Source organism: Phyllobates terribilis, unplaced genomic scaffold (assembly GCF_046119375.1).
Source record: "Phyllobates terribilis strain yellow unplaced genomic scaffold, ASM4611937v1 Scaffold_4__5_contigs__length_816908805, whole genome shotgun sequence".
Lineage (NCBI taxonomy): Eukaryota > Metazoa > Chordata > Amphibia > Anura > Dendrobatidae > Phyllobates > Phyllobates terribilis.
In genome coordinates, this window is record NW_027362764.1 from 413,630,923 (window position 1) to 413,919,280 (window position 288,358).

Below are 288,358 nucleotides of genomic sequence, written 5' to 3' on the forward strand. Positions count from 1 at the left end.
GGGCAGCCCCACTAGTTTTAGTCAAAAAGAAAGACAACACCATGAGGATGTGTGTAGATTACCGGAAAATCAACCGTATCACACACAAGGATGCGTACCCCTTACCAAGGATAGAGGAGTCATTGGCTGCTTTAAGATCTGCTAACTTCTTCTCTACCTTGGATCTCACTAGCGGGTACTGGCAGGTTCCTGTAGCAGAGGCGGACCGGGAGAAGACCGCATTCACCACCCCGATGGGACTTAGCGAGTTCACCTGCATGCCGTTCGGACTCTGCAACGCCCCAGGAACCTTCCAACGATTAATGGAGTGCTGTCTGGGCCACAGAAACTTCGAGACGGTCCTGTTGTACCTGGACGATGTCATCGTATACTCCAAAACTTATGAGGACCACCTGAAACACCTGGCGGAGGTGTTCGAAGCTCTGGCGAGTTACGGCCTAAAGGTGAAACCCTCCAAGTGTCACCTCCTGAAACCAAAGGTGCAATACTTGGGACACGTGGTGAGCGCTGACGGAGTGGCTCCCGACCCCGATAAGATCACCGCAATTAAGGGATGGCCAAGCCCCTCCAGCGTAAAAGAAGTGCGGCAGTTCCTAGGGTTGGTAGGCTACTACCGAAGGTTTATTCCCGGTTTCACCAAAAAGGCAGCACCTATGCAGGACCTCCTGATAGGCCAGTCCCGGAAGGCCAAGAACCAGAAGCCGCCCTTCAAATGGGAAAAGCTAGAAGAAGAGTCCTTCCGCCAGCTGAAGATGGCCCTCACGGGGGATGAAATCTTGGCGTACCCGGACTATAGCCAGCCCTTCATCCTCTACACCGACGCCAGTAACATCGGGCTAGGAGCCGTACTGTCCCAGATTCAGCAGGGGAGAGAACGAGTAATCTCCTATGCCAGCCGAAAACTGCGACCCACCGAAAGGAACCCCGAAAATTACAGCTCATTTAAGCTAGAGTTCCTGGCCGTGGTATGGGCAGTCACCGAGCGCTTTAGGCATTACCTCGCTTCTTCCCGGTTCACCGTATACACGGATAACAACCCGCTGACACACCTGGACACGGCAAGACTCGGTGCCCTGGAGCAGAGGTGGATGGCCCGTCTGTCCAACTACGAGTTCACAATTAAATACCGGGCAGGGCGCTCCAATACCAACGCGGACGCCCTGTCCAGGATGCCCAACCTGCCGGACGGAGGAGAAGATCCGGAGGGACTGGAAGAAGTTGAACTCCCTGCGTTCCACCGTCATGGGACTATCCAGTATTCCCACCGGGTAAGGAGTAAGCAGGCTGCTACGTTGAACCCCTTACCTCACTACAACTGGGCGGAAACGCAAGACAGCGACCCTGCCGTCCGACTGGTGAAGGAGATGCTGACTCGCCCGGAGGCTAGCCTGGAATCAGACGCTCCAGAGGAAGCCAAACAACTATGGGCAGAGAAGAGTCGACTGTTCCTTTACAAGGGGAAGTTGTGCCGCAGAATGGTTAACTCCAGGACGCATGAGCTACTCTGGCAAGTAGTGGTGCCACGAAGAGACGCAGCCATGGTGATGGAGGCATACCACGACGGAGCTGGACACTTCGGGTGGAAAAAGCTGGAGTTCCTGCTGCGCGAGCGGTTCCACTGGGTAGGCATGAGGGGAACCATCGAGAAGTGGTGCAGAGACTGTGGCCCGTGCAATCTGAGAAGGAAGGACCGGGCCAGCCAGAAGACTCCCCTGCAGTCCATCGTCACCCGGCAACCGTTGGAACTGGTAGCCTTGGATCATGTAAAACTGACCCCCAGCAGAAGTGGCTACGTCTACGCGTTAACCATCGTGGATCATTACTCCCGGTTTCTGGTTGTCGTCCCCGTCAAGGACTTAACGGCTCGAACAGCAGCTAGAGCCTTCCAGCAGCACTTTTGCCGTCCACACGGGTACCCGGACCAAGTGCTGACGGACCAGGGACCTGCCTTTGAAGCGGAGGTCTTCCAGGAATTCTGCAATCTGTATGGCTGCCGGAAGATAAGGACGACACCCTACCATCCGCAAACTAATGGACTTTGTGAGAAAATGAACCAGGTGGTAATGGATCTTCTAAAAACGTTGCCCCTGGAAGAACGCAGTCTGTGGCCTGAGAAGTTGCCCGATCTGGTGGACCTATACAACCACATCCCGGTAGGTTCCACCAACTGTACCCCGGCTTACCTAATGAGGGCAAGACCTGGTAAGTTACCTGTTGACCTGGAAATGGGAGTCCTGACGCCCGAGGACACTTCACCAGAAACGGACTGGGACACAGAGAGGCAGCAGCAGTACCGGAAAGTACAGGAGAGCGTGGAGCGAAGTCTCTGTCAGGCTAGGGAAAGACCAGAGAAGACTTACAACCAGTATGCTCCCGCTGTTCCCCTGGTACCCGGAGAGCAGGTCTTGAAGAGGAAGAGACGGCTCCACAAGTTGGACGACCAGTGGGAGAAGGACCCGTACACCGTACTGCCCTCAAGCCACGAGAACCCGAAGGTCTGTACCATCAGTAAAGACGGAGGGGAAACCACAGCCATTGTATCCCGGGACCACCTGAAGAAGTGCCCCGAACAACTGAGGAACCCTGAGGAGGAACAGGAAGACCATCGACCCGTGGAAGAAAGGGAAGATATGGTTAGTACCGTGCTCGGGGACTTCCCTCGGTCTTGGACTCAAGTCAATGGTGCAGTTGTGGTACCCGTACTCACCTTCCTCCAACCATCATCCCAAGAACCTACGGAGCAACGGGTAGAGCTGGAAGAGCAGCCGGTCCAGGAGGCAGAAGACTCCACCCAAGCGGAACAGGAGAATCCACCCTCTGCTTATAGTGAGCCTGCCGTACCCCTAGTGAGACAAAGAGCCGGTAGACAGCTGCCCAGTTTACCCTTGACAGCTCCTACACCCTGTAGTTCAGGGCCAGACAGTCAGCTCCGTAGGTCCACTAGGGCCACTAGAGGCCAGTTACCCGCACGTTGGAGGATCTAAATGTTTAAGTTGTTTTACAATGTTTACCTGTTTATTGTTGCTTGTGTGTAATTTTGTGTTTCTAGTTGTTTTTAGGAGTCTTCGGTGGATTTACCGGGAATCCTTTGTATATAGTTGGAGCGTAACCCAGGATGGACTAGAGACTGTTAAGGACTCGGGGTAGGACAGACCCCTACCTGGTTACGTCTCCCTGTGTTGGTGAAATGGACACCTTTGTTTTTCTTCAAAGACTGCACCCGGTTGCGGACATCCGTGACCATCTTATTGTGTTTCCTTATTGTATTTTATTGTTCTTTGATATACCTTGTTATATTTTTCTAAAAAGTGTTTAGTCCCGGAGTACTAAATTTCACTAGGGGGGAGTGTGACACCCCAGGGGTCTGGTTGTCACAGTGATAGAGATATTACGTCTGAGAGCAGGTGGGAGGTCCTTTGGTCAGGGATCCTGTGCATGCCACACCTCCTGCCCAGCCTTGGGAGGGGAAGAACTTCCCCTGTATAAACCCGGGGCTGAGGCAGGGTTAGTGAGTCCAGGAAGAGTAGAGACAAGAGCAGCATAGGAAGCAGCAGAGTCACAAGGAGTCAGGGGCTGGCAGCTAAAGAGCTCGCCCTGACTAAGAAGATTCTTTACCGGACCCGGAGTCCGAGGCTGTGGGGACTAACTTCTACCCAGCAGCAGAATCCGTCAGGCAGGGGATTTCAGGTCCCCTGGCCCAGAAGCCCGAAGGCCCGGTCACACGCGTGGGACCAGCACCGCCATCGTGGAGCGGAAGCCATTAGAAGGCCCCGAGTCACCGGCCATACGGGTGAGCACCACACGGTACACTCAGGGACGTGGGCTACTTACATCAGCTTCTAGCAAGGTAGCCAGAAGAGTACAGTCAGCTTGGGAGGCCTACAACTACGCCTGGCCAGGGGAGATCCCATCTGCTCAAGGACTGACCAGGCCCCGTTCGCTAGCAAGTACTCCGGGAGGGTCTATCGTTGTTACCAGTAAAGACCCTGAACGCTACCATACCGTCTCTGAGTGGTTCCTGCTACCCCCATCATCCACGTCGGCTGCCCTGAGGCCATACCCCTCCCGTTGGGGGTTATACTATCACGCTGCACCATCCTTCCACCGGCCTCAGCGGTCTGCCCTGCAGCAGCAGCCCCCTGGCTGCATTCAACGGGTGGCGTAGTCATCAACCATTTTCTACCGCTAACAGACTGCCGTCCAGTTTGACTCCCTGGGCACGGACCGGGTCACCGCCACGAGACTACAACCCTAAACAGATCCGGCTCCGGGTAAGATCCCGCGTGCGCAACGCAGCGCGACACAGGCCCAGGGGCGCGTCAGGTGCACCAAACTGTGTATGGGGGATGTGCGCACCATCATTCTGGGGCTACAGTTCCATCATACTGTATGTAGTGTTGTGGTGGTCATCCTACTCTATGGGAGGCTGTGAATGCTATTATAATTTGTTAGGAGCTGTGGGGTCATTACATTATATGGGGGGCTTTGGGGCCATCATACTGTGTGGTGGACTGTGGAGATTAGTAGACTGTATGAGGGGCATCACACTATGTGGGAGAATGCTTGTGACATAAAACTATGTGGTGTGACTCAGGAGGTCACCATATTGTGTGAGTAGATAGTAGCAGCGAGCATACTTTGTGGGGGCCATCATATTGTGTGGGTGGACGATGGGAGCATCCTGCTGTAGGAGGGAACTGTGAGGGCATTTTATAAGGTGATCAATGGGCTGATATTATACGTTAGGGATGTCATACTGTGTGGATGTGCTGTGAGGTCATCATACTTTGTGTTTGGGGGTACTCTGGGGATACATTTTGTGGTTAAATTTCCTTTGGGGTATCATATTATGTGGGATAAGGAAATTTTTTCAGATTTTTGCAGTCCAAATATCAAGGGTCCCGCGATGATCTCATGAATAGAATGGCCACATTGTGAAATATGACCGCTCTATTCAGCAGCCAGCAATACACTGACTCTCAGTGCCGGCAAATGACGTCAGCGCATGCGCGGTGAGAACTTTCTCATGCTCATGCTGACATCAATGAGTTGAACGGAGTTTATGTAGCATGAACTCAGCTCAGCTTATTGACGGCACTGCGAGTCACTGAGGAGCGCAAGTATACTTGATGGAGTCCCAGAGTGTGCTTAAACCACATTTAGCGTTCACATGTTTGGCATCTCTGTAGTGATGACATCCTGCTTGATTTATTGGTCCATCTCTCCAGAAGCACGAGCTGGGCATAATGCACTGGGCACTACAACATACTGGGCACTGCTATGTACAGGTACTACAATGGCAGATTTGCAATCTTCATTCAGCAACATCCACTATGGCTTGTTTCTGGAAAACACCCATGGAGTCAAAATCATCACAACACCTGTAGATGAATTCCCAAATGGGTGTAATTACCAAAATAGGGTCACTTGAGGGGGGTATTCTACTCTTCTGGCACTTAGGTGCTCTGTATATGGAGTCCATAAACTATTCTAAGATAATTTGTTCTCCAAGAGTCAAGTAGCACTCTATCCCCCCCCAGTGTCTCGCTGTGTGGCTAAAAAGTACTGAACAGCCACATATGGGGTATTACCATGTTCAGTGGAAACTGTGGGACAAATTTTGGTGCTGTTTTTCCCCTTTTACCCTTGTGAAAATGTAAAATTTTTGTGGTAAAAATGTAATTATTTTTCCTCTATTGCCCAATGGTATAAAATTCTGTGACACAACTATGGTGTCAATATGATCACTGCACCCTTATAAGAATTCATTGAGAGGTGTAGTTTGTAAAATGGGGTCACTTATGGTGGGTTCTGTTGCTCTTACACCTCAGGGGCTCTTCCAGTCGGTTATGGCACCCGCAAACCATAGCAGAAAAATCTGCACTAGAATACTGTATGGCGTCCCTTCCCTTCTGAGCTCTTCACTGTGCCTGAAAAGTAGTTCCCAATTACTTGCAGGGTATTAGTGCATTTATGACAAATTGAACAACAAACTATGATGTCCAATTTTTACTATTACACCTTATAAAAATTAAAAACTTGGGGCAAAAACAATATTTTAGTGCTAAAAATGTTATTATTCTTTTTTTCACCGCCCAATGGTATAAAACTCTATGAGGCACATGTGGAGTCAATATGCTCACTGCACCGCTAGATGAATTAATTGAGAGATGCAGGTTGTATAAGGAGGTAAATTATGGAGGGGTTCTGCTGTTCTAGTGCCTCAGGGTCTCTGCCAATGTGACATGGTACCCTCAAAGCATTCCTGAACTCTAATATTGTGCTCCTTCCCTTGTGAGCTTTGCACTGTGCCTCAAAAGTAGTTTTTGACCACATATGGTTAATTGGCATACTCAGGAGAAATTGTATGGCCCATTTTCTTCTATTATCCCTTTAGAAAATTGAAAGCTTGGAACCAAAGCAATATTTTAGTGGAAAAATTGGTAATTTTCCATTGACTCAGCTCAATATTGTTAAATTATGTCTATCACTTGAGGGTTAAAAATGCTCACTACACCCCTAGATGAATTTCTCAAGAAGTGTAGTTTCCAAAATGATGTCACTTTTGGGGATTTCTGCTGTTTTGGCATATCAGGGGCTCTTCAAATGTGACATGTCATCCGCAATCTATTCCAGCCAAAATTGCGCTCAAGAATTCAATTATCGCTCCTTCCATTCCTAACCCTGCTAAGTGTCCATAAAGTAGTTTTCCACCACATATGAGGTACTGGCGTAGTCAGAAGAAATAGAACAACCGATTTTGTGGTCCATTTTCTCCTGATACCCTTGTGAAGATGAAAAAAATTGAGTCTAAAGCAATATTAGTGAGAGAAAAATGTATTTTTTTTTATTTTTACAACTCAACGTTATTACATTCTATGAAGCACCTGTGGGTTCAAAGTGCTCACCACACATCTAGATAAGTTTCTTGAGGGGTGTAGGTTCCAAAATGGGGTAATTTGTGGGGGTTTACAATGTTTACCAACATCAGGGACTCTGCAAATGCGAGATGGCGTCCACTGTCTATTCCAGTCAAATTTGCCTTCCAAAAATAAAATGCTGCTCCTTTCATTCTGAGCCTTGCCGTGCACCCACACAGTAGTTTGACACCACAAATGGGGTAACAGTGTACTCAGGAGAAATTGCACAACAAATTTTATGGTCCATTTTCTCCTGTTACCCTTGTGAATATGAAAAATTTGGGGCTAAAGCCTAAGGCTGTGCATACACATTGTCGTGTATTTTCTGTGTAGTTTTGTCACAAAACTTGAAGGGTTTCCTAGTGCCAGCAAAGTGAAAGAAAATCCTGAAGCCTCATGCACATGTTGCTTTTTTGTGACTTGCAGATTTGGTGCAAATTTAAATCTGCAGCATGTCAATTCTTTCAGTGTTTTTGCTGCAAATTTCACACATACGAATGAGTGAGGAAAAATCTGCACTAAAACCACATGTAAAAACCCCATAAAAAACACATTTTTTGTTGCGTTTTTCCTACCAAGAGATGTAGAAATGATGCAGAAATTTCCGCTCCAAATAACATGTGCAGATACCCTAAACAAAACTATAATTGCTGGGCATTTTGCAAAGTGGATTAAAGCTTGACATACCTTACATGTAACCCCAAATCATGCCATTGAAAGATACAACTCACCTTGCCAAAAAAATGAAGACAAGCCCTCCTGAAGCCTTTTAAAAAATTAAATAAATAAATAAGTGTAATTAAAAAAATAGCTTCCTGGTGTGCAATATTAGAAAAAAAGTTGCTTGGTCTTTGATGCCTAAATGATGTTGTTGATGTGTTGGAATCAGAAAAAATAGGCAAATATAAGGATCTGTATAACTAAGCAACTAGCAAATTGTGAAAGCTTGAAAACTGTTTCAGTGCTTCTGCAAAATGACAGGTCACGTGGGATGGGCCTGGTATGCAGAAGTTAGTACCTACCAAAATGGTATTTCCTCATGGCAGTGGTCTTATTTAGCAAGATAACACTATCACACTATGGCACACTGCAAACAAAGGCTTAAAAATGGTTTGAAAACAACTTGGCTTCCAAACATACCAAATCTCTATCCAATAAGGTCTCGGTGGTACTGTATGTGCTAGAAAACAAGTCTATCCTTGGAGGTCCCACCTTGCAACTTAAATGATCTAGTGACAAATACCATAGGACACTTCGTTCATAGCTGTTTGGAATATGTGAGGAAGGGGAGAGGGAGTTGACATACTATTAGACAATCAATTTACCGTATATGTTACCTCTTAGATGTGCATTTAATGAAATGGTGTAATTCACACTGGTGTTTAAAGGGGTTGTCCCCAGTTAAATTTAGTCTCTGAACGCAGTTCAGTTTAGAATAAAAAAAACAAAAAAACAAAACAGTGCTGTACTCACCTTCGCAGGTAACATCGGTGAGTCTCCATTGACTATGGCATTGACTGTGGCGATGATGTCACGTTAATAGTGCGGCAGCCAATCAGTGAGTTTAGTGGATCTGCTAGGGCAGACTGAATGTCCCACTATGAGCTGCTGAGTTCACGGATTAACTGTCAATGTGACATCAGCAATGGCAATGTCAGACACCAGGAGCATCCGCAGAGACTAGCTGGTAGACCCAAGAATGGTGAATACAACACAGTCTTTTTTTTTACTAAACTTTTCTCAAGGGAAATCATTCATTAAAATGAGAAAATCCCTATAGCAGCATGCAACTGACTAATGTTGAACATCAGGGATTCTTTTCGTTACTAGACTAGATTAGACTATAACAATGTATTGTAAATCATATACTTATTCCCGTCATTATTCTATCAGTTGTATGTATGGTAATATCCTTGTTTAATTTTACAATTTTCTCTCAGTATTTGAAAAGCAGGCAATTTAACCAGGATTTCACAAGCATAGACTTATGAACTGTGTTAAATGCTATGATTAATTAATTTTTGCTTAGAGTTAGGTTGATCAAATGAATGCCATCTTTTATCTTAATTAACAATCCCAATATACATAACACTATGAAAAATTATGAGAAATAACAAGGTGAACCATTATCAAAAAGCATGTCTTCATTTGAAATAATGCAGCTTATATCTAAGGGCTGGCTTTCTCAAAAAAATAGCAAAAAAAATTAGATTAAATAGATAGACCAGTAAATATTACAGAGTTTTAATAAATGAATTACAGTTTCTACACAAATAACAGAGCATCTTAATTAGTCAATGTTTCAAAAAGTGAGTCAACTTTTCCAATTAGACTAATTGGTCTCAACACTCAAAGTAGCTATGTTCTTTGGCTTAAAATAATTTTAAACACTAAAAAACATGATTACATTGTATATATATATATATATATATATATATATATATATATATATATATATATATACACACACACATATATATATATATATATATATATATATATATATATATATATATATATATATATATATATATATATATATATATATATATATAGTGCAGACCAAAATTTTGGACACACCTTCTCATTTAAAGATTTTTCTGTATTTTCTTGACTATGAAAATTGTACATTCACACTGAAGGCATCAAAACTATGAATTAACACATGTGGAATTATATACTTAACAAAAAAGTGTGAAACAACTGAAAATATGTCTTATATTCTAGGTTCTTCAAAGTAGCCACCTTTTGCTTTGATGACTGCTTTGCACACTCTGGGCATTCTCTTGATGAGCCTCAAGAGGTAGTCGCCGGAAATGGTTTTCACTTCATAGGTGTGCCCTGTCAGGTTTAATAAGTGGGATTTCTTGCCTTAGAAATGGGGTTGGGGCCATCAGTTGTGTTGTGCAGAAGTCTGGTGGATACACAGCTGATAGTCCTACTGAATAGACTGTTAGAATTTGTATTATGGCAAGAAAAAAGCAGCTAATTAAAGAAAAACGAGTGGCCATCATTACTTTAAGAAATGAAGGTCAGTCAGTCCGAAAAATGGGGCAAACTTTGAAAGTGTCCCCAAGTGCAGTTGCAAAAACCATCAAGTGCTACAAAGAAACTGGCTCACATGATGACCGCCCCAGGAAAGGAAGACCAAGAGTCACCTCTGTTTCTGAGGATAAGTTTATCCGAGTCACCAGCCTCAGAAATCGCAGGTTAACAGAAGCTCAGATTAGAGACCAGGTCAATACCACACAGAGTTCTAGCAGCAGACACATCTCTATAACAACTGTTAAGAGGAGACTTTGTGCAGCAGGCCTTCATGGTAAAATAGCTGCTAGGAAACCACTGCTAAGGACAGGCAACAAGCAGAAGAGACTTGTTTGGGCTAAAGAACACAAAGAATGGACATTAAACCAGTGGAAATCTGTGCTTTGGTCTGATGAGTCCAAATTTGAGATCTTTGGTTCCAACTACCGTGTCTTTGTGCGATGCAGAAAAGGTGAACGGATGGACTCTACATGCCTCGTTCCCACCGTGACAGCTGCAGCAAGGCGCGGGAGCGCCGCTATTACCCCCCACGCCACCAATGTCTGGGCACCTACAACCAGGGACGCCACCTAGAAAAAATAGATGTTGCAGGACCGCATGCACTAAACAGAAGACTTCCGTGGCCCCTTCCCCCTTGGGGAGTATTCTGAGCCCTCCACCTTGAAATATTAGAGTCCAGGCTTTACTATAACCACACAACAATAGCGACTTAATGAATAAGGCTTAATAACTGGCCGAAACGTCTACTACTGTCACTCTTGAAAACTGGGTATAAATTTTTTTTACTTTGACTGTAATAAACGAACTTTGCATCCATATCACCTATGTGTGTCATGAATTAATTCCTTATGGTACCCACCGTGAAGCATGGAGGAAGAGGTGTGATGGTGTGGGGGTGCTTTGCTGGTGACACTGTTGGGGATTTATTCAAAATTGAAGGCATACTGAACCAGCATGGCTAAAACAGCATCTTGCAATGGCATGCTATTCCATCCGGTTTGCGTTTAGTTGAACCATCATTCATTTTTCCACAGGATAATGACCCCAAACACACTTCCAGGCTGTGTAAGGGCTATTTGACCAAGAAAGAGAGTGATGGGGTGCTACGCCAGATGACCTGACCTCCACAGTCACCAGACCTGTACCAAATCGAGATGGTTTGGGGTGAGCTGGACCACAGAGTGAAGGCAAAAGGGCCAACAAGTGCTAAACATCTCTGGGAACTCCTTCAAGATTATTGGAAGACAATTTCCGGTGACTACCTCTTGAAGCTCATCAAGAGAATGCCAAGAGTGTGCAAAGCATGGAGGAAAAATTTTACAATACCTGTAAGAGAAAATAATTTCTTTACGCAAGAAAGGTGACAAAATATGACATATACTGAAAAGAAAGGCATGCATGGATGTCATCCACAAAGGAAGCCTCTCCTAATGCTTCAAACTGATGCCTTCAAAATTGTATGGTATCTCAAAGATGAGTAGTACAAAGAAAAATGCGTGGTGCCTAGAGTGAAAAATGGTGATGGCAATGTCCTTATATGGGGCTGCACTAGAGCTTCTGGTGTTAGGGAGCTACATTTCAATGATGGTATCATGAATTCACAGATGTACTGCTGTGTATTGAAAGAGAATATGCTACAATCAATTCGTGCACATGGTAGACATGCACTTTCCAACATAAAAATCATCCAAAACACAAATCTAAGGCCACTGATGCATTTCTGAAGAGAACAAGGTAAAAATGATTAAGTGGCCAAGTTTGTCTCCTGATCTGACCCCAACTGAACACCTATGGTGAATTCAGAAGAGACAAGCTGAGCATCATTCTTCATTGAGCATCCAGGCTCTAAAAGAGGTCATTTTTTTTAAATGGAAAAAGATGGATGTTTCAATATGTTGGCAACTCATTCATTCCATGACTAGAAAACTTAATGTTATCCTTAACCTCTTCACTACCTTTGACGTACTTGTACGTCAAAAGTAGTGTCCCTGCCTTTGTAAAGGACATATTGATATTCATGCTATAGTTACTCCACTTTTGTTGCTTGCTTCTAAAATCATGTTATTGTACTCCTTGCATAGCATACATTCTTTTCACAGAACATTCTGAAGGCTACACTCTGCTCCTGTTCTAACTAGTTTACACCGGGATGTGTAACTTTGTGTAACTTTCCATCACTCGCCAAGCTTATGATAATCTGACCATATGTGTGTTTCCGTAATAATTGTACTAACATTGGCTTAAGCCTGTAGCTTGGCTGTAGGTGACTTGTTATTGATATACTCAAAACAATATATAATGATAAGTAGAATAAATGGGGTTAGAGATTCTCCGAATCCTCCCATACAGAGCTCTGTCTCCGTCTGGTTTTCTGTTGGATTGCGCAATCAACCTTGTAACATAGAAATTTGACACTCACTTGGTCAACCGTGAAGGGTCGTTGTTGCCCTTCCCTCAACAGCTGGCGTCCGAACAGGGACTCCTAACCAGAGATGCCCCACCACCTCTGGACGTCCACAAAGAGAGACTTGTTTCGGCCTCCCCCACTGGAATTGGGACTGATCATCCCCTACAAAAGCCACGTTAAGTGCACGAGTTCTTTACTAGTGATACTAACGGTTTGGCGTGGTTTCCACGTGGTGTGTGGTTGATTGCAGTATCTCCGGACGTCTTGGTTGGATATAGTCAAAGGTGAGACTATAGGGGTGTAGTCCCATTAGGAGTCTGATATTGATTACTTTTAAAACAATAGCACCTTGGATTGACAAGTGAATATTGTATGAATCTCCCTTAACTTCTGACAAAGATTCTTAGGAGACTGAACACTATTAGTATCAGTCGCGGCAGGTGATCGAAGATTGGGTAGGACACGTACATAGATATACGTATATCAAGTGTCCGGAGGGTTGCAGACGCGGGCCCTCCTCCTTTCACCTAGTACCGTACGTGACTTCTCCAAGGGGAGATGAGTCAGTGGAACAGTTGAGACCGGCCGGACTCATACTGTGCACAAATCAAGGATCTTTGTCAGTCGGAAGTCAGTAGTGATTAATCAATGTTTCCGTGGAGCAGAAAGAAAGTGTCTCCCCCTCAGGAGGGAGAGGATGTGATGACCATCATGGTCGGTCGAGAAGGGAAAAGGTCATTTAAGGATGCACCGAAAATGTTTAAGTTGTTAAACTTTCCCTTGGAGTGGAGACTTCAACCTACATTGTGGGATGAAGGAAACCGGCAGAAAAGGGGAAGACTAGCTGACTGTGGATTGTTGGATGATGCTGAAAAGTTTAAGAAAGTTGCACATGAGATTTGTGGTGAAGAATATGTTGAAATAGAGGAGGAGATGAAGCCTGGTTATTTTAAATATTTTTATGTCAAGAAGGGAAAATTATCTAGCACTGTTACAGAGACTGGCTGTTTTGAGCTACAAAATGAAGCTGAGGGGGAAAAGGTGAAGGAGGAAGCAGATTCCCCTTTCCAACTTATGTGTCCACAGACCGAATCTGAAGCCCCTAAAGAAATATCCCCTACCCCCACAAAGGTAGCCATACCCCAGCCTTTGAACCCAGAAACTGAGCAATTTATACCTAAGGAGATTAAATACCCTACACTTCCCACTGATGGCCAGCCACCACCATATAACCCAGATAGCTGGCTTTGCAATGTGTGCTGGGTAACTAACCCGGGATGGCGCAAGACTTGTTATAATTGTGGAGCACACAGACCCGGAGTTGTAGCACCAACCTTCCCATTACTTAACGCTGACGGTGGGTAATATAAACCATTGCCCCCACCTGCTCCCGCCATGATTCATACTCCATTCAGAGAGACCTAAGGTCCTCCGAACTCTACCCTATTCACCCTCTCCCAAACTGGGGAAACAAAACACGGACACGAGTACCAGGAAGTGGCGTCTGTTTTACTGAATGGTCCCTCAGAATATTCCACTATATTGAGAATAGGCATAGGGAGTATACCGCAACAGCAAGTTGGGATCATTGTAAATGCAGCAAATGCAAAACTACAGCATGGGGGGGTTCTAGCTGCAGAAATATGTCGTATTAGGGGACCTGTAATACAAACCGCATCCAACGATCACATCCGTGACCATGGTCTGTTAAGGGAAGGAGAGGTGATGGCTACGAGAGCGGGACAGCTATCATGTCAGTATGTTATACATGCGGTGGGACAAAAATATGACCCCCTGGATGTACCGAGGTAACAACACCTGCTTACAGAAACAATTCAGAACATTATAGCATACGCATCACAGCTTCATGAGGCTCCAACTCTAGCCCTGCCATTTATTTCCACTGGTATCTTTGGATATCTGAAATTGGACGCCCCCACCCAAATATACCCCGCTTTCCCCAGCCCAGACGGACAGACGGATACTCTGTGTAACCGTCTCCCGGATCCCGAACACTCCCCCATGGGTTTTTACAGGGGCATGGCAGCAAAGAGAGAGAGATATATTCTATAACAAGGCAAGATCTTCTACACCTGCTCCGTGTAAAAGCTGGTGAAGGATATTATCCATTGGTAGAGGCTGCTATCCCATATAACAGAGCATTAGACGCCAATACGTGCGAGAGTGGGGTTGACTTTTGTCAAGCCCTTAAAATATGGCATCAGGATAAGTTGGCTGATCAATCCACTACCCTCACAGACGTCATTCAAGAGAAGGGGGAGTCAGCTGAAAAGTTTTATGGGCGCCTTATGCAGGTCTATAAGGACTTTGGGTTCTCCTTACATACTAAAACTCATTGCCAGCTGTTAGTGTCCGCCTTTATCCAGGGTTTACGTACTGAAATCAAGGACGCAATATTGGCTGTAAGACTAGATGTTGAGTCAGCCACCCCAGGAGATGCCCTAAAGGTAGCAAAAATCTTCCAGAAAAATGTCGCCTGGACCGCTTCTGCAGTTAAGTCAAAATCCAAACCCACTGCAGTGGCAGTTGCGACACCCTATTATCCCATGGCGGTGCCTAATCAACAAGTAATGTATCCCAGGAAAAGACCAGTAGTGAATTCTCATCTTCAATGTTGGAGATGTGGCCGGACAGGACACTTCCAAAGGGACTGTCACACCCCTGCTAGCCAGTGTACCGCCCAAGCCCCCATATCCAGAAATAGGACGCCCGGCCCACGAGACTCACGAGAAAATGTCCATACTGAAATGGAGGCCAACCAGAGTCTGCCATCGTGATGCCCGTAACCACCCCCGGGCTCTGTTCATCTGTCGCTCTCCCAGTAGGAGGAAATACGGTGAAGTTCATGGTAGACACTGGGGTGGCAAACTCCATTCTAAAATCCTCTGAACTGCCCCAGGGTCTCCCGGCCCAATTTTCTAATGACAATCTAATATTGATCGGTGTGGATGGCAGACCTAACAAATATACTCTCACCAAACCTATTCCAATTGGCCCATTCCCGGAAGTAATGGCACAATTTGTCATATCCCGACCTCCCCGGTGAATCATTTAGGGGCAGGCCTCTTGTCTAAATTCCGAGCCCGAATTCAGTACCAGGACAATGGTCAGATGATCCTTACTATAAAGGATCCAAATTCTGATACACACGTAGAGGAGGTCTGCATCTTACGAGCACTACCCACGGTTATGGTTAACGTATCAGATACGAATGAAAATCTCCCAAACGATCCCAGGTTAGCCCCATACATAGGGGAAATTCTTTCTCATCTGTGGTCACAAAGCCCAGACAACATTGGGAGATTGCTGGTAGAACCAATACAGGTGTACCTCAAGCCCGGAGTGCCCTTTCCCAAGGTTCGCCAGTACCCACTCAAACATGCACAAAAACAAAGTCTACACCAGCAAATTCAGATCTTGTTAGAGAAAGGGGCACTAATTCCCTGCATCTCCCCATGCAATATGCCGTTGTTCCCTGTAAGGAAGAAATTCCAATCGGGGCAGCCGCCCACTTATCAATTGGTGCAGGATTTGAGGGCAGCAAATGCAGCAACAGTCTTGGAAACTCCTGTGGTGCCTAACCCACATATGCTTCTCTAACAAATACCATCTACTGCAGCCTGATTTACAGTAATCGATTTGGCAAACGCCTTTTTCAGTATTCCACTACATAAAGACTGTCAGTTTCTGCTTGCATTTACATATCAGGGTAGGCAATTGACTTGGACGGTGATGCCGCAGGGAGCACAGAATAGCCACAATCAGTTTACAAAGAACATGTCCAGCTGTCTGCTGCCGTGGCAGCTGGACAACCTTGAGGTAGTGATATTACAATACGTTGATGATCTTCTTTTGTGCACCCCCACGGAGCAAATGTCCATCAGGACCAGTGTTAGCCTCCTCAAGCATCTAGCAAAACTGAATTATCGAGTCTCAGATTCGAAACTTCAGCTTTGCCTTGGTCAAGTGGTTTTCTTAGGGCACTGCCTTACTCAGGGTGCCAGGCATCTCACAGAAGAAAGTAAAACGGCCATCTTTCTGCTACCATTTCCAAAGGATCCCATAGAGCTGCAACGGTTCCTCGGACTATGTACATATTGCAGACAATGGATCCTAGACGCTTCACGTCTGATGCAACCCCTATATGATGCACTAAAAGAAGACACTCTGGCTGATGTAAACAAAAAAGGACCACCAAGAACTGCTGCAACAAGCCTTTGAGCAACTAAAATCAAGGATAATGACAGCCCCTGCATTTCCATTTGTATGTCTCCGAGACTCACACAGAGACACTGTACAAAGCAGCGCCCGGTCGGTTATTACTCAGCGCATCTGGACCCGGTAGCCAGGTTCTCCTCCAGCTGTCTACGAGCGATTCACGCCACACAACAGTTACTTGACAAAACCTCGGATATCACCCTTGGACATGAGACTCATATTTATGCTCCACACGATATTGCGGCTGTTTTAGCATTACAGCAACCTAAACATCTGTCCACACAGAGACACCTGTGGCTGCAGTGTTTTCTGATTTTACCAGAAAATGTGAGCCAGCACTTGAAGGAGAGGGGAAAGAGGCTCCACCACATGATTGTCTGGAACAAATTACTGCGGAGTCAACTCCACTTGTTTTAGTGGGGGAAGTACCCTTGGACGACCCAGAACTCACGTTAAATACGAATGGATCCAGATATGCTGATACCTCTGGCAGGTTTCATACTGGATATGCTGTCACAACTGAAGATACATTGGTAGAGGCTGCAGCCTTACCTCCCAGTATGTCAGCACAGAAAGCAGAGCTCAAAGCTCTGATTGCTGCTTGTCAACAGGCCAAAGGAAAACGTGTGAATATATTTACCGACTCAAGATACGGCTTCGGGATTGCACATGACTTTGGGGAGATCAGGGCAAAGAGAGGCTTTGTCATGACTGCAGGTTCTCCTGTAAAAAATACTGAAAGCGTCAGACAATTGATGGAAGCGGTACAGCTACCAAGACAGTTGGCTGTTGTAAAGGTCAAAGCTCATATCCGACAAGATGCCCCTGAAGCAAGAGGTAATGCACTTGCTGATCTCCATGCTAAACAAGCAGCTCTTCTCCAGACATCCATGTCCATGGCTGTTACGCGACAGCAGACCAAACAGCTAAATTCCGTGCCAACTCAGGATCAACCTGCAGAAAATCATCAACCAGTCCCTTCAATCACAAAACTATGCTCCACACAGCAGAAAGTCTCTAAAGAGGAACGCCAGTCATGGAAGGAAGCAGGTGCTAAATTGATAGATGGGCTATGGAAAAAGGTACAACTATATTGTTTGCCTCGACTCCTATATCCTGCCGTTGCAGCCTGGGCCCATGGACCGGTGCATAGAGGGAAAAACCAAGCTTTGCTACTGGTACAGAAACTTTATTGGGCCCCAGGAATTTCCACTGTGTTGAGCGCACAGAACAAAGGTTGCACAATATGCTAAACCTGCAACCCAGGTAGATTACAGAATGTACCAACAAAACACCTTGCTAAACCAGAGTATCCGTTCCAACGATTACAGGTTGATCATATCACTCTCCCTAAAGCAGGACGATATGAATATTGCTTAGTGGTAGTGGATGTGTTTTCCAGCTGGCCAGAAGCATTTGCCATTCCAAACATGACTGTCAAGATCACCGCCAAGAAGCTGGTCTCTGAAGTTGTTTGCCAGTATGGAGTCCCAGAAGTTATCGAGAGTGATCAGGGACCAGCCTTTTCCTCATGTGTATATCAAGAAATACTTACCATGATTGGATCAACAGTGGCATTACATACTCTTTACCATCCACAGTCAAGCGGCAAGGTGGAGAGATTGAATGGCACACTGAAAAGGCAATTGACCAAACTGATGCAGGAGACTACGGCCCAGTGGCCTGAGCTCCTTCCCATTGCACTATATCACATACGTACCACCCCCATAGGGAAACATAAATTGTCACCCTATGAGATACTATTTGGGTCACAACCAGCTATAGCTCGATTTACCCCACAACAATTATCAGAAGAAACAGATCATGTTGTGCAATATGTGATTCAGCTTGCCAAAGCCTTAACTAACACCCATGCGTTAGTATCATCTTCTATTCCAGATCCAGCTGATGCAGAAGGTTGTCATACCCTCAAGCCCGGAGATTACGTGTATGTGAAGAAGCATGTTTAGAAACACGGACTAGAACCATTGTATGACGGACCATACCAAGTGCTCCTGACAACCCCAACAGCAGTAAAACTTGAAGGGAAGTCAACATGGATCCATGCTTCACACTGCAAACGCCAACCATCCTGAGATGTTTTATGATAATATGTATTGTTAAATCAGTCAATACCTGGAATAGCCTACAACAGAATACTGACCTTTTTAATAACAAGTTCATTACTCACCACCAGATTTTGGTACAAGAATTGAGTCAATTAGAGAACAACCAAATCAGTGACTGTTGGATATGTACTCACTCACCAGTTTCAGCCGCTAGTATGCCCTTTCTGGCGTTCCCAGTCACTCTAGAAGAAATACTAAACTGGCCCAATTGTAGCGACATCCTTGCTGATAACGCTACTAAGTTTAGTAAATTACGGAACACCACTATAGGTATACCAGTAGTTGGGTGGGTGGATCTCCTCTGGTGGGAAGGAAATCTTACTGCCACCAGTAAACATCTACAATATCTTGCCCTTAAAGGAAACACATGGGTACCCAGGAACAAGTCTTCCTTGACCAATTTAGGCTTTATACCAACTGAGGGTCTACAAATCAGTTTTAATGCTACCTATAGTACGGCAGATGCTTTTAAAACATCATTATTGGAAAGATACATTCATAATCACTCATGGGTACATGCAAATCTCTTTATAAAAGGCACCAATGACACATGTTATGAAATATCTGGTAACGTCCCTTATAATGAATCTTCTGAATATAAGCCTAGTGATCCAACATGTGGCAATCCGGATGTTGGATACTGTAGCCCCCTGGGACAAATGCCTTCATGGTGTATGTTGTCAAATATCACTGTTCTTATCAATTTGATACATAATTTATTATTACAGCACTCCGCTTTATGGGATCTGCCATCAGCCACATATTGGGTCTGTGGGAATAATGCGTATAAATGGCTCCCAGTCGGAGTAGGGGGGATTTGTACTTTGGCCCGGCTAACTCCAGCCACTTATCTTATTCCCCATAGTAAAGTAGATATGAGAGCCATCCCTCTTCATACCATCTATTAACGTGCCAAGGACAATACCCCACGCCCATCAGTAAGACCTCATTTGGTACAAATGGGTATACCCAATAAGATAGTTTGTACTGTTTTCCTCTACCCTATGGTAACACAAATGTGGGACAAATTAGTGGAAGTCACGGAATACTTAGATGACCAAATTTGGAGTATATTGGAAGTAATAAATACTACTGTTGCGGTGCAGAATCAGCTTATTATAGTGACCAATCAACATACCTTAGTGCTGGACTATTTGACAGCATCTCAAGGAGGGATGTGTCAGGTTATAGGTCCAGCCTGTTGTTACTATATTGACCCCAACTCTACCATACGGTTAAAGACTAAAATGGAAGACATTAGGAAACTCAGGGAAGAATATAACAATCACAACGAATTGACCAAAGTCAATTGGTGGTCTAATACATTCTCCTTTTTGAATCCTGCTAATTGGTTTAAAGGGATTGGTGGATGGATTGTTGGAATATTACAAGGAGTGTTGCATATTTCTGTTTGCATTTTGTTAATATATGTCTTACTAAAACTAGTCTTTTATTGTATCCCAATTTGCATGAGGAAAACCTGCCAGTCGTCAGAGAGCAAGAAGGACGCTGTCATCCGACATCCAGGATTACTATACACGGATCTCCCAGATTTAACCAGCATTGAAGGCCTAGACGGCAAGGTAATGATTAGTGTTGAGCCACCCCCGTAGTGTTCGAGTTCGGTTCGGTTCGTCGAACACCCGTGTGTTCGTCGAACTGTTCGTCGAACTGTTCGTCGAACACCTTCGAACACCGTTAAAACCAATGGCAGGCAAACAAAAACACATAGAAACACATAGAAAACACCTTCAAAGGTGTCCAAAAGCTGACAAACTGCTCAGAAGACACAACTAACACATGGAAAAGTGACAAGTACATATAGTCATGCGAAAAGAAAAGAGGTGGAGGAGTAAAAGGAGGGGGAGACACAGATATAGGCATGTCATGCCCTTCTAAAATCCAAAAAGTGAGAAGCCGAGACGGCCAGTCCGCTCCTGCCCGTGCCACCTCCGTGTCGCCGGGTTTGTGCCAGAGCCGCGGTGAACCCTGACGGCCAGCCCCCCTCTCCCAATACTGGTGCCTGTCCGCTGGTGGGTCGAGAGAGCCCCCCTGTGGTGGAGGCAGCTCTAAGCTTTTTAATTTAAATTGTCCCTCTAATTTGAATGAATACACTTTAAATCCATTTACAAGGATCTATTGGAGGGCAAGTCTCATGCCAGCAGCCGCGTAATTCCAGCTCCAGTAGCGTCCACTAAAGCTGCTGCAGTTAAAAAGCTTTTATAAGGATCGAGCTCGGCTGTCCACCGCAAGGCATCCTAGTGCCAGTCCCAGCCCCTATGCCTTGGGGTGCCTCCTGATGCTCCTCACTAAGTATCCCGTGGTCCCGAAGCATTTCTTTTGAAAAAATTAAGTGTCCAAACTACAGGTGGTGTAGCTTGCTTAACAGCCGGGATAATCCGCTGACTAGCAGACACTGCTACTAGGCACAAAGTATTTCCTGGGCTAGATGCAGTTAAAAATTTGTAAGTAGATACTCTCGTTGGATGCTGAGAAAGCATTCCATAGAGTCTCCTGGCACGCCATATATGATTCTCTTAAAAAGCTTGGGGTAGGGGTCTAGGGGACCCTTTTATAGCCAAAATCACGGCCCTGTATCACAATACGTCACCTAGGCTGAAGATAAATGGAACTGTAGCACCGAGGGCTCGGTTGCTACAGACGTATTGCACCTCACCCAGAGGTGTGATATCTCACTCTCAGATAAGGATGGAGTGTGGATCAGGACCCGACACCTGCATGCATTACACCACATTGCCGTGGGGCAGGGCGACCAATATGCCCCTGAGATGGGCACGACAGTCCCTGTCAATGGCTGGAGTGGGGGGAGGGAACACTGAGGAAGGGGAACCCTGCAGTGCAGGAGCAGGGAGGAAGCAGTTCCTGGGTGCATTGAGAAGGGAGTATAAAAGGTGGGCACCATCTTAGTTCAGTGCAGAGAAGTCTGAGCAGAAGTGGCAGGGAGCAGGGGCTCTGCATGAGCTCTGCTCCGGAGGCGGGCCTAGTAACAGAGGCCCAGGCCTGCAAGAGGGAGAAGGAAGGAAGAGGAGCGGAGAAGGCTCCAGGAACGAGGAATGAAGGGATCCCAGGGGTGCGGACGGGCGAGTCGCCACCGCACACCCGAATCCACCTGCGTGGAGGGGTCAGGCCAAAGGGGGAGACCGGTCCCCGAACTAGTGGAGGCAGGAAACGACCCTCAGCTAGAAACCGGAGGCTCTGACATTTTATGTGGCGCAGCCCCTTGCTCCACCCGCTAGGAAGGCACCACATAGGGTCAGGGAAACTGGCGCCAAGTTTACCAAGAGGAGGCCCGAGGCAGCCGGACAGAAGTGTTGGTAAGAAAGGCCAGACAAAGGACACACAAAGGGGGTCCTGTGAAGCGCTCCAAAGTTATCTGGGAGTTGTCTGAGCCCCTCACCTGGTGAGCACAGTACGACGTGGGCAGCCGTTACCTGCAGACGTGGTCTGGATAATAAGAACTGTGAGTAAAGGCCCTGAACTGCATCACTGACTCCGTGTCGTTACTGCTGCTGCCCTGCACCATCACCCCCATCCTCCGCATACACTGCCCTGAGGCTATACTCCTCCCGTGGGGAGTTATGCTACGCTCTGCTGCACCCACAACACCAGCCTTAGCGGTCTGCCCTGTAGCGGCGGTTCACTCTGACCGCAATCCACGGGTGGCGTAGTCGGACATTTAAACATCAAAACCACATAAATAGTTCCGCCACTGGTTTGACCGCCCTGAGCCACGGAACCGGATCGCCGCCACGAAGACTACAACCACCAGCATCCACCAAAAAGGGTCCGGCTCCGGGTGTCCCAGGGCCCAGGGGGTGCGTCAGAACATTTTCATCACCTTTCACAATCACCAATGGGACAAGGCAGGGATGTCCTCTGTCCCCTCTCTTATACATCCTAGTGACGGAGCACCTGCTCTCATCAATTCGCCATAACCCCAATATTAGGTGGATTGAGGTGGGAGGCACCGAGTACAAGTGCTCTCTATTTGCTGATGATGTCCTAGTATATATCACTCAATCACATATATCCATCCCTGCTGTTATGGCTGAAATAGATCACTTTGTTACATGGTAAAATTTTAAAATCAATGCAGCGAAGTCTGAGGCCCTCGATGTCTCCCTCCCTAAATCCATATAGGATTCCATCCAGTCCAACTTTCCCTTTGCCTGGCCCTCACAGGGTATCAAATACTTAGGAATTCCTATTCATAGAGACCTCTCCCATCTATGTTATCTTAATTTTGGGCCCTTTATTGAACAATTCCATACAGACCACGGTTGGCAAGTTAGAACTGTAAGATTCACTACGTGAACCACTGGTGTTTTGTGGAAAAGCACATGTACACCGCGTTCCAAATTATTATGCAAAAAGTGTTTAGGAGTGATAAGGGAAGAATTTGTTTGTTTGTCAGTTAAACTCATTGATGGTGATGTGTGTCAGGGCTCTTTATATCACTGTAAGCAATTGCAGACACCTGTGCTAATTAGTTTGGCAGGTGTGTCCAATGAAAGGCAAGACTACTTAAGAAGGCTCTCTCACATTATTAAGCAGCCTACATTTTCTGCCAAAATGGGAAAGAAAAAGGATGTGTCGGCTGCTGAGAAGCAACAAATTGTGGAGTGTTTAGGTCAAGGCATGACTACAATCAACATTGTGCGATGATCAGGATGAAGTGTCTTGGCAATCAAGAAGTATGTAGCTGATTCACAGTACACACGTGTGCGTGCTGATAAGGGCAAATTGAGGACTCTTTCCTACAGGCAATTACGTCAGGTTGAAACAGCAGCGGCAAAAAAGCCTTGTCATAGCAGCAGACAAGTTTTTGAAGCTGCTTGTGCCTCCAACGTCCCCCGAACAACAAGATGCAGGGTCCTTCAGAGGTTTGCAGCTGTGCATACGCCATCCTGTCGACCTCCTCTATCCACTTCACACAAGCAGAAACGGCTCCAGTGGGCCAAACATTACATGAAGACTGATTTCAAAACTGTTTTGTTCACGGATGAGTGCCGTGCAGCGCTCGATGGTCCAGATGAATGGAGTGGAGGATGGCTGGTTGATGGACACCCCACGCAAACACGGCTACAGCACCAACAAGGAGGAGGTGGAGTAATGTTTTGGGCTGGAATCATGGGGAGAGAGATTGTCGGCCCCTTTAGGATCCCTGAAGGCGCTAAAGATGAACTCCATAATGTATGTGGATTTTCTCAAACAGCACTTCCTGCCATGGTTCAAGAAGAAGAACCGTGTATTTCACAGCAAGATCATTTTTCTGCATGATAATGCACCATCTCATGCTGCACATAAAACATCTGCATCTCTGGCTGATATGGGCATAAAAGGGCACAAACTTATGGTGTGACCCCCATGCTCCCCTGACCTCTACCCCATTCAGAACCTTTGGAGCATCATTAAAAGGAGTGTCTATGATGGCGGGAGGCAGTTCACATCTAAGCAACAGCTCTGGGAGGGTATTCTGTCCTCATGCAAAACAATTGAAGCAGAAACCATCCAAAACCTGACAAATTCAATGGACGAGAGAGTTCAGAAGCTCCTTTCGAACAAGGGGTCCTATGTGAAAATGTAACATCACCTAGAATAAAGTTTTGAGTTGAAAACTGTTTGATTTCAGTTTCTAACAACCTGCTAATGCTTATAATTTCAAAAATGACCATTTTTTTGGTCTTTATTAAAATGAAAAGGTTGATCGAAAAGTTTGGGGGATCTAAGAGTGTGGCAACCCAGTAGTCATGATTACTTCGAATTCTGACAATATGAGGGTCATGCTGCAGGTAGTGCAACAAGAAGGCACTTATGTGTCTTGCGCATCTCGGAGCCCCAAAATTATTTTCCGGGCTAGATGCAGCTAAAAATTATTTTTAATTTTAAATCTGGTGAAGCTTATTATAGATGGCCTAATAGGATCAGTGCTGCACACTGCTACAAAGCCCAAATTATTTTCCAGTCAAGATACAGATAAACATGATTAGTAATTTGAAAGCTTAAAACGGTTGGTAGGGTGATTTTAACCAATCATCAAGCTTTTACTCTCCCCAGGATGACACAGGGGTAGAAAAGTCGTTTCGGATCCATGATTTGTTCATCTTTATGAACGTGAGTCTGTCTACATTATCAGTGGAGAGCCGCGTGCGCTTATCTGTCAGCACACCACCAGCAGCGCTGAACACACGTTCAGACAGAACGCTGGCTGCGGGGCATGACAAGATCTCCAAGGCGTAAGTGGCTAGCTCCGGCCATTTATCCAGATTGGAAGCCCAAAAAGAGCAAGGGTCCAGTGACACAGTCGTGGCTTCAATGTTTACTTGGAGATACTCCTGTACCATCGTCTCTAAGCGTTGACTATGTGTCAGACTTCTTGTCTCCTGTGGCCTTGCAAAGGATGGGCTAAAAAAGTGGTGAAATGATTCCGCAAAATTGATGTTACCAGCAGATACTGTGGTTCTGTTATGGTTTGAGTGCTGAACACTTGACTGTCCCACGGTTGGCAAGTTGGAACTGTGAGATTCACTACGTGCACCACTGGTATTTTGTGGAAAAGCACATGTAAGATTCTGCAACAGTCTCTGCTGATACTCCTGCATGCGTGCATCCCTTTCTATGGCAGGAATAATTTCTGTAAATTTACTTTTGTACCGGGGATCTAACAGTGTGGCAACCCAGTAGTCAGGATTATTTCTAATTCTCACAATTCGAGGGTCATGTTGCAGGTAGTGCAGCAAGAAGGCACTCATGTGTGTTGCGCATCCAGGAGCACCAAGTCCCTGTTGTGTTGGTGGCGAGGTAACAATCATGCTTCCTTCCTCTGTCCTCTCCCCCCAACCTCGCACAACAGAAATGTGATCAAGGTCTCCCTCATCTGATGAGTCTTCCATCAGTTCGTCCTCCACTTCTTCCTGGGCTCCTGCACCTTCCTCACTAGTTTGGCTGCTACCATGCGCCCTGGTAAAATCATCTCCCCCACCCTCACATGCCTGCCGCCCTGGTGCTGCCGACCGTCTGGACCTTGCAGATGTTAGCCCTTCCGCATACAACTCCTCCTCCTCTACTTCCTCCACCTCCTCTTGTGCCACCACCTGACTCCGAATTCTGTTTAACATGTGCTCCAGCATGTAAATCACCGGAATAGTCATGCTGATAATGGCATCGTCAGCACTAAACATCTTCGTCGCCATTTCAAAACTGTGCAGAAGGGTGCATAGGTCCCTGATCTGAGACCACTCCTCCAGCGTGATTTGCCCCACCTCTGAATCTCGTTGGCCCAGGCTATACGTCAGAACGTATTGCACCAGGGCTTGTCGGTGCTGCCACAGTCGCTGCAACATGTGCAGAGTTGAATTCCACCGGGTAGGCACATCGCATTTTAGCCGGTGAAGTGGCAGGCCCAACGACTTCTGTAGAGATGTAAGTCGCTGAGCTGCGGGATGCGAACGGCGGAAGTGAGCACACAGCGACCGTGCCCTCTGCAGAAGGCCATCTAGTCTGGGATAGTGGGCTAAAAATTGCTGGACAACCAGGTTCAACACGTGAGCCATACAAGGCACGTGTGTGACATTGCCCCAGCGAAGGGCCGCACCCAGGTTTGCAGCATTGTCGCACACGGCCTTCCCTGGTTTCAGGTCCAGTGGAGACAACCATTCATGAAATTGGTTCTCCAGAGCTGACCACAACTCCTCAGCTGTGTGACTCACATTTCCCAGACATTTCAATGTAAAAACCGCCTGATGACGTTGAGCCCTACTGACAGCATAGTAAGGAGGTGTGCAGGATCCCTTCTGCGCAGTTAGAAAGCTTGTGGCATGACCAGACAGGCTTTGGGTGCAGGTGGAAGACCGAGAGGAGGTTGAGGAGGCAGAAGCAGTGGAGGAAAAATGACATAAAGAGGATTGACGCACAACTCGTGGGGACGGCAAGACTTGGACAGCAGCCCCTTGTCCTGCTGTCACCATAGTTACCCAGTGCCCAGTCAGCGACATGTAACGCCCCTGTCCATGCCTACTCGTCCAAGTGTCTGTGTTGAAATGCACCCTGTCACACACAGAGTTTCTCAAAGAAGCGGTGATGTTGTGTGCGACATGCTGGTGGAGCGCAGGCACACCTTTCTTTGAGAAGTAGTGCCGACTGGGCATCTGGTACTGGGGCACTGCGACGGACATAAGGTCTCGAAAATCCTCTGTGTCCACCAGGCGGAAAGGCAGCATTTCTGTAGCCAAGAGCTTGCAGATGGTGAAATTCAACCTCTTAGCTTTCTCATGGCTAGGAGGAAATGGTCTTTTACTTGTCCACATCTGAGGGACCGAGGGCTGGCTATTGTGCTTAGACGGGGTTGATAAGGGTGTCCCCGGCAAACTGCCGGTCTGTGAGGAAGATGCAGGCGGACATGTTAGGTTGCCTTGATCCAAAGGTGGTGCTATCGATGTCGGACAGCGCTCAAGACCAGCTGGTGTTACCACCTCCAAAGAAAATGATGACCTGCCAATCACGCTGGCTGTTGCGGGTAAAGAGGTGGCAGGTCTGCGCCCCAAAACAGGTGTGACTGCTGTCCCCCCAGTCACAGAGGATGAAGAGGCCGCGGATGCACAAGATATGGCAGACGGTGGTTGGCCCGGCCGGCTAGACCGCATTGTAGCACACTGAGCTTCCCACTGCAACTTATGCTTCATGTCCACGTGCCGGTTCATGCATGAAGTACTCAAACTATGTATTTTTTGGCCTCTACTTAGCTTTTGCTGACAAATGTTACAGATAACACGAGTTGGGTCATCTTTATCGATCTGAAAAAATGCCCAGGCTATGCAAGGCTTAGCACCCATGCGACCTGAAGAGCCACCACGACTTGTGGTGAGAGGCAGAGTTGTGTTTGAGGATGCAGTTGTTGACGTGCTTCCAGTACTACGTCTCTGTCCAGGAAGGCGCAACCTGACCTCGTCGTCACTAGCATCTTCCTCCACCTCCTCTGCTGACCTCATCTCTTGGCTGACTGTGGGTTGACAGTAAGTGGGATCTCCGACCTCATCATCATCACCCTGTGCGTTATCACACCCGTCGTCCTCAGAGCCAACCTGTTCCTGCCCTGACAAAAAACTAAAGTTGTCGCTCCAATCAGGTATTTGAGTTTTATCATCGTCTTCCTCATTGTCTCCACCAACAGGAGTTACAGTTTGGGAATGAGGGTCTACATTATGGTCAGAACCTTCTGCGTCTGGTCCTGGATCCGACTCATAAAGATTCTGGGCATCAGTGCAGATCATTTCCTCATCTGGATTCACAGAAGCGCTGGAGTCGACCTCTGATTCCCAGGCTATAGTATGAGTAAACAGCTCTGCAGACTCAACCATCTGTTCTACCTCATACTCAGACGGGCAGCTGGAGATTTGGGAGCTGTGAGGAAGCAAGTGCGATTTGGGTGACACCTTTGAGGACTGGAGTATTTGTGATGTTGAAGTTGATGTGGAGGAGAGCCCACTTAAAGGAGCACTTGATATCCGTTGAAGCACCTGCTGTTTTTGTGCCTCATCTGGAATTTGTAGCGATTGGCGTGGCCGTAAGAAAGGGATCTTATCACATTGTCCGCTAAAAGAAGTAGACATTTTAGTTTGGCTGGAAGATGGTCTTTCTTCTGCAGATGTTACTGTTGCTTTAACACCTACCCCACGGACACAACCTTTTTTCCCCTTCCCAACACGCCTATTCCCCTTTCCACCAGCAGCAGGCCTTTTTCCACTCATTTTGGTGGTTAACTAATTCACAACTCTGAAGTTGTTTGCACAAAAAAACAATGGATGGTAACCGAGCAGAGCTGAGTGGCCAAACTGTGGTATTAGGCCAAAACTATTGGCTGGGTTAGATGCAGAAAAAAATTATTTTGAATTTGCAACCTGATGGAGGTCAGTATAGATGGATTAATAGAACAAGACCCACACACAGCTAGAAGTCCAATATTTTTTCAGAGGTAGATGCAGGAAAAAAATATATTCAGTTTGCAACCTGATGGAGGTCAGTATAGATGGACTAATACAACAAGTCCCACACACAGCTAGAAGCCCAATATTTTTTCAGAGGTAGATGCAGAAAAAAATATATTCAGTTTGCAACCTGATGGAGGTCAGTATAGATGGACTAATACAACAAGTCCCACACACAGCTAGAAGCCCAAATATTTTTTCAGAGGTACTGTAGATGCAGATAAAAATTAGTTTTAATTTGCAACCTGATGGAGGTCAGTATAGATGGACTAATAGAGAAAGTCCGACACACTACTAGAAGGCCAAATATTTTTTCAGAGCTAGATGCAGAAAAAAATTATATTCAGTTTGCAACCTGATGGAGGTCAGTATAGATGGACTAATAGAGAAAGTCCGACACACTACTAGAAGGCCAAATATTTTTTCAGAGCTAGATGCAGAAAAAAATTATATTCAGTTTGCAACCTGATGGAGGTCAGTATAGATGGATTAATAGAACAAGACCCACACACAGCTAGAAGCCCAATATTTTTTCAGAGGTAGATGCAGAAAAAAATATATTCAGTTTGCATCCTGATGGAGGTCAGTATAGATGGATTAATAGAACAAGACCCACACACAGCTAGAAGCCCAATATTTTTTCAGAGGTAGATGCAGGAAAAAAATATATTCAGTTTGCAACCTGATGGAGGTCAGTATAGATGGACTAATACAACAAGTCCCACATACAGGTAGAAGCCCAAATATTTTTTCAGAGGTACTGTAGATGCAGATAAAAATTAGTTTTAATTTGCAACCTGATGGAGGTCAGTATAGATGGACTAATAGAATGATGCTATGCCCAAAAGATTTTACTTCACTAGGTGCAGTAAAAAAATTGGTATTCTATACACAGGTGGTATATCTTGCAACACAGATAGGCTACTCCACTGACTAACACACTCTGCAATAGGCCAAAAAGGATTAGCTTTGCTAGATTCAGCCAAATGCTGTGAAAAAAACTTGCACAGCACTGGCACAGACCTGCCTGGCAAAAACTGATAGGAACTGATGTAACCTAGTCCTGAAAAGGACTCCAATTACAATTAGTCTTTACTCCCACAACCTATCTATTTAAGAGCACAGACCTCCCTGATAAAAGTCGTAGGAAATGCTGTAACCTAGTCCTTAAAAGGACTGCAATCACAACTATTCCCTACTCCCAAGCTATCTGTAGATTTGTGCGAAAATTGGCTTGAAATTAACAAGGTATAGCGCACACAGCAACAGCGGTGCCGTCTAACACGCAGCTGCAGCAGTGAGAAAATGGTGGCGACGGGGAAAATGGCTTGGTCTTATAGGGCAAGGACATGTGACATACACTGCCAATGACACATGCCCTTGCTTGTGTGAAAAAAAGCACTTCGCTCCGTGTGTGCGCTGCTGATAGGCTGACAGATTGCACCTCCCCACTGCAAATGCGGGAAAGAGAAAAAAAAATGGAGATCTTCATTGTTCCTGCAGAGATCCATCCCCTGCCCCTCCCCCCGCCCCGCTGTACACTCAAACTGCGTATTAACATTAATTTTCATCATTACTGAGAAAAAATCCAGTTATGATTTTGGTGCACGAACAGTTATCGATCATAACCTCGAACAGCCGAATTTTTCTCAAATTGTTCGTGTTCGCCGAACGGCTCGAACACCGCCCAAAACAGCTCGAATTTGAGATTGGCGAACAGTTCGAGTAGAACAACGCTCATCTCTAGTCATCTTTTCAGCTCTAAGATATAAAATCATGTAGTTTACTTGGTGCCCATGGATACCGGCTGGTTTTTTGCGCATGCGCCGTTTGTGCTCCAGTGAGTTGATGGCTCCGTATCTTGATGCATCAGGTGACCCGGGTCATATGGTGTTCCCGACGTCAGTTGATGCATGACGCGGCACCCGCCACTTCCGGTCCCTCCTAACGGTGCATGCGCAGGTATAGAACCTTGCCTGTCCACATTGGCTGTCATGCATTTCCGGTTTGTGGGTCGGTGCACGCTTTGGTTGTTTGGGCGGTCTTCTACCCTCCTATTGGCCACACCAGTATTTTTAAACTTCCTTCTTCATATGGACGCTACACCCTGACGAAGGACGTGTGTCCAAAACGCGCGTCGGGGCTGTGCCGCACGGTGCCATTTATGTTGCTGGACCAGTTATGCAGGTATTGATTCATCTCTTGTTTACAGGGTATGATTCTAAGAACTTATTATAAATATACCAGCACCTATGCATATGGTATACAGTACAGACCAAAAGTTTGGACACACCTTCTCATTTAAAGATTTTTCTGTATTTTCCTGACTATGAAAATTGTACATTCACACTAAAGGCATCAAAACTATGAATTAACACATGTGGAATTATATACTTAACAAAAAAGTGTGAAACAACTAAAAATATGTCTTATATTCTAGGTTCTTCAAAGTAGCCACCTTTTGCTTTGATGACTGCTTTGCACACTCTTGGCATTCTCTTGATGAGCTTCTAGAGGTAGTCACCGGAAATGGTCTTCCAACAATCTTGAAGGAGTTCCCAGAAATGCTTAGCACCTGTTGGCCCTTTTGCCTTCACTATGCGGTCCAGCTCACCCCAAACCATCACGATTGGGTTCAGTTCTGGTGACTTTGGAGGCCTGGTCATCTGGCGTAGCACCCCATCATTCTCCTTCTTGGTTAAGTAGCCCTTACACAGCCTGGAGGTGTGTTTGGGGTCATTGTCCTGTTGAAAAATAAATGATGGTACAACTAAACGCAAACCGGATGGAATAGCATGCCGCTGCAAGATGCTGTGGTAGCCATGCTGGTTCAGTATGCCTTCAATTTTGAATAAATCCCCAACATTGTCACCAGAAAAGCACCCCCATACCATCACACCTCCTCCTCCATGCTTCACGGTGGGAACCAGGCATGTAGAGTCCATACGTTCACCTTTTCTGCATCGCACAAATACACGGTGGTTGGAACCAAAGATCTCAAATTTGGACTCATCAGACCAAAGCACAGATTTCCACTGGTCTAATGTCCATTCCTTGTGTTCTTTAGCCCAAACAAGTCTCTTCTGCTTGTTGCCTGTCCTTAGCAGTTGTTTCCTAGAAGCTATTTTACCATGAAGGCCTGCTGCGCAAAGTCTCCTCTTAACAGTTGTTGAAGAGATGTGTCTGCTGCTAGAACTCTGTGTGGCATTGACCTGGTCTCTAATCTGAGCTGCTGTTATCCTGCGATTTTTGAGGCTGGTGACTCGGATGAACTTCCTCAGAAGCAGAGGTGACCCTTGGTCTTCCTTTCCTGCGGCGGTCCTCATGTGAGCCAGTTTCTTTGTAGCGCTTGATGGTTTTTGCAACTGCATTTGGGGACATTTTCAAAGTTTGCTCAATTTTTTGGAATGACTGACCTTCGTTTCCTAAAGTAATGATGGCCACTCGTTTTTCTTTACTTAGCTGCTTTTTTCTTTCCATAATACAAATTCTAACAGTCTATTCAGTAGGACTATCAACTGTGTATCCACCTGACTTCTGCACAACACAACTGATGGTCCCAACCCCATTTATAAAGGCAAGAAATCCCACTTATTAAACCTGACAGGGCACACCTGTGAAGTGAAAACGATTTCCAGTGACTACCTCTTGAAGCTCATCAAGAGAATGCCAAAAGTGTGCAAAGCAGTCATCAAAGCAAAAGGTGGCTACTTTGAAGAACCTAGAATATAAGACATATTTTCAGTTGTTTCACACTTTTTTGTTAAGTATATAATTCCACATGTGTTAATTCATAGTTTTGATGCCTTCAGTGTGAATGTATAATTTTCATAGTCATGAAAATACAGAAAAATCTTTAAATGAAAAGGTGTGTCCAAACTTTTGGTCTGTACTGTACATTAATCATTAATCATTATTTACTGCATATTTATATATGTATTGTATGCATTGGCTCTTAGGTTATTAACATGTGATGATTATACATCATGTCTATGTACCTGCTTTTCCCTTCACAATATTTTCTGGTACTCAGTCCAGCACATTGACTGTCATGTATTAGCAACATCAATGATTTCTTGTATTATATGTATGGCTTGCAGTGCGGACATGCTTGTGCATGTAGTGCCACTTAACCATTTCTTCACAATAAAGGTTGTTTATGGAATTTACTTAGTCTGTTATCTGATTTGGACCTATCAATCAGTGGTTCTACTCTTGTCATGTTTCTTACCGAATGGTCTGCCATTCTAAATTGGTCCATATAGCAAGCACACTATTCCCCAAGGACTTGGCGATTTGCGGGTCCTACTATGGTTATTAACTTGTGTTGCTACATTCAGTGTTCCTTGTATATGTGGCTGTTAGAGGCAGGTGCTGGATGAATAACAAAGCCAGTGTCTGACAGCAATGATACAAGATCAGTTCCTGAACTTGTAGAAAAAAAATGCACGTCATATGTCTGGAAGGGGTAACTTCAAACTCTACTTATTTTAATTTTCTGACCGTATATGCAAAATGTATCTGTGTCCAGACCTTCAAGATTTTTGTCAGCTTAAGGGCTCATGCAGACAAGCATTTAAAATGAACATGTGCTGTTTGATTCTTGATCAGATAGTACACGTGTAAGGAAGTGGACAAGAGAGAAGAAGAGTACAATTGAATTTGATGACTAGCTGAGTAATTGCAAGCGAACACCGCCATCTGCTGGTCAAATGTGAAAGTGAACGTAAAGAAAGAATTACAGCAGTAGAAATCTAATAGTGGGAATCTATGTTCCCAGAGGAAGAGTTTAAAGATGATACCAGGTCAGGTGACACCTGAGTCGCAGTTACTAATTACTAATTATTAAAGGCCTGGCTGGGCTGAGAAGAGGGAGTTGATACCAGTACCTGTACCAAGGCAGGTTGTGTGGCTGTTAGGTGGGCTTATAGTCACCATTGCCACCGAAGGGTCCTGGAGCAGTCAGATGCCGGAGAAGGCCTGAGCTGTGACGAAGATGTATGCCCCGTGCCAGTAGAATTCTGTGACCAGCGCCAGTAGAAGTCTGTGATTAGTGCCAATAGTAGTCTGTGACAAGTGCCAGTAAAAGTCTGTAAGCAGCGCCAGTAGAAGATCAGTGAGCAGCGCCAGTAGAGGATTCGTACCCAGCGCCAGTAGAAGCTCATGACCAGATCCAAACTAAGCTCGGGAGAAGATCCGGCTGTAGCAGAGGACCATTCCTGTGGGCCATTACTTACAGCAAAGACATACTATTCAGGGTGTGGGTTAGGGCTGTGCTTCAGGGAACGGAGACGGCCAGTGACTCGTGGCCTAGTGGGAAATACCGTTGACCCCCTCTAGGGCCAGTGTAATGATCAAAGATGTTCTTAGATACTATGCCTGGGACCAGCATGGTACTTAGAGTGACTCCTGTTAAGTTGAGACATAAAAGAATTAACAGTCGTTTAAGTGCTAGATAACAAGAACGTTGTATGTAATAGAACATTGCATAAATATTGTATTAGTCGTATTGCTATGTCATAATATACTGTATTAACACTTTTACTGTTACTGGCAATATAGTGCTTACACACGCTGTTGCATCCAAACAACCGGCTTACACACAGACCGCACAGGAGCATGTAAATCAATACGGCTGGCCAAATGAATGATTTTTCTTGTGGCTTCTGATTTGATTTGATCATGTACATTTTTAATGTAGATGTTTTACAACAGATCGCACATAGTCATCACATGGATGTCACATGGACATAAAAAACAGACACACAGATGGCACACTGATTAAAATCGGATGAAAAGTAAATGAAAGTCATCCTAGTTGTCTTGATGAAACATTAACGATTTTTCATACACTCGTCTGCTACTGTCTTAGTCTCACTCTCAACCTCATCAACTTTCCCAACTTTGTATATATTAGAAGTATCAAGTCCCTTGGATTGGGAAATGTCTGGCGCTAAACCTGTTGAGTCACTCCTGGGAACTAGGAGGTGATTTGATATCAGCATGATTGTAGAAGCTTGTATATAGATCAGCTCAGGAATAAATTTGCCTTTGCATAGTTTTTGTTGCAAATGAGAAGGCATACCAGGATGGGGTGCAATCAGGAACCACCCCTGATGTGCATTTCGCATCAGCTTCCTCCGAGGAAGGCATCACCATCCTGGTATGCCTTCCCATTAATTATTTATTGATTCTATATCTGATAAACATTTATCTATATGGTCTACTTCATTAATTTGATGTATATCATTAACCCTTTCTGCGTTTCCAGTGCATCCTGTGCCAGGTCACTATTTTTTTACATTTAATCACAGTGCTGAACATATGTTGGCCACCTTATATAGATCCACTATGGCTACCAGTTTGCAGTAGCATATACAGTACAGACCAAAAGTTTGGACACACCTTCTCATTTAAAGATTTTTCTGTATTTTCATGACTTTAAAAATTGTACATTAACACTGAAGGCATCAAAATTATGAATTAAAACATGTGGAATTATATACTTAGCAAAAAAGTGTGAAACAACTGAAAATATGTCTTATTTTCTAGGTTCTTCAAAGTAGCCACCTTTTGCTTTGATGACTGCTTTGCACACTCTTGGCATTCTCTTGATGAGCTTCAAGAGGTAGTCACCGGAAATGGTTTTCCCTTCACAGGTGTGCCCTGTCAGGTTTAATAAGTGGGATTTCTTGCCTTATAAATGGGGTTGGGACCATCAGTTGTGTTGTGCAGAAGTCAGGTGGATACACAGCTGATAGTCCTACTGAATAGACTGTTAGAATTTGTATTATGGCAAGAAAAAAGCAGCTAAGTAAAGAAAAATGAGTGGCCATCATTACTTTAAGAAATGAAGGTCAGTCAGTCTGAAAAATTGGGAAAACTTTGAATGTGTCCCCAAGTGCAGTTGCAAAAACCATCAAGCGCTACAAAGAAACTGGCTCACATGAGGACAGCCCCAGGAAAGGAAGACCAAGAGTCACCTCTGCTTCTGAGGATAAGTTTATCCAAGTCACCAGCCTCAGAAATCGCAGGTTAACAGTAGCTCAGATTAGAGAACAGGTCAATGCCACACAGAGTTCTAGCAGCAGACACATCTCTTCAACTGCTGTTAAGAGGAGACTTTGTGCAGCAGGCCTTCAAGGTAAAATAGCTGCTAGGAAACTACTGCTAAGGACAGGCAACAAGCAGAAGAGACTTGTTTGGGCTAAAGAACACAACGAATGGACATTAGACTAGTGGAAATCTGTGCTTTGGTCTGATGAGTCCAAATTTGAGATCTTTGGTTCCAACCACCGTGTCTTTGTGCGACGCAGAAAAGGTGAACGGATGAACTCTACATGCCTGGTTCCCACTGTGAAGCATGGAGGAGGAGGCGTGATGGTGCTTTGCTGGTGACACTGTTGGGGATTTATTCAAAATTGAAGGCATACTGAACCAGCATGGCTACCACAGCATCTTGCAGCGGAATGCTATTCCATCCGGTTTGCGTTTAGTTGGACCATCATTTATTTTTAAACAGGACAATGACCCCAAGCACACCTCCAGGCTGTGTAAGGGCTATTTGACCAAGAAGGAGAGTTATGGGGTGCCACGCCAGATGACCTGGCCTCCACAGTCACCAGACCTGAACCCAATCGAGATGGTTTGGGGTGAGCTGGACTGCAGAGTGAAGGCAAAAGGGCCAACAAGTGCTAAGCATTTCTAGGAACTCCTTCAAGATTGTTGGAAGACCATTTCCGGTGACTACCTCTTGAAGCTCATCAAGAGAATGCTAAGAGTGTGCAAAGCAGTCATCAAATCAAAAGGTGGCTACTTTGAAGAACCTATAATATAAGACATATTTTCAGTTGTTTCACACTTTTTTGCTAAGTATATAATTCCACATTAGAGTTGAGCCACCCCCGTAGTGTTAGATTTCGGTTCAGTTCATCGAACACCAGTATGTTCGTCGAACTGTTCGTTGAACTGTTCATCGAACATCTTCGAACACCGTTAAAACCAATGGCAGGCAAACAAAAACACATAGAAACACATAAAAAACACATTCAAAGGTGTCCAAAAGCTGACAAACTGCTCAAAATACACAACTAACACATGGAAAAGTGACAAGTACATATAGTCATGCGAAAAGAAAAGAGGTGGAGGAGTAAAAGGAGGGGGAGACACAGATATAGGCATGTCATGCCCTTCTAAAACCAAAAAAGTGTGAAGCTGACACGGCCAGTCCGTTCCTGCCCGTGCGACCTCCGCGTCGCCGGGTTTGTGCCAGAGCTGCGGTGGACTATGACGGCCCCCCCTCTCCCAATACTGGTGCCTGTCTGCTGGTGGGTCAAGCGAGCCCCCCGGCGGTGGAGGTAAGTCTAAGCTTTTTAATTTAAATTGTCTCTGTAATTTGAATTAGTACACTTTAAATCCTTTTACAAGGATCTATTGGAGGGCAAGTCTGATGCCAGCAGCCGCGGGAATTCTAGCTCCAGTAGCGTCCACTAAAGCTGCTGCAGTTAAAAAGCTTTTATATGATCGAGCTTGGCGGTCGACGGCAAGGCGTCCTACCGCCAGTCCCAGCCCTTGTGCCTTGGGGTGCCTCCCCAATGCTCTTCACTGAGTGTCCCGGGGGCCCGAAGCATTTCCTTTGAAAAAATTAAGTGTCCAAACTACAGGTGGTGTAGCTTGCTTAACATGTGGGATAATCCGCTGACTAGCAGACACTGCTACTAGGTCCAAAGTATTTCCTGGGCTAGATGCAGTTAAAAATGTGTAATTAGATCTACAGGCGGTGGCTACTCTGCTGACTAGCAGACACTGCTACTAGGCCCACAGTATTGCCTGGGCTAGATGCAGTTAAAAATTTGTAATTAGATACTCTCGTTGGATGCTGAGAAAGCATTCCATAGAGTCTCCTGGCACGCCATATATTATTCTCTTAAAAAGCTTGGCGTAGGGGTCTAGGGGACCCTTTGATAGCCAAAATCATAGCCCTGTATCGCAATCCGTCAGCTAGGCTGAAGATAAATGGAACATTTTCATCACCTTTCATAATCACCAATGGGACAAGGCAGGGATGTCCTCTGTCCCCTCTCTTATACATCCTAGTGATGGAGCACCTGCCCTCATCAATTCGCCATAACCCCAATATTAGGTGGATTGAGGTGGGAGGCACTGAGTACAAGTGCTCTGCATTTGCTGATGATGTCCTAGTATATATCACTCAATCACATATATCCATCCCTGCTGTTATGGCTGAAATAGATCACTTTGTTACATGGTCAAATTTTAAAATCAATGCAGCGAAGTCTGAGGCCTTCGATGTCTCCCTCGCAAAATCCATACAGGATTCCATCCAGTCCAAATTTCCCTTTGCCTGGCCCTCACAGGGTATCAAATACTGAGGAATTTGTATTCATAGAGACCTCTCCAGTCTATTTTATCTTAATTTTGGGCCCTTTATTGAACAACTCCATAAAGATCTTACTTCTTGGACGGTGAAGGATTTTCCCTGGTGTGGCAGAATATGTATACTAAAAATGAACGTCCTACCTAAAAACTCTTATACCTCTTCCAAACCATTCCCGTGGTAATTCCCTCAAATTTTTGGAAAAGACTACACAGTAGCTTTTAGTCTCCCCAGGATGACACAGGTGGGGCAGATGGTGGTTGTCCCGGCCCGCCAGGCCGCATTGTAGCACAGTGAGCTTCGCACTACAACTTATGCTTCATATCCATGTAACGGTTCATGCAAGAAGTACTCAAACTATGTATTTTTTGGCCTCTACTTAGCTTTTCGTGACAAATGTTACAGATTACACGAGTTGGGTCATCCTTAGCGATCTAAAAAAATGCACAGGCTATGCAAGGTTTAGAGCCCATGCGACTCTGCTACTAGCAATACTATCAAATGATTGGCTGAGTTAGATGCAGAGCGTCTGGGTTTGGTTGGGGGTCCCCACAGTCTGCATAGGCTAGATGCAGTTAAAAATTCTCATTAGATGCACAGGCGGTGCAGCTTGCTTCGCAGCTGGGCTAATACGCCCAAAGTATTGGTAGACTCTATACTAAATAAGGAATGATTCACTGACTGTGGTGGCCCCTCCGTGGGCCGTGGCGATTGGTGGAGATTTGGTGGATGATTATAGGAGAAAGATCCTTAATAGAGAAAGTTGGTGGATTTATACTTTAAATACACGTGTACCAGCGGGTTTAAACATCAGACATGATTTGATGTATCATTATGAGTAATCATTTATAGATTATTATTATTATTATATATTTATGTTCCTTTTTTCTTCTTTTCATTTTCTTTTTGATTATTTACATTTATATGCATTGTTTCTATGCTATACGATTTTAACATGGTATGTGTGTTTAAATTTCTGATTAACTCAGCCTTGAACAGGTGCATAGCAGGACATGACATATAAATACCACTTCCTTGCTGTTTTTTTGCTATGCAATGATTAAGAACTCGTATATATATTGTGCAGAAAGAAGGGTGAAAGTCCACCCAGGTGGGAGGAAATTGGAGTTTCATAACACTTATTTGAACTAGAGAGGTATTAGAGGCCTGCAATGGCCACAGGTACTAATGGAGGTAATCAAGGTAGGGAGAGAGGCAAGAGGTCCGGTCATCTTAGTTATACAGGCCGGGGGAACCGACATAGCTTATCACAAGAGCGTATAACTAATGGCAATAATGAAACTAGACACTGAGCGCTTCAGAGAATTTTTCACAAAACTAACTATAGTATGGTCAGAGATTGTGCCGAGAACGGTATGGCAAGGTGCGTGAGACATCAGGGCCATCAAACGGACAAGGCAGGTAATAAATATTCGGATGGCAAAATTTATAAGAGACAGAGGCTGTGTAGTGATACGACACTGACAACTGGAAGGAGATAAAGCAGGCCTCATACGGCCCGACGGTGTTCACTTAATGGATATTGGCCTGGACATATTCCTGTCAGGACTCCAGGACGGAGTGGAACAAGCGTTAAGAGTGATGGATGGGGGTCGGAGTCCTGCATACGAGTAAGCAGGATCCTCCGTGGCCTGGAAATAGAAAGGACATGTTGGAGAGTTACACTTGTTGGCCAACTTGCCGTTGTGGAGACTGGAGACACAGGGCATGCTGCAACAAGCTGAATTATTTTAGAAATAAAATGCATTTCTAATGGAATGAGTATAAACAGTTAATAAAGCTGTGACCGATCCTCACCCATCCAGTTGTAAGAGTTACATTATTGTATTGTCAAGGAAAGGGGGGCGTTAGGGGGCTGAGCGTCTGGGTTTGGTTAGGGGTCCCCACAGTCTGCCTAGGCTAGATGCATTTAAAAATCATTATTAGATACACAGGCTGTGCAGCTTGCTTCACAGCTGGGCTACTACGCTGACTAGCAGACACTGAAGCTTTGGAGCAGACCTCTGAGTAAACAGCTCTTCCGACTCAACCATCTGTGTTACCCCAAGCCATAGTGTATGTATTTTCTTACGGTTAAAAGGGGGGGGGGGGTGAGACCTAACCCACCTCTAATTGATTATGACAACGTCACGTAAAACAAAGCAAGGGGACTCTAAAAAGAGTCTCCATTTTTTCCAAAAATTTGTAGCACAGACACCACTTAAGTGGCATCAATTGCCCCAGAGTTGCTTAAAACGGTTGGTTAGAATGAGTACCACACACTGCTACTAAGCCCAAAATTATTTTCCAGGCAAGATCCAGCTAAAAATTATTACTAATTTGCAAGCTGGTGGAGCTTAGTATAGATGGCATAATAGAATGAGTACCGCACACTGCTACAGGCCCAAAATTATTTTCCAGACAAGATGCAGCTAAAAATTATTAGTAATTTGCAAGCTGGTGGAGCTTAGTATAGATGGCATAATAGAATGAGTACCACACACTGCTACAGGCCCAAAATTATTTTCCAGACTAGATGCAGCTAAAAATTATTAGTAATTTGAAAGCTTAAAACGGTTGGTGAGGTGATCTTAAGAAATCCTCAAGCTTTTACTCTCCCCAGGATGACACAGGGGTAGAAAAGTCCTTGCGGATCCATGATTTGTTCATCTTTATGAACGTGAGTCTGTCTACATTCTCAGTGGACAGCCGCGTGCGCTTATCTGTCAGCACACCACCAGCAGCGCTGAACACATGTTCAGAGAGAACGCTGGCTGCGGGGCATGACAAGATCTCCAAAGCGTAAGTGGCGAGCTCCGGCCATTTATCCAGATTGGAAGCCCAAAAAGAGCAAGTGTCCAGTGACACAGTCATGGTTTCAATGTTTACTTGGAGATACTCCTGTACCATCGTCTCTAGGCGTTGACTATGTGTCAGACTTCTTGTCTCCTGTGGCCTTGCAAAGGATGGGCTAAAAAAGCTGTGAAATAATTCCGCAAAATTGCTGTTACCAGCAGATACTGTGTTTCTGTTACGATTTGAGTGCTGAACACTCGACAGTCCCACGGTTGGCAAATAAGAACTGTGAGATTCACTACGTGCACCACTGGTGTTTTGTGGAAAAGCACATGTTAGATTCTGCTACAGTCTCTGCTGATACTCCTGCATGCGTGAATCCCTTTCTATGGCAGGAATTATTTCGGCAAATTTACTTTTGTACCGGGGATCTAACAGTGTGGCAACCCAGTAGTCAGGATTATTTCTAATTCTGACAATTCGAGGGTCATGTTGCAGGTAGTGCAGCAAGAAGGCACTCATGTGTCTTGCGCATCCAGGAGCACCAAGTCCCTGTTGTGTTGGTGGTGAGGTAACAATCATGCTTCCTTCCTCTGCCCTCTCCCCCCAAACTCGCACAACAGAAATGTGATCAAGGTCTCCCTCATCTGATGAGTCTTCCATCAGTTCGTCCTCCACTTCTTCCTGGGCTCCTGCACCTACCTCACTAGTTTGGCTGCTACCATGCGCCCTGTTAAAACCATCTCCCCCACCCTCACATGCCTGCCGCCTTGGTGCTGCCGACCGTCTGGACCTTGCAGATGTTAGCCCTTCCGCATACAACTCCTCCTCCTCTACTTCCTCCACCTCCTCTTGTCGCACCACCTGACTCCGAATTCTGTTTAACATGTGCTCCAGCATGTAAATCACCGGAATAGTCATGCTGATAATGGCATCGTCAGCACTAAACATCTTCGTCGCCATTTTAAAACTGTGCAGAAGGGTGCATAGGTCCCTGATCTGAGACCACTCCTCCAGCGTGATTTGCCTCACCTCTGGATCCCGTTGGCCCAGGCTATACGTCAGAACGCATTGCACCAGGGCTTTTCGGTGCTGCCACAGTCGCTGCAACATGTACAGAGATGAATTCCACCGGGTAGGCACATCGCATTTTAGCCGGTGAAGTGGCAGGCCCAACGACTTCTGTACAGATGTAAGTCACTGAGCTGCGGGATGCGAACGGCGGAAGTGAGCACACAGCGACCGTGCCCTCTGCAGAAGGCCATCTAGTCCGGAATAGTGGGCTAAAAATTGCTGGACAACCAGGTTCAACACGTTACCGAGGGCTGGCTGTTGTGCTTAGACGGGGTTGAGAAGGGTGTCCCCAGCAAACTGCCGGTCTGTGAGGAAGATGCAGGCGGACATGTTAGGTTGCCTTGATCCAAAGGTGGTGCTCTCGATGTCGCAGATCGCTCAACACCAGCTGGTGTTTCCACCTCCAAAGAAAATGATGACCTGCCAATCACGCTGGCTGTTGCGCGTAAAGAGGTGGCAGGTCTGCGTCCCAAAACAGGTGTGACTGCTGTCCCCCCAGTCACAGAAGATGAAGAGGCCGCGGATGCACAAGATGGGGCAGAGGGTGGTAGGCTGCATTGTAGCACAGTGAGCTTCCCACTGCAACTTATGCTTCATATCCATGTGACGGTTCATGCATGAAGTACTCAAACTATGGTTTTTATGGCCTCTAATTAGCTTTTGGTGACAAATGTTACAGATAACACGAGTTGGGTCATCCTTATCGATCTGAAAAAATGCCCAGGCTATGTCAGGCTTAGCACCCATGCGACCTGAAGAGCCACCACGACTTGTGGTCAGAGGCAGAGTTGTGTTTGAGGATGCAGTTGTTGATTTGCTTCCAGTACTATGTCTCTGTCCAGGAAGGCGCAACCTGACCTCGTCATCACTAGCATCCTCCTCCACCTCCTCTGCTGACCTCATCAACTGGCTGACTGTGGGTTGACAGTAAGTGGGATCTGCAACCTCGTCATCATCACCCTGTGTGTTATCACAACCGTCGTCCTCAGAGCCAACCTCTTCCTGCCCTGACAAAAGACTCAAGTTGTCGCTACAATCAGGTATTTGAGTCTCATCATCGTCTTCCTCCTTGTCTCCACCAACAGGAGTTACAGTTTGGGAACGAGGGTCTATATTATGGTCAGAACCTTCTGCGTGTGGTCCTGGATCCGACTCATAAAGATTTTGGGCATCAGTGCAGATCATTTCCTCGTCTGGATTCACAGAAGCTCTGGAGCCGACCTCTGATTCCCAGGCTATAGTATGAGTAAACAGCTGTGCAGACTCAACCATCTGTTCTACCCCATACTCTGACGGGCAGCTGGAGACTTGGGAGCTGTGAGGAAGCAAGTGCGATTGGGGTGACACCTCTGAGGACTGGAGTATTTGTGATGTTGCAGTTGAGGTGGAGGAGAGCCCACTTTAAGGAGCACTTGATATCCATTGAAGCACCTGCTGTTTTTGTGCCTCATCTGGAATTTTTAGCGATTGGCGTGGCCGTAAGAAGGGGATCGTATCACATTGTCCGCTAAAAGAAATAGACATCTTAGTTTGGCTCGAAGATGGTCTTTCTTCTGCAGATGTTACTGTTGCTCTAACACCTACCCCACGGACGTAACCTTTTTTTCCCTTCCCAACACGCCTATTCCCCTTTCCACCAGTAGCAGGCCTTTTTCCACTCATTTTTGGTGCTTAACAAATTGACAACTCTGGAGTTTTTTGCACAAAAAACGATGGCTGGGAACAGAGCAGAGCTGAGTGGCCAAACTGTGGTATTAGCCAAAAAGGATTGGCTGGGTTAGATGCAGTAAATCAATTTTATTACATACACAGGTGGTGGAGCTTATTATAGATGGACTAATAGAATGAGTCCCACACGCTGCTACAAGCCCAAAATTATTTTCCAAGCTAGATGCAGATAAAAATTATTTGTAATTTGCAAGCTGGTGGAGCTTAGTACAGATGGACTAAGAATAAGTCCCACACACTGCTACAAGCCCAAAATTATTTTCAGAGCTAGATGCAGATAAAAATTATTTGTAATTTGCAAGCTGGTGGAGCTTAGTATAGATGGACTAAGAATAAGTCCCACACACTGCTACAAGCCCAAAATTATTTTCCGAGCTAGATGCAGATAAAAATTATTTGTAATTTGCAAGCTGGAGTAGCTTAGTATAGATGGACTAAGAATAAGTCCCACACACTGCTACAAGCCCAAAATTATATTCCGAGCTAGATGCAGATAAAAATTATTTGTAATTTGCAAGCTGGAGGAGCTTAGTATAGATGGACTAAGAATAAGTCCCACACACTGCTGCAAGCCCAAAATTATTTTCCGAGCTAGATGCAGATAAAAATTATTTGTAATTTGCAAGCTGGTGGAGCTTAGTATAGAAGGACTAAGAATAAGTCCAACACACTGCTACAAGCCCAAAATTATTTTCCGAGCTAGATGCAGATAAAAATTATTTGTAATTTGCAAGCTGGAGTAGTTAGTATAGATGGACTAAGAATAAGTCCCACACACTGCTACAAGCCCAAAATTATATTCCGAGCTAGATGCAGATAAAAATTATTTGTAATTTGCAAGCTGGAGGAGCTTAGTATAGATGGACTAAGAATAAGTCCCACACACTGCTACAAGCCCAAAATTATTTTCCGAGCTAGATGCAGATAAAAATTATTACTAATTTTCAAGCTGGTGGAGCTTAGTATAGATGGCTTAATGGAATGATGCTATGCCCAAAAGGTTTTACTTGGCTAGGTGCAGTAAAAAAAAATTGTATTCTATACACAGGTGGTGTAGCTTGCAACACAGATATGCTACTCCACTGACTAACACACACTGCAAGAGGCCAAAAAGAATTTGCTTAGCTAGATTTAGCCAAATGCTGTGAAAACACTTGCACAGCACTGGCACAGACCTGCCTGGCAAAACGTCCTAGGAAATGCTGTAACCTAGCCCTCAAAAGGACTGCAATTACAATTAGTCCCTACTCCCCACCTATCTATTTAAGAGCACAGACCTGCCTGCTAAAAGTCGTAGGAAATGATGTAAGCTAGTCCTCAAAAGGACTGCAATCACAACTATTCCCTACTCCCCAGCTATCTGTATATTTCTGAGAAAATTGGCTTGAAACTAACACTGAAAGTATAGCACACACAGCAACAGCGGTGCCGTCTAACATGCAGCTGCAGCAGTGAGAAAATGGTGGCGACGGGGAAAATGGCTGGGTCTTATAGGGCAAGGACATGTGATATACACAGCCAATGACACATGCCCTTGCTTGTGTGAAAAAAAGCAGTTTGCTCTGTGTGTGCGCTGCTGATAGGCTGACAGATTGCACCTCCCCACTGTAAATGTGGGAAAGAGGGAAAAAAAAATGGAGATCTTCATTATTTATGCAGAGATCCCCTGCCCCTCCCCCCGCCCCGCAGTACACTCAAACTGTGTATTAACATGGATTATCAGCATTACTGTGAAAAAATCCAGTTATGATTTTGGTGCACAAACATAACCTCGAACAGCCGGATTTTTTTCAAATCGTTCGTGTTCTCCGAACGGCTCGAACGCTGCTCAAAACAGCTCGAATTTGAGATTGATGAACAGTTTGAGTCGAACACCGCTCATCTCTATTCCACATGTGTTAATTCATAGTTTTGATGCCTTCAGTGTGAATGTACAATTTTCAAAGTCATGAAAATACAGAAAAATCTTTAAATGAGAAGGTGTGTCCAAACTTTTGGTCTGTACTGTATCTACTTTGAAGGGTGGAACTACTAGGTTCTTATACTATACATTTTCACTTTTTCCATATGTTGTATCCCTTTATTTAATAAAGGACTGTCATCTATCATAGTACAGGATATAGGCTAAATGTTTTCTTTTGTAATTTTTTATATGTGCTACCAACTACGACCTTTTTTAGAGAGTTTATGGGATCAGTGAGGCAGCTATTTACTGATTATAATACACCATTGGTGGCCCACATGTGAGGGCATATCTCTGCTTGTACATTCTCTTTTGATGTGCTATATGCATGGATATTGTATTACATAAAGATTTATTTTTATTACTTTGGCTGATCACTCCGGTTTTTGTGTAGGATTTATAGCAGTGCCAACAGACTGCAATATTGGTGTTGCTTACATGTACATCAAATTAAAGCAACAAAACAGGTGTGCAAAATTTTAGTACTGTTTGTAACATGCACAATTTATTAAATCGTTACAGAGACAGGCCATCAATAAAAAAGTAGTGGCCAGTTTCATTTGTATTGACCGCATTTGCAACTCTACATGCTGCCCGAATCCTGCAAGAAATACATACAGACACTCATTATTTTACCTCTCTCTAGAAATTCAGCAAATAAAAACAAACTGCTTTCTGTAACAGCAAAATATTTAAAATTTTGACTTAGTCAAAAACATCTGCTGACATTTTTTTGCGTCACAGATCCTATGTTATTATACATACACTGTAGTTCAATCACTAGACTTGTTTCCATGTCAAAGGTATGGTTGTTGGCTACAATTCTTCCATGAAGACCATGTCTATCAACATTTCTCCACAGATGGGTGTAACTTTCACTGTTATGTATTGTTTTTTCTTGTTAGGCAGGGAAGGCCGAGTTTGTTTTTGTCAACATTACCGTGGTTTATGCAGTGCTCTTGAAAACCACAAAAGATTTAAAATCGACAGTGTTCCTGTGTACCTCTATGTGCAACCAAGTGAGCCAATCTACCACAGTATCCATTTAGTGTGGTTTTGAAAAAATAATTTGATTGTGGATATAACACTTTAAATCCCATAACCCTCAATAATACAAGGAAACACTCTACAATGTAGCTACTGGCTTGGAAAGAAGTCTGTAGTGTAGATATACTAGGGTTTATCATACAATATTATTCAGTAGCATTTACATATTTAAAGAGTTTTCACATTCTGTTTTATGACTGCATAAGAAGGCAGGAAAATATTTTGAAAATGGTGAAATGGTCTAAAACAACAAAAGAATCCATAGTCATATTACTACATCAGTCAGAAATTCTGAGACGTTCTGGTTTCCCTATCAGTCTCTATTTCCTGTTGCAATGCTGGTTAGCAAACAGGGTGTCAAGAAAAAAACCTGTACAATCATTATCTCTATTAATTGAGGGGAATTAATTAATACATTGCTTCCCAATACTTTCAAAAAATATCTAAGACACCAAAAGTATACTATTGGAAAATACGCCAATCTTTGCAGATGTTTCTTGATGCCTTCATTTGCTTTAAGGCATTAAAAATTAGCTTTATTAAAAACTGTAAAATAAAAAGTCTTCAGGGATTGTGAGGTTACTATGGGATGTCTTTAAAATATATTTAAACATATTTGCCACTTTTGCAGGTATTTAACCTATTTTAATGTGTTTTTAAGTAGTACTCTCCTGGAATCTATGTATAAAACATTTAATGATTTTATTTTAAATCATGGAAAGGATTTTACAAGTGATAAATCTTCTTCTTTTAAAGGGTCACGAGCCTGGCAAGAAACTAAGTTCTCAAACTATGATTAATATTTAAAATACATGAGCATAATAATTTCTAGAAATGGTACTGACTATGAAGATTTAAAGGGGTTATCTCATGAGCAAAGTACATATTAGACTGCGTGCCCACGTTGCGTATTACAAGCGTATATGCTGCGTAATTTATATCCGCACCCCATGGTCCCCAATGGCATTCCGCAATGTCAATGCCCATGCTGCGGATTTTTCCGCAGCGTATATGCTGCAGTCAAAAATCCGCAGCATGTTCATTAATTTTGCGGAAGCGCAGCGGAATTAATGTGCGGATGGTACCCAAGTCTGGATGAGAGGAGACTCTCATCCAGACCTGGGTACCAAAGAACCTGTAAAAAAATAGAATGAAATAAAGTTTATACTTATCTTCTGATGTTTTCCCTCCGTCGAGCTGTTGTGTGAAGGACCTGCCACGTCATTGAGTCATGTGACCCATCACATGACTCAATGACGTCACCACAGGTCCTGCACACAACAGCGTGAGCCGCTGAAGACTCCGGACGGGGCAGAGAATGCATCGGAAAGTGAGTATAAACTTTATTTTTTTATTTTATACCATTCTGATTCTTTTTTTTTTTTAACTATTACTTGGTCACACTATATAAATCCATGCCAGTTGCCGGTTGCATGGATTTATATAGTGTGAACAAGTTGTCAAGCACTTTTCCAAGTGATGCTTAAATCACTTGGAGAAGTGCTTGATAACCCGCATGCGGAAATGCATGCAAATACGCCTCACAAACGCTTCTACCTGGCGGGAAAACCGCATGTGAAATCCGCATGCGATTTTCCCGCCAGGGAGAAGCGTGAAAAATATGCTTCAGTTCCGCAACGTGGGCACTTTGCCTTAGGAAACATATATTGGAATTGAGTTAAGTTCAACAATTCCATGTGTTAAAAAATATTATTCCTGTGCAGAAATATTTTTAAAAATGTTCCCTACTATGTACTCTGTAATGGCTGCATCTGACCATGCAGGAACATGGACTAATCATACCACAGCTCCTGACATACCACAGCTTCAGCTATCTGAACAGTATATCATTACTTTTTCTTCCTATTTCTATTGTAAGCTGTGACATACTCTCAATATTCAGATTCTCCACAATATTGCTGCTGTATTTCCAGCTAGTGCTTTTATACAGGCTATAATAACTGTAATTCCTCCTTATTAGCTGTGCAATACCATGTGATTTGGTAGGTGTAAAGCTTTATGTAGAAGCTCAACTGAGATTGTGTGATCCTACTCTGGTTGATGTAATCTTCTGCAATGTGTTAAATAAAGGTGGTTGTTTTACGAAATTCACATATAGTTAATAACAAATTGTTCAAATATTCAGAGTTCCGTGAAATGCAAAAAAATTGACACTAATTCAATATGCATCAAATACATTTGCTGATCTCCAATATCTTGATATGTTTGCTTATTGATAGACAAAATATCTCTAGATAAAATAAAATATGTCAATTAAGGTATGTCTTATAAATATAAAGACCTGATGGAAGCTTGAATAGATATTATGCCATCAAGCCTCACAGATTTCCTGAAACATTAAAAAATGCATTGAATTGTTTTACCAAATTGTGGCTTGGGGCAAACAGTGGAGAGGGTTTAGTAAAGTAATAAAAAAAGAAATGCTAGTAATAATGCCCCTATAACATTACTATATGCTGCTATGCTGTTCTTTTTCCACAGGTGACTCTGTAAGGAGACAAAATTTTCACACGGTCTTGTCAGCGCTTTCTATACAAGTTTGCTGTGTCTCCAGCCACTGCTGCCAGGTTTGAATGAATTTGCGGCTTATTTGTGACTTTAGTATGAGAAAAAGTGGCTTCCCCCACTTGTAATTTGCACAGAAGAAAAGCAGTGTGCAGTGATTCAATTTTTTAGGCTTGATTGTGTATTTGGTGTGGATATGTATCTAAGACTTTGTACACAATATGGAGAAAGTCGTTTGTCACAAAAATGTGTGTATGATTAGATAGTTCATGCAAGGTCGCACAAGTGTCAGCCATGAAGAAGGAATTGTAGGTCCATCTACAGTGCCTTGAAAAAGGATTCATACCCTGTGAACATTTCCACATTTTTTCATGTTATACCCCCAAACTTAAATGTATTTAATTTGTATTTTATGTGATATAACAACACAAAGTAGCAAGAATTTGTGAAGTGTAAAGGAAATGATACATGACTTTCTGAATATTTTAACAATATAATTCAGAAAATTGTGATATGCATTTCTATTCAGCCCCTCCTGGGCCAATACTTTGTAGGACCACCTTTTGCTGCAATCCTTGCTGCAAATCTTTTGCGATAGGTCTCTACCAGCTCTGCACATCTAGAGGCTTACATTTTTATCCATTCTTCTTTGCAAACTAGCTCTGGCTCAGTGAGATTGGATGGAGAACGTCTGGGAACAGAAATTTTCAAGTGTTGCCAGAGATTCTCAATGGGATTTAGGTCTGTACTTTGACTTGGTCATGCAGACACATTACTATGCTTTGATCTAATCCATTCCATTGTAGCTCTGGCAGTATGTTTAAGGTCATTGTCCTACTGGAAGGTGAACCTGCACCCTAGTCTCAAGTCTTTAGCAGCCTCTAACGAGTTTCCCTCAAGGATTGCCTTTGCATTTAGCTCCATCCATATTTCCATGAACTCTGAACAGCTTCCCTGTCGCTGCTGAAGAAAAGCATCCTCACAGTTGATGGTGTTTTCAGGGTGATGTGCAGTATTTGTTTTCCACAAAACGTAGTGTTTTACATTTAGCCCAAAAAGTTCCTCTTTGGTCTCATGTGACCAGAGCACTTTCTTTTACAAGCAAGCTGTGTCTCCTACATGGCTTTTTGCAAACTGAAATGGGACTTCTTATAGCTTGCTTTCAAAAATGATTTTCTTCTTGACACTCCATAAAGTGTGCTTCCATAAAGGCCAGATTAATGGAGTATTTGATGAATAGTTGTCGTGTAGACAAATTTTCCCACCTGAGCTGTGGATCTCTGCAGCTCCTCCAGAGTGACCTGAGGCCTCTTTACTGCTTCTCTAATTAGTGCTTTCCTTGCTTGGGATGTCAGTTTATCTTGGTAGCTTTGCAGTTGTTCCATATGCAACAGTACTTTGTGAGATGTTCAGAGCTTGGGCGATTTTATCTTTTATAAGCTAACCCTGCTTTATTCTTCTCTACAACTTTTGTCCTTCCCCTGTCTGGTGTGTTCCTTGGTTTTCATAATGCTGTTTGATCTCTAATGTTCTCAAACAAACTTCTGAGGCCTTCACAGAAAATCTGTAGTTATAGTGAGAATAAATTACACACATGTGGACTCAATTTACTAGTTATGTGACTGCTGGAAGTAATTAATCAGAATTTTATTTAGGGGTCTGAGACTACGGTGCATGAATAAAAATGGATGTCACAATTTTCAAATTTATATTTTAAAAAATAATTAGAAAACCATGTATCTATACCTTTACACTTCACAAACACATACTACTTTGTGTTGGTGCATCACAAAAGATCCCAATAAAACTTAAGTTGGTGGGTGAAACATGAAAATATTTGTAAAAGTTCACAGGGTATGAGTATGAATACTCTTTCAAGGCAAAGTACATCCAGGACTGATGAGAACATTGAGTGCTCACATGAACTGATTCTGTTGGATTGACAAGTGACAGTGAATTATGTTGCATATCAGCTCTAGGAGAATAAAGATTCACTCTTGATGAAGAGACGAAGACAGCGGTGCATTTGTGAATCACAGCTCAGTTTGAAATATTTTTAACTGTGGGAATATGAAGGTTTGTTGACAGATGCACAAAGCGCAGGAAGATTATATAAAAAATAATTTATTTATCTTTTCTGAAAGTTGATTAAAATAAATTCTACAGCAAAAGTGTAGATCATTTTGACTCATCGTCATAGCATACAAGATTCTGACCTCTTGTGGTTGTATAGAATCAAACTGAACCTTACAGTGATCAAGATTTGGTTTAGTAAAACCCAAGGGAACAAAGTATTGCAGCAAAAATAAGATTGCAAAAAGCCACTATAATTCATCCAAGTCAAACTAGCCTATAAATGGCATAGACACAGAATTAAATACTGCCAATTATTAAAAGACCAATAATCGTAATGAAAAGTTAACTTACAGTAAAAAACATAGCATAACAATAGTATGAATAGGCACCAATGATACTTGAAAAATATTTCATCTCATTTTTACATGAAGTCCATAAAAGAGTGTTTTAATTGGATGCAATTCTGATACGCTTTTGAAATTAACCATTCAATAGAGCATAGACAATTATAGTATTATCTCAGTTGGGTGCAATCTTCTTAGGAGACATATTGATTGCTGCACATTCAAGAGGCTGTATTTTTAATAAGCCTATGGTAGAAATCAATTTGTGGCATTGATGCTTTATGCACACTTTGCGGGAATCATTTAAGCTGCAGAAAAACGATTCAGGTTAGAGTATTCAAAGGCCATTCTATGCAGCCCAAAGGCACTGTAGACAAGGTCTGCTCCCTATTTAATGACTGCTGGTTATTCTGCTTTCTTGAGAATTTGATACAAATAGAAAATAATATCTTTGGTCACTCATTTTCTTTAAAAAAAAAAGTTAAATTACTACTAAAATTTACTGCTTATTGACTTATTGAAACATATTTTTTTCTCCCAAACCTAATGTGTTAGGTAGAGATGATCGAATCGATTGCTGCAAATTCAAATCAAGTCAAACATCATAAAATTTGCAGGTCAAGATGAATTCAAACAATTTGCAATTCAATTTCCGTGGATCACTAAAAAAATATGCCTGATACATTAGCCAGAGAGTGGGCTCACATGATGTTAGGTCTGATCACTCAGGCTTCCCCTTGATGCCTTGCCACTAGAGATGAGTGGATCATTCCGTGGCTTCATACAAATTTAAACATTTTGAGATTTCATTTTTTGGCTCACAAAAAAAACCTCTCCAGGCAACAGATACCACACTACATCATCAGAGAGAAGGGTGAAGTCTTTTTGCGCTGCTGCAAAGGCCTCCACTAATGCCCTGCAGTTATCATATTTTATGGATTATCATGCCTTCTACAGTGGTGGTCAGTACCTGGGTCATCATTGATCACTGTTTCCCAGCAAACCATAGTTTGTACGAAAGAGTCGTTTTTCACGTCTAGAGTCACTGGGTGAGTCTTCCCTTCCTGTAGCTCTTATGATTAACAGGGTCCTCTCTTTCTTCTTTCTGTAGAGTGTAAACTCTTATAGTTAACTGAGTCCTCTCTTTCTCCTGTAGAGTGTAAGCTCTCACCAGGGTTCTCTATTGCCTGTAGAGTGTAAGCTTTTATTGTCAGTGGGGTTATTTTTCTCTCTCTCGCCTGTAGAGTATAATTTCTTATGGTCAGCGGGGTTCTCTCTCACCTTATGATAAGCTGGGTTCCCTCCCTATATCTCTCCAGAGAGTCTGTGTGACTGAATAAATTGATATGTGATATTCTGCAGTACTGCACTTTAGTAACACCATTTTTCTTTCATTCTTGACTCAATGTAACCAAGAAGGTAGTTTAAGTCCCTCCAGTGCTAATTTTCCTACTCAGCACAAATACTAAAAACAAGGCTGGTCTGTCTGAGAAAGTGTGCTTCCTGACTTGTGAAATGGATAAGCCATGATGACATCTTTTTTGCATTCTGTGACATGCAGAAGTAGTGCTGTTGCTTTAAAAGCATTCAGCAACTATTAGAAGTAACACAAGCAGAGGAGACAGGAAATGTTGTGCTCCAGAAGCATCCAGCAACTAGACGGGTTAACACAGTGACAGGAGAAGGGGAGTGTTGTAGCAAAGCCCCAGGGGGATTGTGGGGAAGTTGTTCACTGTCCAGCTGGAGCTGAAGAGAAAGGTGGTGTGTGTGTTCTGTATCTCACAGAAGCGCCCCTGCAAATGAAAAGGATTCAAGTCAGGAGTGAAGCTAAGCACAGGTCAGGTAGAGTTCCTGAACTAGCAGTGCAGAGTATTGTCAAGCAGAAAGATAAGGACTGGAAGAAATGATGTCACAGGGATCATATCCCTCTGCAAACCCTCCCTCCTCCATCTCACTGTGCTGTATAGAATGCTGAGTTCATTAATGTGTCTTTGCATTAGAACTGTGCTGTAATGTACTACTGGGAAGACTGTGAACTGCTGTGCTGTAAGGAAACTGTACTTATAAAGAAAAAGTGGGAAAAGTCTCCAATAAAAATTAATTCTCAATTTATTTGTGCAAAATATTAAAATATATAAAGGTCCATGATAGCAGAGATGCAATCTCTACGTGTTTCTGGCGTAAGAAACATCTCGAGATTGTGTAGTGCCCCGAGGGTTCGGTCACTACAGAGGTATTGCATCTCACCCAGAGGTGTGATATCTCACTTCCAGGTAAGGATGGTGCGTGGCTCAGGACCCTAACACCCACATGCACTACACCACATTTCCGGGGGACAGGGTGACAATGCTCCCAAGGGTGAGCACAACTGCCCCTGTCCCTGGCTGGAATGGAGGGAACACCTAGAAAGGGGGAACCCGGTAGTGTGTGGGTGGGGAGAGTAGATCCAGGGTGCACTGAAAGGAGGAGTATATATGGTGGGCACCATCTTGGAGCCACTGAGAGGAGAGAGAGAGAAGGAGACTGGGAGCAGGGGCTCTGTACAGGCTCTGCTCTGCAGGCAGGCCATGCATTTTTATTGGAGACTTTTCCCACTTTTTCTTTATGTATACTGGCCGAGAGTCATGGCATTGTGTGTATGAGCCCAGAAGATATGAGCAGCAGGATGGATTAAATGCATGGTGAGGCATACATTGTGTTTTTTTGTAAGGAAACTGTACTGTTTGTCACTCGAGCCTGTTGCTCATAAGACTTAACTTGCACTGGCTGTGCGGCTTCTTATTAAATTCTACTATTCTACCGTTTATGAGGACTCTTGTCAAGTGTGTCTGGTCAGCAAGTGAAACAACCTACGTGTCTGAGGGTTAATACTCCTGTGTGCCTGAGAGAAGCTGCAGCACATGGTCTATGGTCGCCCTGAGTAACGGTTTCCCCAGGATTCCAAAGAATTCATGTAACCTGTCTCGCCCCTATCTGAACCTAGCGGCGTGCGTGTAACAATTCCTTATGCATTTATAATTGTAAAGAGTTTTTATTATTTACTTTAAAAAGATAAAGGAAAATTCCCAACCTCTCCCAAATTTAATTTCTACTGTCTACCTTACAAAATGTGTGCTTGTTTTGAAAAAGTTTAACATTTTTATCCACACTTTTTTAAAAGTCCAATATTGTATCAGTAATCATCACTTAAATACAGTAGCCTGTTGCAGGTGTTGGTTTTTAATATTTTATCTACCTGGCTTGTAGGGTTATGCTCTTTTTGTTATTTAAAAAAAAAAAAAAAAAAAAAAATCACACTTTTTGCATACCTGTTTTACTATTCCAGCTTAGCAAACATACACTCCATGACAATGCTGTTTGCTATTTTATTACATACCTTTTTAGGTGTGTACCTACTTAGCATCATATCATTTTTGGTTATAGATTTATCAAGGCTGGGGATTTATTTAAAAAATGAAACAAAAATAAAGAAAATAAATCAAAATACATTTTAACACTTATCAGTCCAATGTGACAACTGCATGCACAAGAATACATATAAACAGGAGGAAAAACGAGTATATTGGCATGAAAAAACTTTATTAGTAATTCTTATAAAACTCCATATATAAATGACAGAGTACGTAATATAAAGTGCAGACATGCAGATCAAAAACCCCACTTTATCTTTAGCCCAAGAGAAGGTAATATAAATGTATTCAAAAAAATACAAAAATGGCCTGAAACATGCAAATGGTACACACGAATCCTCCTAGAATAGAAGGAATGCAATGAATACTAAGTGTAAATGAGAAAGTAATTAGGGCAAAAAAGATGAAAGAAAAAACAGGGCAGGAAGAGGTGGTATACATGGACATATCAGTGTAATACAAAGTATATAGGGATCCCGTCTATCTGAGTCCTGTTATATTAGTCAGCTGCCATAGTGCACATCATTAACAGGACAATGGTGACTCACCCCAGGATAGTGTCACATGTAGAAAGGGGACAACAGGTGGGCAGGTGTCTGGGAGGTTCTGACCTGGATGGCCCTTCCAGAGAATTCATCCTTGAGCTCCTCCAATTCGTCCTCTGCCATAATTACTTTTTATTTAAAGACAGAATATACCTCCAAATCCGTGGCACAGCGATGGGGGCGGCCTGTGCCCCCTCATACGCCAATCTCTTCCTGGGCGCTTGGGAGAGGGAGATTTTTGGTGATGAGGGGACGCGGGGCGCGGACCATGTCGTGTCATGGATGAGGTATATTGATGATATTTTATTTTTCTGGCAGGGGACGGTGGAGGAGCTCGACGACTTCATGGCACACTTAAATTCCAACAATCGTGCAGTGAAGCTGACGTATACTTACCATCCTAAGCGGATCGAGTTTCTGGATATCACACTTGAAGTGGATTCAAAATATCGGATCCAGACTGACTTGTTCAGAAAACCTACCTCAGTGAATTCTCTGATACATGCTACATCTGCACATGACTTGTCAACCATTCGGGCTGTCCCGGTTGGACAGTTCCTCAGGATGAGGCGGATCTGCTCCACTAATTCTAACTTTGAGAAACGGGCCTCTGATCTAGCTGAACGTTTTAGACAACGCAGCTATAGCAATCGATGTATCGGCCGTGGCTATGTGAGAGCTCGTAACACTCCTCGTGACCATCTCATTCATCCCCCTCCCAGACACACACATGGGGTACCGGAGAGGATCCGCTACATCTCTACATTCAATCATGAGTGGGGGGCAATGCGGCGGATCCTCTCTCGGCATTGGAACATTTTGAGCGCGGAGCCTTCCCTTCGGGAATACATTGGAGAATCTCCGTGTATGACACCACGACGGTCGAACACTCTAGGGGATTTATTGGTCACCAGCCATTACATTCCTCCTATACCTAATCCCTTCAGATTCCGTGGCCCCAGGATGGGCACTTTCCCATGTGGACAGTGTGCTGACTGCACCAATGTCCTACGCAGCACGTCGTTCGCGAGCTCTGATGGCTCCCGCCACTTTGATATTCGCCACTATGTTTCCTGTAGCACCACACATGTGGTGTATTACGCCACATGTGGGTGAGGGTTAATATATGTTGAACTAACATCTAGGGAGCTACGAATCAGGGTTCGCGAGCACGTTAGGGACATTGGTGCGGCTCGGTGGGCCGCCGATCCCCGGGAGCTCAAGACACTGCCTCGACATTTCAGGGCCGTCCACAACTGTGATCCGCGGTCACTGAAAATACGTGGTATTGATGTGGTCTGTCTGGGCTCTCAGGGTGGGAATGCCAAACGTCTCCTGGCACAAAAGGAGGCGAGGTGGATCATTACCCTGGATACCCTGGCGCTAAGGGGTCTGAATGAGAGCCTGAGGTTTGCGCCATTCCTTTGATTTGACTCATCCTTGTTCTATACCTTATGTAATATTTTACCATGGAATATATGTGATGTCCTATTCTTGGATATTAAGATACTTGATGGAATTGATTGATGTGTGTTGTCCTGCGATCCCCGCTTTATATTCCATCGTATGGGGGTTGCTTTGGTTTTCTGTCTTTTAATATTTTTATTATTGATTTTTTAACTCATGTTTATTCCTCTGTCTAGTTATTTTTCTTCAAGGACCTCACCTGATCTTTGTCTTGATGTCCAGACATCCGGGATATCGTAGCTTTCTCCACAGCAAATCCCTTGAATGAATGACTCACTAGGATATAGTGGTCTGTTCATCATTATTCTTTGTCATTTTTGATAATTGGTCTATTGATGTTTTTTATTTATTCTACTTTATACTTTTAATTTTTCCTTCCCCTTCTTCCCTTGTCTTTATTATCTTTCCTACATAATATTTCCTTTTACATCTTTCCTTAACTATAGTGGTCTTTTATCCACTACAGCGACTACTCTATGTTCCCATTCATTATGTTGTTCATCTTACGCAAGTCGATGCACGGAGTTGGGGCCCGTTGCATTGTGACACTGGGAAGGGCTATGGGATTTTGTTGTGCGCATGCGCTGGGCAGCTCGCGCCCTGCGTCATCTGTCTCTATGGCGTCGGCACCCCGGATGTGGTCCTAGCGACGCTTCCGGGTTGCGCCCGCGTCATGATGGGTGGTGCGGGGGCCACGATGGGCGGTGACCACCCCGGCGCATGCGCCGTTTACACCATCCCATTGGTGGCCATCTTCACCTATCACATGATTACACATGTGATGCCTCTGAGGGGGCGGACATATAAAAAGGTCCTTGTGCTTCCCTGATCTATGCCTCTTGAAAAGCACCCGCGAAACGCGAGTCGAGGCTGTCCTCCTTGGCAGACACCTTCCCTCCTGTGGTCCCCTTTCTACATGTGACACTCTCCTGGGGTGAGTCACCATTGCCCTGTTAATGATATGCACTATGGCAGCTGACTAATATAACAGGACTCGGATAGACGGGATCCCCATATACTTTGTATTACACTGATATGTCCATGTATACCACCTCTTCCTGCCCTGTTTTATCTTTCTTCTTTTTTGCCCTTATTACTTTCTCATTTACACTTAGTATTCATTGCATTCCCTCTATTCTAGGAAGATTTGTGTGTACCATTTGCATGTTTCAGGCCATTTATGTATTTTTTTGAATACATTTATATTACCTTCTCTTGGGCTAAAGTGGGGTTTTTGATCTGCATGTCTGCACTTTACATTACGTACTCTGTCATTTATATATGGAGTTTTATAAGAATTACTAATAAAGTTTTTTCATGCCAATATACTCGTTTTTCCTCCTGTTTATATACACTTTGTTTGAGTTGGCAACACGGATATGGGGTGCGAGTTGTATTTCCTCCACACCGCCTTTCCGTGAATCTCAATATGTGGGCTGCTGTGTTTCTCATGCACAAGAATACTGTTTGCTGTTTCAACATCTTCCTTTCCATATGTGTATTTGCCTAAAAATGTAGCCTTCTTAGTTTCCGCTTTTAATCGGGGTGGTGGGATAGGGTGAGAATAGTGTTTTAAGTTTAAAAAAAATAACTAAACAAATAACACGCACGTTAAAAATTTTGCATACCTGTTTTACTAGTTCAGTTTGGCACCTCAAACTAACCCAACAACCCAGCTATGTGCTACTACCACAATTGGAAGCCATGTACCTACCTTGAATTTCTTGCTTTCTTTTCCTTTTAGGTCAGGGGGATTTAATTGGCTAGGCTAAATATCTAAATAAGAAATTAACTAAATTGAGATACTTAATTGTGCAAGCTTGCTTTGGCATATCAGTTTAAGTTGCCAATTGGAGACACTACAGGCCATACTGATTCTATGGGTGTGCAGTTGTTGCATTAGGATTTTAGGCCTTGATGGGCATTCATGTAACATTTTTTAAGCGTATATTTTTGCAGGTTTGTAAAAGTGTGATTAAACATTTTTGAAAAATGCATTGTAAACGAAAACGTGGCACTGGCAATGGTTGTGGTAGTGTGAAAGAAATAAACCACCCATACCAAAGTTAAAATGTTGGTGGCACTAGCAACATTAGCATCCCTGGCACTACTGACACTAGCCATCATGACACTAGTAGTACCAAACGCAGGTCAGACTTGGCACTTTTTGCCTCTGGCAAGCGCATTAGGGAGGAGGAAATCTAGGGCATAATGGAATTTATGTCACATCACTCGTCTCAGTCACAGGAAGATAATCTCACCTTTGACAGTGACAACACCAGATTGAGTCAGTGTATTACTCTGTCCTTATCTTATGCCACCATAAAATGTGTTGTTTTACATAGCAGAATTTCACTTACATCAACGACACCCGTATCTTTTCTAGCCCTTAGTCCATTAATCTACAACACCCCAATTGCAAGGAAGATATTTCACCAGAACAGTTTATTCCAGTTGATTCTCCAGTTGATGGGCACTGATAGTGGAACTGGCACTCTGACCCAGAGCAAACCGAGAGGCGAGAATCAGATGGGGGTAAGAAGCTCAAGACATTTTCCAAACAGTCAGCCGAGTCAGGGATGAAAATGATGATGATGATTCTGTCATGGACTAGACTTAGGAGCTAGGTAGGAGTACAGAGGAAATGATGTCTTCAGAGGGGGAGAGTGTTTGCCTTAGTGATTCACAGCATAGGTGACGCGCAGCTAAAAGATGTAGTTGGATCAAGAGAGGGTGATGCCTCACATGCAGTTATTGAAAGAGGCTCACCAGCACCTGAAATCTCTGGTTGTGGCAATTCTTACTTGTTGGCATGTCAGGTGTAAGGAGTTCTTTTGCACATTGCCAACAGATGAATCTTTGGAAGTCTGCAGGCTCTCTAAAAGGAAAGTAAGCAGTGGACATCCAGGCTCCTGTAGACTATGGACTATAGTTCTTGATCAGCACATTAAGTGATATTACCTGTTAATTTTGGAAAAGTAAATTGGCCAGCAATCAATGCAAGCCTCAAGTTGTCCTCTGCAACTCCGTGCTACGTCTGTTTCCACTGCCATGTATGGATATTTGTTTCCGCTTACATTTCCTTTGCATTCTCTTCAACAGAGGATTACTCCATCTCCAACAGCATCGATTCCACACACTGCCCGCATTCTTTTTGTTCATATAAGGTAAAGTGCTGCCAAGCAGTTTTACCACTTGAAAGCATTGGGGGACAGAAGTTACACAAATGGACCTAATTGTTAATATCCTTCTGTTAAAATAAGAAAAACCCACAATGGTTGAGACAATCACAGCAAATTTAGAATTTCTGTAACTTTCCATGAGCCTTCTGTACTTGTCCACAGGTACTGTATATTGCCCCCATTCCTCCTGAGCAAACTGCTTCAGCTGTCTCATGTTTTAAGAATCTAGGAGACCCCTCTTCAATGCTTCCCCACCTGTGCCAGTGCTAAGGCTAGATCAAGTAACAGAGGCAGCAGCAGTGATTACAGTATATTTGACATCACAGATTTGATGTTCTGTTTGCTGCTGTGCCAACCTGATGCAATTCATAAATCAGATATTCAGCAGCAGTACAGCCAGGTTCAGTCGAACCTTCATTTATTTTGTCCCGATTCCATTGGTCTACATATTGGGGTAGTGGAAACAATCGGCCCAGTTTGCTATGTGTGCACCGTCATGTCAAGCTTTCAATGTTCTTTACTTGTCACACCAAAGAAGACCAGGTTATACTTTGCAAGCATGAAAAACCTTACATTAGCCTAAATGAGTAAAGCATGGATTAGTGCCATCATTTATTCACCTAAAGCTGGTGTCAATGATAAGATCAGCAATTATGTCTTCCTCTTTGTCTGTCTTCTGTCTTCCTCACTGTTCTGCTGCTGCCAATAATGATGATCCAAGCCCATCCAGGCATCTACTTCCTGTCCATCATTTCATCTATACTGCGTTGCTGCTGCGGCTGCGAGTGAAAGCACTATACTGTCAGACATTTCAGTGTCTGACTCATTATATACAGTGGGTGAAATAAGTATTGAACATTTCACCAATTTTCTAAGTAAATATAATTCTAAAGGTGTTGTTAACATAAAATTCTAAGCAGATGTCAGTTACAACCCATTCAATTCACACAGGCAAAGAAATCAAACCATAGATGTCCATAAATTAAGTTAAGTTATGCGTAATAATGATAAATTACACAAGGAAAAAGTATTGAACACATGAAGAAAGTGAGGTACAAAAAGCCATGGAAAGTCATGACACCAGCTGAAATGTATCAATAATTAGAAAGCAATCCTGCTACTTAGTGAAAACTAATATCACCTGGTTCAACTGATTGCCTATAAAAGGTGTCTCATTACAAGTTGCAATGAAAGAAAGATCTCATGATGGGTAAAACCACTGAGCTGTCTCAAGACTTTTGCAACTTTATTGCTGCAAAACATACTCATGGCATTGGTTACAGATACAGTACAGACCAAAAGTTTGGACACACCTTCTCATTTAAAGATTTTTCTGTATTTTCATGACTATGAAAATTGTGCATTCACACTGAAGGCATCAAAACTATGAATTAACAAATGTGGAATTATATACATAACAAAAAAGTGTGAAACAACTGAAAATATGTCTTATATTCTAGGTACTTCAAAGTAACCACCTTTTGCTTTGATGACTGCTTTGGCATTTGCTTGATGAGCTTCAAGAGGTAGTCACAGGAAATGGTTTTCACTTCACAGGTGTGCCCTGTCAGGTTTAATAAGTGGGATTTCTTGCCTTATAAATGGGGTTGGGACCATCAGTTGTGTTGTGCAGAAGTCTGTTGGATACACAGTTGATAGTCCTACTGAATAGACTGTTAGAATTTGTATTATGGCAAGAAAAAAGCAGCTAAGTAAAGGAAAACAAGTGGCCATCATTACTTTAAGAAATGAAGGTCAGTCAGTGCGAAAAATTGGGAAAATTTTGAAAGTGTCCACAAGTGCAGTTGCAAAAACCATCAAGCGCTACAAAGAAACTGGCTCACATGAGGACCGCCCCAGGAAAGGAAGACCAAGAGTCACCTCTGCTTCTGAGGATAAGTTAACAGGTTAACAGCAGCTCAGATTAGAGACAAGGTCAATGCCACACAGAGTTCTAGCAGCAGACACATCTCTTCAACAACTGTTATGAGGAGACTTTGTGCAGCAGGCCTTCATGGTAAAATAGCTGCTAGGAAACAACTGCTAAGGACAGGCAACAAGCAGAAAAGACTTGTTTGGGCTAAAGAACACAAGGAATGGACATTAGACCAGTGGAAATCTGTGCTTTGGTCTGATGAGTCCAAATTTGAGATCTTTGGTTCCAACCACCGTGTCTTTGTGCGACGCAGAAAAGGTGAACGGATGGACTCTACATGCCTGGTTCCCACCGTGAAGCATGGAGGAGGAGGTGCTTTGCTGGTGACACTGTTGGGGATTTATTCAAAATTGAAGGCATACTGAACCGTCATGGCTACTACAGCATCTTGCAGCGGCATGCTATTCCATCCGGCTTGCATTTAGTTGGACCATCATTTATTTTTCAACAGGATAATGACCCCAAACACACCTCCAGGCTGTGTAAGGGCTATTTGACCAAGAAGGAGAGTGATGGGGTGCTACACCAGATGACCTGGCCTCCACAGTCACCAGACCTGAACCCAATCGAGATGGTTTGGGGTGAGCTGGACCGCAGAGTGAAGGCAAAAGGGCCAACAAGTGCTAAGCATCTCTGGGAACTCCTTCAAGATTGTTGGAAGACCATTTCCGGTGACTACCTCTTGAAGCTCATCAAGAGAATGCCAAGAGTGTGCAAAGCAGTCATCAAAGCAAAAGGTGGCTACTTTGAAGAACCTAGAATATAAGACATATTTTCAGTTGTTTCACACTTTTTTGTTAAGTATATAATTCCACATGTGTTAATTCATAGTTTTGATGCCTTCAGAGTGAATGTACAATTTTCATAGTCATGAAAATACAGAAAAATCTTTAAATGAGAAGGTGTGTCCAAACTTTTGGTCTGTACTGTAAATTTCGAAACTGCTGAATATTCCAGTGAGCACTATCGGGGTCATAATTCGGAAGTTGAAAAAACATAATTTCACCATCAACCAGCCACTACCAGGTTCTCCCTGCAAGATTTCAGACAGAAAAATGAAAATAATTATCAGAAGAGTTGTCCAAGAGCCAAGGGTCACCTGTGGAGAGCTACAGAAAGTCCTGGATGCACTCAACCACTACGGCTTTCATGCATGCTCACCATGCAAGACTCTAGTGCTGAACATTAAGCATGTTTGGAGGCCAAAAGTCGCTGCATACCACCCCAAAAACACTGCAGACAGTGAAGTTTGGAGGTGGGAACATCACGGAATGGGCATGTATTTCAGCGTACAGCACTGTCAAACTTCATATAATTGAAGGAAAATGAATGCTCAAATGTACTGAGAGATTCTTGATAACAATTCTGCTACCATCTACCTGGATTATGAAGATGAAGCGAAGATGGACATTTCAGGAAGCCAATGATCCCAAACACACAACCAAGGAAACTCTCAACTGATTACAAAGAAAGAAAATAAAAGCTGCTAGGATGGCACAGCAAATCACTTGACCTGAATACAATAGAAAATTTATGGAAGGAACAAAGTTCAGAGTTCATAGAAGGAGCCTACGGAACCTTCAGGATTTGAAGAGTGTTTATGTGTATAAGAATGAACCAAAATAACACCTGAGCAATGCATGCGACTAGTTTCTCCATTTTTGCACAAAGTATTAATTACGGTAAGTTTCAATACTTTTTCCTGTGTCATTTCTCACTATTACAGATAGCTTAATTTATGGACATCCATGGTTTGATTTCTTTGCCCATGTGGATTGGATGGATTGTTACCAACATATGGTGAGAATTTCATGTCAATAGCACCTTTAGAAATATATTTACTTAGAAAATTGCTGACTTATTCAATAATTATTTCACCCATTGTATATCTATATTGTGGGGCTTCTGCTTCTGTAACTGCCACTGCTGCAAGACAGTCATGCCAACCATACATCTCCTGCCCACTGTGTATTATAGTGATACATTGATGCTGGTACTGCCAAAGCTGGTCCTATACTGTCAAACATCTCATTGCCTGGCCAAATCATATTCTATACTGTGCAGTTAACACTTTTACTGCCTCTGCCACTAGATATCCAAATACATCTCCTATGTTTGTCCAATGCGTTATAACAGTGATGCTGTGAAACAGAGCCTCTTCAGGGTACACAAACATGAGACTGCTCCCAAAATAGAGATTAAACTTTGATGACAAGTCAGTGATTTTTACCTTTGCAAACATCTACCCAGTTCCTGCTCCCTACATTAAAGGATAATTTTTAGATGGCTTGATAAAATGCCATTGTAATTGTTTATGTACCTTGTGAATATTTTTTTTTCGGTCCTAGCTGAAAAGCTATTGCTTCTTCACTTGTTTGAACTCTCTAATTAAAGTCATCATCTTTGCACAGCTTGAGACTATGCATTTGTTTCTGAATTTTGGAAATAGAAAACCTCTGGTTTATACCAAGATAGGGATAATTTCTGTAGTTCTTGTTGAGAACTTGACAGACTAAAAGCTAGCTAAAAAGCAAATGTGTTGCAGTCTTATGATCCCAAAACAAAGATACATTTTAGATGCTTGTGAAGAGTTAAGTTCTTCATTTAACAAAGGATAAACCTCTTGATAAGTCCCAAACAGGGAAAATCGTTGTACAACCCCCCTTGTGAAAAAGCCACGGTTTCTTCCTTTTGCGCTACCTGTGCATAAACACATACAGTTATATGAAAAAGTTTGGGCACCCCTATTAATCTTAAGCTTAATGTTTTATAAAAATTGGTGTTTTTGCAACAGCTATTTCAGTTTGATATATGTAATAACTGTTGGACACAGTAATGTTTCTGCCTTGAAATGAGGTTTATTGTACTAACAGAAAATGTGCAATCTGCATTCAAACAAAATTTGACAGGTGCATAAGTATGGGCACCTCACCAGAAAAGTGACATTAATATTAAGTAGATCCTCCTTTTGCAAAAATAACAGCCTCTAGTCGCTTCCTGTAGCTTTTAATGAGTTCCTGTATCCTGGATAAAGGTATTTTTGACCATTCCTCTTTACAAAACAATTCCAGTTCAGTTAAGTTTGATGGTCGCCGAGCATGGACAGCCCTCTTCAAATGATCCCACAGATGTTCAATGATATTCAGGTCTGGGGACTGGGATGGCCATTCTAGAACATTGTAATTGTTCCTCTGCATGAATGCCTGAGTAGATTTGGAGTGGTGTTTTGGATCATTGTCTTGCTGAAAGATCCATCCCCTGCGTAACTTCAACTTTGTCACTGATTCTTGAACATTATTGTCAAGAATCTGCTGATACTGAGTGGAATCCATGCGTCCCTCAACTTTAACAAGATTCCCGGTGCCAGCATTGGCCACACAGCCCCAAAGCATGATGGAACCTCCACCAAATTTTACTGTGGGTAGCAAGTGTTTTTATTGGAATGATATGTTTTTTTGCCGCCATGCATAACGCCTTTCTGTATGACCAAACAACTCAATCTTGGTTTCATCAGTAGAGATGAGCGGTGTTCGACTAGAACTGTCCGCCAATCTCAAATTCGAGCTGTTTTGGGCGGTGTTCGAGTTGTTCGACGAACCCGAACGATTTGCAAAAAATTCGGCTGTTCGAGGTTATGTTCGATAACTGTTCGTGCACCAAAAGCGTGTCCTGCATGTCTGGCGCTATTTAGAGCACCAATCATGCAGGGATTGTCTGCCACTCACTGTAATGCCACAGCCATGGTGGTTGTGGCAATACAGTGATTGCCCAAATCGATGGGAACAGTGCCAACAGTGAAACATGAAAAGCCGGCAATTCAGCAGCGGCATACACCGGTACCCGACAATTTGGAACCGAAAGAATAGAGCTTCACACATAGATTAGATAGATATAAACATGTCAGCCACATATATACGAAGTACAGTGACAGTGCTGCTTACTGTACTTGTCATTTAGTGTAAAGGATTTATCAAAAAAAATAATAGTGTTTTCATGCACCGTCTCTTTAAGAAAGCCGGCCGGCAATTCAGCATCTGTACCTGACAATTTATAACAGACAGAATAGAGCTTCACACATAGATTAGATAGATAGAAACATGTCAGTCACATATATATGAAGTACAGTGATAGTGTTGGTTACTGTACTTGTCATTTAGTATTAAAATAAAGGATTTATTATTAAATAAATTGGCGTGGGGTTCCCCTTAATTTTAGGCTCTAGCGGAGGTTAAGCAGACAGCTGGGGCAGATGTTTGAAGCCTGGGAAGGGGGTAATACCCACGGAGCTTCCCAGGCTACTAATATCAGCCCCCAGCTGAATACATAGCCTTTACTAGCTATTAAAATGGGGGACCCCCCAAAAAAATGACGTCGGGTCCCCCCTAATTTAATAGCTAGCAAAGGCTAGGCAGACAGCTGGGGGCTGATATTAATAGTCCAGGAAGGGAGCCATGAATATTGGCCCCCTTGCAGGCTAGAAACACCAGCCGTCAGCCGCCCCAGAAATGGCGCATTCATAGGATGCGCCAATTCTGGCACTTAGCCTCGCTCTTCCACGCTGCCCTGGTGCGGTGGCAGGGGGTAATAGGGCTGGGGTTGATGTCAGCTTATAATGCCAGCTGACATCAAGCCCAGGTTAGTAATCGAGAGGCGTCTATAAGACACCCCCATTACTAACCCCATAGTCAAAGTTAAAAAATACACAAACACCCAGAATAAAGTCCTTTAATTGAAATAAAGACAATTCTTTATTGTTCTAAATTAAACCATACTTACCATCACGCCCATTCCAGCTGAAGCCAACGATCTCCTGTAATAAAAATAAAATAATAAAGCAACCTCATCCTTACCTTTCCATGGTTCCCAGGACAGCTCCAACTCTGCTACATCGAGATGACAGGCTGGACCGCAGCAGAACGCCGCCATCCAGCCTGTCATCCCGCAGACACTGAGAAGAGCAGGCTTGCTTGCGCTCCACATTGTCTCTCTGTGACGGCATAAAGATGAGCCGAGGTCATGTCCAATGAACTCAGCTCACCTCATGCACGTCACTTACAGCATGGGAAAATTCTCACGCTGAAGCGCTGAGTGCAGGAGAATTTTCCCACGCTGTCCGTGAGGTGCATGAGGTGAGCTGAGTTCATTGGACATGAACTCGGCTCATCTGGATGCCGTCACAGCGAGACACTGAGGAGCGCAAGCATGCCTGCTCTTCTCAGTGTCTGCGGCATGACAGGCTGGATGGCAGCGTTCTGCTGCGGTCCAGCCTGTCATCTCGATGTAGCAGAGCTGAAGCTGTCGTGGGAACCATGGAAAGGTAAGGATGAGGTTGGTTTATTATTTTTCTTTTATTGCAGGAGATCGTTGGCTTCAGCTGGAATGGGCGTGATGGTAAGTATAGTTTAATTTAGAACAATAAAGAATTGTGTGTTTATTTCAATTAAAGGACTTTATTCTGGGTGTTGTGTTTTTTTTAAATACTTTACTAGAAATTCATGGCGGTCATGTCTAATATTGGCGTGACCCCATGAATTTTGGGCTTGGGGCCAGCTGATAATACCAAGCTGGCCCTAACCCCTTTATTACCCAGTGAACCACCGCACCAGGGCCCTGGATGAGTTGGGTACAGCGCCAGAAGATGGCGCTTCTATGAACGCGCCATTTTCCGGGGTGGCTGCGGACTGCAATTTGCAGCGGGGGGGGGCCCAGAAAGCTTGGGCCTCCCTGCGCTGCAGATTCCAGCCCCCAGCTGCCTAGTTGTTCCTGGCTGGACACAAAAATAGGGCGAAGCCCCACGTATTTTTTTTTTAATTATTTCATGAAATTCATGAAATAATTAAGAAAAAAAGGCCTTCCCTATATTGTTGTGTCCGGCCAGGTACAAATAGTCAGCTGGTGGTTGGGGGCAGCCCTTTCCTGCCTGCTGTACCTGGCTGGACACAAATATAGTGCGAAGCCCCACTTCAATTTTTTTAAAATATTTCAGGAAATTCATGAAATAATTAAAAAAAAATTGACGTGGGGCTTCGCACTATATTTGTGTCCAGTCAGGTGCAGCAGGCAGGAACGGGCTGCCCCCAACCACCAGCTGCCTATTTGTACCTGGCCGGACACAAAAATATAGGGAAGCCCTTTTTTTCTTAATTATTTCATGAAATAATTTAAAGAAAATTGACGTGGGGCTTCGCCCTATTTTTGTGTCCAGCCAGGTACAACTATGCAGCTGGGGGCTGGAATCCGCAGCGCAGGGAGGCCCAAGCTTTCTGGGCCACCCCCGCTGCAAATTGCAGTCCGCAGCCACCCCGGAAAATGGCGCGTTCATAGATGCGCCATCTTCTGGCGCTGTACCCAACTCATCCAGGGCCCTGATGCGGTGGCTCACTGGGTAATAAAGGGGTTAGGGCCAGCTTGGCATTATCAGCTGGCCCTAAGCCCAAAATTCATGGGGTCACGCCAATATTAGACATGACCACCATGAATTTCTAGTAAAGTATTTAAAAAAAACCCAACACCCAGAAAAAAGTCCTTTAATTGAAATAAACACACAATTCTTTATTGTTCTAAATTAAACCATACTTACCGTCACGCCCATTCCAGCTGAAGCCAACGATCTCCTGAAATAAAAGAAAAATAATAAAGCAACATCATCCATACCTTTCCATGGTTCCCATGACAGCTTCAGCTCTGCTACATCGAGATGACAGGCTGGACCGCAGCAGAACGCTGCCATCCAGCCTGTCATCCCGCATACACTGAGAAGCGCAGGCTTGCTTGCGCTCCACAGTGTCTCTCTGTGAGGGCATCCAGATGAGCCGAGTTAATGTCCAATGAACTCGGCTCACCTCATGCACGTCACTGACAGCATGGGAAAATTCTCCTGCACTCAGCGCTTCAGCGTGGGAGAATTCTCACGCTGAAGCGCTGAGTGCAGGAGAATTCTCCCACGCTGTCAGTGACGTGCAGGAGGTGAGCTGAGTTCATTGGACATGAGCTCACCTTATGCACGTCACTGACAGCGTGGGAGAATTCTCCTGCACTCAGCGCTTCAGCGTGAGAATTTTCCCACGCTGTCAGTGACGTGCATGAGGTGCGCCGAGTTCATTGGACATGAACTCGTCTCATCTTTATGCCGTCACAGCCAGACACTGCAGAGCGCAAGCAAGCCTGCGCTTCTCAGTGTCTGCGGGATGACAGGCTGGATGGCGGCGTTCTGCTGCGGTCCAGCCTGTCATCTCGATGTAGCAGAGCTGAAGCTGTCGTGGGAACCATGGAAAGGTAAGGATGATGTTGCTTTATTATTTTTCTTTTATTGCAGGAGATCGTTGGCTTCAGCTGGAATGGGCGTGATGGTAAGTATGGTTTAATTTAGAACAATAAAGGATTGTGTCTTTATTTCAATTAAAGGACTTTATTCTGGGTGTTTGTGTTTTCTTTTAACTTTGACTATGGGGTTAGTAATGGGGGTGTCTTATAGACGCCTCTCCATTACTAACCTGGGCTTGATGTCAGCTGGCATTATAAGCTGACATCAACCCCAGCCCTATTACCCCCTGCCACCGCTACAGGGCAGCGTGGAAGAGCGAGGCTAAGTGCCAGAATTGGCGCATCCTATGAATGCGCCATTTCTGGGGCGGCTGACGGCTGGTGTTTCTAGCCTGGGAGGGGGCCAATATTCATGGCACCCTTCCTGGGCTATTAATATCAGCCCCCAGCTGTCTGCCTAGCCTTTGCTAGCTATTAAATTAGGGGGGACCCCACGTCATTTTTTTGGAGGGGGGTCCCCCATTTTAATAGCTAGTAAAGGCTATGTATTCAGCTGGGGGCTCATATTAGTAGCCTGGGAAGCTCCGTGGGTATTACCCCCTTCCCAGGCTTCAAACATCTGCCCCAGCTGTCTGCTTAACCTCCGCTAGAGACTAAAATTAAGGGGAACCCTACGCCAATTTTTTTTAATAATAAATCCTTTAATACTAAATGACAAGTACAGTAACCAACACTATCACTGTACTTCATATATATGTGACTGACATGTTTCTATCTATCTAATCTATGTGTGAAGCTCTATTCTGTCTGTTATAAATTGTCAGGTACAGATGCTGAATTGCCGGCCGGCTTTTTTAAAGAGACAGTGCATGAAAACACTATTATATTTTTTAATAAATCCTTTACACTAAATGACAAGTACAGTAAGCAACACTGTCACTGTACTTCATATATATGTGACTGACATGTTTCTATCTATCTAATCTATGTGTGAGGCTCTATTCCTTCTTGTCTGAATTGTCGGGTACCGGTGTATGCTGCTGCTGAATTGCCGGCCGGCTTTTTTAAAGAAAGCATCTTCTGAGCAGTTTGTCAGCTTTTGGACACCTTTGAAGGTGTTTTCTATGTGTTTCTATGTGTTTTTGTTTGCCTGCCATTGGTTTTAACGGTGTTCGACGGTGTTCTAAGGTGTTCAACGAACAGTTCCTCGAACATCCCGGTGTTCGACGAACCGAACCCGAACACTACGGGGGTGGCTCAACACTATTCATCAGTCCACAGGACCTTCTTCCAAAAGGAAATTGGCTTCTCCAAATGTGCTTTTGCATACCTCAGCCGACTCGGTTTGTGACGTGCTTGCATAAACGGCTTCTTTCGCATTACTCTCCCATACAGCTTCCCCTTGTGCAAAGTGCGTTGTATAGTTGACCGATGCACAGTGACACCATCTGCAGCAAGTTGATGCTGCAGCAAGTTGATGCTGCAGCTCTCTGGAGGTGGTCTGAGGATTGTCCTTGACTGATCTCACCATTCTTCTTCTCTGCCTTTCTGATGTTTTTCTTGACCTGCCACTTCTGGCCTTAACAAGAACTGTCCCTGTGTTCTTCCATTTCCTTACTATGTTCCTCACAGTGGAAACTGACAGGTTAAATCTCTGAGACAGCTTTTTGTATCCTTCCCCTGAACAACTATGTTGAATAATCTTTGTTTTCAGATCATTTGACAGTAGTTTTGAGGAGCCCATGATGCCACTCTTCAGAGGAGATTCAAACAAGAGAACAACTTGCAAGTGGCCACTTTAAGTAGCTTTTCTCATGATTGCATACACCTGGCTATGAAGTTCAAAGCTCAATGAGGTTACAAAACCAAAAAAAAGTGCTTTAGTAAGTCAGTAAAAAGTACGTAGGAGTATTTAAAACAAGAAAATGATAAGGGTGCCCATACTTATGCACCTGTCAAATTTTGTTTGAATGCAGATTGCACATTTTCTGTTAGTACAATAAACCTCATTTCAAGGCAGAAACATTACTGTGTCCAACAGTTATTACATATATCAAACTGAAATAGCTGTTGCAAAAACACCAATTTTTATAAAACATTAAGCTTAAGATTAATAGGGGTGCCCAAACTTTTTCATATAACTGTACAAGTAAAGCACCTGAACCCAAAAAGGAATAATTTTTGCATCGTTTTTAGAATTACAAAAGCCTAAAATGGAGTTCAATGCAGTCCTGGGAGATACCAGAGTGTTACAAATATTTTCTGGGTAATAAAGGTTTAGCGACAAATTGATTTACTGCAAATCAAATTTAAAAATTTATGGAACCTAGCGAATTTGAATTTCAAAAGATTCTATCATGTCTAGTGTTAAGTAATATTTAAATGGATAATACCTATCTGAAAAATGAGATATCAGATGGCATGAATAATAGAATGAACAAAAAATGAATAATTGTCATCTTCTATGTTAGTCATGTAATGAGCTTGTGAGAGCTACTCTGGCAGCTATGTAGTCTTATCTGTTTCAATACAGTTATACATTTGTTCATGGAGCTATTTTAAACATCATTTTTATTCACAATTAGCTTGTCCAGATTTACTACATATACTTGCCAAAAGCACTGTCCAAATCAACAAATCAATGCTAGTGAGCTGGATCCTTAGATATGAATACCTTAAAATTGTGAATTTTCTAGTATGGCAAGTAGTGATAGGCGAGCACTAAAATGCTCGGGTGCTTGATGTTCGGGTCGAGCACATTGGAATACTCGGGTGCTCGACCCGAGCAACGAGCCCAATGTAAGTCTATGGGAAACTCGAGCATTTTTCAGGCAGCTCCCCCCGACGGTCTGCAGAGGGCCTAGAAATTGCCCAAATCGATGGGAACAGTGCTCAAATGACATGGGAACAGCATGGTGAAGACCCCTGGAAGCATTTCTGACTCCCAGGTCACTGCTGTCAAAGTTGTCAGAGGTATTGCACCACTTTTATGGACTCACAATAAATCATACAAAAACGAAGCCAAAATGGATTTTCCTGGCAAATATGTTAAGGAATATACTTTCCAGGGTAATGACTTGTATATAAAGCAAAATAAATAACGAAAAACAAAAATACTCCTCCACACCTTGGAATATGTTCACACTTAGCGTTTTTGATGTGTTTTTGCACTTTTGCATTCACCAGGAAATGTAATTTTAACATTTTTACAACCTTATCTGGCCATGTCATGTGGGAGATATCATCAGACACATTGTGCTTCATTTATGAAGGAGGGACTTTGAAAGTCAAAAAGACTATTTTTATAGGGCCATCAGACGGCCTTTACTATTCTTAAAGGGCCAGCAGTCAGCCCTCATTCTCAGAGAGCCATTAGCCTGCTATGTTTTATTGTTCCCATTACTAAAAAGAATAGGTCTCCTATACGGTTATTTCGTATGCAGTGAGTGGCAGGGCTGCCCAAAATTTGGATGCACCCCAATACCCCTTTGAAGAGACTTAGAGGAGGGCCTCCTGAAAACAATGTTGCCATTATTAAGAAGTTGGTCTCCCATTATGTTTGCCTATGCTATGAATGCAAGGGCCGCCAAAAATTATGAGGCACTCCAATGCCCCTTGCAAGAGACATGGAGGAGAGCATCAAAAAAATATTCCCATTAGAAAGGAGCGGGACTCCTATACTTGTAATGCCCATGCACTAAGTGTATGGGCTGACAAACATTAACATCTGGGGGATATACATGAACATACTGTATAAAAAAATGTTTTTTTACAGGCATCATAAACACCCTTTAAAAAAATTATGTGGGTGTAGCATCACGAACCACGGTCACCCTGGTGATATGGTGGTGGAGGATGTGGATGAGGAGAAGGAGGAAGACAAGAGCAAATAGCAAAAATCAGGAAGCGTATACCCATGTGTGGGTGTGAAGAGGAGCATGGAAATACACCTCCCAAAAAAAAGACACTGGATTTGAGTTTATGTTATACAGCTATCATTCGGTGGTGTGGAGAAGTCTGGCCCAATCCAGCCCTGGTTCATTTTTATAAGAGTCAGCCTGTCAGCATTTTCAGTTGACAAGCGGATGCACTTATCAGTTATAATTCCACCAGCGGCACTAAAAGCCTGCTCTGATAAAACGCTGGCGACAGGGCAGGCCAGGACCTCCAAGGCGTAGAGAGTCAGTTCATTCCACGTATCCAGCTTAGATACCCAATAATTATAAGTCACAGGGAAATCACGGAGGACGTTGGTACGGTCGACAAGGTACTCCCTCAGCATCTTCCCAAACTTTGCACTCCTTGTGAGAGTACCCTGCACCTCAAAGCCTGTGCGATGGGAGGGGCTGATAAAATTCTCCCAGAACTTTGACAGTGTTCCCCTGCCTCTGCTTGTCCAACGAAGTGTGCCCTCTGCCGCCAGCCTTTTCAGATGGGAATTTTTTTTAATAGTTCTGCAACAAGGGCCTTCTGCTACTGCCCCATTTTTGTAGACATGTCCGCCTCAGGAATTAGAAATATAAAGTTCTCCTTGTAGTGTGGGTGTAGAAGTGTCACCAATCAGTAATGACTGTCACTCAAAATTTTGAAAACGTGAGGGTCATGGGAAAGGCAGCGTAACAAACTCAGCCATGCGTGCCAGACTGCTAACAGGCAAGACTTCTGTGTCCTCACCAAGAGGATGACTGATCCTGCTCATCTCTGTCCTCTGGCAATCCACGCTGAACAGACGGTATGACAGTTATGCAGGTAGTACCATCTATAGAGCATGAAACTAGCCCCTGTTCTTCCTCCTCCTCCTCCTCTTCCTCATTTTCACCCAATCCACATTGGGATGAGATGAGGCTGGGCTGTGTGTAATCCCCCTGTATGGTTCCTGCAATGCATCCTCTTTCATTGTGAGCAGAGAGCATTTCAGAAGACAGAGAAGTGGGATTGTGACGCTAATTACGGCGTCATCCCCGCTCACCATCTTGGTGGAGTCCTCAAAGTTTTGGAGGATGGTACATATGCCTGACATCCATGTCCACTCCTGAGGTCTTATGTGTGGAGTTTGAACTGAATACCGACGGCTTTGTTGATGCTGTGTTGATGTCTGTGAGCCCGAAGCTGCAAACGCTGCTGAAACACGGCAAAGGCGGAGAAAGCTGTAGATGACTTTCTAAAATGGGCACACAGGCGGCATACTTTAACAAACAGGTCCGGCAGCTCCGTTTTGAGAAAACGCTGAACCACGAGGTTAAGCACATGGGCCAGGCATGGTAGGTGTGTGAGCTCGCCTCGCCTCAGAGCCACCACCAGGTTCCGACCATTGTCACACACGGCCTTGCCTGGCTGTAGGTTCAGCGGTGTGAGCCACAGATCTGCCTGCTATTTCAGAGATGTCCACAACTCTTCAGCATTGTGTGGGTTTTTCACCTAAGCATATTAGCTTCAGCACAGCCTTTTGCCGCTTGGCCGAGGCAGTGCTGCAGTGCTTCCAGCTTATGACTGATGTGGTCATTTCGGAGATAGAGGCTGAGCAGGATGAGGTGCAGGAGCTGTAGACCGTGTGGGCAACCCTGATTGACCCAGGGCCCGCAAACCAACTGGGTCCCGGCTTCCACTATGTTAACCCTGTGTGCAGTCAGTGAGTTGTACCGTCCCTGCGCACAAGCACTTGTCCACGTGTCCGTGGTTAGGTGGACTTTGCCGGTAACTGCGTTGTTGAGGGCATGGCTAATGTTTTGGGACACGTGCTTGTGTAATGTGGGGACGGCCCACGGGGAGAAATAGTGGCGGCTGGGCACAGAGTACCGAGGGACGGCCGCCGCCATCAGGTTGCGGAATGCTTCCGTCTCCACAAGCCTAAAAGGCAACATTTTGAGCGCAAGCAGTTGTGAAATGTGGGAATTTAGTAGTGTGGCCTGTGGGGCGTTGGCTGCGTATTTGTGTTTGCATTTCCAAGTACTGGGGTATGGACAACTGAACGCTGCGCTGGGTCAAGGACGTGGATGTTTTTCCTTATGCTGCTACTTGAGAGTGTGCAACGACAGGTGCACGGCAGGAGGCATCTTCGCATGCACCATGGACAGGGGATTGGCTTGCATGCACAACAGCGGAAGAAGCAGGGGTGCCACCCGCAGACACTGTTCCTGGACCCTGGGGTTTGGCCCACAAAGTTGGGTGCTTTGCTGCTATGTGCCTGATAATGCTGGTGGTGGTCAAGCTGGTCGTTTTGCCACCCCTGCTGATGCTGTCCTGGCAGGTGGTGGAAATGGCCTTTTTGGGGTTATCGGCAGAGTCTTTAAGAAACAACCAGACTCCGGAAGACCTAACAGTTGTACTGGCAACTTCCTTTGTGTTAGTGTTACGGGGAACGGTTGTTTGCCTTCTGTCTGCGGCCACCACACTGCTTCTTCCTGCCTGTTGGGGTTCTCTGCCTCCCTCCCCCTGTGTGCTTCTGTCCTCGCTCTGCATGTCCTCCTGCCAGGTTGGGTCAGTTACTATATCATCCACCACCTAGTCTTCCACTTCCGCACCCTGGTCCTCCTCTTGACTTTCTGGCAATTGCGTCTCATCATTGTCCACCTCTTGTGACACTTTCCCACCGTCGCCTTTGTGTGACCGTGGCTGCTCAAATATTTGAGCATCGCTACATGCGATCTCCTATTGCGTCGCTTCAAGTGGACCGGGCGAGAGACCCGAATCTATAAATGTTAAAGTGAACAGCTCTTCGGAGTGTCCAAGTGTGGGATCAGTTGTCCCCGGGCACTCGGCATGGTGGGAGGAAGGACGATCAGGGTGAGGAATATGCGATCCAGACTCACGGCTACTGATACTAGACCGTGTGGAAAACAGGGTGGTGGTGGTGGTTGTGGTGGTGGCAAAGTGACTGGAATCATTATCTGCTATCCAACCAACAACCTTTTGACACTGCTCTGGGTTCAATTGTGGTATGCTGCGGTCCCCTAGGAATTGGGACAGGAAGTTCGGGCGAGAAAATGTGCGTGTTTGTTGTGGCACAATTTCAGCTTTCCCACGGCCTCGGCCTCGGCCTCTGCCTGCGCTATCACCATCACGTCCACTTCCCCGTCCCTTTCCACGCGCCTTGCCCATTTTAAATGGAGGACAATATCTTCCACGCTCACTACAATTGGCTGAATTTAGAGCTAAGTTATATGTTAACCGTGTGACAGAGAAACCACAGTTTTAAAAACCTTGCCCGTAGGTAACTATTTTGAACAGCAAACTGGTGTCAATTGCTTCACTGACACACTAAAACAAATTTTTAATGGAGGCCAGAAATGACGGTATTTTCAGCGCAATTATATGTGATCCATGTGACGGACAAACCACAGTTTTAAATAGCTGGATTTTTAGCACTGTAATATGGAAAGGACCTGGCTGTGTTCTGCAGTGCCAACAAGCAAGTGGAGCAGAACAATGGTGTTCTCTGGATTTCTTTTTAAGCAAATAATGAGGATTAAGATTCCAAAAAAAAATATTCCTGGCACCTGAGACCTGGGCATATTTCTAGAAATATCTATCAGCAGCAGCAGACAAAACTGGAATGGAGCCTCTTGTGCTATGTGCACTGCAGTCCGCTATATACACTGCCTGATATCTCTGCAAATGGATTAGTCCTTAGAAGAGCTGTATGTTGAGATGGATATGTGTCTCTGATATAGTTTGGTACACATACACTACCTAGAAACAAGCAAATCTCTCCCTAGCTCAGCAGCACCTCTCCCTACATGGTCTGATTCCAGAGTGACTGTGTCGAGCATGGCGGCGCCAGGTCTGATATAGTCCTGATGATGCTGTGTGGCCAGCCAATCACTAATGCCACAACCAACATGGCTGCAGCATTACAGTGAGTGGCAGGCAATCCCTGCATGATCCTTGGCTCTGTAAGTAACACCAAACATGCAGGGAGGAGACCCGAGCTCCCGCCGAGCAACCCCGGAAATACTCGGCGAGAACCGAGCATCTCGAGCAGTGAGATGATCGGGCGAGCACCGAGCAGTAGCGAGCGTGCTCACTCATTACTAATGTCAAGTTAAAGTAACACAATTTTCATTGAGTTTGATCTGACACTTGTCTTTGACAATTTTAGATATCACTTGCGTTTATTTGTGAAAAAAATGGAAATTTGGCGAAAGTTTTGAAAATTTTAATTTTTATCCCCTTAAATCAGAGAGATATGTCACACAAAATAGTTAATAAACCACATTTCTCACATGTCTACTTTACATCAGCACAATTTTGGAACCATTTTTTTTTTTTTTTATTATTAGGGAGCTTTAAGGGTTAAAAGTTGACCAGCAATTTCTCATTTTTCCAGCAAAATTTACAAAACCATTTTTTTTTTTTTTTTTTTTTTTAGGAACCACATCATATTTGAAGTCACTTTGAGGGGTTTTTATGACAGAAAATACCCCAAAGTGATGGCATTCTAAAAACTGCACCCCTCAAGGTGCTCAAAACCACATTCAAGAACTTTATTAACCCTTCAGGTGCTTCACAGGAATTTTTGGAATGTGGAAGAAAAAAAATGAACATTAACTTTTTTCACAAAAATGTTACCTTAGACCCAATTTTTTTATTTTCGCAGGGGTAACAGGAAAAATGTACCCCAAAATTTGTTGTGCAACTTCCCCTGGGCATGCAGATACCCCATATGTGGGGAAAAAAACACTGTTTGGGCGCACGGCAGGGCTCGGAAGGGAAGGAGCGCCATTTGACTTTTTGAATGTAAAATTTGCTTGAATAATTAGCGGACGCCATGTTGCTTTTGGGAGCCCCTGATGTGCCAAAACAGTGGAAATCCCCCACAAGTGACACCATTTTGGAAACTAGACCCCTCAGGGAACTTATCTAGATGTGTGGTGAGCACCTTGAACCCCTAAGTCCTTTGCAGAAGTTTATAACATGGAGCAGTGAAAATAAAAAAAAATAAAAAAAATCAAGCTTTTTCCACAAAAATGATGTTTTAGCCCCAATTTTTTAATTTTCACAAGGGTAAGAGGAGAAAATGGACCCCAAAAACTTTTGTGCAGTTTCTCCCGAGTACACCAATACCCCATATGTGGGGAAAAGAGATTAGTTACTTACCGGTAACAGGATTTCTCGGAGACCATGACAGCACCACGAGAGAGAGGGAATCCGCCCACTAAGGACAGGAAACCTACAGGCTTAAAAGGGGGCGGCCCTCCCTCTCGCCTCAGTTTGGATTACAGAGCATTGAGAGGACCGCCCGGTTAGTAGACATAGCAACATAATCATGAAACAAACAGTATATACATTTTCTTACAACACCAATGTGTGAGAATAAAGAATGAAAACAGACAAGAAGTGCTCCCAAAAAGGGGTGAAGGGAGGGAATATAAGGGTGCTGTCATGGTCTCCGAGAAATCCAGTTACCGGTAAGTAACTAATCTCTTTATCGGTCGACCATGACAGCACCACGAGAGAATTGCAGAGATGAAGATTCTAGGGAGGGACCACCGCTTGGAGCACCCTTCTCCCAAATGTGAGGTCAGACGAAGCACCCAGATCTAGTCTATAGTGCTTATAGAAGGTAGATGGAGAAAACCAGGTAGCTGCCTTACATATATCCTCCATCGAGACGCCAGACCTCTCTGCCCATGAGGTTGCCACCGCCCGGGTAGAGTGAGCTTTCAGGCCACGCGGTGCTCCTTCTCCGCTGGATACATAGGCTAGCGTAATGGCCTCCCTAATCCATCTAGCTATGGTGGATCTAGAGACCTTAAGCCCCTTCCTAACCCTCTGATAGGAGATAAACAGGGAACTATCTCTCATAAAGGGCTGAGTGACAGCAAGGTACCTAACCACACACCTTCTCACATCTAAAGCATGGAAATCTGCTTCTATCTGATTACTAGGGTTCAGACAAAAAGAGGGTAATATTACTTCCTGAAGTCTATGAAACCGGGAAGCTACCTTAGGCAAGTATGCTGGATCTGCTCTAAAAATTATTCTGTCATCCAGAACCTGGGTGAGGGCCAGAGGACAGAGCCTGAATATCACCAATCCTCCTAGCAGATGTTAGGGCTACAAGAAGCGCTGTTTTGAGGGTAATAGATCTCAGGGATACAGAATCTATTGGTTCAAAGGGTGCCCCAGCTAACGCTTTCAGAACCAGGTTTAGGTCCCATGGAAAGACATTAGTTTTGGTAACCGGCCTGGACCTACCTACTGCTTTTATAAAGCGGGAAATCCAATAGTTTTCTGCGAGGACACAGTTATAGAGGGCACCTAGTGCCGACACTTGGACCTTCAAGGTGCTCGTTGCTAACCTCAGCTCGAAGCCCCTTTGTAGGAACTCTAAAATCTTCCCTATTGGCGCTCCCCTTCCGACTCCATAATGAAAGAATGAAGCTTTGGGAATCACTGAGCCATGTTACATGATAGTTTAAATAGGTATTGACTCCTCCCCTCTAGCATCGCATCAGCACACTTTTTCCATTTTTTTTTTTTGAATTTCGTGCTCTTTTGCCGGCACATGAACGCCGAGTCGCAGTGACGTCATCGGGCCGCGACTTACCGAAACCTGGAAGTACGCGCCGCACGAGCTTCGCGCGAGGACGCATGCTGTCAGCGCTCCCTCAGGTAAGCTGCGCTATAGCGATGCACCGCGTTGCGTTCACCCAGGGCAGGCCGAGGGGACACAATCACCTTGGCCCTCACACTCCCTCCCCATACTTACGGAGGGTGATGGTGGGCTGTCACCCCCACTTGGGATGCAGACCCCACCGCACTTTTGGGGCTCAGCCAGGGCCTACACTCCCACGGGAGGCGCACCTGGCTTGAGGCAGAAAAGGGGATGCCACCCCAGACAGGGGCGCAGCCCCACTGCAAAAGGAACCCCCAGTGCGCAGGATGCTGTGCCTCTCCCATATAGGGGCGCACGAGCATAGGCCAACGCTGGAGCTGCCGTCCCCAGTCAGGGGCGCAGGATCGACAGCTGTCGCCATCCACGTTCTTTCGCCTGCGACCGGCTTCCTCCATCAAGGACAGGAAACCAAACTGAGGCGAGAGGGAGGGCCGCCCCCTTTTAAGCCTGCAGGTTTCCTGTCCTTGGTGGGCGGATTCCCTCTCTCTCGTGGTGCTGTCATGGTCGACCGATAAATACAGTGTTTGGGCACACGGCAGAGTTGAGAAGGAAAGGAGCATTGTGTGACTTTTTGAACGCAAAATCGGCTGGAATCGAGAGCGGACGCCATGTCGCGTTTGGAGAGCCCCTGATGTGCCTAAACAGTGAACATTTTGAACCCAGAGGTACAACACAGAATTTGATAACATTAGGTCATCATATTGAATAAGTTGTCATTAGTCTTGAGCGCAAGTGCTCACTACTTGAGTTTGCATCGGGTACTCAGGTATGCACCGTGTATCGCGGGTGCTAGAGTCCCCGCCCGCATGTTTCACGGTTATTAGCCACCTAAAAAAAAACATGCAAGGGATCGCTCGTGCATGGCAGGCAATCCCCGCGAGGTTTTTTTGGCCGCGAAGCATATGGGGCGGAGACTCGAGCATGTCACTCGAGCACCCGCGATACTCAACGCATACCCGAGCACCCTATGCAAACTCAAGTAGCGAGCACTTGCGCTCTACACTAGTTGCCATATCGTCATTTTTTTTTTTCTTTTTTTTTTTACTTTTGAAAAAAAACAAACAACCCTAATCCCAACCCTAACATTTATTTTTTATGCTGTTCCTAGTGCGGTATAAGTGATTGGATAACTTTATTCTTCGGGTCGGTGCGACTACCGAGATACCAGAATTATATCGGGTTTTTATGATTGACAGCTGTCACACACTAAAAGACATATTTTGTAAAATCTAGTTTTTGCATCGCCATATTTTGAGAGCTATAATTTTTCCATATTTTGGCGGACAGAGTCATGTGATGGCTTGACATTTTTATTGGTGCCATTTTCAGGCATGTGACATTTTTTTGATCGCTTTCTATTCCGGTTTTTGGGAGGTAGAATAAACAAAAACCAACAATTCAGGAATTGTATTTTTTTATTCTGCGCCTCGTGTGGTAAAATTGATAAGGTAGCTTTATTGTTTGGGGCAGGATGTTTACAGCGGTACCACATTTATATCGTTTTTCTATGTTGTGGCGCTTTTACACAATAAAAGCTATTTTATAGAAAAAAAATATTTTTCTGCAACTCTTTATTCTGAGAGCTATAACTTTTTATTTTTTGGCTGATGGAGCTGTATGGCGGATTATTTTTTGCGGGACGAGATGATATTTTCAGCGGTACAATTTTTATTTATATTTGTCTTTTTGATCGCGTGATATTCCATTTTTTGTTTGGCGGTATGATGATAAAGCATTGTTTTTTGCCGTGTTCACTGAAGGGGTTAACTAGTGGGACAATTTTATAGGTCAGGTCGTTCCAGACGCGGTGATACCAAATGTGTACTTTTACGTTTTTGTTTTTTTTTCATAATAATATTTATTGATGGGTACATTATATTTTTATTTTTGGTGGATTATTTTTTCATTTTTTTTAATTTTTTTTTTTTTTTTTTCACTTTCTAACAGTATTTTTATTTGTATACTTTGTCCCACTATGGGACTTTCACTTTTTTTATTCTGATCGCCTGCATACCATAGGGATGGAGCACCATCCCTGTGCCATGCAGGCTGTCAGCACTGCACAGTGAGAAGATAGTTTAGTCATGTACTGCGCATGACCAAAAAAAAATCTTCCTGCTGTCTGGTGACCCGGATGTTGTCATGACGACATCGGGTCATCATGGCAACATCCAGGAAGCCGCGGCAAACAGTGCTGGAGGCTGGAAGAGGAGGTGAGTATACCGATCACATCCCCTTAGCAACCGCAATGCTGCGATCGACTTCAATTGCAGCATTGTGGGGGTTGATGTGCCGGGAGCGGTGCGGGATCGATCCCTGCACATAGTACCGGGTGTCAGCTGTGACAATCAGCTGACACCCGGCGGCGATCGCGCCCACACAGCCTGTGTGCGCGCGCGATCGCCATGACGTACTAATACGGGTCAGGCTCTTAAAGCCCAGGGCACAAACGTGTATTAGTACGTCTTGGGCTTTAAAGGGGTTAAGCGCTGCTTTGAGCCATCAATGAACAATGTTAGCAGCATATAGCCAGATTTGGTTGATTTTAATAGCATTGCTGTATTGTGTAAACAGAGAAACTTATCCATCATCAGATGTGATCCTATATTACTGCGGTAATAATTCTGACATTTTTTGGGAACGTGACAAATATTATACTCCATTTGAAGTCTGCCAGTTGTGTGTTCAAACCTATTCACACTTACACTGTGTTCCAAATTATTATGCAAATAATATTTTCTCAGATTTTCCCAAATTACCTAAATGAATTGCAGTCATTGTAATTTTCCAGTCAAATAACTATTAGAGTACAATTGAAAGGTTTTTGTACAAACTGCCTATGATAACAGTATATTTTTAAAAAAATAAAAAACTCAAACTGCATGTTCCAAATTATTATGCACAGCAGAGTTTTCAACCTTTTCATTTTAATAAAGAACAAAAAAAATGGCCATTTTTGGAATTATAAGCATTAGCAGGTTATTACAAACTGAAATCAAACAGTTTTCAACTCATAACTTTATTCTAGGTGATGTTACATTTGCACATAGGACCCCTTGTTCGAAAGGAGCTTCTGAACTCGCTCGTCCATTGAATTTGTCAGGTTTTGGATGGTTTCTGCTTCAATTGTTTTGCATGAGGACAGAATACCCTCCCAGAGCTGTTGCTTAGATGTGAACTGCCTCCCGCCATCATAGACACTCCTTTTGATGATGCTCCAGAGGTTCTCAATTGGGTTGAGGTCAGGGGAGCATGGGTGCCACACCATAAGTTTGTCCCCTTTCATGCCCATAGCAGCCAGAGATGCAGATGTGTTATGTGCAGCATGAGACGGGGCATTATCATGCATGAAAATGATCTTGCTGCGGAATGCATTGTTCTTCTTCTTGAACCATGGAAGGAAGTGCTGTTTGAGAAACTCAACATACATTATGGAGTTCATCTTTACCCCTTCAGGGATCCTAAAAGGGCCGACAATCTCTCTCCCCATAATTTCAGCCCAAAACATTACTACACCTCCTCCTTGTTAGCGCCATAGCCGTGTTTGCATGGGGTGTCCATCAACCAGCCATCCTCCACTCCATTCATCTGAACCATTGAGATCATTTCATGCATGATAATGCCCCGTCTCATGCTGCACATAACACATCTGCATCTCTGGCTGCTAAGGGGACAAACTTATGGTGTGGCACCCATGCTCCCCTGACCTCAACCCCATTGAGAACCTCTGGAGCATCATCAAAAGGAGTGTCTATGATGGCGCGAGGCAGTTCACATCTAAGCAACAGCTCTGGGAGGGTATTCTGTCCTCATGCAAAACAATTGAAGCAGAAACCTTCCAAAACCTGACAAATTCAATGGACGAGAGAGTTCAGAAGCTCCTTTCGAACAAGTGGTCCTATGTGCAAATGTAACATCACCTAGAATAAAGTTTTGAGTTGAAAACTGTTTGATTTCAGTTTGTAATAACCTGCTAATGCTTATAATTTCAAAAATGACCATTTTTTTGTTCTTTATTAAAATGAAAAGGTTGAAAACTCTGCTGTGCATAATAATTTGGAACATGCATTTTGAGTGCAGTTTGAGTTTTTATTTTTTTAAAAATATACTGTTATCATAGGCAGTTTGTACAAAAACCTTTCAATTGTACTCTAATAGTTATTTGACTGGAAAATAACAATGACTGCAATTCATTTAGGTAATTTAGGAAAATCTGCGAAAATATTATTTGCATAATAATTTGGAACACAGTGTAGTCGCTGAGCAATATCATATCTATTAGGCCAATGCCTAAAACTGTGGTCATCAGATGTGATCCCATATTACTGTGGTAATAATCCTGACATTTTTTGGGAACGTGACAAATATTATACTCCATTTAAAATGGGCAAGGAGCGTGGCAAGGGACGGGGAAGTGGATGTGATGGTGCACGCAGAGGCCGAGGCCATGGGCAAGCTAAAATTGTGCCTGCTGAGGGAGCACAATAAGCACCCACATAATTTCTCCCTACCTTCCTGTCCTACTTCCTAGGGGGCTGCGGAACACCACTCTTGAAGCCAGACTAGTGTGAATCGGTTGTTGGTTGGATAGCAGATAATGCTTCCAGTCAGTTTGCCACCAACACCACCCTATCTTCCACATAGTCCAGTCTCTGTAGCCATGAGTCTGGACCTCATATTACTCACCCTGATCCTCCTTCCTCCCACTATGTGCCCGGACACAAGGATCCCACACTTGGACACTACGAAGAGCCGTTCACTTTTTCATTTATAGATTCATGCCTCTCTCCAAGCCCACTTGAAATGGGGCATGAGGAGATCACAGGTACTGATGCCTAAATATTTGAGCAGTCACGGTCACATGAAGGCTATGGTGGGAAAGTACAATTACGGTCGCAAAAGGTGGAAGATGATGAGACAATTGTCAGCAGGTCAGGAGGAGGGCCAGAGTGCGTACGTGAAAGATGAGATGGTGGACGATGAAGTCACTGACCCTAACTGGGAAGGGGACATGCATAGCGAGGACAGCAAAGCAGAGGGGGAGGGCGTGTCAGGTGTGATAGACAGTCACTCTGGATCCAGTTGTAGAAGGTCACTGCTCTTGGCATTGCAGATGCCTTCTTGATCCTCTCATCTCTGTAGTATAATGATATCCTTCTCTCTAGGACCCATCAGCGACCTCCACCTTCTGCTGCTGATTGACACACCCTTGCTCTTTAGTTAAAAACTCTCAGTTTCTCCAGAGAAGTGGCGGTGATAGTACTATCTTCCTCTGTGCAGGCTCGGAGTACTAGTAGTAAGTTAGACTCATCTTTGGTGCGCTTGGAGGACAGTTGGCATTATCTCTCTGGTGTCTGCTCAAGCTAAGTGTATCCCCTTTTTTAGTTTACCTTGTTGTCTTTAGTTTGTAGTGTGGCCTGACTAGTGCTCACTCCATCCCCTCCCAATCTAGGGCCTAGCTCTAGGGACATTCAGGGTTTAAATTCCTGCTCGGAGATAGGTGCAGAGATGGTAGGGTAGAAAGGGTGATATTAGATCAGCCTAGGGGTCTCTACTCCCCTTTTTTCTATATAAACCTATAAACGACTTGGAAGATTAGCGCCAGTATAATAAAACATGGAGTTTATTGACATATATAGCATCGGCATCTCTGCCCCTTGCCAGGCAGAGACGCCATCCCTCTCACCGCCGCACTCCCTGCCCGGCGTCCTCCAGCGCTCCTCTTCCCGCGGGCACGCGCAGCTTCCCGGGCACGGTGCTTAGGGCGCGCGCTCCCTCCCTCTTAAAGGGGCCACGCGCGCCGCCCTAAGGAGTCCGCGGCCAATTGCCGGAGGTCCTCCCATATATAAAGCACCTCCTCCAATATGGAAGTGCCCAAGCAATAGTTGTTGCATAGTGTACTTACCTCTGCTTCAGCCCTCAGGTCCTGCCCGACAGTCTGTCTTCCGTTCAGTCTGCCAGTCTGTCTATGGGCTCTGCCCACCTCCATGCCTGGAAGCACCTGCCCGCTACCTACTGTGCCTACCTGGAGGCTCCTACCTGTAACTTGCCGTGACCACCTGTCAGCCTACCTAGAGGCTCCTGCCTGTCACTTGTCGTGATCACCTGACAGCCTACCTGGAGGCTCCTGCCCATCACGTGCCGTGACCATCTGACAGCCTACCTAGAGGCTCCTGCCTGTCACCTGCCGTGACCACCTGACAGCCTACCTATAGTCTCCCGCCTGTCGTGTCTGCCAGTCCATCTACCCTGATCACTTGTCAGCCTGCCTGCTGTGCCCAACAGCAATATCGGTCAGTCCCTACCACCTGTACCATGGGAGTCACCTGCTCCCTTACAAGGTCGTCCCCAGAGTAGCACCTGGTCCCTCTGCTCAGACCCTCCCTGGTCACGGAGTCGATTGAGCCGCCGTACGACCTTGGTCGCTCCGAGTTAATACCTAGTTGCGCCCCTCTGGGTCCCTCCTTGCACCATAGCACAGAGGTTCCACCACCCGGATCCGTAACAGTTTGCTCGGGCCATGGAACCCAGTGGCCCCCAAGCTCCTTCGCTCTCTGACCTGTACCAGGAGGTTTCTCGTCAGAGATCCCAGCAGGAAACCATCATGAACTTTCTGCGGAATGTCAATTCCCGCCTGGACACGCTGACTGTTCCACCTGTGTCCGCCTCGAGTCATGCGACCATTGCTCTGGCAGCGCCGCTGCCAACCAGTACCACGGCATCCAACCCAGGTCCCCGGCTTTCTGCACCTCCTTGTTTTGGAGGCGACCCCGCTTTAGCTCGAGGTTTCATAAACCAGTGCACCCTGCACTTTGAACTTTTGGCACATCAGTTTCCCTCCGACCGGGCCTAGTTGGCGTTCATCATGTCTCACCTCACTGGAGAAGCACTGGCATGGCTAAATCCCCTGTGGGAGAGAGGGGATCCCCTGGTGTCCGATCTATTGTCTTTCCTCGCTGATTTCCGGAAAGTCTTCGATGAAACAGGACGAAAATCCTCTACTGCCTCCTCTCTGCTTAGTATCCGCCAAGGGAGTCTCACCATGGGCCAATATGCCATACGCTTCCGTACCCTCGCTTCGGAGCTTGCCTGGGACAACGAGGCCCTGGTGTCCATCTTCTGGGAGGGCCTTTCCGGTCGGATTTAAGACGAGTTAACCGGCGGGGACATTCCTACCACCCTGGATGACCTGGTGTCGCTGGCCACCCGTATCGACATCCGTTTCCTGGAACATGCTAAAGAGACTACCCGGGAGCGAAGATTTCCTCATCTTGCTCCTACTTTCCAGAGACCTGCCTCTCAATTAGCAACTCCCCAGGCACGCTCGCCCGAACCTATGCAGGTCAACCAGACCAAGATAGTCAAATCTCGCCAAGAGTCACGCCGAGCCGAGGGGAGCTGTTTCTACTGTGGCAGTAAGGAGCACTTCATCCGTTCCTGCACGGTGAAGTCGGGAAACGCCAGTGTCTAGGACCGCTCGGAGAGGTCATCCTGGGCAAAAGTAAACCCTCTTCTTCCCTGACTTTGTCTGTCTCCATCTCCTGGGGAGAGAACCGCTACTTTGAAATTGCACACCTAGATTCCGGGGCTGCTGGGAACCTCATTTCCCAGTCCCTGGGAGGGAAATATCACATTTCCACCAAACCTCTGGCTGAACCTTTGGCAGTCGCCTCCGTGGATGGAAGACTCCTTCCGGTGACCATCCTGCTCGTCACAGAACCTATAACCCTGCAAGTGGGAATGCTGCACTCAGAGCATCTCCCTTGTGCTTTCCTGTCTCTCTCACTCCCTATTACTAGGTACACCCTGGCTTCAGAGACATGAACCCGTGCGGAATTGGCAATTCAATGAAGTTCTCCGTTGGGGGCAAGATTGCCATGAGACCTGTCTGGTCCCGGTTCGTCCTCGACCTACCCCAGCTAATCTACCCGGTTTACCGGCATCTTACTGGTCCTATGCAGATGTCTTCGACAAAAAGGAAGCAGAGACACTGCCACCTCATAGGCCATATGATTGCCCGATCAACCTGGTACCCGGTGCCACTCCACCCCGTGGGCGTATTTACCCGTTGTCGTCAGCCAAAACCCGGGGCATGTCGGAGAATCTGGCTAGGGGATTCATATGGAAATCTACCTCCCCGGCTGGAGCAGGATTCTTCTTCGTCAAGAAGGATGGTTCATTACGCCACTGTATTGACTATAGAGGACTCAACCAAATCACGGTCAAAAACAAATACCCCCTGCCACTCATCTCCCAGTTGTTTGACAGCCTTAAGGGTGCCAGGATCTTTTCCAAGCTGGATCTACGTCGGGCGTATAACCTGGTTCGCATCCGTCAAGGAGACGAGTGGAAGACGGCATTCAATACCCAGTACGGTCACTATGAATACCGTGTGATGCCCTTCGGTCTCTGCAATGCTCCCGCCGTCAATGACATCTTCCGTGACCTTCTATATTCCTGCGTGGTGGTGTACCTGGACGACATCTTGGTCTTCTCTCTGGACCTTCCCACACACCGGAGGGATGTTCGTCAGGTCCTGCTTAGGCTCAGGCAGTATCACCTCTATGCCAAATTTGAGAAGTGCCTCTTCAAGCAGACCTCCCTTCCGTTCCTGGGCTATATTATCTCCCAGACAAGTCTATGAATGGACCCCGAGAAGCTCTCTGCTGTCTTAAGGTGGACCCGTCCGGAGGGGTTGAAGACGATTCAGTGATTCCTGGGCTTCGCCAACTACTACCGTCTCTTCATCCCGCACTTCTCTTCCCGGACTGCTCCCATCTCTGCGCTCACCCGTAAGGGAGAAAATCCCAAGGAATGGCCGCCCGAAGCTGAGGAGGTCTTCCTTTCCTTAAAGCAAGCCTTCTCTGCCCCAGTGCTGCACCGTCCGGACTGCAACAAACAGTTCTTCCTGGAGGTTGATGCTTCCTCCTCCAGAGCCGGAGCGGTACTCACCCAAAAATCTTCATCCGGGAGAATGGTAACCTGCGGCTTCTTCTCCAAACTCTTCTCCTCGTCTGAGCACAACTACTCCATAGGAGACCGAGAACTGCTAGCCATCAAACTGGCGCTGGAGGAGTGGCGTTACATGCTTGAAGGGGCACTATACCCGGTGATCATCTATACTGATCACAAAAACCTAGCATATCTCCAGAATGCCCAAAAGACTCAATCCGCTTCAGGCCCGGTGGTCTTTGTTCTTCGCTCGCTTCTACTTTATCCTACATTTCCGCCCGGCGGACAAGAATGTTAAAGCTGACGCCTTGTCCCGATCCTTCCTGTCCTCCGACCTTGAGAAGGAGCCTATGCACATCATCGACCCCTCCAAAGTAATGAGTATGGCACCCTTGGATCTGACTCGTCTCCCACCCGGTATGACGTTTGTAGCGGTTCCAGATCGGGAGAAGATTCTTCACTGGGGTCATTCATCTATACTAGCTGGCCATGCCGGTCAGAAGAAGACCTTCCTGCTCATTACCCGGCATTACTGGTGGCCCACCCTGCGCAAGGATGTAGTTGACTTAGTCTCGGCCTGTTTGTCTTGTGCCCGCAACAAAGTTCCCAGACATCTTCCAGCTGGTCACCTACTGCCCCATGGCTGCACATTGCTATGGACTTTATTACACATCTCCCTGTTTCTGCCGGCTGTACAGTCATTTGGGTGGTCGCCGACCGCTTTTCTAAAATGGCCCACTTCATCCCTCTGCCTGGTCTCCCGTCTGCATCGGAGCTGGCTAAGGACTTCATCCTTCACATCTTCCGTCTCCATGGCCTACCCCTTCACATTGTGTCGGATCGAGGGGTTCAGTTCACCTCACGCTTCTGGAGAGCTACGTGTAAGCTTCTGGATGTCACCCTGGACTTCTCCACTTACCATCCACAGTCCAATGGCCAAGTGAAGCGTATCAACCAGATCCTTACCAGCAACCACCGGCACTTTGTTAATGCTCACCATACCAATTGGGTGGAGCTCCTACTATGGGCAGAGTTCTCCTACAACAAGCATGAGAGCAAATCTTCTTCCAAGTCCCCGTTCTTTGTGGTCTACGGTCAACATCCCCACATTCCGTTTCCAGTTTACGCTTCAGTGGACAACCCTGCAGCAGAGACTCTGGTTGGCGAATTTTCCACCATTTGGGAGGACACTAGATCCGCACTTCTTCAATCCTCCGAGCGGATGAAGAGACGTCTGGATCCGCCTCAATTCCATCCGGGAGTCAAGGTTTGGCTCTCCTCCAAACATGTTCGGCTCAAAAATCCCTCCTATAAGTTGGGTCCTCGGTTCATCGGTCCATTTGAAGTCCTCAAACAAATCAACCCAGTGCCCTACAAGTTAAAGCTCCCGGCCACCTTGCGGATTCCCAACTCCTTCCATGTATCTCTCCTCAAACCTGTTGTGTTTAATTCTTTTTCCAACAATCCAGGTACTCCCCCTGCTCCGGTTTTCGCTGAGGACGTTTTTGAGGTAGAGAACATTCTGACCACCAAGAGGGTAAGAGGAAAAACCTTTTTTTCTGGTGGATTGGAGAGGGTTTGGCCGAGAGGAGAGAACTTGGGAAACCAGGGAGAACATTCATGTCCCGCTTCTCCTTAAAATTTTTTTTTCTGGGCTAAAAAAAAAAAAAAAAAAAAAAAAAAAAAAAAAAAAAAAAAAGAGGGGGCGTAAAGGGGGGGGGGGGTGTACTGTAGCATCGGCGTTTCTGCCCCTTGCCAGGCAGAGACGCCGGCCCTCTCGCCGCCGCGCTCCCCGCCCAGCGTCCTCCAGCGCTCCTCTTCCTGCTGCTGCCGGCGCGCGCAGCTTCCCGGGCACGGAGCTTAGGGCGCGCGCGCGCTCCCTCCCTCTTAAAGGGGCTGCGCGTGCCGCTCAATTGCCGGAGGTCCTCCCATATATAAAGCACCTCCTCCAATATGGAGGTGCCCAAGCAATAGTTGTTGCATAGTGTACTTACCTCTGCTTCAGCCCTCAGGTCCCGCTGCTAGCCTGTCTACTAGTCCTGCCCGCCAGTCAGTCAATCAGTCCAGTCCACTAGCCTGACTACTCTCCAGCCAGTCAGTCTGTCTTCCGTTCAGTCCGCCAGTCTGTCTATGGGCTCTGCCCGCCTCCATACCTGGAAGCACCTACCCGCTACCTACCGTGCCTACCTGGAGGCTCCTGCTTACTACCTGCCGTGCCTACCTGGACCGTGACCACCAGTCAGCCTACCTAGAGGCTCCTGCCTGTCACCTGCCGTGACCACCTGACAGCCTACCTAGAGGCTCCCGCCTGTCGCCTGCCGTGTCTGCCAGTTCATCTACCCGGATCACTCATCAGCCTGCCTGCTGTGCCCATCTGCAATATCGGTCAGTCCCTGCCATCTGTGCTGTGGGAGTCACCTGCTCCCTTACAAGGTTGTCCCCAGAGTAGCACCTGGTCCCTCTGCTCGGACCCTCCCTGGTCACGGAGTCGATTGAGCCACCGTACGACCTTAGTCGCTCCGAGTTGATACCTAGTTACGCCCCTCTGGGTCCCTCCTTGCACCGTAGCACAGAGGTTCCACCACCCAGATCTGTAATAACATATACTTAAAATACAGCATAAATTACATAAAAAGTGGGAAGGAAACTAGAACAGAAAAAAACAACACAGGCCAGTTATATAACACTAGATGGTGGCCCGATTCTAACGCATCGGGTATTCTAGAATATGTATGCGGCCGGCCGCGACCAATCAGCAGAGCGGTGTTTAAATTTGGCACCAATATCGCTGATTCATCGCGGCCGGCCACGGTGACCAATCAGCAGAGAGGGGTTTAAATTTGCCGCCCTATTAGTGAGGACCGGGGAGCGGCGCTGCCTGTGCGGGTACTTCCGCTGCAAGCAGCAGGGAGATGAGTGGCTGCTCACAGCAGAAGCATCCCGACCGGCAGCACCGCTCCTCGGTCCACACTTGCAGTCGGGAGATCAGAGCGTTGTTTAAATTAGGCGCTAATCTTGCTGACTGGTCGCGGTCGGCCGCAACCAATCAGCAGAGCATTGTTTAAATTTTGCGCTAATCTCGCTGATTGGTGGCGACGCTGCCCGCAACAAATCAGCACAGCAGTGTTTAAATGTGGTGCCAAAATCGGTGATTGGTCGCTGCCGCTCTTTAGATGTGGCGCCATAATCGGTGATTGGTCGCGGGCAATCAGCACAGCGGTGTTAAACTTTTGCGCCAAGATCACTGATTGGCCGCGACCAATCAGCTAATCGCATTGGTGAGGACAGGGGAGCGCCGCTGCCTGTGCGGCTACTTCCGCTGCGAGAAGCCGAGAGATGAGCGGCTTCTCGCAGCGGAAGTAGCCGCACAGGCAGCGCCGCTCCCCGGTCCTCCCTTCACACCCTAGCCGCATGGAGGTCAGCGGCGCCGGCGTTCGGAGTCCTTCTGCTGCTAGCGGCCGGGAGATGAGCGCCTCGCACCGGTCATCTCCCGGCTGCATCGCCGCTGAGCTCCGTCCTGCAGATGAGCCGCTAATGGCCGCCATCTTTTTTTCTGAAATCCCACGTCACTGATTGGCCGCTGCTGGACCAATGAGCGACGCGGGATTTCCTGGACAGACGGGATAAGACATATATATATATATATATATATATATATATATATATATATATATATATATATATATATATATATATATATATATATATATATATATATATATATATATATATATATATATATATATATATATATATATATATATATATATATGATATATCATGATATATCCACCATATAGAGCAAGTGCTCAAAATCACTGAACCATAATTATGTTGATTAAATATATCAAATATAAGAATTGGTAGATGTTTAACCCCTTTACAACCCTTGCCGTATTAGTACGCACATTTGCGTACCCCCGGTTCAGTGAGGGCTCCGGCGTTGAGCCCGCACTGAACCGAGCACATGTCAGCTGATTCTTACAGCTGACATGTGCCCGCGACAGCCGCGGGTGGAATCGCGATCCACCCGCGGCTGTTAACATGTTAAATGCCGCTGTCAATCTCCGACAGCGACATTTAACGCGTGCTTCCGAGATGCGCGTCATAAGCCCCGCCCACCGGCGACCCCGTCACGTGATCGCGGGTCACCGATGGGCGTGCATGACAACCCAGGGTCTGCAGCAGACGCCTGTGGTTGTCATGATCTCATCGCTATGAGCGCCACCTAGTGGTCGGCGCTCATAGCACAGGACCATTTCTGCTATATGCAGGGGATCTGCTGGTCCCCTGTATGTAGCAGAGACTATCAGACAACTGCTGCTTCTAGTCTCCTATGGAGACTATTGAAGCATGCAGTAAGTGAAAAAAAATGTTTTTAAAAATGTAAAAAAAAAAAATATATATATATATAAAAGTTTAAATCACCCCCCTTTCACCCCATTCAAAATAAAATATAAAAAAAAAAACCCCACATACACATATTTGGTTTCGCCACGTTCAGAATCGCCCCATCTATCAACATAAAAAAAGAATTAATCCGATCGGTAAACGGTGTAACGAGAAAAAATTCTAAACGCCAGAATTACGTTTTTTGGTCGCCGCAAAATTGCAATAACGGGCGATCAAAACATCGTATCTACCCCAAAATGTTATCAATAAAAACATCAGCCCGGCGCGCAAAAAATAAGCCCTCACCCAGCCCCAGATCCCGAAAAATGGAGACGCTACAGGTCTCGGAAAATGGCGCTATATTTTTTTTTTTACCAAATTTTGGAATTTTTTTTTCACCACTTAAATATAAAATAACCTATACATGTTTGGTGTCTACGAACTCGTAATGACCTGGAGAATAATAATGACATGTCAGTTTTAGCATTCAGTGAACATGGTAAAAAAAATAAATAAAAATCAACTGTGGTATTGCACTTTTTTTGCAATTTTACCACACTTGGAATTTTTTTACCATTTTCCCGTACACGATATGGTAAAACTAGTAATGGCGTTGAAAAGTACAACTTGTCGCGCAAAAAATAAGCCCTCACACGGCCATATTGTCCAAAAAATAAAGACGCTATGGCTCTGGGAACAAGGGGAGCAAAAAACGAAAAAGCAAAAAACGACAAAACCCAAGGTTGCGAAGGGGTTAAAAATCAAATCACATAAAGTGCCATTAGCTATAGTGCAAATCATCTACCACTTAAATTAAATGCAAATTAATAATTCAAAGAAAATAAGCACCACCGTGAGGCCACAAAAACTGCAAGTGCAGAAAATATCACATAGAATGCATATGGGCAACTGTGCAAACAAGCTACATTTACAAGGTGCAATTGATAGTGCAAGTAATACAAGCACCTTCTCAAGGCCACAGATATTGCAAGTGCAAAATATACTTTATACACAGTGCATATAAACAAGTGTGCAAATAAGCTGCTATATATATCAAGTGCAATCAAATGCTAGCACCTCCCCGGGATCATGAAATAAGGTAAAAAGAACAATAACAGGGATCAAAAAAAAAAATGTTGGAAAGAATAATAAAGATAATCATTAATAATAAATCATTATATGACCTGGCTGATGAAAAGACCCCAACACGCACGTTTAACAGCTTGCTTCTTCTTGGGGGGATGAGTATGGAAAGCAGGCATCGCATCCCTCTTATATATACACACCATACCAGCAAACAATCCATTCAATCAATAGATGGTGTACCCCATGTGGCCGGAAGTTGTGTCACAAACAAAGTGCGTTCCAAGCCTCAATGTGAGAGCTGGAGCGCATGTGCACAGCATACCCTGGTACATCATCAGTATATGGTGTGCTCCAAGCCTCACTGTGGTATTCCTGTTTAGCATCTCAGGTGTCCAGATCTCCGAGCACTGGTGAGCATCCTGAGTCGAGCATCCACACACCCGTCCGACGTCAGGGCGGAGGTGTGGTCTGCATAAGACTAGTGAAGCATCTCCATAGTAACATATGAAGAAGGACAATAGAGTTATAGTAAAGAAGAGTGCTTAATAAAATACTGATCCCAAATAATGGAAATATCTGGTATAGTGTGTGATCATCCATAGTGAAAATGAACTGAATACATAAAAAAATGAAAATAAGAATTATATGTTAAAAAAGAAAATATATATCCAAAATTATGTGAGAATTATTAAAATAAGAGAAAATTAATAGAAGTGGAGGGACAATAATCATTATATAGTGATATATGGCAAAGAATTTTAAAGTGAACAATCAGAATTATATGAAGAAAAAATATACATTTATACATACATATATATATACACACAAAGATACAAAATAAATATAAATAATAAATGAAATCATTCATTACACCAAATATAAAGGAATCATATGGATAGATTCACCATAGGTAGTAGCAAAGGATACACCGTCCCATAGAATATAAAATATATAAATATAAACATCAATAATCCATAATAGGAAGGCTGTAAAATATAGTGTCCATGATTATATGAATATGCATATCTCCATAATGTCCATAAATAGAGAAGTATGTTCAAGATATTCCAGAGTTGTATTCAGAGTATTTCTTATCCTTGTGAGGATCAACACGGAAAACACCACCGAATCCATCCATATCAGAGTCACCCACCACCGGAGATACCAACGATCCACATCAAAGGCCCAGGTACGTAAACAAGTAAGGAAACGATACTTCTGCATTTCTAAACCTCAAGAAACGGAGAGAGGTATTAAAAACATATAAACACATACACTTGTGAGAGAAAATAATCCATCTTGTTTGTCTGTGGTATCCATTTTGTCTTCACTCTTATGTATTGGTCATCAGATAACACTGAGGGGCAGTGAGGTTTCACATTACTGTTCACTCCCCTATGGTTACTATTGGTTCATAGGTCAGAGGGAACTATTCCTTTGTCTCTGACCCTATTTAAAGTGTTACATGTGTTAATAAAGCAGAAGTCTTTTCTAGTACACCATTCCTGGCTGTGCTGTACTGATTTCCCGAGCGCTCGTAAAACAAATCTTATTAATTTGGAGTTCGGAAGGCATAGAAGAGAGCGTATTTCGCTCACAGAATGTGGTGCCAAAAAGTCCCGGGACTAGACGTGCATTATACCATCTGGATCTAGAGTGAGGAGGACTCTCCAGTAAAAGTGATTTCAATCGCTGCAGCATAAGGTAAGAAGCTTATTCTTACAATTGTATTTCATTTTTACTGTGAGCTGGTCACCTCCAATCCGAGTGAGTTATTTTTGCAATTAATAGTCTAGTCCAAGAACTGGGAAGAGTTACCTATGCCTTTTTGAACTGTGTGCATGTGATCTGATCAGTGTATGAGTGTGATATAGTGGTACTTATACTTAGAGGATTGTTGTGTTGCTGAATCTTGTTTGGCTGATGAGACTGATCATCTCACCAGAGGGGTATCTTATGGACCATTTTCGGGCTGTATTGTAGTATCTGTGGCTTTGTGATGGACTACTCTACAGAATAATAGGATCTGTGGCTGTGCGCCAACCTATTGGACCCTTGGCTTTGTGCCTATTGTTGATATTGTGCTAGAACTGATTTTGAGGCAAGTGTGGGAAACTTGTGTAAATGGAGACAGAAACCCAGTGGAAAGACAGCAAAAAGTAGAATGTGCAGATAACGTGAAGGCAAGGATGCCATAACAGATAGTAAAAGAATGCTGAAATGACTGAAATTCCCCACAGGGGGGTCTGGTCCGTATGTGTTCAGGGAGAAGGCTGAGCAGGTAAAGAATGTTGGCTCTGGAAGTAATTAGTGCAGAAAGTGTGAGAAAAGCACTATAAGTAAAAGTATTGTGTGAGTGCTTTTGACAATGGACTGAACGGACTTAATGAGACAGAATTAACAGTACCTCCTCCTTATAATGGACCAGGACAGTGGACATGTACAGTATTTGGGATGGAAAAATAACTGTTCAAATTGCAAGATAACTAAATCTAAATTAAATTCCCCAAATGCTCCTATTGAGTTATAACAAAGACGCATGTGGTAGCTGATAGTACACCTCCTCCCCCAGAGCTAATTACATGGGATGGGGAGGGGGAAGAGAGCAGTGAGAAGGGGGATACTCTCACATACCAACGACCAGTACTCCTCACACGAGGCATGGCCCCCTTCACAAGGTGATGAAACAACTTCCCTGATGAGAAGCCTGTTCCTTTTGCTAGACAAATTCAGCAGATACAGGTTACATACAACTGTACATGGCAGGATTTAGAATCGTTAGTAGACGCAAAAGGAGGAGATGTGACTGCACATATTATAAAGCAAGAGACAGGACGGTCAAAAGACTATCTGATTGACAGACCTGGAACAGAATATTTACAGACATTAGAGTCAGGGGAAGACTATTGTAAGATGTTGCAGCGTTGGGCATTGACAAAACAGAGAGGACAATCTATATCTTTAAATGACGTAACTCAAGAAAAAGATGAAGCTGTAGAAAAATATTTTGCCCGTTTACAGATGATTTGGACAGATATGGGATATTTTCCAGGGGACACTCTTAATATACGTATATTGGGAGATGCTTTTGTGGATGGGTTAAAGAAACCACAGGTTTATCACCAGAAGGTAGTCTTCTTAGAACATGGCATGTCACAATGCACCAGACATTTCACAGAGGAAAGGTCACAATACAGTAGGTTGCATTACCCCAAAACACAGGAAAACTACAAAGACCAGCGGCCTACTACTCAGTTAGGCTGGATCTTGTTGCCAGAGGTGCACCCTCTTGTGTTAGTGCCATTTCTGTGGTTCAAGCCATGATTGAAAAGGCCACAGAAATAGTTATTGATTACAAGGTCACACTTTACACCCAACATGACATTCATGGTGGCCTCAGTCAGGTATATCCTAGGCACATTTCAATGACCCAGCAACTTTGTCTTCAATGTGCCCTCCTCATTCCCCCAAATGTAGAGCTCAAACGACGGGCAGTTTTGAATCCAGTTACGCTTCTGCCATTGGATTCAAAAAGGGGGGGAAAGATGGGGAAAATGAACTATATTTACATTCTCTGACAGAGGAGGAAATAGCCGACATGCATACACCCCATGATTGTGTAGCTCTGATGTAGCAAGAGATGGCAGGGTTTGAATATGTCTCAGATGAACCCATTGCTAATGCAGATTTTGAGTTTTTTGTAGATGGATCCAAATGCCAAGATGCTTGTCGGTTCTATATTGGATACGCTGTGATCACACAACATGAGGTAATAAAAGCTGAACCACTCCCTCCTCACCTATCGGCACAGGAGGCAGAGCTGAGGGCACTCACTGAGGCGTGTAGAGCGGCAGAGGGTAAGACGGCCAAATGTGTGTGTAGATAGTAGATCTTGCCTAAAGTCACATGAAAAACCTATAAACCACAGAGAGCGTAAGGGCCCTGATGAAGGATCTTATGTTACCAACTAACCTTGGCATGGTGAAGATAAAAGCTCACACTCGAGCTGACACCAATGAAGCCAGAGGAAATGCTCATGCAGATGCTGCCGCCAACGAAGCAGCAAAGAGGCCGAGAGTTGAGAGTTTAGCAGCGGTACAGACCGTGATCTCAGTGGCACCTGTCACTCCTGATATTCTTAAATCCCTGCAGAAACAGGCGGTTCAACAGGAAAAGAAGGAGTGGAGATGCAGGGAGCCCAGCTGACTGAGGAAGGTTTGTGGAAAGAGGGCAGTAAGCTCTGCCTGCCGCCAGCTCTTTACTCAGTGACGGCCCAGGTAACCCATGGACTAACACATTTGTCAAAAACAGCTATGTGTGCTTTGGTAGACAAGGTATGGGTGGCGCCAGGGTCCAGTACCCAGGCAGCCAGGCACACACAGTCTTGTATGACGTGTGCACAACAACGTAGGGAAAGCTGTGAAGACCCCGCAGAAACACACCCCTCGTCCGCTCTACCGTTCCAGAGATTGCAGATTGACTATATACAACTACCACGAGTAGGGGTATATGAGTTCGTGCTTGTGTGTGTTGATCTCTTTTCAGGCTGGCCTGAGGCATATCCGGTGCAGAAAGCGACAGTAAAGATTACTGCTCAAAAACTCATGAATGAGGTGGTATGTAGATATGGGGTTCCTGAAGTTATTGAAAGTGATAGAGGTACGCATTTCACTGGAGAGATCATGAGAGAGATCTTAAAGTCTTTGGGAATTGAGCAGGGTTTACACACACCTTATCATCCACATAGTAGTGGGAAGGTAGAAAGTTAAAGATTAAGAAGGCAAAAGAGGAAAGCAGCAAACCATGGACCGATTGCTTGCCTCTAGCTCTTTTCTCAATTAGGTACACTCCAAGTATAAGAACAGGTCTCAATCCATATGAGATACTTTTTGGTTCAGTACCTAGAACAGGGTTATATTTCCCACAGTCACTTCAGATGCAGAATGATAGCCTGACTAGCAATGTGCCAGCCTTGCATAATCGCCTAAACAGTGCATAAACAGGTGTATTCTTCCATTCCAGACCCTGAATCAGTGTCTGGAACACATGATCTCAAGCCTGGAGACTGGGTGGTCCTAAAAAGACACGTCAGAAAAAGCCTTGATCCAAGATTTGATGGGCCATTCCAAGTTCTTCTGACCACAGCAACTTCGGTGAAGCTTGAGGGAAAATCCACTTGGATACACGCCAGCCACTGTAAACGAGTCACTCCACCAGCAGAATGATGACATTTTTACCAGTTCTAATGGGGATAGTGGTGGCATTGCCTCTTGCAAAGACATTAAATGAAGTTCTGAATGATGACTGAGATAATAAATTCATTAGACATCATCAAGTACTTTTAAAAGACACGAGTACATTAGCAAAAGACTGTTGGATTTGCACGCACAGTCCTGTGAGCTCCAATACTATGCCTTATTAAGCCATTCCAGTGACTGAAAGAAATGTTCTATTTGAGTAATCGTACTTTTCCCACTAAGCTAGATAACAACAGGAAAGAGAGAGCTGTAGGTTTGCCAGTAGCTGCATGGGTGACAGAGCTGTGGTTGTTGTTCAACAGGAGTGGTCCGCCTCTAAGACAGACAGGAATGCCTTAGGCTTCTAGTTGTGTCGACCTCTCCTGTTATCTGAACTTCACCTCTTGCAGCTGCATCCAGATAAGATCCAGAGACGTCGCTTTCTCTACAGTATTCTGAGTGTAACGGGTCTGTACCGACATCACACAGTGTGTAGCGGTCGATGCCATGCTCAATCCTGAGCTTCACTGTGTAAACGTCACCTTGGAAAGACTGATATCAGGTATTATGTCAAATGACACTCAGTATCAGGAAGAGATTATGAACATATTAAGCTCTACCTTGTTGTACTAGTCTATTCAATAACACTGTTATGGGAGCACCGGAGAGTTTGTACATTGTATGTGGACATCAGGCCTACAAGTGGTTACCTAATAACTTCACAGGGGTCTGCACACCGGCCTTCCTGACCCCATCAACCTTTATAGTGCCTCACACCAGAGTAAATGTTAAAGCAATCCCTCTACACACATTATACAGACGAGCTGCAGACAATCCCAGGCCCAAGGGTAAACCGCAACTTGTAGAAATGGGGGTGGCAAATAAGATTGTGAGCAGCGTATTGATTTACCTGTCCATAACGCAGATGTGGGATAAGCTGGTAGAGGCGACTGATTATCTAGATGACCAGATCCTCCAGGTGCTTGATGTCCTTAATGCATCTAATATAATACAGAAGCAGCTGATAGTAGTTACTGACAACACACCATAGTGCTGGACCACCTGACCGCTATGGTTTGATGTGTCAGATCATCGGTCCCGCATGTTGTCATTACAAGGACATTATGGGAAATCTCCAGGTTAGGACTGATATACAGAAGATAACCGAGATAAGGGATAAGTGGATACAGGAACATGACACAAACAAGGACTCCTGGTGGGGAGAAACATTCTCTTTCCTGAATCCCACCAATTGGTTCAAGGGTCTAGGTGGGGGGCTCTCAGGGATTATACATGTATGGACATGAACTCGGTTCATCTTGATGCCGTCACAGCCAGACACTGAGGAGCGCAAGCATGCCTGCGCTTCTCAGTGTCTGCGACATGGCAAGCTGGATGGCAGCTTTCGGCTGCGATCCAGCCTGTCATCTCAATGACCTGTCTCTCAAATAACTACTTCCCGGGCATGCTCGCCCGAACCTATGCAAGTCGACCAGACCAAGATGGTCAAATCTCGCCAAGAGTCACGCCGATCCGAGGGGAGCTGTTTCTATTGTGGCAGTAAGAAGCACCTCATCCGTTCCTGCCCGGTGATGCCGGGAAACGCCAGTGTCTAGGACCGCTCGGAGAGGTCATCCTGGGCAAAAGTAAACCCTCTTCTTCCCTGACTTTGTCTGTCTCCATCTCCTGGGGAGAGAACCGCTACTTTGAAATTGCACACCTAGATTCCGGAGCTGCTGGGAACCTCATTTCCCAGTCCCTGGTAGAGAAATATCACATTCCCACCAAACCTCTGGCTGAACCATTGGCAGTCGCCTCCATAGATGGAAGACTCCTTCCGGTGACCATCCTGCTCGTCACAGAACCTATAACCCTGCAGGTGGGAAGGCTGCACTCTGAGAGGATCTCCTTCCATGTGCTTTCCGGTCTGTCTCACTCCCTACTGCTAGGTCTACCCTGGCTTCAGAGACATGAACTCGTGCTGAACTGGCAATCCGGAGAAGTACTCCGTTGGGGGCAGGATTGCCATGAGACCTGCCTGGTCCGCCCGGTTCGTCCACCCCTCACCCCAGCTAATCTACCCGGTTTACCGGCACCTTACTGGTCCTATGCAGATGTCTTCGACAAAAAGGAAGCAGAGACACTGCCACCTCATAGGCCATATGATTGCCCGATCGACCTGGTACCCGGTGCCACTCCACCCCGTGGGCGTATTTACCCATTGTCGTCGGCCAAAACCCGGGCCATGTCAGAATACATTAAGGAGAATCTGGCTAGGGGATTCATCCAGAAATCTACCTCCCCGGCTGGAGCCGGATTCTTCTTCGTCAAGAAGAAGGATGGTTCACTACGCCCCTGTATAGACTATCGAGGACTTAACCAAATCACGATCAAAAACAAATACCCCCTGCCACACATCTCCGAGTTGTTTGACCCCCTTAAGGGCGCCAGGATCTTTTCCAAGCTGGATCTACGTCGGGCATATAACCTGGTCCGGATCCGTCAAGGAGACGAGTGGAAGATGGCATTCAATACCCGGGGCGGTCACTATGAATACCGTGTAATGCCCTTCGGTCTCTGCAATGCTCCCACAGTCTTCCAAGAATTAGTCAATGACATCTTCCGTGATCTTCTATATTCCTGCGTGGTGGTGTACCTGGACGACATCTTGGTCTTCTCTCTGGACCTTCCCACACACCAGAGGGATGTTCATCAGGTCCTGCTTAGGCTCAGGCAGAATCACCTCTATGCCAAATTTGAGAAGTGCCTCTTCGAGCAGACCTCCCTTCCATTTCTGGGTTATATTATCTCCAAGACAGGTCTATGAATGGACCCCGAGAAGCTCTCTGCCGTCTTAAAATGGCCCCGTCCGGAAGGGTTGAAGGCGATTCAGCGATTCCTAGGCTTCACCAACTACTACCGTCTCTTCATCCCACACTTCTCTTCTTGAACTGCTCCCATCTCTGCGCTCACCCGTAAGGGAGCAAATCCCAAGGTATGGCCGCGCGAAGCTGAGGAGGCCTTCCTTTCCTTAAAGCAAGCCTTCTCCTCTGCCCCAGTGCTGCACCGTCCGGACTGCAACAAACAGTTCTTCCTGGAGGTTGATGCTTCCTCCTCCGGAGCCGGAGCGGTGCTGACCCAAAAATCTTCATTCAGGAGAATGGTAACCTGCGGCTTCTTCTCCAAACTCTTCTCCTCATCTGAGCGCAACTACTCCATAGGAGACCGAGAACTGCTAGCCATCAAATTGGCGCTGGAGGAGTGATGTTACCTGCTTGAAGGGGCTTTATACCCAGTGATCATCTATACTGATCACAAAAATCTTGCATATCTCCAGAATGCCCAAAGACTCAATCCGCGTCAGGCCCGGTGGTCTTTGTTCTTCGCTCGCTTCGACTTTATTCTACATTTCTGCCCGGCGGACAAGAATGTTAAAGCTGACGTCTTGTCCCGATCCTTCCTGTCCTGCGATCTAGAGGAGGAGCTTACGCACATCATCGACCCCTCCAAAGTAATGAGTATGGCCCCCTTAGATCTCACTCGTCTCCCACCCAGTATGACGTTTGTAGCAGTTCCAGATCGGGAGAAGATTCTTCACTGGGGTCATTCATCTAAACTAGCCAGCCATGCCGGTCAGAAGAAGACTTTCCTGCTCATTACCCGGCATTACTGGAGGCCCACCCTGCGCAAGGATGTAGTTGACTTAGTCTCGGCCTGTTCGTCTTGTGCCCGCAACAAAGTTCCCAGTCATCTTCCAGCCGGTCACCTCCTGCCTCTTCCCGTACCTGCTGCCCCTTGGCATCACATTGCTATGGACTTTATTACACATCTCCCTGTTTCTGCCGGCTGTACAGTCATTTGGGTGGTCGCCGACCACTTTTCTAATATGGCCCACTTCATTCCTCTGCCTGGTCTCCCGTCTGCATCCAAGCTGACTAAGGACTTCTTCCTTCACATTTTCCATCTCCATGGCCTACCCCTCCACATTGTGTCGGATCGAGGGGTTCAGTTCACCTCACGCTTCTGGAGAGCTACGTGTAAGCTGCTGGATGTCACCCTTGATTTCCCCTCCGCTTACAATCCACAGTCCAATGGCCAAGTGGAACGTATCAACCAGATCCTTACCAGCTACCTCAAGCACTTTGTTAATGCTCACCATACCGATTGGGTGGACCTCCTACCATGGGCCGAATTCTCCTACAACAACCATGAGAGCGAATTGACTTCCAAGTCCCCGTTCTTTGTAGTCTATGGTCAACATCCCCGGATTCCGTACTTTTTCAGTCCTCCGAGCGGATGAAGAGATATGCTGAGATGAGACGTCTGGATCCGCCTCAATTCCATCCGGGCGACAAGGTTTGGCTCTCCTCCAGACATGTTCTGCTCAAAATACCCTCCTACAAGTTGGGCCCTCGGTTCATTGGTCCATTTGATGTCCTCAAACAAATCAACCCAGTGGCCTACAAGTTAAAACTCCCAGCCATCTTACGTATTCCCAACTCCTTCGATGTATCTCTCCTCAAACCTGTTGTGTTTAATTCTTTTTCCAACAATCCAGGTACCCCCCCTGCTCCGGTTTCTGCTGAGGACATTTTTGAGGTACAGAACATTCTGACCACCAAGAGGGTAAGAGGAAAAACCTTTTTTCTGGTGGATTGGAAGGGGTTTGGCCCAGAGGAGAGAACTTGGGAACCCAGGGAGAACATTCATGCCCCGCTTCTTCTTGAAAAATTTCTTTCTCGCCTAAAAAAGAGGTGGCGTAAGGGGGGGGTACTGTAGCATCGGCGTTTCTGCCCTCTGCCAGGCAGAGACGCTGTCCCTCTCACCGCCGCGCTCCCTGCCCGGCGTCCTCCTGCACTCCTCTTCCTGCTTCTGCTGCCACCGTGCACAGCTTCCTGGGCACTGTGCTTAGGGCGAACGCGCGTGCTCCCTTCCTCTTAAAGGGGCCTTGCGCACCGCCCTAAGGAGTCCCCGGCCAATTGCCAGAGGTCCTCCCATTTATAAGTCACCTCCTCCAAAATGGAGGTGCCCGAGCAATAGTTGATGCACAGTGTACTTACCTCTGCTTCAGCCCTCAGGTCCTGCTGCTAGCCTGTCTACTAGTCCTGCCCACCAGCCTGACTATCAGTCCAGTCCGCCAGCCTGACTACTCTCCTGCCCGACAGTGTGTCTTCCGTTCAGTCCACCAGTCTGTCTATGGGCTTCGCCCGTCTGCTTACCTGGGAGCACCTGCCTGTTACCTGTCAGCCTACCTGGAGGCTTCCGCCTGTCACTTGCCATGACAACCTGTCTGCCTATCGGAGGCTCCTGCCCGTCACTTGCCGTGACCACCTGACAGCCTACCTAGAGGCTCCCGCCTGTCACTTGCCGTGACCACCTGACAGCCTACCTAGAGACTTCCGCCTGTTTAGTCTGCTGTCTCTGCCAGTTCATCTACCCGGACCTCTCGTCATCCTGCCTGTTGTGCCCATCTTCAGTATCGGTCAGTCTCAGCCATCTGACCCGTGGGAGTCACCTGCTCTCTTACAAGGCCGTCCCCAGAGTAGCACCTGGTCCCTCTGCTCGGTCCCTCCCTGGTCACGGAGTCGTTAACCGCCATACGACCAGGGTCGGTCCGAGTTGATACTTAGTAACGCCCCTCTGGGTCCCTCCTTGCACCGCAGCTCAGAGGTTCCACCACCCGGATCCATAACACTTTCGGCTGCGATCCAGCCTGTCATCTCGATGTACTGTAGCAGAGCTGGAGCCGTCCTGGGAACCATGGAAAGGTAAGGATGATGTTGGTTTATTATTTTACTTTTATTGCAGGAGATCGTTGGCTTCAGCTGGAATGGGTGTGATGGTAAGTATGGTTTAATTTAGAACAATAAAGAATTGTGTGTTTACTTCAATTAAAGGACTTTATTCTGGGTGTTTGTGTTTTTTTAACTTTGACTATGGGGTTAGTAATGGGGGTGTCTTATAGATGCCTCTCCATTGCTAACCTGGGCTTGATGTCAGCTGGCATTATAAGCTGACATCAACCCCAACCCTATTACTCCACTGCCACTGCTACAGGCAAGTGGGAAGAGCGAGGCTAAGTGTCAGAATTGGCGCATCCTATGGATACGCCATTTCTGGGGCGGCTGACGGCTGGTGTTTCTAGCCTGGGAGGGGGCCAATATTCATGGCACCCTTCCTGGGCTATTAATATCAGCCCCCAGCTGTCTGCCTAGCCTTTGCTAGCTATTAAAATAGGGGGGACCCCACGTAATTTTTTTTTGGGGGTCCCCCATTTTAATAGCTACTAAAGGCTAGGTATTCAGCTGGGGGCTGATATTAGTAGCCTGGGAAGCTCCGTGAGTATTTCCCCCTTCCCAGGGTTCAAACATCTGCCCCAGCCGTCTGCTTAACCTCCGCTAGAGACGAAAATTACAGGAAACCCCACGCCAATTTTTTTTTTAATAAATCCTTTATTTTAACACTAAATGACAAGTACAGTAATCAACACTATCACTGTACTTATTATATATGTGACTGGCATGTTTCTATTTATCTAATCTATGTGTGATGCTCTATTCTTTCTGTTCTAAATTGTCGGGTACCGATGCTGAATTGCCGGCCGGCTTTTTTAAAGAGAGTGTCTTCTGAGCAGTTTGTCAGCTTTTGGACACCTTTGAAGGTGTTATCTATGTATTTTTATTTGCCTGTCATTGGTTTTAACGGTGTTCGACGGTGTTCGACAGTGTTCTAAGGTGTTCGACGAACAGTTCCACGAACATCCCGGTGTTCGACGAACTGAACCGAACCCGAACACTACGGGGGTGGCCCAACACTACTTTTTTCCAATTGATGACATTTCCTTCAAAACACGATGGGAAGAATATTGAAATAAGTGTTCACGGTCATTTATGGAACTACTGATAGACAATAGCAAAAAAAGTCTGGAAAAACTTGATCAAGATATTGAGATGACACGTGGTAAATTGACTGAATCCCTATCTGGACCCAAAATGGAAGGGCTCAATAAGGAGATTGAAGCTCAGTTGGTAATATGGGAGAAAGAAGTAAAAAGTACTAAATCAAAGAAATTCCAGAGGGACCTACAGGATTTTAAAAGTGGAAAGGTCTATAACTGGCAGACCACGAACAAGAGAAGAAACTCCATAATCAGGAGTTCCTCTATATCATCAGCCTCATCACGAGAAGAAGAAAAGGAGAGGGATAATACCGGTGATAACCAGTTTTATAACTTGAGAAGGAATAGTCATAGAAATGATTCCCAATTTAAATATAGGATGACCAGAAGATTCAATGAGAATGCTGCCACATCCTCTAAATTAAAGGTGATAAACCTTTCTGATGTAGAGTTAACTGAATCTCAAAATGAGGTACTGAGTCTTGGTCTTACTTTTTCCCCCACCGCCCCTTTTGATTTATTTACAGCGGTAAAGGATCTACATCTTTTTGCCCAAAAGCTTGTGTTAAAGAAGTTACATGACAAGACGGATAAGGGTATGATGTGGACAGAAAAAGAACGTGAGGCTGTGTCCATTTTGGAAGAGTTGGGCGGTGAAAATGTTCAATCAGATGTTCAGGGCAAGTTTAAAATCGCAACCCCCAAAAAATTTCCCCCTCTGAATTTATATCCTGACATAGAACTATATGTAAAACTAGTTACCAGTGAATTTGAAAAGATATCTACCAGAGTATCTAATGACAATTTATCTCCTCAACAGAGAGCAGCTCTATTAGAGTTGAAACGTAATAAAGCGATAGTGATAAAGTCAGTGGATAAAGGAGGAAATATAGTGATATGGCCAGTTCAGGGGAAGCAATGGATATCTAAAGACTGATATTTTTCAGAAAGTTACAGCAGTAAACTCCCTCCTCCATGCTACCTTTTCTCACCCACAACCATTGCTGAATGGGATACCAACTGGACAATTCCTCAGGGCACCTAGAATATGTTCTACTGGCTATTTATTTCGCACACAGGCCCGTGACATGACCACCAGATTCCTGGAACAGGGTTATTCGAAACGAAGTGTTAAAAAAGGTTACCAGAGAGCACTGTCGACTAGACGTATTGAACTGTTACAACCCAAACAACAAAAGACCCCCATGGAAGCACATGTGAGGTTCATCTCCACCTATCATGAAAAATTGCGTGAAGTCAGAAATGACTGCAGAAATATTGGCAGATCCTAAGAGTGGATGACACTTTATTGAAATGTACGCGTAATTATCCATCGTGAATTACAGGAGATCACAAAATCTCAAGGATCAACTGACGCATAGTTATCATGCTGGACGTAATTTTGATAATGCCTTTGGATCTAAGGGCCCGAAATGGGGTTTCTTTCCTTGCAATGGATGTATAGCATGTCCCAACATGACCCGTGCATCGGTGTTTGACTCGAGCGATCGGATGAAGAAATTTGTGATCACACAACACATCACCTGTCATACAACTGGGGTGGTTTATTATGCTGTGTGTCCATGTAACAAAATTTATATTGGATTGACTTCACGCCCTTTGAAACTAAGAGTCCGTGAACATGTTCGTGACATTCTGAATGCGATTGAGGTTGATGATCTGTATCTACTTAAGCCAATACCCAAACATTTTAAAATTCATCATAATTGCCATGCAAAACTACTGAAGGTCAAAGGGATTGACAAGGTCAATGTGACCAAAATAGGAGGCAATGGGAAAAGAGATTTGGCACAATTGGAAGCTAAATGGATTTATAAAATTGGATCAGTTCAACCACGAGGCCTCAATGAGATATTGAGTTTTGCCCTTTTCTTGTAATTATTCATATATATTTTACATATATATTTTTAAGTGTATGTGTTTATATGTTTTTAATACCTCTCTCCGTTTCTTGAGGTTTAGAAATGCAGAAGTATCGTTTCCTTACTTGTTTACGTACCTGGGCCTTTGATGTTGATCGTTGGTATCTCCGGTGTTGGGTGACTCTGATATGGATGGATTCGGTGGTGTTTTCCGTGTTGATCCTCACAAGGATAAGAAATACTCTGAATACAACTCTGGATTATCTTGAAGACACTTCTCTATTTATGGATATATGCATATTCATATAATCATGGACACTATATTTTACAGCCTTCCTATTATGGATTATTGATGTTTATATTTATATATTTTATATTCTATGGGACGGTGAATCCTTTGGTACTACCTATGGTGAATCTATCCATATGATTCCTTTATATTTGTTGCAATGAATGATTTCATTTATTATTTATATTTATTTTGTATGTTTGTGTATATATATATATGTATGTATAAATGTATATTTTTTCTTCATATAATTTTGATTGTTCACTTTAAAATTCTTTGCCATATATCACTATATAATGATTATTGTCCCACCCCTTCTATTAATTTTCTCTTATTTTAATAATTCTCACATAATTTTGGATATAATTTTTTTTTTTTTATAACATATATTTCTTATTTTCATTTTTTTATGTATTCAGTTCATTTTCACTATGGATGATCACACACTATACCAGATATTTCCATTATTTGGGATCAGTATTTAATTAAGCACTCTTCTTTACTATAACTCTATTGTCCTTCTTCTTATGTTACTATGGAGATGCTTCACTAGTCTTATGCAGACCACACCTCCGCCCTGACGTCGGACGGGTGTGTGGATGCTCGACTCAGGATGCTCACCAGTGCTTGGAGATCTGGACACCTGAGATGCTAAACAGGAATACCACAGTGAGGCTTGGAGCACACCATATACTGATGATGTACCAGGGTATGCTGTGCACATGTGCTCCAGCTCTCACATTGAGGCTTGGAACGTACTTTGTTTGTGACACAACTTCCGGCCACATGGGGTACGCCATCTATTGATTGAATGGATTGTTTGCTGGTATGGTGTGTATATATAAGAGGGATGCGATGCCTGCTTTCTATACTCATCCCCCCAAGAAGAAGCAAGCCGTGAAACGTGCGTGTTGGGGGTCTTTTCATCCGCCAGGTCATATAATGATTTATTATTAATGATTAACTTTATTATTCTTTCCATCATTTTTTTTTTTTAATCCCGGTTATTGTTCTTTTTACCTTATTTCATGATCCCAGGGAGGTGCTAGCATGTGATTTCCTTGATTGCATTTTATATACTGTATATGGCAGCTTATTTGCACACTTGTTTATATGCACTGTGTATAAAGTATATTTTGCACTTGCAATATCTGTGGCCTTGAGAAGGTGCTTGTATTACTTGCACTATCAATTGCACCTTGTAAATGTAGCTTGTTTGCACAGTTGCCCATATGCATTCTATGTGATATTTTCTGCACTTGCAGTTTTTGTGGCCTCACGGTGGTGCTTATTTTCTTAAATTAAATGCAAATTAATAATTCAAAGTGGTAGCTGATTTGCACTATAGCTAATGGCACTTTATGTGATTTGATTTTTAAACATCTCGCAATTCTTATATTTGATATATTTAATCAACATAATTATGGTTCAGTGATTTTGAGCACTTGCTCTATATGGTGGATGTATCATGTTTAGTGTTGAGCGATACCCTCCGATATCAGGAAATATCGTATCGGACCAATACCCAAAAAGAATCGGATATCGCCGGTACCCGACAATTTAGAACAGAAAGAATAGAGCTTCACACACAGATTAGATAGATAGAAACATGTCAGTCACATATATTGTCGGGGAAAAAGAGAATATATATATTTGTAACTTTTATACTTTTGTAACTTTTATACGTTTTTTTGCTAATGTACTAACCACCATTTTGTATCATATAACAATAAGCTTTCCTTGCTACGTAATTACTCAAATCGAAACTTAAACTAAGACATTTCCAGTGTTGCCAAGACTTATTTCAGAGAAACGAAACAAGATTATAAGCTGACGGCTGCAATATCTGCCCAGAGACTGAGATAAGGAGATGTGGACCAATCAGGAGTGGCCAGACACTGGACTTTCATGGTTTACCCCGCCCCGGACAACCCCTATCCCCTCCCATTATGTAGTGTATTTAGATTTGTGTATGTAAAAATAAACGCAGAACAATGCTGAGGAGGTTGACTGTAGTAGTCTTCTGAGCATGCTCTGAGCTTGAACCAGCTTGTTGTCTGACTCATTCTTTGAATGGTTGACCCATGCTCATAGTTTGAATTTGGAGTGACTGGAGGACGAGTGGAATGTCATCACGACCCCCACAAATGGCGCCCAACGTGGGGCGTGGCTAGCGGTACGCCGCCCTCCCGGACCCATATTGCTGACTTCCCTGGTGGTGACCGCGGTGGCTGAATTTGAGGCCTGATCAACCTCCATCGAACACGGTAAGTTGAGATGTATTTTATATGTCTCACTTGCCTGTGTGTCAGCCGCAGCGGTTTCTGTGGGGTTGTCAGGTTGGATCTGGGTGGGTGACCGGTCGAGTGGTGAGACCTTGGGCGTCCCGCACCACGTCCTGAACCAGCAAGTGTTAAACCGAGTGACGTCGCATGCCTGCGCGTGCTCGTGTGCACACCACCTCCTCCTCCCCCGGTCACTGTACTTTTCTTAGATAGCTGCCTCCCGTGACTGATAGTCAAGGTTACAAAGCATTCCTGAATTGTAGTGTAAGGGAGAAAGAATCTGTGATGAATTGAGGAGTGCACTTCGTCTAACACAGAGACTGCTGTTAAGTCAAGGTTAGGAAACAGTGTATTGAGGTGTCTCTACACTGTCGGGTGGTGCTGTGGTAGGAAAGCAGATAGATTGAGGTGTCTCTCTATCTAAACAGTGTATTGAGGTGTCTCTACACTGTCGGGTGGTACCGTGGTAGGAAAGGAGATAGATCGAGGTGTCTCTCTATCTCATCAGTGTATCGAGGTGTCTCTACACTGACGGGTGGTGACCTGTAGTCAGGGTGCCGTGGTGAGTCGCACTGTAAAGTCGCCATTCAAGGCTAGGAAAGGAGTTAGATTGAGGTGTCTCTCTATCTCAACAGTGTATCGAGGTGTCTCTACACTGAGGAGTGGCGACCTGTCGGCTGCACCAGTGATCTGAGTCGCGACAGATCATTGCATTCTATAAGAAAATGTTGTGTATATTCAAATTTGAAAGATTTCGTAAGTTGCGGAATGCTGCTGTAGGAGTTAAGCCAATTAGTGGAGTTACGGGAAGGCAAGAAGGCAAGAAGAATGTTAGGAATTTGTAGAATATGATAAGCTTATGAATGTGTTACACAGAAGTTGGGAAAGTTGGGTGAGGATTTCTGCAAGCACATCTTAGAGTAGATGGTGCAGGGGGGAACAGAGAATGCCGAGCCTTTGCTCGGATACATGAAAGCTGCAGAATGTGATTTGTTATGTGACCCTAAATTGGCCGTAACCCCGTTGATGCCTGTCACTACACCGAGCCTTCAGCCACTGCCCTATAATGGTGCCAACAACAAATCACCGGAGGGGTGGACGTGTCGGGTGTGTGGAGAGCAAAACCCACTCTGGGCGGGCCGCCCATGGCACGATGCCCAGCCTGCCCCCAAGAACAATCCCACCCCCACTCCCCCCTCCTCCCTCCAACGGCCATCTTACTACACCTTTTCCTGCCTCCAAGAATAATCCCACTTCCATTTTAACTCCTCCCTCCCACGGCCATCTTGCTACACCTCTTACTTGTTGTGGGAGGCCCGGAAAGCCCCAATCCAGCCTATATCCACTACTAGATCCGTCCGGTGCATATTACCAGCCACCAGCACAGGTGGAAAAGCCCGCAGGCCCAGAGCACCCATCTGAAACTAATGTGACACCCTCTGCTCCAGTCCACGATGCTGAGACGCTTCCCCTGTTTCCTATGGGAGTCACCCACAACCCTGGGGATATCCTCCTCAAACTCCCCAGAATTTCAGGCCAGACTGCTCTCCCTCCGCCAACATACTGTTACTCAAGACGATACGGAGCCAGATGAGGGATGGGCTCAAGATACTCCAGCCCCCCCTCCTTTACCCCATACGTCTCCTATGGCATCCTCCACCCCATATCCATTACCCGTACTCCGGCCCTTGCTCCAAGCAACTGCTGAAAGAACACCACCCCTCAGCCCCTCAGAAGTCTGGGACCCCTGCCGCTCCCGGAACCTAGTAGACCCATCAGGACGCCCTGTCACTGTCAATAGGCTATGGTGACATCCTTACACATCGGGTGGGGGCCATAGTCAACCCTGCAAACACCTGTATGAGCCATGTTGGAGGATTGGCTCGTAAAATTGCCCTTGCTGCTGGTTCTACTCTGGCTGCAGAATGCCAGGCTCACTTAGCCGAAAACGGAGAGCTTTCAAAAGGCCATGGATTCCACAAAAGCAGGACCCCTTAGTACGTATGAATCCGGCCTAGAATACATGAAACAGTTAAAAGCCTGGGCTCAGAATCGCTTGTCAGATCAAGCTGGGTCTGTACAAGATGTTCAACAAGACCCTGATGAATCTGTGGAAAGATCTGCTGCAAGACTCAGCATGCATTTTAAGGATCTCGGATACAGTCCTCACATCAAGACGCAGGCCGCCCTGTTGGTTCAGGCCCTAGTAGATGGCCTACAAGACGCTCTCAGAGATGAAGTCCTGAGAGTACGGCCCGAGATTCGTTCTTCTTCTTTTAACGACGTAATGAACATTGTCAAAGCTTTCCAAAAAGCCATGCTAAAAATGGAAAAGGATACTAAGCCAAAGAAGAAAACCGCTCCTGCCATGGTATATCAAGCTCAAGAAAGCTACCCACCCCTGGCAACCAACATGGAATCAAGTGGGTAATGGTTAAAGGCACAGGTGATGATACTCCTCCCACATATAGAAAACAAGACAGAAGAGATGACAAGGGATCATCTAGAAACAGGAGACAATCTCGTGATTCTGAAGGACGAATGTTGTGTTGGGAGTGTGGTAGCCTTGACCACATCCTCAGAGACTGTCACTTTACAGGTGGACCATCAACCACTGGAGTTACAGGTGGACACTGGGGCGGCCACATCTGTCATTTCCTCTGCACAGCTCCCTCCTTCTATATCCCTATCACCGGATACCCTCACCTGTGTTGGGGTGGAAGGCCAACATATTTCCTCTCCACTCACAGTCCCTGTGTCTGCAGGACCGTTCACCGGAGTACTCACAAGATTCTTGGTCTCTGAAACTTGCCCTGTCAATCTGTTGGGAGCCGATCTCTTAGAGCGGATGAAGGCAATAATTACCTTCGGAAACCATGGTATGGAGCTTCTTTTGCGGGACCCTCATTCCGAACAAGGGACTGAAGACCGCTGTGTTCTTAAAGCCTTCCCTCTCATGATGATGACCATACAACCTAACTCTCTGTGGTCCAGTGGGCCAGAGGACGTCGGCCTCCTGCAGGTTCCCCCGGTCCGAGTACACCTCAAGCCTGGACACAGGTATCCACGGTTGCCACAATACCCCCTCAAGGCTGCACAAGAACAAAGCTTGGGTACCCAAATCGTTTCCCTCCTGGAATCAGGAGTCCTTGTCAGATGTGTATCTCCATGCAATACACCCCTCTTTCCTGTAAAAAAAGAAAACCGTTCCGGGAGAGCCTCCAAGATACCGGTTGGTTCAGGATCTCAGAGCCGTCAATGCAGCTACCATTTTAGAAACTCCAGTGGTACCCAACCCAAACACCCTCTTGTCTCAGCTGCCTCCAACGGCCACCTTGTTTACGGTGTTAGATCTAGCCAACGCCTTCTTCAGTATACCCTTACATGAAGATTCGTGGTTTCTTTTTGCCTTCACCTTTCAAGGAGCCCAGAACTCTCCTAACCAATTCACTCATTCTATGAAGTCTATTCTGGAGCCATGGGTTCAAGATAACCCTCAGGTCACCCTTCTACAGTATGTGGATGATCTTTTACTGTGTAGCACTGAAGAAAATTTGCCAGAGATGTCAGAATCCCTTCTCTGGTTTCTTCACTCAGCTAACTGTAAAGTCTCGAAAGGCGAAGTCCAATGGTGTCTGCCCAAGGTCATTTTCCTCGGACATTGTATATCACAAAGTGCTAGATATCTGACTGAAGAAAGAAAACAAGCCATCATGGATATCACCTTCCCAACCACCTATTCCGCTATGCAGATTTTTTTTTGGCCTCATCACTTACTGCAGGCAATGGATCCCGGATGCCTCAAAGCTCATGCAACCTCTGTACGACTGTCTCAGGGATGAAGGCTCAGTTTGGCTTCATGCTGAAGATCCACGTGTTTCTCATCAACACAGACTATGTTTTGACCGCCTTAAACAGGCTGTTGTCTCTGCCCCGGCCTTGGGCTTACCAGACTATACTCAGCCATTTCACCTCTTTGTCTCTGAATCGGAAGGTCATGTCTCTGGAGTTCTAGCACAATGCTATGATCATAAGTATCGGCCTTTAGGCTACTACTCAGCCTGCCTGGACCCTGTCGCCCGAACTGCCCCCACGTACCTTAAGGCGGTCCACGCTGCTCACATCCTTTTTGACAAGTCAGCTGATATCGTCCTTGGCCATGATCTCTCAGCTGTTCTGCAACAAACATCTCCGAAACATCTCACCAACCAAAGACACCTGCGGCTGCAGTGTTCGGTATTGTTGCCCTCCAATATAACATTTACCAGATGTCTGACTATCAATCCTGCCACTTTGCTTCCACCTTCTAGGGGGGAAGGTGAAGAGGGTGAAGGTCCATTGGTGGAACCTCATGATTGTATAAAAATTTTGCAGGAAGAGACTTCTGCTCCAGAGAATATGGTGGCACATCCGCTCGCAGACCCTCAAGGGAAGTTCCACACGGGATATGCTGTCACAACAGACCTAACAGTCCTCAAGGCTGAAGCTCTACCACCATACATGTCTGCACAAGAAGCTGAACTTGTGGCTCTCACAGAGGCCTGCCACCTGGCAGCAGGAACAAAGGCGAATATATATATATATATACCGATTCCAGGTATGGACATGGAATTTGCAACGATTTTGGACTTTTGTGGAAGTCTAGAGGATTCATCACAGCTGCAGGTACACCAGTGAAACATGCCTCATGGATTAAGGCCCTAATGAAGGCCCTGGAACTACCCATTCAGGTTGCTGTTATGAAGGTCAAGGCTCATGGAAGACTAGAATCCAGAGAAGCCAGGGGCAACCACCTAGCTGACCAAGCAGCCAAGACTGCAGCAGTGGAGAATGTGTCATCAAAGTGGCAGGAAAAGGAAGAAGAGATGGGAGAGACTCTGCAAACCGTAGCTGTGGCGCTCACTAGAGCAAGAGCCAAGGAACAGCCGGCGGAAGACCATACAAGTCCAGCGGAGACACGAGTGGAATCCAGGGGGGTCAGGATGCCTGAAGAAAAATTGTGTGAGGAACAAAGGAAAACCCCCACTGAAGAAGTCAAGCAATGGAAAGCGGCAGGAGCCGTGCTGGCAGGTCGCAAAGATTCAAAGGTCAACTCGACTCTTTACCAAGTGGATGGGAAGCCTTGCTTGCCTAGACGCATGTACTCAGCCGTGGCAGCATGGGCTCACGGGCCTACACACAGAGGAAAGAATCAAGCCTTGGCATGTATCAAGAAACTGTACTTTGCACCCGGAATCTCTTCCACTGTGACTGCATGCTCAAAATCCTGCTCTGTCTGCGCTACCTGCAACCCAACGTGTACGGCACGGGTCCCTCTCCAACACCTGGCTAAACCAGACTACCCTTGGCAGAGAATACAAGTCGACCATATCCAAATGTCTAAAGCAAGAAAATAGGAGTAGGTTTTGGTAGCCGTGGATATGTTCTCAGCCTGGCCCGAGGCCTACCCGGTTGTCAACATGACTGCTAAAGTCACAGCCAAGAAACTGATCACCGAAATTGCCTGCAGATTTGGAGTTCCCCAAGTCATAGAATCGGATCAAGGACCAGCTTTCACAGCAAATATCTACGAAGAACTCTGGAACATGTTGGGAACAGATTTGGGCCTCCACACTCCATACCATCCTGCCAGTTCAGGCAAAGTGGAGAGAATGAATTCCACACTCAAGACCCAGCTCTTGAAAATGACCCAAGATCATCCCCTCCCCTGGCCCGACCTACTCCCCATAGTATTGTATCATATCACACACACTCCTCAGGCCAAACATGGGCTGACTCCCTATAGAATTTTGTTTGGGACCCCACCCAAGATAGGAGAGATTAGGCCCCAAGAGTTGTCTGAAACACATGATAGAGTGGTAAAATTTGTGATTGCCTTGTCTAGAGAATTGACTAACACCCGCTCTCCAGTATCTGCTTCTCTCCCAGAATCTACAGGTGATGCAGTACATGATTTCATCCCAGGCGATCTAGTGTATGTGAAGAAGTTTGTCCGGAAAGACTGCCTCCAGCCGCGGTTCGAGGGACCGTACACTGTGCTTCTCACCACCCCGACGGCTCTGAAGCTTGAGGGCAGGAGCACCTGGATTCACGTCTCCCACTGCAAGAGAGACAGAACGAGTCTATAAAAGATGACTACCTTCTTCTATATCCTTTCCATATGTTTACTGTCTGTCCCAGGGTGGACAGCTACCACACAGGGGTAGATACCTCCTTCTTCTCAAGTTGGTTGGGAGGGCTCAAGGGATTCCTCCAACAAGTTTGTCTAGTAATGGGAGGCCTACTAGTATTGGGCCTGGTGGTCCTGTGCTGCATAGTCCCCTTATATAGAGAAATACACTCCTTTGAACAAGCCTGACCAGCCCCCCCATGACAAAGTCCAATTGAAAGATTCAGTTTAGGATCAGTTGGGAGAACTCCATGTGTCATTCAGGATAGGGCTCGATTGTCTGGGGGCGTCCCATAAGGGGGCAGCTTCTAAGATGATTGGGTGAAGAAATCCACCTCCCCTCTCCCCACACATGGACAGTCTCAAAGGCCCCGAAGCAAAGGAAAGCTTAGTGTTTAGGGGGGAATGTCGGGGAAAAAGAGAATATATATATTTGTAACTTTTATACTTTTGTAACTTTTATACGTTTTTTTGCTAATGTACTAACCACCATTTTGTATCATATAACAATAAGCTTTCCTTGCTACGTAATTACTCAAATCGAAACTTAAACTAAGACATTTCCAGTGTTGCCAAGACTTATTTCAGAGAAACGAAACAAGATTATAAGCTGACGGCTGCAATATCTGCCCAGAGACTGAGATAAGGAGATGTGGACCAATCAGGAGTGGCCAGACACTGGACTTTCATGGTTTACCCCGCCCCGGACAACCCCTATCCCCTCCCATTATGTAGTGTATTTAGATTTGTGTATGTAAAAATAAACGCAGAACAATGCTGAGGAGGTTGACTGTAGTAGTCTTCTGAGCATGCTCTGAGCTTGAACCAGCTTGTTGTCTGACTCATTCTTTGAATGGTTGACCCATGCTCATAGTTTGAATTTGGAGTGACTGGAGGACGAGTGGAATGTCATCACGACCCCCACAATATATGAAGTACAGTGACAGTGTTGCTTACTGTAATTGTCATTTAGTGTTAAAATAAAGGATTTATTTAAAAAAAAATTGGCGTGGGGTTCCCCTTAATTTTAGTCTCTAGCGGAGGTTAAGCAGACGGCTGGGGCAGATGTTTGAAGCCTGGGAAGGGGGTAATACCCACGGCGCTTCCCAAGCTACTAATATGAGCCCCCAGCTGAATACCTAGCCTTTACTAGCTAGTAAAATGGGGGACCCCCTCAAAAAAATGATGTGGGGGTCCCCCCTAATTTAATAGCTAGCAAAGTCTAGGCAGACAGCTGGGGGCTGACATTAATAGCCCAGGAAGGGTGCCATGAATATTGGCCCCCTCCCAGGCTAGAAACACCAGCCGTCAGCCGCCCCAGAAATGGCGCATCCATAGGATGCGACAATTCTGGCACTTAGTCTCGCTCTTCCCACTGCCCTGTAACGGTGTCAGTGGGGTAATAGGGCTGGGGTTGATGCCAGCTGACATCAAGCCCAGGTTAGTAATGGAGAGGCGTCTATAAGACACCCCCATTACTAACCCCATAGTCAAAGTTAAAAAAAAAACACAAACACCCAGAATAAAGTCCTTTAATTGAAATAAACACACAATTCTTCATTGTTCTAAATTAAACTCTACTTACCATCATGCCCATTCCAGCTGAAGCCAACGATCTCCTGCAATAAAAGAAAAATAATAAAGCAACTTCATCCTTACCTTTCCATGGTTCCCAGGACAGCTTCAGCTCTGCTACATCGAGATGACAGGCTGGACCGCAGCAGAATGCTGCCATCCAGCCTGTCATCCCGCAGACACTGAGAAGCGCAGGCATGCTTGCGCTCCTCAGTGTCTCGCTGTGACGGCATCCTGATGAGCCGAGTTCATGTCCAATGAACTCAGCTCACCTCATGCACGTCACTGACAGCGTGGGAGAATTCTCCTGCACTCAGCGCTTCAGCGTGAGAATTTTCCCACGCTGTCAGTGACGTGCATGAGGTGAGCTGAGTTCATTGGACATGAACTCGGCTCATCAGGATGCCGTCACAGCGAGACACTGAGGAGCGCAAGCATGCCTGCGCTTCTCAGTGTCTGCGGGATGACAGGCTGGATGGCAGCGTTCTGCTGCGGTCCAGCCTGTCATCTCAATGTAGCAGAGCTGAAGCTGTCCTGGGAACCATGGAAAGGTAAGGATGAGGTTGGTTTATTATTTTACTTTTATTGCAGGAGATCGTTGGCTTCAGCTGGAATGGGCGTGATGGTAAGTAGAGTTTAATTTAGAACAATATTTATTTCAATTAAAGGACTTTATTCTGGATGTTGTGTTTTTTTTAAATACTTTACTAGAAATTCATGGTGGTCATGTCTAATATTGGCGTGACCCCATGAATTTCGGGCTTAGGGCCAGCTGATAATGCCAAGCTGGCCTTAACCCCTTTATTACCCAGTGAGCCACCGCACCAGGGCCCTGGATGAGTTGGGTACAGCGCCAGAAGATGGCGCTTCTATAAACGCGCCATTTTCCGGGGTGGCTGCGGACTGCAATTTGCAGCGGGTGGGGCCCAGAAAGCTTGGGCCTCCCTGCGCTGCGGATTCCAGCCCCCATCTGCCTAGTTGTACCTGGCTGGACCCAAAAATAGGGCGAAGCCCCACGTATTTTTTTTTTTAATTATTTCATGAAATTCATGAAATAATTAGGAAAAAAAGGGCTTCCCTATATTGTTGTGTACGGCCAGGTACAAATAGGCAACTGGTGGTTGGGCGCAGCCCGTTCCTGCCTGCTGTACCTGGCTGGACACAAATATAGGGCGAAGCACCACATCAATTTTTTTTTTTAATTATTTCATGAATTTCCTGAAATAATTAAAAAAAAAATTGACGTGGGGCTTCGCCCTATATTTGTGTCCAGTCAGGTACAGCAGGCAGGAACGGGCTGCGCCCAACCACCAGCTACCTATTTGTACCTGGCCGGACACAAAAATATAGGGAAGCGCTTTTTTTTCTTTATTATTTCATGAATTAATTTAAAAAAAAAAAATACGTGGGCTTCTCCCTATTTGTGTGTCCAGCCAGGTACAACTAGGCAGCTGGGGGCTGGAATCTGCAGCTCAGGGAGGCCCAAGCTTTCTGCCCCCCCCCCCCCCGGTGCAAATTGCAGTCCGCAGCCACCCCGGAAAATGGCGCGTTCATAGAAGCTGGATGCTGTACCTGGCTGGCATACAAAAATATGGCAAAGCCCACGTCAAAATTTTTGGGAAAAATTAATTAAAAAATAAATAATAATTTAGGGACTGCATCTTTATTAACTCCTCAAATGTCATTTAGTGTTAAAATAAAGGATTTATTTAAAAAAAAAAATGGCGTGGGATCCCCCATAACGGCTGGGGCAGATGTTTGAAGCCTGGGAAGTGGGTAATACCCACGGAGCTTCCCAGGCTACTAATATCAGCCCCCAGCTGAATACCTAGCCTTTAATAGCTATTAAAATGGGGGACCCCCCCAAAAAAAATGACGTGGGGTACCCCCTATTTAATAGCTAGCAAAGGCTAGGTGGACAGCTGGGGGCTGATATTAATAGCCCAGGAAGGGTGCCATGAATATTGGCCCCCTCCCAGGCTAGAAATACCAGCCGTCAGCCGCCCCAGAAATGGCGCATCCATAGGATGGTGGGGTTCATGTCAGCGCCAGCTGCCATGAAGCCCAGGTTAGTAATGATGGGCGTCTATAAGACACCCCCATTCCTAACCTACAAAGTGTTAAAAAGAAAAAACACACTACACCCAGAAAAAAATAATTTATTTGAAATAAAACACACCATTTTATTTAATTCTTAGTTTACTAAAAAAAAAAAGTTACCTGTCCACGTTCCTGCGCTGATCTCCCATGCACAGCTGTCACATCTGGAGATGGTGACAGCTGTGCATGGCTGCTGTAAGCTCACGCTGCCGGGAACACGTCCGCTCCCGGCAGCAGGAGCCACTGACTGAGGTCACCGGAGTGCATTCAGGCAGCGCAGCTCCGGAGACCTCCTTTACGGCACTGCTGTACCGTGGGAATTTCTCACGATACAGCAGGGCCGTAAAGGAGCTAACAGGAGCAGCGCTGCCTGAACTCCGGCGAACCCGCTTATGCAATGACGGGGCTGCTTTACGGCCCCGTCATTCTAGCGGCAGCAGCTGTTCAGAGCGGTCACATTCTATGTGGCTGCTCTAAACTGGAGATCATCGTGGGACACTCGTGGACTACTACGGAGGGGTAAGGATAAGGTTGTGGTTTATTATTTTATTACAGGAGATCGATGGCTTCGGGGAATTAGGTGTCTAGGTGAGTATAGGTGTAGTTTTTTATTTTTTACTTTTAGGTGGCGATCAGCGGGGACAGCTAATGTATAAACTAATTTATTTTAGGTAACCACTGGCCACCAATGACATGTATTTAAAATTTATTGGGGACACAGTAGGGCAATTTATATAGCAGGATCAGGCTGATGGGAACTACTGCTCCCATCGAGCTGATCCTGCTGGCACGAGTGGACCGGGGACAGACATAGGCCGATGGGAGTAGTAGTGTCACATCGGCCTATGTCTGCCTGCATGCACACACCCGCAGACACACGCACAGACACCCCACACACACTCGCAGACACCGCGCACAGACACCCACACACACCAATCATGACGGGCTGATCGTCTGGGAGGTGAGGCTTACCTGTGCGGCCGTGGGAAAGTTCATGTGAGTAATGCAATGCAGTCAGGCATGAACTCGCGTGAACCCTCTGAGGGCACCGCGGCGACTTCAAATGAACAGCTGATCAGCATCACCTGATACCTCAGCTGTTCATTTGAAATAACCGGCGGGAAAGCGCAGCACAGAATGGGAAAGCCGGCGGTGAAGTCTTTTCACTGCCCGCTTCCCCGCCCGGGTCCTTCGCTCCCCGCTCCTTGGTGCCTCGCTCCCCACCCGGTCCTAACTTACGATCGGGATGGGAGGTGGCGAGGGGAGCGGAAAATCGGGGCGGTAGGCTGCGGGAAAGCAGTATGGGGCTGTGTGATTGTTTAAAAGCCGGCGGCTTTTTACCGCCCGCCGGCTTTTAAACGATCAGGAGAATTCTCCCACGCTGGGATGGCATTCTGATGACAGGCTGGATCTCAGCTGAGCGCTGCCATCCAGCTTGTCATCCTTCAGAGACACTACAGAGCGCAGGCATTATGGGAACTTCCGATTCCGGTATTCGATATTGTAAAAGTATCGGAATTAAGTATCGGAATTCCGATACCGCGAATATCGGCCGATACCCGATATTTCAGTATCGGAATGCTCAACACTAATCATGTCATATAACTGGCCTGTGTACTTTTTTTCTGTTTTAGTTTCCTTCCCACTTTTTATGTATTTTATGCTGTATTTTAAGTATATGTCAATAAACTCCATGTTTTATTATACTGGCGCTAATCTTCCAAATCGTTAATAGGTTTATAATGCTTTATATGGAAGTGCTCTTGAAATTTTTGGGCTAATTTTTTTGGGGATTATCCCCCTTTCCCTAGCTGTTGGGCTCCCTTCCCCCTCTTCCCATCATTGTACACTTAGACCTTCCCTCACCTTGCATGACAAAGGGAGCGGTAGCGCCACAACAGGCAGGAAAAAGCAGTGGGGTGGCCACAGACACAAGGCGAGCAACTGTTCTACAGAACACCAATACCAGGGAAGTTCAGTCCAACTGTTAGGCTCTTTTTTTAGAGACTGTCCAGGTAACCCCAAAAGGCCATCTGCAACATCTGCCATGCCAGCATCAGCAGGGGCAGCAAAACTACCAGCCTTACCACCACCAACATGCTCAGGCACATGACAGCAAAGCAGCCGACTAGTTGGCCTGAAAGCCAGGGTCCAGAAACAGTCTGCAGGTGACTCCACTGCCTGTTCCGCTTTTGTTCGTGCACGCCAATCCACTGTCTCTGGCACAGGAGAAGATGCCTCCCACCCTGCACCTGTCATTGCACACTTGCAACCACGTCCACGGCCTTGTCCCAGTGCAGGGTTCAGTTGTCCCTACCCTAGTCCTTTGAACAGAAGCACAAATACGCAGCCAAGCACCCACAGGCCACAATATTAAACTGCCACATTTCTCGACTGCTTTCACTGAAAATGTTGCCTTTTAGGCTCGTGGAGACAGAAGTTTTCCGCAACCTCATGGCAGCAGCTGTCCCTAAGTACAGCTGCCACTATTTCTCCCGGTATGCCATCCCCGCCTTACACAAGCACGTGTCCCAGAACATTACCCGTGCGCTCACCAACGTAGTTACTGGGAAGGTCCACCTAACCAAGGACACGTGGACAAGTGCTTGTGGTCAGGGACGGTAAATCTCTCTGACGGCACACTGGGTTAATATTGTGAAAGCCGGTATCCAGTTGGACCCTGGGATGGAACATATCCTCCCAACGCCGAGAATTGCGGGCTTTGGGTCAATCTGGGTTGTCCCCACATTTTACATCTCCTGCACCTCCTCCTCCTATTCAGCTTACATCTCCGAAATGACCACATCAGTTGAAAGCTGGAAGCACTGCCTTGGCCAAGCGGCAACAGGCTTTGCTGAAGCTAATATGCTTAGGTGACAAACCACACACTATTGCTGAGTTGTTGAAAGCTGTTACAGAGCAGGCAGATCTGTAGCTGTCACTGCTGAACCTACAGCCAGGCATGGTCGGGTGTGACAATGGCCAGAACCTGGTGTCGGCACTGAGGCTTCGCAACTTTGCATACGTACCATACCTGGCCCATGTGCTAAACCTAGTTGTTCAGCGGTTTCTCAAAACCTACCTGGATCTGCCTGAGCTGCTAGTGAAAGTACGCTGTATGTGTGCCCATTTCAGAAAGTCAGCTACAGCTTCCACCGCCCTCGCCGTGCTTCAGTAGCGTTTACAGTTTTTATCTCACTGACTGCTGTACAATGTCACCACATATTGGAACTCAACGTTGCATATGTTGGGAAGGATTTGTGAGCAGCAGAGAGCAGTTGTTGAGTACCTGCTTCAACACACCTGTCGGTATTCAGGTCAGCCTTCCCACATAATAGCTGATGAATGGGCATGAATGTCTGACATCTGTGTCATCCTCCAAAATTTTGAGGACTCCACCAAGATGGCGAGGGGCTATGATGCCATAATTAGCGTCACCATCCCGCTTCTCTGTCTACTGAAATACTCGCTGCTCACAATTAAAGAGGAGGCATTACAGGCAGAGCACAATGAGATGGAGCAAGGAACTATACAGGGTGATTCTACACAGCCAAGCCTCATCTCATTTCAACGTGGATTGGGTGATAATGAGGAGGAGGAAGAGGAACAGGAGCTGTTTTCCTGCGCTACAAACTGTACTACCCACACAATATTCATACCGTCTGTTCAGCGAGGATGGCCTGAGTAGAGGAAGAATGAGGAGGAGGACCAGGAGTAGGATGAGAAGAGCATGGACAGTCGTCCTCTTGGTCAGGATAGGGACATCTTGACTGTTGGCAGTCTGGCACACATGGCTGACTTTATGTTCCGCTGCCTTTCCCGTGACCCTCGCGTTGTATGCATTTTGGGCAACAATAATTACTGGTTGGTCACACTCCTAGACCCATGTTACAAGGAGCACTTTCTTTCTCTCCTTCCCATGGCAGCAAGGTCTAATAAAATGTTGCAGTACCAGAAGGCCCTTGTTGAAGAATTATTAAAAAAAATTCCCATTCAGCACCCAGGCTCTGATGCGCTGGGTACTCTGACAAGGAGGGAAAAGTTTTGGAAGATGCTAAAGGAGTACCTTGCCGACCGTACAAGCATCCTCCATGATTCCTCTGTCCCTTATAACTATTGGGTATCCAAGCTCGAAATGTGGCATGAATTGTCTGTCTACGCCTTGGAGGTCCTGGCCTACCTCTAGTGTTTTGTCAGAGCTGGTTTAGTGCCATCGGAGGTATTATAACGGATAGGTGCATCCACCTGCCAACTGAAAATGCTGACAGGCTGACTCTTATCAAAATGAACAAGGGCTTTATTGGGCCAGGCTTCTCAACACCACTGGATGATAGCAGCGGAGAATAAAGTCAAAACCAGTGGGTTTTTTGGGGTGTCTATTCCCATGCACCCCTTCACACTCAGACATGGGTATATGCTTCATTGATTTTGTCTATTTTATGTCACACTCCGACTTCTCCTTCTCCTCATCCATCACCACCATATCAAAATCATGGAACACCCACATATTTTTTTAAGGGTGTTTATGATGTCCTTGGGGAATAGTATTAGAGGCCTACTTATAACATTCTGTATGTTATACAGTATGTTCATATATGCCCCCTAGGGGTAAATGTTTTTCAGCACATGCACTTAGTAAATGGGCATTACCAGTCTAGAAGACCCACTCCTTTTATAATGGGAACATTTTTTTAATGAGACCCTCCTCTATGTCTCTTCAAAGGGGTAATGGAGTGGGTCCTAATTTTTGTCAACCCTTGCAGGCACTGCATATGCAATAATAGTATAGGAGACCCACTACTGAATAATTGAAAATACATTTTTAACTAAGGCCCTCCACTACGTCTCTTCAAATTGGTATTGGAGTGCGTCCTAATTTTTGGCAGCTTTTGCACTTACTGCATAAACAATAACAGTATAGGAGACTCACTCCTATGCAGTATGAAATGGCCCTTGTTGAAGATTTATTAAAAATATTTTCATCTGACAATGCTGGCGGCAGAGATCACAGTTTCTTGGACAACCAAGAAGTACAGTCAAGGCAGAAACAAACCAGATGCAGCAGAGGCATAGGAACGCTGTCAAAGGTCTGGGACAGTTTTCTCAGACCCTCTCAGGGGCCAGGCCCTGATGCGCGAGTTAGTCTGACAAGGAGGGAAAGGTTTTGGAAGATGCTGAAGGAGTAACTTTTTGACCGTACCAGCATCCAAAGTGATTCCTCTGTGCCTTACAACTACTAGGTATTGGGTATTCAAGCTGGACACGTGGCATGAACTGTCTCTCTACGCCTTGGAGGTCTTGGCAGCTAGCGTTTTGTCAGATGGTTTTTAGTGCTGCCGGGGGTACTGTAACAAATTCACAGTAACAGTATAGGAGACCCAAACAGGAGGTTTGGGTGGGCACAGCGTTTTAAGGTATGTACAAAGGGGTTCTGCAAGGGCCATGCATAGATAGATAGATAGATAGATAGATAGATAGATAGATAGATAGATAGATAGATAGATAGATAGATAGATTAAGGAGACTAGAAAAGGACGCAAGGCAAGAGAAATTGTGCACACCCAAGATTATATGAATATATCAAAGCTTTACTGAAACAATAAATTCACACAATCATAAACAAAAATACATCAGTGCATGAGGTTCAGGTTTGATAACCAAATGTATGAACCCCTAGAGCAGGTAAGCAAATTGCCCTGTATATAATATGGCAAGTCCCTAAGATGAAAAAGATCATCCCTAAAAGATGTTGCTTTAAGAACATATATTAGTATAATATAGAAACTCAGCTCAAATAAGTGATCATGCAACAATGGGAAACAAGAAGGGACATATTGTTACCTGCACTTCTGGAGACCCTACATGTGTCACTGCTATGCCACAGCTTTGTCAGGGGTATCTATATCGAGGATCGTGGTAGTTTATATACTAAACTAAACTAAGTAGGTGTGGCTACAAGCACAATTGTAACAGCTGTTGTGAGCAGGCGAGGATGGCATGAACTACATGCAAGATAAGGCTATAGAACACCGCCCGGAAGTGATGTAATCGTCAGATGAGTTCAGGTATTTGTTCCACACATCAAATGCAGTGGAACTCATCCAGAAATGACGTGTGTGTTTGGTCCTGTAGAACACGCCCCCAGGGTGATGCGGTCCCGGACGGAAGTGACACAACGAGTTCCACCCACGGCCGCAGTGGAGCGCAAGAAATTGGAAGTGGCGTGTCTGCTACAAAAAGAAAAACAATTGATAGCCAAGCGCTGGATTTACGGTAAAGCAAAAAAAAGGGGGGAGGGAAGAGGGCAAAACCACAAGAAAAATGGAGCGGGGTAAAAAAGAAGAAAAGGGGCGAATGAAAAATAGGAAAAAGAACTAGATAAGACAAAAAACTCAGGCATATAATATGGACAAATTATAAACCATCACAATAATGGCAGGCATATCACAGGACAAAGACACAAGACTTGCACAAACAATATTGCTGAATTCAACAGACATGCAAGACACATGAGTAAGGACAAACAAAGAAATACCTACCATCCCCTATCGTCAGGAACTGTGGATAAGAGTAAGAACTGTAAACATGATTAGGAAACATATACATATATGCAGGGTCACAGAGAAAAGGTCACAAACCTTGATATATAGTGTAGGCAGCCCTACATAAATAGTATTTAGAAGAGAGATAGAATATGTAAAAGGAACAACATGGAAATTGATGGTCAGAGAAGGTGGAATATTTTTAGGCTAGATACCCCGTAAATGAGAGATATGCCTCTGGGGACAATAGAGTCCAGCATGAAAATCCATCTGGATTCCCATCTTAAAAGCTCATTAGTGTAGTCTGGTTCATGCAAATTTGGCGGGATCTTTTGAAGACCAACAACAAGATGCTGTTTAGAATTACTAGAGTGTGATTTGAGAATGTGAGGTTATTGTAGATATTGTTTTACCTTTTTTCAGGTCATGTTCAGCCAAGTTAATATTGGATACGTGCTGTTGCACCCTCCATCGTAGCTCCTGGGAAGTTTGTCCCATGTATACCTTAGGGCAAGAACATACCAGGGCATAAATCACATTTGATGACCTGCAACTCACAAAATCCCGGATGGGATATTGTCGACTGTAGGCTGGATTATTAAATATTTTCACAGGTGACGGACAAGCAGAGCTATCTCCACAAGGGTACGAACCTTTCAATCTGATCCCTCCAGAGGAGCTATAAGTGGGTCGTGTATAATGGCTCCACACAAGTTTGTCCCGTAAATTTGGTGCACGTCTAGCCATAATCAATGGTCTCTCACGTATAAGATTGGATAGACGAGGATCCGTTTTAAGGATACACCAATGTTGGCGAAACAGTTTATTCAATTCATTCCACTGGTTGTTAAACCTCGTAATAAATTTAATCTGATAATTCTGTCCTTTAATACGAGACTGCAGAAGAGAATGATGAGATTTGACTAAGATCTTCTGTTGAGCCCTGGATATTACCACTTTTGTATATCCCCGTTCCCAAAATTGAGACGACAGATTTTGGGCCTCATATTTATAATCTTCGTGTGCCGAGCAGTTTCTTTTTAACAGTAAAAATTGCCCAGTTAGTATGCTGTCCTTTAGGCTCCGAGGATGACTGCTCTGATAGTGAAGAAGACTGTTCGTTGCAGTCGCTTTTCTGTATAATTTAATTGCAAGGGAATTGTCAACCACACTGATCTCCAGATCAAAAAATTGACTAAAACAGAAGATATATGGTAAGTAAGGTGGATATTAAGATCATTATTGTTCAGTTCCTCAATAAAGTTAAGCACTTCTGCCTCTGTGCCAACCAAATTATAAGGATGTCGTCTATAAAACGGATCCATTTATAGACAAATTGTTGAAAATCTTGTTGGGGGTACACGCGTGTGCCCTCCCACCAACCCAAAAATAGGTTGGCGAAGGAGGGCACACAATGTGCACCCATAGCAGTCCCAGAGATTTGACAGTAGAAACTGTAGTCAAAAACAAAGTAATTAGGTGTAAGCACAAAATCAAGGAGATCCACTATGAATGAGTCATGTAAGCGGTTACTTCCACTGGTGTGGTCCAAAAAGTGAAGAGTCGCTGCCAATCCATCCTTTTATGCTATATTCGAGTACAACGATTCAACGTCAATGGTTATCATCAACATTTTCTCAGGTAATTCCAAGTAATTAAGTATCTGGATCAGGTGAGATGAGTCTCTGAGGTAAGAGGGCAAGTTGGAGACAAGCGGCTGCAGGAAAGTCTATGTAAATGCATGCTTTTTCACAAACGCCCCCAATCCCCGACACAATAGGTCTTCCCGGAGGGCATTCCAGATAGTTATGGACTTTAGGTAAGACATAAAATGTCAGTATTGTTTTTTTCACAATCATGTAATCCTTCTCTTGTTTGTTAATTATTCCCATGGAAAAAGCTCTTGTTGCCAAACGCTCAAGTTTAATAGAAAAAACCTGAGTGGGCTCAGAGGGGAGTCTTTGATAAAGTACATATACATGTTTCTGGGCCATAGGACAATGTTGTCCCCTTTGTCGGCTTCTTTAATTAAAAACTCCTGATTTTTCTGAAGATTAGACAAAGCCACTTTTTCCATGGGAGACAAATTCTGTTGAGAAAGGTTATTGATAGGCAGCCTTTTTATTTCTTCTTTCATGACCTTAAAGAATGTAGAAACCACAGGAACCATAGACAGAGAAGGTAGGACTTTGGACGATAAACATTGTGGGAATTTTTTCCTACCTTGATGGGTCTGATTTTCTTGCAGCAGTTCTAGTAAATCCGAAAACAACTTGTCTATCAGTAGGAGAAGAAAATTTAGTTAAATATCAGGTTTACTATAAATGACTCTGAAGATGATTTTCCTGCAAAGCAAGTATAAATCTTTAAGATGTGTAAATTTATCAGCAGGCGCCATAGGGGAGAAAGTGAGACCCTTTTGCAATACCGACCTTTCATTTGTTGATCGGACATATGTAGAGACGTTAATGATTTGTAGGTGGCAGTTAGTCTGTTCTAATATTTGCTCCTCCTCCTGAGTGTTCTGGTGACCATTGTTCTGTTGGACTTTAGACCTGGCCCTCTGCTTGCGTCTACCGTGTCTTGTCCTTCGTCGGTGTCGCTCGTGCCCGAGCTTAAAAGATCACTATGACCCATACTAGATGTTGAGGGCCCTTGGTACTGGACTTGGTAAGCAAGAAATTACGAGAATTGCCCCTATGTTTCCATCTATAGGCTAAACCCTTCTCCTAATCCGCTTTGTCCTGATTTAATTTATTTCTCTTCTTCTCCATAGTATCATTGTCAAGACGGTCAATTAGTGTGATCATATTTGGACATTTGAGTCTCTAATATTTTAATGCAGGGTTTAATCGTGAATCAGCATGTTGACAAGAATACTGGAGCATTGAGAAAGGTTGACTTCCCATGTGGATTTAAATGCAGGGGAAGCCTCCCAAGCAGGGAATATTTGTATTCTTAAGCCACGTGGGAAAATAGAAAGTCTTTGGTATTCTTCCAGACTAGAAATATTTCACCATACCCGTGTTATGGATTTATGTAGATCCATCAAATAACGAGTGAGACAATTAAAAAATTTTCTTCTGATGGTGCTGTGGACGGGAAGATAATCACACTTGGTCTACTTCAGGCTGCTACCCTGGCGTCAAAGTCAAAAGCCATCAGCACTGAAGCAGGATCACTAATATATGCAAAACAAGATCAACAAAAGTTAGATAATTATGCATAGATCAAAGATATCTATATATGCATTAATATATCCTCGTGCAGCCACCCATGAAAGTCAGGGAAACTGACAGAAACTATAAGAGCACAAACAAGAGATTTAGGTGGGCACAGCTTTTTAAGGTTTGTACAAAGGGGTGCTACTTATGGCCATGCATAGATAGATTAAGGAGAATAGAAAAGGATGCAAGGCAAGAGAAATCGTGCACACCCAAGATTATACGAAAATATCAAGAAGCTTCATTAAAACAATAAATTCACACAATCATAGACAAAACAATTAAACATTTTAAAACAAAAGTACAAAAATACATCATTACATGAGGCTCAGGCATGATAACCAAATGTATGAACCCCTGGAAAAGGTAAGCAAATTGCCCTGCATATAATATGGCAAGTCCCTAAGGTGTAAAAGATCATCCCTAAAAGATGTTGCTTTAAAGGGGTTTTCCCACAAACAAAACTTAATGTAAAAAATTGTCTGTGTCTGACCGTGTACGGAACATACCACATCTCCTGGGCAGGGGAGGAAGCAAAATACAATACAAACATTACTGCAGGAGATCGCAGAGGATTCCTTTTGTGAGGTAAAACATTTTACTGCCTGTTTTTAAATAATATTTCTCACAAAATGAATCCTCTGCGATCCCCTGCTGTAATGTCTGTATTGTCTTTTGCTTCCTCCCCTGCCCAGGAGATGTGGTATGTTCCGTACATGGTCAGACACAGCCAGTTTTTAAAATGAACTTTTGTTCGTGGGAAAACCCCTTTAAAAACAGATATTAGTATAATATAGATGCTCAGCTCAAATAAGTGATCAAGCAACAATGGGAAATAAGAAGGGACATATTGTTACTGCTGGAGACCCTATGCTTGTCGCTGCTATGCTGCAGCTTCGCCAGGGGTAGCTATGTCAAAGTTTGTGGTGGTTTATATGCTAAATTAAGTAGGTGTGGCTACAAGCACAATGGTAACAGCTGTTGTGAGCAGGTGAGGGTGGCATGAATTACATACAATCTAGGCTCATTTACGGGTGAGCTATCGCAGTATGGATAGCATATTACACCGATCCAGCCAGGTAATATTCCCTTATACTGCGTGCTGCAAAAAAAATTAAAAATCTTTTCTATTCCGTATTGATACCACTGTTAGCTGCATTTAGAATAGGGACAGGTGCAAGGAATCATCAGCTGGAGATGAGTGTTGTTCATTGTCGTCAAATACTTCTCTTCTCGGTGCATTACTGGATTGATATTCTCCATGCACTCATTGACCGATTCATTGCTTTTAACAAAGATTTTTACTCACAAATTCATGAAAGCAGACAAGGTTGCTTGCAACCCTTCAGTTTGTTGCTGCCACGTCCAAAAAACTCTTCGAGGCCGGTTAAAATTAATTTTTTATTGAACAATATTACATCTCTTGTCTGAGATTCATGTACAGGTGACCTATAGCAGATGGGATAGTGTCTTACCGGCATGAAGTCAGGGATTATTGTACTGTACTATACACCATGCTGAAAACAAAAAAAAATTATATTCCCTATTGATAATGCTGTTAGCTGCATTTAAAATAGGGACAGTTGCTAGATGGTATTATCAGCTGGAAATGAGTGTTCATTCTGGTCACATACATCCCTACAACAATCCATAACTAGATAGATTTTTTTTCCATGCATTCATTGACCGATTCATCATTTTTAACCGTGATCTGTAATTAGAAATTGAAAGCAGACAGGATTGCTTGCATTTATTCAGTTTGGTGCTGCAAAGTACTAAAAAAACCTTTTCAGAGCAGGTTAAATTCTATTTTCTATTGTACTATATTACCTCTCTTATCTGAGATTCGTATACGGGTGACCTATAGCAGTTTGGGAAAGCGTCTTACAGACATCTAGTCCGGAATTATTGTATTATACTCTGTGCAGAAAAAATATATATTTTCCCTTTTGATAACGCTGTTAGCTGCTTTTAGAATAGGGACAGGTGCTATGTATCATCAACTGGAAATGAGTGCTCATATTCTGGTCACATACATGTCTTCCACAGTGCATAACTTGATTGATTTCTTCCATGCACTTGTTGACCGATTCATAATTATTAACGATTATCTTTAACTAGTAATTGATGAAAGCAGGCAGGGCGCTTGTGTTCCTTCACAGTTTGCTGGTGTAACATACCAAAAAAACCTCTTCGGAGTCGGTTAAATTCTTTTATTGTACTATATTACCTCTCTTATCTGCGATTGATGTACTGGTGAGTTATAGCAGTAGAGATAGTGTCTTACAGGCATCTAGTCAGGGATTATTGTATTATACTCCTTGCTGAAAAAAAAATTCTCTTCCCTTTTGATAACGCTGTTAGCTGCTTTTAAAATGGGACAGGTGCTAAATGGTATTATCAGCTGGAAATGAGTGTTCATTCTGGATGTGTCGGATCATGTCTCACGCACCACATGACCAGATAAGGTAGTAAAATTTAAAAATTACATTTACTGGTTGAAATAAATGCAAAAGTGCACAAATGCATCAAAAACACTATGTGTGAACATCGCCCAAGGTGTGGAGGAGCATTTCATTTTTGTTTTGTTATTTATTAGGCCTTATATACAAAGTCATTACCCTGGAAAGAATGTTTCTTAACATTTCTTCCAGGAAAATCCATTTTAGCTTCATTTTTGTACGTTTTATTGTCAGTCTGTAAACGTGGAGCAATACTCTGAACAACATTGTTCACAGCAGTGACCAGGGATGCAGAGATGCTTCCAGGGGTCTTCCCCATGCTGTTCTCATGTCATTTCAGCACTGTTCCCATCGATTTCACCAATTTTTAGGCCCTCTCCAGACCACCAGTGTGGGGGGGGGGGGGCAGAAAAATGCTGGCTTCTGGTTTCTCACTGCCTTACATACATTATTAGTAGTATTATTTATTATTATAGCGCCATTTATTCAATGGCCCTTTACATGTGAAAAGGGGTATATATAGCAAATACACTTAAAATAATCTTGAACAAAATGAGTCCGTGACTGGTACAGGAGGAAAGAGAACCCTATCTGTGAGGGCTCACAATCTACAAGGGAGGGGTGAGGATACAGTAGGTGGGGGTAGAGCTGGTCATGCAGCGGTATGGTGGAGTGGTGGTTTCTGCAGGATGTACGCTGGTCGGAAGAGGTGGGTCTTCAGGTTCCTTTTGAAGGTTTCCACGGTAGGCAAGAGTCTGATATGTTGGGGTAGAGCGTAGTGATGAGCGAGCATACTAACAAGTACTCGGTACTCGCCCGAGCATCTCAGTACTTGAGTTGCTCGGAGCCTGCTAAGTACTTGTGAGATGCTCGGGCGGATGCTCAGGTCCCCTCACTGCATGTTGGGCGCTCTTTAGAGCACCTATCAACATGCAGGGATTGCCTGCCACTCATTGTAGTGCCGCAGCCATAGTGGTTGTGGCATTTCAGTGATTGGCTGGCCGCACAGCATCATCAGGTCTATATCAGACCTGGTGCCACCGTGCTCATCAGTCACTCCGGAATCAGGCAGAGTTGGGAGAGGTGCTGTTGAGCTAGGGAGAGATTTTCTTGTGTATTACGTAGTGTAGGGAGAAAACACGTAAATTACACACATCCATCATAACAAACAGTCCTTTTGAGGACTAATCCATCTGCAGAGATATCAGGCAGGCTGTGTATATAGGCAGGCAGAGTATATAGCAGACTGCAGTGCATATAGCACAAGAGGCTCCATTCCAGTTCTGCCTTCTGCTGCTGTGAGATATTTCTCAGGGGCCAGGAATATTTTTTTTTTTGGGATCTTAATCCTCATTATTTGCTTAAAGCAATCCAGAGAACACCGTTTTTAGGCGCCCTATACATGTTGGCACTGCAGAATACAGCCAGGTCCTTTCCATATTACAGTGCTAAAAATCCAGCTATTTAAAACTGTTTTCTCCATCACACGGATCACATATACGTTTTCAGAAAATACTGACATTTTTGGCCTCCATTCAAATTATTTTTCACTGTGTCAGCGAAGTTTTTGACACCGGTTTGCTGTTCAAAATAGTTACCTACAGGCCAGGTATTTAAAACTGTTTTCTCCGTCACACGGATCACATATACGTTTTCAGAAAATACTGCCATTTCTGGCCCCTCTTAAAAATTTGTTTCATTGTGTCAGTGAAGCAATTGACACCAGTTTGCTGTTCAAAATGGTTATCTACAGGCCAGGTATTTAAAACTGTGGTTTCTGTCACACGGATCACATGTAAGTTCGTTAAAACACGTGAATAAATAAACTTTTTCTCATCATTTCTGAAGAATTGATTTACTTCAGCATCGCACACCTCTTGTGTTCATCCAAATGGGAAAGCCATATAGAGCAGCACACAACCTGTCACCACATTGTCTCACGTGTAACTGAATAGACTAAACAAATAACAACATATTGCGAGTTGCCAAGGTTGTCCTCCACCTCCCCACTCGAGGGTGGTTCACTCTTGGCCAATGGGAGAGCACTAGTGCTAACTTGATCCAGCCTAGAGTAATCACATTCAGATAAGCTCAATATTGAAACCTTCATAGAGCGCATAATCAGCGTCTAAGTCAGGACCAAGAGTACAGCGTCCCCGCTAAATTAATATATCGCAAAGACTAAATATACACAGGAGGTGTAGTACTCCAAACAATATCTGCTACAAAAAGGGCCAACAGATCAACCATAAACCACTAATAGAGTTAAAATTTAATTTATTGAAAAAATATTTATATATTCTAAAAATTACCATTATATGCACATGGGTCTACCAAGGAAAAGAGAGGTGTAAAAAGGCACTTAGTTGCCTAGAGCATTCATTGGGTTCCTTTGTTACCTTGCTCTTGGAGAGATCTTTATTAGTTGACCTTGCCTGGGGAGGATAATAATTGCTGGGCTGAATAAAATTGTTGGCACCTTTGCAAAATTGAGGGTAAATAACTTTGTTTCAAAAATGTCATGCTCGTTCAAACTCACCTGTGGTAAACATTAGGTGTGGGCAATATGAAAATCACACCTGAAAGCAGATAAAAAGAGGAGAAATTGACTCTATCCTTGCATTGTGTATCTGTGTGTGCCACACTAAGCATGGAGAACAGAAAGAGAAGATGAGAACTGTCTGAGGACTTGAGAACCAAAATTGCTGAAAAATATCAACAATCTCCAGAAATTTTGATGGTCCTTTGTCCTTTGTCCATCGTGCACAACATAATCAAAAGTTTACAACCGATGGCACTGTAGCAAGGCACTAGTTATATATCTCATGGATATCTATTTATCTATTATATATCCATCGATCATCTATTTACCTCATATCTATCTATCTCTATCTTTGCACATCTTTAACACATAAAAATCTTTCAGTTCCATTCTGCATTCTATTCCGGTATGTGTCACACGGATGGCACACGGATGTCACAGTTATGTCATTCATGTGCACGTGTGCGGTATGTATTGTCATCCGTGCTGCCGGAAACAAACGGACATGTCCGGGGGGTGTGTGTGTGTGTGTGTGTGTGTGTGTGTGTGTGTGTGTGTGTGTGTGAACATGTCTCTGGTATGTGTGAAAGCGGATAACACACGCAGGGCTGCCACCAGGAATTTCAGGACCCCATACTGGCAAAATTTTGGGGCCCCCAACTGCGCCTCCACCTCAGCTCCTTCTCCGCACCTCAAAACTTCCACAGTCCCACCCCTCACTCATGGAAAAAGTCCATGTTTGCACCTCGTCCTCACAATCGCACAGTAACAGTTCCCATCGAACACTAGATCATACACATAGCCATCAGCTTTTGTTTTGGTCAAAAGATTTTTGAAGCCACCACCACAACAAGGAGACTCTTCTGGCCGGGTCCTACTCTACTCTAACCTATTAACCTAGTAGAAGTCCTTCATCTTTGCTTTTATTTTTCATTCAGTGCAGGCCGCCATCACTTGTTCCAGACAGGACTCATCTCTGCATAAAATAACAGTTATCTAGAGCACCGCTGTCAGAGCACATTCCCCACTTTTTCCCCTTCTCAGCAGAATACAGACGTGCACCCACCATTAATATATCATTAGTTATTATGCTACCCACCATTCCAATTATAAATTGTAATCCACCAACTATAAATAGCCACTTTTCCCCACCTAATATTTAAATTAGTTAGCACCCCTACTCTTTCCACTAATTCAGTCACACTCCTGCAACCTCAATGCCCCCACTCTGTACTTCATCATTTGTAGTCTCCCTCTCACTTCATCACTAACTGTCCCCCTCTCAATTCACTTGCTGTCCCTCGTCCCCCCCCCACCCCATCGTTTGCAGTCCCTCGCCCCCCCACTCCATCATTTTCAGTTCCTTGTCCCCCCTCACGCCATCATACGCAGCCCCCCTCACTCTATAATTTGCATCCACCTCACTCCATCATTTGCAACCCCCCTCACTCCATGACTTGCAGCCCCCCTCCCTCTCCTATTTAATACATTTTAAAAAAAGTTTGATCATACCTACCATCGCTCGGCTTCTGCTATCCTGGCAACGCTCTAGGTGCTTTCCTGGAGCTCTACAACTGCTGAGCTCCAGCTCCCTCATACTTCTCCAGACTTCTGGTCAGGTAATGGCTCGTACGCGATAACGTAATCCCGTACGTGCTGACACCTGACCAGAAGTCAGGAGAAGTATGAAGGAGTAGGAGCTGCAAGCTCCGGGAAAGCACATAGAGCCGAGATGGGCGCCGCTGGAGGCGGTGCCCTGGCACTCACCACATTATTACACCATGGGGCCCGATGAGCAGAAGCACATGAGGGGGGGCACTGACAGGGCCCGGGGCCCCCCCTCTGTACTGCTGCTCACCGGGCCCCATACAGCAGCAAGGGCAGTAATGCCCTGATGGCGGCCCTGGACATACACACAGGAAACACGGATGTGTGAAGGGGCCTTAGGAATGCAGTCCTTCCATTTGACCACAAAATGATGCAGTCATATTAAGGATTCCCTCCCTGATCACTTTCCTGCATCCCTGCTCTTTCTGTATTGCATATGCAAAGTAGAGTAATATAGGAAAATGTAATGTTAAGAACAGGTGGATAGTGCCGCATCACTAAATGTGAAGTCTGTGACATAGCAACTAGGAAAGGAGACTATCCAATAAGGTGTTCTAAGTGATAGTTGGCACTAGTGATGAGCGAATATGTTCGAAATCGGATCTCCAAACTTAAGTTCGACACAAATGTGGCACATTCGGCTTCCTGATTGGAAAGTAGAGCAAAATTTCTAAAATTGGGGGAAAAATGTTCTGAGAATTTTCTCGGTAATGTGATTGTGTGGTAACTATAGCATTTTTAACAGTTTTGCTAGCATAGTGCTTATGTTTGATGAGCGGGGAACGTGGTAGATGAGTGGGGGGGCTGGTGATAGCTCAGAACAGGTCAGATCAGCAGCGCGCTTTTTTTTTTTTTTCCTGTAAGCGGTAACTTTAAGTCAGGAAAGAGCTGCTAGCCAATCAAAGCGCAGGAAGCATCCACAGTGTCCAGACACAAGGGCTTCTGCAACTGGCTGCTAAAATCACATGTCCTCTCTATATACAGTACAGACCAAAAGTTTGGACACATCTACTCATTTAAAGATTTTTCTGTATTTTCTTGACTATGAAAATTGTACATTCACACTGAAGGCACCAAAACTATGAATTAACACATGTGGAATTATACACTTAACAAAGTGTGAAACAACTGAAAATATGTCTTATATTCTGCTTTCTTCAAAGTAGCCACCTTTTGCTTTGATGACTGCTTTGCACACTCTTGGCATTCTCTTGATGAGCTTCAAGAGGTAGTCACCGGAAATGGTTTTCACTTCACAGGTGTGCCCTGTCAGGTTTAATAAGTGGGATTTCTTGCCTTATAAATGGGGTTGGGACCATCAGTTGTGTTGTGCAGAAGTCTGGTGGATACACAGCTGATAGTCCTACTGAATAGACTGTTAGAATTTGTATTATGGCAAGAAAAAAGCCGCTAAGTAAAGAAAAATGAGTGACCATCATTACTTTAAGAAATGAAAGTCATTCAGTCAGAAAAATTGGGCAAACTTTTAAAGTGTCCCCAAGTGCAGTTGCAAAAACCATTAAGCGCTACAAAGAAACTGGCTCACATGAGGACCGCCCCAGGAAAGGAAGACCAAGAGTCACCTCTGCTTCTGAGGATCAGTTTATCTGAGTCACCAGCCTCAGAAATCGCAGGTTAACAGCAGCTCAGATTAGAGACCAGGTTAATGCCACACAGAGTTCTAGCAGCAGACACATCTCTTCAACAACTGTTAAGAGGAGACCTTGTGGAGCAGGCCTTTATGGTAAAATAGCTGCTAGGAGATCACTGCTAAGGACAGGCAACAAGCAGAAGAGACTTGTTTGGGCTAAAGAACACAAGGAATGGATATCAGACCAGTGGAAATCTGTGCTTTGGTCTGAGTCCAAATTTGAGATCTTTGGTTCCAATCACCGTATCTTTGTGCGACGCACAAAAGGTGAATGGATGGACTCTACATGACTGGTTCCCACCGTGAAGCATGGAGGAGGAGGTGTGATGGTGTGGGGGTGCTTTGCTTGTGACACTGTTGGAGATTTATTCAAAGTTGAAGGCATACTGAACCAGCATGGCTACCACAGCATCTTGCAGAGGCATGCTATTCCATCTGGTTTGCGTTTAGTTGGACCATTTATTTTTCAACAGGACAATGACCCCAAACACACCTCCAGGCTGTGTAAGGGCTATTTGACCAAGAAGGAGAGTGATGGGGTGCTGCGCCAGATGACCTGGCCTCCACAGTCACCAGACCTGAACCCAATCGAGATGGTTTGGGGTGAGCTGGACAGCAAAGTGAAGGCAAAAGGGTCAACAAGTGCTAAGCATCTCTGGGAACTCCTTCAAGATTGTTGGAAGACCATTTCCGATGACTACCTCTTGAAGCTCATCAAGAGAATGCCAAGAGTGTGCAAAGCAGTCATCAAAGCAAAAGGTGGCTACTTTGAAGAACCTAGAATATAAGACATATTTTCAGTTGTTTCACACTTTTTTGTTAAGTATATAATTCCATATGTGTTAATTCATAATTTTGATGCCTTCAGTGTGAATATACAATTTTCATAGTCATGAAAATACAGAAAAATCTTTAAATGAGAAGGTGTGTCCAAACTTTTGGTCTGTACTGTAGAAAGCGGCCATGTTCCCTCAGCGCCATTTTATGCATGTCCCTTCTGGAGACAGATGCTCCTGCTGAGTGTGCGCCTGTGTACTGACAGATATTAGCTAGATAGATGGGCGCTTGTGTGGGAGTCAGATAGTGAAGATAAGTCCTGTGCTGTGTACCTGTTCAATTGACCTTGCAGCACTTTTTTTTTCTTGTCCAATTACTGAGATTCTGACAGAGAGCACGGCCCATGCCATGGAACAGTGTTGTGGACCAGTTGTACTGTGCTCCATGCAGAAGTATACCTTCAATCTATTTTTGAAATTGCTAATGTGATAAAGCAAGCAAGCCCTTGTAGGCCACTTTTTGATTTTGTGGGGTTGAAATTCATCTATCTGGAGAGCTTGTCAGTGCAGAGCTTCTGAGTGCAGAGCACAAAAAACATTTTTTTTTAATTTGCTAATGTGATAGTGCAAGGTGTGTTAGGCTAGTTTGTCATTTTTTTTGGTGGGTGAACATTTTTTCTGTTGGCAGGCTGAGTCCACCAAAGATTTTTTTGTGTCGCAAACGTGATACACTTTGCTAAAAGCCATCTACAGTCCTTTTAGTGGTAGTGAAATTCAGCTGTATTCAGAGCTTGTGCAGAGTAAAAAAATCTAATTTTTGCTGTTCCTAATGTGACAAAGCAGGCTTGATCGGAGTTTGAAATAGTTTGGAGAATATCTCCTATGTTATACAGGCGTCATCCACGCTAAAAAAATACTTTGTTCGTTTCCTAACGTTATACAGCAGGGACATCTCAGTTTGAAATACACTGTGTGCAGAATTATTAGGCAAGTTGTATTTTAGAGGATTATTTTTATTATTGATCAACAGCTATGTTCTCAATCAACCCAAAAGACTCATAAATATCCAAGCTTAATATTTTTGGAAGTTGGAGTGGGCTTTTTTTCGATTTGGCTATCTTAGGAGGATATCTGTTTTGTGCAGGTAACTATTACTGTGCAGAATTATTAGGCAACTTAATAAAAACCAAATATAATCCCATCTCTCGTTTATTTTCACCAGGTAAACCAATATCAGTGCACAAAATTTAGAAATAAACATTTCTGACATGCAAAAACAAAAAAAATTAGTGATCAATATAGCCACCTTTCTTTATGATGACACAACAGCCTTCCATCCATAGATTCTGTCAGTTGCTTGATCTGTTTTCGATCAACATTGCGTGCAGCACCCACCACAGCCTCCCAGACACTGTTCCGAGAGGTGTACTGTTTCCCTCCCTGTAGATCTCACATTTTATGATGGACCACAGGTTCTTTATGGGGTTCAGATCAGGTGAACAAGGGGGCCATGTCATTATTTTTTCTTCTTTTAGACCTTTACTGGCCAGCCACGCTGTGGAGTAATTGGATGCATGTGATGGAGCATTGTCCTGCATGAAAATCATGCTTTTTCTTGAATGATACCGACTTCTTCCTGTACCACTGCTTGAAGAAGTTGTCTTCCAGAAACTGTCAGTAGGTCTGGGAGTTGAGCTTCACTCCATCTTCAACCCAAAAAGGTCCCACAAGTTCATCTTTGATGATACCAGCCCATACCAGTACCCCACCTCCACCTTGCTGGCGTCTGAGTTGGAGTGGAGCTCTCTGCCCTTTACTGATCCAGCCCCTGGCCCATCCATCTGGCCCATAAAGAGTCACTCTCATTTCATTAGTCCATAAAACCTTTGAAAAATCAGTCTTAAGATATTTCTTGGCCCATTCTTGACGTTTTATCTTATGCTTCTGGTTCAAAGGTAGTCGTTTTTCAGCCTTCCTTACCTTGGCCTTGTCCCTGAGTATCACACACCTTGTGCTTTTTGATACTCCAGTAACGTTGTAGCTCTGAAATATGGGAAAACTGGTGGCGAATGGCATCTTGGCAGCTTCACGCTTGATTTTCTTCAATTCATGGGCAGTTATTTTGTGCCTTTTTTGGCCAACACGCTTCTTGCGACCCTGTTGGCTATTTGCAATGAAACGCTTGATTGTTCGGTGATCACGCTTCAAAAGTTTGGACATTTCAAGACTGCTGCATTCCTCTGCAAGACATCTCACAATTTTGGACTTCTCAGAGCCCATCAAATCTCTCTTCTGACCCATTTTGCCAAAGGAAAGGAAGTTGCCTAATAATTAAGCACACCTTATATATGGTGTTGATGTCATTAGTCAACACCCCTCCTCATTACAGAGATGCACATCACCAGATTTACTTAATTGGTAGTTGGCTATCAAGCTTATGCAGCTTGGAGTAGGACAACATGTATAAAAAGCATCATGTGATCAAAATACTCATTTGCCTAATAATTCTGAACACAGTGTAGTTTGGAGAATATCTCGTATGTCATACAGACCTCATCCACAGTAAAAAAAATACTTTCTTTTTTTACTAACACCATACACTAGGGGATATCTCAGGGTGCCAAGGGAGGGTGGTCCACTGCTATCGAGGAGGGTTGGCGATACCTGAAACTATTGGTGAAGGCGAGGATCAAATGGTAGAGGAAAAGGTAATGAGCAAGCAATAGTCAGGACATGAAGAGGATAATCGTTTTTGGCGAGAGGCGATGGAGGAAACAATCAGAATTACCCAGCCACCAACACCACATTGGGCTTGAACCTCATGAAAGAGCCCGATATATGAGTGCCTTCTTGCTGCACTATCTGCAACATCCCCGTATAGTTATGATTCGAAATAGTGCTGACTACTGGGTTGCCACTCTGTTAGATCCACTTTATAAGAGTAAATTTTTCTAGATGCTCCCCTCCCTTGAAAGGGACCTGCGAATGCTGGCGTATCGAAACATGCTTTTACACAAACTTAAGATAGGTTTTCCCCAAGCCAGCAGTGAGGCACACAGAGTTCTAATGCAGCACTACACTTCTAACCTCCAGCATGTCAATTCATCAACGCCAAAATATTAGCAGCAGTAGTTTAAGTGGCAGAAGCAATTTCTGTGAGTCCTTTCACACATTTTTTAGACCAGCTCGTGCTCCAGCACAACAGTACAAGTCTGACACGTGGTGAATGGCTGGAGAGGATGGTGCATTCCTGATTGAGTCTCCATCTGCTGGGTTGGCTGTAGTGGAAAAGGTTTTGGTTCCTAATTTTACTGTAGTGAAATTGATGCCACTTTGCTGGTGTCTGCCACTAATTTTTGGAAATGTGGGGAATCCTCATTGGGTCTCCATCTACTGAGTTGGCTGTAGTGGAAGCGGTGTCGGTCCCCATTATGCTACTTAAACTCTAGTAAAATTGATGCCACTTTGCTGGTGTCTGCCACTAATTTTTGGAAATGTGGAGAATCCTGATTGGGTCTCCATCTATTGGGTTTGGCTGTAGTGGAAGAGTTATCGGTTACCATTATACTAATTCTACACTAGTGAAATTCTTTGGTGCAGATATTTTTGTCACAGAATATAATTGAAATTGGTTTTCTTAGTACCGTGGTATATAAAGCAGGCTATATTTCATCTTTTAATTTTTCGGTGCTGATATTCTCCATAGAGGGGTTACACATTAGTAATGAGAGCACTAAATGTGCTCAACTTAGTGGTTCAGCGGTTTCTCAAAACCTACCCAGATCTGCCAGAGTTGATTCTGAAATGGGCACACATGTTGTACTTTCACAAAGTCAGCTATAGCTTCCACCACCATGGCAGTGTTTCGGCAGCGTTTGCAGCTTCCAGCACACCGACTGTTGTGCGATGTCACCACATGTTGGAAATCAATGTTGCAGATGTTGGGAAGAATTTTTGAGCAGCAGAGGGCAGTTGTTGAGTAACAGCTTCAACAAGCCCATTGGCATTCAGGTCAGCCTCCACACTTAAGAGCTGATGAGTGGGCATGGATGTCTGACATCTGTGCCATCCTTCAAAACTTTGAGGACTCCACCAAGATGGTGAGCGGCGATGACGCCATAATTAGCATCATCCCGCTTCTCTGTCTACTGAAATGCTCTGTACTCACAGTTAAAGTCCAGCCTCTTCTCATCTCAATGCAGATTAAGTGATAATGAGGAGGAAGAGGAGGAGAACATGGACAGTAGTTCTTTTGGGAAGGACAGGGAACTCTTGGCTGTCTTGGAAGTCTTGATACCCTTCTTTCAGTCTTTTGGAAAGCTGTATGAGTTTCGCTTAATGACCTTCAGTGGCCTAATCCGTGCCTTTGCTTATGCACGATATTTATCAAAATGCATTGCAGATCAGGCCATTGTCCAACTCTGTATTGATTAAATTCAAGGCGTAAAGAAAGATCTTGGTCTGTGACTAAGCACCACTGAGAAGTGTGAGCTGATGTTGGACAGGCTGCCATTGCTTATGCAACAAGCTGCATTAGAGCACTTCCTGGGATAAATGACAGCCGGGGTAGATACAGTTTCTCTCTATGCCAGTTCTTTTCATTGAGCTAAAGAATATGGCTATGGTGAAATATAACTCTCACTGAGAAGCAGTGTCAGACTGAAGAACATTGGGCCCACCAGAGGATTTGATTCTGAGGGACCACCTTTCTCCCCCGCTAAAAAGTCCCATAGCAACTGCAAGGATTGCACTATGAACGCTCCTGAAGGAGAAGCCAGGGCCCACCGGAGGATTCTCCGGTTCTCTGGTGGGCCCGTCCAACCCTGCCGAGAAGCAGATCTGGCTAAGAAAAGTCAGTGGGAAGGTTCCCGAACACTTTATGGCTGCTTTTTTTTTTTTTTTTTTTTTTTTTTTTTTTTACTGTGGACTGGCTCCACATTCACTTGTCCACGTGTTTGTGGTTAGGTGGTACTTCCCACTAAGTGCACTGGGGAGGGCACGGCTAATGTTCTGGGATCCGTGCTTTTGGAAGGCGGGGACGACACCGGAAGAAATAGTGGCGGCTGGAGACCGGGGTTGTCAAGTTTCCTCCTCCACGAGCCTAAAAGGCAGCATTTCAAGTGCAATCAGCTGTCCAGAAATGTGGCAGTTTAGTATTGCGGTCTGTGGGTGGGTGGCTGGCTGGCTGCATACTTGCGCTTGCATTCTAATTAACAGAAAACTAAAAAGATGGATGGCTTCATCATCATCACAACCTGCAAGGTTTGCACTATGAACTCTCCTGGTGGAGAAGCAAGGGCCCACCGGAGGTTTCTCCAGTTCTCTGGTGGACCCGCCAACCCTGCCGAGAAGCAGCCCTGGCTAAGAAAAGTCTGAGTGAAGGTTCCCGGACACTCTATGGCTGCTTTTTTACTGTGGACAGGCTCCAGCAATCCATAATATTGCAAGCTATAAGGTCCCTTCAGTGGCTCCCAATTGCTCAGCGTATCCAGTTCAAACTACTAACACTGACGTACAAAGCCATCCATAACGTTTCTTCTCCGTACGTCTCTGAACGAAGCTCCTGATTTATTCCCTTATGTAATCTCTGGTCCTCCCAAGATGTCCTTCTTTCCACACTTATTTGTTCCTACCAAATATCCCCCATTCTCTTGAATTCTGTGCCTCAACACATCCGATTAGCCACCACATTCGGATCCTTCAGACACAACCTAAAAACCCATCTCTTTAAGACAGCCTACAGCCTGCCATTGCCTTGCTGACACCTCACTTCAACACCACCGGAGCTAATGCAACTCCACAACCTACTGTCTCCTTCCCCACCATCCTGTAGAATCTAAGGCCACAAGTGCAATGTCTATAAGAATTAAGATGCAATATGGCACCTGCGCAAAGCCCAGTTATGTTCTCCCTCTGATATCTAACAATAACAAACAGGTCATGAGGGAGAAAGTTGCACCTACTGCCACTCAGTGCCTTCAGCTCCTTTGCAAGAAACTAATGTTTGCTCATCCAGTCTACCAAATAAAATTCCTGAGGTATGGAAATTGTGGATGGGTTTGCTTCTGGTACTGGGTGCTAAAACCAAACCGTGGCGTGCCATTCACTGGATATTCCTGGCTGGTTGGAGACAAGCTCCTTCCCACAGAAAAGTACCAGCAAGCTAAGGAGATGGTGGCCTCTATCATTATGAAGGAATTTTCTCATTGTCTAGTAGTCTGGCTTTTATACTAAAGATCATGCTCATTTTTATAGTCTTAAGTGAGCAAGCAGAGACCATGGTTTCTGCAGCAGCACATCCAGGCAGTGATAGTGGTGCAGAAATTGCTGTACCATCAGGTTGAGGATGCGAGCCATGCAATGCACGTGTCTGAGGTTGTCCCGGTGTAGGGCCACCACCGGGTTTGCACCGTTATTGCACATGGCCTTCCCTTACTCCAGGTTCAGTAGAGACAGCCATTGTTCAAACTCGGCCTGGACAGCTGTCCACAACTCTTCAGCTGTATGACTGCAATCTCCAAGGCATATTAATCTAAACAGTGCCTGATTTACGGTGAGCCCTGGCTGCGCATTACGGAGGTGGGGGGGATTCTCTCTACACGGTTGGAACATGTGTCTCATTAAGGCAGAGATTGAGGGCACAAGTGGAGGCCCTACAGGAGGTGGAGGATGCAGAAGCACTGGAGGAAGTGTTGAATACAGAGGTTTGTCCCGCAAGCCTTGAGGATTTCAACACTTGCTGTCTAGTGGCACCTTTGTCTTTATTAGTTGTTGTTTTATTAGTTTAGTTCCCCATGTTCTGACGTGTATTTATTTCTTTCTCCAACCCATCCATACCCACCCCCAGGGGTTAACATCTGGTGATGAGAGTTTGGATTCTTCTCAGACCCTACTTTGTCCGTGCTCGGATCAACTGAGAAAAATTTGGGGCATCGCTACACATGCAGTCCCCCTCTTGAGTCTGTGAAACTTTGGATCAGACCTGATGCCCCGGAATAGAATATGTGAACAGCTCTGCAGACTCGCCCATCTGTGCTTCCCCACAGTCAGTTGGCTGGTTAGAGAGTTGTGACGTGGGTGAAAACAAGGGTAATTGGGGTGCCACCTCTGAGGATCGTACCGTGTGCGATGTTATTGTGGAGGAAGAGCAGAGGCCACTTGATGCAGCACTTGTCATGTACTGGAGCACATGTTCTTCCTGCCTCTCATCTACAAGGCATACCACTGTGCGATTGCCAAAGAAAAGGAGTGGAGTCCAGTAACAGAAGTTGTCAAATTGCTGAACAATTGGTCACTGCAGCAAAACAAACCTACTTCTCATCTCTCACATCATACATGTCTCACAACCCTAAACAGCTATTCAGTACTTTCAAGTCTCTCCTCTGTCCACCAGCTCCTCCTCCCTCTCCTCTCCTCTCGCCTCAGCTGAAGACGTAGCCTCATTCTTCAAGCAGAACATTGACAACATAGGGCAAATCTTTTGCTTAAAGTCCCAACAGCCCCTTCTCATAACGACTCAACTCTCCTCCTCAAAAACCAGCTTCTCTGCCATCACAGAAGATCATCTTTACTCTCTAAATCACATCTCACCACTTATGAACTTGACCCAATACCATCCCACCTCATTCCAAACTGTACCACAGTCTTCATCCCAAGCCTAACCCTCCTCTTCAACCTGTCATTAACAACTGGTGTCTTCCCCTCATGATTCAAACATACCTGGATCACACCCATCCCCCAAAAGCCCTCCCTTTACCCATCCTATGTTGGGTATCTCCCCATCTCACTTCTCTCCTATGCCTCCAAACTACTGGATCAACACGTCTATTTTGAACTGTCCTCCCACCTCTCCTCCTGCTCCCTCTTTGACTGCTTACTATCTGGTTTCCAACCTCACCATTCCACTGAAACTGCCCTGACTAAAGTCACCAGCGACCTACTAACTGCCAGATCCTAGCAAAACTAGTGTCGTCCTCCTCCTAGACCTGTCATCTGCCTTCGACACAGTAGACTATACCCTCTTACTACAGATTCTCATCTTTTAGCATCACAGACTTGGCCCTGTCTTGGATCTTTTCATACCTAACCGACAGGACATTAAGTGTCTCCCACTCACACACCACCTTCTCATCTCGCCCCCTTAGTATCGGTGTCCCCCCCCCAAGGTTCAGTTCTAGGACCCACGCTCTTCTCCATCTACACCTTCGGCATGGGACAGCTCATAGTCTCACGGCTTTCAGCATCACCTCTATGCTGATGACACACAGATATAGCTCTCTGAACCTGATATCACCTCCTTACTAGCCAGAATCCCACAATGTGTGTCCTCTATTTCATCTTTCTTATCTGCTAGATTTGTAAAAATTAACATGGATAAAACAGAATGCATCATCTTTCCACCATTTCATTCACCCCCCCCCCCCAACTGACCTTTCCATCAAAGTGAATGGCTGCCCACTCTCCCCAGTCCCGCAAGCTTGATTCTGATCTGTCCTTTAAACATCAGATCCAAGCCTTTTCCACTTGCTACTGACTCCAACTCCAAAATATATTGTATATTCCTCAACCATGGATCTAGAAAAACACCAGTGCACTCCCTCCTCTCCCGCCTCGACTACTACAAGCTCCTGCTCTGTGGCCTCCCTTCTACCACTCTCGCCCCCTCCAATCTATCCTAAACTGTGCTGGCCGATTAATCCACCTGTCACCTCGCTATTACCAGGCTTCTCCCCTCTATCAATCCCTGCGCTGGCTCCCTGTTGCCCAGAGACTCCAGTTGAAAAACATAACTTTGGCATACCAAGCCATCAAAATCAAGTCTTCTCCATACATGTGTGACCTAGTCTCCCTGTACTAGTTACCTGCACGCAACCTCCCATCCCTCCAAGATCTACTTCTCTACTTCCCTCTTATCTCTTCTTGTCACAATCACATACAAGATTTGTCCCGTGCATCTTCACTATTGTGTAACTCTGTACCCCAACACATCAGACTCTCGCCTACCATGGAAACCTTGAAAAGGAAGCTGAAGACCCACTTCTTCTGACAAGCATACAATCTGCGGTAACCCTCGCTCCAGCATACCGCTGCACGACTAGCTGTACCCTGATCTACTGTATCCTCACCCATCCACAGGCAGGGTCCTCTCTCCTCTTGTACCAGTCGGTGAGTCACTGACGGTGACCCATTTTCACGTGTAAAGCGCCACAGAATAAATGTCACAATAATAATAATAATCATAGTACTTGTACTCTGGTTCAATTGATGGCACTTTCCAGGTGTCTACCCCTAATTTGATGTGTTTTGGTAGCTTTTGGGCCCATTTGAAGGTGTTGTACAGTGGGGAAAAAAGTATTTAGTCAGCCACCAATTGTGCAAGTTCTCCCACTTAAAATGATGAGAGAGGCCTGTAATTGACATCATAGGTAGACCACATCTAAGTGACAAATTGAGAGAACAAATCCTGAAAATCACATTGTCTGCTTTGGAAAGAATTTTTTTTTCAAATTTTGGTGGAAAATAAGTATTTGGTCAATTACAAAAGTCCATCTCAATACTTTGTTATATATCCTTTGTTGGCAATGACAAAGGTCAAACGTTTTCTGTAAGTCTTCACAAGATTGGCACACACTGTTGCTGGTATGTTGGCCCATTCCTCCATGCAGATCTCCTCTAGAGCAGTGATGTTTTGAGGCTGTTGTTGGGCAACACGGACTTCCAACTCCCTTCAAAGGTTTTCTATAGGGTTTAGATCTGGAGACTGGCTAGGCCACTCCAGGACCATGAGATGCTTCTTACAAAACCACTCTTTCATTGCCCTGGTGGTGTGCATGGGATCATTGTCATGCTGAAAGACCCAGCCACGTTTCATCTTCAATGCCCTTGCTAATGGAAGGAGGTTTGCACTCAAAATCTCACGATGCATGGCCCCATTCATTCTTTCATGTACACGGATCAGTTGTCCTGGTCGCTTGGCAGAGAAGCAACCCCAAAGCATGATGTTGCCACCCCCATGCTTCACAGTAAATATGGTGTTCTTTGGATGCAACTCAGCATTCTTTCTCCTGCAAACAAGACGAGTTGTGTTTCTACCAAACAGTTCTACTTTGGTTTCATCTGACCATATTACATTCTCCCAATAGTCTTCTGGATCATCCAAATGCTCTCTAGCAAACTTCAGACAGGCCCGGACATGTAATGGCTTAAGCAGGGGGACATGTCTGGCACTGCAGGATCTGAGTCCCTGGCGGTGTAGTGTGTTACTGATGGTAGCCTGTGTAACGTTGATCCCAGCTCTCTGCAGGTCATTCACTAGGTCCCCCAGTGTGGTTCTGGGTTTTTTGCTTACCGTTCTTAAGATCATTTTAAACCCATGGGGTGAGATCTTGTGTGAAGCCCCAGATCGAGGAAGATTATCAGTGGTCTTGTATATCTTCCATTTTCTAACTATTGCTCCCACGGTTGATTTCTTTAAACCAAGTTGCTTGCCTATTGCAGACTCAGTCTTCCCAGCATGGTGGAGGACTACAATTTTGTTTCTGGTGTCCTTAGACAGATCTTTGGTCTTCAACATAGTCGAGTTTGGATTGTGACTGTTTGAGTTTGCGGACAGGTGTCTTTTATACTGATAACAAGTTCAAACAGGTGCCAGTACTACAGGTAATGAGTGGAGGACAGAGGAGCCTCTTAAAGAAGAAGTTACAGGTCTGTGAGAGCCAGAAATCTTGCTTGTTTTTAATTGACCAAATACTTATTTTCTACCAAAATTTAAAAAAAATTTCTTTCCAAATAAGACAATGTGATTTTCAGGATTTGTTTTCTAATTTTGTCTCTCATAGTTGAGGTCTACCTATGATGTCAATTACAGGCCTCTCTCATCTTTTTAAGTGGGAGAACTTGAAAATTGGTGGCTGACTAAATACTTTTTTCCACACTGTATGCAATTTTTTTTTTTTTTTGCCCCCCATTGAACCCTATGGCGTTCAGTAACGTTCAACAAATAAATTGGCGAATATTGCAGATTCGACGATCGTAATCCAAACCAATATTGAAACATTCGTTCATCTCTAGTTGGCACTACATAATAATTATTTTAGTTTGGAGAAATGATTTCCACTAATAACAAAGGGTTGAGGTCAGAGTTTCTAGAATAATAAAGATACAATACAATATATTAACATTTTTATTTAAGATATCCCAACAATGTTAGGCCAAGAGTCTATTGTCAGCTTATCAAAGTCTTGAACATTCATAACAATTTTTTTATGGGCACCAAAACTTAGTTTTTTCTGTAAAGATCCCCTTTAGATCATATTACTGTGATTTCTTGAATTGAGGAAGTTGGTGAATGGTGCTTATAATATGAAGATCTTCACCCTGCTACTCAACTAAATTATCTGATTCCTAACAATATTTCTTCTAATACTATGAATCAGAACATGTATTTCCAGGGGGCTTAAAATCTAAAATAACCCAGAGTAACGGGAATAGGAATACAGCATTTCTAGAAATTGAAGCTTATGGAGAGTTAGGGAACAAAACACTGTTTTTCAGATGTGGCTCTCTAGATAATTGTATGCTTCATTTTGCTGAAGCAGTGAGGTACTATTCACTGATATTTGTGGAAGTAAGCCTGTGGAGAAAATGTTGCATTCATCTGGTAGTTTTATACGGATATCAGGCTTAGTAGTTAGAGCTTGGTTTAGCGGCTATATTGTTGAACAACATATAAAGTATACAGTCATGGCCAAAAGTTTTGAGAATGACACCAAAATTATATTTTCACATGATCTGCTGGCCTCTGGTTTTTATTAGTGTTTGTCTGATGTTTATATCACATACAGAAATATAATTGCAATCATATTATGAGTACCAATAGGTTATATTGACAGTTAGAATGAGTTAATGCAGCAAGTCAATATTTGCAGTGTTGCCCCTTCTTCAAGACCTCTGTAATTCTCCCTGGCATGCTCTCAATCAACTTTTGGACCAAATCCTGACTGATAGCAGTCCATTCTTGCATAATCAATGCTTGCATTTTGCCAGAATTTGTAGGTTTTTGTTTGTTCACCCGTCTCTTGATGATTGACCTCAAGTTCTCAATGGGATTAAGATCTGGGGAGTTTCCAGGCCATGGACCCAAAATCTGTTTTGTTCCATGAGCCATTTAGTTATCACCTTTGCTTTATGGCAAGGTGCTCCATCATGCTGGAAAAGGCATTGTTGGGCGCCAAACTGCTCTTGGACGGTTGGGAGAAGTTGCTCTTGGAGGACATTCTGGTACCATTCTTTATTCATGGCTGTATTTTTAGGCAAGACTCTGAGTGAGCCGATTCCCTTGGCTGAGAAGCAACCCCACACATGAATGGTTTCAGGATGCTTTACAGTTGGCATGAGACAAGACTGGTGGTAGCGCTCACCTCTTCTTCTCCGAATAAGCTGTTTTCCAGATGTCCCAAACAATCGAAAAGGGGATTCATCAGAGAAAATTACTTTGCCACAGTCCTCAGCAGTCCACTCCCTGTACCTTTTGCAGAATATCAGTCGGTCCCTGATGTTTTTTCTGGAGAGAAGTGGCTTCTTTTCTGCCCTCCTTGAAACCAGTCCTTGCTCAGTCTCCGCCTCACAGTGCGTGCAGAAGCACTCACACCAGCCTGCTGCCATTCCTGAGCAAGCTCTGCACTGCTGGTAGTCCGATCCCGCAGCTGAAACAGTTTTAAGATACGGTCCTGGCACTTGCTGGTCTTTCTTTGGCACCCTGGAGCCTTTTTGACAACAATGGAAGCTCTCTCCTTGAAGTTCTTGATGATGCGATAGATTGTTGACTGAGGTGCAATCTTTGTACCTGTGATACTCTTCCCTGTTAGGCCATTTTTGTGCAGTGCAATGATGGCTGCACATGTTTCTTTAGAGATAACCATGGTTAACTAAAGAGAAACAATGATACCAAGAACCAGCCTCCTTTTAAAGTGTCCAGTGATGTCATTCTTACTTAATCATGACTGATCGCCAGCCCTGTCCTCATCAACACCCACACCTGTGTTAATGGATCAATCACTAAAACGATGTTAGCTGCTCCTTTTTAAGGCAGGACTGCAATGATGTTGAAATGTGTTTTGGGAGTTAAAGTTCATTTTCTGGGCAAATATTGACTTTGCAAGTACAGTAATTGCTGTTAAGCTGATCACTCTTTGACATTCAGGAGTATATGCAAATTGCCATTACAAAAAATGAAGCAGTAAACTTTGGAAAAATTACTATTTGTCTCATTCTCAATACTTATGGCCATGACTGTAGAGAAAAAATCCTATAAGAAACATGGCATGTATCAAACAACAAAGTAATTGGAAACAACATTATGCAGGGTCGGAACAAAGTATTCCCATTATCTCAAGTGAAGTAGGAAAGGGCATGTAAAAGAGAAAATCATATTGTTTCAGCGGCAGCACTTAAGGTTATCCCTTGTGCTATATAGCGCTGACAGAGTTCTGACACTGCCTGCTGCTCATCCTGATTCCCTATTATGAGAGACCATTTACTGCCCTGCTCACCAGCGCTCAGTCAGTACATGACTCATTAGTAATAGCTTAGTAGTGGCACAGGTGTCATGGGTGTATCAAGTGTGACTGACAGTCGCTCTGGATCCGACTATAGAAGGTCACTGTGCTTTTCATTACAGATGCCTTCTTGATCCTCTCATTTCTGTAGTGTAGTGGCATTCTTCTTTCTTTAGGACCCACAGTGACCTCCACCTTCTGCTTCTAATTGACACACCATTTCTTGGTAGTTAAAAATTTTCAGTGTCTCCAGAGAGACACCGGTGATAGTTCTCTGTTCCTCTGTCCATGTCTGGAGTACTAGTAGTCAGCTAGATTCTTCTTGGACTTCCCTTGGAGGACAGTTGTCGTTATCTCTCTGGTGTCTCCTCAAGTTAAGTGTATCCTCTTTGATGGTTTACCGTGTTGTCTTTAGTTACAGTTGGGCCTGACTAGTGTTCACCCCTTCCCCTCCCTAGTTAGGAAAAAGCTCTAGGGACATTCAGGGATTAGGTTTCCTGCTCGACAATAGGTGCGAAACCTATATAGGGATGAAGGGTAGTCAGGGTGATATTAGATCTGCTTAGGGATCACCACCCCCCCCTTTCATTAGTTTTTGGGCTCCCTTCCCCCTCTTACCATCATTGTACACTTGTTCCTTCCCTCACCTTGCCTTACAACAGGCCCCTACTAATTGCTGCACTACTTGCTTATCAACCTGTGGCTCATACAGCGCTGAGAGAGATAATCCCTCTACTACTCCAGAAGTGTTCAGATCAGAGGTGTGGCTAGAGGTTCAGCTTGGGGGGGGGGGGGGACAAAATACTTGACTGGGCCCCTAACCAGCTAACCCTGAGGACAACTACAGTGGCAAACCCTAATTGTGGGTATAGGGGAACCTTAACAGATGACCATGCTGTTACTGAAAACAAATCTCTGTACATACAAAGGCCATTGCTGATATTTCCTCCATATAGTGGTAGATACCAGTCCTATAGAACATGTAAGAGATTACAGTACAGTTACAGATGATTACTTACAGCTGACGCTCGTTCGCTTTTCCATTCTGCCCAGACCGAAGTTATAACTTCTGTAGCCACAAGTCATCTGCAGAGATTACAACAAAGACACATCTGACTTCTCACATTTCCAGCGCCGTACCCATCTATTTCCAACCTGCACAAACTCCTCATCCTGCTGATACTTCAATGCTGAGCATCTGCTGCCATACGTGGCCCTATTACTGCACCTCCTGTGTGTTACAAAAAACAGTGCTCCTCTTCCTGCCCCACATAATAATGCCCCTTACAAAGTAATTGCCTTCTTTGTGCCTTCTAGATGGTAAACTGCCACCTAGAATATATTAATGCCTTGGCCAATTGCCCTAGAAAACAGTGTCCACATTATGCCCCTAAAAAGTAATAATGCCCTACGCACGTAATCTGCACAAGACCTTTAGTCAAAACCAAATACCATAAGGTATCAAAAGTAAAGCAGCTTTATATAAAACATGACACCAAAAAGAGACAAACTGCAGTATCAAAATAGGTGATAAAAATGCAGTCAAAACTGCAATGAAAAGATACAAGTAACTTAATTTAGGTAAATAGGTGTAGAAATGGTGCAGAAAATCTATATAATTAAAAATTCGCCAAAAGTTCACCATGAAAACGTACCCTAAATGCTGCTTTTACTGGTACTAATTATCGAGTTTCTCCTGCATTTTTTATGCATTTTCCACTATATTTGATGCTCTTATGATGCAGATATGAAATAGCATTTTAGTGCATTTTTTTGAAGTGGAGTAAAGCTTTGATTCTGCACATAAAAACGCAATGAGCTTTTGGTGCGTTTATGACTCTGCATATTTTTTGCTGCACTGCGTTTTTCAAGTTTGCAGCATGTCATTTCCCTTGTGGGTACAATGAGTTTTTAGTGTGGATTTTCCCCATAGATTTGCATTAGATGCGGAAAATCCGCAGATAAAAAGGCACATGCTTTTTTCATGTGTCTCCGTGGCAGAAGCGCATGAAAAATTCATGTAATCCACACCTAAGTATATCAATAAAATTATTTTAAAGCCAATAGTACCAGAAAGTATCAAAAACTAGGCAGCTTTATTTTAAGCATGATATACCAAAAAGACAAAAAATGAGACAAACACGCGTTAAAAAAAAGCACACAAATAAAAAATGCAAGTAACCTAATTTACATAATGGGTGCAGAAATGGTGCAGAAATTCTGCAGCATCAATAAATCACCAAAAGCTCATAGTGGGAATGTAGCCTCAAAGTGTTTTTTTTTTTTTTTTTTCAGGCTCCCCATTGAAGGCTATAAAGATAAAAAATTCAACAAAAAATGCATAGTTCAACGCTGCCTCCAGACGCATAGTGGGCATAAGGTTGAAAAAGGAAAGATAAAAAGTGCAGTATTTATGCTATATAGGAACACGGCTAAATGATACCTTACAGAATTACTTTTGTCTGGATAATAGGATTCCAACTGTACAACACCTGGTTACAGCATATAAAGTGTATTTCTTTCTTTCCATGATTCCTATATTTTTGATATTTTTTTCCACAATTTTCTTTGAGTAACCTTGCTGAGATTTTTATTGCATGTTTTTTCTTCCAGCCGCTTGAATTTAATATAATGGGTTCAGTATACCTTATACTTCCATCAATCACCTTGTTATTGATAGTGCATCATTATTCAAGCCCTTTATATTTATCTGCAGGCATTTGAAGCCGCTTTGATTTTATATCATGGGTTTAGTATACACTCCCTGACAGAAGTTGTCGCTTACCCATCTTATGTAAATAAAAGCTTATAACCTTACGTTAAATTCATCCATTGGTTTTATAAAATACTCTTTTGAAAGCTGAAACCCTCCCAAATTTGGTTTAGGTTAAGAAAATAAATTGGCATCAATGCTGAAATATTGATCATTTAATGAACACAGAATGGTCAGATTTTGGCAAGACGAAAGTTTTGTCGCCCACAGAAAGTCATGTGATATTCAAACAAATAATTATCTTTAAAATACAAATATATGTTGCATAACATTGGTGAATGAAGTTGTGATGCTATTAGAGTCCTATTTAATATTTTGTGTGACTTCCATGAGCTTGAAGGACTGCATCCATGCGGTTCAACAATGATTCATACAATTTATTAATGAAGTCATCAGGAATAGCAAAGAATGCAGTCTTACATGCCTCCCAGAGTTCATCTAGATTCTTTGGTTTTGTCTTCCAAGCTTCCTCTTTCATCCTACCCCAAACATGCTCAATGATGTTCATGTCTGGTGACTGGGCTGGCCAGTCCTTGAGCACATTGATCTTTTTTGCCTGGAGGAACTTTGTTGTAGAGATAGATGTATGATATGGAGCACCATCCTGCTGCAGAATTTGACCCCTTTTATGATTTGGAATGTAAGAGGCAGCTAATACTTCTTGATATTTTAGGCTATTGATATTGCCTTCCACCTTGCAAATGTTTCGCACACCCCCATACTGAATGTAACCCCAGACCATGATCTTTCCACCACCAAATGTAACTGTTTTCTGCGTGTATTTTGGATCCATATGGGCTCCAATAGGTCTCCTGCAGTATTTGCAACGGCTGTGATATAATTCTACTGAAGATTCATCAGAGAAATCCACCTTCTGCCACTTTTCCAGCATCCATCTGTTTAGCAGGCTGTGGGACTTTGCAAATGCCACACGTTTTTTTTTATTTGCCTTTTGTTTAGTGCTGGCTTCTGGGCACTGATTCAACCATGGAGGCCATTTCGAGACAGAATCCTACAAACTGTTCTAGTTGACACAGGGACTTGAGGTGACTAGGCCTGTTGGAGCTCTGTTGCCGTGGAAGAGGGGCTTGCTTTGGATTTTCTAACTAACAAACGTTCCTCCTGAGCAGTTGTCTTGCGGGGTCTGCCGGACCTGGGCTTGTCAAACACATCTCCAGTCTCTTCAAATCTTTTTTTAATTCTTTGTACTTGACGCTGAGACACATTAAAGGTGCCAGCCACCTCTGCAGTGGATCTGGTCTTCAGCCTCTTGATGATCAAGGCTTTGGTCGCAGGGTGGATTTTTGACATGTTGTCAGAGCTCAAGTTGCAGTTCAAGTGAAGGTCTGGGGTGCTGGGTTTCTTTTTATACACACCCACTAATTAACCGATCATTTACTAAGCACTGGTGAGGATGTAAACTAGGATTGGGTGCATTATATGACCAGGCCACAAAACCTTTGTCTTGCCAAAATCTGACTATTCTGTGTTCATTAAATGATCAATATTTCAGCATTGATACCAACTTATTTTCTTAACCTAAAACAAATTTGGGAGGGTTTCAGCTTTCAAAAGAGTATTTTATAAAACCAATGTCAGGTTATAAGCTTTTATTTACATAACATGGATAAGCGACATAAGGGAGTGTATCTTGTACTTTAATAAATTGCCTTGTTATTGATAGGGCATAATTTATTCCAACACCTTATATACAGTATATTTGCTATTATTTGCACTTTATTTGCTTATAGATTTGTACACATTGTATTTCAGGTTGGTAATTGGATATGCATATAGAACATTTAGTTATTGACTATATACAGTTGTGCTCAAAAGTTTACATACCCCGGCAGAATTTGTGCTTTCTTGGCCTTGTTTCAGAGAATATGAATGATAACAAAAAACTTTTTCTCCACGCATGGTTGTTGGTTGGGTGAAGCCATTTATTGTCAAACTACTGTGTTTTCTCTTTATAAATCTTAATGACAACCAAAAACATCTAAATGACCCTGATCAAAAGTTTGATTACCCCAGTCCTTAATACCGTGTATTGCCCCCTCTAACATCAATGACAGATTGAAGTCTTTTGTGATAGTTGTGGATGAGGTTCTTTTTTTCTCAGATGGTAAAACTGCCCATTCTTCTAGGCAAAATGCCTCCAGTTCCTGTAAACTCCTGGGCTGTCTAGCATCAACTGCGTGCTTGAGATCTCCCAAGAGTGGCTCAATGATATTGAGGTCAGGAGACTGAGATGGCCACTCCAGAACCTTCACTTTGTTCTGCTGTAGCCAATGACAAGTCGACTTGGCCTTGTGTTTTGGATCGCTGTCATGTTGGAATGTCCAAGTACGTCCCATGCGCAGCTTCCGGGCTGATGAGTGCAAATTTGCCTCCAGTATTTGCTGATAACGTGCTGCATTTATCTTTCCTTCAACTTTTACCAAGTTTCTTGTGCCTTTGTAGCTCACACATCCCCAAAACATCAGTGATCCACCTCCGTGCTTTACAGTAGGAATGGTGTTCCTTTCATCATAGGCCTTGTTGACCTCTCTCCAAATGTAACGTTTATGGTTGTGGCGAAAAAGTTCAAATTTGGTCTCATCACTCCAAATTACCTTGTTCTAGAGGTTTTGAGGCTTGTCTCTGTGCTGTTTGGTGTATTGTAGGCAAGATACTTTGTGGCATTTGCACAGTAATGGCTTTCTTCTGGCGACTCGACCATGCAACACCTTTTTCTTCTACTGCCTCCTTATTGTGCATGTTGAAACAGCCATACAGCTAGTTTTCAGAGAGTCCTAAATTTCAGCTAATGTTGTTAGTGGGTTTTTCTTTGCATCCGGAATAATTTTCCTGGCAGTTGTGACCGAAATTCTTGTTGGTCTACCTGACCGTAGTTTGGTTTTTACAGAGCCCCTGATTTTCCATTTGTTAATCACAGTTTGAACGCTGCTGACAGGCATTATCAATTCCTTGGATATCTTTTTGTATCCCTTTCCTGTGTTACACAGTTCTACTACCTTTTCCCGTAGATCCCTTGACAATTTTGCTTTCCCCATGACTCACAATCCAGAAATGTCAGTGGCTGGATGTAAGATGCAAGAGTTTGTCTGGATTCCAGAAACTCACTCAGCTTTTATGCGCACACACTGATTACAAGCAAACAGATCACAGTTGAGGATGTTACCTTTAGTAGCCATTCAAACCCATTTGTGTCAAATTCTGTGCATGTTATCAGGCCAAAATCACCAGGGTATGTAAACATTTGATCAGGGTCATTTGGATATTGTTGGTTCTCATTACGATTTAAAAAGAGAAAACACAGTAGTTTGACAATAAATGGCTTCACCCAACCAACAACCATGAGTGGAGAAAGTTTTTTTTACTATCATTCAAACTCTCTGAAACAAGGCCAAGAAAGCACAAATTCTGCCGGGGTATGTAAACTTTTGAGCACAACTGTATATAAATTATATTTTTATTACTATGGGACATATGTACACGATTTGATTGCTATTTGATTGCTCTGATAGACTTTCTTGCCAATTGTGCTATATACTGTACATTTTGTTTTGGTGTTATTTATTAATTGTTAATACACCTTGATATTTGCAGTAATTTTGGATAACTTCCTTGTTTACATGCATCAGGTCAGAGATGGAGTATATGTTTAAGTTGTTTTAAACTTTTTTTAATTATGTAGCTTGTTGCTTTTTGAGTAAAAATACATGCATATCTTTGTGTGCACATTGTTACTTGTATAGTCTTCTGTTTTTTGTTACAAATTTGAAAAAAAAAGTAATAAATTATAGGAAAAAGAATCATGTGGAAAGAGGGATATATAGTACACTTCATATGCTGTAAGAGGACTTAAGGATAGTGAGAATACCCTGTGTTTCCAATTTTAGGTATTTTAGAACATTTGGGGTCTATTTTCCTGGAAATGAAAAAGCCCTTTATTTGGAAAATGTTAGCCGGTTTCCAAACATAAACTATACTTTGAGGAACCCTAGATAAAACAAAATCAGCAAATACCCTGTAGTAAGTAAATAAATAGTAATAGTACATGTAAATAACAAAGGGTACTAGTTAAAATTGTTTAGTTTAAATAAACAAAAAAGCCATCCCACCATGACAAGGTGTTCACCAATCAGGACTGTACCTAACTCTAGAAATTCACCTCACTATGTGTCAGCAGATGTAAAAATAGATAAGGCAGAGTAGGACTTGGGTCCCAACTGTTCAGAAAACCTGCCCTTGGAAAGCTGTATAAACAAAATGAACAGCCCAAAAAGGGGAGCCAGGCCTCAGTTTGTACAAAGTATAAAAAACTAGAATTATAGAATCATAGAATGGTAGAGTTGGAAGGGACCTCCTGGGTCATCTGGTCCAACTCCCTGCTCAAAGCAGGATTCACTAAATCATCTCGGATAGATATCTGTCCAGCCTCTGTTTGAAGGAGAACTCACCATCTCTCGTGGCAGCCTGTTCCACTCATCGATCACCCTAACTTTCAAAAAGTTTTTTCTAATATCTAATCTGTGTCTCTTCCCATTCAGTTTCATCCCATTGCTTCTAGTCTTTCCTTGTGTAAATGAGAATAAAGATGATCCTTCTACAATGTGACAGCCCTTGAGATATTTGTAGACAGCTATTAAGTCTCCTCTCTTTTTTGCAAGCTAAACATTCCCAAATCCTTTAACCATTCCTCATAGGACATGGTTTGCCGACTGGTCACCATTCTGGTCGCTCTTCTCTGAACTTGCTCCAGTTTGTCAATGTCTTTTTTTAAAATGTGGTGCCCAAAACTGGACACAGTATTCCAGATGAGTTCTGACCAAAGAGGAGTAAAGTGCGATAATGACTTCACATGATCTAGACTGTATACTTCTGTTAATACATCCCAGAATTGTATTTGCCTTTTTTGCTGCTGCATCACACTGTTGACTCATGTTCAGTCTATGGTCTATTAGTATACCTAAGTCTTTTTCACATGTACTGTTGCTTAGCTCTATTCCTCCCATTCTGTATATGCTTTTTTCATTTTTATTGCCCAGATGTAGTACTTTGCATTTTTCCCTGTTAAAAACCATTCTGTTAGTTACTGCCCACTGCTCCAGTTTAATTAAGTCTTTTTGAATCCTCTCTCTCTTCTCTAGTGTTAGCTATCCCTCCTAGCTTTGTCATCAGCAAATTTAATCAGTTTACCATCAATTCCTTCATCTAAATCATTGATAAAGATGTTGAACAATACAGGTCCCAGGACAGAGCCCTGTGGTACCCCACTTGAGACATTCATCCAACCGGATGTGAAGCCATTTACGACCACTCTTTGAGTCCGATCACTAAGCCAGTTTTGAATCCACCTAACAGTTGCCTTGTCCATTTCATACTTGGTCATTTTTTCAATAAGGATGGTGAGAGATGCTTTGTCAAATGCTTTGCTGAAGTTAAGATATACTGTATCTACAGCATTTCCCTGATCCACCCAGTCAGTGATTCTGTCATAGAAGGAACTAAACCAAAACCAAAAAAATTGAGCCATAGCATATGTTGGTATAAATGCAATGCATAGGTGTACATTCACACTGTGGCTATCTCCCTTTCACCCCAAAGTCTGTTTTCCTGACCAAGCCAATTTTTCAAAATTTAATTTAATTATGAGATAATAGCTCAAAACGCTTCAACGGATCCCGGTGATTCTGAGATTTTTTTTCTTGACATATTGTACTTCATGATAGTGGTCAAATTTATTTGATATGACTTTTCTTTGTGAAAAAATGGAAATTTGGCGAAAATTGGGAATATTTGCAATTTTAATTTTTATGCCCTTAAATCAGAGAGTCATGTCACACAAAATAGTTAATAAATAACATTTCCCACAAGTCTACTTTACATCAACACAATTTTTGAAACATAATTTTTTTTTTGTTAGGAAGTAGTGATGAACGAGCATTAAAATGCTCAGGTACTCGTTTCTCGGGTCAAGCAAATTGGAATACTCGGGTGCTCGACCCGAGCAACGAGCCCAATGTAAGTCTATGGGAAACTCGAGCATTTTTCAGGCGGCTCCCCCCGGGGGTCTGCAGAGGGCCTAAAAATTGCCCAAATTGATGGGAACAGTGCTCAAATGACATGGGAACAGCATGGGGAAGACCCCTGGAAGCATTTCTGACTCCCAGGTCACTGCTGTCAACAATGTTGTCAGAGTATTACGCCACTTTTACGGACTCACAATTAAAAATACAAAAACGAAACCAAAATGGATTTTCCTATGAAAAATGTTAAGGAACATCCTTTCCAGGGTAATGACTTGTATTTAAGGCAAAATATATAACCAAAACCAAAAATTCTCCTCCACACCTTGGCTATGTTTACACGTAGCGTTTTTGCTGCGTTTTTTGCATTGCTTTCAACCAAGACGAATGCATTCACTGGAAAATGTAATTTTAACATTTTACAACCTTATCTGGCCATGTGGTGTGTGAACCATCATCAGACACATGCAGACAGTGCTGAAAAGACACGGGAACAGCATGGAGAAGACCACTGGAAGCATTTCTGACTCCCAGGTCACTGCCTAAAAGTGTGCCCATCATAAGTAGTGTTGAGCCACCCCCGTAGTGTTTGAGTTCGGTTGGTCGAACACCCGTGTATTCGCCGAACTGTTCAACGAACACCGTCGAACACCGCTAAAACCAATGGCAGGCAAACAAAAACACATAGAAACACATAGAAAACACCTTCAAAGGTGTCCAAAAGCTGACAAACTGATCAGAAGACATAACTAACACATGAAAAAGTGACAAGTACATATAGTCATGCGAAAAGAAAAGAGGTGGAGTGTCAGCACACCACCAGCAGCGCTGAACACACGTTCAGACAGAACGCTGGCTGCGGGGCATGACAAGATCTCCAAGGCATAAGTGGCTAGCTCCAGCCATTTATCCAGATTGGAAGCCCAAAAAGAGCAAGGGTCCAGTGACAGTCATGGCTTCAATGTTTACTTGGAGATACTCCTGTACCATCGTCTCTAGGCGTTGACTATGTGTCAGACTTCTTGTCTCTTGTGGCCTTGCAAAGGATGGGCTAAAAAAGTGGTGAAATGGTTCTGCAAAATTGATGTTACCAGCAGATACTGTGGTTCTGTTACAGTTTGAGTGCTGAACACTTGACGGTCCCACGGTTGGCAAGTTGGAACTGTGAGATTCACTACGTGCACCACTGGTGTTTTGTGGAAAAGCACATGTAAGATTCTGTAACAGTCTCTGCTGATACTCCTGCATGCGTGCATCCCTTTCTATGGCAGGAATAATTTCTGCAAATTTACTTTTGTACCGGGGATCTAACAGTGTGGCAACCCAATAGTCAGGATTATTTCTAATTCTCACAATTCGAGGGTCATGTTGCAGGAAGTGCAGCAAGAAGGCACTCATGTGTGTTGCGCATCCAGGAGCACCAAGTCCCTGTTGTGTTGGTGGCGAGGTAACAATCATGCTTCCTTCCTCTGTCCTCTCCCCCCAACCTCGCACAACAGAAATGTGATCAAGGTCTCCCTCATCTGATGAGTCTTCCATCAGTTCGTCCTCCACTTCTTCCTGGGCTCCTGCACCTTCCTCACTAGTTTGGCTGCTACCATGCGCCCTGGTAAAACCATCTCCCCCCCCACCCTCACATGCCTGCCGCCTTGGTGCTGCCGACCGTCTGGACCTTGCAGATGTTGGCCCTTCCGCATACAACTCCTCCTCCTCTACTTCCTCCACCTCCTCTTGTGCCACCACCTGACTCCGAATTCTGTTTAACATGTGCTCCAGCATGTAAATCACCGGAATAGTCATGCTGATAATGGCATCATCAGCACTAAACATCTTCGTCGCCATTTCAAAACTGTGCAGCAGGGTGCATAGGTCCCTGATCTGAGACCACTCCTCCAGCGTGATTTGCCCCACCTCAGGATCTCGTTGGCCCAGGCTATAAGTCACAACGTATTGCACCAGGGCTTGTCGGTGCTGCCACAGTCGCTGCAACATGTGCAGAGTTGAATTCCACCGGGTAGGCACATTGCATTTTAGCCGGTGAAGTGGCAGGCCCAACGACTTCTGTAGAGATGTAAGTCGCTGAGCTGCGGGATGCGAACGGCGGAAGTGAGCACACAGCGACCGTGCCCTCTGCAGAAGGCCATCTAGTCTGGGATAGTGGGCTAAAAATTGCTGGACAACCAGGTTCAACACGTGAGCCATACAAGGCACGTGTGTGACATTGCCCCGGCGAAGGGCCGCACCCAGGCTTGCAGCATTGTCGCACACGGCCTTCCCTGGTTTCAGGTCCAGTGGAGACAACCATTAATGAAATTGGTTCTCCAGAGCTGACCACAACTCCTCAGCTGTGTGATTCACATTTCCCAGACATTTCAAAGTAAAAACCGCCTGATGACGTTGAGCCCTACTGCCAGCATAGTAAGGAGGTGTGCAGGATCACTTCTGTGCAGTTAGAAAGCTTGTGGCATGACCAGACAGGCTTTGGGTGCAGGTGGAGGACCGAGAGGAGGTTGAGGAGGCAGAAGCAGTGGAGGAACTTTGAGATAAAGAGGATTGACGCACAACTCGTGGGGATGGCAAGACTTGGACCGCAGCCCCTTGTCCTGCTGTCACCATAGTTGCCCAGTAAGCGACATGTAACGCCCCTGTCCATGCCTACTCGTCCAAGTGTCTGTGGTGAAATGCACCCTGTCACACACAGAGTTTCTCAAAGAAGCGGTGATGTTGTGTGCGACATGCTGGTGGAGCGCAGGCACACCTTTCTTTGAGAAGTAGTGCCGACTGGGCATCTGGTACTGGGGCACTGCGACGGACATAAGGTCTCGAAAATCCTCTGTGTCCACCCGGCGGAAAGGCAGCATTTCTGTAGCCAAGAGCTTGCAGATGGTGAAATTCAACCTCTTAGCTTTCTCATGGCTAGGAGGAAATGGTCTTTTACTTGTCCACATCTGAGGGACCGAGGGCTGGCTATTGTGCTTAGACGGGGTTGATAAGGGTGTCCCCGGCAAACTGCCGGTCTGTGAGGAAGATGCAGGCGGACATGTTAGCACCACCTTTGGATCAAGGCAACCTATCGATGTCGGACAGCGCTCAACACCAGCTGGTGTTACCACCTCCAAAGAAAATGATGACCTGCCAATCACGCTGGCTGTTGTGGGTAAAGAGGTGGCAGGTCTGCGCCCCAAAACAGGTGTGACTGCTGTCCCCCCAGTCACAGAGGATGAAGAGGCCGTGGATGCACAAGATATGGCAGACGGTGGTTGGCCCGGCCGGCTAGGCCGCATTGTAGCACAGTGAGCTTCCCACTGCAACTTATGCTTCATGTCCATGTGCCGGTTCATGCATGAAGTACTCAAACTATGTATTTTTTGGCCTCTACTTAGCTTTTGCTGACAAATGTTACAGATAACACGAGTTGGGTCATCTTTATCGATCTGAAAAAATGCCCAGGCTATGCAAGGCTTAGCACCCATGCGACCTGAAGAGCCACCACGACTTGTGGTGAGAGGCAGAGTTGTGTTTGAGGATGCAGTTGTTGACATGCTTCCAGTACTACGTCTCTGTCCAGGAAGGCACAACCTGACCTCGTCGTCGCTATCATCCTCCTCCACCTCCTCTGCTGACCTCATCGACTGGCTGACTGTGGGTTGACAGTAAGTGGGATCTCCAACCTCATCATCATCACCCTGTGCGTTATCACACCCGTCGTCCTCAGAGCCAACCTGTTCCTGCCCTAACAAAAAACTAAAGTTGTCGCTCCAATCAGGTATTTGAGTCTCATCATCGTCTTCCTCATTGTCTCCACCAACAGGAGTTACAGTTTGGGAATGAGGGTCTACATTATGGTCAGAACCTTCTGCGTCTGGTCCTGGATCCGACTCATAAAGATTCTGGGCATCAGTGCAGATTATTTCCTCGTCTGGATTCACAGAAGCTCTGGAGCCGACCACTGATTCCCAGGTTATAGTATGAGTAAACAGCTCTGCAGACTCAACCATCTGTTCTACCCCATACTCTGACGGGCAGCTGGAGACTTGGGAGCTGTAAGGAAGCAAGTGCGATTGGTGTGACACCTCTGAGGACTGGAGTTTTTGTGATGTTTAAGTTGAGGTGGAGGAGAACCCACTTAAAGGAGCACTTGATATCCGTTGAAGCACCTGCTGTTTTTGTGCCTCATCTGGAATTTGTAGCGATTGGCGTGGCCGTAAGAAAGGGATCTTATCACATTGTCCGCTAAAAGAAGTAGACATCTTAGCTTGGCTGGAACATGGTCTTTCTTCTGCAGATGTTACTGTTGCTTTAACACCTACCCCACGGACACGAGCTTTTTTTCCCTTCCCAACACGCCTATTCCCCTTTCCACCAGCTGCAGGCCTTTTTCCACTCATTTTGGAGGTTAACTAATTCACAACTCTGGAGTTGTTTGCACAAAAAACAATGGATGGGAACCGAGCAGAGCGGAGTGGCCAAACTGTGGTATTAGCCCAAAAGTATTGGCTGGGTTAGATGCAGAAAAAAATTATATTGAATTTGCAACCTGATGGAGGTCAGTATAGATGAACTAATAGACCAAGTCCCACACACTGCTAGAAGCTCAAATATTTTTTCAGAGCTAGATGCAGAAAAAAATTATATTGAATTTGCAACCTGGTGGAGGTTAGTATAGATGGACTAATAGAATGATGCTATGCCCAAAAGGTTTTACTTCACTAGGTGTAGTAAAAAAATTGGTATTCTATACACAGGTGGTATATCTTGCAACACAGATAGGCTACTCCACTGACTAACACACTCTGCAATAGGCCAAAAAGGATTTGATTTGCTATATTTAGCCAAATGCTGTGAAAAAAACTTGCACAGACCTGTCTGGCAAAAACTGATAGGAACTGATGTAACTTAGTCCTGAAAAGGACTGCAATTACAATTAGTCTTTACTCCCACAATCTATCTATTTAAGAGCACAGACCTGCCTGATAAGTCGTAGGAAATGCTGTAACCTAGTCCTTAAAAGGACTGCAATCACAACTATTCCCTACTCCCAAGCTATCTGTAGATTTGTGCGAAAATTGGCTTGAAATTAACAAGGTATAGCGCACACAGCAACAGCGGTGCCATTTAACATGCAGCTGCAGCAGTGAGAAAATGCTGGCGACGGGGAAAATGGCTGGGTCTTATAGGGCAAGGACATGTGACATACACTGCCAATGACACATGCCTTTGCTTGTGTGAAAAAAAAGCACTTCGCTCCGTGTGTGCGCTGCTGATAGGCTGACAGATTGCACCTCTCCACTGTAAATGCGGGAAAGAGAAAAAAAAATGGAGATCTTCATTATTCCTGCAGAGATCCATCCCCTGCCCCTCCCCCCCGCCCCGCTGTACACTCAAACTGCATATTAACATTAATTTTCAGCATTACTGAGAAAAAATCCAGCTATGATTTTGGTGCACAAACAGTTATCGAACATAACCTCGAACAGCCGAATTTTTTTCAAATCGTTCGTGTTCGCCGAACGGCTCGAACACCGCCCAAAACAGCTCGAATTTGAGAATGGTGAACAGTTTGAGTCGAACACCGCTCATTTCTAATCATAAGTGATCCTTGGTGCATGCGAAGATGCCTCCCGTCATGCACCTGTCTTTGCAGACTTGCAACAAACACCGTCCATGTCCTTGTCCCAGCGCAGCGTTCACTTGTCCCTACCCCATTCCTTGGAATGGAAGCGCAAGTATGCAGCCACCCACCTACCCACAACTTTTCATAACCTCATGCCAGCGGCGACAAGGTATCCATACTCGGTCCCCAGCCGCCGCTATTTCTCCCGGTATCATCTCCGCCTTCCACAAGCACGGGCCCCACAACATTACACGGGCACTTACTGGGAAAGAACGCCTAATTACAAACACGTGGACAGGTGAATGTGCCCAGGGACGGTACGGAGCCAGTCCACAGCTTTGTTTGCTGAGTTGTATTTAGCTCGGTGAAAGGACTGGCATAGAGGGAAACCGTATCTACTCTGGGTGTCATTTCTCCCAGGAAGTCCTCTAATGCAGCTTGTTGCAGAAGCAATGGCAGCCCATCCAACATCAACTCGCACTTGTCGGTGGTGCTTTGACACACACACATCTTTCTTTGCGCATTTAATTTCATGACTACAGAGTTGGGCAATGGCCTGATCTGCAATGCGGTTTGAGAAATAACATGCATAAGCATGTCCGATCCACATTAAAAAGCAGCCATAGAGTGTCCGGGAACCTTCCCCCACACTTTTCTTAGCTAGGACTGCTTCTCGGCAGGGTTGGGCGGCCCCACCAGAGAATCCTCTGGTGTGCCTTGGCTTCTACCTCATGAGAGTTCAAGATAGAGCTAACTTTGCAGCTGCTATGGGGCTCTTGAGCAGGGGAGAAAGCTGAGCCCTCAGAATCAAATCCTCTGGTGGGTACAATGTTTTTCAATCTGAAACAGCTTCTCAGTGGGAGTTGTAATTCACCACAGCCATATTCTTTAGCTCGGTGAAAAGGACTGGCATAGAGGTAAACCGTATCTACTCCGGCTATCATTTCTCCATCACCAGGTTCTGCCCATTGTCACACAAGACCAAGCCTGGCTGTATGTTCAGCGGTGAGAGCCACAGATCAGGCTGCTGTGTTACAGCTTTCAACAACTCTGCAGCTCTGGGCGGTTTGTCAATTAAGCATTAAGCATGTTATCTTCAGGACAGCCTGTTGCCGCTTGGCCTAGTTAGTATTGCAGTGCTGTCAGCTTGTGACTGATGTGGTCATTTCGGAGATGGAGGTGGAGATGCAGGAGCTGAACAATGTGGTTAAATTGGTGACGCTGTTTTTTATACTTAAGAAATATCCTATTGTTTTTGGGGTTTTTTACGTTATTTTTTAAGACAAATGCATTCCCCGGGAAATGTCATTTTAACATTTTACAACCTTATCTGGCAATGTGGTGTGTGACACATCATCAGACACATCATGTTTTATTTATCATGGAGGGACTCTTAAAGTCATAAAGCCTATTTTTAAAGGGCCATCAGATGGCCCTTACTATTCCTAAAAGGCCAGCAGTCAGCCCTCGCTATTGTTAGAGAGCCATCAGCTGGCTATGCTTTGTTGTTCCCATTAATACCAAGAGAGTCTCCTATACTGTTATTGCGTATGCAGTGACTGCAAGGGCTGCCAAAAATTTGGACGAAACCCAATACCCCTTTGAAGAGACATAGAGGAGGGTCTCAGTAAAAAAAATGTTCCCATTATAAAGGAGCGGGTCTCCTATAGTGGTAATGCCCATGCTGTGACTGCAAGGGCTGCCAAAATTTGGGAAAAACCCCAGTAAGAATTTAAAGACACATAGAGCAGGGCCCCAGTAACGACAAATTCCCATTAGAAAGGAGAGGATCTCCCATAGTCTTGTCCTATGCAGTGAATGCAAGGGCTGCCAAAAATTGGGAGGCACTCCAATGCCCCTTGGAAGAGACTTAAAGGGCCTCACAAAAAAATCTTCCCATTAGAAAGGAGCTGGTCTCCTATACTTGTAATGCCCATGCACTAATTGTGTGGGCTGACAAACATTTACACCTGGGGGGTATACATGAACATACTGTATAATTTTTTTTTTTTTTTACAGGCATCATAAACACCCTTTAAAAAAATTATGTGGGTGTTGCATCACGGACCACGGTCACTCTGGTGAAATAGTGGTGAAGGATAAGGATGAGGAGAAGGAGGAGGACAAGAGCAAATGGCCAAAATCAGGAAGCGGATACCCATGTGTGGGTGTGAAGAGGTGCTTGGGAATACACCTCCCAAAAAAAGACACTGGATTTGAGTTTAAGCTGCTATCATGCAGTGGTGTTGAGAAGTCTAGCCCAATCCAGCCCTTGTTCATTTTTATAAGTCAGCCTGTCAGCATTTTCAGTTGACAGGCGGATGCGCTTATCAGTTATAATTCCACCAGCGGCACTAAAAACCCGCTCTGATTAAACGCTGGTGGCAGGGCAGGCCAGGACCTCCAAGGCATAGAGAGCCAGTTCATTCCACGTATCCAGCTTGGATACTCAATAATTAAAAGGCACAGAGGAATCATGGAGGACGTTGGTACGGTCGGCAAGGTACTCTCGCAACATCTTCCCAAACTTTGCATTCCTTGTGAGAGTACCCCACACCTCAGGGCCTGTGCGATGGGAGGGTCTGAGAAAACTGTCCCATAACTTTGACAGTGTTCCCCTGCCTATACTGGATTGCATTTCTGTCTCTCTCGCCTGTACTCCTTGGTTGTCCAATGAACTGTGACCTCTGCCGCCAGTGTTTTCAGATGGGAATTTTTTTAATAGTTCCGCAACATGGGCCTTCTGGTATTGCCCTATTTTTGTACACCTGTCTGCCTCAGGAATAAGAGATATAAATTTCTACTTGTAGCGTGGGTCTAGAAGTGTCCTCAACCAGTAATGACTGTCACCCAAAATTTTGAGAATGCGAGGGTCATAGGAAAGGCATCATAACATAAACTCAGCTACGCGTGCCATAATGCTGACAGGCAAGACTTCCGTGTCCTCACCAAGAGGATGACTGACTATGCTCTCCTCCTCCTCTCTGTCCTCTGGCCATCCATGCTGAACAGACGGTATGACAGTTGTGCAGGTAGCACCATCTAAAGCGCAGGAAACTAGCTCCTGTTCTTCCTCCTCCTCCTCTTCCTCATTGTCACCCAACCCATGTTGGGATTTAATGAGGCTGGGCTGTGTGTAATCACCCTGTATGGTTCCTTGCTCCATCTCATCGTGCTCTGCCTGCAATGCATCCTCTTTGATTGTGAGCAGAGAGCATTTCAGAAGACAGAGAAGCGGGATTGGGACGCTAATTATGGCGTCATTGCTGCTCACCATCTTGGTGGAGTCCTCAAAGTTTTGGAGGATGGTACATATGTCTGACATCCATGTCCACTCCTAAGGTCTTATGTGTGGAGTCTGAACTGAAAACCGACGGCCTTGTTGATGCTGGTACTCAACAACTGCCCTCTTCTGCTCACAAATCCTTCAAAACATCTGCAGTGTAGAGTTCCAACGCGTGGGGACATCACATACCAGTATGTGAGCAGGAAACTGCAAACGCTGCTGAAACACAGCAAGGGCGGCGGAAGCTGTTGGTGACTTTCTAAAATGGGCACACAGACGGCGTACTTTAACAAGCAGATCCGGCAGCTCCGGGTAGGATTTGAGAAATCGCTGAACCACGAGGTTAAGCATATGGGCCAGGCATGGTACGTTTATGAGCTCGCCTCGCCTCAGAGCCGTCACCAGGTTCCAGCCATTGTCACACATGACCATGCCTGGCTGTAGGTTCAGCGGTGTGGGCCACAGATCTGCCTGCTCTTTCAGCGGTTTCCACAACTCTTCAGCATTCTGCGGCTTGTCACCTAAGCATATTAGCTTCAGCACAGCCTGTTGCCGCTTGGCTGAGGCAGCGCTGCAGTGCTTCCAGCTTGTGACTGATGTGGTCATTTCGGAGATGGAGGCTGAGAAGGATGAGGTGCAGGTGCTGTAGACCGTGGGTGCAACCCTGATTGACCTGGGGCCCACAATCCTCAGCATCGGGAGAACATGTTCCGTCCCAAGGTCCGACAGGGTCCCAGCTTCCACTATGTTAACCCAGTGTGCTGTCAGCGAGATGTACCGTCCCTGCCCACAAGCACTTGTACACGTGTCCGTGGTTAGGTAGACTTTCCCGGTAACTGCGTTGTTGAGGGCACTGCTAATGTTTTGGGACACGTGCTTGTGTAATGCGGGGACGGCACACCGGGAGAAATAGTGGCGGCTGGGGACTGAGTACCGAGGGACGGCTGCCGCCATCAGGTTGCAGAATGCTTCCGTCTCCACCAGCCTAAAAGGCAACATTTTGAGTGCAAGCAGTCGTGAAATGTGGGAATTTAGTACTGTGGCCTGTGGGGCATTGGCTTCGTATTTGCGCTTGCTTTCCAAGGACTGGGGTATGGACAACTGAACGCTGTGCTGAGAGAAGAACGTGGACATGCTTCCTGATGCTGCTACTTGAGAGTGTGCAATGACAGGTGCAGGGCAGGAGGCATCTTCGCATGCACAATGGACAGGGGAATGGTTTGCACGCACAACAGCGGAAGAAGCAATGGTGCCACCCGCAGACACTGTTCCTGGACCCTGGGGTTCGGCCCACAAAGACAGGTGCTTTGCTGCCATGTGCCTGATCATGCTGGTGGTGGTCAGGCTGGTCGTTTTGCCACCCCTGCTGATGCTGGCCTGGCAGGTGGTGCAAATGGCCTTTTTGTGGCTATATGCAAAGTCTTTAAAAATAACAACCAGACTTGGAAAGGCTTAACAGTTGCACTGGCAACTTCCGTCGTGTTGGTGTTACGGGGAGCAGTTGCCCTCCTTGTGTTTGTGGAAATCACGCTGCTTGTTCTTGCCTGTTGTGGTGCCACGCCTCCCTCCCCCTGTGTGCTGCTGTCCTCGCTCTGCATGTCACTTTGCCAGATTGGGTCAGTGACTTCATCGTCCTTCACCTCCTCATCTTCCACTTCCGCACCCTGGTCCTCCTCCTGACTTTCTGGCAATTGTGTCTCATCATTATCCACCTCTTGTGACAGTTTCCCATCGTCGCTTTCATGTGACCATGGCTGCTCAAATATTTGGGCATCGCTACATGCGATCTCCTCTTGCCCCTCTTGGAGCTGGCAGGGCGAGAGGCCTGAAACTATAAATGGAAAAGTGAGCAGCTCTTTGGAATGTCCAAGTGTGGGATCAGTTGTCTTCGGGCACTCGGCATGGTGGGAGGAAGGAGGATCAGGGTGAATATGCGGTCCATACTCACGGCTACTGAGACCGTGTGGAAGAAAGGGTGGTGGTGGTGGTGGTGGCAAAAGTGACTAGAAGCATTATCTGCTATCCAACCAACAACCTTTTGACACTGCTCTGTGTTCAATAGTGGTGTTCTGCAGTCCCCTAGTAATTGGGACAGGAAGGTCGAGCGAAAAGATGTGGGTGTTTGTTGTGGCACAATTTCAGCTTGCCCTAAGCCTCCGGATGCACAATCACGTCCACTTCCCCATCCCTTTGCCACGCACCTTGCCCATTTTAAATGGAGGACAATATTTTCCACGTTCACTACAAATGGCTGGATTTGAACCGCAGTTATGTGGTACATCTGACGGACAACCACGGTTTTAAATAGCAGGCTTGTAGTTTATTCTTCACAGCGAGCACGTGTGAATAGCTTCACTGATACACTGCAACAAACTGTAAATGGAGGACAGAAATGGCTGAATTTGGACCGCAGGTATGTGATACGTCTGATGGACACTCACGTTTTTAAATAGCGGGCTTGTAGTTTACTATTTTTACAGCGAGCACGTGTGAATAGCTTCACTGACACATTGCAACAAACTGTAAATGGAGGACAGAAATGGCTGAATTTGGACTGCAGTTATATGTGATAGGTCTGATGGACAACCACGGTTTTAAATAGCGGGCTTGTTTACTATTCTTCACAGCGACCACGTGTGAATATCTTCACTGACACATTGCAACAAACTGTAAATGGAGGACAGAAGTGGCTGAATTTGGACCGCAGTTATATGTGATACATCTGATGGACAACCACGGTTTTAAATATCGGGCTTGTAGTTTACTACTCTTCACAGTAAGTTCATGTGAAGAGAATCACTGACACATTGCAACAAACTGTAAATGGAGGATAGAAATGGCTGAATTTGGGCCACAGTTATATGTGATACATCTGATGGACAACCACGGTGTTAAATAGTGGCCCTGTAGTTTACTATTCTTCACAGCGACCACGTGTGAATAGCTTCACTCACACACTGCAACAAACTGTAAATGGAAGCCAATATTTTCCACGTTCACTGCAAATTTCTGGTTTTCTATTGCTGTATTATGGAAAAGATCTGGCTGTATTCTGCAGTGCTAACAAGCAAATGGAGCAGAAAAATTGTGTACGCTGGATTGCTTTTTAAGCAAATAGTCAGGATTAAGATAAAACAAAAATTTGTCCCGGCCCCTGATATCTGGTGTTATGTCTACAAATATCTGTAACAGCAGGATCAGACAGAACATGCAATGGACACTCTTGTGCTGTATACACTGTCACAAACCCTGCTTGCCTGCCTAACTCCTGCTATCACCCCTGAATATACGCAGCTGGATTAGTCCTCAGAAGGACTGTTAGTTCAGATGGATATATAGATATGTTGTGGAATGCCTACACTAATAAACAAGCAAATATCTCTCTCACGCAGCAGCAACTCTCCCTACTCTGCCTGTGTCCAGGTTAGACTGTGACGAGCATAGGAGCACCAGGTCTTGTATAGACCCAATGACGCTATGCGGCCAGCCAATCACTGTAATGCCAGAACCAACATGGCTACGGCATTACAGTGCATGGCAAGCAATCCCTGCATGCTTATTGGCTCTTTAAAGAGCACCAAACATGCAGGGCGGGGACCAGAGCTTCCGCCAAACAACCCCAGAAATACTCACCGAGTGCCGAGCATGTCCAGCACAGTGATGCTTGAGCGAGTACCGAGTAGTGGCGAGCACGTTCGCTCATAACTATTAGTTATGCATAAAGATGGCTACTCTTAGTATGCACCTGTACACACCAGTTTTCTGTTTGGAAGTGACTGTCAGTCTTTTATTATTTGTAAAACTAGATAAGGACAGAGTAGGACCTGTGGTCTCAACTGTTCAGACACCTGCCCTTGGAAAGCTGTATAAACAAAATGAGCAGACAAAAAAAGAGCAGCCAAGCCCAGTTTTCCCAAAGTATAGTGATAAACTATACTTTTCAGTTCCTACAAGTCATTTTTGCTTCAAGTCTGGACTTTAGCATGAAGAATCTGAATATTATTTTTTTGCTCTTAGCCTTTCATATGTAGAATTGTATTTAGGTTTAGAGTATTATTTAAATTGGGGGTTTAATATTTATGTAGTATGTTCATACAGATAACTTTAGCAGTAACACAGCAAATTTTGATAACCACTGGATTGTTGACAAAGAACTGCACCAACAGCAGCTAGTATAGTTCACAAGTTCTAATAAAGTGTCTAAGGGGTAACATTTCTGCTTATGGAGAGTGACACACCAGCTCTGGCACGTCAAGGTAAGGAGGCTTATTCGCCATGCAATGCTCCTCTGGGAAATTTAATATGCAAATTGCCTCTTCAGAGAAAAAGAGGACTTGTACTCTATGGCGCCAGCTATTGGAAGCAGCAATCCTACCAGTCACAATCAACAATAATAAAGTGTGATTTTCCAGATGAATTTGGTACTTAAGTAAAAGATTTGATGAAAGCCACCTTTATAGGGCTATGTATGTATACAGTATGTCCTTACTGTCCTTATAACTGTCCTTATAACTGTTGCTTAGTTAAAGTTCTCAATGCCATTTGCGATTAGATACACATCTACTTTTTTTTTTAATGGATCCTAGGATCTTAAGATCTTCCATAACTAATTATTGAGGTAGGGCATGCCATAGTTTGACTTTTCTAAGCATAAAGAAACCTTTACCATATTGATGTCTAAAATGCCACATACTTTACATGTATAGAATGTCCCTTAGCTCAGTGTACATTTCTTAGATTCAATAAATTATATGCCAGTTCATTGCATTAACTATGAATATTAATACTATACATAAATCAATGTTGTTTTTTTTCTCCATTATTAGTTGTACAAGGGCTTATTTTTTTCAGGTTGAGTTATATTTTTAGTGCCATTATTTAAGGGTAGTTCAGAGTTATATTCTGAGGAATAACTTTTTTGTTTATTAATATTTAGCTATTTTATTTTATTTTTTTAAAATGTTTGGACGAACTGTCCAGTATAAGTAATAATTTTATTCTACAGGTTAATATATTTATAGCATTACTTATTAAACAGTATAAAGTGGTGTAATGCAGCGGTTTCATTACTGTAATGATCCAGGATGTGTTTTGGACTGACCATGTACCTTCCCCCTCAGGTGACTGGTCACATGACTGTGACATCAGCACAGGTCCTGTGGGGTGTGTACTACAGGATATATAAACCCTGATAGACTTGACACAGTGTGTGTAAGACCTGAGGTCTGTTCCTGTGTGGGACACCGCTAGAGAGTGAGGCCTATTGAAGCCTGAAAGGCAGAGGCTGGATGTTGGCTGTGTAAGCATACCAGTAGCCTTGGATGGTGCGAGGGCTTGAGACCCCCACCTGGGAAGCCTAAAAGCCACAGTGGTGGCAGACTAAACCTGAAGCAGCTAAAACCCGCCAAAGGTAAAAACACTGCGTTATATGAACATTTATGTTGTTGCCTAGCTGAGGGCTGTAACTGGAGCCAAGTGGACGTGACTGTCGCTGGAAAGGCTCCCAAATGTTATGTGTGTAATATGCCGGGGATGGACTGTGTGATAAGCAGTTATGAAGTGCAAAAAACTGCTGAAATGTGAAAACTGAAAAATGTGGCTGGTGTGCTTTATTTGATCCGGTGCAGCGAGTATCCCCCAGTATGCTGACTAAAGCTGCCTTACATGTGGTTCGAAAATGCAGGCAATTGCAGCCCGGTTGCTAGGGGCAGCTGCAGCCAGATTGCTAGGGGCAACCGCAGCCCGGTTGCTAGGGGCAACGGCACTGAACGACGAGTGAGGATGCAAGAATCTTGCTGTGGCTCGGCGGGGTCGCGAAGATTAAAGCATCTGGCTGCAACTCGGTGGGGTTGCGAAGATTTTCGTCGCACTCAAACCCGGTTTTGCTGTGGCTCGGCGGGGTCACGAAGATTAGAGCATCTTGCGGTAACTCGGCAGAGGTTACGAAAATTGTCGTCGCACTCAAACCTGGTTTGCTGTGGCTCGGTGGGGCCACGAAAATTTTCTGGGGAGAACTGTGTGCGTGAATAGTGTACCGCGATGGCTGTGTATGGAGCAGCAAAAGAAAATGAAGCTTTTGAGCGATTAGAGTGCCGGTTAAAACCGCAGCAGGAATTTGAGAAACATCTGCAGGACATGGTGCAAGAACGGCAGGAGCTGTGGGCACCATATGGAATGGCGGCAGTGGACATTCCATGAACTCTCCGCGGGCGCCATTGTTGACCCTGGGAGGTGGTAAGAGCTGTTGTGAACTGAGTCCTAAGACTATTGTTGATTTTTCGTGTAAAAATTCCCCTACCGGTGTGGTTGTTAAAAAGGGGGCAGAGTCTAAAAAAGGGGCGGATGTTCAAAACGGCGGGGAGTATAGAAAATCAAAAAAATTTACTGGTGGTGGGTTGGTACCGCCTAAAAATGACAATGTGACCGTTGATAATAGAGTAGCTCCAGTAGAAGGGGGTGACTTCAAGGTGGGAGGTGACTTGTTGGTCCACGACACCATAGGGAGTGACTCAGACCCCACAACTGACGGTGACACTACAAAAGTAGAAAGAGTTCAGTCAGGAGGGGCTAGACGAGGGGAGAGAGTCCCCCTCTCATCGTCGACGGCGCAAGGGCCACAAAAAGGTTGCTCCTGTAGTCTTTGCTGCAAGTGAAAATAAAGAAAATGTAGTTCTGTGTGCCTTTGTTTCAAGTGTGGATCCTCATTTAGAGGCAGAAGAGGAGGTGACGTTGCCAGTAGTAACCTCTGGTACAGTACTGAGTCAGAAGGATCTGACAGCCCTGAAAGAGGAGTCTGCCAGTCCTGACCAAGAGCTGGAGCCTATCAGGCAGCAGTATCAGAGTGATGTGCAGCAACTAAAGGAAAACCTGGGGAACGTGTCATCAGACCAGCTGAACCTGGAGTCTGAACAGCAGAAAATATACCAGGTTGTGAGGAACTGTCAGCGAGACCTGGAGGGAAGCGAAGAGGAGGTTAACCAATGGAAGGAAGCGTTCTACGAAATAGAGGAGGACCGCTGCAAATCAAGGAGGAGGTTTTTCAATTGGAGATTAACAAAGCAGAATGTGAAGATGAGTTGTGCGAGGTGAAAGGTCTCTTCTCTCTGGTACAGTTAGAGCAGTCTGCCCTCAAAGAGGCGCTGCAGGATGAAGTTTCTGGGCGTGAACAAAACCTAGAACGACTGCGCGAACAGTTCAACCGGGAGCTGTGTGACTCCAAGAAGGAATATGGTGAACTCATGAGGGAGCTGCAGCAATTCCAGGACCAAGTAAAGCCTCTAATGCAGGAGAAGGAGCGGCTGGTGGACTCTCTGTACCAGCGAGACTGGGAGCTATCCGCCCTGAAAGATGCAATAAAAGATGAAGTGTCTGGTCACGATCGTGAGGCAGAAAAGAGGCATGAAAAGTTCAATAGGGAACTGCAACAAATCAAGAGAGACTATGAGGATCTCCTCAAGGTTAAAGAAAATCTAGAGGATAAGGCGGATGCAGAGCACATGCAGGACACCCGTGATGAAAATGGTGATCTCCGCAGAAAGACTCTAGGTCTGGAGGCTCAGGTGAAGGAGCTGCACACGTTCTGTGATAATCTCCAGAGGGCAGAGCCGTGCCTTAAGGAAAGAATCAGCAAGATGGAAGCTGAGCGGAAAAAGATGGAGGAGTCCATCGGAGAAGCCACAGACCAGGGCCAGGAGTTGGCCACTGGAGATGGGAGGTATGAAACAGATACCTCCTTGAATAATACGAGCTCTGATGATTCGGTGGATGTAGGAGCCGAGATCAAGGAGCTCAAGGAGTCGCTACAAGCCCATTGGAAGCAAGAGAAGCTACAGAGACTGGCTGTTGAGAGCCGAGTGGGCGCATTGGAGACAGAGAGGTCTGAGAGAACTCTATTGTTAAAGGAGCAGCTGAAGCAGGAAGAGCTTCAGAGATGGGCTGCTGAGAGGCGAGTAGCCGAGCTAGAGGAAGAAGTTTTCAAGCTCAAAAGTCACCCGGCAAGGTATCATTCAGTGAATGAGGCCTCCTTGGAGAAGGAAAAGGAAAAACAAGTTGCACTCACTCCCTTATACCATGAGAAGGTGGACCTGAGGAGAGCTAAGAGAGTGTTAACCGAAGATAAATATGAAATGGAAGTGGTCAAGCCGGAAATTCTTGAGTTTGTAGCTGTGAGTCAGCTCAGGGGAAGCATACAGGGTGAAGAAGCGGATAGTCAGTTGCTCCTGAAACCTGAGCTAAATGATCTTTTGGAGACCACTGGTGAGACAGAAACATCCCGGTACAAATGCCTCATAGATGTACCCGAGGATTTGAGGGAAGAATGCACCAGTGAGTCCGTGCATGAAGAGTTTAAGAAGGCCGTGGGAGCCTGTAAGGTGTACTCGACCTCAGGAGCTAAACAGCTGGTGGTCCTGTCCACGACCGAAGTCACAGTGAACAGGGTGGCAATCCTAAGTGACATGCACTGGCGATGTATGCGCACGATGAGGTTTCTCCGGTTGAAGACTGAACAAGCCGTTAGACAACTGGAGCTTATGAGAAAAGCTCACAGTCTGCGGGAAGAGGTCATCCGGGTGCCTCATGTTCTCGTGAGAAAGTTCATTGGGAGAAATGGCCGAGCCATGCAGATGATGGTAAAGAAGTCTGGGGTGGTGAAAGTAAGCAGTCCACGTGATCGTCAGGACTGGATACCAGATGAAGACGGTATGGTGTCATTCTCCGCTGTAGGAGCCGAAGAAAGCCTGGAATATATGCGCATGCTGATAGAGTACCGAGTGACCTACCTGCAAGAGGTAGAACAGTTGAATCTCGCCAGACTACAAATGGAAAGGCAGCATCGCCTGAGTAGCAGAAAGTGGCAGCCGTCTAGAAATTGTGAGACCAGACAGAGAAAGGGCCCCCTAAGTAACAGAACAGAAACAGCTGAAGCTAGGGACCTTTCAAGATGTCCTGAGAGTAGTGGGCGTGGGTTTAGAGGTAGTGAGACCTCCAGTAACTCAGGTTTGAGTGGCCCATACAATCGACCTAATAGAGGACGGGACAGTACGGAGTCAAACCGGACCTTAGATACCAGGGCATGTGAGTCACACTGCTGTATTGACCGCTGGGAGCGGGGGAGGTCTGACAAGGTTACGACTAACCGCTGGGAGTGGGGGAGGTCTGACAAGGTTACGACTGACCGCTGGGAGCGGGGGAGGTCTGACAAAGTTACGACCTGGAAATGTGACTTGACGAAGTCAGTGACAATGACGAATGGTAGGTCCCTAAGGAATGGGCTAATATCGATGACTAATGTTCCAGGCGCTGAACAACGCAATTGTCAAGTACATGGTCTCGGTGTGAACTGTGGGTTGTGAGGTAATTGTGTATACTATGTTTTCATCCCCACAAGTTTGAACAGAGAGGGGGGGATATGTAATGCAGCGGCTTGCTTGGCATTACTGTAATGATCCAGGATGTGTTTTGGGCTGACCATGTACCTTCCCCCTCAGGTGACTGGTCACATGACTGTGACATAGCACAGGTCCTGTATGCACAGAATGTCTGATCACATGACTGTGACATCAGCACAGGTCCTGTGGGGTGTGTCCTGTGGGGTGTGAAGCAGCTAAAACCCGCCAAAGGTAAAAACACTGCGTTTTATGGACATTTATGTTGTCTAGCTGAGGGCTGTAACTGGAGCCAAGTGGACGTGACTGTCGTTGGAAAGGCTCCCAAATGTTATGTGTGGAATATGCTGGGGAGCCACTAAGATGGACTGTGTGATAAGCAGTTATGAAGTGCAAAAAACTGCTGAAGTGTGAAAACTGAAAAACGTGGCTGGTGTGCTTTAATTGATCCGGTGCAGCGAGTATCCCCCAGTATGATGACTAGCGCTGCCTTACAGTGGTAATAAAAATAATAGGAAAAGCAATCAATGGTGATCACAGCATGTATGTGTAAGGAGACAAGACAGTGTGGAACCAGAACAGCGAGGAGGCATGACAGAGGAGGAGTTTGATCAGGCCTCTGGGGACAGCATTGTCAGGCAAACGAGCAGAGGAGAAAAACAGCACATGTGCAAGTTCTGAGGTGATTCTGGCGCCGAAGTGAGAGACGGGAGAAGCAACAGCAGCGTCCGAAGCTCCTGTCAGGAAGAAAGGTGCCGTGTATCCTCCCAGCCCATATGACTATGGTCAAGCCCCAAAGACTCGAGCGATGCCAGTCAAGGTTCCTAACCACGGTGACTTCGGTCAACAGAGCGGGAGCAGGTTGCTGCGGCACTGTTCTCATACGTGTGCGCCAGTGACAGGATGTCGCAGAAGCTCCGGAGGTGTCGGATCGGAGATTCCCTGTCGAGTCGATGACCAGGAAGGATGCATGAGACAGGGGCATATGGTACCAGGCACGGATAGAAGGAAAGACACTAGTCAGACGGGGACCAGCAGACGCCAGAGTGGCATCGCGAAAGTGGATAGAGTTACAAGGGAAACGGACAGCGAGTTGTGATAGGAACAGAGTATTGCCAAATCTTTAAAAGACTGCCCCTTCCCCAGCATAGTTAATATAATTCCCCTTTCCTCCACGTATTTGAATATTGCTCCCGGCAAGTGCTATTATTGTGGGGCGCATGCGCATTTGTACATGTCCGGCTGCCTGCGCAGTGAGGCTATGTGATTACCAGCTTCACTGTGCACGCGCTATGTTCCTGCGTGTGTGCAGTGAAGCTGCGAACTACACAGCTTCACTGCGCACGCACAGGGAGCATAGCACTTGTGCAGTGAAGCTGGTAATCTCACAGCCTCACTGTGCAGGCGGCCGGACATTTACAATTGCGCCCCACAATAATAGGGCTTTCCAGGAGCAATATTCAAATAAGTGGGCGGCACCAGCAGTGACTGAATGCTGCGCCCTCCCGTGACTGAATGTGAGAATCACACCTCTATGACTGAAAACGAGCAGGTAGGACAAAGTATATCAAAGAATATAAAATCATTATAATACCAACAATTTTAATGAAAAAAGCTTGTTAGTGTTTCACATTGCATCAATAGCAACGCTATGGGGGCCGTATAGATAGATGTGACAGGTTGCCTTTAAAAGACTACCCCTTGCCCAGTATAGTTAATATAGTTCCCCTTTCCTCCAGTAGATCATTTTAAACTACCAGCCCCTGAATTCTAGTGTATTCTGATAATTTATTCTGTTATGTGATTTACTGCTTATTTTACTGTCAAACATAGTTAAATAATTGTTACATTATAATACATGTTTTACAATTAATATTCGTCAGGAGAAAATGAAAGGATTCATCCAGTCAGTTCAGCACTCCCAAGCAATATCTTACCTGAGGAAGGCTATTCTGTACCAATATATAGCCGAAACGCGTTGTTCTATGTATCTTTTTTTATGATGATTTTTATCTAAGTAAATTTCTGAAGACTTTTAATACCTCTGCCTGGTGCCTGTCTCCTGGGAGCGCTGAACTGACTGGATGAATCCTTTCATTTTCTCCTGACCTTCATTCCACGGTCTCCTGGCTGAGAGATCCGTTGTATCCAGACTATAGCTGCACACCAAGGAGTCAAGGCATCTCAGTCAGACCTAAGAGGTCGATACGCTATGCCACAAGCTACATCAAAGGTGAGCAAATTAGCTTCTGAAAAATAGCTGAACCTAATAATCTGCGCTTAGATCTGCGCCTGTGTTTTCTGTCTTTTCCCCTCTCCTAGACCCTATAGCCTTGGGGTCATATACCTTACAATTAATATTAGTTGTTAAATAAAAGAAATATACTTTGTTCCACCTGTCTTTCTGCTTTTGCATACTGTTTACCTGCATTATATTTGGCGTAGTCGGCAGGATGCAACATTACAGTGTGGAAACAGGGTGATGGCGGACTTGTCAGGGGAAGTATTCCCCTGGGGGCCATGCTCACTAACCTCCCAAAATTCACGGGGAATAATTTACAGTTGTGGGATTGGTTTGAGAGACTGTTAAGCATGGTCAGGATGTACTCTGTGACCCAAGCCATGCAGGCGGAGCTAGCCTTATTGACTCTTAATGGAGGGGCACGACAAACTGCTATGTATCGACAACCTAAAGACCGTGACACAATAGAAAAAGTGATTGGGATTTTGGAAGATATGTACGATGACGCTACTGAACTTGGTAACTTATGCGTGCGCTTATTTAAACAAATTCAAGGGGAAGGTGAGACTATTGTGCACTATGTCAATGCTCTACAGGAGGTGACTGCCCATAACACCAGGAAGACTAAAGAGGAATATCAAGGGCTGGAATCTTTAGCCGAAGTACTGCGGGATCAATTTGCTGCTGGACTGAGGGACCCCTACCTGCGACAGGCTCTGAAGTAGTGGTTACGGACTAATCCGGACATGACTTTCTTGGAAACCAGGGCTGAGGCACAAGTAGTGTTGAGCCACCCCCATAGTGTTCGGTTAGAACACAGTCGAACACCGTTAAAACCAATGGCAAGCAAACAAAAACACATAGAAACACATAGAAAACACCTTCAAAGGTGTCCAAAAGCTGACAAACCGCTCAAAAGACACTCTCTTTAAAAAAGCCAGCCGGCAATTCAGCAGCGGCATACAACGGTACCCGACAATTTAGACAAGAAGCAATAGAGCATCACACATAGATTAGATAGATAGAAACATGTCAGTCACATATATAAGAAGTACAGTGATAGTGTTGATTACTGTACTTGTCATTTAGTGTTAAAATAAAGGATTTATTAAAAAAAAAAAAATTGTCGTGGGGTTCCCCGTAATTTTAGGCTCTAGCGGAGGTTAAGCAGACGGCTGGGGCAGATGTTTGAAACCTGGGAAGGGGGTAATACCCACGGAGCTTCCCAGGCTACTAATATCAGCCCGCAGCTGAATACCTAGCCTTTACGAGCTATTAAAATGGGGGACCCCCAAAATGACGTGGGGTCTCCCCTATTTTAATGGCCGCCTCCCAGGCTAGAAGCACCAACCGTCAGCCGCCCCAGAAATGGCGCATCCATAGAATGCGCCAATTCTGGCACTTAGCCTCGCTCTTCCCACTGCCCTGTAGGGGTGGCAGTGGGGCAATAGGGCTGGGGTTTGTCAGCTTATAATGCCTGTTGACAACAAGCCCAGAATGTAGCAGAGCTGAAGCTGTCGTGTGAACCATGGAAAGGTAAAGACCCTTCCTGGGCTATTAATATCAGCCCCCAGCTGTCTGCCTAGCCTTTGCTAGCTATTAAAATAGGGGGGACCCCACATCATTTTTTTGGGGGTCCCCCATTTTAATAGCTAGTAAAGGCTAGGTATTCAGCTGGGGGCTGATATTAGTAGCCTGGGAAGCTCCGTGGGTATTACCCCCTTCCCAGGCTTCAAACATCTGCCCCAGCCTCTGCTTAACCTCCGCTAGAGACTAAAATTACGGGGAACCCCACGAAAATTTTTTTTTTTAATAAATCCTTAATTTTAACACTAAATGACAAGTACAGTAACCAACACTGTCACTGTACTTCTTATATATGTGACTGACATGTTTCTATGTATCTAATCGATGTGTGATGCTCTATTCATTCTATTCTAAATTGTCGGGTACCGATGCTGAATTGCCAGCCGGCTTTTTTAAAGAGACTGTGTATAAAAACACTAATATTTTTTTTAATAAATCCTTTAACACTAAATGACAAGTACAGTAACCAACACTGTCACTGAACTTCTTATATATGTGACTGACATGTTTCTATGTATCTAATCTATGTGTGATACTCTATTCTTTCGGTTCTAAATTGTCGGGTACCGGTGTATGCAACTGCTGAATTGCCGGCTTTTCATGTTTCACTGTGAGCACTGTTCCCATCGATTTGGGCAACCACTGTAATGCCGCAACCACCATGGTTGTGGCATTACAGTGAGTGGCAGACAATCCCTGCATGATTGGTGCTCTAAATAGCGCCAGACATGCAGGACACGCTTTTGGTGCACGAACAGTTATCGAACATAACCTCGAACAGCCGAATTTTTTGCAAATCTTCGCGTTAGTCGAACGACTCGAACACCATCCAAAACAGATCGAATTTGAGATTGGCGAACAGTTCTAGTCGAACACCGCTCATCTCTAGGCACAAGTTAGAGAAAAAGAGACACCTGCCTTGATGGGCATGGTTCGGAGTCACCAGGTAGCTACCGCCTCAGAAGCCGCCGGCAGGGAACTTGACTGGGTACGAGAATTACTTCAGGAGATCAGAGATATTCGAGGAGAGTTACCCAATCTCAAAAGAGCCTCTAGTAACTTGCCAAGTGACGACCCCTCAGCTAAATATAAGGAGAAGGACCAAGGAGAGGATTCTATACCCACGAATTTCTCGTCTCAGAACCGTCACCGGATGGAAGTGCGAATAGTTAAATGTTGGAACTGTGGTGGCCGAGGACATACAGTGCATTGTGAAAGTATTTGGCCACGTTGAACTTTTCTACCTTTTGCCACATTTCTGGCTTCAAACATAAAGATATAATATTCTAATTTTTTGCGGGAGGAATCAACAACAAGTGGGACACAATCGTGAAGTGGAGCGAAGTTTATTGGATTTTTTTAACAAATTAAAAACTGAAAAGTGGGGCGTGCAATATTATTCAGCCCCTTTACTTTCAGTGAAGGCAAACTCACTCCAGAAGTTGAGTGAGGATCTCTGAATGATCCAATGTTGTCCTAAATGACTGGTAATGATAAATAGAATCCACCTGTGTGTAATTAAGTCTCCGTATAAATGCACCTGCTCTGTGATAGTCTCAGGGTTCTGTTTCAAGTGCAGAGAGCATCATGAAGACCAAGGAACACACCAGGCAGGTCCGAGATACTGTTGTGGCGAAGTTTAAAGCTGGATTTGGATACAAAAAGATTTCCCAAGTTTTAAACATCTCAAGGAGCACTGTGCAAGCGATCATATTGAGATGGATGGAGTATCAGACCACTGCAAATCTACCAAGACCCGGCGGTCCCTCTAAACTTTCATCTCAAACAAAGAGAAGACTGATCAGAGATGCAGCCAAAAGGCCCATGATCACTCTGGATGAACTGCAGAGATCTACAGCTGAGGTGGGAGAGTCTGTCCATAGGACAACAATCAGTCGTACACTGCACAAATCTGGCCTTTGAGAAATGGCTTTTTTCTTGCCACTCTTCCATAAAGATATCCATAAAAAGTCTCATTTGAAGTTTGCCACAAGCCACCTGGGAGACACACCAAACATGTGGAATAAGGTGCTCTAGTCAGATGAAACCAAAAACGAACATTTTTGGCCACAATGCAAAACGATATGTTTGGCACAAAAGCAACACAGCTCATCACCCTCAAAACACCATCCCCACTGTCAAACATGGTGGTAGCAGCATCATGGTTTGGAACTGCTTTTCTTCAGCAGGGACAGGGAAGATGATTAAAATTGATGGGAAGATGGATGGAGCCAAATACAGGACCATTCTGGAAGAAAACCTGTTGGAGTCTGCAAAAAACCTGAGACTGGGACGGAGATTTATCTTCCAACAAGACAATGATCCTAAACATAAAGCAAAATCTACAATGGAATGGTTCAAAAATAAACATATCCAGGTGTTACAATGGCCAAGTCAAAGTCCAGACCTGAATCCAATCGAGAATCTGTGGAAAGAGCTGAAAACTGCTGTTCACAAACGCCCTCCATCCAACCCCAATGAGCTTGAGCTGTTTTGCAAGGAAGAATGGGCAATAATTTCAGCCTCTCAATGTGCAAAACTGATAGAGACATACCCCAAGCAACTTGCAGCTGTAATCATAGCAAAAGGTGGCGCTACAAAGTATTAACTCAAGGGGGTCGAATAATATTACACGCCCCACTTTTCAGTTTTTAATTTGTTAAATTTAAAATATCCAATAGATTGTGTCCCACTTGTTGATTCTTCCCCCAAAAATTTGAATTGTATATCTATATGTTTGAAGCCAGAAATGTGGCAAAAGGTAGAAAAGTTCAAGGGGGCCAAACACTTTCACAATGCACTGTATATCCAGAGAGTGCCCAAGCCAGATCCAAGGAAGAAGGGGCGTCCTTTAAATTAAGGAGCCCCACAGTTGAGGAGCACACCGTGGGGTACCATGTCCTCGGAGAAGGGGAGGAAGGCTCTGAAAATATTGTCTCTGAAAGGCCCATGACTTGGGCAGAATTTGATGGGAAATGCATTCAATGGTTAATGGACACGGGGTCTCAGGTGACCACTATGCCTGAAGAATACTTCCATGCTCACTTCCCTGCAGTTGGCTGGTCCAACAAGGGACCGAATATTACACTAGTAGCTGCCAACCAGCTCCCCATTCCAGTGGCTGGGGTGGTGTGGATGACTGTCCATATGTGCGGACGAGAATTAGGAAAGAAATGAATTGTGTTTGGTGAAAGGCCCAATAAGTCCACGGTCCATAGTGACATTGGGAATGAATATCTTGAAGGAAGTAGGGGAGTTCCTAATTGGTGAACCACAATGAGGCAATTGGAATTGTTTAACCAGGCATCACGCTAGACTAAGGGTTTTTCAACAACTCATCAGAGTGAGTCAGGTCCAGAACTTACTAGACACCTCTCAACTTCTTGGTAAAGTGATTATACCTCGGGAGGCTACCGTGACTCTACCCATTGGACAAACCATACTCACCCTCCCTGTAAGGGCCTGTGTACCAATCGAGGGGGTGGAGGTGTAAATTGAGCCCATAGAAGGAGACGAAACAATACCTGGGCTCCTGGTCTCCCGAACTCTTGTCAAAGTGCAGCACGGGCATGTGCCGGTACGCTGCGTCAACTTGAGCAAAATAAATTTACAGTTGAACCCTCGGAAAGAAATCGTCCAGATGAACGCAATGCCAGATGATCTTCCCAAATCTGACTCCATTGAGTTGACACCCCTGGAAGGAGATCCATGGACACGATCAGTGTCTCTCACTAAGAGAGTGAAAGAAGGGGGAGCACGGGTTGGTCGCTCTCTCCTGGAATAGATGAAGGCTGACCTTACAGAATTTTCCCCAGAGCAAGTAGAACAAATCGAGGGCCTACTTCAGCGTTATCACGGGGTGTTCGTTCCGACATGAAGACGATTTTGTGTGCACTGAGGCTATGCAGCATGAGATCCCTATGGGGGACACTGCTCCCATAAGAGAGATACCGTCAGATTCCTTCACAGATGTATCAAGAAGTGAAAGTTCTCTTGTCCCATATGTTATGAAATGGAGTAATTCTAGAAAGTCAGAGCCCTTGGGCTCCACCCATTGTACTAGTTAATAAGAAGGATGGGACCTTGAGGTTCTGCTTAGATTATTGAAGGTTGAACGCTTGTACGGTGCGGGATTCCTATCCCCTGCTGCGGATTGAAGAGTCCCTGTCTGCTTTAGGAAAAGTTAAATATTTCTCCTACCTCAATCCGGCCAGCGGCTACTGACAAGTTCCTATGGCCGATAAGGATCTGTCGAAGACTGCCTTCATCCTCCCCATGGGTCTATTCGAGTTCAACCGGATGCCCTTTGGCCTAACTAACACACCTGGAACTTTTCAACGGTTGATGGAGAGATATCTTGGGGATCTCAATTTCAAAGCAACCTTAATCTATCTGGACGACATAGTAGTATTCTCTTTTACCTTCGAGGAACATCTCAGTCGGTTAGAACAAGTGCTTGAGAGGCTCCTAAAGTATGGGCTGAAGATTAAACCTCGGAAATGTCACTTGTTACAGAGGGAGATTGAGTATCTGGGGCACATCATCTCCAGTGCTAGGGTCTACCCCACCTCCAAAAAAGTGTCGGCTGTACAGAAGTGGCCCATTCCAACTAATATAAGAGAGCTAAGTGTTCCTGGGTCTGGCAGGTTACTATCGAAGATTAATCAAAGGTTTTGTCAAAATGGCGACCCCGCTCCACGAACTTCTGAGAGGATCAGCTGGGGAACATAAGCAGTGGGCTGTTCAGTAGGGGCCCCGACAGGAAGAAGCCTTTTGTGCCCTCAAGATAGCATTAACCAACACTCCCATATTGGCCTATGTCGACTTCTCCCAACCCTTCTTACTATGCACAGATTAAAGTCTGTACTGCTTAGGAGCAGTATTAGCACAACCTCAAGAAGGCAAAGAATGGGTGATTGCATATGCTAGTCAGTCACAGAGAAAAAAAAAAGGAACCCTGATAACTACAGCTCATTCAAGTTAGAGCTGCTGACGCTAGTCTGGGCCATGACTGAAAATTTTGCTGAATATCTGTCAGGGTCAGAGGTTCAGGTGAGAACCGATAACAATCCCCTTGCTCATCTCAAAAATGCAAAGTTAGTTGCGCTGGAGCAAAGGTGGGTTGCCAGAATGTCCAAGTACCGGTACAGAATCTCGTATCGTTCAAAAGCTCAGAATACCCATGCAGATGCACTGTCTTGAGTCACTCCAGTAAGTCCAAAGGGAGACACAGATGAAGATCTAGAAGGTGATGAGATGTCGGATTTCACTCGCTTCGCAGCCACCGTGGTGGCTGCTCAAGAAAGAGGGAGAGCGTAAATCCACCCAGTGGCGGATTTATCTCCAGCAGTCAAATGCTGAACTTGCGGAGCTGAGGAACTAGGTTACCTTGGGGCAGAAACCTGGTCCGGAGTTAAGAGCATCTCTATCAGCTAGTACGTTGCAGATCTTAGGCCAATGGTAATGACTTGTCATGAAGAATGGTCTGCTTTGCTGAATGATTCAGCTGCCTCAGGAGATGGATGTCACCTGGCAAGTGGTGATATCTAAAGAAATGGTGATGAGTCTGGCAAAGGAAGCTCATGAACGAGGGGCCCATTTCGGCACTGAAAAGACTTTCAGATGGCTGCAACGATTAGTGTACTGGCCTCAGCTGCAACAGACAGTGGAAGAAGCCTGTCGAAGATGCCGTCCGTGTGAGGTAATCATAATCAAACCTTCAGAACAAGGGCACAAGTCCAAACTATAAAGACATCTGCCCCGTTGGAAGTATTGATGGTGGATTACCTGATGATCGGAACATCCTACAATGGTTATGAGCATTATTTGGTAATGACCGACCACTTCACAAAGTTTGCTGTGGTCACTCCGACTCGTGATCAGATGATAGAAACAGCGGCCAAAGCAATTTCCCGAGATTTCATCCGTGTGTATGGGTGCCCGAAGAGAATTCATTCAGATCAAGGAGCCTGCTTCCAATGGAAGATAATGGAGGAAGTGCACCATCTCTATGGTATAGGCAAATCCCAGACCAGGCCATACCACCCAGAGGGAAATGGAGCTTGCGAATGCTTCAATAGAACTCAGTTCTAATAGTTACAAACGGTATGAACACTGGAAGATCTGAAAATGAGGTGGCCTGAGTTTGTCTCAGAGCTGGTGTGGGTGTATAACAATCGGGTTCATGCGACCACTGGATATACACCCTACACATTACTGTTTGGGTGAGGTGGTTGAAAAATTACCAAATTAGGACTAGAGTTAAAGGAAGAATATCCGGGAACTCGCCCAACTACCTGGGTTCAGGGACATCGTCATCGACTTGAAATGATGAGACACTTGGTGGAACAGAGACTTAAGGAAATAGTCAAAAGTCCAATACAGGAAGAACCCCTTCAGGCAGGAGAGCAGGAGTTAATACAAGCCAAGCGACCCAAGAATAAGTTAGATTACTGGTGGGAAGAAGTGCACTATCGAATTGTGAGGCGAGTCCACCCAAATAGCCCGCTTTAAGAAGTTCAACCGGAAGATGAAGAGTGCCCCGATGCGAGTGTTGCACAGAAATATGCTTCGCCCATGCCTTTCTGAGGCAGAAAAACTGGAAAAGGTGCTCCGTCAGAAGACCCCACTAGAAACAGTTACTGAACCAGCGGTCGATCATGATGAATGGTGGATCAGCGTACTTATGGAACTACCAGGGCCGACGCCCACTGAACCGACTAGAACCTCAGATCTCTCAGAAGAACCTCTATCGGGAGAACCACCCAGGACAGAACAAACAAATGCAGGCATTCCTCCTTGGCGGCACACACAAGATGAGTTTATCTGGACTCAAATCCAACAGAAAACTCAGGAATGTGTGCGGCTCTTGGCAGAAGTTGAACTACCCTTAAAGAAGCAACACACATTTGTAAACTTCCCTCACCCAGGGACTGGCAAGATAAAAGAAGGGAGGAATGTAAGGAGACAAGACACTGTGGAACCAGAACAGCATGAAAGTGTGGCAGAGGGGAGGAGTTTGATCAGGTCTCTGGGTACAGCGCTGTCAGGGAAATGAGTTGAGGATAAAAACAGCATGTGTGCAAGTTCTGAGATGATTCTGATGCCCGAGAGAGAGACGGGAGGAGCAACAGCAGCATCCAGAGCTCCTGTCAGGAAGAAAGGTGCCGGCTATCTGCCCAGCCCAGACATCGACGGTCAAGCCCTAAAGACCCGAGAGATGCCAGTCAAGGTTCCTCTCCCTGGTGACTTCAGTCGACAGAGCGGGAGCAGGTTGCGGCGGCACTGTTCTCATACGTGAGCGCCAGTGACAGGACGTCGCAGAAGTTCCGGAGGTGTCAGATCGGAGATTCACGGTCGGGTCGGCGACCAGGTAGGGCACGAGAGATGGGCCGTTACCTCTGACAGGGACATATGGTACCGGACACGGATAGAGGGAAAAACAGTATTCAGACGGGGACCAGCAGAAGCCAGAGCAGCATCACAAAAGTGGATAGAGTTACAGGGTAAATGGTCAGTGAGTTGTGATAGGAACAGAGTATTGCCAAAGCTTTAAAAGGAACATGTCACGTCCTAGCTACTAGCTACACTGCACCCATAGAGTTGTTAGTGATGCATTTTTTCATTAAAATTGTTGGTATTATAATGATTTTATAACCTTTAAAATACTTTGTCCTACCTGCTGATTCTCACATCCAGTCATGGGCAGCGCAGCATTCAGTCACAGCTGGCGCCGCCCGCGTATTTGAATATTGCTCCCGGCAAGTGGTATTATTGTGGGGTGCATGCTTATTTGTACATGTCTGGCCGCCTGCGCAGTGAGGCTATGTGATTACCAGCTTCACTGTGCACGCGCTATGTTCCTGCGTGTGCGCAGTGAAGCTGCAAACAACACAGCTTCACTGCGCATGCGCAGAGAACATAGCGCGTGTGCAGTGAAGCTGGTAATCACACAGCCTCACTGCGCAGACGGCCGGACATGTACAAATGCGCCCCACAATAATAGTGCTTTCCAGGAGCAATATTCAAATACGTGGGTGGCGCCAGCAGTGACTGATTTCTGCGCCCGCCCATGACTGTGAGAATCACACCTCTGACTGAAAACGAGTGGGTAGGACAGGTTCCCTTTGAAAGACTGCCCCTTGCCAAGTAGATCATTTTAAACTACCAGCTCCTGAATTCTAGTGTATTCTAATAATTTATTCTGTTAAGTGATTTACTGATTATTTTACTGTCAAACGTTGTAAAAAAATTGTTACCACATAATACGTGTTTTACAATTAATATTAGTTGTTAAATAAAAGAAATATACTTTTAATCCGCCTGTGTCTCTGCTGTTGCATACTGTTTACCTGCATTGTATATGAGCGACTGAGCTTGATATACAGATGGAACTGCCTCTGTCATCCTATTGATCCCCCATGAAGAGATTGCATCATGCTTTTGCAACCAGAGTCCTAAAAATACCCTCCAAGTTGGCCAACTTCAACAGCCTATTGGGCTTTGCCAAAGCTGAGTCTAATAGGGTGTCAGTAGAATTATAACAAGCAGGTATAATATACCATACTACAGGTAGTAGTGCAGTGTATTACTGTATATAAATAATAAAACAATAAGATGATCAAATAAAAACGATACTTTTTATATGTATTTTAAAGTATAATAAATAAAAATGAATGCAGTAGATAAAAACACAAAACAGTTTAGACATTAAAAAATGTTTTGATTTAAAAACAAATAAATTTGTAAACAAAATTGAGATAGTCCATAATTTTACACATCACAGTTGAAATCCAACAAAATAAATAGCAAAAGAAAAAATGATGACAAACACAGAAATTGCTGTTTTGGGGCATTAAAGAAGTTATCGAAAAGACATATGTTCCTCAAATGGGATCAGCAAAAAACTTATCTTGTCCTACAAAAAAGCCCTCTTAAAGCCACTTCTGAAAAATACCCCTTTTAAACTATTTAATTTAAACTCTTTAAGTCATGCATAACTTTACTGATGGCTAAATGACATCAACTTACCTGTCTAGGGGAAAACAGATGGTAACCAGTGGTAATCAACAGCCTATTTGACAATACACTTCAGTATTGATCCCGTGGCTTTTTCACATGAGGTGATGCAAACATGATGCCTGTTTAATCATTATCAAGACCTTTTTTCTAGTAGCGAAATAATGATCCCAATTTTTGGGATCCAGAACGGGTTTGCTATTGTCAAAATGAATAAACAATTGCAGAATCTTTTTATTGTGCCATTTAAAATTTTTCCTTTTTATAGAGAATTGGTAGAACAGGCTAGCAATTTTCAAAATGAAGAAGCAATGGCTTTTCAACAAGCCTTCAAAAAATTTGCCCTATTTTGGAAGCTGTTTTATGTTTGTATATCCTTTAAAGTATATTTCTCAACATCAGTACAGTCTAGCACTATAAAACAGTGTGCATCCAGGAGATTCCTGTGAGAATCCGTGTTAACAAACCTGAATATTTAAGGAAGTAAAATTGAGGTTTTATCTTTTTTAGGAGAAGATCTATGTGTGCATATTTATTGGACAACTATCAGTATACAGAATTATTATGTAACTAAATGAAAACTGTCAATTTTCCCATCTCAATTGTGTATTTTCATAGGGTAAAGTGAGAATAATGCCCAAACAACTCAAAATTTCCCAAAAATTTGTTCTTGACATTTAAAAAAAAATTAGTGACCAAAATAGCACCCCTTCTTTTCTATAACAGTCATAAGCCGGCCATCCATGGAGTCTGGAGTTTTTTAATCTGCTGACAATCAACTTTTTGGGCAGCACCAACACTGTACAGGGAATATAAGTTCTTTTTAGGATTTAAGTCAGGTGAGGAAGTTGGCCATGCCATTATTATTTAATCTTTAAGGCCTTTACTGGCTACCTAAGCAGTAGAGTACTCCAATGCATGCAATAGACCATTGCCCTGCATAACAATGGTGGTTTTCTTGAAAGATGCAGATTTTTTTCCTGTATCACTGCTAGAAGAAAGTGTTTTCTAAAAACTGGCATTAAGTTTGGGAGTTGATTTTCAGTCTATTTTCTACCTGAAAAGCTCCAACCTGCTCATCTTTAATAATACCAGCCCATGGTAACTCCTGACATATAGTTTGCTAGTGTCTGAGCTGAGGTGAAGGTCTGTGCCCATTACTGATCCAGCCACCTACTCATCCATCTAGTCGATCAAGAGTCACTCTTATCAGTCCATAAAACCATTGAAAAATCTGTCTTCATATATTTCTTGGCCCAGTCTTGACATTTCAACTTATATGTTTTGTTCAGTGGTGGTCGGGTTTCACTTTTCCTTACCTTGGCCATGTGTCTGAGCACTAAACACTTTGTACTTCTGGGCACTACAGGGAGGTTGCAGTTCTGGAATATGACAGCACTGGAGGATAATGAGTTCCTGGTCGCTTCCTGTTTGACTCTCCTCAAATCTTTCTCAGTAAATAAGCAGCATTTTGTCTCAATGTGTTTTTTGGGACCCTGTTTACTATTTGCAAGAAAACTTTTGATGTTTTTGTGATACGCCCCAAGAGTGCTGCATCCCTCTGTAAGATTTGTAACAATTTTTGACTTTTCAGTCAGTGAAATCTCTTTTTTGGCCCATTTTTTCTGAGGAAAATAAGCTGTCTAATAATTCTGCACACCTTGATAAAGGGTGTTGTATCCTTAGGCTGCATCTTCCCCCATTACACAAATACAATCACCTTATCTGCTTCATCCAATAAACATTTAAGGTTTATACAGCTTGGAGATGAAAAATCTACATAAAAATTCTATATGGTCAAAATACTTACTTGCCCAAAAATTGTGCACACAATGTAAGCTACTCTTGACATTGACTTCAAATCTGCGTACCTGAAAGCAATCGGAGATGTCATTATGTAGAGTCCTTTATTAAAACAGCTTAACAGCTATTACTGAATAGTCACATTTACTCTACAAATATAAAATAAACTGCAGTATGTCATTGTGTGGTTTTTCTTTTGAAAATTTGTAAAGTTCTAACAAATGAATATTAAAATGTAAACAGCTGCAAATTATTGCTTCCTGACACATTGATGAATAGGGCCTGGAATAGATGAAAACCTTTTCAAGCATATAATTAAGTCAAACCCAACCATGATAAAGGCCAGCTGTATGATCAGATCTAAGAAAGTAGAGACTGCAAATGACTTGAATGACGCTGGTAAAATGCCTTCTCTCATGGGAAGGTCATTGAATATTGATCAGTTTCAATTGATTGCAGGCTTTGCATCTGACTACTAAAAAATTAATAACCTTGTCATTTATTTCGAAATAGAAATTTAAAGTGGTGTTCTACTTTTTTAATTCTGCAGGTTTTACTCAACAAAATCACTTATAATAATTATTTTTATCGTAGCAAAATCATAATCTTTTTTTCTACAAGTGAAACAGTCCAATAAATCTGTTATAAGTAGAAACTGTAAATGGATTGATCGATGTACACAACACCAATATGTGGTCATACAAAAGTGAACTACAATGCTTAATACTCAATCAAATATTTACAGTATATTATGGATCACTAATGATAACCGCTCTGTGTAGGGGCGTACACACATCAGGAACCCAATATTCAATTGGTCTCAAGGGACTTTTAAAATGGGAAACTGCTTTAACTATCACTGACTGATGTTGTATTGCCATTTGCTGTTTCCCTGAATATTCCTTACTAAATAACTAAACTTTCATTTTCTGTAATAATTTTTGTCCAGCATGGAATGTTATAAAAATGTACAAATCAATATTAATGAACTTTTCCAGTATGGAATGTTCTAAAAATGTACAAATCAATATTGGGGAATTTTTCTTCAATCCTGTAAAAATGGCATGCAAGTGGCTTCCAACCTCCTTCTTTTCCGCAGACTATTTGCCTGCCTTCAGCTCCATTTATATCAGAAAATACTAATTTGGAGTACAGATGATGGCAGTGGTAGGGTCAGCAACGGTCTCCACCTATGAGCGTTGTGTTTATCGGACCAATCTCTTGCAGCAGGCTTATCCCAGGGCTAGTAAAACAAAGGTGTTAAACTAACTCTTTTACTACTATCATCTGTACTCCAAATGAGTATATTCTGATATCAATGCAGCTGAAGGCAGGCAAATGGAATGGGAAAAGCATGGGTTTCAAAGCCACTTACATGCAATTATGCAATTTTTTTACAGCAATGAAGGAAAATCCCCTAATAAAGGGGTTTGCAACATTTTCTAACTTTACCTGCTGAACAAAATACAAAAAAAATAAAAGTTTAGTTACATATTAAAGAAGGCAGAACAGACTGACTAAGACTCTGATACATCAACACCAAAACCTTTACTAAAAATGTTAAAAAAATATGATGCAATATCTAAAATAGAGTCTATATATGAATGTATCAGTGACGCTAGTAGGGTCTGTCCAGTAGGCCTGCTGTGACTAAAAACAATACCACAAATTGTTCCAGAATTGTAGAAATAAAATCAAAAATGCTTATTGGCGCTGAGCTGCTGGATTAAGAAGAAAGAGTGTGAGAGGTTGGTACATTAAAATGGAGTTCATTTAATAAAAGATAAATACAAGTGAGTATACATATGATCAAAAATGAGGGGGGGTTGTTTGTTGGTAGTGATAATGCTACACAAGAGTCCTATGAAGTTTGGTTTAGGTACAGTGTTGACGATGGTGTATCTTATAAGGAGGATCGTAGTCCTGTTGATAGGTGGAGTCAATGAGGTGTATGTTGCACTGTATTGGTCCTACAATATAAGTAATCCCCTAGAGAGGAAAGAGGAATCAGAGTTAAATGTCAATAAGTGGCTAGGGGCTAAGAATGGCTTAGAGGAGCATGGATTGCTGGGTTACCTGTTAAGCATTGGTGCTTAGTGTAGCCGTGCCACATAGAAGAGATGCTGATTGTGTTAATTGTATTAATTGTTTATTTCTTACAGGAGTACTACAAGAAAAAGGTCATAGAATAGATTGTTATCAATGTTTATAGATGTTATACCAATTTGACAATGCCAATTTGTATATAAAGTTATTCAACTTTCACCATGGTCTCAGAATTGGTCAGATTAACCTCATTAGATATCGGAGAAGCATAGTTATAGTAGCGGTGAACAAAAAAGGCATGGTTTCTGGACAAAAAAGCTGAGGTCCCTTACAGAGGGTATATTAAAAATGGTATCAGCCTTGGATACACTAGGTTCAAATAGGGCAAGACGGGTTTCATGAATTCGTTGGAATCCTTGGGGAACCGTTACTCAGGGCAACCATAGGCTACAGCTTCTCTCAGGCACACGATAGATTCAATTGCTGACCAGACACATCTGACATGAGTCTTTTTCAACAGTTTAACAGTGGAATTTAATCTGAAGCTTGGCCAGTGCAATTGAGGGATGTTACAGCAACAATCTTCATTACAGTACAGTGAGTTTCTTGAGCAACCGGCTCCAGTAACAATACAGTAGCTTCTTCAGAAGACACAGTATTACAGTCTCTTCAGCAGCATAATTCAGCACAGATTAGATCTATTAGCATCACACTTCTATTCATACACAACGATAGGCTTTTCCTTCACCAGGACACAATAGTACACAGCATTCTTTATCCTTCATGTAGATGGAGGGGGGGGGGTTGATGAGGGAGATGATCCCTGTGACTCAATTCCTTCTATTCCTTATCTTCCTGCCCAATAATTCTCTGCACTGTTTGTTCAGGGAGTTTATCTGACCTGTGTTTAGTTTCTCTCCTGACCTGAATCCTGTTCAGTTGCCTTCTGTCAGATCCAGATAACACACCACCTTTCTCTTCTGCTTCAGCCAGACTACAATAGCAAGTTCCCCACAATCCCCCTGGGGCTCTGCTAGAACACTCCCTGTCTCCTGTGACTGTGTTAACCTCTATAGTTGCTGGATGCTTCTAAAGCACAACACTTCGTGTCTCTTGTGGCTGTGTTAACTCTTATAGTTGCTGGATGCTTTTGAAGCAACAGCACTACTTCTGCATGTCACAGTAGGCAAAAGGATTTTATTGGGATGTTATAGAAAAGGTGTCTATGAAATAAAAAGGAAGTGATTTTGTAAAATATGTAAATTATAAAGTGACAGAAACTCATAAAGAAGAATTGACAGTGTGTGTGGTGATACCAAATGGTTTAAAGACAAGTGTGTCTCTAAAATGATATTAAGATCCAAAGGAGTGGAGTCTAGTAAAAACACCTAAAGTAAATGACGTAGTGAAGAAATGAATAAAATTCAGAAGATGTACCATGAAATGATGAAATGAAGTGGGCAACAAAGACAAGCATTAGCGTGTATCGTGAAGGTTAAATGATCCATGTCCAGTAGGTCATAAATATAAAAGGTACGAAGACACTAGACTGACAAAATTGATGCTAGGTGAATAAAGGGGCATGGTGAAAGTGAAATTGATTGACTTTTATCGTTAAAGGAGATAGGTGAAAGTGGGATATTAAAGCAAGTGTTATCATAAGTGATATAGAAACACTAAAATAGGGTGTTTGGGAAGGAATAGTATATAACAAAATTGATGATCCTGATTTAAATATCATAGTGAGATCCTCAATTGTGGGGACTAGACAGATCTCTTGATCCCCAGGAAAGAAATGGGGGCACTGAGAAAAGGGCATGGTGTGAGGTCTCTATGTGTCAGGAAGAAAATAATAATGGACATATACTGATCCTTAAAGAGGGCAGAAACATATATCATATGATTATAGGATTCTCAATTAGTTTTTTTAAATTAAGTCAAAAGGATATTAAAATATATCAACAATCTGATACATTATGAGTTAAAGATGTACACTACCGTTCAAAATTTTGTGGTCATTTAGAAATTTCATTATTTTTGAAAGAAAAGCACTTTTTTTTTCAATGAAGCTAACATTAAATGAATCAGAAATACACCCTGTACATTGTTAATGTGGTAAATGACTATTCTAGCTGCAAACATCTTGTTTTTATTGCAATATCTACATAGGTGTATAGAGGCCCATTTCCAACAATCACCACTCAAGTGTTTTAATGGTATTGTGTTGGCTAACTGTGTAAGAAGGCTAATGGATGTTTAGAAAACCCTTGCACAAGTATGTTAGCCCAGCTGAAAAAGGTTTGGCTGATTTGAGAAGCTATAAAATTGACCATCCTTTGAGCTAGTTGAGAATCTGGAGCATTACATTTGTTTGTTCTATGAAACTCTCAAAATGGCCAGAAAAAGAGAACTTTCATGTGAAACTCGACAGTCTATTCTTGTTCTTAGAAATGAAGGCTATTCCATGCAAGAACTTGCCAAGAAACTGAAGATTTCCTACAACGGTGTGTACTACTCCCTTCAGAGGAGAGCACAAACAGGTTCTAACCACAGTAGAAAGAGAAGTGGGAGGCCCCGCTGCACAACTGAGCAACAGGACAAGTACATTAGAGTCTCTAGGTTGAGAAATCGACGCCTCACAGCTCCTCAACTGGCAGCTTCATTAAATAGTACACGCGAAACGCCAGTGTCAACGTCTACAGTGAAGAGGCAACTCCGGGATGATGACCTTCAGGGCAAAGTGGCAAAGAAAAAGCCATATCTGAGACTGGCTAATAAAAGGAAAAGATTAATATGGGCAAAAGAACACAGACATTGGACAGAGGAAGATTGGAAAAAAGTTTTATGGACAGACGAATCAAAGTTTGAGGTGTTTGGATCACACAGAAGAACATTTATGAGACGCAGAACAGCTGAAAAGATGCTGAAAGAGTGCCTAACGCCATCTGTCAAGCATGGTAGAGGTAATGTGATGGTCTGGGGTTGCTTTGGTGCTGGTAAAGTGGGAGATTTGTACAAGGTAAATGGGATTTTGAATAAGGAAGGATATCACTCCATTTGCAACGCCATGCCATAACCTGTGGACAGCGCTTGATTGGAGCCTATTTCATCCTACAACCGGACAATGACCCAAAGTACACCTCCAAATTATGCATGAACTATTTAGGGAAGAAGCAGGCAGCTGGTATTCTATCTGTAATGGAGTGGCCAGCGCAGTCACCTGATCTCAACCCCATTGAGCTGTTGTGGGAGCAGCTTGACCGTATGGTACGCAAAAAGTGCCCATCAAGCCAATCCAACTTGTGGGAGGGGCTTCAGGAAGCATGGGGTGAAAGTTCTCAAGATTACCTCAGCAAATTAACAGCTAGAATGCCAAAGGGCTTCAATGCTGGAATTGCTGCAAAGGGAGCATTCTTTGACGAAAGCAAAGTTTGAAGGAGAAAATTATTCTTTCTAATAAAAATCATTATTTCTAACCTTGTCAATGTCTGGACTATATTTTCTATTCATTTTGCAACTCATTTGAGAAATATAAGTATGAGTTTTCATGGAAAACACAAAATTGTCTGGGTGACCCCAAACTTTTGAACGGTAGTGTATGTAAATGTTAAAGATGTATATAAAGATGTAATGTTAATGTTCATGCTTAATAAATATTTAAAGCTTCTAATGAGTACATATCATGTCTCACAGAGTTTAATCCAACATCCGAATGGGTGAAGGGATGGAAAAAGAACCCAATTCTTGAGCTTTGGCCGAGGATCCACCAGTCACAATGAGAGCCATCTTTAGTCCTGAATATTGGCACTATTGTAGTATTGGCAATGCCTGACTGAACTTGAAAGCACTTGCACTGTTTGTTTGAATAGCAGCATTCCCTGTTAATTTACTGCAGTTTAGCACTATGCACTATATAATTATATAACTCCTGTTCCTTTTAGGGAAGTCCACATGTGAAGACCCGGAGTCTTGCGTGGGTGTAACACTACTCAGACAACACAGGGAGAAGTTAAAACAGAGTGGCAATACTTCATTGAACCACAAAGTGGACAATAAACACGTAGAACAGTCCCAGCAAATATCCAAGATGGTACAAAATTACAGTCTCACCCTTCCTTCTCCACCCGCCTGGGATAGAACCACTGCGACTTTGGAGACTTCCAGGGCCAACTACCTCAACCAGTGGCTTCTCGCTTCTGGCGGGCCCCCACAGAGAGAAGTTAACGGTAAGCTTAGGAAGCTAGCAGTCCATCGAGTTACAAGGCCAGGAGAACCGAGGGTCCCACCCTGGCCTCTCCGAGAATTTCCATGGGGTCAGGTCACTGGCGGGTCAAAATCTGACGTCTCCAAATGTCTCCATGAGTTTGGAGCCGTCATGCTATCTATCTACTTTCCTGAAGGATGTCTCTCATGCTTCTTGTAAAGTCTTTCAAACTCTCTGTTTTAAGTCTCTCTGCTACAGGAGCACATGTCCTTTCTGCTTCTCTGGGCTCAGCCCACTGAATGGGCAGAACTGCTTTCACCCCCCCCCCTCAAAGTTAAGTGTGCATTAGTGGAAGTATCTTTCTCAGGTCGACCGCATCACCTGGATCTACATGTGAGACTCCCTGTGGTGAAGGCTCTGCTGGATCCTCTTTCAACACTTACACAATGGGCCTAGACGATTTTTGAACAATGGTTAGAGGCTCCTGAGATACTAATGAGATTAGTGGAATACTGGACTAGCTACAAGTTAAATTAGTGTAAATAAACTGACAAGCAAGCAGAACATTAATAAAACACAGCCAGCAATCTCTAATAAAATACAATAAGTTATTTCTCTTGGATTAACAAATCTAATCATCTGGCTAATTAAGATTAATTGTATTGTCGCACCATACTTATACTTATAAGTGACCTGTTTAGCTACCTGTTTGCTACGCACACAGTACCTTATGCTTATCCATTTTAATATATTTAATTTATTTATTTAATAAAAATCACAATTTTTAATAATTTTGTTCATGCCTTGTTTCATGGAGATATATCCTCTTTCCATTAGTGTGTATTCTTGAATTAGCTTCAGAGGTTAATTATACTCATGTGACACAATTTAGTAATTCATTTGTAATCCTGCCTGAAGAAGGCAAGAAAGAGCCCTTGTGCTATGAAAGCTTGCAAATATATTTTTTCTTGGACATTTCCTGCATCAATGATGTTTTATTTTCTTGGACATTTTTATTTATTTTTTGAAGCTCCACCTGCTTTATCCTGTAATGGCCTATGGTCCACACCATGTCTAAAATTGGTACAAATCCAGTCAATTTCCAGTGCTTTTTCAATATGCACAGTCCTATCTGATGGTGATAAGTCAATTTACAGTGACATTATCATAAATCATGGCTGGTTCTTTTGCAAATATATTTGGCAAAAAAAAAAATTCAGTTTTCAAAGTGAAAAACAGTATCATTTGAAAACCTTACTATTTATCTAATTATAAATTAATCTATACATATGTAAGGATCTGAGTTCAGACTGTATTATGAGCAGATTCCATTTTTCTACAGTATCATGGAGCAGCGGATATTATTTTTAGAAGCATTATTACATTGAAATGACTGGAACATAATGCAAAGTGGTATCTGATCTTCCATGACTGACATGCAATTTAATTGGGTTGGCTTTCAATTCACCTTCTCATGCCACCTTCTTATATTAAACCTGACACAATTTAATAAATGTGTCACTGAAATACATATACAATTCTTGAACATGCTATTCTCCTGTACTTTATCCTTCGAAAATAGGATTGTGTTAGTCAGTTTAACATATTATTCTATAGATTTAGCCTCAAAAAATGTACAATAAGTATCAAGTGTTTGCTCAAATACCTAATGACTGGTAAAGTACAATATAATGGAAAGGAAATTTAGAAACATAAGAACACCCAGTGGCTTAATAAACTCCTATTCATTTCAGAAGAAATTGACTATCCACAAATGAATATCTCTCTAATAAGAAGTGGAAGCAGAACCGGCATAGGCTAGAAACAAAAGCAAGCAGATGGCGGGGGTCCCCAGCTGTCATATCTCAATCATTTTAAAGTTGTATTCCATATCCAATTTTAATTAACTAGTTGGTTCAAAAGGTCGCAAGTCCATAAAGTTTAACCTTTCTCTATCAATTATACATTATCTATTGCTAGAATATTTGTATCCCTCAGTCTCATTTGTTATGAGAAAAGCATCAAGCCCATTGTATAAATACTGTTATAGTGTCTGCCATTACTACCTCTTGTTGTAGGACATTCTATAGTCTGACTGCTCTAACAGTAAAGAACCCTTTCCTACTTAGATGACTAAATCGCCTTTTCTCAACACGTAATGAATATGACCTGATTTTTTGTAAGGTCCTTAGAAGCAATCACCATGTGCTAGTTCAGCGTATTTACCACACATGAAAATGAGATCACCTCTGAGGTGTGTTTTTACTAAACTAAACATTCATAAATTTTCTAATCACTCATCAAAAAAAAGATATTCCATCCTGTTTAATAATTTAGTTACCTGCCTTTCCAATATCCTTTTTAGAATATGGAGCCAAAAACTGGGTCCCCTATTAATGATGAGGCCTTATGAAGGATTTATAGAAAGGTGATATTACACTGGGCTCATGACATTTTATTTCTCTTGGCATGAACCGATATATCTTATTCACTTTTGCAGCTTGTGCTTAACATTGAGTACTGCTTCTTAGCTTAATTGTAATCAGAGTACCCAAATCTCTCTCCTGCTTTGTAATACCTAGTTTAATTCAATTTAATTCAATTTAAAGCACTCTCATCATTTTTATCCTCTTGCAATATATTGCAATCCTCATATTATATAGCACTGTATATTTACAATTGCTCCATTTGCTCTTCTACCCAGCTAAGGGTACGTGCCCACGATCAGGAATAGTAGTGTTTTGGGCGCAGCGTATTTTTGTTGCGTCCAAAACACTACGTTCTATTAAAATGCATGTGTTTAGGTAACTGTGCAGATTTACAACATCTAATGTCAATGTATTGGGGAAAATATGCAGCTTCTCCGCTACAGAAATGAACATGCTTCGGCTTGTAAAGGCACACCGCAGGTGAGTTTACACAGCATTAAAAAGTAGCACAGTGGGCATGGGATTTCTATAAATCCCGTCCACTGTGCTTGTAATGTAGAATGCAGCATTTTGGACACAGCAAAAATACACTGTGTCCAAAACGCTACTATTCCGATCGTGGGCACGTAGCCTAATTCTTTTAGGTCTATGACATCACGTGATTAAAAACTGATCCACTGAATTCTTCTAAGCTCTATGTAGAAACAGGAGGTCAATTTTCCCTGCATGAATCATTTCACTGCAAAAGTCCCTGGCAGGGGAAGGAGCTGAGCAGTTGGGTCAAGATTTGAACAGGGGAATGATAACTGCAGGGAAATGAGACTTCCTGTTTCTACATATAGCACAGAAAATTGTAGAATTAGCTGAGTAGAAGGGCAAAATGAGCAATTGTAAGTACACAGTGCTGTATAATATGCTGATTATAATGTATTAGAGGATAGAAACTTTGATGGCAGTGCTTCTTTATAATATTTTATGTATAAGCAAGATGATTACTGCGGCCGAGGTGCATCATTTTACATTTAAATATATCAACATTAAAACTCATCTGACGTGTTTGCTCATGCAGACAGATTTTCTATGTCTTTCTGTAATACACCATCAAGCTGAATTTTATCCTGTGAAGTTTTTGTGTCATCCATAAAAGCTTACACTGGCTTAATACAGATCTTTGTGGAACCCCACTGCTGAATTTATTTAATTTTTTTTAAAGTCACTTACCTTTTTTGTCTGGTGGCATTTTTTGCTATTTTTGTGCCAAATTCTTCAAAATTAAAAATTCTCTATATTTGTGTGATTTACTTTTTTCTCCTTTTCTGGAGCAAAATGTTACATGATCCATTAAAGTGTCGCACACAACTCTAACATTTGCAAACAAAAAATTTCTGGCATACAAAAAAATAACTGCAAAGAGAAACTGGAGTACATTTGAGCAGAAATTTTGCAACTTTTTAAAAAGTTGCAGTTAATGAGTCAGCCGAAAACATCTGAATTATAAAAATTTCACCCACAATGGTAAACAGAGAGAAAAAACTGATGAAAAGTAGAAAATAGACTTTAAAATAGGCACAACTTAAAAAAAGAATTTGGGACAAAACCAAAAACAGCCTTAGAACAGGAAAAAATAAATTGAAAATAGGCGCAAATGCAATAATGAATTCAACTCTTTCTTTTCTGTCATTAACCCCTTCACTACCTTTGAAGCCATCAAGTGCTTCTAAACAGTTAAATCCCACTGTCAATCTCTGACAGCGGGATTTAACATGCGCCAGCCAGAAGCAAGTCACAAATACCGCCCATCGGCGCCCATGTCAGGTGATCGTGGGGCGGCCATTGGCTGTCATGACAGCCAGGGCTCTGTAGCCTGTGCCTGTCATTTCGATACTCCTGTGAACGCCGGCTCATGGCTGGCGTTCATAGAAGATCGTGATTTCTGCTATACATAGCTGTGCTGAAGCAGTGCTATGTATTGCACAGGCAATCAAACCGCAGGTTCAAGTCTCCTAAGGGGACTAATGAAGACAGTAAAAACATTTTTAAAAAAAAACATGAAAAAAAAAAAAAAGTTCAAATCACTCCCCTTTTTCCCTATTGAAAATAAAACAATTTTAAAAAAAAATACACATATAATTTCCCCCCAAAATTCACAACCTAAATAAAAAAACTATACATGTTTGGTATCTATTTTGACCTGGAGAACCATATTGCCAGGTCACTTTTACCATATAGTAAGCATAAAAAATAAAATACCCAAAAAACAATTGTGAAATTGCACTTTTTTGCAATTTCAACGCACTTGGAATTTTTTTCCCATTTTCCAGTACATTATATGGTAAATTGAATGGTGTCATTGCAAAGTAAAACTCTTCCCACAAAAAACAAGCTCTTATACGGCTATATGGCTAGAAAAAAAGGTTTGACTCTTAGAAGAAGGGGAGGAATAAATGGAAAATCGCTGGGTAGTGAAGAGGTTAAACCAGTTTTTTTACCCATGTGCATACTGTTTCCTTTAGTCCCCTCTTCTGGAGCTTCAGTATAATGTTGTGTGGTACAGTATCAAAGCCTTTTCAAAGTCCAGAAAAATAACATCATCCACATTATCAGCATCCAGATTTGTACATACCTCCTCATAGTAACCCAGTATGTTAGTAAGACACAACTTCTCTTTCATGAATCCATGCTGGTTGTCAGTTATTACATTGTTTACTGCAATATATTTTTTATGTCATCCCTTATAAAAAATATTTTTCACACCGCTAATGATAGACTATAGATGCACAAATTTCCATCAAGCTTCCACTAATCTAGTGGTATAACTTTATTACAAAAGAAAAAACAATGAAATGAGACAGAACACATGTTGGTATATACTAACAAGCAAAAGGGTAGCAATGTTTTGAACTTTTGTCTTTCAGGCTCCATATCTCACCATCCACTATTGCTTTGAATGTGAGACTACCATCATTTTATAGACAATCATCTTGGCTATCTCATACATAAATGTGACTTGCAACTATTTAGCATATTAGTTAAACATATTCTTGTCATGTCACTGCATTGTTATTGTTTTGCTCCTGATGGTGGAGAAATCTTTTTTTTTTTTCCTGTATACTACAAATTACAACCTGCTCTCACATTCCCTAATAGCTCAGTGTGTTATTGGGTTGATTCCCAACCAAGCGAAAGGTCACTGGTTTGAATCAGGGAGCAGCCAGAAGATGATTTCCCAGAAAAGAGCACCAGATCATCCAGCTCATTCATAGCAGTCTCTGGGCGAAAAAAGAAGTTGAACTGCACAATGTGAGTGCCATGACAGTTGGAAGAATACAAAATGAAGTCCATCCATCCATTCAAAAGCCTAGAGGTGGATGACCAGGCAAAATATTGGAGTCAACAAGTCGGCTCATCACAAGGTCTATCAGTTCTGGTGCGACAAACATGGCAGTGGAGGTGGCTCTTATGCTTCGTAATAATGAGACCACAGATGTCCATGTAATCACCGGGAGACGCATATTACACAAGTCTGAAATGGTGGCCCAAAAAAATGTGAAGAAGCCTCAACTTCAATATTGTCATAAGAAGTGTCCAGCTTGAGCTTCAAAACAAGTACAAAAAGTGAACAGTAGAGGATCGGAAATAGGTGATTTGGAACAATGAGACAAAAGTCAATCGACTGTGGAAAAAACAATGGAAAAGGGGCTAACGGATCGAGAAATTGAAGGAACTGTCAAGTTCAGTGGAGGAGACATGATGACATGGGGTTGTTTCACAGCCAAAGGCATTGGATGCTTGACTAGGATCGATGGTGGTCTCAATGCTGAGCTATTTGTGAGTATCATACAAGATGAGTTACTTTGTACACTCGAGTATTATGGGTATGAAAAGGACAACAACCCAAAGCATAAATCGAGATTGGCAAAAAAATGGTTGTTATAATTTTGTAGCACATATGTCGAGAATTTGGGCATGGCACATGGATTTTACTCAGCAGTAGTTGTTTCTTCTACTGCTGCCAAGGTTAAGCTTTTAAAGGCTCTCCACTTGGCACATAAAAGCTGGTGTATATATTTGCTACTGTGTGATTGAAATTTTTGAGTAACATATTGTGTATACATATTGTGATAAGTTAGCAATAGTGATGAGCGAGCATGCTTGTTAATTGAGTTTTACGTGCATGCTCGGGTGTTTTCCGAGTATCATCAGCGTGCTCGAGTGTTTTGTTTGAGTCACTCCGTGCTCATGACTTGCGACTGTTTGACAGCTTTAATACATGTGAGGAATGCCTGTTTCTTAGGCATTCCTCACATACAGTATATTAAAGCTGTAAAACAGTCGCAAATCATGCTCACAAAGTGACTAAAACATAACGGCCGAGAACGCTGAAGATACTCGGTGAGCACCCAAGCATGCTCACTGAAAGGGTTAACAGAACATACTCGCTCATCACTAGTTAGCAAAATTAGTATGAGTGATGTATTTCAGTCAGTTGCAGTGAGTACCACTTTGTGCCCAATTCATCAAGACTGGAATTTTGCATGCCAGTCGCCAGTCTTAATGTTGCGAGCATCTAATTCATTAAGAGGTTCATGTCACTTAATGAATTAGGCAAATCATAAAACTGGCTAAAGTGGCATAAGTCTTGGCGACTTTGAGAGATGGGCTTTGCTGAGACTCATCCCAACCAACCTATGCCCACTTTAGCAAAGCTGGCCAAGACTGCCATAACTACTTTGAGTTGCCCACAAATTTTGTGACATGTCAAGGTGTTTTTTTCCAACAGAAATCTGGTATAAACACCTTGATGAATTGAACCCTACATATTAGTTTCACTTAGTGACTCGGACTTTACTATGTCATAGATGTGATAACACTCAAAAATATTGACTAAGAGTTATTGTCAGCATTCATCTCACAAGAAGAACTGTGAACACATATTTCAATTGATTACTCTAAAAAGTTAATGTTTCCCAGTGCAACCTTTATCATTGGCACAAGTGACCTAACAGAATTGAGTGCGCCATTGTATTTTATCAGCATCTGTTAGAAAACAGTTGCCAGACACTCCTACTTCACTGTGATCTCTTTAATATACATTTATGTTTAGTGAATCATAGCAAATTTTAGCTCAGTTTGGCGCATGATGATGAGATAGCATCGTGCGTACCACAAAGCCTTGTTTTTTTGGATATGCATTGTCTAATGTTAACCTTTTATAAATGGCTGTTTTTGTGTCAAATATACCAGATGCTAGTCTTCTTCCCATCAGTTTTTCAATGCATGCAATCAACATCCACAGTTTCTTGTTAGGAACAGAAGTTTGGAATTAGTACTAATTTCCTAGCTGTAGAATTGCGATCTTTGATTACTTTTAGCTAAATAAAAAAAATATATTAGTGAAATATATGATATTGCAAAACATACAGTCTATAATTGTAATCAACAGGGAACAGTGATGGGTGGACCCCTGGATGTTCGAGTCTGGCGGGTTCGGCCGAACATCTATTAAAAGTTCTGTTCAGGCACCAGAACAGTACCCGAACCCGGATCCCATTCATATGAATGTGGGGCCCGAACATTCATGGTTTCCCATGCAGTCACCTGCGTGACAGTGTGAGAAACACGGACTCTGATAGGCGGTAAAATTGTTACCTCCAGTCAGAGCGCTGTGGGCTCATGCAGCTGTGACTGTGACCGGCGGTAGAAAGCTTACCTCTGGTAACTGGCATCGGCTAATGAGAGAGTACTACTCCCATCAGCCTACGCCTGCTGTTGCTGATAACAGTGAGAGCAGGCTCTGCTGATGGGAGTAGTCATCAGCGGGCATCTGTGCTCAAAGTAAAGAAAATAAAAAGTTAAAATAAATAAATATTGAAATAAAAATAAAAAACACAGTTATATTCACCTTAATCCCTAATCCCTGAAGCCCTAGTCCCCTGTAAAAAATCTAAAATAAAAAAACACCATAATACTCACCTTATGTTACGATACTGGCGTAGTTCTGCTGGAAATCAGTGGCTGAAGCAGCCCAAGCAGGAACAGCAAAAGGTAGTAGAAGTTCTTGGATAAATCAAAAGAGTTTTAGGAAGCAATCCGTAGATGAATGAGAACAGTCTGGGTAAGAATGTTCAGTAGCTGAAGACTGAAGCTAGGCTAACAGCTAGACAGAATCTGCCATATTAGCAAAGGGAAATTACAGAACACAACAGCTGTCCCCAGTGGTAGAGAGTGGAATTGCAGCATAATTATTAAGGTGAACAATAGCAGCCACTAGTGGTCAAATTGTAGAAGGACAACAGGAATTCTGACACCTTAATATCTAGTCCCCAATGCCCATTTCACCTGTAAAAGAGAAAAAATAATAAACCACCATAACATCCACCTATCCACCATAATCCATACTGTCCGATCACGATCTGGATCAGCTGATGTGACTGTTCTACTCAGCAGCCGGCTAGACAGTGACAGGAGCGTAATTGCTCTTGCATTGTATAGCACTGAGCAGCCATGAGAGAGTTCACAGGAGTAAGTTCATCAGCTGATGATCCCCGGTGATCTCACTTACAGCATCGCTGATGCGGGAGAGAATTCTCATGGCAGCTCAGCGAGAATATAGGCAAATCGGTGAACAAAATTATGTTTTATTTTTAATGATAATTCTTAAAATTGGGAAAAACAGTCGTGTGTTTAAAAATATACAGGGGATGGTGGTTTATCTGCTTCGTGGATATAAAGCTTGCTAGGATCAATCTAGAGGGAGAAAGGATGAGGGGTTATTACCTGATACTGTTGCTAGTTCCAGGAATACTAATAGGTGTCAAGGATGGTTACCTTCTTAGCAGTCTAGATGTATTTTCAATAGATGTGTTCTAGTCCGTGGGGGTGCACTCGGGGATTCAGTGAAAACAATGGGATTTTTGAGAGAGTGGTATGTGTTTAAGGATAATGGTCTCTATTCCTATAGTTCATACCTGATTTAGTGGGATGGTGGGAATACTGGCAGGATTACCAATGTTGTTATCCAGAAGGTTGTGTTGCTGCCGTTTTTCTGTGATATAGAAAGTTAACATTCCTTAGCACAATAGACAGGTGTGGCTATGTCCAATAGATTAGATTACCTGATTGGATTTACCTTGTATGGTGGGACGCTTGGTCTAACAGAGGCACCTTTTGTGGTATCTGCGGTGGATGTACCACTAAGTGACTGCAAGGAAAGAGTGGAGACTCTCTCCCTTAATTTCCTTGGTGGCTGCAGTAGCTGCCAGGAGGAGCCGTAGAGGGTTTTGCTCCTATATGCTCCATAGGCAATATTGGCAGGTATAGTTTCACATGGGCACCTTCCAGTGGTGTGTGGAGTGGGTGATACACTGCGTTACTGCAGAGGATGGAGTAGAGGGTTTCACTCGAGATCCTATTTGGTTGAGAGGGTTACCAGGAGGAACCAGAGAGGGATTGTTCCTGTATGCTTCGCAGACAATGATAATGCCAGGTAAAGATGAGTGCAGGAGTGTGAGGACTCTGCGTGGTGTAGCTAGAGTCCTATAGTAGGGGTAACTGCTGATATTGCTGCCACGTACCTTTAGTTCCGGTGGTCAGCGTTTGTCGTTGCTGCCCTGTAGCTGAGGACAGTGGTGGTCAGCTATGTGGGTGTCTCGACGCTCACGGAGTCCTGGCCGGAGGCTCCAGTGAGGCGGGCGCCCTGTGTAGCGGTACCTGTTTCCTTTCGCGAGGACCTGCGGGATGTCCGGTCACGTGGTATGCGTGATGTAGGTATTCGCGTGTCTCGCGATGGTTCGGGTACGGGTGGCACTGAGGACCTTTCCAACGCATTTCGGATTGGCTCGGAATCCTTCATCAGGGATGGTCCTTCAGTGCTGGGTGTATCCTTAAATACGTGAGTACGGAGTCCTCATTAGTGCCACCTGACAGTTTGTTTTTTTTTTTCTTCTGGTTGTTAGACCGCCCCATTGTTCCCATAGATCTCTATGTTCCCTATAGAAATCCGTGTTTTTAATATTATTTTATGTAAATGTGGCACCCCAGGGGTCTGGTTTCCACAGTAATAGCAATATTACGTCTGTGAGCAGGTGGGAGGTCTCCTGGGCAGGAATCCTAAGCATGCTACACCTCCTGCCCAGTCCTGGGAGGGGAAGAACTTCCCCTACATAAACTGGGGCTGAGGCAGGGTTAGAGAGAGGAGTTCCAGACAGAGACGGAGTCTGGTCTGGACACGCAGAAACAGGGACAGAAAGACCTCAGGAGCTCTGTAGGAGCCAAGGAGAAGCGCCAGGGGCTGGAGCTGTGCAGAGCTCGCCCTGGGAGAAGGTACTAAAACCGGACACAGGAGTCCGAGGCTGTGGGGACTAAGATATACCCAGCAGCAGAATCCATCCGGCAGGGGATTCCAGGTCCTCTGGCCATAAAAGCCCGGAGGCTCAGTCGCAACGAAGGGACCAGCACCGCCATCCCGGAGCGGAGGCTAACAGGAGGCCCCAGGTCACCATCCATACGGGTGAGCACTAGAGATGAGCGGTGTTCGACTAGAACTGTTCGCCAATCTCAAATTCGAGCTGTTTTGGGCGGTGTTCGAGTTGTTCGACGAACCCGAACGATTTGCAAAAAATTCGGCTGTTCGAGGTTATGTTCGATAACTGTTCGTGCACCAAAAGCGTGTCCTGCATGTCTGGCGCTATTTAGAGCACCAATCATGCAGGGATTGTCTGCCACTCACTGTAATGCCACAGCCATGGTGGTTGTGGCATTACAGTGATTGCCCAAATCGATGGGAACAGTGCCAACAGTGAAACATGAAAAGCCGGCAATTCAGCAGCGGCATACACCTGTACCCGACAATTTAGAACCGAAAGAATAGAGCTTCACACATAGATTAGATAGATATAAACATGTCAGCCACATATATACGAAGTACAGTGACAGTGTTGCTTACTGTACTTGTCATTTAGCGTAAAGGATTTATCAAAAAAAATAATAGTGTTTTCATGCACCGTCTCTTTAAAAAAGCCGGCCGGCAATTCAGCAGCGGTACCCGACAATTTATAACAGACAGAATAGAGCTTCACACATAGATTAGATAGATAGAAACATGTCAGCCACATATATATGAAGTACAGTGATAGTGTTGGTTACTGTACTTGTCATTTAGTATTAAAATAAAGGATTTATTATTAAAAAAATTGGCGTGGGGTTCCCCTTAATTTTAGGCTCTAGCGGAGGTTAAGCAGACGGCTGGGGCAGATGTTTGAAGCCTGGGAAGGGGGTAATACCCACGGAGCTTCCCAGGCTACTAATATCAGCCCCCAGCTGAATACATAGCCTTTACTAGCTATTAAAATGGGGGACCCCCCAAAAAAAATGACGTGGGGTCCCCCCTAATTTAATAGCTAGCAAAGGCTAGGCAGACAGCTGGGGGCTGATATTAATAGCCCAGGAAGGGAGCCATGAATATTGGCCCCCTCCCAGGCTAGAAACACCAGCCGTCAGCCGCCCCAGAAATGGCGCATTCATAGGATGCGCCAATTCTGGCACTTAGCCTCGCTCTTCCACGCTGCCCTGGTGCGGTGGCAGGGGGTAATAGGGTTGGGGTTGATGTCAGCTTATAATGCCAGCTGACATCAAGCCCAGGTTAGTAATGGAGAGGCGTCTATAAGACACCCCCATTACTAACCCCATAGTCAAAGTTAAAAAAAACACAAACACCCATAATAAAGTCCTTTAATTGAAATAAAGACACAATCCTTTATTGTTCTAAATTAAACCATACTTACCGTCACGCCCATTCCAGCTGAAGCCAACGATCTCCTGCAATAAAAGAAAAATAATAAAGCAACCTCATCCTTACCTTTCCATGGTTCCCATGACAGCTTCAGCTCTGCTACATCGAGATGACAGGCTGGACCGCAGCAGAACGCTGCCATCCTGCCTGTCATCCCGCAGACACTGAGAAGCGCAGGCTTGCTTGCGCTCCACAGTGTCTCTCTGTGAGGGCATCCAGATGAGCCGAGTTAATGTCCAATGAACTCGGCTCACCTCATGCACGTCACTGACAGCGTGGGAAAATTCTCCTGCACTCAGCGCTTCAGCGTGGGAAAATTCTCACACTGAAGCGCTGAGTGCAGGAGAATTCTCCCACGCTGTCAGTGACGTGCATAAGGTGAGCTCATGTCCAATGAACTCAGCTCACCTCCTGCACGTCACTGACAGCGTGGGAGAATTCTCCTGCACTCAGCGCTTCAGCGTGAGAATTCTCCCGCTGAAGCGCTGAGTGCAGGAGAATTTTCCCACGCTGTCAGTGACGTGCATAAGGTGAGCTCATGTCCAATGAACTCAGCTCACCTCCTGCACGTCACTGACAGCGTGGGAGAATTCTCCTGCACTCAGCGCTTCAGTGTGAGAATTCTCCCACGCTGAAGCGCTGAGTGCAGGAGAATTTTCCCACGCTGTCAGTGACGTGCATGAGGTGAGCCGAGTTCATTGGACATTAACTCGGCTCATCTGGATGCCCTCACAGAGAGACACTGTGGAGCGCAAGCAAGCCTGCGCTTCTCAGTGTCTGCGGGATGACAGGCAGGATGGCAGCGTTCTGCTGCGGTCCAGCCTGTCATCTCGATGTAGCAGAGCTGAAGCTGTCATGGGAACCATGGAAAGGTAAGGATGATGTTGCTTTATTATTTTTCTTTTATTTCAGGAGATCGTTGGCTTCAGCTGGAATGGGCGTGATGGTAAGTATGGTTTAATTTAGAACAATAAAGAATTGTGTGTTTATTTCAATTAAAGGACTTTTTTCTGGGTGTTGTGTTTTTTTTAAATACTTTACTAGAAATTCATGGTGGTCATGTCTAATATTGGCGTGACCCCATGAATTTTGGGCTTAGGGCCAGCTGATAATGCCAAGCTGGCCCTAACCCCTTTATTACCCAGTGAGCCACCGCATCAGGGCCCTGGATGAGTTGGGTACAGCGCCAGAAGATGGCGCTTCTATGAACGCGCCATTTTCCGGGGTGGCTGCGGACTGCAATTTGCAGCGGGGGTGGCCCAGAAAGCTTGGGCCTCCCTGCGCTGCGGATTCCAGCCCCCAGCTGCCTAGTTGTACCTGGCTGGACACAAAAACAGGGCGAAGCCCCACGTCAATTTTCTTTAAATTATTTCATGAAATAATTAAGAAAAAAAGGGCTTCCCTATATTGTTGTGTCCGGCCAGGTACAAATAGGCAGCTGGTGGTTGGGGGCAGCCCGTTCCTGCCTGCTGTACCTGGCTGGACACAAATATAGTGCGAAGCCCCACGTCAATTTTTTTTTAATTATTTCATGAATTTCCTGAAATAATTTAAAAAAATTGAAGTGGGGCTTCGCACTATATTTGTGTCCAGCCAGGTACAGCAGGCAGGAACGGGCTGCCCCCATCCACCAGCTGCCTATTTGTACCTGGCCGGACACAACAATATAGGGAAGCCCTTTTTTTCTTAATTATTTCATGAATTTCATGAAATAATTAAAAAAAATTGAAGTGGGGCTTCGCACTATATTTGTGTCCAGCCAGGTACAGCAGGCAGGAACGGGCTGCCCCCAACCACCAGCTGCCTATTTGTACCTGGCCGGACACAACAATATAGGGAAGGCCTTTTTTTCTTAATTATTTCATGAATTTCATGAAATAATTAAAAAAAAAGTACGTGGGGCTTCGCCCTATTTTTGTGTCCAGCCAGGTACAACTAGGCAGCTGGGGGCTGGAATCTGCAGCGCAGGGAGGCCCAAGCTTTCTGGCAACCCCCCCCCGCTACAAATTGCAGTCCGCAGCCACCCCGGAAAATGGCGCGTTCATAGAAGCGCCATCTTCTGGCGCTGTACCCAACTCATCCAGGGCCCTGGTGCGGTGGCTCACTGGGTAATAAAGGGGTTAGGGCCAGCTTGGCATTATCAGCTGGCCCTAAGCCCGAAATTCATGGGGTCACGCCAATATTAGACATGACCACCATGAATTTCTAGTAAAGTATTTAAAAAAAACACAACACCCAGAATAAAGTCCTTTAATTGAAATAAAGACACAATTCTTTATTGTTCTAAATTAAACCATACTTACCATTACACCCATTCCAGCTGAAGCCAACGATCTCCTGCAATAAAAGAAAAATAATAAACCAACCTCATCCTTACCTTTCCATGGTTCCCACGACAGCTTCAGCTCTGCTACATCGAGATGACTGGCTGGACCGCAGCAGAACGCTGCCATCCAGCCTGTCATCCCGCAGACACTGAGAAGCGCAGGCATGCTTGCGCTCCTCACTGTCTCGCTGTGACGGCATCCAGATGAGCCGAGGTCATGTCCAATGAACTCGGCTCACCTCATGCACGTCACTGACAGCGTGGGAAAATTCTCACGCTGAAGTGCTGAGTGCAGGAGAATACTCCCACGCTGTCAGTGATGTGCATGAGGTGAGCTCATGTCCAATGAACTCAGCTCACCTCCTGCACGTCACTGACAGCGTGGGAAAATTCTCCTGCAATCAGCGCTTCAGCGTGAGAATTTTCCCACGCTGTCAGTGACGTGCATGAGGTGAGCCGAGTTCATTGGACATGAACTCGGCTCATCTGGATGTCGTCACAGAGAGACGCTGAGCAGCGCAAGCAAGCCTGCGCTTCTCAGTGTCTGCGGGATGACAGGCTGGATGGCAGCGTTCTGCTGCGGTCCAGCCTGTCATCTCGATGTAGCAGAGCTGAAGCTGTCGTGGGAACCATGGAAAGGTAAGGATGAGGTTGCTTTATTATTTTTCTTTTATTGCAGGAGATCGTTGGCTTCAGCTGGAATGGGCGTGATGGTAAGTATGGTTTAATTTAGAACAATAAAGGATTGTGTCTTTATTTCAATTAAAGGACTTTATTCTGGGTGTTTGTGTTTTTTTTAACTTTGACTATGGGGTTAGTAATGGGGGTGTCTTATAGACGCCTCTCCATTACTAACCTGGGCTTGATGTCAGCTGGCATTATAAGCTGACATCAACCCCAACCCTATTACCCCCTGCCACCGCACCAGGGCAGCGTGGAAGAGCGAGGCTAAGTGCCAGAATTGGCGCATCCTATGAATGCGCCATTTCTGGGGCGGCTGACGGCTGGTGTTTCTAGCCTGGGAGGGGGCCAATATTCATGGCTCCCTTCCTGGGCTATTAATATCAGCCCCCAGCTGTCTGCCTAGCCTTTGCTAGCTATTAAATTAGGGGGGACCCCACGTCATTTTTTTGGGGGGGGTCCCCCATTTTAATAGCTAGTAAAGGCTATGTATTCAGCTGGGGGCTGATATTAGTAGCCTGGGAAGCTCCGTGGGTATTACCCCCTTCCCAGGCTTCAAACATCTGCCCCAGCCGTCTGCTTAACCTCCGCTAGAGCCTAAAATTAAGAGGAACCCCACGCCAATTTTTTTAATAATAAATCCTTTATTTTAATACTAAATGACAAGTACAGTAACCAACACTATCACTGTACTTCATATATATGTGACTGACATGTTTCTATCTATCTAATCTATGTGTGATGCTCTATCTTTCTGTTCTAAATTGTCGGGTACCGCTGCTGAATTGCCGGCCGGCTTTTTTAAAGAGACAGTGCATGAAAACACTATTATTTTTTTAAATAAATCCTTTACACTAAATGACAAGTACAGTAAGCAACACTATCACTGTACTTATTATATATGTGACTGACATGTTTCTATCTATCTAATCTATGTGTGAAGCTCTATTCTTTCTGTTCTAAATTGTCGGGTACAGATGCTGAATTGCCGGCCGGCTTTTTTAAAGAGACGGTGCATGAAAACACTAATATTTTTTTTAATAAATCCTTTACACTAAATGACAAGTGCAGTAACCAACACTGTCACTGTGCTTCTTATATGTGTGACTGACATGTTTCTATCTATCTAATCTATGTGTGATGCTCTATTCCTTCTTGTCTAAATTGTCCGGTACCGGTGTATGCCGCTGCTGAATTTGCCGGCCGGCTTTTTTAAAGAGAGTGTCTTCTGAGCAGTTTGTCAGCTTTTGGACACCTTTGCAGGTGTTTTCTATGTGTTTCTATGTGTTTTTGTTTGCCTGCCATTGGTTTTAACGGTGTTCGACGGTGTTCTAAGGTGTTCGACGAACAGTTCGACGAACAGTTCCTCGAACATCCCGGTGTTCGACGAACCGAACCGAACCCGAACACTACGGGGGTGGCTCAACACTAGTGAGCACCACACGGTATACCCAGGGACGTGGGCTACTTGTAACCGCCGAAAGCAGGGTAGCCAGGAAGGGTACAGACTAACGGGAAGGCCTACAACTCCACCTGGCCAGGGGAACTCCGTCTTGCTCGCAGACTAACCAGGCCCCAACTACTAGCCAGTACTCCCGGGGGAATTTGCCTTGTACCATCAGTAAAGACCCTGAACTGTACCCTCGCGTCTCCGTGCTTCCTTGTCGCACCATTAGTGCTGGGACATCCACACCATCACTCCCAACATCAACCTCATCCTCTGCCCTGAGGCCATACCCCTCCCGGTGGGGGTTATACCATCCACGCTGCACATCCGTACCACCGGCCTCAGCGGACTGCCCTGCTGCGGCGGCTTCATAGCCGCATTCAACGGGTGGCGTAGTCGGACACTAATACCATCATACCAATCACTGCCACTTAGTTTGACCACCCTGGGCATGGACCGGGTCACCGCCACACGAAGACTACTACCCCCATCGGATCCGGCTCCGGGTATTCCCCGCGCGCACGCGCGCCGCACTACAGCACTGGCCCAGGGGGCGCGTCAACTTTGGCGTAGTCGGCAGGATTACGTGCCCGCAACCACCGGGTACTGCGTGCCTGAAAAAAGAGACTTTTATACTTACCTGTGGTGAAGTTTCCCGCCGTCCGGAGTAGTTTCCTGCCATCTGGAGCCGATTCCCGCCATCCAACGCCATCTGGAGCCGATTCCCACCATCCGTGGAGTTTTCCCGCCATTGGACGCCATCTTGAGGGCGCCGCGCGGGAAGAAGAGGGGCGTGGACTCCGAAAGCCCGCGAGAACTGAAGCCCCGCCTCACGTCCGGACGTTGCGTAAGGTCCTGGAAGGAGCCCAGCAGACGCCGACGTCACAGGAGCGCGACGGAAGGTCCTCAACTCTGACGATCCACTGCGGAGCCGCGGCCTATGGAAGAGGATCATCGCATGGTAGGCCACGGTCCACTAGGGGAGAGGAGGATGTCGGATACGGAGGAGAGCTTCACCGCCACAGCCGCCGCCAGCGCCACTGCTGCTGCGGTCATGCCTTTCACCATGCCCTATATCCCGGGGGCAGCCTGGCTACCCCAGTACTCAGGGAGTCACATACCCTAATTGACTTCAGAGAAAGGCTGGATAGCCTCTTCCAGGTGTATCCCCTCACGGAGGCGCAAAAAGTGAGCATCCTGGTGGCCCAATTAATCGGGGCAGCCCAAAGGGAGGTAAAGTCCTGGCCACCTGGGAGGAAGAGGACTGTCAGAGACATACTAACCCGGCTGAAGGACACATTTGACACCCGCACCTCAGCCGAAATAAAACTAAGATTTTATGGGTGCAAACAACGGGCACATGAGTATAAGAGACTATGCTCTAAACCTACAAGAGGCCCTGAGAGCCATTAAGCAGGCAGACCCTGACAGCGTGGGAAATGAAGATAAGCTGTTGACTGAACAATTCATTGAGGGTCTACTGTGCAATGCCCACCGAACCCAGTTGCGGGCAATGGCCTTACAGGACCCTGACCTGGACTTTGCACAGTTCAAGGACAGAGCCATCCGGGTGCTCCGAGAACCGGCACCAGGTGGCACTGTGACCCACAGGCGCCCTGCTATCACTTATCACCAGGAGACGGCGCCCTTGTCTGCAGGGCCTGTGGGAGCTGATGCGCAGGCTTTAAACAGTGACCCGGCTACAGACCTGCACCATCAGGTCCAAGAGCTAACTAAAAGCGTTGCCGCGCTAACCCGAACTGTGCAGTCTTTACAGGTTTCTACTGCAGGGAAGATCGAGCTGGCATCCGGACCGGAGGACATCCCGTGGCGCCGACCAAGGAGGACCCCACCGGCCAGAGGAAGACCCAGCGATCGATACAACGAGGACGGACGACCTATTTGCCGCCGCTGCAATCAACCCGGACATGTGGCAAGGTACTGTCATTTAAACGGGCACAACCTGGGGTAGAGGGCCAACCCCCAGGCATAAGACCATCAGGCCCATCAAACTGGCGTGATAAATACGTAGGGGGACGTCCAATCTTGCCTGTGGTACTGGATGGCATTCCTATGAGTGCCCTACTAGACACTGGGTCACAGGTTACCACCATCCCGTACGTGCTCTTCAAGCAGTATTGGAATGATTCGGACATAACCCGCTACCCAGACGACGACCTGAGTATCATCGCCAGCAATGGTCAGCCCGTGCCGCAGGTGGGATTCAAGGAGGTGACCATTAAAATCGGTAAAGTCGAACTGGCAGCACAAGGACTGATTATAGTGGACATAGACCGTCATGAGAGTCACCCTAGAATCACCCTGGGAACCAATGTAATTGAAAATTGTCTTGCAGAGGTGATTCTCATTTTACAGCAGGTTGCCAAGAACGCCAGTTCCGGCCAGCAGCGTGTGCTCCAAAAAGAGATCCGGGCACTGATGAAGCGGCAACAGGTGGAACTATCTGGTGGTGAGATAGGTAGCGTGAGAATGTGTGACCCGTTCCCTATTGCCATGCCCCCAAAAAGTGAGATGATGATTTGGTGCCGGGCAGCTATTGGTCTAAGAGGTAGAGACTACCAAGCAATGGTAGAACCCGTCTACTCAGACAGTAGGCCCACCATTTTGACAGCACGGGGGGTGGTCGATGTACGCCATGGGAGGGTGCCCGTTCGCATCATAAATATCGGTGAGAGAGAAGTACACCTGCCCCGGTATGCCACGCTAGCTAAATTGTTCACCATAAACCAGAATTCTGTAGAGGCCGTGGAACCCTTGCCTCCATCTCAACCAGAGGAAGGTAACGGCTCTAAGAAACCAATGGAGGACTGGTGTCAGCAACTACATCTGGGTACTGACTCCACTCCCTCACACCAGAAACAAGGAGTCTATCGGGTGGTTCAAGAGTACGAGAGAGTGTTTAGTAAACACCCGTTAGACTTCGGGCGAGTAAAGGGGGTAGAACACCACATCCCCACGGGAGACCATCCTCCCATAAAGGAGAGATACCGACCCGTACCCCCTGCACACTACCCCAGCCTCCTTCATGTCTCTAAGCATCCCCTTGGCGTGTTGGTAATCAGAGACAGCTGTAGCCCCTGGGCAGCTCCACTAGTCTTAGTGAAAAAGAAGGACAACACTATGAGAATGTGTGTAGACTAAAGGAAGGTCAACCGTATCACACACAAAGATGCGTACCCGTTACCAAGGATAGAAGAGTCCTTAGCTGCATTAAAATCTGCTAACTTCTTCTCTACTTTGGATCTCACTAGCGGGTACTGGCAGGTTCCTGTAGCAGAGGCAGACCGGGAGAAGACCGCATTCACCACCCCGATGGGTCTCAGCGAATTTAACTGTATGCCGTTCGGGCTCTGCAACGCACCAGGAACCTTCCAACGGTTGATGGAATGCTGTCTGGGACACCGGAACTTCGAGACGGTCCTGTTATACCTGGACGATGTCATCGTCTATTCCAAGACCTACGAGGACCACCTGAAACACCTGGCAGAAGTGTTCGAAGCTCTGGCAAACTACGGCCTAAAGGTGAAACCCTCCAAGTGTCATCTCCTGAAACCAAAGGTGCAATACCTGGGACACGTGGTGAGTGCTGACGGAGTGGCTCCTGACCCTGATAAGATCACCGTGATTAAGGACTGGCCAAGACCCTCCAGCATAAAGGAAGTGTGGCAGTTCCTCGGGTTGGTAGGCTACTACCGAAGATTCATTCCCGGTTTCACCAAAATGGCAGCCCCTATGCAGGACCTCCTGATAGGTCAATCTCGGAAAGCCAAAAACCAGAAGCCGCCCTTCAGGTGGGAAAAGCTGGAAGAGGAGTCCTTCTGCCAGCTGAAGATGGCCCTCACGGGGGATGAAATCCTGGCATATCCAGAATACGGCCAGCCCTTTATCCTCCACACGGACGCAAGCAACATCGGGCTAGGAGCCGTACTGTCCCAGATCCAGCAGGGGAAAGAACGGGTAATCGCTTACGCCAGCCGAAAGCTACGGCCCACGGAGAGGAACCCTGAGAATTATAGCTCATTCAAGCTGGAGTTCCTGGCAGTAGTGTGGGCAGTGACCGAACGTTTCAAGCATTACCTTGCCTCCTCCAAATTCATCGTGTACACGGATAACAACCCGTTGACACACCTGGACACTGCAAGGCTCGGTGCTCTGGAACAGAGATGGATGGCTCGCCTGTCCAACTTTGAATTCACCATCAAATACCGGGCAGGATGCTCCAATGCCAACGCGGATGCCCTGTCTAGAATGCCGAACTTACCGGACGTAGGGGAAGATCCAGAAGATCTGGAAGAAGTTGAGCTCCCTGCGTTCCACCGTCATGGGATTACCCTGTATTCCCACCGTGTGAAGGGCAGGCGCTCTGCGACGTTCAATCCCTTGCCCCACTACAACTGGGCGGAGACGCAAGACAGTGATCCCGCAGTCCTTCTGGTGAAGGAAATGCTGACCCAAGCCGATGCCAGTCTGGACCCAGACGCCCCAGAGGAGACTAAGCAACTGTGGAAGGAGAAAAGTAGACTGTTCCTCTACAGGGAGAAGTTGTGCCGGAGAATGGTTAACTCTCGAACGCATGAGTTGACCTGGCAGGTAGTGGTCCCCAGACGAGACGCGGCTATGATTCTGGAGGCGTACCACAACGGAGCAGGACATTTCGGGAGGAAGAAGCTGGAGTTCTTATTGCGTGAACGGTTCTACTGGGTAGGCATGAGAGGAGCCATCGAGAGGTGGTGCAGAGACTGTGGACCGTGCCACCTAAGAAGGAAGGACCGTGCCAGCCAGAAGACTCCCTTGCAGCCCATCATCACCCGACAGCCACTGGAACTGGTAGCCCTGGACCATGTGAAACTGGCTCCAAGCAGATCTGGGTATGTCTACGCCCTCACAATCGTAGATCATTACTCCCGGTTCCTGGTGGTGGTCCCGGTCAAGGACTTAACGGCTCAAACAGCAGCTAGAGCCTTCCAGCAGCACTTCTGCCGTCCACACGGGTACCCGGACCAAGTGCTGACAGACCAAGGGCCAGCCTTCGAAGCGGAAGTCTTCCAGGAGTTCTGCAACCTGTATGGCTGCACGAAGATAAGAACAACGCCCTATCACCCTCAAACCAATGGACTCTGCGAGAAGATGAACCAGGTGGTGATAGACCTCCTGAAAACATTGCCCCTGGAAGAACGCAGTATGTGGCCTGAGAAGCTGCCTGATCTGGTGGACCTATACAACCACATCCCTGTAGGTTCTACCAACTGTACCCCGGCTTACCTAATGAGAGCGAGACCTGGTAAGCTGCCTATCGACCTGGATATGGGAGTCCTGACGCCTGAGGACACCTCGCCAGAGGCAGACTGGGATACAGAACGGCAGCAGCAGTATCGGAAAGTACAGGAGAGCGTCGAGCGAAGTCTGTCTCAAGCTAGAGAAAGGCAAGAGAGGGCTTATAATCAGTATGCTCCCGCTGTTCCCCTGGTACCTGGAGAGCAGGTCTTGAAGAGGAAAAGACGGCTCCACAAGTTGGACGACCAGTGGGAGAAAGACCCGTACACCGTACTGCCATCAAGCCATGAGAACCCAAAGATTTGCGTGATCAGTAAGGATGGAGGAGAAACCACAGCCGTTGTCTCCAGAGACCACCTGAAGAAGTGTCCCGAGCAGCTGCAAAGCCCTGAAGAAGAAGATCAAGAAAACCCTCGACCCGCAGAGGAAAGGGAAGAAATGATCAGGACTGTACTCGGAGACTTCCCCCGGTCTTGGACACAAGTAAACGGTGCTGTCGTGGTACCCGTCCTCACCTTTCTCCAGCCAGCCCCGCAAGTGCCTACAGAGGAACCGGAAGAGCTGGAAGAGCAGCCTGCCCAAGAGGCAGAAGAGTCCACACCAGCAGCACAGGAGGATCAACCCTCTGCTAGTAGTGAGCCTGCCGTGCCCCTAGTGAGCCAAAGAGTGCGCAGAAAGCTGCCCAGCCTGCCCATAACATCTCCTACACCCTGTAGTGCAGGACCAGTTAGTGAGCTCCGTAGGTCCACTAGGGTTACCAGAGGCCAGATGCCCGTACGTTGGAGAATCTAAGTTGGCTAGTTGCTTTAACTATTTTATGTTTACCTGTTTTGTTGTAGCCGTTGCTAATTATGTTTTTCAGTTACAGGTTTCTTTATATGGACTGACAGGTTATGGACAGTGAGTAACCGGAACTCTGTTGTAAATATGTTTGGAGCGTAACCCAGGAATGAACTACAGACTGTTAAAGACTCGGGGCAGGACAGACCCCTACCTGGTTACGGCTCCCTGTTCTTTGGTGAAATGGACACCCTTATTGCTTCCCGGTTACGGACACGCCGTGACCATCTCATGTATTTAATTGTTATTGTTTATACCCTGTTATGTTTTTGAAAAAAAAAAATATATATGTTTAGTCCGGGAGTACTAAATTTCACTAGGGGGGAATGTGGCACCCCAGGGGTCTGTTTTCCACAGTAATAGCAATATTACGTCTGTGAGCAGGTGGGAGGTCTCCTGGGCAGGAATCCTAAGCATGCTACACCTCCTGCCCAGTCCTGGGAGGGGAAGAACTTCCCCTACATAAACTGGGGCTGAGGCAGGGTTAGAGAGAGGAGTTCCAGACAGAGACGGAGTCTGGTCTGGACACGCAGAAACAGGGACAGAAAGACCTCAGGAGCTCTGTAGGAGCCAAGGAGAAGCGCCAGGGGCTGGAGCTGTGCAGAGCTCGCCCTGGGAGAAGATACTAAAACCGGACACAGGAGTCCGAGGCTGTGGGGACTAAGATATACCCAGCAGCAGAATCCATCCGGCAGGGGATTCCAGGTCCTCTGGCCATAAAAGCCCGGAGGCTCAGTCGCAACGAAGGGACCAGCACCGCCATCCCGGAGCGGAGGCTAACAGGAGGCCCCAGGTCACCAGCCATATGGGTGAGCACCACACGGTATACCCAGGGACGTGGGCTACTTGTAACCGCCGAAAGCAGGGTAGCCAGGAAGGGTACAGACTAACGGGAAGGCCTACAACTCCACCTGGCCAGGGGAACTCCGGCTTGCTCGCAGACTAACCAGGCCCCAACTACTAGCCAGTACTCCCGGGGGAATTTGCCTTGTACCATCAGTAAAGACCCTGAACTGTACCCTCGCGTCTCCGTGCTTCCTTGTCGCACCATTAGTGCTGGGACATCCACACCATCACTCCCAACATCAACCTCATCCTCTGCCCTGAGGCCATACCCCTCCCGTTGGGGGTTATACCATCCACGTTGCACATCCGTACCACCGGCCTCAGCGGACTGCCCTGCTGCGGCGGCTTCATAGCCGCATTCAACGGGTGGCGTAGTCGGACACTAATACCATCATACCAATCACTGCCACTTAGTTTGACCACCCTGGGCACGGACCGGGTCACCGCCACACGAAGACTACTACCCCCATCGGATCCGGCTCTGGGTATTCCCCGCGCGCACGCGCGCCCCACTACAGCACTGGCCCAGGGGGCGCGTCATTAGGATTATACAAAATTGCATGGAGGACAGTATGAATTGCCCCAGGGTACCATCCAATCTATAAAGATAAAAAATATAAAAATATATAAAAAATAGAAATACATTTAATGAAGGTAAAAATAGTTAATAAAAATGTCCATAGAGATATCCATAGTATATCCATAAAATTGATCATAAAATTGGTCCATAAAATGGTCCATAAAAATAGTCCATGAAAGTAGTCCATAAAAATAGTCCATAAAGACCCCCTAGTTGGCTCAATACTGATGTGAAAAGTGAGAGACGGGTATGAATTCAGTTAAAGGCAAACAGTTCTATTTCACTGTTTAGACCTCGTGGTTTCAGTGTGTTGAGCTTGAAGATCCAGCTGCTTTCACTACGTGACATTTGGTTCTACATACAAAAAAACAACATAAAATATCACATGGGGATATTGAATTTCCAATAAAACACCTTATCACCTGTACTACTAAGGGAGTAATTTATTGTCTAAAATATCCCTGTGATAAACTCTATGTGGGACATGCAATACGCCCCCTAAACAGAAGAGTGGGTGAACATCTACGCAACATACGGACTAGATTCCCCAAACACCCGCTCTCTAAACACTTTGCGGACAAACATGGAGGCTCAACCAAGGGTATAGAAATCACAGGCATTCAGATTGTCCAGAAACATTGGAGACAAGGTCACTACATAAACCAAATGTCACGTAGTGAAAGCAGCTGGATCTTCAAACTCAACACACTGAAACCACGAGGTCTAAACAGTGAAATAGAACTGTTTGCCTTTAACTGAATTCATACCCGTCTCTCACTTTTCACATCAGTATTGAGCCAACCAAGGGGTCTTTATGGACTATTTTTATGGACTACTTTCATGGACTATTTTTATGGACCATTTTATGGACCAATTTTATGACCAATGGATATACTATGGATATCTCTATGGACATTTTTATTAACTATTTTTACCTTCATTAAATGTATTTCTATTTTTTATATATTTTTATATATTTTTATATATTTTTATATTTTTTATCTTTATAGATTGGATGGTACCCTGGGGCAATTCATACTGTCCTCCATGCAATTTTGTATAATCCTTGCATAAAATATTAAAAACACGGATTTCTATAGGGAACATAGAGCTCTATGGGAACAATGGGGCGGTCTAACAACCAGAAGAAAAAAAAAAAAAACTGTCAGGTGGCACTAATGAGGACTCAGTACTCACGTATTTAAGGATACACCCAGCACTGATGGACCATTCCTGATGAAGGATTCCGAGCCAATCCGAAACGCGTAGGAAAGGTCCTCAGTGCCACCCGTACCCGAACCATCGCGAGACACGCGAATACCTACATCACGCATACCACGTGACCGGACATCCCGCAGGTCCTCGCGAAAGGAAACAGGTACCGCTACACAGGGCGCCCGCCTCACTGGAGCCTCCGGCCGGGACTCCGTGAGCGTCGAGACGCCCACATAGCTGACCACCACTGTCCTCAGCTACAGGGCAGCAACGACAAACGCTGACCACCGGAACTAAAGGTACGTGGCAGCAATATCAGCAGTTACCCCTACTATAGGACTCTAGCTACACCACGCAGAGTCCTCACACTCCTGCACTCATCTTTACCTGGCATTATCATCGTCTGCGAAGCATACAGGAACAATCCCTCTCTGGTTCTTCCTGGTAACCCTCTCAACCAAATAGGATCTCGAGTGAAACCCTCTTCTCCATCCTCTGCAGTAACGCAGTGTATCACCCACTCCACACACCACTGGAAGGTGCCCATGTGAAACTATACCTGCCAATATTGCCTACGGAGCATATAGGAGCAAAACCCTCTACGGCTCCTCCTGGCAGCCACCAAGGAAATTAAGGGAGAGAGTCTCCACTCTTTCCTTGCAGCCACTTAGTGGTACATCCACCGCAGATACCACAAAAGGTGCCTCTGTTAGACCAAGCGTCCCACCATACAAGGTAAATCCAATCAGGTAATCTAATCTATTGGACATAGCCACACCTGTCTATTGTGCTAAGGAATAATTACTTTCTATGTCACAGGAACACAGCAGCCACACAACTTTCTGTGCATCACCCACTCCAGACACCACTGGAAGGTGCCCATGTGAAACTATAGACTGCCAATACTGCCTACAAAGCATATAGGAGCACAACCCTCTACACCTCCTCCTGGCAGCTACTGCAGGCACCAAGGTAATTAAGGGAGAGAGTTTCCACTCTTTCCTTGCAGTCACTTAGTGGTACATCCACTGCAGATACCACAAAAGGTGCCTCTGTCAGACCAAGCGTCGCACCATACAAGGTAAATCTAATCAGGTAATCTAATCTATTCCACATAGTCACACCTGTCTACTGTCCTAAGAAATATTAACTTTCTATATCCCAGAAAAACGGCATCAACACAACCTTCTGGATAACAACATTGGTAATCCTGCCAGTATTCCCACCATCCCACTAAATCAGGTATGAACTAAAGGAATAGGGACCATTATCCTTAAACACATACCACTCTCTCAAAAATCCCATTGTTTTCACAGAATCCCCGAGTGCACCCCCATGGACTAGAACACATCTATTGAAAATACATCTAGACCGCTAAGAAGGTAACCATCCTTGACACCTATTAGTATTCCTGGAACTAGCAACAGTATCAGGTAATAACTAGAGATGAGCGTTGTTCTACTCGAACTGTTCGCCAATCTCAAGTTCGAGCTGTTTTGGGCGGTGTTCGAGCCGGTCGGCGAACACGAACAATTTGAGAAAAATTCGGCTGTTCGAGGTTATGTTCGATAACTGTTCGTGCACCAAAATCATAACTGGATTTTTTCTCAGTAATGATGAAAATTAATGTTAATACGCAGTTTGAGTGTACAGCGGGGCGGGGGGAGGGGCAGGGGATGGATCTCTGCAGGAACAATGAAGATCTCCATTTTTTTTTCTCTTTCCCGCATTTGCAGTGGGGAGGTTCAATCTGTCAGCCTATCAGCAGCGCACACACGGAGCGAAGTGCTTTTTTTCACACAAGCAAGGGCATGTGTGATTGGCAGTGTATGTCACATGTCCTTGCCCTATAAGACCAAGCCATTTTCCCCGTCGCCACCATTTTCTCACTGCTGCAGCTGCGTGTTAGACGGCACCGCTGTTGCTGTGTGCGCTATACCTTGTTAATTTCAAGCCAATTTTCGCACAAATATACAGATAGCTTGGGAGTAGGGAATAGTTGTGATTGCAGTCCTTTTAAGGACTAGATTACAGCATTTCCTACGACTTTTATCAAGCAGGTCTGTGCTCTTAAATAGATAGATTGTGAAAGTAAAGACTAATTGTAATTGGAGTCCTTTTCAGGACTAGGTTACATCAGTTCCTATCAGTTTTTGCCAGGCAGGTCTGTGCCAGTGCTGTGCAAGTTTTTTTCACAGCATTTGACTGAATCTAGCAAAGCTAATCCTTTTTGGCCTATTGCAGAGTGTGTTAGTCAGTGGAGTAGCCTATCTGTGTTGCAAGACATACCACCTGTGTATAGAATACCAATTTTTTTACTGCACCTAGTGAAGTAAAATCTTTTGGGCATAGCATCATTCTATTAGTCCATCTATACTGACCTCCATCAGGTTGCAAACTGAATATAATTTTTTTCTGCATCTAGCTCTGAAAAAATATTTTGGCTTCTAGCAGTGTGTGGGACTTGGTCTATTAGTCCATCTATACTGACCTCCATCAGGTTGCAAATTAAAAATATTTTTTTTCTTCATTTAGCTCTGAAAAAATATTTGGGCTTCTAGCAGTGTGTGGGACTTGTTCTATTAGTCCTTCTATACTGACCTCCAGCAGGTTGCAAATTGAATATAATTTTTTTCTGCATCTAGCTCTGAAAAAATATTTGGGCTTCTAGCAGTGTGTGGGACTTGGTCTATTAGTCCATCTATACTGACCTCCATCAGGTTGCAAATTAAAAATAATTTTTTTCTGCATCTAACCCAGCCAATAGTTTTGGCCTAATACCACAGTTTGGCCACTCAGCTCTGCTCGGTTACCATCCATTGTTTTTTTGTGCAAACAACTCCAGAGTTGTGAATTAGTTAACCACCAAAATGAGTGGAAAAAGGCCTGCTGCTGGTGGAAAGGGGAATAGGCGTGTTGGGAAGGGTAAAAAAGGTTGTGTCCGTGGGGTAGGTGCAGAAGAAAGACCATCTTCCAGCCAAACTAAAATGTCTACTTCTTTTAGCGGACAATGTGATAAGATCCCTTTCTTATGGCCACGCCAATCGCTACAAATTCCAGATGAGGCACAAAAACAGCAGGTGCTTCAACGGATATCAAGTGCTCCTTTAAGTGGGCTCTCCTCCACATCAACTTCAACATCACAAATACTCCAGTCCTCAAAGGTGTCACCCAAATCGCACTTGCTTCCTCACAGCTCCCAAATCTCCAGCTGCCCGTCTGAGTATGAGGTAGAACAGATGGTTGAGTCTGCAGAGCTGTTAACTCATACTATAGCCTGGGAATCAGAGGTCGACTCCAGCGCTTCTGTGAATCCAGACGAGGAAATGATCTGCACTGATGCCCAGAATCTTTATGAGTCGGATCCAGGACCAGACGCAGAAGGTTCTGACCATAATGTAGACCCTCATTCCCAAACTGTAACTCCTGTTGGTGGAGACAATGAGGAAGACGATGATAAGACTCAAATACCTGATTGGAGCGACAACTTTAGTTTTTTGTCAGGGCAGGAACAGGTTGGCTCTGAGGACGACGGGTGTGATAACGCACAGGGTGATGATGATGAGGTCGGAGATCCCACTTACTGTCAACCCACAGTCAGCCAAGAGATGAGGTCAGCAGAGGAGGTGGAGGAAGATGCTAGTGACGACGAGGTCAGGTTGCGCCTTCCTGGACAGAGACGTAGTACTGGAAGCACGTCAACAACTGCATCCTCAAACACAACTCTGCCTCTCACCACAAGTCGTGGTGGCTCTTCAGGTCGCATGGGTGCTAAGCCTTGCATAGCCTGGGCATTTTTTCAGATCGATAAAGATGACCCAACTCGTGTTATCTGTAACATTTGTCAGCAAAAGCTAAGTAGAGGCCAAAAAATACATAGTTTGAGTACTTCATGCATGAACCGGCACATGGACATGAAGCATAAGTTGCAGTGGGAAGCTCAGTGTGCTACAATGCGGCCTAGCCGGCCGGGCCAACCACCGTCTGCCATATCTTGTGCATCCGCGGCCTCTTCATCCTCTGTGACTGGGGGGACAGCAGTCACACCTGTTTTGGGGCGCAGACCTGCCACCTCTTTACCCGCAACAGCCAGCGTGATTGGCAGGTCATCATTTTCTTTGGAGGTGGTAACACCAGCTGGTCTTGAGCGCTGTCCGACATCGATAGCACCACCTTTGGATCAAGGCAACCTAACATGTCCGCCTGCATCTTCCTCACAGACCGGCAGTTTGCCGGGGACACCCTTATCAACCCCGTCTAAGCACAATAGCCAGCCCTCGGTCCCTCAGATGTGGACAAGTAAAAGACCATTTCCTCCTAGCCATGAGAAAGCTAAGAGGTTGAATTTCACCATCTGCAAGCTCTTGGCTACAGAAATGCTGCCTTTCCGCCTGGTGGACACAGAGGATTTTCGAGACCTTATGTCCGTCGCAGTGCCCCAGTACCAGATGCCCAGTCGGCACTACTTCTCAAAGAAAGGTGTGCCTGCGCTCCACCAGCATGTCGCACACAACATCACCGCTTCTTTGAGAAACTCTGTGTGTGACAGGGTGCATTTCACCACAGACACTTGGACGAGTAGGCATGGACAGGGGCGTTACATGTCGCTGACTGGGCACTGGGTAACTATGGTGACAGCAGGACAAGGGGCTGCTGTCCAAGTCTTGCCGTCCCCACGAGTTGTGCGTCAATCCTCTTTATGTCAAAGTTCCTCCACTGCTTCTGCCTCCTCAACCTCCTCTCGGTCTTCCACCTGCACCCAAAGCCTGTCTGGTCATGCCACAAGCTTTCTAACTGCGCAGAAGGGATCCGGCACACCTCCTTACTATGCTGGCAGTAGGGCTCAACGTCATCAGGCGGTTTTTACATTGAAATGTCTGGGAAATGTGAGTCACACAGCTGAGGAGTTGTGGTCAGCTCTGGAGAACCAATTTCATGAATGGTTGTGTCCACTGGACCTGAAACCAGGGAAGGCCGTGTGCGACAATGCTGCAAACCTGGGTGCGGCCCTTCGCCGGGGCAATGTCACACACGTGCCTTGTATGGCTCACGTGTTGAACCTGGTTGTCCAGCAATTTTTAGCCCACTATCCCAGACTAGATGGCCTTCTGCAGAGGGCACGGTCGCTGTGTGCTCACTTCCGCCGTTCGCATTCCGCAGCTCAGCGACTTACATCTCTACAGAAGTCGTTGGGCCTGCCACTTCACCGGCTAAAATGCGATGTGCCTAGCCGGTGGAATTCAACTCTGCACATGTTGCAGCGACTGTGGCAGCACCGACAAGCCCTGGTGCAATACGCTCTGACGTATAGCCTGGGCCAACGAGATTCAGAGGTGGGGCAAATCACGCTGGAGGAGTGGTCTCAGATCAGGGACCTATGCACCCTTCTGCACAGTTTTGAAATGGCGACGAAGATGTTTAGTGCTGACGATGCCATTATCAGCATGACTATTCCGGTGATTTACATGCTGGAGCACATGTTAAACAGAATTCGGAGTCAGGTGGTGGCACAAGAGGAGGTGGAGGAAGTAGAGGAGGAGGAGTTGTATGCGGAAGGGCTAACATCTGCAAGGTCCAGACGGTCGGCAGCACCAAGGCGGCAGGCATGTGAGGGTGGGGGAGATGATTTTACCAGGGCGCATGGTAGCAGCCAAACTAGTGAGGAAGGTGCAGGAGCCCAGGAAGAAGTGGAGGATGAACTGATGGAAGACTCATCAGATGAGGGAGACCTTGATCACATTTCTGTTGTGCGAGGTTGGGGGGAGAGGACAGAGGAAGGAAGCATGATTGTTACCTCGCCACCAACACAACAGGGACTTGGTGCTCCTGGATGCGCAACACACATGAGTGCCTTCTTGCTGCACTACCTGCAACATGACCCTCGAATTGTGAGAATTAGAAATAATCATGACTACTGGGTTGCCACACTCTTAGATCCCCCAAACTTTTCGATCAACCTTTTCATTTTAATAAAGACCAAAAAAATGGTCATTTTTGAAATTATAAGCATTAGCAGGTTGTTAGAAACTGAAATCAAACAGTTTTCAACTCAAAACTTTATTCTAGGTGATGTTACATTTTCACATAGGACCCCTTGTTCGAAAGGAGCTTCTGATCTCTCTCGTCCATTGAATTTGTCAGGTTTTGGATGGTTTCTGCTTCAATTGTTTTGCATGAGGACAGAATACCCTCCCAGAGCTGTTGCTTAGATGTGAACTGCCTCCCGCCATCATAGACACTCCTTTTAATGATGCTCCAAACGTTCTGAATGGGGTAGAGGTCAGGGGAGCATGGGGGTCACACCATAAGTTTGTCCCCTTTTATGCCCATATCAGCCAGAGATGCAGATGTTTTATGTGCAGCATGAGATGGTGCATTATCATGCAGAAAAATGATCTTGCTGTGAAATACACGGTTCTTCTTCTTGAACCATGGCAGGAAGTGCTGTTTGAGAAAATCCACATACATTATGGAGTTCATCTTTAGCGCCTTCAGGGATCCTAAAGGGGCCGACAATCTCTCTCCCCATGATTCCAGCCCAAAACATTACTCCACCTCCTCCTTGTTGGCGCTGTAGCCGTGTTTGCGTGGGGTGTCCATCAACCAGCCATCCTCCACTCCATTCATCTGGACCATCGAGCGCTGCACGGCACTCATCCGTGAACAAAACAGTTTTGAAATCAGTCTTCATGTAATGTTTGGCCCACTGGAGCCGTTTCTGCTTGTGTGAAGTGGATAGAGGAGGTCGACAGGATGGCGTATGCACAGCTGCAAACCTCTGAAGGACCCTGCATCTTGTTGTTCGGGGGACGTTGGAGGCACAAGCAGCTTCAAAAACTTGTCTGCTGCTATGACAAGGCTTTTTTGCCGCTGCTCTTTCAACCTGACGTAATTGCCTGTAGGAAAGAGTCCTCAATTTGCCCTTATCAGCACGCACACGTGTGTACTGTGAATCAGCTACATACTTCTTGATTGCCAAGACACTTCATCCTGATCATCGCACAATGTTGATTGTAGTCATGCCTTGACCTAAACACTCCACAATTTGTTGCTTCTCGGCAGCCGACACATCCTTTTTCTTTCCCATTTTGGCAGAAAATGTAGGCTGCTTAATAATGTGAGAGAGCCTTCTTAAGTAGTCTTGCCTTTCATTGGACACACCTGCCAAACTAATTAGCACAGGTGTCTGCAATTGCTTACAGTGATATAAAGAGCCCTGACACACATCACCATCAATGAGTTTAACTGACAAACAAACAAATTCTTCCCTTATCACTCCTAAACACTTTTTGCATACTAATTTGGTACGCGGTGTACATGTGCTTTTCCACAAAACACCAGTGGTTCACGTAGTGAATCTTACAGTTCTAACTTGCCAATCGTGGTCTGTATGGAATTGTTCAATAAAGGGCCCAAAATTAAGATAACATAGATGGGAGAGGTCTCTATGAATAGGAATTCCTAAGTATTTGATACCCTGTGAGGGCCAGGCAAAGGGAAAGTTGGACTGGATGGAATCCTATATGGATTTAGGGAGGGAGACATCGAGGGCCTCAGACTTCGCTGCATTGATTTTAAAATTTTACCATGTAACAAAGTGATCTATTTCAGCCATAACAGCAGGGATGGATATATGTGATTGAGTGATATATACTAGGACATCATCAGCAAATAGAGAGCACTTGTACTCGGTGCCTCCCACCTCAATCCACCTAATATTGGGGTTATGGCGAATTGATGAGAGCAGGTGCTCCGTCACTAGGATGTATAAGAGAGGGGACAGAGGACATCCCTGCCTTGTCCCATTGGTGATTGTGAAAGGTGATGAAAATGTTCTGACGCACCCCCTGGGCCTTGGGACACCCGGAGCCGGACCCTTTTTGGTGGATGCTGGTGGTTGTAGTCTTCGTGGCGGCGATCCGGTTCCGTGGCTCAGGGCGGTCAAACCAGTGGCGGAACTATTTATGTGGTTTTGATGTTTAAATGTCCGACTACGCCACCCGTGGATTGCGGTCAGAGTGAACCGCCGCTACAGGGCAGACCGCTAAGGCTGGTGTTGTGGGTGCAGCAGAGCGTAGCATAACTCCCCACGGGAGGAGTATAGCCTCAGGGCAGTGTATGCGGAGGATGGGGGTGATGGTGCAGGGCAGCAGCAGTAACGACACGGAGTCAGTGATGCAGTTCAGGGCCTTTACTCACAGTTCTTATTATCCAGACCACGTCTGCAGGTAACGGCTGCCCACGTCGTACTGTGCTCACCAGGTGAGGGGATCAGACAACTCCCAGATAACTTTGGAGCGCTTCACAGGACCCCCTTTGTGTGTCCTTTGTCTGGCCTTTCTTACCAACACTTCTGTCCGGCTGCCTCGGGCCTCCTCTTGGTAAACTTGGCGCCAGTTTCCCTGACCCTATGTGGTGCCTTCCTAGCGGGTGGAGCAAGGGGCTGCACCACATAAAATGTCAGAGCCTCCGGTTTCTAGCTGAGGGTCGTTTCCTGCCTCCACTAGTTCGGGAACCGGTCTCCCCCTTTGGCCTGACCCCTCCACGCAGGTGGATTCGGGCGTGCGGTGGCGACTCGCCCGTCCGCACCCCTGGGATCCCTTCATTCCTCATTCCTGGAGCCTTCTCCGCTCCTCTTCCTTCCTTCTCCCTCTTGCAGGCCTGGGCCTCTGTTACTAGGCCCGCCTCCGGAGCAGAGCTCATGCAGAGCCCCTGCTCCCTGCCACTTCTGCTCAGACTTCTCTGCACTGAACTAAGATGGTGCCCACCTTTTATACTCCCTTCTCAATGCACCCAGGAACTGCTTCCTCCCTGCTCCTGCACTACAGGGTTCCCCTTCCTCAGTGTTCCCTCCCCCCACTCCAGCCAGGGACAGGGACTGTCGTGCCCATCTCAGGGGCATATTGGTCGCCCTGCCCCACGGCAATATGGTGTAATGCATGCAGGTGTCGGGTCCTGATCCACACTCCATCCTTACCTGAGAGTGAGATATCACACCTCTGGGTGAGGTGCAATACGTCTGTAGCAACCGAGCCCTCAGGGTGCTACAGTTCCATTTATCTTCAGCCTAGGTGACGTATTGCGATACAGGGCCGTGATTTTGGCTATAAAAGGGTCCCCTAGACTCCTACCCCAAGCTCTTTAAGAGAATCATATATGGCGTGCCAGGAGACTCTATGGAATGCTTTCTCAGCATCCAACGAGAGTATCTAATTACAAATTTTTAACTGCATCTAGCCCAGGAAATACTTTGTGCCTAGTAGCAGTTATCCCGGCTGTTAAGCAAGCTACACCACCTGTAGTTTAGACACTTAATTTTTTCAAAGGAAATGCTTCGGGACCATGGGATACTTAGTGAAGAGCATCAGGAGGCACCCCAAGGCATAGGGGCTGGGACTGACAGTAGGATGCCTTGCGGTGGACAGCCGAGCTCGATCCTTATAAAAGCTTTTTAACTGCAGCAGCTTTAGTGGACGCTACTGGAGCTGGAATTACCGCGGCTGCTGGCATGAGACTTGCCCTCCAATAGATCCTTGTAAATGGATTTAAAGTGTATTCATTCAAATTAGAGAGACAATTTAAATTAAAAAGCTTAGAGCTGCCTCCACCACAGGGGGGCTCGCTCGACCCACCAGCGGACAGGCACCAGTATTGGGAGAGGGGGGCTGGCCGTCAGGGTTCACCGCGGCTCTGGCACAAACCCGGCAACACGGAGGTGGCACGGGCAGGAACGGACTGGCCGTGTCGGCTTCTCACTTTTTGGATTTTAGAAGGGCATGACATGCCTATATCTGTGTCTCCCCCTCCTTTTACTCCTCCACCTCTTTTATTTTCGCATGACTATATGTACTTGTCACTTTTCCATGTGTTAGTTATGTCTTCTGAGTAGTGTTGAGCATTCCGATACTGAAATATCGGGTATCGGCCGATATTCGCGGTATCGGAATTCCGATACTTAATTCCGATACTATTGCAATATCGTATACCGGAATCGGAAGTTCCCATAATGCAATGAGACATTTTCATTTTATTCAGCCAATGAGGATCCTAAGAAGTGTGGGCACATCCTGTTAGGCATGTAGGCATCTTAACTAATGGCATGGCTGTGATTGGCTGCTGAAATGATGTCATGATGCACTATAAAAGCCACCGCCGCCATTTTGAGCTCACTCTGCTGTGAATTCAGTTAGGGATAGGACGCTGTTGTTCTGAGGGACAGTTTTAGCTACCTATTTGCTCTATACTGCTTTACCCAAGCTACTTTCTAAATCACTGTGCCTTGCAGTGCTAGTGCACAGTTCCCTGTGCTGTTCACCGCTATCTGCAAGGTCTGTGTGTGTGAGTGCAGCTCACCCTGTAGTGTGTGCTTCAGCCAAGTCTGGTTGTAGTGCACTCAGTGTGTGTCACTGCCTCATACATTGTCCTTTTTTGCCAATTCATAATTTTTCCTGATATCTCCTATTAGTGTGGTGGTTCCATCTGTATTCAGCTAAATTGGTTCCAAACACACTATATAGGAGTAGATAGAGAAATTTTTTTCCGTCTTGCAGCACTAGTGCACAGTGCTCTGCATCTGTACTGTTCACCGCTGTCTGCAAGGTCTGGTGTGTGAGTGCAGCTCACCCTGTAGTGTGTGCTTCAACCCCGTCTGGTTGTAGTGCACTCAGTGTGTGTCACTGCCTCATACATTGTCCTTTATTGCCAATTCATAATTTTTCCTGATATCTCCTATTAGTGTGGTGGTTCCATCTGTATTCAGCTAAATTGGTTCCAAACACACTATATAGGAGTAGATAGAGAATTTTTTTTCCGTCTTGCAGCACTAGTGCACAGTGCTCTGCATCTGTACTGTTCACCGCTGTCTGCAAGGTCTGGTGTGTGAGTGCAGCTCACCCTGTAGTGTGTGCTTCAACCCCGTCTGGTTGTAGTGCACTCAGTGTGTGTCACTGCCTCATACATTGTCCTTTATTGCCAATTCATAATTTTTCCTGATATCTCCTATTAGTGTGGTGGTTCCATCCATATTCAGCTAAATTGATTCCAAACACACTATATAGGAGTAGATAGAGGAGCCTTTCTGCAGCATTGGGCCCTGCAGCCCCAGCCAGATTAGTATTAGCCTATTTTTTGCAGCCTCATCTATTGCATTGTAGGTTACCTTCCTACATTGTAATAGCTACAAAAAGTTTGTGATACTATCGTTATTACATCTTTAGGCACATCCAGTGTCTTTTTGTGACAAAAAAAACCTAAATAAAGTTCACCAAACACTCCACTTTACAGTTGTGTAGGCCACATTAGCTCATATTAAAGTCTAGTCCACACTTTATAAAATTAGTGTTTCTTATACGTGTTAGCAGCTGTTCAGGAATAAGCACACTAAGCCCTTAGTACTTTTCTGCCTATCTTTATCAGTCTACCAAGATGAAGAAGGCAGGGAGTAAGGCATGTGGTCGTGGTCGTGGGCGTGGGCGTGGAGTTTCTGCAGGGAGAGGACGTGAGGATTCTGTGCCTGCAGGGAGAGGACGTGGGGATTCTGTGCCTGCTGCGGGCACCAGTGACTCAGCATCCCCCAGTTTTACCAGGGAACAGTCCTTTATGCGCAGCTTTGTAGGAGCTAGCCGTACCCCACTGCTGCGCGAGGACCAAATTGAAGCCGTTGTCGGATGGATGGCAGCTAACGCATCGACTTCAATTAGTTCCAGATCCTCTCAGGTCCTGAGCACTGAAGAGCACCCATCTGTCTCTTCACCACCTGCCAAATTGCCCAGGCAGTCAGAGAGCCCTGGACAGGAGCCATCTCTACTTCTGTTCTCTGAATCTCTTGGCTTGGAAAGAGGGGGCCAGCCAAGCAGAATTCGAGAATTTGAAGAAGAGGTAGTATGCAGTGATGCGCAACCGTTTTGTCTCTCTGAATCTGAAGAGGCGGGTGGGCCAGTGCCTATGGTCAGCAGCACACCTCAGTACGCATCTGATGATGAGACTCAGGTGCCACTTTCTGGTGCGTACTGTGCTGTCGAGACTACCCAGGAGAAGCAGTTGTTTGAAGAGGGTGGTGTAGATGATGAGGTCCTTGACCCATCATGGCGTGAGGGACAGGAAGGTGGTGGGAGCAGCTCTGAGGAAGAGATTCCCCGAACGGCCCAAAAAGGAGGGAGAGGGAGGGGGCAGACTTGGTTGCCTGTAGCCTCCACTTCGGCACCCATTAGGAGCATGGCTCTTCCAAAATCCAAAGCGGGCGCTCCCAAGACTTGCAGTGCCTGGTCCTTTTTTGACACAGTTGCAGATGACATTTGCTTTGTCAAATGCAAGCTGTGTAATCAGAAGGTGAAAAGAGGGAAAAGTGTCAGCAACCTCAATACCACAAATATGTGGAAACATGTGCGGACCAAGCACGTGGTGGAGTTACACAAACACACTGAAGACCTAGGCCAACCTACAGCGCCACCTACCACCTCTTCAGCTCGTGTTGTAGCCTCTTCCTCCAGCTCACACACAGCTGGTTCGGCTTCCTCACAGGATCGCCATGGAAGAATCTCTGGCACTGTTGTACAGAGACACAGTGTAATTCCACCCACAGCACCACTTTCCCAGTCATCCTCACACTCCCAGGCCAGTCTACAGCCATCGTTAGCACAGGCATGGGAGAAAAGGCGCCCATACTCGGCAAACCACCCCCGAGCACAGGCTCTGAATGCTGGCATTGCTAAACTACTGGCCCTTGAAATGCTATCATTCAGGCTGGTGGAGACTGACACATTCCGTAACTTTATGGCATTGGCAGTCCCACAATACAACGTGCCCAGCCGCTTTTATTTCAGCAGGCAAGCCGTCCCTGCCCTGCAACATCATGTGGAGGGAAAAATTAAACATGCGCTACAAAACGCCGTCAGTAGCAAGGTCCACCTGACCACTGATGCGTGGACCAGTAAGCATGGACAGGGACGATACCTTTCCCTCACTGCCCATTGGGTAAATGTTGTGGAGCCGGGTACAGATCTTGAGAGTGGCGCTGTACGTGTTCTGCCAACTCCAAGGATTGCAGGAATCCAGTCTGTACACATTGACTCCTCCTCATACTCCAGTTCCTCTGAATCAGCGCTGCAGGAGCCGTCACGGTCTACCTCCACATCGACCCGTGAACGGTTACCTGTTATGATGACCGATATGAGCACAGCCGTGGCCAAACGTCAACAGGCCGTATTAAAATTAATTTCTTTGGGGAATCGAAGCCACACAGCGCAGGAGCTCTGGAATGCCATCAAGCAGCAGAGTGACGTGTGGTTTGTGCCAGCGAATCTCCAGCCAGGCATGGTAGTGTGTGACAATGGCCGAAATCTGGTGGCAGCTCTGGGCCTAGGCAACCTCACTCACATCCCATGTCTGGCACATGTGCTCAACTTGGTCGTGCAGAGTTTTTTGAGGGACTATCCGGATCTTGATGCACTGCTTCACAAGGTCCGCATAGAGTGCGCTCACTTGCGGCGTTCCAGCAATGCAAGATCACGCATTGCAGCTCTGCAGCGCCGATTATGTCTTCCGGAACATCGCATCATATGTGACCTACCCACCAGGTGGAATTCAACGTTACATATGTTGGAGAGGTTGTGTGAGCAGCAGGCAGCAGTAATGGAGTACCAGCTGCAGCAGGCGCAAACAAGTCGCAGTGCGCGCCGTTCACACTTCACCACCACTGAGTGGGCCTCTATGAAGGACATTTGCCACGTTTTGCGTGCCTTCGATTATTCCACGCGGATGGCGAGTGCAGATGATGCACTAGTCAGCATGACTATCCCCCTTATCTGCCTGCTTGAAAAAACACTGCAAGCACTAAGGGACGAGGTTTTGGAAGAGGTGGAGGATGAGGAGTCACAAATGCCATCTGCTTCTCTACAGTCTGCGCAACGTGGTTCCTCACAAAGGCCTAGGCAGGGGACACTTTGTGAGGAGGATGAGGAGGAGTCAATGGATGAGGAAGACATCTGTCCAGAGGAGGGAGGTACACAATGCTCTAGTAGTCAGTATCTAGAGCGAGGGTGGGGTGATGCAGAGCAGGCAGAGATCACGCCTCAAGCAGGGGACAGCGTTTCTTGGCCAGTTGGCAGTCTGCAGCACATGGTTGATTTCATGCTGCAGTGCCTCAGAAACGACCGCCGCATCGCCCACATTCTCAACACGGCTGATTATTGGGTGTCCACCCTCCTAGATCCTCGCTACCGGGACAACTTACAAAGCCTCATAACACCATTGAACCGGGAGCGTAAAATGCGGGAGTACCAAGACGCACTGGTGCATTCCATCATGTTCTCCATTCCAACCGAGAGCAGTGCTGCTAGTGCTTTACAAAGCAGCTCAGTGCGTCGAGGCAGTGGAGGAAGCTCTGCACAAAGAGGGAGCAGAAGCAGCGCCTCAGCACAAGGCAAGACCAGTATGGCCGAAATGTGGCAAAGTTTTGTGTCCCCGCCGCCACAAATGTCTACACCATCACAGACAGCTCCAGTCAGCAGGAGGCAACGTTTCCGTCAGATGGTGACAGACTACATGTCTTGCCCTCTTAGTGTACTCCCAGACGGCTCTTCTCCCTTCAAGTTTTGGGTCTGTAAGCTGGATACATGGCCAGAGCTTAGTCAGTATGCACTGGAGGTGCTAGCTTGCCCTGCTGCTAGTGTATTATCGGAACGCGTCTTTAGTGCCGCAGGTGGTGTACTAACAGACCGTCGCATGCGACTATCCTCCGATAACGTTGACCGGCTTACTTTTCTCAAAATGAACAAGGCCTGGATCTCTCATGAATTTGCCAGTCCTCTTCCAGAATAAATAATTGGTTGGCAACAGTATCCAGGTCTCCTGTTCTGTTCATGTTTCTACCACCTGAACTGTAATCCCTGAGCTCCAACACCGCCAGTTGGCGCTCGGAAGTGCCGTCTGCACAGTCAACACTTGCTGCCGTGTTATTGGGGTTCAGTAACGTCAGCTGTTCTCCTGCTGTGCGGACGGCAATTTCTCCTGATTTGTCCACATCCACTGTACTACACATTTTAAAGTTGCTCCAATTACTCCTCTGGCTCCTCTGTTTTCATTCTTATCCCTGGGCTCCAGCACCGCCAGTTGGCGCTCGGAAGTGCTGTCTGCACAGTCAACACTTGCTACCATGTTATTGGGGTTCAGTAACGTCAGCTGTTCCCCTGCTGTGCGGACGGCAATTTCTCCTGCTCTGTCCACATTCTCACTACTACAGATTTTAAAGTTGCTCCAATTACACCTCTGGCTCCTCTGTTTTCAGTATTATCCCTGAGCTCCAACACCGCCAGTTGGCGCACGGAAGTGCCGTCTGCACAGTCAACACTTGCTGCCGTGTTATTGGGGTTCAGTAACGTCAGCTGTTCTCCTGCTGTGCGGACGGCAATTTCTCCTGCTTTGTCCAAATCCACTGTACTACACATTTTAAAGTTGCTCGAATTACACCTCTGGCTCCTCTGTTTTCATTCTTATCCCTGGGCTCCAGCACCGCCAGTTGGCGCTCGGAAGTGCCGTCTGCACAGTCAACACTTGCTGCCGTGTTATTGGGGTTCAGTAACGTCAGCTGTTCTCCTGCTGTGCGGACGGCAATTTCTCCTGCTTTGTCCACATCCACTGTACTACACATTTTAAAGTTGCTCGAATTACACCTCTGGCTCCTCTGTTTTCATTCTTATCCCTGGGCTCCAGCACCGCCAGTTGGCGCTCGGAAGTGCCGTCTGCACAGTCAACACTTGCTACCATGTTATTGGGGTTCAGTAACGTCAGCTGTTCCCCTGCTGTGTTCACGGCAATTTCTCCTGCTCTGTCCATATTCACTGTGCTACTTATTTAAAACTTGCTCCAATTACACCTCTGGCTCCTCCGTTTTTAGTATTTACCCTGGGCTCCAACACCGCCAGTTGGCGCTCGGAAGTGCTGTCTGCACAGTCAACACTTGCTGCCGTGTTATTGGGGTTCAGTAACGTCAGCTGTTCCCCTGCTGTGCGGACGGCAATTTCTCCTGCTCTGTCCACATTCTCACTACTACAGATTTTAAAGTTGCTCCAATTACACCTCTGGCTCCTCTGTTTTCATTCTTATCCCTGGGCTCCAGCACCGCCAGTTGGCGCTCGGAAGTGCTGTCTGCACAGTCAACACTTGCTACCATGTTATTAAGGTTCAGTAACGTCAGCTGATCCCCAGCTGTGTGTCCGGCAAATTCTCCTGCTTTGTCCACATCCACTGTAGTACGGATTTAAAACCTCCTCCAAATACACCTCTGGCTCTTCTGTTTTTAGTATTTACCCTGGGCTCCAGCACCGCCAGCTGGTTCTCGGCAGTTCCATTGGCTCTTGTACCTTCTGCTACCCATCCGGGTTCCAGTACCGTCAGCTGGTTCTCGGCAGTGTCTTTGGCACGGGTACTCCCTCCTGCCCAGCCTGGTTCCAGCACGCCAGCTGTTTCCGGGTAGTGTCAACGTCACTTTGCCTCCAATGCGTTGTCCTGTCGTGTTGCGGTCGGGTTAGCCGACTCTATGGTGCCTGCAGTTTAGGTGACTCCTATGTGGGCTGCGGGATCTGGCAATGAAGGCTGGTTCCATAGTGCCAATAGGACAAGCACCCTCTGTAGGACTGTGGGTTTTGGTAACTGCGGCCGGCTCGCGGCCTTGAACTTTTTTTTTACATGGGTACCTTCTGCTACCCATCCGGGTTCCAGTACCGTCAGCTGGTTCTCGGCAGTGCCTTTGGATTAGGTGCCTCCTTCTCGGTATCCAAGTTCCACCAACGTCTGCTGGTCCTTGGTAGTGCTTTCTGGCACAGGTACCTCCTGCTTAGTAACCGAGTTCCAGTAACATCAGCTGGTCCTCGGTAGTTCCATTGGCTCTTGTACCTTCTGCTACCCATCCGGGTTCCAGTACCGTCAGCTGGTCCTCGGTAGTTCCATTTGCTCTTGTATCTTCTGCTACCCATCCGGGTTCCAGTACCGTCAGCTGGTCCTCGGTAGTTCCATTTGCTCTTGTATCTTCTGCTACCCATCCGGGTTCCAGTACCGTCAGCTGGTTCTCGGCAGTGCCTTTGGATTAGGTGCCTCCTTCTCGGTATCCAAGTTCCACCAACGTCTGCTGGTCCTTGGTAGTGCTTTCTGGCACAGGTACCTCCTGCTTAGTAACCGAGTTCCAGTAACATCAGCTGGTCCTCGGTAGTTCCATTGGCTCTTGTACCTTCTGCTACCCATCCGGGTTCCAGTACCGTCAGCTGGTCCTCGGTAGTTCCATTTGCTCTTGTATCTTCTGCTACCCATCCGGGTTCCAGTACCGTCAGCTGGTTCTCGGCAGTGCCTTTGGATTAGGTGCCTCCTTCTCGGTATCCAAGTTCCACCAACGTCTGCTGGTCCTTGGTAGTGCTTTCTGGCACAGGTACCTCCTGCTTAGTAACCGAGTTCCAGTAACATCAGCTGGTCCTCGGTAGTTCCATTGGCTCTTGTACCTTCTGCTACCCATCCGGGTTCCAGTAACATCAGCTGGTCCTCGGTAGTTCCATTGGCTCTTGTACCTTCTGCTACCCATCCGGGTTCCAGTACCGTCAGCTGGTTCTCGGCAGTGCCTTTGGATTAGGTGCCTCCTTCTCGGTATCCAAGTTCCACCAACGTCTGCTGGTCCTTGGTAGTGCTTTCTGGCACAGGTACCTCCTGCTTAGTAACCGAGTTCCAGTAACATCAGCTGGTCCTTGGTAGTTCCATTGGCTCTTGTACCTTCTGCTATCCATCCGGGTTCCAGTACCGTCAGCTGGTCCTCGGTAGTTCCTCAGCTTTCTTGTACCTTCTGCTACATTTCCAAGTTCAAGCTTTTTGAAATGGTTCTTGGTAATCACTCTGGATCTCCCTGACGAGGACCCTGAAGACGAGGACCCTGAAGACCAACCCTAAGAAGACGAGGACCCCGAAGACAATGACCCTGAAGACGAGGACCCTGAAGACCACCCCGAAGAAGACGAGGACCCTGAAGACCACCCCGAAGAAGACGAGGACCCTGAAGACCACCCCGAAGAAGACGAGGACCCCGAAGACGAGGACCCAGAAGACCAACCCGAAGAAGACGAGGACCCCGAAGACGAGGACCCCCGAAGACGACGACCCTGAAGACCACCCCGAAGAAGACCAAGAAGATGACCCTGAAGAAGTTGACCAAGAAGACAAAGAAGAGAAGACAAGCACCAAGATACAGAAAAACAAGAGACAGAAAACCAAGAAGCAGAAATACAAGAAGCTGCAGAACAAAAAGCGGAAGAACATTAAGCATAAGACTAAAAATCAGAGCAAAAGATAATATCTAAATTATAAGCAGAAGATGACTAAGCAGTGTATGGGGGTGAGTCCGTTCCTCCTCGTGGTGCCCCTGGAAAAGACCTGCTGCTGCAGGCCAAACTGAACGCGGACAAATCCTGTTGTAAATCTTTTGTGACGGGCAGAACGAAAGGTGTAATGTCCAACCTTTTATAGATAACAACTACAGGAATGCCTGTCACAAATAAGAATATGATGAAGAAGAAGAATATGAAGAAGATGAAGAAGTAGAATATGAAGAATGTAAAAAAAAGAATAATACGAAGAAGGTGAAGAAGAAGAAGGTGAAGAAGAAGTGGATGAAAAAGATGCTGAGGATGATGAAGGAGAAAGTGTGGGAGAAGTAAAAAAGAAGGTGAAGAGCATGGAAGTAGTGAAACATAAATATCTGACAAAATATAAAAATACTTAACATAGTTAATATTTCCGTAACTCAGAACATAATAAAAAAATATTAATTCCTGCTATTCCATTTGACTGGGCTAAACCTCTATGCCTTTATTGTCTCCCCCACCTCCCCCAATACATTCTACATTATTCTTAGTTGTTTTCCTTCATGTAGAAATAACCTACAAGGAAAGAAAGGGTTTATTTTAATTCCGATATTTATGTCCCATTGACTTGCATTGGTTTCCGGTATCGGAATCGGCGATATCCGATACTTTTTCGGTATCGGTCCGATCCAATCCGATCCGATATTTCCCGATATCGGAAGGTATCGCTCAACACTACTTCTGAGCAGTTTGTCAGCTTTTGGACACCTTTGAAGGTGTTTTCTATGTGTTTCTATGTGTTTTTGTTTGCCTGCCATTGGTTTTAACGGTGTTCGAAGGTGTTCGACGAACAGTTCGACGAACAGTTCGGCGAACACACGGGTGTTCGATGAACCGAACCGAACTCGAACACTACGGGGGTGGCTCAACACTAGTAATAACCCCTCATCCTTTCTCCCTCTAGATTGATCCTAGCAAGCTCCTAGCAAGCTTTATATCCACGAAGCAGATAAACCACCATACCCTGTATATTTTTAAACACACGACTGTTTTTCCCAATTTTAAGAATTATCATTAAAAATAAAACATAATTTTGTTCACCGATTTGCCTATATTTAATTTCTTCCAGTACCTAAGCCAAGACCAGTGCAGATACTCCATTTCTCATATTCCTAATCCCTGCAGCCTTCTTTGGTTCACTGCCTGTATCAGCTGCAGGTCTAGGCCACAAGTCGGATAGCGCCTTCTTACACTTTCTATCTTGATTAGCATTTACTAGCAAGTTTACAGGGGGCCCCCAGAAAAAACTTGACGCAGGGTCCCCCTATAAAATCTAGCCAGCAAATGCTAAACAGACAACTGTGGGCTGATCTTAATAGCCAGAGAAAGAGCCATGGATACTAGCCCCCTCCAAGCCCTCAGCAGCCCCAGAAATGGCACATCAATAATATGTGCCAAATCTGGCGATTAGCCTTGGCTCTTCCCACTTGCCCTAGTGTGGTGGCAAGTATGGTAATAGAGTTGGGCCTTATATTGGCAGCTGACATGAAGCCCAGGGGTTAGTAATGGAAAGGTGTCTATAAGTCCCCATTACTAACCCCATAGTAAAATTGTAAATAAAGACACAGCCTGAAAAAAAACTTTATTTGAAATAAAAATCCACACTGTTTTCAACATTTATTTAAAAATAAAAAAGCAATTATACTCACCTGACACCTAATCCTCTGAAGCCATTGTTCCCTGTAAAAAAACAGAAAATAAAAAAGCTAATTTATACTCACTTAACACTTAATCTTCAAAGCAATTATCGCCTGTAAAAGAGAAAAAATAATAAACCACCATATTCACCTGTACGCCGTGAATAGTCCACAGTGTCCCACGATGATCTGGATGTCTTCTACAGCAATCACATCAGCAGTCACTAATGTGACTGCTCTACATGACAGCCGGCTACGCACTGAAACAGGCAGGATGTAGTGCTGAGCTGCCGTGGGGAAGTTCACAGGAGTGTATCATCTGATGAACCCTGGTGACATCAGCTGCAGCACCTCTGCTGCGTGAGAACTTTCTCATGCAGTGGCAGTGCCATAAGTGAGATCACCGGGGCCCATCAGCTGATGAACTCCTGTGAACTCTCTCATGGCAGCTCAGCGCTATACACTGCAGGAGCGATTATGCTCCTTTCAGTGTATAGCTGGCTACCGGGTGGAGCAGTCACATCAGCTTATATTACTGCTGTACAAGTGATCCAGATTATTGTGGGACAGTAGGGATTACAGTGGATAGGTAAGAATTTTGGTGGTTTATTATGTTTACTCTTTTACAGGTGACAATGGCATCAGGGATTAGGTGTTAAGATGAGTATGATGGTGTTTTTTTATTTTTTATTTTTTTTACAGGGGATAAGGGCTTCAAGGATTAGGTGATTATAACTGTGTTTTTTATTTGTATTTCAATATTTATTAATTTTAACTGTCTTTTCTTTACTGTGAGCACAGGCACAATCTGATGACTACTCCTTCCAGCGACGCCTGCTTTCGCTGTTATCAGCTACAGCAGGCATAGGCTTTTGGAAGTAGTAGTCTCTCATCAGCCGATGCCTGCAGCCAGCAGTAAGCTTTTTTACCGCCAGTCCCAGTTGAGGGTTCATTTTGACATCTGACAATGTGAACCTGCAGTGCTCTGACAGGCTCTATTGATCTTACCGCTGATCAGAGCCACTGGTGTTTCCATTTCTAATTTAATTTTTTTTTAAATAAAATGGAAAAAAATGGAAAAATAACAAACTTTTGACTTCTTATATGAGTTCTATATTCTGCTGGGAAAATATTTTTGGTTCCATGCTAGAGAAGGGCGAACCCGAACAGCAAAGTTCGGGGTCCGCACCGAACACCCAGTGTTCAGGCACGACCTCAAACACAAACTTCCTCAAGAAGTCCATTTTACTGTTCGGGTTCGGCACTCCGAATATAGGGTGTTTCCCGCGCTGTCATCTGTCATGTGAGGAAGTTCGTGTTCGGGGTCCGTGCTCGAACACTGGGTGAGTATGGACCCCGAACTTTACTGTTCGGGTTCGTCCTTCTCTAACAGGGAACAAAAAATGTTCACAGCAGAATATAGAACACATATAAGAAGTTAAAAGTTAGTTATTTTTCCATTTTTCCATTTTATTTTAAAAAAAAATAACTAAATTAGAAATTGATGTCAGTAAGACATCTAAAAGAATGGAACATGGTTAACAAAAGGCTGGAAGAGAAAAATAGTTGGAGGGTCAATTTACAACAAGGTTGGCTGTACAAAAAGAACATGTCTGAGAGGCAGAATCTCTCTGAAACAAAGATGGTCAGAGCTTCACCAATCTGTAAACAACTGAAAATTGTGGAACAATTTCAGAAACATTTTCCTCAAATTGTATAATATTGCAAAGACATAATATCATTGAAAGATTCAGAGATACTGGAGACATTCATGTGTACAAGGGACAAGGCCAATGGTCAATATCAGGTGACAGCGTATTAAAAATAGACATGATTTGGTCATGCAAATCACTGCATGGAATCAGAAATACTTCCAGAAATCATTGTCTATGAACACAGTTCACCATGCAATCCACAATAGCAAGTTAAAGCTCTATCATAGAGGAAGAAGACATACCGTATATCAGCAAAATCAAGAAATACGGCTAAAGCTCATTTGAACTGGACTGCGGCTCAATGGAAAGCTGCTCTGTAGTCAGAGGAATCAAATGTAAAAAGTCTTTATGGAAACAATGGATGCCATGTATTGTGTACTCAACAGGATAGTGACCATCTAGCTTGTTTCAGCACACATTGCAAAAGCCGGCATCTATGATGGTATGGGGTTGTCGAAATGCTTTTGCCATGGACCGCTTACACATCATGAAAGGCACTATCAATGCTGATGACTTATTTTTTCAAATAAAATGAAAAAATGTCTAGCTTTCTACCAGTGATTGCTGTCTGCATATGATGTGTCCAAAGTAGGCAAATCATAGCTTGGTGATCTTTGCTTTGAGTGACATGTCTGACTTGATTTGTTCCGAAATTGATTTATTCATTCTTCTTGTCATCCATGGTATTGATAACATCCTTCTCCAGCATCAAATTTTGAATGTGTAGATTCTTCTTCTGTGTTTTTTTATCGTTCTGGTTTTGCATCCATATGTTACCACAGAAAAGACCAAACTATATACAATCCATGTCTTTGTCACCAGTAAAATGTTCCTCGATTTGAAGACCTTGTCTAGTGACTTCATTGTGTGGGTTTGCTCAAAGCTATTTTCCTATTGACTTCCGGTGTCATTGCTGTATCTTGAGTGATCATTGATCCGAGTAGGTTGAAGTCTTTTACATCTTTCAGTTTGTCGCCGTCCATCTCAAATGTGCCCCGGTCATACCTGGCAATAGTCAATATCTTTGTCTTCTTTGTATTTGGTAGCAGTCCCATATTCAACCTTTCCAGCAATTTAATAACATGAGAATACCCCTTTAAAGTATAAAAATATGACAATGTTGTCCTCAGACTAAAAAGATTGTGCACACCTGATTTATACAATTAGCTTTAATAAAAGTATACCTTTATTTTATATATTTACAAGAATTAAGAAACACTCAGAAATGATTAAAGATTTTTTTCTCTGTGATATATCTCATAATGTTTCCATTTAGTTGATACAATCATTGTTTTAGTCCTCTTTCTATTATGAACATCCTTTGAAAAGTCAGTGTCAAAAGATTAGTAGAGAATAGGAATGACCCCAGATGATCCCAAGGATTGATTAAGCAATCAAATGGTGATTTGTGTGCTGTAACAAAGCCAAACATATCCACCATGGGACTAGGAACTGAAAACCAATAATTAAAGACAAAATGCTGAATCGTGAAAAAATAAAATAAATGTCTGCAATGATTAGTGATGCATATAATATTTGGATAATAATTGAATTATTGCAGATTTACGACTAATACAATGTGCTATAAGTTGTTTTTTATAAGGATTACTTATTTATCTATGCTTGTTGGCCTTAGTATATATATAGTTGTTTTTTTCCAAACGTCAGTGTATTTAAAATAATAAAAAGAAAAATACCCTACATCTGAGTAAATGAAGAACTACACAAAGCCATGTCCGTGACTAAAAAAATGAGAGATGGGGCATGATAGAAAAAAATCAAAAGGAGTTATAGGACCTTGCAGCAGTAATTTAAACATTCGTTTAACACTTAATGTAATAAAAAATGTATTTGTTTATATTTAGATGGCCTCATTCCTTTTTTGGATAATGTAATAATATTACTGAATGCACCTATTAAGAAAAGTGAATGGACTGGGTTACATCTGAAACAGCAAAGTTAATCTTGGCCATTCAATCATGAATAAATTCAACCATTCATGCTTCAGACCCACTGTTCACACAGAATCTCATCCTTTCTTTATTTAGCAAATATCAAATCACAAAGACTTCTGTAAGCTGAAATGCCCTTCTCGCAAAGACCCTAGGTCTTAAGACACTTTAGAGATGCATTCCCTTCCACACAACTCTTACAACCAGAAATCATTTAGAATATTGCAAACTGTGATCTCCATTTTCATATACTCAGCCACTTTAGATTCACTTGCATTTTTTGAGACAGTATGTTCTGCTGATCCTCAGTGATCCACAGACCAGTGTGATAGAAAAATGTAGGAACGTTTTTAAACAAATGCTATTTTGATATTGAGCCAAGAGGGATCTATTAAATTAACTGTTCCTTGCAGTGGCGTAATTAGAGTCTGATGGGCCCTGATGCAAAATTTGGACCTTGGCCCCCCTGTCCCCCGCATTTTCGTCAGATGTATGGGCCCTTGTAGCATTATAAATCCTATAATCTTATAAGGACACCCTTCCACAATTATGTAGTAAGGTCCCTCATCTTGGGCTCCTTCCTGGTATATACAGTGGTGGCCAAAAGTATTGGCACCCCTGCAATTTTGTCAGATAATACTCAGTTTCTTCCTGAAAATGAATGCAATCACAAATTCTTTGGTATTATCTTCATTTAATTTGTCTTCAATGAAAAAACACAAAAAGAATTGTCCTAAAGCCAAATTGGATACAATTCCACACCAAACCTAAAAAGGGGGTGGACAAAAGTATTGGCACTGTTTGAAAAATCATGTGATGCTTCTCTAATTCGTGTAATTACAGCACCTGTAACTTACCTGTGGCACCTAACAGGTGTTGGCAATAACTAAATCACACTTGCAGCCAGTTAACATGGATTAAAGTTGACTCAACTTCTGTCCTGTGTCCTTGGGTGTACCACATTGAGCATGGAGAAAAGAAAGAAGACCAAAGAATTGTCTGAGGACTTGAGAAACCAAATTGTGAGGAAGCATGAGCAATCTCAAGGCTACAAGTCCATCTCCAAAGAGCTGAATGTTCCTGTGTCTTCCGTGCGCAGTGTCATCAAGAAGTTTAAAGCCCATGGCACTGTGGCTATCCTCCCTAGATGTGGACGGAAAAAAAAATTGACGAGAGATTTCAGCGCAAGATTGTGCGGATGGTGGATAAAGAACCTCGACTAACATCCAAACAAGTTCAAGCTGCCCTGCAGTCCGAGGGTACAACAGTGTCAACCCATACTATCTGTCGGCATCTGAATGAAAAGGGACTGTATGTTAGGATACCCAGGAAGACCCCACTTCTTACCCCGAGACATAAAAAAGCCAGGCTGGAGTTTGCCAAAACTTACCTGAGAAAGCCTAAAACGTTTTGGAAGAATGTTCTCTGGTCAGATGAGACAAAAGTAGAGCTTTTTTGGCAAAAAGCATCAACATAGAGTGTACAGGAAAAAAAAAGAGGCATTCAAAGAAAAGAACACAGTCCCTACAGTCAAACATGGCGGAGGTTCCCTGATGTTTTGGGGTTGCTTTGCTGCCTCTGGCACTGGACTGCTTGACCGTGTGCATGGCATTATGAAGTCTGAAGACTACCAACAAATTTTGCAGCATAATGCAGTGTGAGAAAGCTGGGTCTCCCTCAGAGGTCATGGGTCTTCCAGCAGGACAATGACCCAAAACACACTTCCAAAAGCACTATAAAATGGTTTGGGAGAAATCACTGGAGACTTCTAAGGTGGCCAGCAATGAGTCCAGACCTGAATCCCATAGAACACCTGTGGAGAGATCTCAAAATGGCAGTTTGGAGAAGGCACCCTTCAAATATCAGGGACCTGGAGCAGTTTGCCAAAGAAGAATAGTCTACAATTCCAGCAGAGCATTGTAAGAAACTCATTGATGGTTACCAGAAGCGATTGTTCGCAGTTATTTTGGCTAAAGGTTGTGCAACCAAGTATTAGGCTGAGGGTGCCAATACTTTAGTCTGGCCCATTTTTGGAGTTTTGTGTGAAATGATCAATAATTTGATTTTTGCTTCATTCTCTTTTGTGCTTTTTCCTTGCAAGCAAATTAAATGAAGATAATAATACCAAAGAATTTGTGATTGCAATCATTTTCGGGAAGAAACTGAGCATTATCTGACAGAATTGCAGGGGTGCCAATTCCTTTGGCCACCACTGTATGTCCCCCATCCTGGTATATATGTCCCCCATCCTGGTATATATGTCCCTCACCCTGGCTCCATTCTGGTGTATACTGCATATGTGTCCTCCATCCTGGAATATATGTTCCCCATTGTGGTATATACTGTATATCCCACATCCTGGTATATATGTCTCTAATCCGGTGCCCCATCCTGGTATATATGTCCCTTATCCTGGGCCCTAGACTGGTATATATATCCCTCATCCTGGTGTATATGTCCCTTATCCTGGGACCCACCCTGGTATATATGGCCCTGATCCTAGACCCCATCCTGGTGTATATATGTTTCCCCTTCTGCCTTTAACGCATAGAAAAAAAAATGATTCTACTCACCTTCCCTCCGCTCCCCTGCCATGCTGCGTCCTCTTCTGCAGCTGGCAGTGGACTTCAGCATGCAAACGATTGGAGCGCATGACATCACTGCCATGTGTCCCCAGTCAAGTGCACGCTGACGTCAGCTGCTGGCCTCTGATTGGCCGGCAGCATGTATTGCAGCGCACAGACCCGGCGGGTCTCTGCGCCGCAGTATACTTCAGCTGAATGTGCATCTGAGGACGTATATCCAGTTGAAGTTGATGCTGGCGTCGGCAGGTCCCTCACCCGTGCGGGCCTGGTCGAGGTCACTACCTCTGTGACGGTGATCGTTACACCCCTGGTACCTTGTATACTATCTTACTGCATTCCTTTACCATCATTTTATATTTTAACCACTTCGTGCCAGAGCCTGTTTTTGCCTTCGTGACCAGGCCAATTTTTTCAATTCTGACCACTGTCACTTTATGAAGTAATTACTCTGGAATGCTTCAACGGATTCCCCTGATTCTGAGATTGTTTTTTCGTGACATATTGTACTTCATGATAGTGGTAAAATTTCTTCGATATCACTTGCATTTATTTGTGAAAAAAATTGGAAATTTGGTGAAAATTTTGAAAATTTAGCAATTTTCAAATTTTGAATTTTCATGCCCTTAAATCAGAGAGATATGTCACACAAAATAGTTAATAAATAACATTTACCCCAAGTCTACTTTACATCAGCACAATTTTGGAACCAATTTTTTTTTTTGTTAGGAAGCTATAAGGGTTAAAAGTTGAATAGCGATTTCTCATTTTTCCAACAAAATTTACAAAAACATTTTTTTAGGGACCACATCTTTTTTGAAGTGACTTTGAGGGGCCTTTATGACAGAAAATACCCAAAAGTGACACCATTATAAAACTGCACCCCTCAAGGTGCTCAAAACCACATTCAAGAAGTTTATTAACCCTTCAGGTGTTTCATTGGAATTTTTGGAATGTGGAAGAAAACAATGAACATTTAACTTTTTTTCACAAAAATGTTAATTTAGACCCAATTTTTTTATTTTCACAAGGGTAACAGGAAAAAATGTAATACACAATTTGTAGTGCAATTTCTCATGAGTGAGCTGATACCCCATATGTGAGGGAAAACCACTGTTTGGGTGCACTGCAGGGTTCATAAGGGAAGGAGCGCCATTTGACTTTTTGAATGTAAAATTTGTTTGAATAATTAGCAGACACCATGTTGCGTTTGGAGAGCTCCTGATGTGCCTAAACGGTGGAAACCTCCCACAAGTGACACCATTTTGGAAACTAGACCCCTTAGGGAACTTATCGAGATGTGTGGTGAGCACATTGAACCCCAAGGTGCTTCATAGAAGTTTATAATATTGAGCCGTAAAAATAAAATTTTCACATTTTTCTCACAAAAAATGTTTTTCATCCCCTAATTTTGCATTATCATAAGGATAACAGGAGAAATTGCACCATGAAATTTGCTGTGCAATTTCTCCTGAGTATGCCGATACCCCATATGTGGGGGAAAACCACTGATTTGGTGTACGGCAGGGTTCGGAAGTGAGAGGAGCGCTATGTTGGCTGGGATAGGTTGCAGACACCATGTCACATATGAAGAGTCGCTGACATGCCGAAACAGCAGAAACCCCCACAAGTGACCCCATTTTGTAAACTACACCTCTCCAGGAATTCATCTAGGGAAGTAATGAGTATTTTTTCACTTTTAAATTTATACCATTGGGCAGTGAAGAAAACATAATTATATTTTTACCACAAAAAAATGTTTTACCCTCAGATTTTACATTTTCACACAGGGCAATGGGTAAAAATGGTGCCGGAATGTGTCACACAATTTCTTCTAAAAGTGGCAATACCCCATATGTGTCTGTATCATACTGCTTAGCCATATGGCGAGATCTGGGAGGATGGAGCGCTATTTGACAATTGGAGAACAAATTATTGTAGAATAGGCATTTGGATTTGGGAGCACAAAATTTTCTGAATTTCTTTTGGGGGGCAAGGGCCATTTTGCTTTTCCAGAGCCTTTCTGCTACCAGTAACTTGGAAGTCCCTTATATTTTTAACAGATGATGGACCTGAGTGGGGACTAGCTTTTTTTGAGGACTGAGTTGATGCTTTTATTGGGAACATTTTGCGTAACATTTATCCGGTGCTCTAGGCTGAGCACTTACATCGGGGTATTCATCAAAATTTCCAAGTGATGTAATTCAGATAAAACCCCTGCGGGATCCATTCACTGTAATGGGGCAGCAGAGTTACTCTGGACTCCGTCTGGCCTCTGTTTAGCGGTGTCCTTTTTTTATCAGAAGTGCACAAAACTGTGGCCAACCGCACTTTTATGCATGCCTAAAAAAAACTGACGGCATTCACAGTGGCCTATATCTGCCTCTTCCGTCATGGGTTCCGTCTGAATCACGTATTTCAGAGATTTACATGGAAACTCTGGTGTAAGTGCTCAGCTCAGAGCGCAGGATAAATGTGTGCCGAGCCATACTGCAATCTTTGGGAGACATAATAAACAAATCAGTAGCAGGTGAAGAATTGGTTTTATTTATTTTTTACGCCGTTCCTCATGCGGTATAAGTTATGAGATTACTTTATTCTTCGGGTCGGTGCGATTACAGAGATACCAGATTTATATCGGGTTTTATGACTGACAGCTGTACCGCACTAAGAGACACTTTTTTTTGCAAAATCTAGTTTTTGCATCGCCATATTTTGAGAGCTATAATTCTTCCATATTTCGGCCGACAGAGTCATGTGATGGCTTGTTTTTTGTGGGACGAGTTGACATTTTTATTGGTACCATTTTTGGGTGCGTGACATTTTTTGATTGCTTTCTATTCCGTTTTTTGGGAGGTAAAATTAATAAAAACCAACAATTCTCGAATAGTTTTTTGAGGTTTTTCTTTATGCCATTCTGCGTGTGGTAAAAGTGATAAGGCAGCATTATTCTTCGGGTCAGTACATTTACAGCGATACTACACTTACTGTATATTATTTTATGTTTTGGCGCTTTTACACAATAAAACAATTTTATAGAAAAATATTTTTTTGCATCGCTTTATTCTGAGAGTTATAACTTTTTTTATTTTTTAGCTGATGGAGCTGTATGGAGGCTTTTTCTTTGCGGAACAATATGAGATTTTCAGCGGTACCATTTTTATTTCCATTTTGCTTTTTGATCGTATTTTTTCCACTTTTTGTTTGGTGATATGATGAAAAAGCATAGTTTTTTGCTCCGTTTTTAATTTATTTTTATTACGGTGTGCACAGAAGGAGATAATTAGTGTGATAATTTTATAGATCGGGTTGTTTCGGACGCGGCGATACCAAATTTGTGTACTCTTTTGTTTTTGCATAAATATACGGATTTATTGGTTTAATATTTTATTTATTTTGTGATTTTTTTTTTTTAACAGTTTGAAAACATTTGTTAAGACTTTTTTTTTACATTTTTACTTAGCCCTGTATAGGACATTAATTTTTATTTTTCTAATCACTGTTCTCATGCAATGCCATAGACATGTATTGCATTGCATGGGAAGTTTGCTGACAGTTTCACACTGTCTGTCTCCTGCTAGAGTTAAGCTGCAGGTTGAGCCTAGCAGAACACCATATATGGCAGATCTGGAGGCGGTCATGTGACCTACAGCTGCCATAACAACGGCAGGTCCTGGAAGGCATCAGGAGGCCGTCGGAGAGGTAAGTGGACGACCCCCTCTCCTCTCACTATCTTCTATAAGCCGTGATCACTATAGATCGCCGCATATAGAAGATAGAAAAGGGTTAACATCATTGGGACCTGATCCAATCAGGTCCTGATGATGTCCCCTGTCAGAGCTGTCACTCTGAACCGAAACCGCAGCACTTGCAGGACCCTGGGGGTCCTGAGGGCTGCGGGACCACCGACCGTTCATAAAAGTCGGCGCTGCACAGAGCCGACGTTTATGTACAGTGGGCGGTCGGGAAGTGGTTAAACATGTAATGGCTGTTCAACATATTAAATATTTTATCATTAGAATATCCAAAACTGTTATGTTCTGCTACCAAAGCTAAGGAAAGAGAGGAGATCTGTCCCTACTATAAGACTCAGCTGAATCCCTACGATGTAACAGGGAACCTGATCCTGCGATCAGACCTGCTAAAGTCCTAATCTAGTCTGTACGAAGACCTATAGATGTGGGGAGGGAATCCCTACAAGTACTAAGGACTGGGAGGAATATGGGACACCTCCTAACAGAAATAGTAGCAGACAGACGAACAAACAAAATAGATAGAACATAGAGGTCCGTAGACCAAGCAAACTAACAGAGTTAGATACAGAGCACAGGCTAGCTAGAAAGTAGATATACAATGAAGTCCAGCAAAGCCAGAAGGGCGGAGCAGGATTAAATAGGCCAACAAGGTCATGTGACCAGCAAAGGAAAAAAAACCTAACAGCAAGGTTCTAACAGTACCCCCCCTTCTAAGAGGATCCTCCGGATCCCCTAGGACCAGGCTTATCAGGAAATCTCCTGTGAAACGCTCTGATAAGTCTGGACGCGGAAACATCATCTGACCTCACCCAAGAGTTATCCTCGGGTCCGAAACCTTTCCAGGCCACAAGATACTGCAAACTACCTCTATACCGTCTAGAGTCAAGGATGCGAGAAATTTCATATTCCCCGTCCTCCACCACCGGAGGAACAGAGGCAGAGGCGTCACCATCCGACACAACAGCTTTTTTTAACAGAGAGACATGAAAGACCGGATTAATTCTCCAGGAGGTAGGAACCTCCAACCTAACAGCAGATTGGTTGACAACCTGAAGCACCTTAAAGGGCCCTACAAACTTGGGACCCAATTTCTTAGAAGGAATCCTCAACCGCAGATTCCTAGAGGACAACGAAACCATGTCACCAACAGCGAACAAAACCTCCTGTCGTTTCCTATCAAAGTAGTCTTTAGATTTTCTGTTGGCCTCCTGAAGATTACCACGCACATCCGTCCAAACTCTTTCCAAATCACCGGAAAAATTCTCCTCCTCAGGCACGGCAGATCCCAACTTGGAGAACGACCCAAACGACGGATGTCTCCCAGAACAACAAAAAAAAGGCGAACAACCAGCAGAAGAAGATGTATGATTGTTCAGAGCAAATTCGGCAAGTGGCAGAAACTCAGACCACCCCTCTTGATTGTCTGCCACAAAACAACGCAAGAACTGCTCAACATCCTGGTTTTTCCACGAATCCCCCATCAATTACATTCAGTGTAGACCCGCAATCAACAAACACCCGAAATTCCATTAATTTTTCCTGAGCAATCGTGGAAGCAGCTAAAAATATACCCTTGGAATTTAAACAGGCAATACGGGCGTGACTGACCATTTTTTTTTCTTTCTTCATACGAAGCTCACAGCCTTTAATCAAATGACCAGATTTTCCGCAATAGAAACACAAGCCTTGCGAAAAACGACGGTCTTTTTCTTGAGAGCGAGGTGCCACCGATCCAATCTCCATCGGTTCACCACTGTTAGTACACACATTATCATAACCAGAAACTGACATAGCAGAGGATTTGCTCTCATTAACCCTAGCACGCAGTCTTCTATCCACCCGTATAGCTAATTGCATAGCCTGTTGCAAATCCTCAGGTGTAGGATAAGCAATTAGCAGGTCTTTAACCCTTTCACTGAGCCCAGCAAGAAATAGACTTTTCAGAGCAGAATCGTTCCACCCTGTTTGAGTGGACCAACGACGAAAATGAGTACAATATTTTTCGACATTACCTGATCCTTGTTTTAAACGTCTCAACTCAGTCTCAGCTGATGCGACACGGTCAGGATCATCATATAATAGTCCTAAAGCAGAAAAAAAACTATCCACTGATCTGAAGCATGTATCGCTAGGTTGCAAAAAAATTCTCGATGTTCACCAAAAAATAAATCCGGCAAACATACCTTAGGCTCCAAGAAATATGCTCCAGGACAGTTACTCACGTGCTGACGGAGCTCGGCCACTTCCAGAGAGAGTCCCTGCAGGTGTTTAGCCAAATCCTGAACAGACACCATGATGGAACAAAAAAAAAAAAAAAAAAAAAAAAAAAAAAATCTTTCCTTAGAGAATTTGCAGGCTGGACTTACTGTTATGTTCTGCTACCAAAGCTAAGGAAAGAGAGGAGATCTGTCCCTACTATAAGACTCAGCTGAATCCTACGATGTAACAGGGAACCTGATCCTGCGATCAGACCTGCTAAAGTACTAATCTAGTCTGTACGAAGACCTATAGATGTGGGGAGGGAATCCCTACAAGTACTAAGGACTGGGAGGAATATGGGACACCTCCTAACAGAAATAGTAGCAGACAGACGAACAAACAAAATAGATAGAACATAGAGGTCCGTAGACCAAGCAAACTAACAGAGTTAGATACAGAGCACAGGCTAGCTAGAAAGTAGATATACAATGAAGTCCAGCAAAGCCAGAAGGGCGGAGCAGGATTAAATAGGCCAACAAGGTCATGTGACCAGCAAAGGAAAAAAAACCTAACAGCAAGGTTCTAACAAAAAACGCTATCTTGTAGCATTCTTTATCAACAAAACAAAACATTTCAACATAGTAATAAATGCTTTGACAAAATACAGTACAGACCAAAAGTTTGGACACACATTCTCATTTAAAGATTTTTCTGTATTTTCATGACTATGAAAATTGTACATTCACACTGAAGGCATCAAAACTATGAATTAACACATGTGGAATTATATACTTAACAAAAAAGTGTGAAATAACTGAAAATATGTCTTATATTCTTGGTTATTCAAAGGAGCCACCTTTTGCTTTGATGACTGCTTTGCACACTCTTGGCATTCTCTTGATGAGCTTCAAGAGGTAGTCACCGGAAATGGTTTTCACTTCACAGGTGTTCCCTGTCAGGTTTAATAAGTGGGATTTCTTGCCTTATAAATGGGGTTGGGACCATCAGTTGTGTTGTGCAGAACTCTGATGGATACACAGCTGATAGTCCTACTGAATAGGCTGTTAAAATTTGTATTATGGCAAGAAAAAAGCAGCTAAGTAAAGAAAAACGAGTGGCCATCATTACTTTAAGAAATGAAGGTCAGTCAGTCTGAAAAATTGGGAAAACTTTGAAAGTGTCCCCAAGTGCAGTTGCAAAAACCATCAATCGCTACAAAGAAACTGGCTCACATGAGGACCGCCCCAGGAAAGCAAGACCAAGAGTCACCTCTGCTTCTGAGGATAACCAGGAGTCACCAGCCTAAGAAATCACAGGTTAACAGCAGCTCAGATTAGAGACCAGGTCAATGCCACACAGAGTTCTAGCAGCAGAAACATCTCTTCAAAAACTATTAAAAGGTGACTTTGTGCAGCAGGTCTTCATGGTAAAATAGCTGCTGGGAAACCACTGTTAAGGACAAACAACAGGCAGAAGAGACTTGTTTGGGCTAAAGAACACAAGAAATTGACATTAGACCAGTGGAATCTGTGCTTTGGTCTGATGAGTCCAAATTTGAGATCTTTGATTCCAACCACCGTGTCTTTTGTGCGACGCAGAAAAGGTGAACGGATGGACTCTACATGCCTGGTTCCCACCATGAAGCATGGAGGAGGAGGTGTGATGGTGTGGGGGTGCATTGCTGGTGACACTGTTGGGGATTTATTCAAAGTTGAAGGCATACTGAACCAGCATGGCTACCACAGCATCTTGCAGCGGCATGCTATTCCATCCGGTTTGCGTTTAGTTGGACCATCATTTATTTTTCAACAGGACAATGACCCCAAACACACCTCCAGGCTGTGTAAGGGCTATTTGACCAAGAGGGAGAGTGATGGGGTGCTACGCCAGATGACCTGGCCTCCACAGTCACCAGACCTGAACCCAATCGAGATGGTTTGGGGTGAGCTGGACCGCAGAGTGAAGGCAAAAGGGCCAACAAGTGCTAAGCATCTCTGGGAACTCCTTCAAGATTGTTGGAAGACCATTTCCGGTGATTACCTCTTGAAGCTCATCAAGAGAATGCCAAGAGTGTGCAAAGCAGTCATCAAAGCAAAAGGTGGTTACTTTGAAGAACCTAGAATATAAGACATATTTTCAGTTGTTTCACACTTTTTTGTTAAGTATATAATTCCACATGTGTTAATTCAGAGTTTTGATGCCTTCAGTGTGAATGTACAATTTCCATAGTTAAGAAAATACAGAAAAATCTTTAAATGAGAAGGTGTGTCCAAACTTTTGGTCAGTACTGTACATGTACAATTAATTTTTGATAAAGAAAAAATGAGAGATCGTTTCTCCTCTAAACCTTACACAATATGGCCTTAAAGATATTCCCAAGTAAATTAAATTTTTTTTTTTTTTATGAATAATAAACATATTACTAAAGGAAATCAAATATCCAGAGCTCACATTTCCCGAATGCATGTTTTTTACAACCAATTACTTTTATAAGTTCAGAATAAAATATCATCCTCAAAAACAATTTTTAATATTTACAGTTCTCCACAAAGCTGTATCTGATAACATTTTCTCTACCAAATTATTAACAATGAAAACTAAGGCACTGCTGCCTTAGAGCCTACATATATTATCCAGTAAGCTTTTGCCTTCCCTTTTTTAGTTAGTGTCTGTACCTTGTTTTTTATAATTCAAAATCTGTGAGGACTCGCATACATTTATGTTGAATGGTTAGCAGGTAAATGAGTGGGCAAGTTGACATTTAAATAAGGCCTATAATCTTTCTTAACTCTAGTAAAAAACAATTCAGAAACAATTTATTGCTATATTTATATTGTTTTCCTAAAGCAAAACTCCAGGCAAAACTTGAAAAACGGTACAAAATTTTAACTGAATTTCATCAGAGTTTCCTAATTAGGTCTCATTCAGAGCTTACAACAATTAGTATTTTAGGATATGCATTCTCAAAATTGGTGCCAGAAAAACTAGCTCTATATGTTAAAGTAGTACATTTTATTAACGTAATAATTAAAATGAACCTCATTCATAAATATAGCATGTAACAAAAATATTTTACAATATTCCAAAATATAAAGAGTATCACTAATAAAGCAAGTTAAATAGTACTCAATTATTTCCCAGACTAGAAAAATGGGACAAATAAGGGATAACAGACAGATGTATAGACCCTATAAAGTCTGCCTTACGGCAGAGGTTGGTACCCTAGTATGCGATATGGCATCCCCATTCAATGTCGGCTGTCCCCAAGGTGTCACTAGATATGTACCCTACACAATGCACAAACATTCCAAAGTAGTAAATAGGGTAATACTTAACTTAATCGTCAAAGAATAATTCCCCTAGGGATGAATTGGAATTCAGCATGTATCCCCCTCAGAATATGCCCTGGTCCAATCATACCCAGGGTCCCATCCCGACACCGTTCCACCTCAGGATAAATAGGGTTCATCAAGAGACTTGTGTCCTTTTGCTGGTTTAAGGCTATGTGCCCACGTAGCGTTTTTGTAGAGTTTTTGCTGCATTTTTACGGCCGCGAAAACGCTTGCAAAACAGTCTGCCATGCAAAGCAATGTGAATTCGGATGTGCTGTGCACATGATGCGCTAATTTGCGCGCCGAATTCGCATTGCTTTGCAAAACGCAGCATGACTATTTCTACCGTGATTACGCTGCAGCGTAATCGCGGTGCGTGTGGTACCCGGGATGAAGAGGAGACTACAACTCCTGTTCATCCCGGCTACCAAGTGGTGAAAAGAAATAAAAAAGTTAAAATTAAGCAAAAACTCTATATTCACCTCTCCGGCGGCCCCCGGTCTGCTCTCCGGTCTCCTCCGGTCTGCTCCTGGCCGCGTCTTCTCTCTTCAGCGTCCCGCAGTGTACTGTCAGGACCTGTAGTGACGTCATTTAGTCACCTGATGGTGACGAGACCGCTGACGTCGGCGGTCAGGTGATAGTCACGCGACCATCAGCTGACTAAATGATGTCACCGCAGGTCCTGACAGTGCACTGCAGGACGCTGAAGAGAGAAGACACGGCCGGGAGCAGACTGGAGGAGACCGGAGAGCAGACCGGGGGCCGCCGGAGAGGTGAATATACAGGGTTTTTTATTTTTAACGTTTTAATTCTTTTTTTTTTTTTTACTATAGATGCTGCATTTAAAGCATCTAAGTTGTTCACACATTATAAATCCATGCCGGTTGCTTGGATTTATATTGTGTGATCAACTTGTCAAGCACTTTTCCAAGTGATGCTCAAAATCGCTTGGAAAAGTGCTTGAAAAAACGCATGTAAAAACGCTTCTCTCTGGCAGAAAAAACGTATGTAAATCTGCATGCGTTTTTTCTGCCAGAGAGAGGCAAAAACGCTCTGCATCAAATCTGCTATGTGGGCACATAGCCTAATCGCCCATGATACAGACAAAGAGACATTCAGATGTCAGTATTTTTCAGATGTGCAAATATATTGGTATTGATGTCATCAGTGTTTGGTCAATGTGTTATCAGTACTTTTCATGTATGGATAAATGAATAAATAAATTACAAATCTCCTATCCTGTGCAAAGTTAAACATGGACAACACATGGATGGTACATGGACCCATAGACCAGAGGTGTATCTAGGTTTTCCTGCACCCGGGGCAAGAATTCAGTTTGGCTCCCCCCTCCTATACGCAGTTTCAGAAGTTTGAGTGGTAGTCACGTGACCACTCATATGCGATTTGCACACTTAGTCACGTGCGGACAAGTTGCTCTTTCTAATTCTCTCATTGTTCAGTGAAATACTACAGACCCTGCTTCATTAAGAAGCAGGAAGAGAAGCTAGTCAGCACGTGACAGTAACGGCTCGCTCACATGTCCATATAAATCGGACGAGTGCAATCTGATGAAAAAATTGAAGTGCACTGGGACCAATGTTATTCAATGAAGCAGTGCAGGTCTGCATTTTTTTTCTTAGCTGTATTCGGCATGAGGAAAAAATGGCAGCATGCTCCAGTTCCCACCGAAATCAGATGGGTGCGAGAAAAAATTGGATGCTATATGGACCATCAGTGTTGCATCCAATTTTTACAGGTACATTACCCATTCTGTAATATAGGCAACTGTAAATGCTCCTGTAAAAGATTAATAGCTGCTGAGTAAAAAAACGGATTGTACACGGATGACAAATGAGAAAAAATTGTCCCACTCAGCAATTTGCTGAAAAAAAAAAAGAGTTTTATTAGCATTAATTTTTTTATGTGCTTAAAGGGTTTTTCAGAAAAAAAGGTTATCCCATATCTACGCAGCAGAGGAGCGCAAGCTCGACCTCTGTTACATTCATTGAGTATGGTACTGTCGTAAATAGCCACAAACAGCACTCGTCTTTCTGTGACCGTACCATAGACAATGAATGGAGCTGAGGACTAGCACGCCCTCTCTCTGCTCCATTCAAGATAGAGCTGCTAAGCTTCAAACTTGGGATCTCTGGAGATCCCAGCAGTTGGACCCTCTGAGATCATAAAGTTATCCCATATCATGTTTTTTCTTTGTGAAGGGAGCGAGTTAGGGGAAGAGGGTGGGGAGTAAAGCAGGAGGTGGGAGGTGGGAGGGGGGAAAACCCTTTAATGCATTCATTGTGAACTTATTAAAAAAAATATTCTGCAAAAACGTTGTCTTCTGCAGGGAGTGAAGGAAGATCACACATCACAGATTTTCCTCCTCTCCCTGCAGCCGGACAGCTCCCCCACCGCCCCAGGGGGATCCAGAGTACGAGGTCACTCTGGACAGATTAGTTATTTCATGTAAACAATAAATGTATATGTCATCACCTAATCATATCACCCAGGACTATTGCCACATCATTCACACACCACTAATACACTACATACATGATGCACACATAAACCTATAAAATGGACACACTTCAAATCACAGTGCTATACACGCCTGCCTTCTTCTCCAAACTGTTATTCTTGGCAACCACCAGGCTTCCTTCCTGCACTAGACCGAAGAGTCCCCATGAAGCCATGCCCCCTTACGTTAAGGTCCGCCCATCACATGATGTTTCTTACATCCTGGTCACTGTACTTTCTTTGACCCCTGTGCAACTGAAAATAACCAGGTCCCCTGAGCCGCCCCTCTGAGGTCCCCTGAGCCACCCTCTGCTTGCAATATTTGCAGGGTTGAAGCAGCAGTGTCTGAAGAAAACCTAGCATTGATTGAATGATGCTATGCTGCATTCCCGCACACAGTCAGGGCGGTGAGCGCTCCTGCTCTGCGATAACTGCACTAGTGATGGGCGAGCACTAAAATGCTCGGGTGCTCGTTGCTCGGGTTGAGCACATTGGAATACTTGGGTGCTCAACCCGAGCAACAAGCCCAATGTAAGTCTATGGGAAACTTGAGAATTTTTCAGGCGGCTCCCCCCGGCAATCTGCAGAGGGCCTAAAAATTGCCCAAATCAATGGGAACAGAGCTCAGATAGAATGGGAACAGCATGGGGAAAACCCCTGTAAGCATTTCTGACTCTCAGGTCAATGCTGTCAAGAATGTTGACAGAGGTATTATGCCACTTTTACGGACTCACAATAAAACATACAAGAACAAAACCAAAATGGATTTTCCTGGGAAATATCTTAAAGAACATCCTTTCCAGGGAAATGACTTGTATATAAGGCAAAATAAATAACCAAAAACAAAAAAAATACTCCTCCACACCATAGGCTATGTTTACTCGTAGCATTTTTGATGTGTTTTGCACTTTTGTATTGCTTTCAACCGTGACAAATGCATTCACCGGGAAATGTCATTTTAACATTTTACAACCTTATCTGGACATGTGGTGTGTGAGACATGATCAGACACATCGTGTTTCATTTATGAAGGAGGGACTCTGAAAGTCACAAAGCCTATTTTTATAGGGCCATCAGGTGGCCTTTGCTATTCTTAAAGGGCCAGCAGTCAGCCCTCACTATTCTTAGAGAGCCATCAGCTTGCTATGCTTTGTTGTTCTCCTTACTAAAGAGTGGGTCTCCTATACTGTTATTGCGTATGCAGTGAGTGGCAGGGCTGCCCAAAATTTGGACGCACCCCAATACCCCTTTGAAGAGACTTAAAGGAGGGCCTCCTGAAAACAATGTTCCCATTAGGAAGTTGGTCTCTTACTATGTTTGCCTATGCAGTGAATGCAAGGGTTGCCAAAAATTTGGAGGCACTCTAATGCCATTGGAAGAGACGTGAAGGTCAGAGGGCCTCCTGAAATCAATGTTACCATTATTAGGAAGTGGGTCTCCCATTGTGTTTGCCTATGCAGTGAATGTGTAACATCCCTGGCGGTGTGCTTGCATAGTGCACCACCTCCCACTATGCAAGACCACAATCTTACCTGTCAGTCCAGCCTGCAAACCTTGCTCCAGTTCATGCTGTGTGCATGTCTCTTGTCTGACTGCTTAGGGCCACGGCCCGGTTACTTCCTGATTCTTATAGCTGCTGTGGGCGCACCCCTAATGCGTCTCCAGCCTATTGCTGTGAGTCACTGTATATTTAAACCCCCTCCACCCAGAAGGAGGGGCCTGAGCAACACCTTCACTCAGTTTGTCTTTGCAACTGAATTGCCAGGTCCTGTCCTGTATCTTGTCTGTTTCCGCCTCTCTGGCAGCTGGATACCCAGACCTGTTATCTCTGACTTCTAGTCTGTTTCCGCCACTCTGTCCGTGGTTAAGTGGACTTTCTCGGTTACTGCATTGTTGAGTGCACGGCTAATGTTTTTGGACACGTGCTTGTGTAATGCGGGGATGGCACACCGGGAGAAATAGTGGCAGCTGGGGACCAAGTACCGAGGGACTGCCGCCGCCATCAGGTTGCGGAATGCATCCGTCTCCGTGAGCAACATTTCGAGCCCAAGCAGTCGCAAAATGTGGGAATTTAGAAGTGTGGCCTGTGGGGCATTGGCTGCGTATTTGCGCATGCATTCCAAAGAATGGAGTATGGACAACTGAATGCTGCGCTGGGACAGGGACATGGACGTGCTTCTGATGCTGCTACTTGAGAGTGTGCAATGACAGTTGCAGGGCAGGAGGCATCTTCGCATGCACCATGGTCAGGGGATTGGCTTGCATGCACAACAGCGGAAGAAGCAGTGGTGCCACCCGCAGACACTGTTCCTGGACCCTGGGGTTCGGCCCACAAAGTCGTGGTGCTTTGCTGCCATGTGCCTGATCATGCTGGTGGTGGTCAGGCTGCTAGTTTTGCCACCCCTGCTGATGCTGGCCTGGCAGGTGGTGCAAATTGCCTTTTTGGGGTTATGAGCAGAGTCCATAAAAAACTACCAGACTCGGGAAGACCTAACAGTTGTACTGGCAACTTCCTTCGTGTTGGTGTTATGGGAAACGGCTGCCTGCCTTCTGTCTGTGGTCACCATACTGCTTCTTCCTGCCTGTTGGGGTGCTCTTCCTCCCTCCCCCTGTGTGCTGCTGTCCTTGCTCTGCATGTCCTCCTGCCAGGTTGGGTCAGTTACTATATCATCCACCACCTCGTCTTCCACTTCCGCACCCTGGTCCTCCTGACTTTCTGGCAATGTGTTTCATCATCGTCCACCTCTTGTGACACTTTCCGACCATCGCTTTCGTGTGACCGTGGCTGCTCATATACTTGGGCATCGCTACATGTGATCTCCTCTTGCCCAGCTTCAAGTGGACCGGGCGAGAGGCCCAAATCTATAAATGGAAAAGTGAACAGCTCTTCGGAGTTTCCAAGTTGGGATCAGTTGTCTCCGGGCACTCGGCATGGTGTGAGGAAGGAGGATCAGGGAGTGGAATATGCAGTCCAGACTCATGGCTACTGAGACTTGACCGTGTGGAAGACAGGGTGATGGTGGTGGCTAAGTGACTGGAAGCATTGTCCGCTATCCAACCAACAACCTTTTGACACTGCTCTGGGTTCAATAGTGGTGTGCTGAGGTCCCCTAGGAATTGGGACAGGAAGGTCAGGCGAGAAGATGTGGGTGTTCGTTGTGGCACAATTTCAGCTTGCCCACGACCTCTGCATGCACCATCACCATTACGTCCAGTTCCCCATCCCTTGCCACGCACCTTGCCCATTTTAAATGGAGGACAATATCTTCCACGCTCACTCCAAATGGCTGAATTTGGAGCGAAGTTATATGTGATCTGTGTGACAGACAAGCCACAGTTTTAAATACCTGGCCTGTAGGTAACTATTTTGAACAGCAAACCGGTGTCAAAAACTTCGCTGACACACTGAAATTTTTTTTAATGGAGGCCAGAAATGGCAGAATTTTCTGAAAATGTATATGTGATCCATGTGACGGAGAAACCACAGTTTTGAATACCTGGCTTGTAGGTAACTATTTTTAACAGCAAACCGTGGTCAATAACTTCACTGACACACTGCAACAAAATTTTAATGGAGGCCAGAAATGGCAATATTTTCAGCGCAATTATATATGATCCATGTAACGGACAAACCACAGTTTTAAATAGCTGAATTTTTAACACTGTAATATGGAAAGGGCCTAGCTGTGTTCTGCAGTGTCAACAAGCAAATGGCGCAAGTAAATGGTGTTCTCTGGATTGCTTTTTAAGCAAATAATGAGGATTAAGGTCCCAAAAAAATTATTGCTGGCCCCTGAGACCTGGGTCTATGTCTAGAAATGTCTAACAGCAGCAGCAGACAGAACTGGAACTCTTGTACTATATGCATTGCAGTCTGCTATATATACTGCCTGCCTATGTACACTGCCTGCCTGATATCTCTGCAGATGGATTAGTCCTCAGACGGACTGTTTGTTGAGATGAATATGTGTAATATGTTTCTGTTCTACTTTCACCAACTAATAAACAAGCAAATCTCTCCCTAGCTCAGCAGCACCTCTCTCTACATTGTCTGATTGCGGAGTTGACTGACATAGACGTGATGATGCTATGCGGCCAGCCAATCACGGCAATGCCACAACCAACATAGCTGCAGCATTACAGTGACTGGCAGGCAATCCCTGCATGTTCATTGGCTCTGTAAAGAGTGCCAAACATGCAGGGAGGGGACCCGAGCATCCGCCCGAGCATCTCGCAAGTACTCGGCGAGCTCCAAGCATCTTGAGTACTGAGATGCTTGGGCGAGTACTGAGTACTTGCGAGTATGCTCACTCATCACTACTGTGCACTGATTGGCTGACAGCTCATCAGTGCACATGGCAGTATGGCGGAGCTTCTCCCTGCTGTCACCCCCAGTGATGGAGCTATATCTATCAGCCAGCAGGGGGAACCCCAGTTATTATACTGTCTCTCCCCAAAAGTGCAGAATGCTGACTGTTTGCTAAAGAGCTGACCCCTCAGAGATTTTTTAAACTGCCACGATCATGGAAAAAGTGGCCCTGCCAGCGCCCCCATGGCCTCTGTGCACATGCCCAGCCTGACTTCCCCCCCAGATACGCCCCTGCCATAGACTTGTATTGTCACTTTTCATCCATGCTGCCAGGAAAAAAAAAGTTTAGCATTGACACACAGTCCATGAAAAAATGCAAACATGTGAACAGTACCATATACCATAATGGTTGTGTTGTTTCCGTGAAAAACATGTGTAGAAGTAGTACATGAAAAACAGCCTTACCAACACCTAGTCAGATTGCAAATGCACTAGCAAGATGCAGCAGACCCCCATGATAATGGCGAGGGCAGCACAGGTTCAAAAACTGGTGGAAACAGCCACTCACAAACCTACCAATTCATGGAAGGGGTGGCTGCCTAGTAAAAATGCACACAAATGAGGCTTGCATAGTACGCCAGTCACACAGGTACGTGTGGTGCAAAGTGTTTGGCTTATAGACCTATTAAAGGGAATCTGTCACCACATTTGACCTATCTAAACTATTAATATGTGCATACAAGTTATAGAATACTGAAAAAAGCCCTTCCTGTATGTCTCACATCAGAAGCCTTGTTGCTGAGAAATCATCTTTTATCACTTTATGTAAATGACCTCTTCCAGGCTCTGGGGAGGACGCAGCCTGGAAGATAATTCTGCCTCCAGAGCTTATTTTACATGAAGGGGTGTTACCAGTGTGAGACAAGTAACTAATGCAGAACAGGAGAAATTAAATTTGTCTTCTTGCAAACACATTTTTTGCAGCTCTGCTGTATTACAACAATATTACAGCCCTGTCTGCCTGTGAACTGGAAGCTGAAGCTGAGAGGAACCTGCAGATTTGTCAGGTATAACTGTGGTGCCCAGCTGCGCTTGGTACCACAGATCCTAGAAGGGTGTATTGATGGAATCCTCCACAAGAGGCCCCCATAAACATTCACACATCTCCGCCTTCCACCTCAGACCAGCAGAGGGAGCCCGTTAGGGATATAAATAAGGAAGGTGGAGCTAGGCAGTAAGGAGTTCCTCTGGAGAGGTCAGCAAGTACAGACCTGAATACAGAGTTGAGCTCAGTTAGTCTGGAGTGCACAGAGAGTGATTCAGCAGTTCCTCTGAAGAGTTCCTGCAGTAGAGAAGCCTGAGAGAGGTTAGTCTGCAGTGTAGCTCAATCTAGTTTAGAGAACTCAGATAATAGTTCAACAGTGGAGCACGAGGCTCCTGCTAGCTAGATTCAGGGAGCTCAGTTAGAGCTTAAGGTGTGCCGGCGCCATAAGATAGGTGAAGCGCGGCAAGCTGCCATTAGTGTGAGTAGCCTAGCGAGGGTCTGAGCGTGGCCGAAGGGGAGTGGAAAGGGAGTAGCAGTGGGGGCAGAGGAGCTTACTCAGCTCACCCCGAAACATATACTGGACACCGGGTCCAAGCTTACCGGGATCTCTACGACCCAGTAATTCATAACCGGAATCCCTGGAGAACTACAGGTCCCAGGTTCATCAGATTGCTGATACGTAACAGAGCCAGGAGACACATAGGCCCCGTAAACTGGGAGCGTGCACTCCAAAAGAAGGCCCTACCACAACGTCAGCCGGTGCAGGACAGAGATAAAGTTAGGCCTAGCTTCAGGCTGGTCAGAAACTTACTACGCAGAGGCAAGAAACAGAAGGCCCTACACCCGCTCATTGGGGAGGATCCTGATATGCACCATTCAGCCTACAGTGCTCCGGGATGTGCCTGAAATACCACCAGTAAAAGGTACTGAAGTGACTACCGTGTCCGTCCCCGTTCTTGCTCTGACCCGGCTGGGTCTCGCCTGTCCTGCATCCCCCTCTCTATACGCTGACCTGAGGCCTAGCTCCACCTATGGGGAGCTATACCATCGAGCTGCCTTATCACCGGCCTCAGTGGACTGCCGCAGAGCTGGTGATTCTCACCAGAAACCACAGGTGGCGTCACGAACTTTCATAGAGTTAACAAATAATCACCTTTTAAAAGCTGACCCCAGAGTACGGGCCCGGGAGCCGACCACCGCGACATCCTCAAGGCCAGGCAAAGGCCCGGGTACCCAGTCGTCCCCATCCGCCTGGGCGAGTCATAACCACACAGGGATCACTCTAATCAGCTGTCTATGGCCTGTATGACCATATTAATAGTTCAAACGTGGTGACAGATTCCCTTTAATGATGCCCATACTATAAGATCAGGCAGGCTCTCCAGCACTATATGAGTGCACCACACAAGGACAGATGCCCCAATTCACCCAACAAACATTTAAGGGCCTGGTTGCATGCTTCAAAAATGGACACATCCCTAACTCCCACCTTCAATGCCTGTAACTGTGTAGCGCCGGCGTCCCTGCCCTCTGCTAGGCAGGGACGCTGTTCCCCTCACCCCTCTGCTCCGAGCCCGGCGTCCTCCTCCCGCTCTGCTGGCAGCGCGCGCTCCTTCCCGGCCACTGTGCTTAGGGCGCGCGCGCGCTCCCTCCCTCTTAAAGGGGCCGCGCGCGCCGTCCTAAGGAGTCCCCGGCCAATGGCCGGAGGACTTCACCATATATAAGGCACCTCCTCCAAAATGGAGGTGCCCGAGCAATGTTGTTGCACTGTTCACTACTCTGCTTCAGCCCTCAGGTCCCGTTGCCAGTTACCTGCCAGATTCCTGCCAGTTTGCTGTCTGATTCCTGCCTGATATTCTGCTTACCTGCCTGCTAGCCTGAGGTCCGACGGTCTGCCTACCGACTCCTGTCAGTCTGTCTAAGGACCAGCTTGCCCGCTCACATGGGAGCGCTCCTCTGCTACCTGCCTGCTAGCCTGAGGTCCGACGGTCTGCCCTCCAACTCCTGTCAGTCTGTCTATGGACCAGCTTGCCCGCTCACCTGGGAGCGCACATCTGCTACCTGCCTGCTAGCCTACCTGGAGGCTCCGCCGTCACGTGCTGTGACCACCTGCCATTCCAGAGACTCCTGCCCGCTCACCTGGGAGCGCACACCTGTTACCTGCCTGCTAGCCTACCTGGAGGCTCCGCCGTCACGTGCTGTGACCACCTGCCATTCCAGAGACTCTCGCTTGCTCACCTGGGAGCACACATCAACCATCTGCCTGCTAGCCTACCTGGAGGCTCTGCCATCACAGGTCGTACCTACCCTTTACCCAGAGACTGCCCCGGTCACTTGCCGTGACCTCCTGCCCGTTCATCCAGAGACTGCCCCGGTCACTTGCCGTGACCTCCTGCCCGTTCATCCAGAGACTGCCCCGGTCACTTGCCGTGACCTCCTGCCCGTTCATCCAGAGACTGCCCCGGTCACTTGCCGTGACCTCCAGCCCGTTCACTCAGAGACTGTCCCGGTCACCTGCTGTGACTGCCTGCCCGTCTTCCCTGGTCGCCACCCGCTCCCTTACAAGGACCGCCCCCTTGTATAGTAGCTCTGAGGTTCCACCTCCCAGACCTGTTACAGTTTGCTCGGGCCATGGAACCCGGTGGCACCCAAGCTCCCTCACTCTCGGACCTGTGTCATGAACTGTCCCGTCAGAGGTCCCAACAGGAGTCCATCCTGGGTCACCTGCGGAATGTCAATACTCGCCTGGACACTCTGACTGCTCCACCAGCAACCACCGCCAGAGCCATGACTCGCAATCCGGCAGCTCCGCTGCCCACCAATACTATGGTATCCTACCCCGGACCCCGGCTTTCCGCACCTCCTCGCTTCGGAGGCGACTCCGCTCAGGCTCGGGGCTTTATAAATCAGTGCACCCTGCACTTTGAACTCCTGTCCCACCAGTTTAACTCCGACCGGGCCAAAATTGCCTTCATCATGTCCCATCTCACCGGGGAGGCCCTGGCCTGGCTAAATCCTCTATGGGAGAGAGGAGACCCCCTGGTGTCCGACTTGCCTGCCTTTCTCACGGCTTTCCGGAAAGTCTTCGACGAACCTGGACGGAAGACCTCATCCGCGTCATCTCTGCTACGCCTCTGTCAGGGAAGTCTCACCGTGGGCCAATATGCCATACGGTTCCGTACCCTTGCCTCGGAGCTGGCCTGGGATAACGACGCTCTGGTATCTGTCTTCTGGGAGGGTCTGTCCGGCCGTATTAAAGATGAACTTGCCGGTCGAGACATTCCTACCACTCTCGATGACCTAATAACTCTTGCCACCCGGATTGACCTACGGTTCCAGGAGCGTGCCAAAGAAGTCACCCGTGAGAGGAGGTTTCCACGTCTAGCTCCTACTTTTCAGAAATCCGTCACTCCCTCCGTTTCTCCCCAGGTACACTCTCCTGAGCCTATGCAGGTCGACCAGACCAAGATGGTCAAAACCCGTCAGGACTTACGCCGTGCCGAGGGGAGCTGCTTCTACTGTGGCAGTAAGGAGCACCGGATCCGTACCTGCCCGGAGAGGTCGGGAAACGCCTGTGTCTAGGTTCGCTCAGAGAGGTCGACCTAGACAAGAATAAATCCTCTCCATCTCTGCTGCTGTCAGTCTCATTTATCTGCGGGGAGAATCGTTATTTCGAACTAGCCCAACTTGACTCTGGAGCGGCCGGAAATCTTATTTCACAGGCCCTGGTAGAAAAATACCGCATTCCCACCAAACCTCTGGCTATACCATTATCTGTCGCTGCTGTGGATGGGGGCCTCTTACCACGTCCCATCCAACTCATCACCGAATCCGTAACTCTGCAGGTGGGAATGCTGCATTCTGAGAGCATCTCTTTTCATGTTCTGCCTGGACTCTCTCACGCCCTCTTACTAGGTCTACCTTGGCTCCAGAGACATGCACCCGTGCTTGACTGGCAGACCGGAGAAGTCCTTCGCTGGGGACAGGACTGTCATAAGACTTGTTTGGTTCCTGTTCATCCCGCCCGTCCTTCTCCTACCCCAACTAATCTACCTGGACTTCCGATTCCCTATTGGTCATTTGCTGATGTCTTTAATAAAAAGGAGGCAGAGACATTACCCCCTCATAGACCATACGACTGTCCTATCGACCTGTTACCCGGTACTACGCCTCCCCGTGGGCGTATTTACCCATTGTCCGCTGCTGAGACCCGGTCGATGTCCGAATATATTGAGGAGAATTTGGCCAGGGGATTCATCCGGAAATCTACCTCCCCGGCGGGAGCAGGCTTCTTTTTCGTAAAAAAGAAGGGCGGCTCTCTCCGTCCCTGTATAGACTATAGAGGCCTTAACCAGATCACGGTGAAGAATAAGTACCCCCTTCCGCTCATTCCAGAATTATTTGATCGTCTGAGGGGGGCTAGAATCTTCACCAAACTGGACCTCCGTGGGGCGTACAACCTGGTCCGTATCCGTCAAGGGGATGAATGGAAGACTGCATTCAACACCCGGGACGGCCACTATGAATATCTGGTAATGCCCTTTGGTCTCTGTAACGCTCCTGCCGTCTTTCAAGAGTTGGTCAATGATATCTTCCAGGACCTTCTCTACTCCTGCGTAGTGGTGTACCTGGACGACATCTTGGTCTTCTCTCCGGATCTCCAGACTCACCGGAGAGACGTTCGTCAGGTCCTGCTCAGGCTCAGGCAGAATCACCTCTTCGCTAAATATGAGAAGTGCCTCTTTGAGCAGACCTCGCTTCCGTTTTTGGGCTACATTATTTCTCAGACCGGCCTTCGAATGGATCCAGAGAAACTGTCTGCCATCGAGAAATGGCCCCGACCGGAGGGGTTGAAGGCCATTCAGCAGTTCCTGGGCTTCGCCAACTACTACCGCCTCTTCATTCCGCACTTCTCTTCCCGGACTGCCCCAATTTCCGCGCTCACCCGTAAGGGCACTAATCCCAGAGAGTGGCCGCCCGAAGCAGAGGAGGCCTTTCTTTCCTTAAAACAGGCCTTCTCTTCCGCCCCGATGCTGCATCGCCCAGATGGCAACAAGCAGTTCTTCCTGGAGGTTGACGCCTCCTCCTCTGGAGCCGGAGCGGTACTTACCCAAAAATCATCTTCCGGGAGAATGGTAACTTGTGGCTTCTTCTCCAAACTCTTCTCCTCTTCTGAGCGCAACTATTCCATAGGAGATCGAGAGTTATTGGCCATCAAGCTGGCATTGGAGGAGTGGCGTTACCTGCTCGAAGGGGCTCTTCACCCGGTAATAATTTACACTGACCACAAGAACTTGGCTTAGCTCCAGCATGCCCAGAGACTTAACCCGCGCCAAGCTCGGTGGTCCTTGTTTTTTGCTCGCTTTGATTTTATTCTTCATTTTCGCCCGGCTGACAAAAACATCAAGGCGGACGCCTTGTCCCGATCCTTTCTGGTGTCTGATCTCGAGGAGGAACCGAAACACATCATCGATCCCGCCAGAGTAATGCAGGTGGCTCCCGTGAGTCTAAATCGTCTCCCTCCCGGTAAGACGTTCGTATCAGTACCTGATCGGGAGGAGATCCTACACTGGGGTCACTCGTCTAAACTAGCTGGCCACGCCGGTCAGAAAAAGACCCTCCAGCTTATTACCCGGCACTACTGGTGGCCTACCCTGCACAAGGACGTAATAGACTTTGTTTCTGCCTGTGTGTCCTGCGCCCGCAACAAGGTTCCGAGACATCTGCCAGCCGGTCGCCTCCTTCCGCTCCCAGTACCTGCTGCCCCCTGGCAGCATATAGCAATGGACTTTATAACTGATCTCCCCGTCTCTGCCGGTTGTACGGTCATTTGGGTGGTCGCTGACCGCTTTTCCAAGATGGCTCATTTCGTTCCCCTGCCAGGCCTCCCATCTGCACCCGAGCTGGCTAAAGACTTTATCCGCCACATCTTCCGTCTTCATGGCCTGCCCCTCCACATCGTGTCGGATCGTGGGGTACAGTTCACCTCACGCTTCTGGAGAGCCACTTGTAAACTGCTAGACGTCACCCTGGACTTCTCCTCCGCTTACCACTCACAGTCTAATGGTCAAGTGGAGCGGATCAATCAGAACCTGACCAGTTACCTCCGGCACTTCGTTAATGCCAACCATTCAGACTGGGTGGATCTCCTGCCATGGGCCGAATTTTCTTACAACAATCACGAGAGCGAATCTTCCTCCAAATCCCCGTTTTTTGTTGTCTTCGGTCAGCATCCTCGGATCCCATTTCCCGTCTCCACCTCGGTGGACAATCCGGCTGCGGAATCTCTTGTTAACAAATTTTCCTCCATATGGGAGAGTACCCGATCCGCACTCCTTCTGTCATCCGAGCGTATGAAAAGACATGCTGACAAAAAACGTCTGGATCCTCCTCAATTCCGTCCAGGAGATAAGGTCTGGCTCTCGTCCAAGTATGTCCGGCTCAAGATTCCTTCCTATAAATTAGGGCCTCGGTTCATCGGTCCTCTGGAGGTCATCAGTCAGATTAACCCGGTGGCCTATAAATTGAAACTCCCGGCCAACTTGCGGATCCCTAACTCCTTCCATGTATCTCTCCTCAAACCTGTGGTACTTAACTCTTTTTCCAAGTCTACAGGTACGCCTCCTGCTCCGGTTTCCGCTGAAAACGAATTTGAGGTAGAGAACATTCTGGCCACCAAAAGGGTAAGAGGGAGGACCTTTTTTCTAGTAGATTGGAAGGGGTTTGGTCCTGAAGAGAGAACGTGGGAGCCCCGGGAGAACATCCATGCCCCTCTCATCCTAGCTAAATTTCTCTCTGGCCTAAAAAAGGGGGGGCCTAAAGGGGGGGGTACTGTAGCGCCGGCTTCCCTGCCCTCTGCTAGGCAGGGACGCTGTTCCCCTCACCCCTCTGCTCCGAGCCCGGCGTCCTCCTCCCGCTCTGCTGGCAGCGCGCGCTCCTTCCCGGCCACTGTGCTTAGGGCGCGCGCGCGCTCCCTCCCTCTTAAAGGGGCCGCGCGCGCCGTCCTAAGGAGTCCCCGGCCAATGGCCGGAGGACTTCACCATATATAAGGCACCTCCTCCAAAATGGAGGTGCCCGAGCAATGTTGTTGCACTGTTCACTACTCTGCTTCAGCCCTCAGGTCCCGTTGCCAGTTACCTGCCAGATTCCTGCCAGTTTGCTGTCTGATTCCTGCCTGATATTCTGCTTACCTGCCTGCTAGCCTGAGGTCCGACGGTCTGCCTACCGACTCCTGTCAGTCTGTCTAAGGACCAGCTTGCCCGCTCACCTGGGAGCGCACATCTGCTACCTGCCTGCTAGCCTACCTGGAGGCTCCGCCGTCACGTGCTGTGACCACCTGCCATTCCAGAGACTCCTGCCCGCTCACCTGGGAGCGCACACCTGTTACCTGCCTGCTAGCCTACCTGGAGGCTCCGCCGTCACGTGCTGTGACCACCTGCCATTCCAGAGACTCTCGCTTGCTCACCTGGGAGCACACATCAACCATCTGCCTGCTAGCCTACCTGGAGGTTCTGCCATCACAGGTCGTACCTACCCTTTACCCAGAGACTGCCCCGGTCACTTGCCGTGACCTCCTGCCCGTTCATCCAGAGACTGCCCTGGTCACTTGCCGTGACCTCCAGCCCGTTCACTCAGAGACTGTCCCGGTCACCTGCTGTGACTGACTGCCCGTCTTCCCTGGTCGCCACCCGCTCCCTTACAAGGACCGCCCCCTTGTATAGTAGCTCTGAGGTTCCGCCTCCCAGACCCGTTACAAACTGCATCTAGTTGGCTGCTGCTCTCTGCCTGCCCCTTGCAGTCATAGGTCTTCTTGAAACTGCTGTATAGTTTCAAAATGGAAATAAAAGTGAGCATGGACCGCAATGACATGCCTGCTCCCAGTCACCCTCTTCCTGTTCCACAACCTCCCTCCTTTACATTCTTCTCTCAACACTATTCCCAGCTGCCCTTCTCCTTGACCATACCCTCCCTTCACTGCTTTCCCTCTGTAGCACTCCTCCTAACTGCCCTCATTGTCCTCAGACTCCCTATTTAACCTCCACAGTGGTTTGTGCATCTGCTATGGACAGTGGATTTGACAGGGGGTTGGACACATAGGAGAAGCAGTGTGGAGAGGGGGCAGTTATGAAGGAGGGCTGTGGAGGAGGAAGGTGACTGGGACCAGGTATTCTTCTATTAGTGACTGGTCATTAATGAACAATCCGAAACAAAGAGCCGGCTCCCTGCTGTGAACAATGGGAGCTGGTACCCGAGTGAGAGCCAGTAAATTGTCTGAATGGCTCTCACTGGGCATAAAATTCCAGTGTTCAGTAGACATAATTTCACCCACCCGAACCAGACTCTGCCTACTCTTCAATTTTATTGGCTGATTGCAAGAAGGCAGGGTTTCAACCATGGGTGGGATGGGTTTTGGCTGCATTTACATAAGCTTAAATATGTGTTCGCCTATTGTGAACACATATTTAATAGGTATCCATTTAGGATCCAAAAGAGCAGGCTCTTTTTGGCGAGCGGAGCCAAGTGAGTCAGATTACCAAAAAGAGTCGGACTGCCCATCACTACCTTCTATTGCAGAGCAGCAACGTTGAATGATAGGCTACTTCCTGCTTTTGTGAGCATTCTCCTTCCCTCCTTCTACACATTGAAAGTCAACAGCCCCTTCCCTTATGACTAGTGTTGAACATTCCGATACTGAAATATCGGGTATCGGCCAATATTCACGGTATCGGAATTCCGATACTTAATTCCCATACTTTTAGAATATCGTATACCGCAATCGGAAGTTCCCATAATGCAATGAGCCAGTTTCATTTTATTCAGCCAATGAGGATCCTCAGAAGTGTGGGCACATCCTGTTAGGCATGTAGGCATGTTAACTAATGGCATGGCTGTGATTGGCTGCTGAAATGATGTCATGATGCATTATAAAAGCCGCCGCCATTTTGAGCTCACTCTGCTGTGAATTCAGTTAGGGATAGGACGCTGTTGTTCTGAGCACCACCTACTACCTCTTCAGCTCGTGTTGTAGCCTCTTCCTCCAGCTCACACACAGCTGGTTCGGCTTCCTCACAGGATCGCCATGGAAGAACCTCTGGCACTGTTGTACAGAGACGCAGTGTAATTCCACCCACAGCACCACTTTCTGTTAGAACCCTCCTGTTAGTTTTTTCTATTTTGCTGGTCGCATGACTTTTTGCCTATTTAATCCAGCTCCGCCCTCCTGGCCTTGCTGGACTTCGGTGTTACATTTACTCTTAAGCTAGCCAGGTGCCTTGTACCTTACTCTGTAGTTTGCTTGGTCTTTTGACCACTAGTACTTCTGTTTGTTTGCTTGTCTTTGCTCTGCTACAATTTCTGCTAGGAGGTGTCCAACTATATCCCAGTCCTTAGTTCTTATAGTGACCCCTCCCTTATATCTATAGGTCTGCGTTCAGACTAGCCGAGGACTTAGGCGGGTCTGTTCACAAGGAACAGGTCCCCCGCTGCATCGTAGGGAATCTGCTTAGTCCTATTGTAGGGACAATTTTCCTATCTTTCCTTAGTGTTTGTAGCAGTTCTTAACAGTATGTCCAGCCCAAAAAATAAAACACTCTAAGGAAAGAAATCCTGATTCCTGCAAGGTGTCGGTTCAGGAGTTGGCTCAACGCCTGCAGGGACTGTCTTTGGAGGTGGCCGAGCTCCAGCAACATGTGAGTAGCTGTCCTGGAGCGCATTTTGTCGAACCGAAGGTAGGACTGCCAGATTTTTTTTATGGTAAACGGCAAGATTTTTTTTCCTTTAAAACGCTTGTTTATTATATTTTCGTTTAAAGACCCAGATCCTCGGGGAATGAATCACAGCGCATTGGGTTTATAATGTCACTTTTGCGCAAAGAACCACAGGGATGGGCCTTTTCTCTACAACCTAATGATTCATGTTTTTGATCTGTGGAAGATTTTTTTTCTACTATGAGGTTGTTGTATGATGATCCTTATCGAGTCTCATCTGCTGAAACTGAATGAAGATGTTTGAAGCAGGGATCAGGTGATGTGGAGAATTATTGTACATACTTCAGAAGATGGTCGGCTGAAGTGGAATGGAATGACTCCGCATTAAAATGTTTGTTTCTTGATGGTCTAGGTGAAAGGGTTAAGGATCTGCTGATTGCCTTCCCAAAACCTGGAACCTTGCAGGAGGCAATGCAATTAGCCATACGTCTGGACAGGAGACTGCGTGCTAGGAGGAGTGAAGAGAAATCTACTGCTATGGCAGCTCCTAGTTTTCAGAGGGTCTGTTCAGAGGGTGGAGAACCGATGGAGATTGGGGCGATGTCACCCCACTCTCAGGAAAAAGACCGCAGGTTTGCTAAAGGATTGTGTTTTTATTGCAGTAAATCTGACCACTTTATTAAGAACTGTGTGCTTCGTTTGAACAAAGAAAAAAAAACAGAGGTCAGTTACACCCGCATAGCGTGTTTAAACTCAAAAGGAGTATTTCTTTCTGGAAGCACCTCATTCCTGGAGGAGTTGATTGGATTTTGGGTATTTGTGGATTGTGGTTCTACACTCAATGTGATTGATGAGGGTTTTTTGGAAAAATTTAAATTCGAATCCAAACTTTTGTCATCTCCAATTTCTGTGGTTGCTGTTGATGGCTCTTCCTTGAAAGGTATTACTCACAAGGTTTTTGAATTTCCCCTCACCATCAATGGTATCCACCAAGAGAATTTGGATTTGGCGGTATTAAATAATTTGCCTGCTCCAGTGGTTTTGGGGTTACCTTGGTTAAAATTGCACAATCCTGTACTGGACTGGTCTACCAATGAAATTAAGTCTTGGAGTCCTAAGTGTTATGATAGATGTTGCAACGGTCGCATTGCTGCTGTGGAAAGAGGGGAATTACCTGTACCTATTCAGGATTTTTGGAAGGTTTTTTCTGAGGAGGAGTCGCAAGTTTTGCCTCCTCATAGGGACTATGATTGTACTATTGAGTTTGTCCCTGGAGCAACTCTTCCCAAGAGTCGCTTATTTAATCTTACTATCCCTGAGAGAAAGGCCTTGGAGGAATACATACAGACAAGCTTGGCCGCCGGTCACATTAGACCTTCTAAGTTACCTGTGGCTGTTGGATTCTTTTTTGTAAAAAAAAAAGGACAACGGTTTACGTCCATGTCTGGACTTTCGCGAAATTAATAAAATTACAGTACGCAATTCCTACCCACTGCCTTTAATTCCAGACTTGTTCAACCAGTTAGTGGGGGCCAAGTGGTTCTCTAAGATTGATCTCCGGGGGGCATACAATTTGTTACGTATGAAGGAAGGTGATGAGTGGAAAACTGCTTTTAACACTCCTGTGGGTCATTTTGAGAATCTGGTTATGCCCTTTGGTCTTACCAACACACCAGCGTTTTTTCAGAACCTTATTAATGACATCCTAAGACCGTTGATCGGTAAAAATGTGGTGGTGTATTTGGATGACATTTTGATTTTTGCGCCGGATCTGGAGTCTCATTGGCAGAGCACACGTGAGGTATTGCAGTTGTTAAGCGACAATTCACTTTTTGCTAAGCTGGAGAAATGTGAGTTCGTTGTGCAGAGAATTAGTTTTTTGGGCTACATTATCTCCAGCGATGGATTTGAGATGGACCCGGTGAAAGTTCAGGCGGTTCAGGAATGGCCTAGGCCTATTGGTTTGAAACCAATACAGAGATTTTTGGGTTTCGCCAATTATTACAGAAAATTCATTAAGAATTTTTCTATAATTGTTAAGCCGCTGACCGATCTCACCAGGAAGGGTGCGAATACGGTCCAGTGGACTACTGAGGCCATTGAAGCTTTTGTGTATCTCAAGGAGCGGTTCAGTTCTGCCCCCATCCTTATGCAGCCTGATGAGACCAAGCCTTTTTTGGTCGAGGTTGATGCTTCTTCGGTGGGGGTCGGTGCTGTTTTGTCTCAGGAAAACAAGAATGGAGTACATCCCTGTGCTTTTTTTTCAAAAAAATTTTCTGAGACCGAACTTAATAACAATGTCGGTAATCGGGAATTGCTGGCGATTAAACTCGCATTTGAACATTGGCGTCATCTCATAGAAGGTGCTAAATTTCCCATTCAGGTTTTTACTGATCATAAGAATCTGATCTATCTTGAGGCTGCCAAGCGCTTGAATGCCCGTCAAGCTAGGTGGGCACTTTTTTTTTCGCGGTTTAATTTTTCTGTTACTTACATTCCGGGTACCAAGAATGTAAAAGCTGATGCTTTATCTCGCAGTTTTTCTCCCATGGTTGGTACCGAGGAGGAGGAGAGAATTTTACAGGAAGGTGTTGTGATAGCAGCATTGGACTCCGTTTTGGAAGATGGGATTCTGAAAGCCCAGGAGGATGCCCCATCTAACACTCCCCATGGGAGGTTGTTTGTGCCTAGGAACTTTAGGAGAGATTTGTTTGTGGAGTGTCATGAGTCTCGGTTGGCAGGTCATCCAGGAATTTCGGAAACTAAGAGACTTGGAGGTCGCAGTTTTTGGTGGCCTGGGTGGCAGAAGGAAGTCATTAAGTGGGTGTGTCAATGTACTGTGTGTGCTAGATCAAAGTCTTCACATGCTCCTGCTGCGGGGTTGCTTTGCCCTCTGGAGGTTCCTAGTGCTCCTTGGACGCATCTTGCTATGGATTTTATTACTGACCTTCCTGCCTCTGAGGGTTTCACTGTCATCTGGGTGGTCGTGGACAGTTTTAGCAAGATGTGTCACTTGGTTCCCTTCATCAAACTGCCCTGCGCCAAGACACTCGCTAAGGCTTTTGTTAAAGAAATTGTCAGGCTCCATGGCGTTCCTACCGACATTGTTTCCGATAGGGGACCTCAGTTCGTGGCTCGTTTTTGGTGTGCCTTTTGTGACAGGTTGGGAGTCCATTTGTCATTTTCATCTGGTTATCATCCTGAGTCTAATTGACAGACAGAAGGAAAGAACCAGGATGTTGAACAGTTTTTGCGTTGTTTTGTGGCTGACAATCAAGAGGGGTGGTCTAAGTTTCTGCCACTGGCTGAATTTGCTCTTAACAACCATACATCCTCTTCTGCTGGGTGTTCTCCTTTTTTTTGTTGTACTGGGAGACATCCGTCATTTGGGTCATTCTCCAAATTGGTATCGGCTGTGCCAGAGGAGGAGAATTTTTCCGGTGATTTGGAGAGAGTTTGGACTGATGTGCGTCGTAACCTTCAAGAGGCTAACAAAAAATCCAAGAGGTACTTTGACAGGAAACGTCAAGAGGTTTTGTTTACTGTTGGTGACATGGTTTGTTTGTCCTCTAGGAATCTGCGGTTGAGGATTCCTTCTAAGAAATTGGGCCCGAAGTTTGTGGGTCCATTTAAGGTGCTTCAGGTAGTTAACCAATCTGCTGTTAGGTTGGAGGTTCCTACCTCCTGGAAGATTAATCCGGTGTTTCATGTTTCCTTATTGAAAAAAGCTGATGTTTCTGATAGGGACGCCACTGTCTCTGTTCCTCCGGTGGAGGAAGACGGTGAATATGAAATTTCTCGCATTCTTAATTCTAGATGGCATAGAGGGAGATTGCAGTATCTTGTCGCTTGGAAAGGTTTCGGTCCCGAGGATAACTCCTAGGTAAGGGCAGATGATGTCTCTGCTCCTAGACTTGTCGGAGCGTTTCACAGGAGGTTTCCTGATAGACCTGGGCCTGGAGGATCCGGAGCATCCTCATAGAAGAGTGGGCACTGTTAGAACCCTCCTGTTAGTTTTTTCTATTTTGCTGGTCACATGACTTTTTGCCTATTTAATCCAGCTCCGCCCTCCTGGCCTTGCTGGACTTCGGTGTTACATTTACTCTTAAGCTAGCCAGGTGCCTTGTACCTTACTCTGTAGTTTGCTTGGTCTTTTGACCACTAGGACTTCTGTTTGTTTGTTTGTCTTTGCTCTGCTACAATTTCTGCTAGGAGGTGTCCAACTATATCCCAGTCCTTAGTTCTTGTAGGGACCCCTCCCTTATATCTATAGGTCTGCGTTCAGATTAGCCGAGGACTTAGGCGGGTCTGTTCACAAGGAACAGGTCCCCCGCTGCATTGTAGGGAATCAGCTTAGTCCTATTGTAGGGACAGTTTTCCTATCTTTCCTTAGTGTTTGTAGCAGTTGATAACACTTTCCCTGTCATCCTCACACTCCCAGGCCAGTCTACAGCCATCATTAGCACAGGCATGGGAGAAAAGGCGCCCATACTCGGCAAACCACCCCCGAGCACAGGCTCTGAATGCTGGCATTGCTAAACTACTTGCCCTTGAAATGCTATCATTCAGGCTGGTGGAGACTGACACCTTCCGTAACTTTATGGCATTGGCAGTCCCACAATACAACATGCTCAGCCGCTTTTATTTCAGCTGGCAAGCCATCCCTGCCCTGCAACAGCATGTGGAGGGAAAAATTAAATATGCGCTACAAAACGCCGTCAGTAGCAAGGTCCACCTGACCACCGATGCGTGGACCAGTAAGCATGGACAGGGACGATACCTTTCCCTCACTGCCCATTGGGTAAATGTTGTGGAGCCGGGTACAGATCTTGAGAGTGGCGCTGTACATGTTCTGCCAACTCCAAGGATTGCAGGAATCCAGTCTGTACACATTGACTCCTCCTCATACTCCAGTTCCTCTGAATCAGCACTGCAGGAGTCGTCACGGTCTACCTCCACATCGACCCATGAACGGTTACCTGTTATGATGACCGATATGAGCACAGCCGTGGCCAAACATCAACAGGCCGTATTAAAACTAATTTCTTTGGGGAATCGAAGCCACACAGCGCAGGAGCTCTGGAATGCCATCAAGCAGCAGAGCGACGTGTGGTTTGTGCCAGCGAATCTCCAGCCAGGCATGGTAGTGTGTGACAATGGCCGAAATCTGGTGGCAGCTCTGGGCCTAGGCAACCTCACTCACATCCCATGTCTGGCACATGTGCTCAACTTGGTCGTGCAGAGTTTTTTGAGGGACTATCCGGATCTTGATGCACTGCTTCACAAGGTCCGCATAGAGTGCGCTCACTTGCGGCGTTCCAGCAACGCAAGATCGCACATTGCAGCTCTGCAGCGCTGATTACGTCTTCCGGAACATCGCATCATATGTGACCTACCCACCAGGTGGAATTCAACATTACATATGTTGGAGAGGTTGTGTGAGCAGCAGGCAGCAGTAATGGGGTACCAGCTGCAGCAGGCGCAAACAAGTCGCAGTGCGCGCCGTTCACACTTCACCACCACTGAGTGGGCCTCTATGAAGGACATTTGCCACGTTTTGCGTGCCTTCGATTATTCCATGTGGATGGCGAGTGCAGATGATACACTAGTCAGCATGACTATCCCCCTTATCTGCCTGCTTGAAAAAACACTGCAAGCACTAGGGGAGGAGGTTTTGGAAGAGGTGGAGGATGAGGAGACACAAATGCCATCTGCTTCTGTACAGTCTGCGCAACGTGGTTCCTCACAGAGGCCTAGGCAGGGGACACTTTGTGAGGAGGATGAGGAGGAGTCAATGGAGGAGGAAGACATCTGTCCAGAGGAGGGCGGTACACAATGCTCTAGTAGTCAGTATCTAGAGTGAGGGTGGGGTGATGCAGAGCAGACAGAGATCACACCTCAAGCAGGGGACAGCGTTTCTTGGCCAGTTGGCAGTCTGCAGCACATGGTTGATTTCATGCTGCAGTGCCTGAGAAACGACCGCCGCATCGCCCACATTCTCAACACGGCTGATTATTGGGTGCCCACCCTCCTAGATCCTTGCTACCGGGACAACTTACAAAGCTTCATAACACCGTTGAACCGGGAGCGTAAAATGCGGGAGCACCAAGACGCACTGGTGCATTCCATCATGTTCTCCATTCCAACCGAGAGCAGTGCTGCTAGTGCTTTACAAAGCATCTCAGTGCATCGAGGCAGTGGAGGAAGCTCTGCACAAAGAGGGAGCAGAAGCAGCGCCTCACCACAAGGCAAGACCAGTATGGCCCAAATGTGGCAAAGTTTTGTGTCCCCGCCGCCACAAATATCTACACCATCACAGACGGCTCCAGTCAGCAGGAGGCAACGTTTCCGTCAGATGGTGACAGACTACATGTCTTGCCCTCTCAGTGTACTCCCAGACGGCTCTTCCCCCTTCAAGATTTGGGTCTCTAAGCTGGATACATGGCCAGAGCTTAGCCAGTATGCATTGGAGGAGGTGCTGGCTTGCCCTGCTGCTAGTGTATTATCGGAACGCGTCTTTAGTGCCGCAGGTGGTGTACTAACAGATCATCGCTTGCGCATATCCTCCGATAACGTTGACCGGCTTACTTTTCTGAAAATGAACAAGGCCTGGATCTTGCATGAATTTGCCAGTCCTCTTCCAGAATAAATAATTGGTGGGCAACAGGTTCCAGGTCTCCTGTTGTGTTCATGTTTCTACCACCTGAACTGTAATCCCTGAGTTCCAACACCGCCAGTTGCTGCTCAGAAGTGCCATCTGCACAGTCAATGCTTGCTCCAGTGTTATTGGGGTTCAGTAACATCAGCTGATCTCCATCTGTGTATCCAGCAAATTCACTTGCTCTGTCCACATCCACTCTACTACAGATTTAAAACTTTCTCCAATTAGACCTCTGGCTCCTCTGTTTTTAGTATTTACCCTGGGCTCCAACACCGCTAGTTGCTGCTCAGAAGTGCTGTCTTCACAGCCAATGCTTGCTCCAGTGTTATTGGGGTTCAGTAATGTCAGCTGATCCCCAGCTGTGTGTCCGTCAAATTCTCCTGCTCTGTCCACATCCACTGTTCTACAGATTTAAAACTTTCTCCAATTAGACCTCTGGCTCCTCTGTTTTTAGTATTTACCCTGGGCTCCAACACCGCTAGTTGCTGCTCAGAAGTGCCATCTGCACAGTCAATGCTTGCTCCAGTGTTATTGGGGTTCAGTAACGTCAGCTGATCCCCAGCTGTGTGTCCGGCAAATTCTCCTGCTCTGCCAACATCCACTGTACTACTAATTTAAAACTTGCTCCAATTACACCTCTGGCTCCACTGTTTTCAGTATTATCCCTGAGCTCCAACACCGCCAGTTGGCGCTCAGAAGTGCCGTCTGCACAGTCAACACTTTCTGCCGTGTTATTGGGGTTCAGTAACGTCAGCTATTCCCCTGCTGTATGTACGGCAATTTCTCCTGCTCTGTCCACATTCACACTACTACAGATTTTAAAGTTGCTCCAATTACACCTCTGGCTCCTTTGTTTTCTGTATTATCCCTGAGCTTCAACACCGCCAGTTGGCGCTCAGAAGTGCCGTCTGCACAGTCAACACTACCTGCCGTGTTATTGGGGTTCAGTAACGTCAGCTGTTCCCCTGCTGTGTGTCCAGCAAATTCTCCTGCTCTGTCCACATTCACACTACTACAGATTTTAAAGTTGCTCCAATTACACCTCTGGCTCCTCTGTTTTCAGTATTATCCCTGAGCTCCAACACCGCCAGTTGGCGCTCAGAAGTGCCGTCTGCACAGTCAACACTTGCTGCCGTGTTATTGGTGTTCAGTAACGTCAGCTGTTCCCCTGCTGTGTGTCCAGCAATTTCTCCTGCTCTGTCCACATTCACACTACTACAGATTTTAAACTTGCTCCAATTAGGCCTCTGGCTCCACTTTGTTTTTAGTATTTACCCTGGGTTCCAGCACGCCAGCTGTTTCCGGGTAGTGTCAACGTCACTTTGCCTCCAATTCGTTGTCCTGTCATGTTGCGGTCGGGTTAGCCGACTCTATGGTGCCTGCAGTTTAGGTGACTCCTATGTGGGCTGCGGGATCTGGCAATGAAGGCTGGTTCCATAGTGCCAATAAGACAAGCACCCCCTGTAGGACTGTGGGTTTCGGTAACTGCGGCCGGCTCGCGGCCTTGCAACTTTTTTTTTCATGGATACCTTCTGCTACCCATCTGTGTTCCAGTACCGTCAGCTGGTTCTCAGAAGTGCCTTTGGCTTAGGTGCCTCCTTCTCGGTATCCAAGTTCCACCAACGTCTGCTGGTCCTTGGTAGTGCTTTCTGGCACAGGTATCTCCTGCTTAGTAACCGAGTTCCAGTACCGTCAGCTGGTCCTCGGTAGTTCCATTGGCTTTTGTACCTTCTGCTACCCATCCGGGTTCCAGTACCATCAGCTGG